The sequence below is a fragment of the Daphnia magna genome, linkage group LG8 (assembly GCF_020631705.1).
Source record: "Daphnia magna isolate NIES linkage group LG8, ASM2063170v1.1, whole genome shotgun sequence".
NCBI classification, from domain to species: Eukaryota; Metazoa; Arthropoda; class Branchiopoda; order Diplostraca; family Daphniidae; genus Daphnia; species Daphnia magna.
The window spans coordinates 1,686,176-1,916,787 of NC_059189.1; the positions used below are offsets into that span (position 1 = coordinate 1,686,176).

The 230,612-nt window shown below is 39.9% G+C and overlaps 18 protein-coding genes and 9 long non-coding RNA genes across 46 annotated transcripts; 15 read left to right on the forward strand and 12 right to left on the reverse strand.

The window, feature by feature from the left end:
• The first annotated feature begins 1,193 nt into the window (after positions 1–1,193).
• On the forward strand, positions 1,194–1,871 carry LOC116929243. Its single transcript, XM_032936412.2, has 3 exons — positions 1,194–1,346; positions 1,408–1,618; positions 1,691–1,871. Exons 1-3 carry the CDS (start codon positions 1,332–1,334, stop codon positions 1,774–1,776), a joined length of 312 nt encoding a protein of 103 aa, XP_032792303.2. The 5' UTR covers positions 1,194–1,331; the 3' UTR covers positions 1,777–1,871.
• Positions 1,872–4,044: 2,173 nt separating this feature from the next.
• Positions 4,045–65,383, forward strand: LOC116929343 (netrin receptor UNC5C). 3 transcript variants are annotated; one of them, XM_045178562.1, is made up of 15 exons: positions 4,045–4,198; positions 9,262–9,343; positions 41,569–41,701; positions 42,516–42,881; positions 48,421–48,708; positions 53,146–53,328; positions 54,052–54,216; positions 54,349–54,390; positions 60,398–60,556; positions 62,259–62,446; positions 62,581–62,797; positions 62,906–63,166; positions 63,242–63,408; positions 63,502–64,313; positions 64,383–65,383. In XM_045178562.1, exons 3-15 carry the CDS (start codon positions 41,623–41,625, stop codon positions 64,555–64,557), a joined length of 3,102 nt encoding a protein of 1,033 aa, XP_045034497.1. In that variant the 5' UTR covers positions 4,045–4,198; positions 9,262–9,343; positions 41,569–41,622; the 3' UTR covers positions 64,558–65,383. The 3 variants fall into 3 exon arrangements, with proteins under 3 accessions (XP_045034497.1, XP_045034496.1, XP_045034498.1); XM_045178561.1 differs by lacking the exons at positions 4,045–4,198; positions 9,262–9,343 and adding an exon at positions 36,448–36,825; XM_045178563.1 differs by lacking the exons at positions 4,045–4,198; positions 9,262–9,343 and adding an exon at positions 36,448–36,825 and having other exon boundaries at positions 62,915–63,166.
• Positions 35,469–36,332, reverse strand: LOC116929361. Of its 2 annotated transcripts, XR_004397824.2 has the most exons (3): positions 36,022–36,330; positions 35,855–35,955; positions 35,469–35,777 (listed from the first exon to the last, which is right to left on the reverse strand). It is a non-coding gene; the product is annotated as an uncharacterized LOC116929361 (long non-coding RNA). The 2 variants fall into 2 exon arrangements; XR_004397822.2 differs by having other exon boundaries at positions 35,855–36,332.
• Positions 65,067–65,947, reverse strand: LOC123475615. The gene is made up of 2 exons (XR_006650983.1): positions 65,756–65,947; positions 65,067–65,688 (listed from the first exon to the last, which is right to left on the reverse strand). It is a non-coding gene; the product is annotated as an uncharacterized LOC123475615 (long non-coding RNA).
• Positions 65,948–70,980: 5,033 nt separating this feature from the next.
• On the forward strand, positions 70,981–71,850 carry LOC116929362. The gene is made up of 2 exons (XR_004397825.2): positions 70,981–71,161; positions 71,229–71,850. It is a non-coding gene; the product is annotated as an uncharacterized LOC116929362 (long non-coding RNA).
• LOC116935047 (netrin receptor UNC5C) lies at positions 71,534–128,802 on the reverse strand. Of its 5 annotated transcripts, none has more exons than XM_045177841.1 (15): positions 128,664–128,802; positions 125,506–125,589; positions 95,531–95,663; positions 94,364–94,729; positions 88,316–88,603; positions 83,677–83,859; positions 82,797–82,961; positions 82,618–82,662; positions 76,330–76,488; positions 74,463–74,650; positions 74,120–74,336; positions 73,751–74,002; positions 73,509–73,675; positions 72,604–73,415; positions 71,534–72,534 (listed from the first exon to the last, which is right to left on the reverse strand). In XM_045177841.1, exons 2-15 carry the CDS (start codon positions 125,554–125,556, stop codon positions 72,360–72,362), a joined length of 3,201 nt encoding a protein of 1,066 aa, XP_045033776.1. In that variant the 5' UTR covers positions 125,557–125,589; positions 128,664–128,802; the 3' UTR covers positions 71,534–72,359. The 5 variants fall into 5 exon arrangements, with proteins under 5 accessions (XP_045033776.1, XP_045033773.1, XP_045033774.1 ...); XM_045177838.1 differs by having other exon boundaries at positions 73,751–74,011; XM_045177839.1 differs by lacking the exon at positions 128,664–128,802 and adding an exon at positions 125,667–125,744 and having other exon boundaries at positions 73,751–74,011.
• Positions 100,840–101,648, forward strand: LOC116929240. Its single transcript, XR_004397720.2, has 2 exons — positions 100,840–100,894; positions 100,958–101,648. It is a non-coding gene; the product is annotated as an uncharacterized LOC116929240 (long non-coding RNA).
• On the forward strand, positions 128,700–129,507 carry LOC123475287. The gene is made up of 2 exons (XR_006650290.1): positions 128,700–128,836; positions 128,912–129,507. It is a non-coding gene; the product is annotated as an uncharacterized LOC123475287 (long non-coding RNA).
• A 2,129-nt stretch (positions 129,508–131,636) lies between these two features.
• LOC116929358 lies at positions 131,637–149,695 on the reverse strand. 2 transcript variants are annotated; one of them, XR_004397818.2, is made up of 6 exons: positions 149,554–149,695; positions 149,383–149,478; positions 133,662–133,955; positions 133,403–133,593; positions 131,883–132,031; positions 131,637–131,778 (listed from the first exon to the last, which is right to left on the reverse strand). It is a non-coding gene; the product is annotated as an uncharacterized LOC116929358 (long non-coding RNA). The 2 variants fall into 2 exon arrangements; XR_004397816.2 differs by having other exon boundaries at positions 131,883–132,338.
• LOC116929348 (UDP-glycosyltransferase UGT5) lies at positions 132,218–134,048 on the forward strand. Its single transcript, XM_032936538.2, has 4 exons — positions 132,218–133,057; positions 133,124–133,346; positions 133,410–133,629; positions 133,696–134,048. Exons 1-4 carry the CDS (start codon positions 132,218–132,220, stop codon positions 133,982–133,984), a joined length of 1,572 nt encoding a protein of 523 aa, XP_032792429.2. The 3' UTR covers positions 133,985–134,048.
• On the forward strand, positions 134,817–136,771 carry LOC116929349 (UDP-glycosyltransferase UGT5). The gene is made up of 4 exons (XM_032936539.2): positions 134,817–135,767; positions 135,828–136,050; positions 136,122–136,341; positions 136,404–136,771. The coding sequence occupies exons 1-4, from the start codon at positions 134,937–134,939 to the stop codon at positions 136,684–136,686; spliced, it is 1,557 nt and encodes a 518-aa protein (XP_032792430.2). The 5' UTR covers positions 134,817–134,936; the 3' UTR covers positions 136,687–136,771.
• On the forward strand, positions 137,103–139,149 carry LOC116929347 (UDP-glycosyltransferase UGT5). The gene is made up of 5 exons (XM_032936537.2): positions 137,103–137,237; positions 137,305–138,174; positions 138,239–138,461; positions 138,534–138,753; positions 138,832–139,149. Exons 2-5 carry the CDS (start codon positions 137,344–137,346, stop codon positions 139,112–139,114), a joined length of 1,557 nt encoding a protein of 518 aa, XP_032792428.2. The 5' UTR covers positions 137,103–137,237; positions 137,305–137,343; the 3' UTR covers positions 139,115–139,149.
• LOC116929350 (UDP-glycosyltransferase UGT5) lies at positions 140,378–142,454 on the forward strand. Of its 2 annotated transcripts, none has more exons than XM_032936541.2 (5): positions 140,378–140,527; positions 140,594–141,463; positions 141,528–141,750; positions 141,822–142,041; positions 142,137–142,454. In XM_032936541.2, exons 2-5 carry the CDS (start codon positions 140,633–140,635, stop codon positions 142,417–142,419), a joined length of 1,557 nt encoding a protein of 518 aa, XP_032792432.1. In that variant the 5' UTR covers positions 140,378–140,527; positions 140,594–140,632; the 3' UTR covers positions 142,420–142,454. The 2 variants fall into 2 exon arrangements, with proteins under 2 accessions (XP_032792432.1, XP_032792433.1); XM_032936542.2 differs by having other exon boundaries at positions 140,382–140,531.
• LOC116929344 (toll-like receptor 4) lies at positions 143,015–148,152 on the reverse strand. The gene has a single exon (XM_045177843.1). It carries the CDS (start codon positions 147,425–147,427, stop codon positions 144,806–144,808), a length of 2,622 nt encoding a protein of 873 aa, XP_045033778.1. The 5' UTR covers positions 147,428–148,152; the 3' UTR covers positions 143,015–144,805.
• Positions 149,696–149,805: 110 nt separating the features above from the next.
• LOC116929353 (nuclear transcription factor Y subunit gamma) lies at positions 149,806–151,668 on the forward strand. 3 transcript variants are annotated; one of them, XM_032936549.2, is made up of 5 exons: positions 149,806–149,938; positions 150,259–150,381; positions 150,447–150,770; positions 150,895–151,353; positions 151,426–151,668. In XM_032936549.2, the coding sequence occupies exons 2-5, from the start codon at positions 150,295–150,297 to the stop codon at positions 151,537–151,539; spliced, it is 984 nt and encodes a 327-aa protein (XP_032792440.2). In that variant the 5' UTR covers positions 149,806–149,938; positions 150,259–150,294; the 3' UTR covers positions 151,540–151,668. The 3 variants fall into 3 exon arrangements, with proteins under 3 accessions (XP_032792440.2, XP_032792439.2, XP_045033782.1); XM_032936548.2 differs by lacking the exon at positions 149,806–149,938 and adding an exon at positions 150,008–150,179; XM_045177847.1 differs by lacking the exon at positions 149,806–149,938 and adding an exon at positions 150,038–150,179 and having other exon boundaries at positions 150,263–150,381.
• Positions 151,669–151,715: 47 nt separating this feature from the next.
• LOC116929345 (ankyrin repeat domain-containing protein 11) lies at positions 151,716–155,578 on the reverse strand. The gene is made up of 9 exons (XM_032936536.2): positions 155,108–155,578; positions 154,909–155,040; positions 154,602–154,850; positions 153,686–153,946; positions 153,438–153,618; positions 153,081–153,370; positions 152,541–153,004; positions 152,232–152,483; positions 151,716–152,155 (listed from the first exon to the last, which is right to left on the reverse strand). The coding sequence occupies exons 1-9, from the start codon at positions 155,403–155,405 to the stop codon at positions 151,970–151,972; spliced, it is 2,313 nt and encodes a 770-aa protein (XP_032792427.2). The 5' UTR covers positions 155,406–155,578; the 3' UTR covers positions 151,716–151,969.
• Positions 155,579–156,768: 1,190 nt separating this feature from the next.
• LOC116929342 (triple functional domain protein) lies at positions 156,769–194,480 on the reverse strand. Of its 2 annotated transcripts, XM_045177836.1 has the most exons (45): positions 194,238–194,480; positions 193,874–194,078; positions 193,605–193,803; positions 193,154–193,509; positions 192,862–193,042; positions 192,680–192,802; positions 192,421–192,612; positions 192,181–192,330; positions 192,017–192,109; positions 191,843–191,952; positions 191,539–191,746; positions 191,364–191,479; positions 191,115–191,277; positions 190,871–190,965; positions 190,609–190,780; positions 190,164–190,541; positions 189,762–190,088; positions 189,593–189,683; positions 189,459–189,532; positions 189,271–189,388; positions 189,110–189,191; positions 188,867–189,032; positions 188,577–188,725; positions 188,324–188,470; positions 187,932–188,184; positions 187,553–187,783; positions 187,350–187,475; positions 187,168–187,266; positions 186,921–187,067; positions 186,665–186,822; positions 186,001–186,079; positions 174,064–174,196; positions 169,647–169,713; positions 168,934–169,120; positions 167,877–168,018; positions 167,609–167,745; positions 165,800–165,883; positions 163,393–163,539; positions 163,025–163,236; positions 162,792–162,951; positions 162,597–162,670; positions 162,062–162,302; positions 161,669–161,863; positions 161,267–161,589; positions 156,769–157,625 (listed from the first exon to the last, which is right to left on the reverse strand). In XM_045177836.1, the coding sequence occupies exons 1-45, from the start codon at positions 194,329–194,331 to the stop codon at positions 157,127–157,129; spliced, it is 7,683 nt and encodes a 2,560-aa protein (XP_045033771.1). In that variant the 5' UTR covers positions 194,332–194,480; the 3' UTR covers positions 156,769–157,126. The 2 variants fall into 2 exon arrangements, with proteins under 2 accessions (XP_045033771.1, XP_045033772.1); XM_045177837.1 differs by lacking the exon at positions 165,800–165,883.
• Positions 194,481–195,088: 608 nt separating this feature from the next.
• Positions 195,089–195,435, reverse strand: LOC123475286. The gene is made up of 2 exons (XR_006650289.1): positions 195,304–195,435; positions 195,089–195,221 (listed from the first exon to the last, which is right to left on the reverse strand). It is a non-coding gene; the product is annotated as an uncharacterized LOC123475286 (long non-coding RNA).
• Positions 195,436–196,896: 1,461 nt separating this feature from the next.
• LOC116929359 lies at positions 196,897–197,715 on the forward strand. Its single transcript, XR_004397820.2, has 2 exons — positions 196,897–196,970; positions 197,055–197,715. It is a non-coding gene; the product is annotated as an uncharacterized LOC116929359 (long non-coding RNA).
• Positions 197,176–199,955, reverse strand: LOC116929352 (WD repeat domain phosphoinositide-interacting protein 2). 3 transcript variants are annotated; one of them, XM_032936544.2, is made up of 10 exons: positions 199,694–199,955; positions 199,374–199,632; positions 199,112–199,306; positions 198,781–199,052; positions 198,503–198,682; positions 198,328–198,435; positions 198,163–198,254; positions 197,940–197,987; positions 197,816–197,830; positions 197,176–197,563 (listed from the first exon to the last, which is right to left on the reverse strand). In XM_032936544.2, the coding sequence occupies exons 1-10, from the start codon at positions 199,762–199,764 to the stop codon at positions 197,454–197,456; spliced, it is 1,350 nt and encodes a 449-aa protein (XP_032792435.1). In that variant the 5' UTR covers positions 199,765–199,955; the 3' UTR covers positions 197,176–197,453. The 3 variants fall into 3 exon arrangements, with proteins under 3 accessions (XP_032792435.1, XP_032792436.1, XP_032792438.1); XM_032936545.2 differs by lacking the exon at positions 197,816–197,830; XM_032936547.2 differs by lacking the exons at positions 197,816–197,830; positions 197,940–197,987 and having other exon boundaries at positions 199,694–199,954.
• A 1,308-nt stretch (positions 199,956–201,263) lies between these two features.
• LOC116929356 (transmembrane protein 141-like) lies at positions 201,264–201,977 on the forward strand. The gene is made up of 3 exons (XM_032936551.2): positions 201,264–201,449; positions 201,507–201,554; positions 201,627–201,977. The coding sequence occupies exons 1-3, from the start codon at positions 201,383–201,385 to the stop codon at positions 201,830–201,832; spliced, it is 321 nt and encodes a 106-aa protein (XP_032792442.1). The 5' UTR covers positions 201,264–201,382; the 3' UTR covers positions 201,833–201,977.
• On the forward strand, positions 201,813–205,087 carry LOC116929351 (putative GTP-binding protein 6). The gene is made up of 8 exons (XM_032936543.2): positions 201,813–202,179; positions 202,234–202,387; positions 202,446–202,574; positions 202,645–202,874; positions 202,930–203,138; positions 203,201–203,393; positions 203,446–203,545; positions 203,599–205,087. Exons 1-8 carry the CDS (start codon positions 201,813–201,815, stop codon positions 203,738–203,740), a joined length of 1,524 nt encoding a protein of 507 aa, XP_032792434.1. The 3' UTR covers positions 203,741–205,087.
• LOC116929355 (40S ribosomal protein S23) lies at positions 203,748–204,701 on the reverse strand. Its single transcript, XM_032936550.2, has 4 exons — positions 204,570–204,701; positions 204,173–204,332; positions 203,927–204,111; positions 203,748–203,872 (listed from the first exon to the last, which is right to left on the reverse strand). The coding sequence occupies exons 1-4, from the start codon at positions 204,571–204,573 to the stop codon at positions 203,790–203,792; spliced, it is 432 nt and encodes a 143-aa protein (XP_032792441.1). The 5' UTR covers positions 204,574–204,701; the 3' UTR covers positions 203,748–203,789.
• Positions 205,088–206,321: 1,234 nt separating the features above from the next.
• LOC116929628 (spindle assembly abnormal protein 6 homolog) lies at positions 206,322–209,588 on the forward strand. 4 transcript variants are annotated; one of them, XR_006650291.1, is made up of 11 exons: positions 206,325–206,639; positions 206,721–206,908; positions 207,006–207,485; positions 207,544–207,703; positions 207,777–207,845; positions 207,912–208,055; positions 208,113–208,287; positions 208,360–208,531; positions 208,592–208,745; positions 208,806–209,051; positions 209,121–209,588. XR_006650291.1 is itself a non-coding variant. In XM_032936903.2 (9 exons), the coding sequence occupies exons 1-9, from the start codon at positions 206,436–206,438 to the stop codon at positions 208,716–208,718; spliced, it is 1,719 nt and encodes a 572-aa protein (XP_032792794.1). In that variant the 5' UTR covers positions 206,326–206,435; the 3' UTR covers positions 208,719–208,807. The 4 variants fall into 4 exon arrangements, 3 of the variants coding, with proteins under 3 accessions (XP_045033783.1, XP_032792794.1, XP_032792795.1); XM_032936903.2 differs by lacking the exon at positions 209,121–209,588 and having other exon boundaries at positions 206,326–206,639; positions 208,592–208,807; XM_032936904.2 differs by lacking the exon at positions 209,121–209,588 and having other exon boundaries at positions 206,327–206,639; positions 206,724–206,908; positions 208,592–208,807.
• LOC116929629 (mitochondrial thiamine pyrophosphate carrier) lies at positions 208,044–210,342 on the reverse strand. The gene is made up of 6 exons (XM_032936907.2): positions 210,041–210,342; positions 209,649–209,978; positions 209,272–209,573; positions 209,136–209,194; positions 208,948–209,045; positions 208,044–208,882 (listed from the first exon to the last, which is right to left on the reverse strand). The coding sequence occupies exons 1-6, from the start codon at positions 210,173–210,175 to the stop codon at positions 208,871–208,873; spliced, it is 936 nt and encodes a 311-aa protein (XP_032792798.1). The 5' UTR covers positions 210,176–210,342; the 3' UTR covers positions 208,044–208,870.
• A 1,720-nt stretch (positions 210,343–212,062) lies between these two features.
• On the forward strand, positions 212,063–212,773 carry LOC123475288. The gene is made up of 2 exons (XR_006650292.1): positions 212,063–212,459; positions 212,512–212,773. It is a non-coding gene; the product is annotated as an uncharacterized LOC123475288 (long non-coding RNA).
• A 12,657-nt stretch (positions 212,774–225,430) lies between these two features.
• LOC116929800 (protein VAC14 homolog) lies at positions 225,431–229,797 on the reverse strand. 3 transcript variants are annotated; one of them, XR_006650293.1, is made up of 15 exons: positions 229,568–229,797; positions 229,360–229,510; positions 229,074–229,304; positions 228,679–229,017; positions 228,485–228,608; positions 228,231–228,418; positions 227,875–228,155; positions 227,687–227,777; positions 227,548–227,631; positions 227,374–227,492; positions 227,219–227,298; positions 227,003–227,156; positions 226,800–226,940; positions 226,610–226,689; positions 225,431–226,047 (listed from the first exon to the last, which is right to left on the reverse strand). XR_006650293.1 is itself a non-coding variant. In XM_032937128.2 (15 exons), exons 1-15 carry the CDS (start codon positions 229,666–229,668, stop codon positions 226,662–226,664), a joined length of 2,055 nt encoding a protein of 684 aa, XP_032793019.1. In that variant the 5' UTR covers positions 229,669–229,796; the 3' UTR covers positions 226,450–226,661. The 3 variants fall into 3 exon arrangements, 2 of the variants coding, with proteins under 2 accessions (XP_032793019.1, XP_032793018.1); XM_032937128.2 differs by lacking the exon at positions 225,431–226,047 and having other exon boundaries at positions 226,450–226,689; positions 227,875–227,992; positions 228,050–228,155; positions 229,568–229,796; XM_032937127.2 differs by lacking the exon at positions 225,431–226,047 and having other exon boundaries at positions 226,450–226,689.
• Between the last annotated feature and the right edge of the window lie 815 nt (positions 229,798–230,612).

Consider the following 230,612-nt stretch of genomic DNA (forward strand, 5'->3'; position numbering starts at 1 on the left):
CCGCCAACCAACCCTGAGGATTTCCAAGGTCCACCAGCAAAACCTTCGTTGGCGTTGGTTGTTTGAAGTGTTATGCAACGCCCAAAACATAGTTAGAGCTTCTTCTCCTTGACTAGGCTAAAAAACCAACAAATCAATAAATCCAAGTCAAATGATGGCGGCCATTTATGTTGTTACCTTAAGATACGATCGTTACAACAAGAATTTTCTTCAACATAGGTCCTTCGAGAGAGAAAGTGTCCTTGCCTTGATGCTGTTAAGACGGTCCGTTTAGGACGTGTTGAGAAAAGAAGCCATTTTGCGCTCCAGGCAATTATTGTCTATGGTGATGCAACTTTTGGACATGTCTCTTCTCTTAGCATAAATGTCTCTGTCCCGAAAATGGGCAACTGGTTATCAATTCTTAAATGTGTCCAGCAGCCCATGAAAACAACAAAAAAGGATAAAAACAAATGACGCAAAGGGGGCAAGGACACTTGTTACCTAAAGCTAACGTGATGAAACACGTTCAAATCCGGTTAAAGTGTTGAGAATTGCCCAGTTCAACGAAATTCCACATGTTCAAGATCACGCACTAGAATTTCAATAAATAAAATTCAGATTAGAAAATTCAGGGAATCACAAAATACGGGAAATCAAATCCTGTCATAACAAGATGAACAACACCACAGATGACCATCATTATTTAATTGTCATGATCAATTGTCACGAAATCAAGTTACCTCGTCACGGTTCCTAATTTCTAGACAACGGACCCAAAAACGTGTTCTGCATTCTGCACACAACGCTCAATCGAAGCTAAAATGAAGTTGACGTAAGAACAACAACTTACATTACATTTTCTTTGCCTCTACAACAATTAAACCTTGAAAAGAAAAGTGATAGAAGGCTATAGCAGTCATAAATAAGGTAAGTTCTTGGTTCGAAAAATTACACCCAAACGAGGAAGCTGATTAAACACTTGCTAAACGGGAAATAGGGTTTCATTTTGATAATGAGAAAACCTTGGCGAACATACATTATGATCCACGTTTTTGTGAGGGATGTAGCGACAGATTAATGCACTATATGCACAGAACTAGAAAGATATAGTCTCTTGAAGAAGCAGGTACCTCTACAACCTTGGCCTGATTGTTTACGAGGATTTCCGTGATGGAAAAGAAATTTCCTAACCGACAGATGCTGCACGCGGAGCAACCTACTGGCAATGAAAGTGAAACGAACGGCGAAAGAAACTTGGTATATAAGCCCGCGCAGTTGAGTGTTCAAATCATCAGTAAACACTGGCTCTCTTGCAAACAAACGTCTATCCATTTCTAGTTTGACTAAACATGAAGCTTGGTTTAGTAAGTGTTACTATCACCTACGATTTATACATTCTATATAGGAAAGATTTCTTTTTACCAGATCATCGCATTGGGCTTGGTGGCCATCGCTGTTAGTCAGCCTGTCGCTGAAGATGCCGGACTGTCTGTCGCTCCAGTGGACGATGCCGCGATGGAAGCTGATACCGATGCTGCCATCGACATGATGCCCGATGAGTCTGCTCTGAAAATCATTATGCACAAACTGGAACACTGGCTAAAGAAATGCTACAAAAAGGGTGGCTGTCGTGACGGTACATATATAACAATGATTTAATTTTTTTTTAAATCATTCAAATTACAAATAATTCTGTTACGAATTTCAGATTACCATCATGGCTACGGCCATCACGGCTACAGCCATCAGAGTTATGAAGGATACAGTTACGGGGGTTACGGCCATGGCAAATAAACAGCCTAGGTCAAAACATTGTCAATATTTTATATATCCCATGCCATAATAAGAATGTACGTGAACGCTCAATAAAAAAAATTATTACTTTTTAATGAATTTGTAACCAAAGAATGAAACCTGATACCTCAAGTATAAAACTTGAATTCTACTAATAAATGTGTAAACTATTACTAAATGTTCGTTGTAGCAAAACAATTAAAACATCCGAAACATTTAATAATAGTTTACACATCGGCAGAATTCAGGATTTATACTTACGGTATCCGCATATGCAGACAAAGACTAAACTCACCAAAGCAAAGGAGCAATAAATAACTTTCAATAAATATTCTCCAATGCGGTAACAAAGACATTAACACATTGGTTTACAATTCGTGCGTCAGTAAGATGGCTAAAAAGTTACATTAGATTACTCTAAGTGTCAAAAAAGATGAAACTAATCTAAAACACTATGTTTAAACGTAAAATGAAAGTTTGAAAGGGGTTGGCACTTTACTCGGCATTTAGCATAAAACCAGTAAAACAGTGGTCAGAAGAAATAAAACAGCTGAAAGAAGGATGAGGCAAAAAAATAAACCTGATCAGTGCCACTGAAATACTGACATATTGTTTTACCTTGTTTTGTTTGTACCTTGTTACTGGTGTAGTTTAATGAAGATCCATCATTTGGCTGTCATTGTCTGGCCGGTTTACTGATTCTAGAAGGAAATAAGCATTTTAAATAAAAAGAACAAAAGAAATTTATAGAATTTACAATATTGTCAAAAGCCTGTTTCATATCTACCATTTTCTGACACATGTTTGCTAAAAAATCAAGTCTAATAATGTTCTATACATACGATGAGACAATGGTCTCCTTTGTCATGATTCTTTAGCTTACATTGCTGAATTATGCAATTCAAACAGAAACCTTACACTTATAAGCACTAAGCTTTACTAACTAAATATCATTGCAGCTTAATTTATGAGGAAATAACAAGTATTAAAAGTCACAACAAAACAGCCAAGCACTACTCTAATAACTTCGTTTAATTTTGTATCCATGAGGTATGACTGTCTAAAAGGTTTTTAAAAAAGGGGAAAAAAAAATAAAAATTAAAAAAAAAAAAGGGGGGGGGGAAATATAAATATAAATAAAAAAAAAAAAAAAAAAAAAAAAAAAAAAAAAAAAAAAAAAAAAAAAAAAAAAAAAAAAAAAAAAAAAAAAAAAAAAAAAAAAAAAAAAAAAAAAAAAAAAAAAAAAAAAAAAAAAAAAAAAAAATAAAAAAAAAAAAAAAAAAAAAAAAAAAAAAAAAAAAAAAAAAAAAAAAAAAAAAAAAAAAAAAAAAAAAAAAAAAAAAAATAAAAAAAAAAAAAAAAAAAAAAAAAAAAAAAAAAAAAAAAAAAAAAAAAAAAAAAAAAAAAAAAAAAAAAAAAAAAAAAAAAAAAAAAAAAAAAAAAAAAAAAAAAAAAAAAAAAAAAAAAAAAAAAAAAAAAAAAAAAAAAAAAAAAAAAAAAAAAATAAAAAATAAAAAATTAAAAAAAAAAAAGTACCTATTCTTTAGCAAAATGTGCGAATTCGAGGTCGTATGTCGTAATTCTTTTGTTTGAAAACGCATGCAGCATTGCAAATTGTTGCGTGCAACGGTGCTGTAGAATTATATGTCAAAAACTTGAAACTTTTTCGTTTCCCTATATTTATTGAGAAGAAATTTTTAAAAATGTATTAGTAAACTTATTTCGAAAGCTCGCCATCCATGAGGCACTGAACACCATGACCTTTAAATTCGAAACAATATTTTAAAGATGGTGGGATGATTATCCCACCACCTTCGCCAGTCAACTTCTTCAAGTCTAAAGACAGAAAACCTTTTGATTTGTGCTGCCACCGAGTGGTGGTTATTGGAACATTAAACTGTTATGTTATTTTTTTAGTTCTAGTTACCAATAAAACAAAACAAATGAATAAATAAATTCACTTATTTATTACTTTAACGTATTCAGTGCGTTCACATGTATTGATGTTGAATAACCTCGCTCCAACGATAAATCCTCTGGTGGTGACCAAAAATTGCACATTTGGGTAAAAATGGAGAGATGAAAATATAACGTTGAACCTACGCAATTATTTCCTACTTAAAATTGATACGGAAATTATTAGCACGATTGTGAATGATATAAATTACGTAACAGCATTCAAATTGCCAAACTGCAAATTTGCCATATGTGGCAACAAAGGACATTGGAGGGAACCTGGCGGCTTCATAGTCATCAATCATCATTAGTAGCGGGAAAATCTGCCATATTGATCATTCGATGTGCATACGTTCAAATCGGTACCATCCTTATTCAACAAGTGGTACCACGCAATTTCAACTTTTGTTTCTACTCTAAACTTCATTTTGAGCAGATACGAGGCTGGCAGCAGATCTTCATATGAGTAAGTATAGATATTTAACATATTGTATGTTTTTAAAAAGTTGTTGGGTATAAATGAATTGTTTCTGGCCATCAGAGAACAATCGTTCGATGTCTGTATCCCTTGATGTTTTCTCGTCTTAGGAACTTGGGTTTTGCATTGTCGTTGAAGCTTTTGGGTTTGAGTTTTTTTATCCATTTCGTAAGCTCCAAATTCTATGGGTGTAATTTGAACATCAGGTATAAGTTGTGGTACTTATACTTGGTCGAGATATAGTCAACACTTTTATTTTTCTCGGGGGAAAGAGTGGGTTGCCTCGTGTTGTTCATTCTGAGAAGGATGGGTTGCCTCGTGCTGTTGAATCTGGGAAAGAAGCAAAAAAACATCAGGCCGTCTGGTTATCTTTCTCCAACTCTTTAAACCTTTTAACGGTTTTAGGTTTTGAAATACTTTTTGTGGTAGAAAAGTTTTTGAATTTTCTGGTTGAATAATTCTTTTGTTTCACTTTGATTAAACAATCACATGACGTGGGAAATCCAATTCGTTTTTACGTACTTGTTTTTGTTCGTAAAGATCGCCACTTGACAACCCTTTGTAACGTATTTTCTGTTTTGAGAACAATTGTTAGCATCTGATTTTAACAAAATTAAATGGTTTTTAGACACCTGGTGGCAACATTTCTAGAATTCAATGCATTCTAGCTTTCATTTGTTTATTCTTCTGCGACGATGAGTCACTAGCCCAAATTTTTTTATCCCGGCCGTATTTGATTGTTATCTCTGTGGATTTCCCATCAATTGTCTGATGGCCAATCGGGGAGGGTCGTTTGCCGTTGGAATTTTCTTCATCAAATCGAAAGGCCGTCAAATACTGACAAGTGTTTATGACTCATTTCGGATAGGGCTTCCTGATATACACGACTGTAGTATAGTCACATTTTTAATATTTTTCGCTCTCTCTCAATCGCACGATCGAATCAAGAGGAAATTGTTGATCCAGCCGCTTCGTTGAGTACTGCGTACACCACCCCGATTGACCACCACGTTGATTCGTCTAAGTAAATAAGCGTATGTATTATTTAGTTAGTCGAGGTTTGTTATCTTTGCCTAAATAAGCTAGACATCTTTTCTTTTTCTCTATTTCGCGTTCTTTTCCCTGTTTGAAAGAACTCTCTCTTGGGTGCCAAGTTCTGACGTCTAAACGAGCCATCTGTTTGCGGTCTCATCAGTAAGTAAAGTCAGCCATTGTTTTGGGTGTGTAAAGCTAACAGAAACGGGCATTAGTCGTTCGCGTGTTCCACAATTCTTCGTAGGATTCGACTCTTCTGCGTCTGACACTGTTTTGACTGTACAATTGTTCTGATGAAAATACTGACTTGCCTATTCAATGGAGCGCGAACACAAAATCCGTCATCGTTGCGTCAGGTCTACAAAAAGCACCTTGCATAGCGATGGTCGTTTGAGTTTGTGATGGATTGATTTTGAAAAAAAGGACGTTGTAGTACACGAACCTACTTCATCATATTGCATTTTGCCACTATAGCAATTGAAAGAAAAGTGCTGCCTTTCCCCGTATCCGCCATCCATCATTCCAACAGACTGCTGGATGTTTTTGTAGTTTAATCTAGCCCTTGTTATTCTATCTTGTTAATTCTTCAAGTCGACTTACTTTCAAATGTTCGGGTTGCTACCAATGAGCTCCAAACGATTCAGACTTAGGGAGGGGTCGATTCACGAGGTACAGAATAGGAATAAATAACGTTCAAGATTTCGCCACTGTCCGATCGTTCTTTAAAAATTCCTAAATTCGCTAATGTTTCCCATTAAACGTGTAGTTGGTCTAGGGTTTTCACTTATGGATTGCATTTCTTCTTCGTTATCTTGTCTCTTCTGTTATCAGACTAACGTCTATTCCGGTATTAGAAAGAGTAATTGAATCAGGCTGATTGAATAATGGAAAGGAAATAGTCAATGCTGAAAATTATTTGGGTAATCTATTTCCAGGCTAGCTGGCCATAAATAGTAAAACAGACCAGCAGTATTGATTTAGCCTGCACGAATGATCGGATTTCACGACTACCGGTCGCCCCAGCCTTACGTGATTGCGATGATGATGGACAATCAATCTTGACGAGATGTGTGTGTTTGTCACGTGCGGATCGGATAACACACACGGATACGCTTCGGGTTTCCACATACTATCGACGGACACTCGTCAGATGGCATTTGTAGGAAAATACAAGTAGTGGAGACAATCTGGGTCAAGCAATAAAATTAATAAAAAGCGAAGCGAGTTTCCACATTGTTTTTGATTACTAGAATTGGTAGTACATCATCGTGATTTTTTGGGGAAAATTCTTTTATTCCACTTCCAGTGGTAGCTCGCGTGCGCCGCAACCTGCGGATTTCACCATGTTTCAGCCCTACAGAGGGGGGGAATTCGAGACTTGCCACATTTAAAATTTTCGGTTCTATACATCCATTCTTGTTGCTGCTTGTGGGGAGGCGTCCTTTTTTACCTCTCGTGTCCGAAAAAGGTCGTAAATTAGAGTTATAAAAAAAAACCACAGTGGGAAATATCGTATGATAGAGGTGGGCAACGTTCTCCAGCCATGGTTAAGGGCAGCTTCCTTTTTCGACCATGTTGGTGAAGGAAGAAAGATGGGGGAGCTGGTGGAATAGTTGGGTGGTCGACGCCCATCATGTCAACTTTCGAATATTATTATTATTATGATTATTATTTTTTGTTTTGTTCACGCACTGTCTATTTTGTGTGCGTTAATGTTGTACGCCATCGTTTTTTTTTGTGTGGGTTATAACAGATGTCCAATTCTTTTTCTTTGTTTGCATACATGATCTGGGTCTGTTGACTCATTGGCTCCTTTATCTCCCGTCCCTTCCAAATTATTCGTTGATTAGCTTGGCGGTTCACGTCGCCATGATCGTTGCGTAAGCGAGTATTTGTCACTTTTAATATGGATCAGTCTTTTTGAATTACCATTAAAGGATTAGATTACAAAATTTCGGTTGTTGTTTTCGTGTGACACCTTTCGGGACTGAATTTTTTGTTTTATGGAGGCAAATTATTATGTACGGGGAGAGGAAAACGAATTTTGTTTGAAATTTGAGAGAGAGTCGTCAAAGTGCAACTGATGTTCAAAGTCTGTGAACGGAAACTCCTTGAGGGGCTGTACAATGTCGAACAAATTATGCGGGAATGATAGTGCCTAGCAAATATTTTTACTCGTTTTTGGATTCCTTCGTGTTGTCCCTGATAGACCGAGCTAACTATTTTCTATTGAATATCGTGTAAAGTAATTTTGTAAATAAAATGGGTGTGCGTGCGAGATGTACACCCATAAATGGATCGCGTTGAACGCACTCGATCGAAATTTCAGACATTCGAATGGGAAAGAAGATAGTAAAGTCTATTTCTTTTCTTCAATTTGATTCCCGACAAAGGAAAGCAACACCCACGTTTTTCTTGAAACAATTTTCTCCCATCCTTGCTTCCTTTTAATGTAATCTTTGTTTCCATTTTCTCCGGGGAATGTTGAATAATCGAAAATTCCTTTTCCCTGCGTTTTTTTTTATCGTTTATTTTTCAATTGTCTGCATTTTCGGACCATTCTTTACAGTCACGTTGCCACGCAGACATAGGCGTTGAAGTGGCACAACAATTTCGATTGATTTAAATGCACGGAAAATATCCCCGATTCACGTTAGGCTCAGCTGGAGCAAGAAAAAGAGAGGCAGTTTCAATACGAATAGATATTCACAGCTTGTTTGGTTATTTCAAAGGTCTTTTTGGAGTGAATGGGGAAAGAACGAAGAGAGGGTGGGCATCTATTAAAGCATCCGGACATATAGGAACTTTACGACGCGTTTGAAAGCACCGGAATAGACAAACAGAAACACGTGCGTGAAAGTAAAAAAAAGAAGAAAGAATATATAACGAAGCTTTGAGTTTTCCATGTGGCTATGCACATTCCCGTTAAAGAACGAGAGAAAAAGTAGAAGAGAAATGAGAAGATGGTGGGTTCTGTCGACTCGTAAATCCTCCTGGAGATGGAGAAATAGGAGCTAGATCCGAGCTGTGAGTGTATTGTGACATGTTAGTACTACTGGCCGCCATTCGCTTTTTCTTTTCCTTCTTTCTCTCCATCTTTTTTATTTGCCTTTTTTTTTTGTGAGTGTGTCTGTATTCCACTGCTCCATTTCCTCTCACTAAAAGCTGCGATAAATCCCTGCCGCAACAAAAACAACAACAATGGGCTACAGTTATGTTATAATGAACTATGGCGCAAGGGTGTGAGATGGAAGTGCATCTCCCCATCATAGACACACTCTTGAATTTTAAAACAACTCTTCGCGTAGCGCTTCTCCTGCGAGACAGAATGAAGTTAGACAGCTTATTTTCTCCAGTTATGCCGAATGAGTAAAATTATTCAAACTTCCGGCCGAGAAGGTTCTATTATTCTTGCGTGTTCGTTTTTTACCAGACCACTTTGCGCGTCGCAGAGAAGGAAGTCGTCAACGTTGAAACTATCAAATTCAGGAGCTCCTTCCAATTTTCGTAAGACGATCGCGTGACTTTGTCAAAGAAACCGCCTTTCTTTTTTGACGAGGAGAAATCATAGACGCCGCCACTTTTCTCGTCCCGCAAATGGACGTCTAAACGGCTCATTTGCCTCACACTCGAAAAGGTTTTTCTTCAGGAGAGTCCTTCTGCCTACAACGACGAGCTTTTATTTGATATGTTTTTCCTTTGTTAAAGGCCATTTGCTCAGGGTTGACGTCCAATTCGACGTCTGTTTGCACAGCCGACGTCGCTTCGTCTTCTGTTGTTCAAACCCCCCACTTGAAAGGAGAAAACAAACTTTTGAACACACAAATTCCCACCATTATCAATCGGAATCCTTTCATGAGTTTCCCTGCTTTTTCATTTGCCATCGAAAATGATAAACACTTGCGAAAATTGTTCTCATTTGCTCTTTTTATTTTAAATGTCAGCTGTCAAAAATAGATGGCAAATGGTGTTCAACAATTCGGGAAAACCCTAACGTGATATTTTTCTTTCAACAGATGGTACTCGTAAATGAAATCCAAACACCGACGGATCGACGTTTAGATAGCTGCCTGTTAGGCACTGGAGTCACCAAACAAGGTAGGTGGCTTTTTTGTCTTTACGTGCTCTATTTGCAAGTACGTTGGCGGTGAATTTGTAGACACCGCCGAATTGTCGCCCGGGTGCCGTCTGTCGGTAGACGACGACTCGTCAGTTATCAGCCCCAAATGTTAATTGTCCATCGGGGATGAGCGAAAGGGGGCACTTCAATGGTTGCGGCTATTCTTGGTAGAAGGAAAAGGGGGAGCCAAAGAGATCCCGTCTTTTGCATTTTCAGAAGCTCAGGTGAACTGAAACAATCTGGGGCCCATGGGAAGAGGAACAAAAACAGTAGGCAAACAAAGGGGGTTGTATCTACCGACAGCATTTAGCGCGATCATTTGAAAATCCTCTTTTGGAACAAGATCTTTTTTCGTAGCGGGTTTAAATGAAATTTTCTTTTTCGAGGAAAAAAACGGGGAATGAACTGGATTTTTTTTTTTTTTTTTTCGAAAGGGTTTCCAACCTAATTTAACTGAATCAACTTTCTTTTCTTGTTTCGTTGTTTACGTAAAAGTGCCTCACGAGTCTCGTAGAAGGTGTTGGCTTTTATTTTCACGTTTTTCATTCCCGTCCGGGGTCAGAGCGAAGCTGACCACTACACCGTGCGTAATTCCAGCCAACACATAGAATAATAATATTGAATTCTTTTTTCAGGTAAATATATTTTATTTCTGTAAATCAAAAAAAAAAAAAAAGGAGAAGCCTTTTTGTAATAAAAGTCCACCTAAATTTACAACCGCATCTTTTGTGCTATTCAATCGCCTCAGCTGTGCGTTCGCTTGTTGATTTATGCGCGACTTGTTATTTATTTTATCGGAGATTCCCCCCTCGCATCTCAACATTTTTGGGTTTTGATTCCTTCTGGTCTCTTCTCCTTCTTGAATTCCATTTTGGGGATGATGCGATAGAAAACGACTTCATCTTCTTTTCCCCCTTGCAACATGTCCGCTGTATGTGTTTTGCCCTTTTCGAACTCGAGTGGCTTTCGTCCTGTTTTCTTCCCTCTCAAAAAAAAAAAAAAATACGATTATCGTTCGATGCACCAGCTGTTGCGCTGCACGTTGCATCTCCTTTTTTCTTCAAAAATATTTTCAATGATTTCAATTTTTTCTTTTCCATTTTTTTTTTCATCCTTTTTTATTTATTTATGATGAAACGAAGCGACCATTTAGTGAGGAGAGAATTCGGGGGTCCGTTTGAGACCGGGGCCTTTTTCTTTGACTAAATTCAATGGTTGTGTCACGCGGCCCCGACTCTTCGAAATATTAAAAAGAATGGGAGAAGAGGAAAAAAAAAAAAGCTTTTAGCTGCGCCAGTGTCTCGTTATCTTCTTCTTTCCCCTTCTTTCTTTCCAATATATTATATGCGTGTGTGTATACACAGACGCGCAAGTTGTTGGCCATGAATTTCGACTGCAAAGTGCTTGCTGGCTCTTTGTTGCATTCAAACATTTTGTGGGCGGTAGACGATGGTGTTTTTCTTTCTGGCGTTTTTCTTTTTTCTCTTTGAATGAGTAGAATTTTTTTATTGGAAAAAAACAACCGGCGACTGGGTAATATCATGGAATTTAATGCATTAAGATGGGAAAAAGAGTATTGAATCAAACTTCAGTCGGGAAATAAATGAGAGACTCTTTTCATTGAAGCTTATTTCCAATTATGTTATCAACACTGTTTTTGTTAATTGCGTGGAAAAGGCTATACCTCTGACAACCAACATTTCTTCGTTTTTTGTTATTTAAAGAGATGGCAGTCGTTTATTCTCACCTGTGCGCTTTTCTACGTAATGTTTGAAATATTCGTAAACTGAGTTTTGAAATCCTCGGCAAAGTCAACAAGCATTGACTATGCGTTCGATTGTTCCTCTACCGCCATCTCATGACTTCTTGCTCTGGAAAATTGTCCTTTCCCCCCCTTTGTTACCTTTAAGGAATCTCGATTAAACTTTTAGAAGAAAAAAATTAATTTGAGTAGAAGGTACAAACCAGTTTTCCAGTTTAGTTTTCCATTAAAAAAATTTTCCTTCTAGTTTTCAGTGGAAATTTTTTTATTGACATGTCCAAATGATGGTCATCTTCTAAGACATATGTGGGCTTTTAGTGTTTAAAGCCAAAGTATGTCAGCGTCATTATATCATATCGGTTGGTTGGCGGTGAGGGTTTCCGTAGATGGAACCATCAAAAGACTTTAATGCATCGAGCGCAGCTGGGCAGAGAACAAGAGGCATGGGCGCAGCCTTTCTTGGTCATTGCTGCTTGTCCTCGCGGGAGGTAAACTCGAACCACTGATAAGCTTTGAATCTGTTGTGGATATTTTCATTTTTTTTTTTTCCATGTCATTCTTTGAATGATGAGAGACACCAACTAATCCAGTTATGTGGCTTGATTCCGATACTTAACGACGTTCAGCTTATCAATACCAAATTTTTTTTAGTGGAACCCAAATCATTTTTCGAAACATATTCCCTTTTTTCTTCCAATATCCCTCCTTCGTTTTTATTTTCTCTTTTCCAGTTGGGCATGAGAATTTTGAACAGATATCCTTACGAATTTTTTGTAATCGCTTTTATGTAGCCCCCTTTTAAAAAAGAATCTTGAGGATTTTAGAATCTCGCGTGGGCTTTTGTCCGGATGAATTCCACTGTGTTTTGCCGTTGCATGAATGCCGTACCTGTCCTTTCCCGCACCCCACCATTTTACTAGAAGGTATGACATGAAATTCGCATTAAAAATTGAGGTAGAGATCAGTCTGGGGCCCTTGTTTCTCGGTATGAAGATTATATTAAAAAAAAAAGTCGTTTAGTGGACTGAGGAGGCAACGGCGAAGTCAAATAGCGACGCCCAAGTTTTCGTAAATTGCAGCGAATCTTTTTGTTTTGTTTAAAACTTGCTGATGGCTATCACCAGTCACCACTATCCCTCTGTGCGTTTTGGCTTTTTTTGGCTTCTGTTAGAGGTTCTCATCCCATGGTTTTGATTGGATTCGTGATGGTGCCCGGAGTCATCAGACAGTCACTTTCCAGTGGTGGCGTTAACATCCGCATGTCGTATAGAAATCAAGTTCAAAAGAGTAGGATGGATACATAGAGGATAGGAAGTAAAAAGGGCAAAGACAAAAGAAGAAGACGAGTGGGATAGTGCGGAGTTAGGACCGGTGCCTCCTGTCTACCATATATCCGTCCTGGCGTCTTGTCAATAAAAACAAAAAGAGGCCGGTATTCTGGTGGAAGATGTTGGGGGGGGAGAAGAATCAAAACGAGAAGACAAGAAAATGGGGAAAAAGCTTTTAAGAGCAAGCGATTCTCGGGCAAGTTATAGAGGCTTCCATACGTATGGGTTGTCCTCCGCTGCTGCTGATAGCCATCTTGCCCAATTCTGGAACGCTCACAAGTCTTTTTTCTTCTTCTATCCATCCAGGCATGCACTCATCCATCTCTTGTGTACATTTTCCTGCATCTGTGGCCTTTAGTGCCTTCCACTTCCAACCCAAAGGCTTTTACAACTGTCTACAGATAAACTGTCGCCTAGCCCTGATGCCTAGTGTGGTGCATAGTATAATGTAAAATACTGACGGCCAGTAGACGAGAAAGGGAAGAATATTCTGAATGACATTGGTCACCTCAGACTCGCTAGCAGCACGGTTCATTTTTCTGTTTTTGTGGATAAGATTTTTGTTTTTCTTTCAGTTTTAGTTTGTTTAATTTCCTTTGCATATCAAACCGCTGAACGTTATCAAATTCTTCCCGCTATGGAGTCATTAAAAACAAAAATTCACAGGCAGACGCACCAAATATTTTATTCAAATTTGAAGTAGACAAACAAAATGTTTGTCAGCGAAGGAAAAGGAAGTTTTTGCTTTTTCTTTTGAACATGTGTCGCTCAAACATTGTCCAGCTGGCGAACCAGTGACTAAAAGAGATACAGCTTGATAGAGAGGAAAACTCGTTTAATGAATATTCGTCCCATTATGGCGTTTTTAAAAATTCCAGAATCGATCTGGAATATTAAAAAAAGTTCCATTATTACAGCCTAAAATCCAATTGTCGTGATGTTTAGTCAATCGTGAGATTTGTCGAAAGTTCGATGTCATAGGCCAATATTTTCTCAAATCTTTCTGTTTTCTTCTACTTCTATCTCTTCTATTTTGCATCTACCAGATGCCATGTCCTTGTAGCTGTACGATTTCGTAACAGAAATGAATTTTCATTTTGTTTCATAATTCAATCGTCGATTACATCGTGCACGTTTTGGCCGTTTGTTTGATGAGTGCCATTCCCCATAGGTGAACAGCCCCCCACGTCCACTGATATTGATTCACTCTTCTCTCTTCTTGATGAAAGAACGTTTTTATTTCCTTGTTTGTAGAGCATCAAATGACCAAAGTAAATGAGGTAAATAGGGAGGGCTTTTGAGGGGAATGAACAATTGTCACCCGATCCCAATTCAACGCCATTGTCCACTGACGTCGGTCTTTGATGAACTTGTTGTTTTGCTTCTCTTGCAATTACTCGTTCATTAATGTTTCCTGTGTTTCAAAGTTTAATTTCACGATCAATTAGACCGAACCGTTTAAAGTAGCGTGACTCAAATATTAGGCACCCTTTTAGCTGTGACTTGTGCAGGCGGATGCCGTTGGAATTTCTTTGCAGAATGGCATAACGCGACCCTTTTAAGGATCACTGGACTTTCCCTCGTATTGGGGTTCATTTTTTTTTTACCCTTCTTTTTACTTGCCGTGTTATAGCGTTGCTTGTTCTACTGTGACATTGCGTTCCGCTCTTACTTTGAGTGGAATCTCTCGCAATGTCTGGTGCACTACTACTTTTTTTTCGTGTTCTTAACACGCGCATTTTTCTTTCTCATTTTCCCTCACTTCCTTCTTCGCGGAAGAAATGTTCCATCAGATTTCTACTCCAGCGTGTTTCCGGGGCCATTTACTGTCACTTTCTTTCAAAGAAGAAGAAGAAGAAGAAAGAAAAAGGTTTCTTCCGATTTTTGTTTTACATTTGCCCTGCGTCATTACGACAGTCTGAAAGGTTGAGCTTCCAGACATTTTTGCTGTCTGATAGTTCATGTGTACCCGGCAAACATTTGACGTATCGATCGTGTTGACACTCGAAAGTCTGTTCATTTTACGGACGATTGAATTCGGTAACGAATTTTTATTGTTATCAGGCAATATGTGCCATCACCTGTTTGTCACTAATTTTACAGTTGGTTGCTGTTCAGATATTTGAAATTATCGATTTGATCAGTTGACTTCTTTTTGTTTTACATTACATAATTTCCGTCTCGTTTATTCACCAACTAACGTGTAAATAAGGGACGTCGATGAGACAAAAGAGACTAGGCGAATGGATACGTGCGGTCGTGTAGTGATTCGTCAATCTGGCATTGAAAGCTGGACCGTGTTTTCATCTTTGATGCTCCAATCTTTGAATGTCAAGAAAAAGGGAGAAAGAACGATCGTGACAAAAGAGCAACTGGAGCGTGAACGTAAAATATTGGACAAAAAAGGGTTTGTCTCTTCCATTCTCTGTAGAGACGGCAATCATGTAAACGTACGGTACTGATGAAAAGGCGATTCTTCTCTTTCCTCGTGCGCACATCACGCACTGCCGAGTACCCAACACAATGGTCCGCCAAACACACGAAAACATAAAAGGCTTTGCATCTTTGCATGAATGGATGGCATCGTCCTTCATTCTATTCATCGTGTTGTCCCTCTAGTTCTGTTGTCCTTGATTCTACTTTTTTTTTCTCCCTTTTGTCTGTTACAAGAAACTTCTGAATAACTAAGAAATAAAAAGACACAAAAAAAAAGCAGAAGACAAGGGAAATAAACTATGGTGCATCTTAATGCACGACGCTATAAAAAGGAATTTTGAAAGAAATGAGAAAGTAAGAAACAAGGAAAATATGCGCGTAATCGGCTGATTGGAGAGTTCAAAGAGTTACATACATGACTTTGAACTTGACTTTGTATCGGTTGCGATAGCAACTGTAGTGCGCTCTGAAAACGAACGGATAGAAAAAGATGCGCAGCTCCATCGGCTAAGCAATGGCCGGTTTATTGGTCGATTCTTTTTTTTTGTCGGGGGGATGCGACTTGAATCGGGAAACACACGTTGGAATTAAAATGTGTAAAAGAGATGCGTTTGACTGGTTAAGAAATAAAAATTTTAAAAATAAAGAAGACGTGGAAACAGTACAGCAAAGGCGATGGTGAAAAGCGATTAATCAATGACCGCGCACGGGTGCGGTTAGACTTTGTAAGGAATCCTCCTATTTGCATGCCAGGTCGATGTGTGTGTTCCAGCTCGTTGACGCTTTTAAGGAAAAATTTGGGGCTGAACAAAAAAAAAGGGACTAAGAGCCGGTCACGTTTTCCAACGTCTTCATTTAAAAAAAAAAAAATCTCAGAAATAAAGTGACAATGATTTTTCGTTGTCACTTTGTTTCTTATGTGTAAACTGGGAAAAGAAGGAATAACTTTCCTTGTCAGGGTGCGGTGAATCGAAGGCATTTTGATGATAGTTGAACCAGAAATGTTGGCTCTCTTTTCTTCTCATTAATGCAATCACGTCTCTTGTAGAGCGAAGAGATTAATTCATCTGAGACGAAATTCGATGGATGTTTCGACGTCGCCTTGAACTTGTTATCATGCGCGTGCAAGTAGGAAACAAATTTAGAAAACAATACAAGTTAGTGTTGTCTATTCGCGCAATTCCTGTAGACGAAACTTACCGTTCCGTTTTGAATTCTGGTGTCGGTGAATATTTTCTGTCTAGCCGCTTTTCTCCTTGTAGTTAGCCTTTTTTTCAGGCGATGTTCTAAAAAGATCGCCAGTCCAGGAGATGATCAATCTGTCGTGCCCGTCTCCATCACGTATCTCTGTTGGCCATTCGCTGTTCGCCCTGAGATGGACCAAAAAAATCAAAGGCAAATGCTGTTGCACACGCCATCCTTTCGCGAAACACAGATCCATCATATGTTTTGCGTTCTTTTTCCTGGACTCAAGTCAACAAAATTCGACCAATTATATCACTGCGTCTTGTCCACTTTCGGTCGTTCAACCCTAACAAAATTTGCGAGTTTTGAATCATTTTTCAAAGGTGTTTGGGCCTGTCAGCAGCTGTATAAGTCGTTTCAGATAATGCTATTCCACACATTCTGGGGAGAGAGGTAAAAGGGCTAGGCTTTTCTTTATGATGTTTCATGCAAATGTCGAAAAATGAATTCAACGTGGCCATGGCTTCGGCGAAACGGGGCCATGGGCAACGCACCTCAGAAACTCTTTACTTGTTATTTTCCACGAGAGAAATTTAAAGAGTTTGCCAGTATATATGTTTTGACCTTTCTCCATTCTGTAGAGCTCTTGACGGCTTCTAATTACAGGTGCGCTAAGGGCAAAATGCATCTTGCCTCGAGCGCGTTCAAATGAAATATCCCATCGTGTGCTCGGCGTAAGGCAGGTTAAAAAAACTCGTGGCATAAGCACCGAACTCTCGACACCGACAAACGAACCATCCAACAAAAGTCGCTGAAACGTTGGGTGGTTCATTAAGGTGCATTCATCTTGGAAGACTCTGGTCGTTTTTTACCTTTTCGATTAAAATTTCTGCCAGCCACCAGTTGATTTTGGTATTTCCCATCATTGCTTCTAGTTGCCCTAACTTCAAGGAAAACAAGCGACTTTTAATTGTTTGGTCATTGAGCTAAGTTGATGAGCGTGTATTACGGGCGTGGCTTGACTTTCAACTTAAATAATGATCTGACGGTAGAGTAGATAATCTCATTACAAACATCAGGGTAGCATTTGAACACTTTTACACTGCAAGTCCCCACCATTCTCTTCTTAATTTGCGATAAGTATCGAAAACTTCTTTGCCAAAAGGGTGGGATGTGATTTTTATCGGAGGAAAGGGAACGTATGGCGAAAATATTCGTTAGCTTGTTATTCCAAAGTCCGAAAAAAAAAATAGTAGGGGATCATCAGAATTTCCGGTCTTGAAAAGTTGATGCAATCTCATTTTCCCTCTGTTTATTATGAACGTAGTTGTTGTTGTTGTTGTTGTTGTTTATTTCATCTTGATGGCAGTCGCATTGTTGTTATGCCCCATGGTGGGAAAACCCAAAAGAAATTGCGGTATACGCCGGCGTTCTTTTGTCTTTGCGTCTCTTTTCTTTTTACCAGGGTCACCTGAGTCGCGTCTCTTTCATTACTCACCGGATGAACGTCATATTCATAAGAGCTTCATTTTCTAGAATTTAGTTGATGGCGTTTTTAAGTGATATGTCTCTGTCATTTCTTCTTGCCGAGACATTCATTGAGGATAATAAAAGGGAATAAAGACGCAAATGAGGGAAGGGCGTGCCTTTGGTGTAATGTGTTTGCCAGTGGACGATTGTTGGTTTCAAATTCGGCGACAGCAGGTCATTGTAAAAGAGAAAGCGAAATAATAAGAGGAAAGCAAACAAAAATGGGGTGGGGGTCTATTGATGCAGCGATGTTGAAATGAATAATCGCTCCTCGAGAAATGATTAAAAATTTCAGATTTGAAAATCCCCCCCAGCTCTAAAAATCGACAATACAAGAATAGTGAAAGGGTAGGAGGAGACGGGCAAACAATAAGTAAAAGGAGGAGGTCAAACAACTTCCAATGAGCCCCAGCTGACGACAGAAAATGAAGATTGGAGACGAATTGGGAAAAATACTAAATGGTGCAAGTTATTTCATACAGAAATTTTGTTTTCGTCCATAGTCCATAGTCCATAGTCTGTTGTTTGGTGGTCATAGGCATGTTTTACCGAAAGCTTTGGTGCAGTTTAGCTCTTGCTTTTAGAAAAATGTTCTTCTTTTTCTCGTCAAGTTTAACGACGCTAAATTACATGGGCCAGGGGGTTGCGACGCCCACCGTCAACGACCAAAGTCTTTCGTCTTTCTTTTGTTTTCAGTTTTCTCATTTTTATTGTTTCTTGACTGTGAGCGCTGGAAATCACCTCGATGCCACATGCCAGACAATTTGCCCAGCCCGGCGATTTTCTCCTCCTTGCGCAGACGGGCGGGCAGACAAACGGAGAAAATGTTTACGGCGACGTTTATCGTCATCTTTTCTGAGTGGGGGAGTTTTTCAAAAAATGAAAAGAATTTTCTTTCGTCATCGAAACAAAAGTCCACAGAAATTGTCGACTTTTGTTGTTACTTTTCCCCAAAATCTTCCGAAATGGATTTTTAATGACAGGCCGGCTGCTTTTTTCTTGTAGTTTTGCGTCACCTAAATGCACATGACTGGAAAAAAAGAAAAAGATTTCTTGTCGTCTTTCAACGCGAGGAAGGGAGGCGTGAATACATCATCACCCCTCCGTTTAAAGTTCAAATTCAATACAACTAGGAAAAGGAGTTGGACCCGTGTTGTCGGATCCATCTTTTTTTATTTTCACGATGGGGAACAAAAAGCAGATAACCTTACAGTTTATCGCTACCACAAGCAGCCAATATTCATGCAACTCGCTATTTGCATATGCAAATGAAAGCAAAGATGGCTCAGGTGGATACGTCAAACTTGCATTCCAGACGAGAACAGATTTGTTTTCACTTTCTTCTGTTTGTTTTTACCTATCGAAAAACGGAAAAATGTCCAGTCTGAGCTGTTTTTGTGATAAAAGAAAAGTAGATGGCAAGTGATTGAATGCTGATTGACTCGGTGGGCGGTTTGTTGGTTTGGGCGTCCCCTTCAGAAAGATAAAAAACCAAAGAGAACAAACATTTTCTCACTTGTTGTGTAACATCTTTTTGGCGTTTATGTTGAAGTTGTCGTCGTTTCTCGTCTTCAGTTGTGGCGATAAACAAACAGAACAAACCCAACAACCCAAACTGAACGTGTAAACAGAGACGATCACAACAAACAACCACAAAAGTTGTTTTCGTTTTCTTGTTTTGTTCCAGGCTTATTTGAATGATTATTCAATTCAATTCCACATGTAATTCCTTCAGCCACCATTTGATTTTTTGTTTTCTTCTTTTTAAACAACAAAATATTTCTAGATATTCAGTTGTTTTGTTTTGTTTTTGAACCAGCAAACGTACCTCTGAGTGTTGCGTGCAACCTCAACTGCATTGGAGGTCTGTTTGTTCATTACCAATGCAAATAGATGGAAATCAGTCAATCAGTCGGAGATTTGTGTTAGGAAAAAGACAATCAGATGCACAAAGAATAAAGGAATACGATTGACTTTTTTCTTGCTTTTTTCAAATTAAAAAAATCTGAAAAGGCAAATTGCATCAGATGAAGAAAGTAGTTTTAATCAAGTCTCTTTTCTTTCTTTTTTACTCAAGTTTCATTTTGTGTTTATCTGTAATTTCAATGATTAAATAGAAATGAGCCGTAACAAGATGACAAAAGGAAATGCGGACTAAACTACAAGGAAATCGAAGGATGAGTTTTGAACATAACGGACCACCAACTTTTTTCCATCAAACTCATCTGTGATGACGCGGATAAAATTGGGTCGTGAGTATCGACTAATCAAACATTGCCGCTCTTATCATCGACGATTGGGTAGCAATCGGCTTCACCTCTGATGCCATTGGGATTTTTTAATCGACCGACAATGACGACGTAAAATGAACACGTTTGCATCGTGATTTCAGTCAACGACCTGATTTCTAGAGGGTGGAAAACAGGACCGAATTTTTTTCTTTTTCGTTCGACGGCTACAGGCAACGTGGTCGGCAACAGATCCTCTTTCCTTCGGCACAATCGCGCCAGATGTTTTGAATAGTTATCCAAACTTGTGTGTGTATTTATTTCTTCAATAACTTGCGTGTTTAAACAACAACACAACAAGACACACAGTGCACCCCCGCATCTTTTCAGGGCGAAACGACGGTGGGTCAAAGGGGCAAATCAAAAGATCGGGTTACGTTTCACTATTTTCCTCGCCTCAACCCAGTCCATGTGTTTCCAGCCACGAGTATCCAAGAAGATTTCGTTCCATTCTTTCTCTAGAAACGCATAATCAGGTCTGTTAGATTTTGAATGGAACCGCCATACTCCACCCCCCTGCAGATGGCGCCAGGGCGTCTACCACGATTTTTTATTTTATTTTAATCTTTCAAAGAAAATGAAAAATGTTTTCAACCAAATCATAGACTTGCAGGGTTTTTCCATCCCCACCGAAAGGAATGAAAACCCTCAACCACCAACACGTAGCCCGCGTTATCTTTAGGGGGTTAGGGGGTAGACACGTTGGAGGGAGGAGAGCAAGAGAACCGGAATGTTAATGAACCTGCTGGTTTTTCTTCTTCATTCTACCCTTCCCGTGTGGGGGCATTGAGAGAAGATGAGAGACCCCCTCGACCCTTCTCGGTTACTAGTTCGTGACAAACAATCGTATCCCGCGGCCTTTACTTTTATATTCTATCTCCGCTGTAGTCGAAACCATCAACGTGACTTCAAGTTAAGTTACAAACGGAGTTTTGAATATTCGATAATTTTGGCACAAGTTCAACAGGCGAATGGTGGGCGGTGTGAAATGTCATTTCTGGATACATTTACACGACGATTGCACGGTCCTTAAACGAAAATCGCGATTATTCCGCTTTGGATATGCTCGAGCTTATAGGCGTCGTTATGTGGAACGAAATCGATCACGTAGACCGACTTGCCGCTTACCAATTACATCAAATCTTGATATTTTTTTTTTGTATGAAAATTCTTGTCTCACAGTCGTTAACTCAACTCACGTATCAGTTTGGATCCCGGTCACGGGGCCTGACTTGACTTTGGCCTACGCGTTTCACGTTTTCCTGCAATAGCCACTCGTATAGCCACTAGAAACAGAAGTAGTTAAATATCGGTGAAGGGACTGCTTACAATTTCTACATGCAACGTATCCTCTTGTTCAACACAAAGATAAATGTTGCTTTCTTGAGTTTCTCTCGTTTCTTCTTCTTTGTGCTTATTCCTCATTATGTATTTATTTTTGATTCCTCTTGCGCCCACTTTCTTATTCTATTTTTGAATGCGGGCCCTTGGGTCTTCAGCAGCTGTTTCACAATGCCATCGCATTTTCTTGGTTTTTTTCCGGTTGCCTATCGATCAGTCGATCAAACTCGACGCGTATCGTAATTGAAGTCATGGATCAACGTCACCATCCCATTCTTGCCTGCCCATTTGCTTTTCTTGTTGTTCTTCTGTCGACTCGGGTAGTTTGCCGCAACAATTGTAAGACGTCGCGACGGGTCGTCATTGTCGCTTCATTTGCCGTCGTAGACAAATGATACGAAATAAATTTTCGAATGTTTTCCGGTTCTTTTGTCCGAAAGACACAAAACGCAGACGCGGATGGGAGAAAGAAAACTAATGTTTCATTTCGATGATAATACTTCTTTCACCCTGAAGCAAAGATAAACACTAAAGTACCCGACACTTGCGCAATCGATTGCCAGCTGGAAGGCGGCTGTAAAACGCTATAAATTGCCTCTAGTCAGGTGATCTTTCACTGGAATGTTATGCCACTTAGAAGAAACTGATCTCAAGTCCCACAATCGCTCGCAGATGGAAATGCAAAATGGATTAAGTTATTTGTATTCATTTTGTGTTTTGTTGCAAGGAATTTAACGCGGTGACGCTGTAGTTTCCGTGTAATTTTCGATACATTAGTTGGTAGGAGTTGGTTAAACGCCAAAGTGCAGATGACGATAGACCATCGTAGAAAAGAGATGCTGAATCAGCATCTTAAATTCAACATCTCGGGCGGATTACAGGTTGTCACTGCACTTATCCCTATCCGCGTATCAACGCCTTTATATAATATTTCAAAATCGCTGTTTGAATCTTTTGAACGATTTCTAAAATCATTTTTTCGAGGAATTCTTTTTCATTACGCCGATGATGGACCGGCAATGATTTTTATTAGACTCCACCCTCCAGCGAATGGAGGTATTTGCTGTAGAATAGAAACCAATTCAACGATTCTTTTTCAATGCACTTTGGTACGTTGATGGCGAAAAGGAAATCTTCCTCTTTTTACACCGTTTCGTTCTTCTTCAATGTAATTTGGCCATCATCCTCATCATAGATTGTAACATGTCCGATAACGGAAGGTCGCGGTTAAAACGATCGTTCAATCCGTCACGGTCCGTCGATGTGCGGATTCATTGCCCAGTTTTCAAAGACACACTATACGTTTAAAAGGACTTTTTAGTTATGCACAATCTCATGTTACTTCTAAAGGGGGAAAAAATCGTATGGTCTACGAGATTCCATGGGAATGCAAATGGGACGATAAGGTCCAAAGAGGGAAAGAGAGAAACCCAGCACGACACATCCACACAACGTGGTGTTGTGTAAACGCAAGAGAAGAGCCATGCAGTCTGGCATGAATTTCTTTTTCCCTTTTCTTTCTCAAAGTTTTCTTATCCATTCCACCAAACATGGGGTTGACTGTACATTTCCAATTTTTTTAAGATTTTTTTTTTTTTTTTTTTTTAAGTTTTTATTTGAATGGGAAAAATATGAAGGATTTATTATGAACCATCATTTTTCAGTCCCTCTCCATTGGTGTTTTCAAGTGTTGGATATGAAACACTCGAAGCGGTTCGAATTTCTCGCGCGTTTCGGACGTAAGAGTCTCTAAAATTTTAGCATCCATAACAAACCTACGACCATTTCTCTTTATGCTTTTTTTTTTTTGCCATTTTTCGCGTCACGTTGGTCGTCACACACAACTTGTTTGCTAATCAGACCCGTATGACATCGCCTCCTATTACTCCAAGGCTTTTCCCTTTTCTCAACTTGTATCGATTACAACATTTGCATTTTGTTACTTTAAAAAAAAAAACAAGAATGTCTGTGAATTCCTGCGCTAATAAATCCACTAAAGGCAAGAAATGAAACATCTTGGTTTCATGTCGTTCATGTTGACAGTCGAGGAGTACGTGAGAAATCAGAGGGCACGTTGTGGTAAATGTTTATTGCAATATCTCCTTCTTCGATGAGGTCAAAAGGTTGTTCTGGTTCGATGGACCCTTCCATCGCAGGGGTCCCATCGTTCATTTCTCCGCCGAGCGCAGCAGCCTTTAGCTTTTCAAGCTTGTTGATTGATCGATCGATAAGACTTGCCCAGCTCCCCGTTTTTCGTTTCATAATTTTAAAATAATTCATTGAAATAGATTCGGACGAAATACGTCATCCGTTTGACACATCGTAATTACACTTTGATCCCTTGTTGCCATTGAAAAATGCATTGCATATCTTCTTGGATTCATTTGAATAACGAGGGAGATATCGCTGTACCTCCTTCCAAATATTTTTGGAATTGATAGAGTTGGGTTACTGATTTTTAATCTGATTAATCATCAAATCGTGAACTTTCAACCCTTTAGCGATGACGATGCTGAAATTTCTCTCTGAAAAAGGAATTGATAAGTTCGATGATGATGGATTACCAGGGATCCGTCGTGCGGACGGAGCCGTAGAACAGCTGATTGTGCGGATTCATCCCAACATCAGGGCGGGGGGGGTGCTGGCCTTCACGGTCATGAGAAACGAGCGACAGGCGAGACCTCCTGCTGATGGGGTTGTTTCTGTGCGGTGCCTAACACACACACACACACAAAAGAAAACACGAAAATGAGGGTAGACACACTCACTTTGGTATTTGTTTTAACGTTTGACTTAAATGGCTCTCTTCTTCGTTCCATGGCAAAAGAAAACATTTTAATTTTGTCTTTTTTTTTTTAAACCGAAAATAGAAAGACATTCGAAGTTACGCAGTAGAAACAGCAGTGGCCTAGTTTATTTCCTCATGCCTACCAGCAAAACAATTATAGATCCTTTTTTTTTTTTTTTTAATTACAAATGTTGCGTAATGAGTTAACCTTGTATGGTCAGCCGGACTGGAATTTAACAGCAGAATAACCTTTGTTATTGTAAAAACTGGGCTGACATATTTAGGACAGTTTACGAATGAAGACAACAGGAGGTGCTAAATACCTGTCGTTTGTTTCTTACGGTCTTATCCTTTTTCTTACACTCTCTCTCTCTCTGGCAGCAAAAAGCAAATAGTTCGTGTTGGTGGTCATTCAGCTTTTAAATTGGGAAGGTGGGTGGGGATCGTTATTTACCTTTGAAAACGGTGTTCGCGTGATTGCGTTTTGTAAACGTATGGGGGTTTCTGTCTCTCGTTTGTTTCTTTTGTGAAATTGGTGGAATATTTAGTTATCAGTTGCGTTTTATCATACAAACCTGCGTCATAGAGAAAGTAAAGAAAAATTGCATGGTTTTGGGCATCAGTTGTTTGGCATTGCATAAACATTTATTGACTGCTGAGGGCGAGAGAGAACAAAACACAACGGGAGTCCCATTCCAATGTTAAGGTGAATGTTCATACATATTTGAACCGGACTCTGCCGCACATCAGCTGGTATTCGTAACACGCAATCACACTATATTTAGACTGTCTGTTGATTGCAGTTGAATAAAAAAGTAACAGATAGGAACGGCAAAAAAGGGGAGTGAAAACATCAACATTTGGATTGTAAATGAACATTCTTTTGTGCTGCACGAGAAAGGGCGTGTTCAGCACGATATTCAGAAAATGGGGAGGATTATATCAAACTGCAACAAGAAAGATGGATTCGGCGTAACAGAAACGAAGTACCTGATAGACATATTGAAATGACGACTGTTCTGTATTCGTTATTTGATCTCTTTCCTTATCCATGCAGAGCTGCTGAAATGTTTCTTGACGAATCGATTCTCGGCTTAGGCTTTTTCTATTCCTCTTTCTACGGCCGCTGGTATTGTATTGCGTAATGTATTGTTAGTGCTGTTGAAGTTTGGCCCAGCAGCCCGTCCCATCTAACAAAAAAATTGACGATGTTGAAGGCACACCAGGGGATCCAAAGATTATTGGGGTGCAGCAGCAAAAGCAATTCAATCGATTTCTTGTTGTACGGGATTGCCCATGTCCCGCGTGCAACGTACATGTCATAAAAAAAGATAGGCCCATTATCTTTACTGTACAGGTCGTTGACCTGGATCCGATATTTCCCTCTTGTGGACTTGTTTATTTTTATGCTCAATTTTCCCCCTTTTTTTACGTTTCGTGAAAAATGACCAAGTCTTTCATCTGACGGAGCTTTTATTTTCTCCTTTCGCCTTTTCCTTAGAGGGTGGCGGCGCCTTTGCCTTCGTTTGGGCGACTCTATTTTGAGGGTTTCAAACTGACAGTTGCGTGAATATAAATCAGGGCGCCCTTTTCTCACAGGTGCGCTGCTCGGTGGTAGCCATCTATCTCTCGATAGATTCGTCTAGTCCTCATTTAAAACATCATTAATCCGTTTTGACTGATTGACTGTGAAATGTCAAATGCTCGGCGTGTCCATTCGTCATCGAAGGGTTTCCTTGTAGGACGTTGGAGTTTACAATTTTTAACCGAGACCAGCACAATTTTCGTGAGATTTTGTGGAGAATGCGTGCGACTATGTCTGTATGGTTTGAGAGCTTGTTACAGTCAAGTCAAGGAGATTTCCACTGCGGAATGCAAATAAATCAGAGATAATTGGAAGGACGGCAGCAATGGCGGCGGTCGGATGATTCGTCGTTATTCGAAATTTAGTTCGTTCCACGTCTGTCGACTGCAGAGCTAGAACTTTTTAAATGAACTGTGCGTGCACTTCATTTCTTTCTTTTTTTTCGCGCATTTGTTGTGTTCTTTGCCTATTATCCGTTACATCATTGCATTTGATTGAAAACTATAATGGAGCAATGACGCGTCAATAACTTTATTGCGCGATATCTTCGTATGTGATGGGCCAGGCCATTGAGATTACAAAGGAACTCGAAGAGGAGGAAGGAGAGATTATATTCGTCTTCTCCGCATGTTATTGGTATCGTATGTCCTCTGTCTATTTTCGTAGACGATCTATCCCCCTCTCCGCTCCTCAAGTCTTTCTCCTTTTACTTCTGTTAGTCTCTGGGTGCAGAAGAAAAGGGACTCTTTTCAATAGTCTTTTCATGTCTATAATTTTTTCCTTTTTTCCCCTTTGAATGAAGGAAGGAAGATATGGATGCGTTAGTGGCAGCCGAGGAAACGAGAGGGAAAATGCGGGCACCCTCGTCAACTTTTTTTGAGAGAAAAAACTAAACTGCGTTTGTGTGTTTGTGCGCGCGCACAGCCCTCGAAACAAGACATGAGGGTATATACATTTTCTTTTCTTTTCTGTTCAGAGAGGGGGAAAAACTGAATTGAATAGGGAATGGCCTTTTGTCGGTCACTGCTGGAAAAAAAACCGCATCGCGCGCACAAACACTTGGACCAGTTTAGAAAAGGGGGAAAATGAAGGGAAATATGATGTCGATGTCTAGTGAATTCGGCGTGGGAATACGAATAGGGAAATGGGAAATAAAAGAATATCGGTCGCATCAAAACAGATAGATTTCTCCCAGAGTCACGCGATTTGATTTCCTATTGGGCGTGTTTCTTTTTTTACCCTATAAACAGTGGGAAGGTAACTGGAGAAGTACGCGAGTGTTCATGAAGAGACAGGAGCAATGATGAAAACGTTGAGGCGTTAAAACTCATCAGCAAGCGATTGTGTCTGCCACCTCTGACATATTTCCTTTTTCTATCTTTTCTCCTTCATTAAATGTTTGGCAACAATGGCTGGCATGTCCTTTACTTGAAATCAAGTTACCGTTTCAGTCTCCCATAAAGTTTCAATATTTTTCCGTTTTAGTAGTTTGTCAATATTTTTAGTCGATACTTTGAACTTTTTATTCTCGTGGTTGTTCAACATCGAGTTCAACCGAATCGGTCTGCGTTGAATTTGCAGAGTGTAACGGGGCCTGCATTGGACAGTTGGCACCGCGTAACAAGAAATTCAATCCAGCGATACAATTGTGGGGTTCGATGGATTGGAATTCGATGCACGTCGGATGACAAAGACGTCGGATGACGACACCGTCATTTCCTTTTGCATTTCGAGTTTCTTCCCTTTTTGTGAAATCGAGTCGATTGGAGCGTCGCATGGAAGCACACGCTAGAGCCAATAGACGACATTGTCCAGATTCTTTGAGGATCTGGTGACAGGCAACTGACGTTTTCTTTTATCTACGTTGAAATTTAAACTTTTCATTTTGAAGACATTTTTTTCTTTTTTTCGTTTTATTTCTTTTTGCGCAAGAATTTTGTGAGGAATGCGCCATATTTTCACAACAGAGTTCGGTTTCTATTTCTTTCCTCCCGAATTAATGGAAAAAATGACTAATTTTAAATTTTTACTTATTTGAAAAAGCTAAGATGTTATTGATGTTGTGTTATGCAGATCTAAGCCACTTTTGAGGGGACAACCACAGTTGTTTACATTAACAAAAGGAGGAGGAGACAGCCGGATGAAGACGTAAGTCAACTGAGTGATGTTCCTTCTCCTTCTGCGTGTTGTGATATCTCGTCTCGTTCACTCCAGTTCACTCCAAAAAGAAAGGGAACTGAATGGCAGGCAGGAAAACGATCCACCAAGCTTTTCATTCACGTCAATCGAGGGGGGTGAGTAGGGTGAAACATTGGGGCAAGAAACAACCCCCTATCCCCCATAAGGCCCCGGAAATGTCAGTGCACGCAAGTCGGGAGACAAATTCAGCTTTCAGTAGAAAAACTTGGACAGGAAAGTGCATCGTCTTTCTTTCTATTCCTACGTGAAATCCCCCCGAAAAAAGCGCATCGATCTCTTTCTTTTCTCTGTTGGCCACCACCACCACCACCACAAACGAACTGCATAAATGAATAATAATTTCGGTTTCCTTCGCCTTCCTTTCCCTTCTATGCATTTGTACGTGCAACGAGAGGAGACGGGGAGGGGGTCTCGTTGTGTCCATTACGTAGCTCCTTGTCTGTATAAACAACGTTTCTTATTCAAATCAAATATATCAGAATCAGACGAGAGAGGCAAATGGGAGGCAGACCAAAGAATCTAGAAAAGAAATGGTTCGTTGCGTTCCGCTCTGTCACGACCTTAGTCTGATTTTCCCTGATAAACCGAAAAATAGAGGCCGAGTTTGAAAAACCACATTTAGAAGTAGCTGGTCTCGCCACATTTCTTAAAACCCCTAACAGTTCTTTGTTTTCTGTTTGACTCTATAAATGCGCTAATCCTAAATTCATCTTCCCATTTGTTGTCTTCCTTTTCGTGTTTCTTGTCTTCCGAACGACAGACAGCCCCACACTGAGGTAGAATATCACATCGGAAGGTTCTATTTTTGGATGGTCTTTCTTGCTAAGAGATATGTGAAGAGAGTGCTCTCTCTCTGCGGCCTCAGTTCTTAAGTGTTGCCATAGAACAAACGCTGAGATACGTCATCTGACATAAAGCGAGGGACTAGTTGTTACACTTCAGTTCCATCGGCCCGATCTTCAACAGTCACAGCCTTCCACCATTTTTCTTGTACGTTCTTTCTGATAGTTGCACTGGCCATCTGCAAAATCTCAACTCAACAAAAAGGCGAACTTGTAAAAGAAATATCCCGACAGGATAAACGGCCCAACTGGTTGCCTACAAGCGTAATGTTAGTCAGATGTTCACATCGTCCATCAATTACGACCGCCAACTCAAATGTTTTCATTTTTCTTTGGAATTTCATTCCGGTCGGGATTTTTCTAGCCTGTTACTTTATTTAACCGTACATATTTAAAAAAACAAACATAACACTACACCCAGGTTTTAGATAATCAAGCTGCTTCTGTCCATTTGGGTCCCTGCAAACAACGTCCGAATAGGTTTTATTACTGTCGTCAAGTTTTCTACGAGCTTTTGCCTTTTGTTCTGACACCTGAACGCATGAAAAATGCGATAAACATTGGACAGTGTTACACACCTGTGCATCACATCGTTGTAGCGGTAGCTATTCAATGAACAAAGTAAATATTTGTAACTAACAAAGTTCCCTGTATAACGTAGTACCGCGTTTTGCGATATCGTTAAGATCCATACTCAAGTTCTCAAACACTTGGTTTATGGTAAGACATTTTCATGAAAAAAACAAGAATGACGAATGTGATTGGATTGGTGATGCGTGGGAGGAAAGCTCTTCTTATCGCGTGTCATCTGATCATCACCGTTTCTTCAGAGGATGATGTGACGATAATCAATCATTTCTCGTGTTTGATGATGAGGGTGGGGAGTATTAATGACTTGCGGTTGCGGATTTTTCCATCATCATCCCCAGCTGCAACAAAATCGATTCCCGTCTCATTATCCAACTCTTTTGAGTTTCTCTGGCAAATAATTATTGGTGGGCCTTTACTTCCATAGCCCTTAGTCTCGTTCAGGTGGAGGATTAAAAGACTATTAGACTTCGTCTTTTGAAATTTTTCGTGGAACGTGAAATGAGTAATCCGCCGGGTTTCTTCTTACATGGAAAAGAAGCCGGGCAAATTTTAGTCTCCTCTTTGGTTCTCTTTCCAGCTGGTAGCCGAAATATTCAGAGATAATTTACACGGCGTGTGCTCCACTGTTGGAACTTTAATCTTCCCAAGAAAGGAAAATTCTCCCCCAAAAAAGGAATAAGAAAAAGAGGGACATATCGACGTCAGAAGCAATTGGTCTGGTATCCGTCAGCAGCACTTGTTATATGGCACCCGGCACCCCTCCCTACACGAATTTTCTTTTCCTGCGTTTCGTTCGTACCGCCGCCGCTGCTGCCGCCTGCCACTCGACTGCAATACGCAGTAAAACATTATCTTTTCTTTTTCATTTTGAATGCCACTTTTTGTTTTATGGAAGTAGCTTTACATTGACTCTGTCGACCGATAAGATTCTATGGCTCTATAATAAAGGAGCAGTTTACAAGTCTCCTCTCCAAATAATAAAATACCAAATTCAAAACTATTTCATTTGACCTAAACAGAAGCGGCTGAACAGCAATTTCTTGTGTGACGTTTTCCCCCTTTTTATTTTTTCGGGGGCTCCTAAATGAGAAGAAAATTCCAACATCTGGCCACCACCATTGCGGAGCCACAGTAGCAACATAAAGATCAACATCAAGAAGTGCGTAGGCGAACGCACAGAGGCAAGTAAACGAGTACGCACGCGAGTCTAGAGAAGAAAAGCAGATCGTATTCCCCGTTTTACTTGCGCACCGGCTCTTTACATGTCGTCTTCGGTGTTATAATTCCTGCCGGTGCATTTCATGGAACAAGGGCACAAGGAAAACGGGGAAACCGTACGAGGAAGATTTTTAAGTAGTTGAAAGATGGCACGGTGTCGTGAGTATCAGACTGTCTCGTGTGTCACTTCTTTCCCTTTCGTGTCAATTTCTCTGGTTAAACATTTGAACCTGCGCGCAACATGCAGGGTTTCAGTCCGCCTCGTTCCACTGTGCAACGCTACTGTAGCGTATGTTCCAGACCATCAGCTGCTAGATGGGCCGAGTTCAAATAAATCATTTCCAGTTGAGGTAACTTCACGTAGGGTACCATATCACCGAATATAAGTTGAATTTAAGTTGATGTTCTAATGCCTCTTTTTCATTCAGTTGCAATTTGCCTTACGTAATAAAAATACGAAAAAAGAAATTTGTTTTCAGGAAATGGAATTGTTGGGGACTTGTACAATTGCAGGAAGAACGACGGGAGTTGGGACGATATCATCTCGCTATGACATTTTGTGGGGAATACCATCTCCGGCCAGAGACTTCCGATTGACAGTGGCGTCCATTAAACATATCCATCGATGGATATCTTTAAATGGAATAAGAAAAGGGAGAAAGGAGGGAGCGAGGGATGACCAGCATGAGATTAGATATACTGTACTTCCGTCTGTTCCACACAGTTGTTAGTTGTTCCATTTTCTGATGGTCGGAGCTATTCCCTGTTTATACTTTTAACATCAGAAATTTTGCGCTTTTTTTATTTTCAAAATTTTCACTTCCTTTTTATCTGAAAGTAACGGTTCAACACAGGGAACTATAGCGTGCGGATTTTATATTCAATCACGTGCACGTTCTCCTTTCCTATTGACCTAGGCAGAGAAAAATGACCGGAAACAGACGGAAGTGTGTGGATCTTTTTTATAGCCGTGAATCCGCTTCCTATTTATTGAAATTTCATGCTGTCGAGATTGGTCGTCAGATTCAAAGCAAACCACTCCACCGTGGTTGTCGTTTTTGCATTTGTTTCAATAACTTTTGTTTGACATAATTTCGATTCTTGTTGTTCGTCGTGTTAATTATCGTAAACAACCTAAAGAGCCTTCGGTTTCTCTTTTTGGGCGTGAGCACGACTATGTCACTTGATTAGTTGTTGTGTTTGTTTTTCTAGTCTGCGTGTGGGATGTTTGTGAACGTTTTGGGGACAACTTTGTAAATTGGCAAAAGAATGCGGATGGGCCTTATCCATCTGCGCGGACGCGGCGCTAATGACAGTAGTGAGCCCACACGCAGCACAAATGAGGCTCACGTTTGAAATTGCCACAGCAGCGAACCCCTCATCTACTTAACTTGGGCGTCCCTCGCCTATTTCCGCTAATGAACAAGTTTCAACTGCATAAAAACAAAACAATAACACGACCCATTTGCAGGGGAAATTCTCGAATCTCGTTCCCAAATTTGGCAGTTTTTCTGCGATAAACAGGATAGTTTTGGTTTCCACCGAGTGTCATAGCAGCTACCTATTCACATTGAAATAAATTGTTGATGCTCATCTAGAATTATCTAGGTTGCGTGCCCTTTCCGTTTGCCATACCCTGTGTTGCATAGTAAGTGCATGCGTCCTCTTTTTAAAACTCATACTTATTCGGCCGGATGCCGGAAGTTCCTGTCCTCATTAAGCTCGCACACAAATAATTCAAAAATTGTCACAGACCATCACAGAAGAAAAAAAAACATGATGGGAAAAAGGGTCGAATAATTGAAAAAAATGGTTGGTGACGATCAAATGTCTTGCTCAATCGATTTGAATTTCAATGTTAGCAACAGAGGCACATAGACGTGCATACGAATAAGTTTAACGAATTTTGTCGGCTTTTGTGTACTCAACGGCGGCCAGGCGTGCGGACGCAATGTTGAACGTGCCGAAGGGCTTTATGTCTCAATTTGATGATCCGATACATGTAGGAGGAATACGAGGATAATTGGTTTAATAGATAAGCTGACAAAAATTTTTTGTTAAGTAAGTCGCGTGTGTAGGGGGAGGCAAAATAAAGGAAGAGGGTAGCCGAAAATATGAGAGGGGGGAGTCAAACGAGTAGAGGGTTGGTAACAGGACAGTGGATTAACATTCGAGTTATTATTGTCAATGTAGTAAAAAAAAAGAATCGTGGGAAAAAATGGTTGACCGACGCTCTCCCTTTTCTTTGCTGTTTGTCGCTTCCGTAATTTGTTTTAATCCACAACAATAGACACACTCATTGAACGTTTTGATGGGATAGAGAAACATAACCAGAGGATATACGCCAGGATTTAGAAGTGCGCTGTGGGATGGAACACACTACAGTGGACTGAACGGGGTTTATCGTGTGGACGAATCAATTATTCGAATCCCATAAACCCTACGACGCTATGCTGAGCTTGGTTCGTAAAAAGATGGGCTTTGTCCATTGATCAAGAGTTGGATGAACGTAAATTGCAGTAGACATTGCGGCGGCAGTGCGAAAGACTGGCGATAATCATCCGCTTTTCCGTGAAGGATGTCTCGACTTTTTTTCTTTTAATCACCATGTGAAAATTGACGTCGGCTGGTGATGCGCAAAGCTCCGACCGATGTATAAAGAGCCACTTCTCTTTCTACTTGTGCTTAACTTGTCCCGTCTTTTGTTTTTGATTGATCACTTCATCTAACTCTCTTTGGTTTATCGGAATGAACAGAACGTTCTTTTGTCGTTGTCAAAGGAAATGATGATGAAATGAAATTCAAAAAGGAAATTGCAATTTGTAATGTGTCGCTTCATTTTCCCGCACTTTCTTTTCTCTTGTTTTTTTAGGTCGCAATTTTCTCTCTTGATGTGATGGCATTAACAATTATATATAGCATGTCCGGAAGGGTTATAAAGACCTGAGAGAGTAAGTTGCACAGACATGGAGTACTTGTGTATGCGTCCAGCTTTCAGATCGGATCACGGTTAGAGGCTTGGTATCAAATAAAAATTCATCACTCTGAGAAAAAGATAGCTAAAGAAGATGTTGTGGCTATCACGCTTCATCTTCTACGACGTTCTTCACTTTCAGAATGAAAAACAGTCAACTAAGATCCGAATATTTTTTCTAATGGCTCATATCGTTGTTGGGTTCTTCTTCACATGATTTCTAAAAAGCCAGCCCTCTGAGCTCAATAGTTTTGTCTCTTCTCTGATACACCGCGAGTAATCTCTTCGTAAGGACTTTTTCCTTTCAATTCGTGCGGTTTCATCTTGTGGCAGCACGCATATTGACTTTGGATTTAAAAGTTTCGCTTCTCATCTGCTGGAACGGCAGTTACATAACGCACTGCAGAAAGGAGAAGCCTATCGACGACAGCTGAGAGAATAAGGAATTCAAGTGAAGGATTGTGAAAGGAAATGGTCCACTTGATTCTCTCTTGAATGCAGTCGACGGTTTCTCTTGTTATGCGTAGGCCGCGCACTAGAATAGAAAAACCTCGCCAGGATTTTCAAGTGCAACTTATTGTCTTGTCTGTTCCAAAGAATTTCGTCACATCGCTCAAAGCATATGCTTAAAGGAGACGTCACTACGTGGGCACCCAGTTTAGTAGATCCATTTCAATGGATGCTTAGAGAAAGCCTCTTGAATAGTCAACAATCTCGGTCCTCGTTGACTGTGTACATAGTGAGAGCAGCAAAGAGCCATCAGACAAGAAAAAGGAAAAAAAGAGTTGAGATAAATAGAAAGGGATTGTCCTTTACTTTTGAAAAAAAGACGACGGTTTCAACTGCCTCCCCCCAAACGGATAAGATCGGAATTGAAGCGCTTGCGAACTCGACCAGCTGCCATTACTTCTGCTCACTTGCCTCGTCTATTCGATCGACTTCATTTATTTATTGAACGTTTATGCACATTAAATCTATTGTCACTAACGTTAGAAATGCGCCCTTTACCTAAAATCACACTGTGCGCGGAGTGTGGCGGGGATTGGAGGGAATGCGAAACGCGATACACGCGGGAACAAGAAATTCGATTCGTAAACAAACATATCAATCCATTCGCTCTAAACATAAAAAAAAAACTCGACAATTTTCTAACAAGATTCTCTGTGGTTAAAAGTCTTCGTGGTAACATTATCCACTGTGTACATTTTGCTACAAAAAATAACACATTCACCATTTTGTAAACATTTCCAACGTCGAGTTCGTGCGCTACAAACTCGCCTTTCAGATGTTCTTTAACGATCGATTTAATCAAATTTCGGCAGCTGGGTAGACAAAAAAAAATCTTTGTCTGTGATGGGCGATATCATATCGATCGGGAGGGCAACGAATCCATTGCTGCGATCTCCATCGTGAATTTTTCAATGTCACGCAATGATGATTCATTCCCCAAAGATTTTCCCAGTCGATATGATCCTCAATATGTGGGGCATCACTTCTAAATAACAAGAACAAGCACAAGAATTCAAAACAACAGCAAATGCTAACGGTCATTACGAATGCAAATCGAAACGGCCATCATTCTGCACGCTATATTGCCGTCCATCGTGTATAATAATTTATTTGCAGATTTCAGCCAGTGCCTGGATTGTTTCGTTGCCTTCGGGGGAAAAATGCATTTTCTTTCAGCTGACGGAATAAACTTATTACACACATGCATATCTGTACGTGGAAGATAATGCTGTTGTTATGTAACGGGAGTCGGCAGACGCTATTATCTAGTTGGAGGGTTTGGTGGCGGGCAAAGGCGCAACAGGAGTTCCAAAACGACCTGGATAGGTGGCATCCTACCAAAGATTAACTCAACCCCATCTTCTTTATTCTGTTTTTTTTTTCTTCTTGGGTCGTGGAAACAGTCGATTTACGATCGCCTTTCATTCGCTTTCTTTTCTTTTGAATAATATCAAAAAGAACGTCGGAGACTCCCCTGCGTGATGTCAGAGGAAGAGTTCAAAGTGTGTAAGTCTTCTTCTGCATACTTCTCTACTGTCTTTTATCATTTTCAATTAGTGGCTCACAACAACAACAGCACCAAAACATTCCAGTGCTGAACTTTTCTGTTGTGATGAACGTTGTTATTCTTGTCTCCTTTTGTTTTTCTTCTTTCTGGCTTCGAGACTTTCCGATCCAATCTAACGTTCATGAAACATAAATCAGATCTGACTACACACTGCTGCTGTTGTTCTTCTTCTTGCGTCTCTTTTTGGGGAGAATAGGCCAACCAGAGGCGACGTAGGTCTATGGGTAATTCTCGTCGTCGGGTTTCTTCTCGGTAATAATTCAAGTAACTATGGAAAAAAAACTAAGTTGGGCCGACTCTTTTGTTGTCGTGTTGTAATGTCTCATAAATCACTGATGACGTTACCTATCACCACAACGGCCTTTTCTCTGTGCAGACGAAATTTGTTGTCGTTTTTCGTTCCCAGAAATTTTGGGATTGTCTTCAACTAAACCAGCTGTTCTGTTCTTTTGAATTTTATGGAAATTCTGTGCAACTATTAAGTTTAAATGCGTACACAAAATATTGGTTACCATAGGACGTGGTAGATCCTCAACATCCAAAAACATCATCCCAACAACATTAAGACGAGTCTGGACACGGCATGGCGATCGCTCGTGTAGTAGTCGAATGATTTGACCAACCAGGTTTCAAGTGGATTTCATCACCGTGTAATCGCTAAATCGTTTAAGCTATTGGCCATGGGAAACAAGAAAAAGATCAATGATGTCAGACTAGAAAACACAAAAGGATTTATATTTGTTTGTGCAACCGATCAGAACCTTTTTTTTTTCTCACTGTTTTGTGGAAACGAGGGGAGCATGGGTTACCCCTCAAATGTTAAGCTCCGCCTCTCCTGGCTGAACTTGTAACTATCACCAATAGAGGCGCTGCCTTTATGGCTGGTGGGAAAATTTGGGGGGGAAAGAAGAGCGCCATTATTTGACGCTGTTGGTTCAGTTGTCCCCTGACTAAGTTACAGTTCGGACGCGTGTACATCTCTTCTGTTCATTTTCCCTCCATAATCCTGAAAACTCATTCCTTGAAACCGTATACAACATTTGAATGATTAAAACTAAAAGCTTTAGATTTTTGTTTCATCTGTTTGATCTTGTGCCCAGAATTTTTGGATTTTCAACTTTCTTGGCTAGGAAAAGGTTTTGCAATCTTGCATTTGATCAAGTACTTTTCGACAACGTGGTTTTGTTCAGTTTACGATTTTTAGTTTTTGTTTTCGTGAAACCAGTTCGTTCATCTACAAGGATTATTAAACTTGAACTCTCTGGTGGATGTGCACTTAAGTTTCGTGATTGAAAATATTCATCTTTTGGTCACGGGTAAGTGTCAATTGTTCTTTGGTGCCCTAATTTTGCTATGGTCATTCTTTGCCACTCCCCGTTTGTTCCTTCCCCACCCGATTTGTTCCCCCTACTTAATGTGAAAATTATTCCAACCCCAAACGGGGAAATATTTCAATTAGAATCAGTCAGTTCAGAATAGAAAATTGAAAACAATTCCAATCTACAGGCAGGTATGGCGTTTCTTTGACACGTTCGTGCGTGTCGTGCCGAAACCTCACGAGGGCCTCCCCTCTTTTAAACATTTTCCCGGAAGCCTTGTGTTCAAATAAATCCGACTTTCTCATTGCAAAGAAAGAAGAAAACGTTTTGAGTGACCGCAAAAAGGGGAACACATAATTTCATTGTTCTCGGACGAATTTGTGTGTGTGTGTAAAAATAATTTCCTTCAATCCAATTCTACTTGTTAAGCCAATGAACAGATAACGAGGCTTTCATCATTGTTTCTAATTGCGGCCGCTTGGATCGTTTTGAGTGTCGAAGAGAAAGAGGCCCAGCTTTTGTTGTCGTCTGGAAATTCTCAAACTTGTTGTTATTCAGGGTATACCTTAAACGAAGAAGGGAAGGGTAGACCAATTGGTTCCAGTCGTTTATTTGAAAAAGGAAAGCGCCCGAGCGGCTGTGTGTGTGTGTGTATTTTTACACAGACATTTTGATACCCTCGCCATGCCGACGAAACACAACGTATGCCAAAGTTTAGTTTTCAGAAATTCCAGAAAGTTTGTTGGTCGTCTTGGGTTTCCTTGAATTTGCATGAACCAGGTGTTTTTTGACAGTCCGTGATTTGAATATCGCGCAGAAAAAAAAATTTATCCCGATTTGGATTGCACGGCACGTGGATATAGGCGAGTCGATATTTCTTGATGTGATTATGATAATGGACAGGTTTTTTTTTTCTCATTCGTTGCGCTATGCCTGTCCGTCTTATTTAAGTTCTTCTATTTTGGTAGGGGAAGAAGAACGGTGTTTGGCTTCAGGGCTTGAATATTGTGGGGCAAAACAAAGCCTACCTTTCTTCTCCTTCTACCTTTTTCGTCCTTCCCCAAATCCAAAATGTATTATGGATTGTCTCTCGTGTTATTCTTTTTTTTTTTTTTTTTTAAGTCGGCCTGTGGTTTATAGACCCCATCTCGGGATGGTTTTGTGTGAGTCGGTGTTTGTCAGAAAGAAAATATATAAAAAATAAAAAAAAACCCGCACGAAGAAAAGGGAGGGAGGAAAGAAACAAAAAATAATAGTAACAACAAAGAAACATGAAGAGAAAAATGGCTGTTCGTATGAGTTCGTGCAGCTTAACTACTGCTCTTGTTGCTGCGGATCATTTGACGGAGCAAAAGGAGGAGGGAACGCGTATAATAACTGTAGGCAGTGGTAGGGCTCTTTTCTTTTGACGTCGTTAATATCCACCGTCGACATTGTCTCACGGCATCAAAAAGCACAAACATAACGTCGGTTTTTATCATTTTTAACCCCCCCAAAAAGTGCTTTTGAAAACTAACCGCATGCTAATGGGCGTTGAATGAAAAGTATAGTTCTACCCTTCGTGGACAGGTAACACATGCAATCGTTAACATTTTCTGAATTCAAGTGCAACTGACGACAACCCACCGGTGGCTCCTACACCGCGTGACTTTTCCCTATCTGTCTTTTTCTTTAGGAGGGGCATCACCTTTCACTCAAAGAGACATGTAAGAAAACATTGTTGCTCCCCCCAACTAATAAAAAGAGAATTGAAGTCATACAACAATTTTTCTTTTCAAGTAGTTGGTGTAGTAAGTGTAGTAGAAAAAAAAAATAGGGTGGACAAGTAAAAGAAAACTAAATAGACAACAAATAATGGAGAAAAAATGAACGTCATCAGCTCTTCAAATAGAAAAAATAAAACCCTAATGGAAAGAGAGGAAGGACAACAATTACTCGTCTCTGGGAAGAAAAATTTTGGTGGTTAGGGTAAGGGGGGATATGTTAAGAGCAGGGGGGGACCCTGAAAGAGGAAGATGGAAGAATGATTTCAACGCCCGAACACGGTTAGTATTATAACCCTCGGCTTTTTCCATCTGACATCCAAAAGAAAGAAAAGAAAAAAAGCCTCCTTAAAAGAATATGTCTTTCTCTTCCTGGGCTTTTTAGTTTTTACCTCCTCCTCCCCCCCGAAAAAGAAGATGCCTATCAAGTTCTTTTCCCTCCCCGTATCAGCTGTCTTAACCTCAATAGATCTAACGTGTTTCGAGAGCATTTCTTTTCTTCTTTTGGCTATTTTTGGTTGTTTGGTTTTGGCCCTCCTCCATTCAGGCGAACGTATCATCGCGAACTTTTAAATTCTTCGTTTATTTCAAACTATGAAACGTCTGTTTTATTTACTTTTTTTTTTTTGGGTACGGTTCTGATCAATGGTCACCGACATGTTTGGGGCTGCAGGTTCCTTCCATTTGAATAGCAGATGGACGGCCATAGCTTAGTCGGTAATGTTACTTATTAACCAGCTGGCCGTGCAAGAAGGCATGTGAAAACTGGCAAACACTCGAGAAGAGGAAACCTTTTTTTTTTAAATATTTATTTTGAACTGACAATAGCGTTGCTCTTGGCAATATGATCTTCTTGTTTCTTCCACTTGATCAAACTTTTAAAAAAAATCTTATGTTACGCGCATGCAACTTGTTTCCCCCCAAAGATAAAAATAATTTTTGATTTTATGTTTTGTTTCCTTCGAAAAATTCCTTTCGTTCATGGACTACTTTTTTTGGGGGGTGGGGGGTTATTGCGTTACGACACGAAACCCGAACGCAAAAGACACCTGAGGTGCTTTGTAATTAGTTAATAATCAGCGCCATCTAGCAGCAATGGAATCTTTTGAACTGAGATAATGAAGACTTTTTAAAATTGCGAAGCTTCATCTCGTTTTTCTCTTTTCGTCTGTTGACTCCGCACGGAATTTTCCATTCAAGTCTTGTCCTCCATTTTTTTTTAAACTTAATACCTGACCAAGGAAATTGGTCCATTTTTTCCCCTCGATTTTTTTTTTTTTTTCTCTACACATCCTCTGCAATTTCGTGAAGAACGTTCCAAATTGGAACTCTTCTTTGCATGACTCTTGCGTTTTAGCTTCTTCTATCCCATTTTTAACGAAAAGACTCGAGGGCTTTCAGAAGACAGTAATTAGGGCGGGAGTTTATCTTTTCTTTCCTACCTGAGTTAGGGTCATCTTATTCCTCCGACGTCAATTTTCTTCTTTTTCTGTTTGCCTTTTGGACCAGTCTCGGGACCGCATCAGAAAAAAAATATATTATTCTTTTCTTCTGGTATTTTTTAAAAATCTAGTTGAGCCGCTTGTTTGACTGCTGGCTGCCAAATTACAAGGCAAAAACAGTTCGGTGCGCTCTTTTTTTTTGAAATCCTCGTCCTAAAGGGAGGAGATGACGAGAGGGTAGTTAAAAAGAGCCCAGAAAAAACAAAACAAAACCAAGGTGCATATTATCCTCGCCCCATTTTTTGGGGTTCTTATCTGCCATCATTTTCTACTCAATAACCTTGTGCAGGGAGAACGGGTCAAGATGAGGTTTTAACTTGAACAAACATTCGAGTCAAGATTGGTGGCGCTATTTTCTTGCATTCAAATGGCTGAAAAAGCCAAAGAAAAGCGGTAAATTTGAGTCGGGAAAAAACGTCAGTAGAGTCCCGCAACCTTTTGATGCCCTTTCGCTCGTTATGTCAAGAAAATGTCTTTTGATAATCAGCTCGTTTGGTCTGATATTAAAGAAGAACAACAGGTAGAATGCGGCAAACGGTGGATAAGGTAGAATAGTATTTTTTTGTTCTATTTCTGGAACACACACAGCGGAGAATAAAAAACAAAAAAGTGAATTTAAAAACGTGAGCGTTCGTCGCAGCGGGCGGTTCTTCTTCGTTTCCACCGACCGCTAGGGCCAGAAGGGGGGAAAGAAATCGCGGTCTTCTTAACATGTTGCTGTTGGATTCCTCCCCTCTAGCTATGTTTTTATCCACACAGTGTGCGACTAGTTTGTGGTATATAATCACCAATTTATTTATTTCTATTTTTTATTTTTTCATCATGCGGGTCTTCCATAAAGTTGGTAAAAACCATGCACTCGACTACCGTGTGTGTGTGTGTGTTTATAAACGACTGACGTCCTGCTGTTGGATCATCGTAAAAAAAAAAAAAAAAAAACAGGAAAACAGAAACAAACGAAGGGGAATAAGACAATGAACTTCCATTCTTTGCCTCTAGAACTTGGGTATTTTATTACCTAGTCTATTATAATGGGCTCTAGGATTTTGGTTGACCAGACTGTGTAATGTTGGATGGGCAATAGACTAATCTACTGCACACAAGTCGTTTTCAATGTCAAAACATGAAGTAAAAACGAGAAAATGGTTAATGAAGAGGAAGGAAACGGATCTTGCGGTCTGCTGCCATATTTTTTTATTTTTTCTGTCGGTGAAATAAATAAAATCCCTTTCTTAACTAACTCGACGCTATACCTTTAAACACCGACGCCCATGGCGTAGTCAGCTGTTAATGAAGCATTTCTTTTTTCTTTCATGTTTGTATCGGCCTGCGGTTGGTGTTACAGCAATTGCTGGATTAAGAATTATTATACAGTGCTCGTATAAAATATTGTTTACTGTGGCTCTTTTGACTTGAACTTGCTCTTTGTTGAATGAATAAATCATGAAATCTATTTTTTTCTTTCTCTCTTTCAGGTTGATTATGTTTTTGTAGTGACTGGGATTGCTGCAACTGCTGGATCATCCGCAATGATGATGCATCGTTCCTGTCTGCTCCACCTGTTCCCACTCTTCCTCGTCTCTGCTATTGCCATGGCAACCGACGACGGTATTTCTTTTTTTTACATTTCCCCTCTCTCCTCTTTTATTGAATTTTTCATTAAAAATGGCGACTTATTGGCCAAACCAGAGACTGCCATTCTGCCAAGTTATTGGTTTTCCATTTTCACCGAGTTGTAAATAAGTTATATTGACTTTATATTTAAGATGTGGGGCGGGAAGAGGAAGATTTATTGGAATAAACCAAGTCCTTTTTTTTTCTATCGTGCGGTTAACTAAAAAAGCTGATGGCAGAATAAGAATATTAGCAGCCAGTGCGAATGTGTGCGGTGGTCCGTCCAGTCAACCCGGCACACCGCAGGAACTGAAAGGAGGAGACGAATACGTGGGAATAGCTCGTTAGGTGTAGTTAGTCGTCATACAACTAAAAACACTTTCTCGCATCGGCATTTATTAAAAATCGTTAATGTTGTCTTGTTTATTTACATCGCATCACGAAGGAGGACCCACGGAGGCGCAGACAGTGGGAGAATAGGGAAAAAATTGGGGGAAGAAATAGGAAAACGAGACCCCCCCCTGTGTTGCTTTCTCTGTTCCTTTGCCATATGTCTAGTTAGAACGCCTCTTTTTCACGAAATATCATTGCAATAACTGGACTTTTGGGAACGATGGTGACAATAGGAGCAGCAGACACGTGCAATTGAAATCAAGTTATCCAACTGTTGGTCTACAGTTACAGTAAAAATGAATGGCTTGATTGTCTTGCATTCCTTGTCCTGCTTATTGTTCTTTCTTTTTTTATTTATTTTCCCATTTATTTTCTCATTAATGAACATGTATTCACTTTCGAAATGTCGGAATAGGTGGAGCGTTACTCGAGGATCCTTTGGCCACTGGCCGGCCTGGATCGGATTCAACGGCTCCGCTTTTCCTTGAGGAACCGGAGGACGCGTACGTGGTTAAGAGCAAAGCGGGAACGCTCTCCTGTCGCGCCGCTCACGCACTCCAACTTTATTTCGTTTGCAATGGCGAAGCGGTGAGGACGAAGCACCACTCGGCACACGAGTTCGTCGATCCCATGACGGGCATCCGCCAGCTGGAAGTCAAAATCGACATTAGCCGCAACGATGTCGAAGAGTACTTTGGACTGGATGGATACGGTTGCGAGTGCATCGCCTGGTCTTCCTTCGGGCAAGTCAAGTCCCGCCGCGCCAAAGTCATCGTCGCATGTGAGTCATCACTCTTTTATCTCTCTGCTTTTCTTTTTCTTTTTTTCGCTCTGGCAGCTAATTATCGTCGCAAGACAAAGGCACAAAAGCAACACATTTGCTTCTTTTCTTGAGTCGCCTTTTTTTCTTTTCTCTTCCACGTTTTTATGGTAGCGACGCCTCTGTTGATGGATTGACTTGGTCGACTTTTTCAAATCGTATTGAATTTGAGATAACGTCAGTTCGTTTGACGCATTGCCGCTTTCGCTCTTCAACTCGATTCGCTGCGGTTGTCAGGGCGATGCCAAAAGAGAGAGAAAGAAAAAGACTTGGCGACGCCAGTTCAGTCGTGATGCATCGGCGATGTCTTTTTCATTTTCTCGATTTCTCTTGCGAGTCCTTCTTGACGTTCAATATCCACCAAACTACAAAGAGTTATGAAGAGAATGTATTGAAGATGGATGGCACATTGAGGAACAATTCGTGTCACTTTGGCCATTGTTTCTGATTCACGTCCCGCTCCCGGGCAACGACCATCGCGCCCGTCGTCATTGTCGCGTGTAATTGTTTCGCCTTGCTCCGTTTGTCTTTTGAGCTGGTTGAGGTCGAATTTTTGTTGTCGATTTATTCCATACGCATGAAATGAGCAAAGTACGCCTTTGATCCAGTCATCGATTAGGGAACAGAGATGAAATTTCGAGATACCATTTCCTGTTGATTGATTACGACATCATCCATTTTGATGAGAGCTCCTTTGCAGTTTTAGGAAAACCAGTAGCTCGAGGTAGATGTAAACCTCTCTGGAAGGTCTCTACTCGTGCGTGAAAAGAAAATGATTGCACAAGTCTTTTAACAATGAGAGAATAGTATCTCCAATCTTTTTGGTACGTTAAGGTGAATTCAAGTTTGATCGATAAATTCGTTAACAAAATGCTTTTCTTTTTCGTCCTTCATTCGATCAGAAGCTACGCCCTTTTTTCTTGACTGAAAAACAAAATCAGACGGAAAAACAAGAGTTATTTACACATTGGTTGTTCTGTTTCTTGTTTTTTTTTTTAGTTTCTTAATCCGTGAATCGATCGATAGGCGTTTGGAAACTGGTGTTCCCACGACAGCAGCAGCTACTGCTCTTGTATCCCTCGTAAACTCCAATCTAAAGCGCACGCGAGCTCCTTCTTTGTCTTTCGTTTAATTTGGGCGTCGACGAGACAACACTTTCGTGTTTTAATAGAAAACTCTTTGCACTGGCGTGTGCTCTTCTGGACGCAGCGATCCGTTCATCTTCGTTCACGAAGGCCAATACACGAAGCAGACGAATTTCAATCAGATTGACTCTCGCCCTGTCGTTTCGATAAACAGTTTTTCCTTTTTGAGTTCGTGATCATGTGCCAGCCATCTTTTCTGATACAAATTTCATTCGACCACATTTCCTGCTGTCCAACTCGACGTCACGATCCGATCCTCAAAACGTTTATCGGCAATAATTTGCCTACTGTCTTTACTTGAGTTCTTACTGCAGTTCAAAAATAAAATAGCAATCCTATATTTAAAATAATGTTTTTTAATTCTTTTGCTAGTGGAGTAAATTGGGTTTTCTGGTGTCGATCGCCTTTGGTCGCGTGAGTTCACGATGTAATCCTTTTCTTTTTTATTCGATTGGGTGGAGAACGTGGATTCGAATCGAAAAGGAGGTTTCGGGAGCGTCAATGTTATCGACGGGTGAGGTTGACAGATTTTTAATGGGCGAGGCAGCTGAAATGGACATTTTTATACGCGCGCTGGTAGGAATTTCGTTTCATTTTCTGATGGTTTGAAATAGAAAGGAAAAAAAATGTGGGCGATGTAAAATAAAAATTATTGGTCAGTTCAAGTTCTGGTCGACATGAATTCCATTTTGTATGCAGCTGTTTCACAAAAACATCTGTTGGGATGGCTTGTTCACGCACGTTTTTTTTTTTTAAACAGGTATACGCACGATAGGGTCTCTTTAATGACTCGCGACTGCGTCTTTATGAATATTAATTACGTGCATGTTGGGTATACGAAAACATTTACACGGCATCCATCTTAGGGTTGGAAAGGAGAGAGAAAAAATCACGTTTCTTTCCTTTCTTTTTCAAATGTCCTGAAATTGAACGGTGGGCATTTTTTTTTCCTGTTCAATTTTTTGCCCTTTCTTCATTTTTGTGTTTTGTTTTCAACTATTTACCAGGGCTTTTTTTATTATATCTTCTTTTAGTCTATGCAATGTCCTTACACTGGTGGAAGACACACGCATACCTTAGATAGGTTGTGTCGACCTCTTCAACTTCAGTCAATTACTAGCCACGTTTGACAACTCATTTTGATTGATCCGGTTAGCGTTCCGTTGGGGTAAAGGATTTCAAATCAATCTCGTTGGCATTGTTGTCATCGATCCCGGTTGCCTTTCGCTGATTGAATTGCTTGTCATCGATTGGAGGGTATCATATAGAGGGATCTCCTATTAAAGTATTGCAACACAGCCAACATTTTTGAATCGATCACATGTAGAGCTCATAACTTCCCTTTATTTTCTTTACAATTTATTAAAAAACATTTTTTTTTTTTTCGGGAGCATCCCTGAAGCGGTACGAGGAGCTTACTCTTAGGGATTATTTTGAATGTTTAAAAGTGTTTTCCCTTTTTGTTTTTTTAAAGCCCCTGGAACCGTGTGTTCTACCATTTCTCTTGGCTTGTCTCGAGACTGTTACTCTTCATCTTCTTCTATTCGGGGAAAGCCAAACGTATCCAGCATAGTTGGAGTGTGTATGTGTCAGCGAAACACATCCATCACGTCGTTCTTCACCGAAAGCGTCCGTATTCTTGAAAATCTGTGTTTAACATGTCGTGCTAATTTCTCTGTCCCTGGGATTTGTGTTTTTCCCTATTGTATACCGTGGTGTACATCTGCTGCTGGTTTTTAACTGTCGACTGTCGTTTTTTTCTTCTTTTTTTTGGCGTGTTAACATGTTGTCTTTATTTGGGGGGAATTCGGCTTCCGGAGTACCTTGGAAGTGGAGTTTGCAACTTTGAATTGTGCTTGATGGTACCCGTTCTCCTTTTCTCCTTTCGCCACCCACGTGACTCAACAGGTAAAAAATGAAAACAAAAAAAAATTTTTATTGTTTGACGAACAAAAATACAAAACAAAAACATGGACGAGGTTTTAATGCCGTGTAGGATTCAAAAGGTGAAATGCACTGTCGTTCTCACACTCGTTACGTGTTTTCCCTCGTAATTATTGCCCATCGTCCCTCAGTGTGTTGCTGCAAGTTGATGCCGTTGTTTAGTTTCCTTCGCTTCTGGCTCGGCCAAATGATGATGATGATGATAGTATCGTAATGCTGGTAGGTAGTGATCCTTTGTCTGCGATGACTGAGCGCTGCGAAGCCCCGTGCCTGTATATTACCATAGATTATTATCCGCCAACAATTTCAACACTCGTCAAGTTGTAATATCGCTGCCGGCTCTGTTGTTGTATTAAACAGCCCACACGTTATAAGGTACGATGGGTTTTACTTTTTGTAGTCAACGACGGCCGAGCTATTCGAACTCGTCTTATTCCACCATTTTCACTGCATAAAGAGAATCGATAAAACAAAGGAAAAAGGAGCGAACGTATTAGAAATGGAAGAAAGTTTGGTGTGTAATTCTTCATAATGGTCGCGTTATTTTTGCGGTAATGTCTTCCATTAAACAACCGACGTGACTGTCGGTTCATGGCGACGTCTTGCAGTCTAATCTATTTAAAAAAAAAATAATTTTTATGGGTCCATAACCGTCCAAACTAACTACACAGTCTGGACTTTGTCCGCCCTGTAAGGGATTGGTTCTTGTCTTGATTTGTGTATCTTAAAAAGGAAGAGAAACTGGTTCAGGCAACCCTTTGAAATTTATTTTCCATTTTCTATTTTCTATTTTAGTATTTTATTAAATTTTTTTTCTCGTGGTGAATTGGCGGGACCTTTTTATGTACTAGAAATGGCAAGACTAAAAATCTGTATGAAAGAACCGTTGGAATTCATAACCAGGGCAAAAATGAATCACATGAAACGTGCTTGCTGTTTTATGGCGGTGCGGACTTTTTGGCACCACTTGGGAAATTTAACATTTAAATAGAGGCAAAGCACGGATAAATGTCGTAATCAGAACTAGGACGAAAGCGACATCAACGTTTTTGTGGCTCTTTTGTCCTCTACCTCTTCATGGACATTTTGTACATGAACGATTAACTTCGTCCTTTCCCACTGCCTGTTGTGAAATGGCCTCGACACACAACAGCTTCCCATATATGCCCTATTATTATTGAGTTTCGGTTTGTGGTTTCTCAAAGCAAAGAGAAAAGCAATGACTAACAATTCGAACGCATCCAGCCCGGAATTTTGAATAATTCCCATTGTCTTTGGCTTGAGGGGTAGGAGAGAGAGGAAGGCAGCCTTGCAACTGTCGTTAGAAACCATTGCCGATGCAAATGAAGTCTGAGCTTACCAAATCATAGCAATCGCAGCGGGTAGAGTTTTAAGGAGGGAAACAAAAGAGCAACAGCCGTCGGTCAGCAGATGACGTGGAGAAACGAATTTCGGTCTACACATGTAAATGCGCCTTTTCTTTTTTTTTTGGTAGCAAGTTTTTCTTTCAAAACTTTACGAGGCTTTGGCTGATGTATAATCAAAGGACGGATGTCTCACGCCCATTCGTTGCTTTTGCTTTTGTTTTGGTGTTTTTCTTTGGTGGCTATTGTAGCACAGCTCAGCCTATAGCGTTGTTATACGAGAGCGCAGTAAATAAATGCAGCTACCAGAGCAGACTGGGGTGAATAACGCCACGACTGGGATTTTCTCTTGTCGGCTCTAAATCCATAAAAATAGTCTCTGTTCTTTCTTTGGCCATTCGACGCTGCCACAAGATTCATTTTACTCCGAGAAAAGACTTTAAGACGCCAAGAAATGCGATCGATGGTTTCTGTTTTATTCCCTCTCTTCTCTTGGCTTATTTCGAAATCAGAATAAAGTGGCCTCTCTTGCACCACCACCACACCCTTGAAAGTCTTTGGTGCAAAAAAAGAGATCGGATTGGGGAATCGATTCCGCATTCGTTGCCAAAAGTGGGGTAAAGTTCCACCGTTAAATATTGCATTCGGTCGATGTAATCTGTGGTTCAGTCAGGTCCGGTTGGTGAATCTAGTTTCAAGTTGTTGATTGAGTAGAGGCTAACCGCAAACAAGGACGGCAATGTCTCGATGAATCAATGCAAAAAATCTAGACGCTGCCAATGCAAACTGTTCCAATCGGGCGGTTCGTCATCGTCTTGGTTGGTCGTCCATGGTCATTTCTTGTAGAAATTTTTAAAACCGCAAATTTGTTTGGTTACCTTGATGTAATATAATAGAAAAAGAAAAAGTCCGCCGTACGAATAAACCTAAAATTATTACGACTATTGTGGCACCACCCTGCCCATCTACCTATTTTCCTTTGTTTTAAATTGCAATTAAATATGACAGTTTTTCAAAAATCAATTTCCCTGTTCTTATCAATTTCAGTTATCCGTAAACATTTTACGGAGAATCCTTACTCGCGGAGTGTCGAACTTGAACGCCAAGTGGAATTGCGCTGCCTGGCACCTGAGGGAATCCCACCACCGGACGTGACCTGGCAGAAGAATGGCGTGCAGGTCGAGCCCAAAAGGGAAGGCAGCAACTTGATCGTCAGCAGCGAGGGACACTTGCTGGTCGTCCAGGCTCGTCTGGCTGATATGGGCAATTATACCTGCGTGTCAGAAAATGTTGCCGGCAAACGCATCAGCGACACGGCCGTTCTCACCGTTTTGGGTACGTACCGAACTCCGTTTTCTTTTACTATTGTCTTAGTCAATCCAGAAAATTTGCGAAGGAATAATAAGACACTGCTTCATGATACCAAAAGAGTTCGATTAGGACTGTGTACGAATGCGCTTTACCGTCTGTAAAGAAATCGATTGGAGTCTGCGTGAAATTAAACTCAAGCCCGTTCTATCACGCAATCCAATTACCGGCTTAAGCGGTTCAGTTGTACCTTTTTTTTTTCTTCTTCTTCTTTAATTTTTTTTTTTTTTTTTCGTCCACGGCAAGGAATTTTGTAAATTTTTTTTTTGTTTTGCTAGTTTTGTGTAAGCTCATTTGCATGACAGGCAATTGAATTCACACGCCATTTGGCTTAGAAATGTTATCCAGCGCCTTACGTATTTTTTTTCTTCTCTCTTTCGCTATGTTTGCTAACAAAGACACCAAAATATATTTTCGTTGAAGTGTTACTTAACATAATCGTGGGACATCCATCATTTTTACTTCATTTGCTTTCTGCTTTCGGGCACAGACATAGGAGATAACAAGACTCGACGAATTCAAATAGAAAATATCATATCAAAACTGAGCTGGAATAAATATCCATAATTTCAAAACGCTTGGATAGCAAGAGCAACAAAGGTAAAGCAACATCAGCAACAAAACGGGGAAAAAAAAAAAAAAAAATTGTGAATTTATTATCCAAATGAGATGGCGTTCGTATGGTGAACTCGTTTGGCACTCAATCGGATAGCAAAATGCGAACAAACGAGTATTTTCTTCTTGAAAGTACCTTGAAGCATTCGAATATAAAGATTATGAGGAAATTCATTTCCTATTTTTATCCCATTTCAAATTAGAAATGGAACGAGAGAATAAAAGATGGTAATACGGCCATTCGTCACGTGACCTAAACCTTTTGAGCTTTGGTGGGAGGTCTTATCATTGGCCATTACAACAGTTGGACGTCCATTTTCAACCTCTCTCTTCTATAGGGAAGACATTAAACAAAACTGGCTTCTTCCTGCTCATTTTTGAGAAAAAGAGATAGGTGAAGTGGTTGTGGGCGGCGAGTTTTTGTGGCCCTCACGAATTTTCATTTTCGAATTTCTCGATGTCGATGGAATGCGCGTTTCAAGTTTCATCTTCTCCTGGCAAAAGGTTAAAATCCAAAGGCAAAGAATTCCTCCCCTTTCTCTCCCGCCTACGTGGGAAGAATCGATTTAGAAGATCACGTAATCATCTCTTTCTCTTGATGATGTTGTGCGTGTGCGGCAGCCCTTGTCATACACGACCCGCTAGCACTGAAAGTTCATGATATTCACGGAGGGCGAAAGGAATGAAAATGCAATGGGTCGTTTTTGCTTTAGTTGGTGGAGATTGGGGGTTCGCATTTTTTGCCAGGTTAACAAGTATCTTGTTGCTTTTCCCATTGTTTTTTTTTTCGTTGCTGCTGTGGTTGTTCCTGATGTTGCCTATTGGAGCGTCGAATAGGAAAAAAAAACATTTTTTCCATTTATTTTCCTGTTGCTTGTAACTTGTAAGGCGAAAACTTATTTTAAAAGAAAAGAAAAGTTGCTCTTAATGGAAGATATCAATCAGTTGATGCCGGGTGACCGCAGACCCCCGCAGCTCAGTGTAAAGAAAAGAAGAAGAAAAGGAACAGGAACGAGCGCAGGAATTATTTTGGTGATTGAGTCTCATGATAAGTTGGTGATTTAAACAAAAGTAAAGGGACGACGACGAGTTTCTTTTTATTTTAACAAAAGGATACCCGTCTCCGTTCTGATGGGATTTCTCTAAATACATGGAAGGTTCTTTTGACTGTGTTTTCCTATGTTTGGATTTTTCCTTCTTCTTTTTTTATCAGTTGTGGGGGCTTTTGTCTATAAAGGGACAGGTGATGAGACAGCCCGAAAAGATTGGGCTCTCTCGTTCGCTTGCTGCTGCTGTTTCAATGTGTGCCTTTCTACCTTTTCCCTTTTTATTATTTGTTTGCCTCGCTTCTCGCGCCTTACAACACGATTTTAACTCCTCTTTCCTCTTTGGCTTTTTCTCTTCCTCTCACAGTGTCTATGGTTTTGAACAGTGGACATGGCGAGAGAGAAAGGCGTGACCCGGTGCTTTTATTTTCACCTTTTTTCTTTAATTCATGTTTGTCACTTGATTTGTATTCCAAGTCGCGCGTCTCTTTAGTATTTCGTCGTTTTTCGTCTTGTTTTACTTTGTTGGTCTTCGACCAATCTCGGTCTTATCGCGCGAATTCGCTCCGGTCCTTGTACCCTTTTTCTAAAAGCTTTTTCGTCGTCCCATTTGTGTACGAGAACAAAGACGATGTTTGAATTTTAATTGAAAACCTCTGCATCCAAATAGAAATGCGATCTGATTAGGCAAGAACCGTGGTCTTCACCTTGAAATTGAATGGCAAGTTGCGTGATTAACGGACTCAATTAAGGAGCAAACCGAACGATCCCGCTTTGGCATCAGAAACCACAAAGAATTGGGTGGGCATCGAATGATAATCGAAGTTTGTTTTGTTCGCTTTGTATCTGATGCAGATATCTGATGGAGGATAAATATTTGAAAGATAATGAAAGGGTTGCCTTAGGCTGTGTCTACTTGCTATTCTTCCTCTTTCTTGCCGACAGTAATCCAGCGCAGTCAAGTTAACCGAATCGAATCGGTAAAAGAAACTAATATATTCCTGACGGAGAGGTAAAGAAACAGAGAGAGAAAAAGAAGGGCGTTCTGACTCATCTCCCGTGACCGAAGCCATCGTAGACCGTGTTTTTCTCTTCTCCTCCTCCTTCTTGGCGGTCTGGTCTCGACGTATGGAAATGAAATTGTTCCAACTCGTTTCCAACACGAGCGAGGAACTCTTGAACGAAGGAAACATTTCCCTTTTTTAAAAGGAAAGAAAAATGGAGTCGTATTTTATTCTGTTTCATTACCGACGATGTATGGAGTCACTCGATACGTGAGTCTGCAAGATCTGACGATTGTTCTTCTTTTGCGTTCGGTCAGCGTCACGATGTCATATTGCATACGATAACAGAACGGGATGTATCCACTGAGAATGCCCCGGGCAGTTGGCCAGAGTTCCGTTTCTCCGGCCAATTGGCGAAGAAATGGTTCAATCTGAAGGGTTTAGTGGCTACCTTGCTTGCTATCCGCGTTTGTGTTTTAAACACAACCTACTGGGCATTATCTGAAAAATTATTTAAGGACATTGGTATTTGTTTTGTTTTTTTAAATCATTGACTGGAACGTTGAAATAGGATTTAATACTCGAATTTGAGCAGTTAAATGGGCTCGTTTTTTCCTGGCCATATTTGGCATCGGGAACAGTGCAGCGCATGCTGGCAGAAGTCATCCGGTTTAGTCGGCCCGACATTGTCATGCCCGACTTGGCCTGTGACTCGTTTGAAAATGCTATCTGGCTTTCACGTTTCATTGAGCTCGAGAAATGTTTTCAAAGGTGAAGACGGGAATCATTTGAATGACATCAGTTTAAAGTTGTCCCTTTTTTATCCCATTTTATTTTTGGCGTTGGTCCAATCCGGACGATAACTTAAACTCTTTTATGGTCAGTGAAAAGCTGACCCCATGGGGTAGTTATATCTCGTTCTAGCCCGTTTCTTCTATTTCCACTTGTCAAATGGGAATCAAATCCTTTTGGCGACTAATTTCAACTTGACTGGACTCTGGAATCCGATTGGATTCACGTTTTTATTCTCCGGCACACGATTCAAGGTCCCGCCAAGGAAGTCCATCAAATGTTGCCAGTGTCGCACTTTTCCCTTTTTTCCATTTAGAAAAAAATAAAATAAAACACACGTGGCAATAGCGTTGGATGCGAGTTCGATAGCAAACTGGGACCTGTCAGATGCAGCTCCTTGATATTTACAACAACAACAAAAAAACGTCATCGTGGCTTGCTTGACTATCTATTTTTATATATTTTTGCCTTCTGATTCGACGTACGATCTTATTGATCCCGTTCGTGATTCAACTCATATTTATTTTTCCTTTTTTAAAAATGTTTTTCCCCTTTTTCTATTTATTTCTATTTTTTTTATTTCCTTTTTTTTTTTTTAATTTCTATCTTTTTAAATACGTTTATTATTGTTGAGGGAGGAAAAAAGTCAATCCATTCTTCATTTCTTTTTCAATTTTTCTTTCACTTCGTATGCTGCTTTGATCCAGAACTTTGCCATCTGCCCCGAACGTTATCGACTCTCTTTTGAAATCAATACATAATATACAAAGAGGGGCCGCATGTCTGGGAGTACTGCCAAGATAAGATAAGCCGAAATTGTATGTAGTATGTTGACTAGGGCGCCATTTTCCCCCGCATTTTGATTGAACCTAACCGATAATTTTGTTTAGCTGACGCAATCAATCTTGGTAATCATATAATTATTCATCTAATTATCTTTTCTACAGTTAACGGAGGTTGGTCGTCGTGGTCTTCGTGGTCTGAATGTACGTCAACTGGCCAACCAAACTCCTGCGGTCGTGGGACTCAAAAACGGACTCGATTGTGCACGAATCCAACGCCACTCAACGGGGGCCGCACTTGTCAGGGCTCCAATGTTCAAAAAGGCGACTGTACTTCTATTTGTCCAGGTAAGAATAAATTTTTTACTAAACTTAACCAGAAACGTAGCCATTAATGCCCTTCAACCGTTTCACGTTTGAATTTCACTCCACTTGATTTACTGGCTCATACATATGCAAATAGCTCGGCCACCGTGATTCGATTATTGACTTGAATCACCTCATTTGCTGTAGTAGGTGCAACTTTGTAGTTTGTGGAACAGTTGAATGAATATAAAATCGCAGGTTGGAAGAAGAAAATTCTTATCACATCCAACAAATGTGTAGTTGGTTCCTCTGACCGCTGCCGATTGATTGATCGGTTGCTACCAACACCAATTAACTTAACTTCTCTGAAGCCACAATGAGGTTCGAAAATACAAGATCCGGCGCTATCAGTTATCTCATTATTACAACAAAATGAATTATTTTGTTATTCTTCGTCATTTGTCTTTGTGATAACTCTTTGTCGGAACGCATTTCCTCATAAGAAGCGATCGATTATTTGTGTCATCGATTGCTTTGTTATTTTTTCTTGTGCTGCTGGATTAAGACGAATCCATCCATTCTGTTGGATCTGATGGTAAGTTGATCCATAGGCACCAGTTTAGTTGTTTGTCTGGTGACGTTCGTAGATCCTTGTTAGTGTTTGGTTATTGTTAGCTTGTTTGATGATGCCCCAAAATGATATTTCATTTCATAATGAACATTTCTTGTTTTTTTCTTGTTTGTTTTTTTTCTTATGTTTTATAGTCGTGGATGGCCGATGGAATGCATGGTCCACCTGGTCCAACTGCGGGCCAGATTGTAAACATCACCGTCGGCGTTCGTGCACCAGTCCATCGCCTTCTAACGGAGGCAAATATTGCGTCGGCAGAGACCTTATGTCAGCAAATTGCACCGGTGGAATGTGTCGTGGTACGTAATCCTTTTCTTAACTCTAATCCCCTGAAATGGTCCCCTCTTTTACATCAGCCGTTTGTCTTTAAACAAATCAAACAACTTTTTTTTCTTCGGCTATAATTTAATTGCGTTATTCGATTATTACAGCTGGAGGTGTTCGCGCCGAAGGTCTGGATATCTCCGATGAAGGTTAGTGGCTGTTAATCTTCCTTTCTTTTTGGAACTATTTTGTTTGTATTTCGAAAACCTTCTTTCACGATTTATTTTAAGCCTTTAAATGTTTAAACATTTTTGTGTTGAATTTTTCGCTGAAGTTTGTCATACGCGAAAACGTGACGAAGTCGGTGTCTAGCCTTTCATTCTTCTCAGTTCGCTATCCCTATAGATTTGAGATTTATTCGTTTCCGGCATTACTGACGTACTATTATAAGAGCTTGAAGAAGCATAATTCTTCTCCTATTTGCGGCAAACCCTTTTCTACGTAGTTATAATTGATGTAGAGGCGCATTGAATTACGACTTTCGACAGGGAATATTGCCGCGTTTAGTTTTTTTTAATAAATGTCTCTCCACCTCTCTTTTAGGCTAGGAAAAAATTCTCCGTCATTTTGTTTTTGCAATGACAATCGTTTTGAGATCTTTTTTAAATGGATCCTTTGAGGCTACCGGACATTGGTATGGGCTCGTTTATTGTTTATTGCTGGCCATAACTTTTTTTTTCTTCCTGTCGCCTCTTTGGGGATGACACAAGAATTGGAGTGCGAACGGCTAACGTTTCTTGTAGTATACGCCAGGACATTTAACACGGATTCTGCAGTGCCACCGTCGGTCGTTCTCAGTGATATTGATTATCGGCATCCATACGTGCTCGCACAATAGACAAAACTGCTTTAGGGAAGAGAACAAGTTGGCGGGCGGCATAAGGGACAACAACAAAAGGGAGTTTGTATCATGAGACACATGTGAGCGAAGAGCGGCCGATGAGATGTCAGTCGAGTTGTCGTCATGTAGCCATCCGACATTGATCCAGCGTGAACAACATCAAGTCACTTCCTTGTGTTGTACCTATTGAATAATGCAAACACCATCGTCCTGGGAAATGATGATGCAGAAGGTCTTGTAGTTGGTTTTTGGACCCTGATTTCCTGCTTCCGTCCAGCATCCAAACAGTAGATGTGTACCCGTGTTACACACATTCATCTCATCACAATAGGATGATGATGAAGACCAAATTTCGTTTCCCCGTCTAAGTTCACAATCCATCAGAACGACCGCAAGAGACCCATAAAAATCCCAGTCAGCCAAACTTTTAGTTCGGCTAGCGCGTCGGCTTCGTCCTCGGTCGTTTTCTTCTCCATAAATACTCCCGCATCCAACTATCTATTATCGTACTTATGCGCACATAATGATCGGCATCCGCCTCCCTGCGGAGCTATATCAACAAAACCTGCAATTTTATTTTTGTTTGTTTCTTCTTTTGCTTTTCGGCCAAAAAAGGAATTAATACTTACGCGTATACATAAAACGAGGAAAAGCACTCAACAGTTTATATAATTATCGAGTCCATAATCAGTTTACTACGAAATTTGCGAATCAGGCCGTAGCGTTGGGCGCTGGAGGAAAAGACGGGGAAAAAAAAGGCAATGGCGGCCTCGGAGTCCGAGCCAATCTTCGTTGCTCATTTTGCCCTTGTTTTTGTTTTCGTTTTCTAAGTGGATTGTCATGTTTTGTGTCGGCTGCAGCTGTTTCAGTAAAACTGGGCCAAAGTCGCCGTCCCTTTAAGCTCTCCCTTAACGAGATATCGCCACCCACTGATTTTCTTTCTTTTCCAAAGAGAAATGTCCTGTTTTTATTTCATCCTCTCCTTTTTTTTTCTGCGTTTGTTGCTGCTCTTTTAAATTGGACCTGCAATCATTGTGCGGCTTCCCTTTGTTTCCTGCCTGTTATTCGTATTTTTTTTTTTATTTGTTATTGTCCCTCCGTGGTTCTTTTGTTTTAGCTGATCCATTTTCATTTGCGATCTTTATCGCTTCGAATAATTTTGGTTAGAGGCTCTCTTGGTTTTTTCACATTCAAAGTCTTTTGAAAATGAATCCCAGCATTTATTTTTTAAATTATTATTTCACGTGGAATTAACTGACTTTTTAGTCTTCTTATTTAATGGAGAAAACTACCGACATATTTTTCTTTTTCCTTCGACGTCTGCGCGTCTGTTTTCTTTCTTCTTTAAAGCAGATGAACATAACAAGTTGAGTGTCGTGCGCGTGAAAAGAGGGAGGATTTGAACAGTTGCCAAGTTCCTGGAAGGAAAAGGAAGTGATGATGGTTAAGCACACCCGCCTGAATTACAGGCGATGCGATATCGTCCCGCTTGATTGTGTCTCCGACTTTGATTTGGGACCAATCAAACGATTGATTATCTTCTTTTTACCCCCATTAAATTAAGCAATTATTCCGTGCGGGGTGAGCTTTTGATGATTGATGCGGAAATGAATCCAAAGTGGCGAATTTGGTTCCTATACAAGACGAAATCCAGTCACGCTCGTGTTCTCGTGCGGCGACGGTGGAAATCTATCCCTTTTGCCTGTCGTGTCTTTCTGCTTTTTCGTCCTCTTCTTTTTGACTATACACTCCATGAATGAAGTGAAGCGTCACGAGGATGTGCTCTGAACTCACGCGGGAATGAAGGACGTGCGTTTGCGGAGCTGAACTGACGGGGGAGGGAGGCGATGACGGTGGGAGTGGCAGACTGGCAGTTCTCCTTTCCAACCCAAAGTAGAAAATAACAGGCACAGGCCATGCACACGCGTCTTTGTTTTTCTATCTCTAGAAATGAAAAAAAAAAAGGAAATTCCGACGCCGGAAGGTTAAAAAAAAATAATAATAAAAAAATGCTTTCGTATTTTCATTGTGCGCCCATGTTTTTTTTACGATAGAACATCAAACAATATGAAAACTGAGTCGTTTTTTAAGTTAGTCCCTAATTGAGTGACGCTGTTATTTTAGATTGACGGGACGAAAAGAGTCGACTTGTCTTCACACATTTGGGGGGCACCATTATGTAAGGGACTTTCGTGTACGTCCGTTGGCTGCGTAAAAGGATATATGGAGGCGTGACGGTCATTGGCGATGGAACAAGGCGACTGTATCTCGTAGACATTGTTTGTTGGGTTATTTGGAGAGTCTCGTGTTAGTTGTTTCATATAAGAATCTGGCATCTTGGCAGCCATCCAAACGCGTCGGCGTCGCTCCCTTCCCGTCTTTGTACTAAAAAACCTTTTCTAATCACGTCGGTCAGAAAGACTTGCTGAGTCTTTCCAGCTTGTACCCAATAGTATACTACAGTTACCTCTCTCTCTCTCTCTCTCTTTTTATTCTGAGAATAATCATTTTCTTTGTCATGTTCTTGGTGTACGAATAAAGGGATAAAAGGAGAACGCGTTCTGATCTCACAATCCTTAGAAAACATCCGACAATTGGTTATTTTCTTCTTATTTTTTATTTTTTTTTTTTTTTGGAAAGTGATGAGCGTAAAAAAAAAGGGGGGGGGCGTGGAGGGAAAACACGTGCGTTTTGGTTTTCTTTCGTTCTGATATTTCCAGGCCTCTGCTACGTAGCGGGCAGCTTTGCATCGTGCCATGCAAGTATCGTTTGTCCTTTCCCCTTTTCTTGTTTTATTTTATAATCAAGTCGTGCTGCCCCCTTTTTTTTAATATATACTGTTAATTCTCTTTGTAGTCTTTCGCTATCCATCAAGTTCCAGCGTTCGCACTCTCTCTCCAGCCTCTTCTATCTATCTCTCTTTAGCAGCAGACGAAATTCAATTGGATGGGTCGAGTTGCGCTCACTTGACATGTAACTAATGATTCACTTTGGACGGAAGAGCATCAAGCAAAGCAAACTCCCGCGTGGGGTGCGGGGGGTGGTGGATGCTGGGGTTGTTTGGTCCCCCCCTTTTTTTTTTGTTATCCTTCTTCCGTCAGTCAGCCAGTTAGTGTGTTGGTGTCATCTATGGAGTTGGTCGAAAAAGTGTAGTCAGTTGGGGCAAAATAGTAGCCAACTTTCCCTCTCATCTTTTTTTTCTTCTGGCCGATTGCGCCATCATCATCCGACTCTGCTAATATGCGAAGTCTCCCTCCCCTTCTTGCCGTATCCCACCCTCTTTTTCTCTTTTTTGTGTTCGTCGAGATGATAATGGTTGATGTATAACAGGCCAAGAAAGTCGACGTTGACTGAATGTTGAGAGTTTCCTCCTCCACCCTCGTCCAAGATCAGTGGACCGTGTCGGCTTTTTATCGTCGTCGTTCGGATGCTCAGATTTACAACAACTCACCCTCTTCTACCATGAATCCTGTCTAACTCTTCGTTGTCGCTTTCCTATCCTAGCCCGACTCTTGTGCGGTGCTTACATCCGAGTATCGTTTCGTGCGCAACAGTGAAAATGATGGGTCGTCTGTCTCTGGATCGATGCGGATGAATCACTTCATTCTTTATCTTTGCCATTTTTCTTTTCATTACGTCGTTTGCATATCGTTGCTCTCTGATATTTTATTTCTTGGCATCTTTCCTGAAAATCCGTACTAATCTCGGCGTTCATTTCCCTACCATAACACTCACACTTGTGCGCGTGCACGTTGCGGGACTTTGACAATAGCTCCACAAATCATTTACGTCTGTTGCGAATTTCCAATACGAGTGGATTCAGTGGAACCTCGCGTATAGTTAAACTAGAAGTTATGCCGCTGTCAAAACATTCCGGCTTGTTTTGTTTTTTTGGTACGTCCACGGTGTCGTTTTTTTTTCTCATCCATTAGCGATCATGTCATTTTCCTTCATTATTTATCTTGTTGTTGAAGTGACACTGATACTTCGCTCGCCATCCCTGATGAAAAATTTAAGTTGTTGGCGCGAAGGGTTCTAATTCAAAAGTTGTGTTGGGGGGGCTGGTTTAAAAAGGGGGTTGGATGAGGGGCTAACCATCTGCTTAATATTTCACAGATTTTGAGAGTTTCCCTGTTTCATTTTTCATTCTACTTACTGTTGAAAGCAAACGCACAAAGGGAAAGAGTTAATCAGCGTGTGATCATTAGACTCTCCGGAGACGGGATGCGAGTGGCAGAAGAAGAGGAAGATGCCAAGTCTGCCCAGATTTTTGTATTTTTCTTTTCGAGTCTTTTCTCCCCTATCCTAACCCATCCATCACAATTAAGTTAGACTCAAGGAGACGATCTGGACGGGAGCATCGAGCAAAGGGAACGAAATAAGAGCCGAAGAGAAGCATGGAGAAACGGGAGAATCAGTGTTTTGGTACGACCAGGGCAAAAAGGGAAAGAAGAGAGAAAAAAAAGGGTGTCCTTATCGTTGCGTTGCTTCTCAGTGGAGCTGATCAAGAGGAAACATCAGTTCAGTAGGAAACCGAAAGTTATAACTTAAAAAAAATTTGACTCATCCATCAAGAAAGGGAAACATTTTCGGCTTTGGAACTCGACAGCAGGACGAAGACATTCCTCTTAAACATTTTAGACGGAATTTCGAAATTTCGGGGTGATTCTAGCGTACACAGTTTATAAATAAACGTAACGCCAACAGCATTTAGGATACGACGAAGCATCTCTGTGTGCTCAATGTTGTGATCTGCATCGACGAGGATATGAAAATGTTGGATACTAAATTAATTAGACGAGGCACACAAACGAGTAATTTGGTAGTGATGGCCGTTTCCTCCCCACAATTTATTCTTTAAGGTAGCTTACGAATTCGCATTGCACATTGAATGAACATATTCGACTTAACGTCAGTTAATTCGGCTCCTGTTGTTGCTATTACCTTGCGACGTATGGCCAGATGTGACATGGGACGTAGCCCAACTAACCTCAGTTTTTCATCGTCTTTCTTTCTTGATGTCCAATTGATACGACGAAAAGAATTAAAAACCACTAGGACGGCTGTTCTTGGTGTCTTTCATGGTTGTTTGTCTGATAAAGCCTCAGTAGATCGTTACCAATGCATCGATCGCAGGCCCAATTCATTTTGTGCGTTTTCAATCGATTGTCCTTTGATTCTCAATGTATCAGCTTTTCGTAAGTCCTAGCTCATTGCAAAGGAAACTTTTATGATCCATGTAACCATGCCCTAGTTGTTGAATTTCTTCATAATAACAACAATTTTTCTTTGCTTTTTTTTCTTTCTATTTTTAGCAACTAAAGCTGCGTTGGATACAGATGTTGCACTCTACATCGGGTTATCGGTGGCTGTAGCTATCATCGTCGTCTTCGCCGTCGTCGGTATCGTTATGCTGCGGATTTTACGCCGGAAGAATGGTGGACATTCGCCCATGTTCCCCGTTGGAACATCAGGTAAAAACGCAGTTTGCTAATTACCTTATTCAACTGACGAACGCATTTATCAAATGGACTTGATAGATGTTTAACTTTTGACTGCGTTTCCTTTTACCAATCGCATACTGCCACCTAGCGATGAAGAAAGTCATCTTGTCGATACCCGGAAATGGACCGTAAATGTAGTGAACACACTTGAATGACTAGTAGGGAAACAAATAGAGGGGACAGGTGGATACGGCTGTTGGTCAAAGCCAAAAGTAGCCTTTCCCACAAGAAGAAAGTGAAGTGGGCGCCACTTCGCTTGGCTAAACCAACAGATAAACAAACATAGTGGCGCGTCGACTTCCCGAGACTTTGATGACTTATGCCGTAGCATAAGGGAGGTTCTTTCTGTTTGTCACAGTCTGTGTTTATTCAACAAACTTACCCTCCTCGTCATCTTTGATTTTCATTCGGAAAACGTAACGTAAAGTGGATAAGCCTTATCAGGCTGCCGATCCAATCTAAACGAATTGTTGGCTTCCGTTTAATAGCTCGCCTACCCGAACATAAGAAAAAGTCCGAGAAACCCTCGTACTTCCATTCAGCGTTAACTCACGTTCGAAAACAATGAATAATAACAAACAACTAAACGAAAAAATAGAAGATCTCTGATGGAAAATTTCTCGTTTTCCGATGTAGAAAGGAAACCGGAATGGTTGTTGAACTTGTATTTATGTTCCACGTAACAAGTTCCAGAGGGCAGCGGTTAGGAAAATGAAATTCAGTTCATAAATCACTGCCACACCACTGCGGTCCATATGTATAGATGTTAATATTTATTTATTCTTTTCGTTTCGTGTTTTATCAAGTGGATGCTGGGCGAGAAATGGTCAGACAAGGGCGGAGGTAAGGGAGAAGGAAGAAAATGGGCAATCAACTGGTTAACGTGTATGCACGTAGCAAACACTGAGGCCGCACGTTGTGAAAAGGCATTTTTTATTTGTCCAAACTCTTCAAACTTTCCCTAATTTATTTTGTGATGACGGTGGTCGTCTTTTTTCCACACACTTTTCATCGTCTTTGTATTTTTCTTTTTGCATTTCCCCAAACAACGAGTTCTCAACGCATTCGTTGTTTGTTTTACGTTCAAGGGGTCGCCGGTCGCCCACCTGTTCATTTATTTTTATTTTTCACGTGTTCTCGCACAGTCTGATTTGTGTTTTCGTATTCGATTGACTTTACCACTGGAAAAATGACGGACATGGCGAATGGGAAGGAGGGGAAAGATTTAGGAAACGTTTGAAACCGGAAACTTGAGACTGGCCATCAGACACGCGCATTCTGTTGTAAAATACCAAGAAAGAGGGGGCGCTCTTATTCTCCTTTTCTTTCTGTCGGCGTATGTTTTCTTCCACATCCTCTTTGCCTCGTCGTTGTCGTCCCTCCGCCTTCTCCGTTTTGACTAGCGTTATCTTTTCCCTCCCGCCGTCTTTCACCACTCCGAGACTTAAGCAAACACACTTTGCGAGAGGGGAGGAAGAAAAACATCGATAACAAGCTTCTTCTTTTCCTATAATTCATTTGAGTTTTGTCCCAAACGATGTGCGTCAGTGCAAGTAAATCGAGCTAAACAGCGATTTTGTGTGATTTGATTCAATTGTTTTTCAACTTTCTTTTTACAATTGCGGTTTTCTAAATGTTTTTTCTGTGTTTCAATTTTTCTCCCTCCGCACAGAATACGCTACAGGCTATTACACGGATCAAGAAAAGAAATGCCTTGGTATCCAGCCGGATTTAACCCAGAACGCAGGAATTGGCGGAGTCAACCAAAGTCCCCCTGCTCCAGCGTATTGCGAGTATACATATTCTGAACCCACAACTTCCGGCTGTGGTTCTGCCAGCAAAAGTGGAGCTTTAACTCCCGTAAGTATTTAGTTTTTAGTTTTTAGTTTTTTAGTTTTTTAGTTTTTTAGTTTTTTAGTTTTTTAGTTTTTAATTTTTAATTTTTAATTGAAAGTTCTGTAGATCTAGAACATCTATTTGATTTTTCCCCCTAGATAAGCGAACATCATTACGACGTTCCGCACTTGGTGAGTCCATCGCCGCCTCCTTTTCCTTCCGGATTAAACTTGATGTCAACGCCCGATGGCGAACCGCCCATAAGCTTGATGTCACTGGCCAGCAGTCCACGGCCCTCAAGCAACAATACTAGCGTGGAAAAGACGCCACATTCGGATTCGGAACAAAGTCTCAGCTCTACTCTGTCGTCATCATGTAAAATTCATTTGAATTTCTCATTGTTTTTTGTAGCGCTTCGTTTTTCTTGAGTTAACTTAACTTTTTATTTGATTTTTGAAAATCCTTTTCATTGGTTTCGTCTAGCAACTTCAGGTTCTGCTTATGATGTAGACACGCTTCCATCGCCTTCGTCCATTCGACCGTTGCCCGGCAGTAGCACGATACTACCTGCCAATGAAGTCGGATGCGTTACTATGGCTACTGTGACTTCTGCCGGATCTCGACTAGTGTTACCTGACGCTGGAGTCGCTTTGATGATCCCTGAAGGAGCGCTTAAGAACGGTCAAGTGCAGGAGCATTATCTTGCTATTCTTCGTGAGGATCGCTATCGCCCACAAATCTCAGGTAGAAAGCCATTTCCATTTACTCTTGTAAAACATCATCGTTAGTTGTTCATATTTATGGTTTGCTCATTTACAGAATGCCAAACGTTACTGAGTCCCATTATGCTGTGTGGACCCTCTGATGTGGTTTTCAAGAAACCAGCAATCTTGAGTTTTCAGCATTGCGCTGCCTTGAAACAGGGCCAATGGAGTTTGTCCGTTTTCTTCAGCGACTCTGCCCCTGAAGATCCACCCAACTGGCAGGTAAGAAGCCGTCCTCCTAGTGGCACTATTATTGTATTGTTTTATTTCAGCAGACATTTCAAACCTAAACTGGAACTTATTGAATTGAATTAGAAACTTGTGACGCTTGGCGAGGAAACAATAAACACTCCCGTGTTTAGTCAAGTGGATGCGCATCAATGCCATCTGGCTGTGGACCAGCTAGGCCATTACGCATTAATTGGAGAATCTGCTTGTCCTAGTGGCGGAAATAATCCAGCCACAAAGACCCTACGTTTAGCAGTTTTCTCTCCTCTTGCTGCCAACCAACACTCACTTGAGTACGGCCTTCGCTGCTACGTGCTGGACGATACGATCGCCGCCCTAGATGCGGTCATTTCGCTGGAACGGCGAATGGGGGGCCGACTGGTGGACAAAGCAAAATCCTTTTACTTTCAGGACGGTGGATTCCCACTGTGCCTTGGTCTAGATGAACTGAGCACCGGATGGAGACTGGTGCAACGTGAAATTCATCAGGAAGTTCCATTCTCACAAGTCTGGAGTGGCCGAAGGTTTGATCTTCATTGCGCCTTCACATTGGAACGGGAAAACCGCCAGGTCAATAGTCTGAGCTGTCGGATAGCTGCACACCAGCCAGGATCTCCTCATCGTCAGTCAATTCGTATCGCCCTTGCTGATTTGAAAATGTGCGTCGGTAAAGTGCCGTCGAGTCCCGGACTGCCACGAGCTTTGCGCTCCCTGACTGTCAGTAGTAATGGCAGTGCTGCATCGTCTTCAGCAGCCAGCCACTTGACAACGTTGGATCCCAAAGCGCCCGTCTTCCGCCTCCAACCATCCGTTCGACGCCAACTTTGCCAACTTCTTGATCCACCAAATGCGCGGTGTAACGATTGGCGATTATTGGCACAGAGATTGAGTGTTGACAGGTAATTTGCGTTGCACCGTCGGCCTGCGGTCGTGTTTCTAAAGATTTGTATGTTCGATTTAAACAACAGGTACATTAACTACTTCGCCACCAAAACTAGTCCGACCGAACACATACTCGACTTGTGGGAGGCCCGTCACCGTGAATCAAGTGCTGTGACGGATCTGCTCAATATTCTGCGAGTTATGGGACGCCAAGATGCCGCTACCGTTCTGGAACGTTGTGCTGGAGGACCCTGGATGTAGAAGGACAAAAATTCAACCACACAGTGTCATTGAAATCGGCGATCTGGCGCGCTTGTGATATGCAGAATTTCAGCCTTAACCCGCGTATTTCTTTCGAGAAACTTCACCCCCCGCAGTCCTGATACCTAGAACTTTTGAACCCCAGCAGCCGTTTATCTTTTTCACAACTTTCACAATTTCGACATAGAAGTGATCTCGCGACTGGCAAAGACTATTTCTTACTTTTCCAAGTCTTTATTTGAACTGCCCTGGTGGATTAGTGCCTCATCGTCTACCCAAAACTCTTAAAGCTGCGGAAGGAGCTTAGCCAAAATAATTAATTACCCTGTTTCTATGGTTCACTGGCAAGCCGTACCTGTAAAGAAAATGGTACGCAATTTCCTAGACAGAAGCGGCAAACGCATGGAACAACGAAGAATTGTTCCAATTTACATAAGCAGGTTATAACGTTGTACATTATTCGTTTTACTTTCATTTGTCATGTCAAGGGAAATCATTTCTAAGTTCTATGTAGCTTGACCTTTCATAAGCTTTCGTCGGATTTCGATTGGCTGTTCTTGTATATAAAAAGCTGCACTCATAACAAAAATATGCAAACATTACCTTACTCTTGAGTAATCAAATAAGCGACAATTTATAATTATTAACATTGTTTTGTTGTGCTGCCATGTGTGCTAATTGTACAGAAATGTCTATTACCAAAAAGATATTGAAACATGTAAACCCATTTTGTCTACAGTTGTTCAGTTCAAATGATTGCAAGTATTTGTCACCATAAGAAAGAAATACAGAATGTTTGGATACGCAGCCAAACAGTTTAAAGCTGTCGGTGCATCACACTTTTCTGATGGGAGCTTTTCAAGCAAGGTATTGCTAAACTTAAAGTTATAGCTTGATGATTGTTGTTGATGATTGGTGTTATCGTTACCGTTTACGACTGTAAACTTAAATATACATACTTAAGGAATAGTCGAACAAATTAAACGTTGTTAATGTGTAGCTAGTTGGGTTGTTGTTGCTCTTCCTTGTAAAACTACCCCTTTTCGCGCAATTGCTAATCTAATTCTTTTGGGGACTTTCGGATGTCGCCCAAAAACAAGCCGAAGGCCATTCGAGGCGTCATACCATTTCCTGAAATTGAACAATCAGACAATATGGTATATGTTCGCAAATTGTTAAGATCTATTCAGAGTGGCACCATAAAGTATGACTGTAGGAAAGGGTACGTAGGCTTCTAAAAGTGAAGAACAGCTCTGGCGTCTTTGGTAAGCGGAAAAGGTGCTGCAAAGAGAAGCGTCACATGACGGTTTTAAGAATGGACTCTTTCGTTTGCTTTGCCCAATGAATCTGTGCTTGGAACTGTCAGGTGGCGTTTTGCAGTGGCACCCAATCTTTATTCCTAAACCCAGAGCTATTCTTCACTTTTCAGGGGGATTGATTGATGATGCTCGTTGGTTAAACCATGAAGAATACCAATAGATGGATAAGTGGAGGGTTATTAAAGCATAAAACTGTAATTCCTCGTGGCATTTTCATTCACGCATGCGCGACAGTTCGTGAGCAGACGAACTATTGAAATAGCCTTGCGCAGACTAGCTGCATCCAGCCAGATACTACATACTAGTAGGACCCCATGATTTCGAATTAATCATTGGTTTTCTCATTATACCAGCCGTTTCAAAAATTAACGAAAACAGTGCTGTTAGCGCAACAACTTAATTTAGGCTTTTTAACGTTTAAATCAAAAACTATAAGACCAATAGAAAAATAAACCTGATTTTCGTGATTTTCATTCAATTCTGAATCGAATTCATGTATTTTAAGCAAAATTTGAAATTTGGCCAAAAATGAAAAAGTGGGAAGGGTATAGCCTTCCCACTTTTGTCAAAATCGGCCAAAAACGACATCTCTTGAAATTATCCAAAAATCACACGGCATAATCGAAATTAAACGCTGATTTCGATTTAGTGATTGGTTTTCTCATTATACCAGCCGTTTCAAAAATTAACGAAAACAGTGCTGTTAGCGCAACAACTTAATTTAGGGTTTTTAACGTTTAAATCAAAAACTATAAGACCAATAGAAAAATAAACCTGATTTTCGTGATTTTCATTCAATTCTGAATCGAATTCATATATTTTAAGCAAAATTTGAAATTTGGCCAAAAATGAAAAAGTGGGAAGGGTATAGCCTTCCCACTTTTGTCAAAATCGGCCAAAAACGACATCTCTTGAAATTATCCAAAAATCAAACGGCATAATCGAAATTAAACGCTGATTTCGATTTAGTGATTGGTTTTCTCATTATACCAGCCGTTTCAAAAATTAACGAAAACAGTGCTGTTAGCGCAACAACTTAATTTTGGGTTTTTAACGTTTAAATCAAAAACTATAAGACCAATAGAAAAATAAACCTGATTTTCGTGATTTTCATTCAATTCTGAATCGAATTCATGTATTTTAAGCAAAATTTTAAATTTGGCCAAAAATCAGATTTATTTTTCTATTGGTCTTATAGTTTTTGATTTAAACGTTAAAAACCCTAAATTAAGTTGTTGCGCTAACAGCACTGTTTTCGTTAATTTTGAAAGGTGGTATAAATGAAACGGCTGGTAAAAAAAGAAAACCAATCACTAAATCGAAATCAGCGTTTAATTTCGATTATGCCGTGTGATTTTTGGATAATTTCAAGAGATGTCGTTTTTGGCCGATTTTGACAAAAGTGGGAAGGCTATACCCTTCCCCTTTTTTTTTTTTTGGCCAAATTTCAAATTTTGCTTAAAATACATGAATTCGATTCAGAATTGAATGAAAATCACGAAAATCAGGTTTATTTTTCTATTGGTCTTATAGTTTTTGATTTAAACGTTAAAAACCCTAAATTAAGTTGTTGCGCTAACAGCACTGTTTTCGTTAATTTTTGAAAGGGTTGGTATAAAAAGAAAAACCAATCACTAAATCGAAATCAGCGTTTAATTTCGATTATGCCGTGTGATTTTTGGATAATTTCAAGAGATGTCGTTTTTGGCCGATTTTGACAAAAGTGGGAAGGCTATACCCTTCCCACTTTTTCATTTTTGGCCAAATTTCAAATTTTGCTTAAAATACATGAATTCGATTCAGAATTGAATGAAAATCACGAAAATCAGGTTTATTTTTCTATTGGTCTTATAGTTTTTGATTTAAACGTTAAAAACCCTAAATTAAGTTGTTGCGCTAACAGCACTGTTTTCGTTAATTTTTGAAACGGCTGGTATAATGAGAAAACCAATCACTCAATCGAAATCAGCGTTTAATTTCGATTATGCCGTGTGATTTTTGGATAATTTCAAGAGATGTCGTTTTTGGCCGATTTTGACAAAAGTGGGAAGGCTATACCCTTCCCACTTTTTCATTTTTGGCCAAATTTCAAATTTTGCTTAAAATACATGAATTCGATTCAGAATTGAATGAAAATCACGAAAATCAGGTTTATTTTTCTATTGGTCTTATAGTTTTTGATTTAAACGTTAAAAACCCTAAATTAAGTTGTTGCGCTAACAGCACTGTTTTCGTTAATTTTTGAAACGGCTGGTATAATGAGGAAACCAATCACTAAATCGAAATCAGCGTTTAATTTCGATTATGCCGTGTGATTTTTGGATAATTTCAAGAGATGTCGTTTTTGGCCGATTTTGACAAAAGTGGGAAGGCTATACCCTTCCCACTTTTTCATTTTTGGCCAAATTTCAAATTTTGCTTAAAATACATGAATTCGATTCAGAATTGAATGAAAATCACGAAAATCAGATTTATTTTTCTATTGGTCTTATAGTTTTTGATTTAAACGTTAAAAACCCTAAATTAAGTTGTTGCGCTAACAGCACTGTTTTCGTTAATTTTTGAAACGGCTGGTATAATGAGAAAACCAATCACTCAATCGAAATCAGCGTTTAATTTCGATTATGCCGTGTGATTTTTGGATAATTTCAAGAGATGTCGTTTTTGGCCGATTTTGACAAAAGTGGGAAGGCTATACCCTTCCCACTTTTTCATTTTTGGCCAAATTTCAAATTTTGCTTAAAATACATGAATTCGATTCAGAATTGAATGAAAATCACGAAAATCAGGTTTATTTTTCTATTGGTCTTATAGTTTTTGATTTAAACGTTAAAAACCCTAAATTAAGTTGTTGCGCTAACAGCACTGTTTTCGTTAATTTTTGAAACGGCTGGTATAATGAGAAAACCAATCACTAAATCGAAATCAGCGTTTAATTTCGATTATGCCGTGTGATTTTTGGATAATTTCAAGAGATGTCGTTTTTGGCCGATTTTGACAAAAGTGGGAAGGCTATACCCTTCCCACTTTTTCATTTTTGGCCAAATTTCAAATTTTGCTTAAAATACATGAATTCGATTCAGAATTGAATGAAAATCACGAAAATCAGGTTTATTTTTCTATTGGTCTTATAGTTTTTGATTTAAACGTTAAAAAGCCTAAATTAAGTTGTTGCGCTAACAGCACTGTTTTCGTTAATTTTTGAAACGGCTGGTATAATGAGAAAACCAATCACTAAATCGAAATCAGCGTTTAATTTCGATTATGCCGTGTGATTTTTGGATACTTTCAAGAGATGTCGTTTTTGGCCGATTTTGACAAAAGTGGGAAGGCTATACCCTTCCCACTTTTTCATTTTTGGCCAAATTTCAAATTTTGCTTAAAATATATGAATTCGATTCAGAATTGAATGAAAATCACGAAAATCAGGTTTATTTTTCTATTGGTCTTATAGTTTTTGATTTAAACGTTAAAAACCCTAAATTAAGTTGTTGCGCTAACAGCACTGTTTTCGTTAATTTTTGAAACGGCTGGTATAATGAGAAAACCAATCACTCAATCGAAATCAGCGTTTAATTTCGATTATGCCGTGTGATTTTTGGATAATTTCAAGAGATGTCGTTTTTGGCCGATTTTGACAAAAGTGGGAAGGCTATACCCTTCCCACTTTTTCATTTTTGGCCAAATTTCAAATTTTGCTTAAAATACATGAATTCGATTCAGAATTGAATGAAAATCACGAAAATCAGGTTTATTTTTCTATTGGTCTTATAGTTTTTGATTTAAACGTTAAAAACCCTAAATTAAGTTGTTGCGCTAACAGCACTGTTTTCGTTAATTTTTGAAACGGCTGGTATAATGAGGAAACCAATCACTAAATCGAAATCAGCGTTTAATTTCGATTATGCCGTGTGATTTTTGGATAATTTCAAGAGATGTCGTTTTTGGCCGATTTTGACAAAAGTGGGAAGGCTATACCCTTCCCACTTTTTCATTTTTGGCCAAATTTCAAATTTTGCTTAAAATACATGAATTCGATTCAGAATTGAATGAAAATCACGAAAATCAGATTTATTTTTCTATTGGTCTTATAGTTTTTGATTTAAACGTTAAAAACCCTAAATTAAGTTGTTGCGCTAACAGCACTGTTTTCGTTAATTTTTGAAACGGCTGGTATAATGAGAAAACCAATCACTCAATCGAAATCAGCGTTTAATTTCGATTATGCCGTGTGATTTTTGGATAATTTCAAGAGATGTCGTTTTTGGCCGATTTTGACAAAAGTGGGAAGGCTATACCCTTCCCACTTTTTCATTTTTGGCCAAATTTCAAATTTTGCTTAAAATACATGAATTCGATTCAGAATTGAATGAAAATCACGAAAATCAGGTTTATTTTTCTATTGGTCTTATAGTTTTTGATTTAAACGTTAAAAACCCTAAATTAAGTTGTTGCGCTAACAGCACTGTTTTCGTTAATTTTTGAAACGGCTGGTATAATGAGAAAACCAATCACTAAATCGAAATCAGCGTTTAATTTCGATTATGCCGTGTGATTTTTGGATAATTTCAAGAGATGTCGTTTTTGGCCGATTTTGACAAAAGTGGGAAGGCTATACCCTTCCCACTTTTTCATTTTTGGCCAAATTTCAAATTTTGCTTAAAATACATGAATTCGATTCAGAATTGAATGAAAATCACGAAAATCAGGTTTATTTTTCTATTGGTCTTATAGTTTTTTATTTAAACGTTAAAAACCCTAAATTAAGTTGTTGCGCTAACAGCACTGTTTTCGTTAATTTTTGAAACGGCTGGTATAATGAGAAAACCAATGATTAATTCGAAATCATGGGGTCCTACTAGTATGTAGTATGCTGGCTGGATGCAGCTAGTCTGCGCAAGGCTATTTCAATAGTTCGTCTGCTCACGAACTGTCGCGCATGCGTGAATGAAAATGCCACGAGGAATTACAGTTTTATGCTTTAATAACCCTCCACTTATCCATCTATTGGTATTCTTCATGGTTTAACCAACGAGCATCATCAATCAATCCCCCTGAAAAGTGAAGAATAGCTCTGGGTTTAGGAATAAAGATTGGGTGCCACTGCAAAACGCCACCTGACAGTTCCAAGCACAGATTCATTGGGCAAAGCAAACGAAAGAGTCCATTCTTAAAACCGTCATGTGACGCTTCTCTTTGCAGCACCTTTTCCGCTTACCAAAGACGCCAGAGCTGTTCTTCACTTTTAGAAGCCTACGTACCCTTTCCTACAGTCATACTTTATGGTGCCACTCTGAATAGATCTTAACAATTTGCGAACATATACCATATTGTCTGATTGTTCAATTTCAGGAAATGGTATGACGCCTCGAATGGCCTTCGGCTTGTTTTTGGGCGACATCCGAAAGTCCCCAAAAGAATTAGATTAGCAATTGCGCGAAAAGGGGTAGTTTTACAAGGAAGAGCAACAACAACCCAACTAGCTACACATTAACAACGTTTAATTTGTTCGACTATTCCTTAAGTATGTATATTTAAGTTTACAGTCGTAAACGGTAACGATAACACCAATCATCAACAACAATCATCAAGCTATAACTTTAAGTTTAGCAATACCTTGCTTGAAAAGCTCCCATCAGAAAAGTGTGATGCACCGACAGCTTTAAACTGTTTGGCTGCGTATCCAAACATTCTGTATTTCTTTCTTATGGTGACAAATACTTGCAATCATTTGAACTGAACAACTGTAGACAAAATGGGTTTACATGTTTCAATATCTTTTTGGTAATAGACATTTCTGTACAATTAGCACACATGGCAGCACAACAAAACAATGTTAATAATTATAAATTGTCGCTTATTTGATTACTCAAGAGTAAGGTAATGTTTGCATATTTTTGTTATGAGTGCAGCTTTTTATATACAAGAACAGCCAATCGAAATCCGACGAAAGCTTATGAAAGGTCAAGCTACATAGAACTTAGAAATGATTTCCCTTGACATGACAAATGAAAGTAAAACGAATAATGTACAACGTTATAACCTGCTTATGTAAATTGGAACAATTCTTCGTTGTTCCATGCGTTTGCCGCTTCTGTCTAGGAAATTGCGTACCATTTTCTTTACAGGTACGGCTTGCCAGTGAACCATAGAAACAGGGTAATTAATTATTTTGGCTAAGCTCCTTCCGCAGCTTTAAGAGTTTTGGGTAGACGATGAGGCACTAATCCACCAGGGCAGTTCAAATAAAGACTTGGAAAAGTAAGAAATAGTCTTTGCCAGTCGCGAGATCACTTCTATGTCGAAATTGTGAAAGTTGTGAAAAAGATAAACGGCTGCTGGGGTTCAAAAGTTCTAGGTATCAGGACTGCGGGGGGTGAAGTTTCTCGAAAGAAATACGCGGGTTAAGGCTGAAATTCTGCATATCACAAGCGCGCCAGATCGCCGATTTCAATGACACTGTGTGGTTGAATTTTTGTCCTTCTACATCCAGGGTCCTCCAGCACAACGTTCCAGAACGGTAGCGGCATCTTGGCGTCCCATAACTCGCAGAATATTGAGCAGATCCGTCACAGCACTTGATTCACGGTGACGGGCCTCCCACAAGTCGAGTATGTGTTCGGTCGGACTAGTTTTGGTGGCGAAGTAGTTAATGTACCTGTTGTTTAAATCGAACATACAAATCTTTAGAAACACGACCGCAGGCCGACGGTGCAACGCAAATTACCTGTCAACACTCAATCTCTGTGCCAATAATCGCCAATCGTTACACCGCGCATTTGGTGGATCAAGAAGTTGGCAAAGTTGGCGTCGAACGGATGGTTGGAGGCGGAAGACGGGCGCTTTGGGATCCAACGTTGTCAAGTGGCTGGCTGCTGAAGACGATGCAGCACTGCCATTACTACTGACAGTCAGGGAGCGCAAAGCTCGTGGCAGTCCGGGACTCGACGGCACTTTACCGACGCACATTTTCAAATCAGCAAGGGCGATACGAATTGACTGACGATGAGGAGATCCTGGCTGGTGTGCAGCTATCCGACAGCTCAGACTATTGACCTGGCGGTTTTCCCGTTCCAATGTGAAGGCGCAATGAAGATCAAACCTTCGGCCACTCCAGACTTGTGAGAATGGAACTTCCTGATGAATTTCACGTTGCACCAGTCTCCATCCGGTGCTCAGTTCATCTAGACCAAGGCACAGTGGGAATCCACCGTCCTGAAAGTAAAAGGATTTTGCTTTGTCCACCAGTCGGCCCCCCATTCGCCGTTCCAGCGAAATGACCGCATCTAGGGCGGCGATCGTATCGTCCAGCACGTAGCAGCGAAGGCCGTACTCAAGTGAGTGTTGGTTGGCAGCAAGAGGAGAGAAAACTGCTAAACGTAGGGTCTTTGTGGCTGGATTATTTCCGCCACTAGGACAAGCAGATTCTCCAATTAATGCGTAATGGCCTAGCTGGTCCACAGCCAGATGGCATTGATGCGCATCCACTTGACTAAACACGGGAGTGTTTATTGTTTCCTCGCCAAGCGTCACAAGTTTCTAATTCAATTCAATAAGTTCCAGTTTAGGTTTGAAATGTCTGCTGAAATAAAACAATACAATAATAGTGCCACTAGGAGGACGGCTTCTTACCTGCCAGTTGGGTGGATCTTCAGGGGCAGAGTCGCTGAAGAAAACGGACAAACTCCATTGGCCCTGTTTCAAGGCAGCGCAATGCTGAAAACTCAAGATTGCTGGTTTCTTGAAAACCACATCAGAGGGTCCACACAGCATAATGGGACTCAGTAACGTTTGGCATTCTGTAAATGAGCAAACCATAAATATGAACAACTAACGATGATGTTTTACAAGAGTAAATGGAAATGGCTTTCTACCTGAGATTTGTGGGCGATAGCGATCCTCACGAAGAATAGCAAGATAATGCTCCTGCACTTGACCGTTCTTAAGCGCTCCTTCAGGGATCATCAAAGCGACTCCAGCGTCAGGTAACACTAGTCGAGATCCGGCAGAAGTCACAGTAGCCATAGTAACGCATCCGACTTCATTGGCAGGTAGTATCGTGCTACTGCCGGGCAACGGTCGAATGGACGAAGGCGATGGAAGCGTGTCTACATCATAAGCAGAACCTGAAGTTGCTAGACGAAACCAATGAAAAGGATTTTCAAAAATCAAATAAAAAGTTAAGTTAACTCAAGAAAAACGAAGCGCTACAAAAAACAATGAGAAATTCAAATGAATTTTACATGATGACGACAGAGTAGAGCTGAGACTTTGTTCCGAATCCGAATGTGGCGTCTTTTCCACGCTAGTATTGTTGCTTGAGGGCCGTGGACTGCTGGCCAGTGACATCAAGCTTATGGGCGGTTCGCCATCGGGCGTTGACATCAAGTTTAATCCGGAAGGAAAAGGAGGCGGCGATGGACTCACCAAGTGCGGAACGTCGTAATGATGTTCGCTTATCTAGGGGGAAAAATCAAATAGATGTTCTAGATCTACAGAACTTTCAATTAAAAATTAAAAATTAAAAACTAAAAAACTAAAAAACTAAAAAACTAAAAAACTAAAAACTAAAAACTAAATACTTACGGGAGTTAAAGCTCCACTTTTGCTGGCAGAACCACAGCCGGAAGTTGTGGGTTCAGAATATGTATACTCGCAATACGCTGGAGCAGGGGGACTTTGGTTGACTCCGCCAATTCCTGCGTTCTGGGTTAAATCCGGCTGGATACCAAGGCATTTCTTTTCTTGATCCGTGTAATAGCCTGTAGCGTATTCTGTGCGGAGGGAGAAAAATTGAAACACAGAAAAAACATTTAGAAAACCGCAATTGTAAAAAGAAAGTTGAAAAACAATTGAATCAAATCACACAAAATCGCTGTTTAGCTCGATTTACTTGCACTGACGCACATCGTTTGGGACAAAACTCAAATGAATTATAGGAAAAGAAGAAGCTTGTTATCGATGTTTTTCTTCCTCCCCTCTCGCAAAGTGTGTTTGCTTAAGTCTCGGAGTGGTGAAAGACGGCGGGAGGGAAAAGATAACGCCAGTCAAAACGGAGAAGGCGGAGGGACGACAACGACGAGGCAAAGAGGATGTGGAAGAAAACATACGCCGACAGAAAGAAAAGGAGAATAAGAGCGCCCCCTCTTTCTTGGTATTTTACAACAGAATGCGCGTGTCTGATGGCCATTCTCAAGTTTCCGGTTTCAAACGTTTCCTAAATCTTTCCCCTCCTTCCCATTCGCCATGTCCGTCATTTTTCCAGTGGTTAAGTCAATCGAATACGAAAACACAAATCAGACTGTGCGAGAACACGTGAAAAATAAAAATAAATGAACAGGTGGGCGACCGGCGACCCCTTGAACGTAAAACAAACAACGAATGCGTTGAGAACTCGTTGTTTGGGGAAATGCAAAAAGAAAAATACAAAGACAATGAAAAGTGTGTGGAAAAAAGACGACCACCGTCATCACAAAATAAATTAGGGAAAGTTTGAAGAGTTTGGACAAATAAAAAATGCCTTTTCACAACGTGCGGCCTCAGTGTTTGCTACGTGCATACACGTTAACCAGTTGATTGCCCATTTTCTTCCTTCTCCCTTACTCCGCCCTTGTCTGACCATTTCTCGCCCAGCATCCACTTGATAAAACACGAAACGAAAAGAATAAATAAATATTAACATCTATACATATAGACCGCAGTGGTGTGGCAGTGATTTATGAACTGAATTTCATTTTCCTAACCGCTGCCCTCTGGAACTTGCTTGGTGGGACACACATACAACTTAAACAACCATACCGTTTTCCGAATGGAAAACGGGGGATTTTTTTTTTTCCTTCTTTCTTTTAGTATATATTTTTTCCCTTTCGCCTTCGAGCGTAAGTTAAGGCCCAATAGGAATACTAACGTAAGTTGGACTTGTTCCAATGTTGGGTTAGACGTACTATTAGACGGAAGCCAACAAATTGTCTAGATTGGCAGGGGAGACTGATAAAGCTTATCCACGGCATAGTTTACGCATCAAAATCAAAGACGACGAGGAGGGTAAGTCTGTTGAATAAACACAGACTGTGACAAACAAACAAAATATATATACTTTGGCATATGTCGCTAAAGTCTCGGGAAGTCGACGCGCCACTACGTTTGTTTATCTGTTGGTTTAGTCAAGCGAAGTGGCGCCCACTTCACTTTCTTCTTGTGGGAAAGGCTACTTTTGGCTTTGACCAACTGCCGTATCCACCTGTCCCCTCTATTTGTTTCCCTACTAGTCATTCAAGTGTGTTGACTACAATTACGGTCCATTTCCGGGTATCGACAGGATGACTTTCTACATCGCTAGGTGGCAGTATGCGATTGGTAAAAGGAAACGCAGTCAAAAGTTAAACATCTAACAAGTCCATTTTGTTTACGCGTCTGCCAATAATGTGAAGCAATGAGCAAACTGCAATTTTACCTGATGTTCCGACGGGGAACATGGGCGAATGTCCGCCATTCTTCCGGCGTAAAATCCGCAGCATAACGATACCGACGACGGCGAAGACGACGATGATAGCTACAGCCACCGATAATCCGATGTAGAGGGCAACATCCGTATCCAACGCCGCTTTCGTTGCTAAAAATAGAAAAAAAGCAAAGGAAAATCTGTGTTATTACGAAGAAATTCAAGAACTCGTATATAGTTTTTACGGATCATACACAATAGTTTCCTTTGCAACGGGCACACATTTACAAAATATGAAATACATTGTGAAACACGTACAATCCATTAAAATAAATTGGTTATCCAGTCGATTCATTGGGAATGGTCGACCGAGGCTTTATCAGACAAGCAAAACTTGAAAAAGTCACTAAGAATAACTGTCCTAGGGGCTTTTGGATTTTTTGTTCGGAAAACGAAAATGTAGATCGAACAGAATTACAAGACTCGTGCCACATCTGCTGATACATCGCACCGCAGTACCAACAGAACAAGAACGGACCGTCGCAAGTCGAACATGGTCATTTAACGTGCAATTCGAATCGGTAAGCTATGGTAAAATAGCATGACTGAAACGGTGATATATTAACAATCTCTCCCTCTAGGCCTGCAAAGTTCCTCAGTGAATCATTTTTAACGAATGTGTCTAGCATCTGCGAAGCTTTCATTGATGGAGGTAGCCAGGGATCAGCGCAACCTCTTGTACGCGCACGTTTTGATATTTTCGTAGATGATGATTATAACAGTTTATTATACATACGTATACACGTAAAATTAAATACAGTGGCGCTATAAGTATATTTTTAAACTCCCCGCACTAGAACTCCTGGAAATTCAAAATTCCGTCTAAAAGTTGAAGAGGAATTTGTTCGTTCTGCTGTCGAGTTCGAACCAAGAGAATTCTTCTTTTTCTTGATGGATGAGCCAAACTTTTTAAGTTAGAACTTTCAGTTTCCTACTTAGCTGATGTTTCTCTCGATCGGCGGCACTTACAAACAACGCAGTGATAAAATTCATAGACACCCTTTATTCACCCCCCCCCTTTCTGTCCTGATCGCACAACCAAAAAAAAAAACTGATTCTTCCGTTTCGACATGTCCCTCTGCAACTCTTATTTCGTTCCTTTGCTCGATGCTACCGTCTAGACCGTCACTTTGAGACTGACTTAATTGTGATGGATGGATTGGGGAAGGGGAGAAAAAAAAAACTCGAGAAAAAATAAAATAAAATAAATCTGAGCAGACTGGGTCACTAGACATTCGCCTCCTCTTCTACTCGCATCTCGACTCCGGAGAGTCTAACAGTAACACGCTGATTAACTCCCTCCTTGAGTGTGTTTGGTTTCAGGGGGTAAATAGAATGAAAATTGAAACAAAGAAATGCCTTAAAAAAAACAAGAAAAAGAAAAGACGGAGAAAGACATCTGTGGTGAATAGTGATCTTTAAATTTTGAGTTCGCAAACAAAGTGTCAATGTCCCTGCAATAAAATATCACATGATGGGGGGAAACGTCATTACCGTTTCATAGATGAGGAAAAAAACAAACCTAAAAGACACAATGTTTTTGCCAATGCGTTGGAACACAGTAGAGGAGGATAAAAAATGAAAACAGAAGTGTTTTTTCGTGTGCTCTGACAACAACATAAATTATTTTAACCAGATATGAAGTTATCGTGAATTCAGACTTGGAGGATTTGTTATGCTGTTGTCAAGGGACTGCATCGTTTACGGGCATAAGTGTTTGGGTCATGGCAGGGAAATGAACGTCGAGTTTACTGCGTATATCCGGGAAAAATGCCAAGAAAAAAAAAAAAAAAAAGAAAGAAAAAAAAAATCCGAGTGGAACGAAATGCAAATGATGTCAGGGAAGAAAAATTGCAAAGATAAAAAATGAAGTGATTCATCCGCATCGATCCAGTGCCAGTCAACCCATCATTTTCACTGTTGCGCACGAAACGATACTCGGATGTAAGCACCGCACAAGAGTCGGACTAGGATAGGAAAGCGACAACGAAGAGTTAGACAGGATTCATGGTAGAAGAGGGTGAGTTGTTGTAAATCTGAGCATCCGAACGACGACGATAAAAAGCCGACACGGTCCACTGATCTTGGACGAGGGTGGAGGAGGAAACTCTCAACATTCAGTCAACGTCGACTTTCTTGGCCTGTTATACATCAACCATTATCATCTCGACGAACACAAAAAAAAGAGAAAAAGAGGGTGGGATACGGGAAAAAGGGGAGGGAGACTTCGCATATTAGCAGAGTTGGATGATGATGGCGCAATCGGCCAGAAGAAAAAAAGAAGAGAGGGGAGGTTGGCTACTGTTCTGCCTCGACTTGATACACTTTTTCGACCAACTCCATGGATGACACCCATACACTAACTGGCTGACTGGAGGACAAAATATAAAAAAAAGGCCTAAGCAACCCCATCATCTACCATGAAACACCCCCCCCCCCCAGAGGGAGTTTGCTTTGCTTGATGCTCTTCCGTCCGAAGTGAATCATTAGTTACATGTCAAGTGCGCGCAACTCGACGCATCCAATTGAATTTCGTCTGCTGCTTCAAATAGATAGAACAGACCCAGAGAGAGTGTTTACGCAAGAGAAGCGCGGGATGAATGGATTGCGAGAGACTGCAAAGAGAATCGAAAAGAGAAAAGGGTGCGACTTGATTATAAAAAGAAGGGGGAAAAAAAAAAGGGCGAATGAAAACTGTAAACAAAAATTGCGAAGCTGCCATCAATAAAAGCAGTCAAGAATGGGCTGCGAAATAGAAAAAAGGCCTGGAAACATCCGGAAAAGAAGAACCAGAGTAGTTGTGTTTGCCATATATTCTGTTTACGAGCGTCATCGGCAAAGAAATAACTAATGTCAGATCTGTGAGAACGCGCGCTCTCTTTTATCTCGCCATCTTCGCACCAAGAGAATGAAAAAGAAAATTCTCGATCGCACAAAAGAAAAAGAACAAAATGATAAGAGGCACCAATGGTACACTTGCTGTACACGCAGAAGAACGCGAGTTTCTTAGACCGACAGTATTAGCGGAAGCTTAAGTACAACGATAGAGGGAAACGATGCCCAAGACGACGCCGACGCATTTGGATGGCTGCCAGATTCTTATATTAAACAACTTAGAGGAGACTCTCCAAATAACCCAACAAACAATGTCTACGAGATACAGTCGCCTTGTCCCATTGTCAATGACCGTTACGCCTCCATATATCCTTTTACGCACCCTACGGACACACAAACGCACATGCCCGCTCTGTCAGAATGTGTGAAGACAAGCGGGAACTCGTGGTCCAGTCAATATAAAATAATGGCGTCACTCAATTAGGGACTAACTTGAAACGATGCAGCAGTCATGTCTCGGTTTTCGTTCCGACTTCTTTTCATAATACAAACTTTTAAAATTAGAACGCGGGAAGAGTTAAAAGACAGCGTGAAACACCCGAAAGCATTTTGGCTTCCGGCGCCGGAATTTCTCTTTTCTACAAAAAGAAAAAGAGAGAAAAAAAAAAAGGAAGAGGCCGTGTGTGTTTCTTCTGTTTTTTTTTTTTTATTCCAATTGACAGCAGGCAAAGCATGTCTACCACTCCCACTGTCATCGCCTCTCTGCTCCTAGCTGAGCTCTATGACCTAACGAACGAAGAAAAAGCGCCTTCTTCATTCCCGCGTGACGCCGCAGGTCACAGCCATACGCTTCAGTTCGTTCACGAAGTATATGACAGCCCAAATGAGGTGCCTGAACAAGAGGAGGGAATGAAATGGGGTGGCATCAATCTCCAGTGACGCCGACGGTGAATGAAACAGCAAAGGATTCCCTTTTTTGTGCCATGGAAATGAAATGTCTTTCACCTTTCGTTCCGTACTCGAATCCGGGTTTGATAACATTCCATGTTCACCATGAAAGGTCACGCAGAGGATCAATGCTTAATCAACTGAGAAGAAGAACATCATCAACATTCAGATTGATCCAAAAAGTGGAGCCACACAATCAAGTGGGATGATTTCGCCCGCAATTCCGACACACCCTTCCCTAGCCGACTCCCTGTCTCTTTCAGCGACTTGGCATCCGTTCAAATATTCGCTCTTTCACGCGCTTCCAGTCTGATAACAACACAACACTTAATTTATTCCTACCAACCTTCTTTCATGTCAAAGAAAATCGGATTTAAAATCGAAAGGAGTGTCCAGGAATTCGATTCTTTTTTAGTGTGAAAACAACTCGTTTGATAATCTGCTAACTGAACGATTGCCTTTTGACACATTAATTGGTTGGGTTTAAAATTATTCCGCCAAATATTTGGAAAGTTCCGAATCAGGATAATAGTCTCTCGCGTTTGAACGAAAACTAAAACAATACGGCGAAAAACCAAAAACATTTAGAAAAAACGAAGGAAATTGTGACTAGAAAAAAAAAGGGATTACACGAACGAAACAAAGGGGAAAATTTCCAAACAATGACGGCCTCATTGGTTAGAACATCAAGAAGAAAAACGACGGGAACGAAGGAAAGGAAAGACAATCAAAAACTTGTCCATAAAATCCGTGTGTGGAAAAATGTGTTCCAAGAAAAGACTGCCGCTCTGTCCCAGTACGAATAGAGCTGCTACTATCACCGCAAACAAACAAGACATGAAAATCCGATTTAAAAACAAAAACTATGGGATAAATTTGGGTGGAACCCGCAGTCACTACTGAGATTTGTTTTGGCTTTCCAGCAATTTACAACTTTTATTTTGCGATTGCCGCGATGTTCAACTACGAGCATTCCTTTCAGCTTACGTGATCAGATCAGACGAGATAATCCTTAGAGCATTCCAGAATGTGTGGAATATAGATTTCTATTTTCGCATTCAGGAACTGATTTGACTTTAGTTTTTTTCAGTAGAAAAGAAAACAAAAAAAAAGACAAAAGATGATGTTTTGTATAAAAACACGCGCGTGTTGCTGATAGGTCGTCTCCGGGATGAATGCCGATTGTTATGTCGGAACACGTATGATAATAGATTGCTGGTGGCGGCGGTATTTATATGAAAGGAGAAATAAATGGAAGAAGATGATCAACGGCACGCCCAAGCTAAAAGTTTTGCTGACTGAGATTTTTATGGGTCTCTTGTGGTTGTTCTAATGGCTTGCGGACTGGCTCGGCAGAATGAAACTTGGGCTTCATTATCATCCTATTGTGATGAGATGAATGTGTGTAACACGGGTACACATCTACTGTTTGGATCCTGGACGGAAGCAGGAAATCAGGGTCCAAAAACCAACTACAAGACCTTCTGCATCATCATTTCCCAGGACGATGGTGTTTGCATTATTCAATAGGTACAACACAAGGAAGTGACTTGATGTTGTTCACGCTGGATCAATGTCGGATGGCTACATGACGACAACTCGACTGACATCTCATCGGCCGCTCTTCGCTCACATGTGTCTCATGATACAAACTCCCTTTTGTTGTTGTCCCTTATGCCGCCCGCCAACTTGTTCTCTTCCCAAAAGCAGTTTTGTCTATTGTGCGAGCACGTATGGATGCCGATAATCAATATCACTGAGAACGACCGACGGGGGCACTGCAGAATCCGTGTTAAATGTCCTGGCGTATACTACAAGAAACGTTAGCCGTTCGCACTCCAATTCTTGTGTCATCCCCAAAGAGGCGACAGGAAGAAAAAAAAAAAGAGTTATGGCCAGCAATAAACAATAAACGAGCCCATACCAATGTCCGGTAGCCTCAAAGGATCCATTTGAACAATTGTAATGCTACGGAAAGAAACTTGTCGAAAGTGTTTTTCCAAACTTGAAAGAGGGGCACAAAGATATTTCCCTTTCTCGTATAAAAAACCGAAAGCGAAACAATATTCCGCGTCAAAAAGTCGTAATTCAATAGCACAAAAGAACTTTTCTACACCTTCACATTGGTTATAGCTACGTAAAAAATAGGTTGCCGCAAATGGCGAGAAGAATTCAATGTATAGCATTATTCTTTTCCTAGTTCTTTTCACAGCGCGTCGGTAATATCGGGAACGGATAAATCTCAACGCTGCAGAGAAAGCGAACTAAAGAGTAGGTAAGGATAGATATCGACTTCGTCACCTTTTCGCGCATGACAAATCTCAGCGGCACAGAAATGTTTAAACAAATGAAGGCTTAAAATAAATAGTGAAAGACGAGACATTGTCCCTGGAATAATTGCTTTCTAAACACGAATTCAATAGTTCCAAAAAGAAAGGATGATAAACAGCCACTAACCTTCATCGGAGATATCCAGACCTTCGGCAAAAGCAAGTCCTCCAGCTGTAATAATCGAATAACGCAATTAAATTATAGCCGATGAAAAAAAAAAATTGTTTGATTTGTTTAAAGACGAACGGATGATGTAAAAGAGGGGTCCATGTCTGGGGATTAGAGTTAAGAAAAGGATTACGTACCACGACACATTCCACCGGTGCAATTTGCTGACATAAGGTCTCTGCCGACGCAATATTTGCCTCCGTTAGAAGGCGATGGACTGGTGCACGAACGCCGACGGTGATGTTTACAATCTGGCCCGCAGTTGGACCAGGTGGACCATGCATTCCATCGGCCATCCACGACTATAAAACAAACGAAAAAAAAAAAACAAGAAAAAAACAAGAAATGTTCATTATGAAATGAAATATCATTTTGGGGCATCATCAAACAAGCTAACAATAACCAAACACTAACAAGGATCTACGAACGTCACCAGACAAACAACTAAACTGGTGCCTATGGATCAACTTACCATCAGATCCACCAGAATGAATGGATTCGTCTTAATCCAGCAGCACAAGAAAAAATAACAAAGCAATCGATGACACAAATAATCGATCGCTTCTTATGAGGAAATGCGTTCCGACAAAGAGTTATCACAAAGACAAATGACGAAGAATAACAAAATAATTCATTTTGTTGTAATAATGAGATAACTGATAGCGCCGGATCTTGGATTTTCGAACCTCATTGTGGCTTCAGAGAAGTTAAGTTAATTGGTGTTGGTAGCAACCGATCAATCAATCGGCAGCGGTCAGAAAAACCCAACTACACATTTATTGGATGTGATAAGAATTTTCTTCTTCCTTTTATATTCATTCAACTGTTCCACAAACTACAAAGTTGCACCTACTACAGCAAATGAGGTGATTCAAGTCAATAATCGAATCACGGTGGCCGAGCTATTTGCATATGTATGAGCTAGTAAATCAAGTGGAGTGAAATTCAAACGCGAAACGGTTGAAGGGCATTAATGGCTACGTTTGTGGTAAAGTTCAGTTAAAAAATTTTTCTTACCTGGACAAATAGAAGTACAGTCGCCTTTTTGAACATTGGAGCCCTGACAAGTGCGGCCCCCGTTGAGTGGCGTTGGATTCGTGCACAATCGAGTCCGTTTTTGATTCCCACGACCGCAGGAGTTTGGCTGGCCAGTTGACGTACATTCAGACCACGAAGACCACGACGACCACCCTCCGTTAACTATTACGTTAGAGAAGATAAATAATTAGATGACTACCAAGATTGATTGGGCCAGCTAAACACAATTATCGGTTACATTCAATCAAAAAGCGTAATGGGGAAAAATGGCGGTATAGCCAACACACAACGCACAATTATAGCTTATCTGCCGCTTGGCAGTGCTCCTAGAAATACTGCCCCTCTTTTTACAATATTATGTATTGATTTCAAACGAAAGTAGGTAGCGACTCGGGGCGGATGGCAAAGTTCCCGATCAAAGAGCACAAAGTGAAAGAAAAATTGAAAAAGAAATGAAGAAAGGGCCGACCTTTTTGTGTGATCCTAACAACAATAAACGTTTTAAAAAGATGGATGTATACAAATCCACTAGATTTTTTAAAGTTTCTTGACAGTACAAATTAAAAATGAAGTTCACGTAAAATAAAAATAGAACGATATGAGTTAAATTACGTAGATAATCAATAAGATCGTACGTCGAATCACAAAGAGAAAATACATAAACTTAACAGTCGAGCAAGCCACGAAGAAGCTTTTTTTTTTATTATTATTTTGTTGTAAATATCGAGGAACTGCATCTGACAGATCCAAACGCTATCGGACTCGCACCCAAAAAACCTATTCTCAGGTTTTTTTAAATAAAAAAAAAGAGAAAAGTGCGACAACATGTGATGGACTTCCTTGAAAGGACCCGGAATCGTTTGCCGGCGCATGGAAACGTTAACCAATCGGATTCCAGAACCCTGTGACGTTGAATCAGTCGCCAACGCCAAAAGAATTTGATTCCCATTTGACGAGTAAAGATAGAAGAAAAGGGCTAGAACGAGATATAACTACCCCATAAGGCGAGCTTTACTAAACGTTAAAAAGTTTTCGTATGTATTGGACAACCGCCAAAATAATAAACGAAAAATAAAAAAGGGGCAAAAGTTTCTTTTGATGTCATAGAAACGATTCCCGTCCGCACCTTTGAAGAACTTTTCGAGTTCAATGAAACGTGAAAGCCAGATAGCATTTTCAAACAAGTCACAGGCTATGTTGAGCATGATAATGTCACGGCAACTCTAACCGAACGATAACTGACTGCCGTTTGCACTGCACCATTCCCTTTGCCAAACATGGTCCGAAACACGAATCCATTTAGCTGTTTGAATTAAATTTTTGAATCGCAAGATCAACGTGATCAACATTTGAAGATCCTTGACCAGACAATGGCCCAATAGCTGCGATAAGTGCGGACTTGTTTCAAAACGCTAGCAGAGTATGCATTTTTCTTAGAACCCTTCAGATCCAACCATTTCTTCGCTGTCTGACCCACGGTCCCGTGAAATATGGGAAACGGAACTCTAGCTAGTGCCCGGAGCATTCTAAATGGTAATATCCCGTCCTGTTATCTTAAACAATATGACGTAGTGATGGAGACCAAACCCAAAAAGAAGAATAATCGTCAGATCTTGCAGACTCACGTATCGAGTGACTCCATACATCGTCTGTAATGAAACAGAATAAAATACGACTCCATTTTTCTTTTAAAAAAGGGAAATGTTTCCTTCGTTCAAGAGTTCCTCGCTCGTGTTGGAAAGGAGTTGGAACAATTTCATTTCCATACGTCGAGACCAGACCGCCAGGAAGGAGGAGGAGAAGGAAAAAACACGGTCTACGATAGTTTCGGTCACGGAAGATGACTCAGAACGCCCTTTTTTTCTCTCTCTCTCTTTTTCTTTACCTCTCCATCAGGAATATGTTAGTTTCTTTTGCTGATTCGATTCGGTTAACTTGACTGCGTCCGATTACTGTCGGCAAGAAAGAGGAAGAATAGCAAGTAGACACAGCCTAAAGCCTATCGTTTTCCTGCGAATTTCTACATCTCATATTAAAGGTAGAAAACAAACTTCGATTATCATTCGATGCCCCACCAACTCTTTGCGGTTTCTGATGCCAAAACGGGATCGTTCGGTTTGCTCCTTAATTGAGTTCGTTAATCACGCAACTTGCCCTTCAATTTCAAGGTTAAAACTGCGTTTCTTCCCTAATCAGATCGCATTTCTATTTGGATGCAGAGGTTTTCAATTAAAATTCAAACATCGTCTTTGTTCTCGTACACAAATGGGACGACGAAAAAGCTTTTAGAAAAAGGGTACAAGGAACGGAGCGAATTCGCGCGATAAGACCGAGATTGGTCGAAGACCAACAAAGTAAAACAAGACGAAAAACGACGAAATACTAAAGAGACGCGCGACTTGGAATACAAATCAAGTGACAAACATGATTTAAAGAAAAACGTGAAAATAAAAGCACCGGGTCACGCCTTTCTCTCTCGCCATGTCCACAGTTCAAACCCATAGACACTGTGAGAGGAAGAGAAAGGGCCAAAGAGGAAAGAGGAGTTAAAATTGTGTTGGAAGGCGCGAGAAGCGAAGCAAACAAATAATAAAAAGGGAAAAGGTAGAAAGGCACACATTGAAACAGCAGCAGCAAGCGAACGAGAGAGCCCAATCTTTTCGGGCTGTCTCATCACCTGTCCCTTTATAGACAAAAGCCCCCACAACTGATAAAAAAAGAAGAAGGAAAAATCCAAACATAGGAAAACACAGTCAAAAGAACCTTCTATGCATTTAGAGAAATCCCATCAGAACGGAGACGGGTATCCTTTTGGTAAAATAAAAAGAAACTCGTCGTCGTCCCTTTACTTTTGTTTAAATCACCAACTTATCATGAGACTCAATCACCAAAATAATTCCTGCGCTCGTTCCTGTTCCTTTTCTTCTTCTTTTCTTTACACTGAGCTGCGGGGGTCTGCGGTCACCCGGCATCAACTGATTGATATCTTCCATTAAGAGCAACTTTTCTTTTCTTTTAAAATAAGTTTTCGCCTTACAAGTTACAAGCAACAGGAAAATAAATGGAAAAAATGTTTTGTTTTCCTATTCGACGCTCCAATAGGCAACATCAGGAACAACCACAGCAGCAACGAAAAAAAAAACAATGGGAAAAGCAACAAGATACTTGTTAACCTGGCAAAAAATGCGAACCCCCAATCTCCACCAATTAAAGCAAAAACGACCCATTGCATTTTCATTCCTTTCGCCCTCCGTGAATATCATGAACTTTCAGTGCTAGCGGGTCGTGTATGGCGAGGGCTGCCGCACACGCACAACATCATCAAGAGAAAGAGATGATTACGTGATCTTCTAAATCGATTCTTCCCACGTAGGCGGGAGAGAAAGGGGAGGAATTCTTTGCCTTTGGATTTTAACCTTTTGCTAGGAGAAGATGAAACTTGAAACGCGCATTCCATCGACATCGAGAAATTCAAAAATGAAAATTCGTGAGGGCCACAAAAACTCTCCGCCCACAACCACTTGAACTGTCTTTTTTTTTCCTTTAAAAAATGAGTAGGTAGCAGCCAGTTTTATTTTATGTGTTCGCCATTTAAGAGAGAGGTTAAAAATGGAGATCCAACTGTTATGATGGCCAATGATGAGACCCCCCACCGAAACCCAGACAGTTAAGGTCACGTGACGAATGACCGTTTTGCCATCTTATATTCTCTTGTTCCATTTCTAATTTGAAAAGGAATAAAAGTAGGAACTCCTTCATAAACTTTACATTTAAATGCTTCAAGGTATTTATACAAAAAAAAAAAAAAAAAAAAAAAAAACTCGTTTGTTTTCATTTTGCCATCCAATTGAGTGCCAAAGGACTCGCTGGAATCCTTCATCAAGTGAGTGCCATCTCATTTGGATACCAAATCCACATTTTTTCTGCATTCCCGTTTTGTTCTGTTGTTGCTTTACCTTTGTTGCTCTTGCTATCTAAGCGTATCAAAATTATGGATATTTATTCCAGTTCTATTAAAATATATTTCCTATTTGAATTCAAGTCAGGCCTTATTATCTTCTATGTCTGTGCACGAAAGGAGAAAATAAATGAAGTGGAGGTGATGGATGATTTCCCACCGTTATGTTTTTCATCACATCTACGAGACAATATTTTTGTGCCTTAGCTGTTGGCGAAAATTTGAAATAAGGAAAAAATGAAACGGAAAGAAACAAAAAAAAACTAAACAAAACGTAAGGCGGTGAATAACATTCCCTATCCAAATAGGGTGGGAATGCGATTGCCCGTCATGCAAATGAGCTTTGACAAACTGGCCAAAAAAGAAAACGAAATTCCTCACATAGAACGGGAAAATATAAAAGAAAGAAGTACAAAAGGTACATTGAACCGTTTACGTCCGGAATTGGATTGCGTGATGGAACGGGCTTGACTTTAATTTCACGCATACTCTAATCGATGTTTTTAAAACAGCAAGTGAAGCGCATTCGTATACAGTCGACATGGTCCGCGCAAGTCAAACTATTTCGGAATCGTCGAGTATTTGCAGTGTCTTATTATTTCTCTGAACATTTTCTAGATAACTAAGACAATAGAAAAAGAAAACGAGTTCGGTACGTACCCAAAACGGTGAGAATGGCCGTGTCGCTGATGCGTTTGCCGGCAACATTTTCTGACACGCAGGTATAATTGCCCATATCAGCCAGACGAGCCTGGACGACAAGCAAGTGTCCCTCGCTGCTGACGATCAAGTTGCTGCCTTCCCTTTTGGGCTCGACCGGCACGCCATTTTTCTGCCAGGTCACGTCCGGTGGTGGGATTCCCTCAGGTGCCAGGCAGCGCAATTCCACTTGGCGTTCAAGTTCGACACTCCGCGAGTAAGGATTCTCCGTAAAATGTTTACGGATAACTGAAATTGATAAGAACAGGGAAATTGATTTTTGAAAAACTGTCATATTTAATTGCAATTTAAAACAAAGGAAAATAGGTAGACGGGCAGGGTGGCGCCACAATAGTCGTAATAATTTTAGGTTTATTCGTGCGGCGGACTTTTTCTTTTTCTTTTATATTACATCAACGTAACCAAACAAATTTGCGGTTTTAAAAATTTCTACAAGAAATGACCATGGACGACCAACCAAGACGATGACGAACCGCCCGATTGGAACAGTTTGCATTGGCAGCGTCTAGATTTTTTGCATTGATTCATCGAGATATTGCCGTCCTTGTTTGCGGTTAGCCTCTACTCAATCAACAACTTGAAACTAGATTCACCAACCGGACCTGACTGAACCACAAATTACATCGACCGAATGCAATATTTAACGGTGGAACTTTACCCAATTTTTGGCAACGAATGCGGAATCGATTCCCCAATCCGATCTCTTTTTTTGCCCCAAAGACTTTCAAGGGTGTGGTGGTGGTGCAAGAGAGGCCACTTTATTCTGATTTCGAAATAAGCCAAGAGAAGAGAGGGAATAAAACAGAAACCATCGATCGCATTTCTTGGCGTCTTAAAGTCTTTTCTCGGAGTAAAATGAATCTTGTGGCAGCGTCGAATGGCCAAAGAAAGAACAGAGACTATTTTTATGGATTTAGAGCCGACAAGAGAAAATCCCAGCCGTGGCGTTATTCACCCCAGTCTGCTCTGGTAGCTGCATTTATTTACTGCGCTCTCGTATAACAACGCTATAGGCTGAGCTGTGCTACAATAGCCACCAAAGAAAAACACCAAACAAAAGCAAAAGCAACGAATGGGCGTGAGACATCCGTCCTTTGATTATACATCAGCCAAAGCCTCGTAAAGTTTTGAAAGAAAAACTTGCTACCAAAAAGAAGAAAAGGCGCATTTACATGTGTAGACCGAAATTCGTTTCTCCACCTCATCTGCTGACCGACGGCTGTTGCTCTTTTGTTTCCCTCCTTAAAACTCTACCCGCTGCGATTGCTATGATTTGGTAAGCTCAGACTTCATTTGCATCGGCAATGGTTTCTAACGACAGTTGCAAGGCTGCCTTCCTCTCTCTCCTACCCCTCAAGCCAAAGACAATGGGAATTATTCAAAATTCCGGGCTGGACGCGTTTGAGTTGTAAACATTGCTTTGTTTCTTTGCATTGGGAAACCACAAACGAAAACCCAATAATAATAGGGCATATACGAGAAGCTGTTTCTGTAGTGTGTCGAAGCTCATGACAACCAACGAGAAAAAGACGAAATTTGTTGTTCATGTAAAAAAACGTCCATGAAGAGAAGGTGGACCAAACTTGGTTATTGCAATCGTCCTAATGCTGTTTACGATGTTATGCGTATGTTGTACTTATATAGATGTTAAGATTTCTCTCGTGGCGCCAAACATGTCTCGTCCTTGTCGTAAAACAGTAAGCACGCTCATTTTTACTCTGTTTGTATTGTAGTCGCCCAAAATATTACTTCGCGTTAGACTTGCGAGAGGTTTTCGAGTCTATAAAAAGATCTTGCCAATTCAAAACAAAAATAAATAAAAAAATAAAAAAAAAATTTCCAAATTTTGCCTCGGCCATTTTTTTTTTTTGTTCCTTTTTGGGATTTACAAAACATGACGAGAACCAATCTCGCACAAGGCGGACAAACTCTTGACTGTATAGCTAGTTTGGACGGTTATGGACCAATAAAAAGTAAATATAAATTAGATTGTATGACGCCATCAACCAGCAGTTGCGTTCGTCGTTCAAGGATGATATTACCGCAAAATAAAACGACGATTACGAGGAATAAACTCTCTTCCATTCGATGGCTTTTGCTTCCTTTCCTTTGTTTTATTGGCTCTCTTTATGCAGCGAATATGGTGAAACGAGTCGAGTTCGAATAGCTCGGCCATCATTGACTACGAATGTGAAACCCATAGTGCCTTCAACGTGTAGGCTGCTCAACACACAACAACAGGGCCGGCAGCGCTATTGCGACTTGACGGGAGTTGAAATTGTTGGCGGATAATAATCTACGGTAATACAGACACGGGGCTTCACAGTGCTCAGTCATCGCAGACGAAGGATCATTACCTACCAGCACAACTACTATCATCATCATTTTGCCCAGGCCAGAGACGAAGGAAACAAAACAACGGCGCCAACATGCAGCAGCACATTGAGGGCGGCAGAGAATAAGTGCAAGGGAAAACACGTAACGAGTGTGAGAACGACAGGCATTTCTCTTTTTAGAATCTTGTGTGGTGTTAAAACCTCGTCTACTTTATTTTTACTGCGTCAAAATAATAAAACTTGCCTTTTTTTTCTTTTCCCTTTTTACCTGTTGAGGTATCACTATATTAGGTCACGTGGGTGGCGCAATAAGAAAAGGAAAACGGGTACCACATCACGAATATTCCAAGTTGCAAATTCCACTACCAAAGTACTCCAGAAGTCGAATTCCCCAAACGACAACAGGCTAACACGCTAACACGCTAAAGATCCAGCCGACAGTTAAAACCAGCAGCAGATGTACACCACCGTACAATAGGAAAACTACAAATCCCAGGCACAGAGAAATTAGCACGACATGTTAAACACAGATTTTCAACTTATCCGAAAATTTCGGACGGTTTCGGTAGAGAACGACGTGATGGATGTGTTTTGCTGACGCATACACACTGCAACTATGCTGGGTACGTTTGGTTTTCCCTGAATAGAAGAAGCTGAAGAGTAAGAATTTCGGGAGAAGCCAAGGGAAATGGCACACCGCACGGTTCTAGGGGCTTTAAAAAAAAAAACGTGAAAACACTTCTAAACATCCTAAATAATCCCTAAAAGTTACGTCGTCTGCCTGTTTCGTGCTCCGCATGCAAAGTGAATTAAAGTAAGGAGGCCTGATGGAAGGAGAACAAAATCATTGCACTTATTCGAAGTGTGTTGAGTTAGAATTCGAATAAACAAGACTATATTATCCCTCTATGACGAGCCTCTTTTGATGACAGGCAATTCAATTAAAGAAAATGGACCGCTAACGATGACAATTCCGCGAGATTGATTTGAAATCCCTTCCTCGTGGGACATATACATCCGAATAAATCAAAACGGTCTTCAAGCGGAGCCAACAACGACGTAAGGGAATAGGGACGGGTAGGGCCGATTTATGTTACGTGTCTCTTCTGTCAGCATGAACGCATCAATAGACTCGAAAAAAAAAAAAAAAGAGAAATGGTGTCACGGTGAAATAGTTGTAGACGTAAAAACGAAACAACTACGTGACAACAAATGGGTGGCTTCCCGAGGAAAAAACCACAAGATGTACCGTAAACCATAGAAGAAGAAAAAGGTTTGGTAGAGGAAAATTTACGCTTATATTCCCTCGCCATCCGAGTGGCAACCAAACGTACAAGTCCCAAAATGACGAGCGCAAGGATAATTAATATTCATCAAGGCGGAGTCGTGCGTCACTGCCGATAGCCATGTCGTGCGCATACCTGTTTTCAACACACACACACACATCACAAACGTGCGTGAACTAACCCCCCCAGCATTGCGGCCACAATTTTCGATGGCCGATGAAACAGCTGCGTGAAAAACAGACTTGTCCCTTTTTCAATGTCGAATAAGAAATACACCGGTTCGAAGCAAGAATCAACGAGCAATTTTCAATGGATAAATCGCCTAGAAATATTATTAAGAGCCTATCAAACTAGTGACCAAGAACTTCTTTTTGAAAAGAAACCTCTGGCATTGCGTGTACAAAAGTGTCCGTTTCAGCTGCCTCGCCCATTAAGCATCTGTCAACTTCGCCCGTCGATAAACGTGACGCTATTGAAACCTCCTCTTTTCTTCACGTTCCCCTTTTTCGGTCGATAACAAGCAAACACGGCCGGTAACTGAACCAGCCACGATAAAAAGTGAGCGTGAGGGAGTAGATGTCTCAGTCAACTTTCCAAATCGAATTTGAATAAATTACGATTCTAAAAATAAAATACACATAGATCCATATTTAGATTTTTTAAATTACAGACGCAGAACTTGAACATTATCAGCAATGGCGGTAGCAATTTTTTGCTTGAACTTCAAATACCACGAGTCGATAAGCAGAAAACAAATATCGTTCCTCGACTTACGGCTGAGAAGCAATTCCCCTTTTCACGAAGGTGACATTGGACAACTATTTCCCACTCAATTTTCTGTTTCCATTATCTTTTTTTTCTTTTTCGCTGCAATCCAATTTCTCTTAATTCAATGAAAACATAACGCAACCACCTGGTTATTGATAAAAACGGCAAACTTTACAAGCGGGAAATGAATCTCGATAGCATTTGAAATCAATTGAAATACATTCGATGTAAAAGATAATGGAAATGGCTTGGCCGAAAAAGGGAAACGTACTGTTCTTATCAATCGATTAGGGGCTTTAAATGAAAAGAAAGAAAGATTGGGTAAAGTGATTGAAATTCTTTTGCTATCGCCAGTAGACGAAGAGGAATAGATCTACGAAAACGAGATTTCCTTTCAGTTTACCCAAGGAAAAAGACAAAGAAAAATGTGTTGAAAGATTTCCGCATCGTTGACGCCCAAATTGAAAGAGAGGCCGAAACACCCGGTGAAGGAGCTCGCGTGCGGTTTACATTTAGATTCGAATTTACGATCGAAAAAAGGAGTAGCTGTTGCAACACAAAACCGACACCCCATTGAACGACACAATATAAGGGCCCTATTTTAGGAACAACAGCAGCAAAAGCAACCAAACAACAATTAAACATTCCAACTCATTGTTGCTCTGTCAAACAGGGATAAGGGGCGTAGCTTTCGATCAAGTCATCAGAGTAAAAGAAATAATTCTACACTACCTGAAAAAAAAAACGTGTTATTTGCATTGTCATTCTACAGTTTGACGCAGCAATTTTCGTCACTGGTTGGTATTCAATGTAAATGGTATTCAATATTTAGTTTGAACTGCCGATTTTTTTTTTCAAAACTGCAAGTTGCTACCGCCAGAACAGATAATGCCATTATTTGAAAAGAGAATATCTAACTTAAGGCTTCATCTCTGTACGTAATCGATGACTGGATCAAAGGCGTACTTTGCTCATTTCATGCGTATGGAATAAATCGACAACAAAAATTCGACCTCAACCAGCTCAAAAGACAAACGGAGCAAGGCGAAACAATTACACGCGACAATGACGACGGGCGCGATGGTCGTTGCCCGGGAGCGGGACGTGAATCAGAAACAATGGCCAAAGTGACACGAATTGTTCCTCAATGTGCCATCCATCTTCAATACATTCTCTTCATAACTCTTTGTAGTTTGGTGGATATTGAACGTCAAGAAGGACTCGCAAGAGAAATCGAGAAAATGAAAAAGACATCGCCGATGCATCACGACTGAACTGGCGTCGCCAAGTCTTTTTCTTTCTCTCTCTTTTTGCATCGCCCTGACAACCGCAGCGAATCGAGTTGAAGAGCGAAAGCGGCAATGCGTCAAACGAACTGACGTTATCTCAAATTCAATACGATTTGAAAAAGTCGACCAAGTCAATCCATCAACAGAGGCGTCGCTACCATAAAAACGTGGAAGAGAAAAGAAAAAAAGGCGACTCAAGAAAAGAAGCAAATGTGTTGCTTTTGTGTCTTTGTCTCGCGACGATAATTAGCTGCCAGAGCGAAATAAAGAAAAAAATAAAAGCAGAGAGATAAAAGAGTGATGACTCACATGCGACGATGACTTTGGCGCGGCGGGACTTGACTTGCCCGAAGGAAGACCAGGCGATGCACTCGCAACCGTATCCATCCAGTCCAAAGTACTCTTCGACATCGTTGCGGCTAATGTCGATTTTGACTTCCAGCTGGCGGATGCCCGTCATGGGATCGACGAACTCGTGTGCCGAGTGGTGCTTCGTCCTCACCGCTTCGCCATTGCAAACGAAATAAAGTTGGAGTGCGTGAGCGGCGCGACAGGAGAGCGTTCCCGCTTTGCTCTTGACCACGTACGCGTCCTCCGGTTCCTCAAGGAAAAGCGGAGCCGTTGAATCCGATCCAGGCCGGCCAGTGGCCAAAGGATCCTCGAGTAACGCTCCACCTATTCCGACATTTCGAAAGTGAATACATGTTCATTAATGAGAAAATAAATGAGAAAATAAATAAAAAAAGAAAGAACAATAAGCAGGACAAGGAATGCAAGACAATCAAGCCATTCATTTTTACTGTAACTGTAGACCAACAGTTGGATAACTTGATTTCAATTGCACGTGTCTGCTGCTCCTATTGTCACCATCGTTCCCAAAAGTCCAGTTATTGCAATGATATTTCGTGAAAAAGAGGCGTTCTAACTAGACATATGGCAAAGGAACAGAGAAAGCAACACAGGTGGGGGGTCTCGTTTTCCTATTTCTTCCCCCAATTTTTTTCCTATTCTCCCACTGTCTGCGCCTCCGTGGGTCCTCCTTCGTGATGCGATGTAAATAAACAAGACAACATTAACGATTTTTAATAAATGCCGATGCTAGAAAGTGTTTTTAGTTGTATGACGACTAACTACACCTAACGAGCTATTCCCACGTATTCGTCTCCTCCTTTCAGTTGCTGCGGTGTGGCGGGTTGACTGAACGGACCACCGCACATTTGCACTAGCTGCTAAGATGCTTATCGGCTATCAGCTTTTCCGTTAACAGAAAAGAGCTTGTTTTATTCTGATAATTCTCATCCTCCGCAGGTCTCAAATGTAAGATCAACACAATTTATTTGTAACAACTCAGTAAAGATGGAAAATCAATAATTTGGCAGTATGGCAGTCTCTGGTATGGCCAATAAGTCGTCATTTTTAATGAAAATTTCTAGAGGGAAAAGAGGGAAAAGAGATAAAAGAAAAGAAAAGAAATACCGTCATCGGTTGCCATGGCAATGGCAGAAACGAGGAAGAGTGGGAACAGGTGGAGCAGACAGGAACGATGCATCATCATTGCGGATGATCCAGCAGTTGCAGCAGTCCCAGTCACTAAAAAAACATAATCAACCTGAAACGGAAAAGAAAAAGTAGATTAAATTATTTAGTCATTCGGTAAAGGGCAATTCAGAGTCAAAAGGCCAACAGGACAGAATATTCTGGGCAAATGCACTGTGTAATAATTCATAAACCCGCAATGGCTGTAACACCAACCGCAGGTCGATCCAGACACGAAAAAGCGTGCTTCATGAATAACTGACTATGCCACAGGCGTCGGTATTAAAGCCATTGCATCACGTTAGTTACAAGAAGGATTTTTTCATATTTCTTTAGCTAACAGAAAATAAGTAACATGGCAGTAGACCACAAGATCCGTTTCCTTCCTCTTCATTTAACATTTTCTTTCTTTTATTTAATGTTTTGACATTGAAAATGACTGAGCATACTAGCCTAATTCCCTTCACCGGCCATTAAAGTGTCCAGTCAACCAAAAATCGTAGTCCATTATAATCCACCTGGTAATAATACACTAAGTTGCAAGGTATGGGGGTTCGTTTTTCTAATGCCCCTTTGCTCTTTCGGTTTTCCTGTTTTTCTTGTTTTTTACGATGGTCAACAGCAGGACGTCAGTCGTTCATAAACACACACACACACGTAGACACACAGGAGTAGAGAATGGTTGTTATCAACTTTATGGTAGATCAACAACAAAAAAAAAAAATAGAAATAAATAAATTGTTTGATTATATACCACTATACTACTCATATAGTGTGTGGATGAAAGCGGTTAGATGGAAGAGTACAATAGCAACGCTAAAGAGAAAACCGCAATGTCTCCCTCCTCCCCTGCCGGTGGCGGTCGTCGTCGGTGAAAACGGGAAGAAAAACCGCCCGCTGAGCTGAGAGCTCACGTTTTTTAAAATTCATATTTCTTTTTTGTTCTTTCAGTGCGTGTCTTTCAGGAAAAGAATTTTTGTTTTCTTCTTCCTTCTCCAACGTTGCCACATCCTATTGTCCCCCTCCTCTGTTGTTCTTTACCCAAAAGGACGAGGCAAAACAAAGTCAAGCCGATAGCCGTCAACAGTGAAACATTTTCTTAGAACACGCATTTGAAACAACAGCGTGAAATGTTACAGCAACCAGTGGGGCTATTCTCGACAACAGTTTTTTCTTTAACGAAAGAAAATTTAACAAAAAACCAAGTTGGATATTTTTAAATGACGCCATAACACATGGAACCTTGACTCAAATTAGAAAAAAAAAAAAAAAAAAAAACGAGCAAGAATATCTATTCAAAGTTGAAAGCCTTCCACATCTAAAAACTGCAAAGGAGTAAAATGAGAAAAGATGGCGGATAAGAACCCGAAATGGGGTGCTGATTATATGCCCCTTCTTTCGGGGCTCTATCTAACAACCTCCCTCAACATCGTCTCCTCCTCTCGAGTGGAGACTCCAAAATGAAATAAGAACGCGCCGAACTGTTTTGCCTTGTAATTTGGCAACCAGCAGTTAAACAAGCCCACTCGGTTCGACTAGATTAAAACCCGAAGAAAAGAATTATTTTTCCCCCCCTCCCTTTTCATCCAAGAGCCGTCCAAAAAGGCAAAAGAGAAGAAAACAAAAAAATAGCCGACGAGGGAACTAGACGACCACAGTTCAGGTAGAGGGGATACTCACGTCCTAATTACTATCTTTTGGGAGCCCTCAAGTCTTTCGTTTAGAAAAGAGAACAAAAAAAGACAGTCATGCAAAGAGCTCTTTAAAAGTTACACTTTCTCAGAATTTCCATCACGAGTTTGGAGAGGATATGGAAGAAGATGAAAACGGAAGTAAAGAAAAAAGAAATGGGAATACTTCGTATCAGTTTCAGTTCCATAATGGCTAAAGAAAAGGGAAGTACATCGGTCGAGTGAAAAATGCCGTGCGACGAGAGACACGTGAGCATCAAAATGATTCCCCTTGAAATTTGGAACTGCTGCTATACGGTGTCGATTAACAAATTACAACGCAACTCGAGTTCATCTGCATCACGTTGCCGGTAAGTGATGCAATGATCCTCCAAAAATAGAAGAGACCGACATCCTGCGTGAACGAAAGGAAATTTTGAAATCATTTTCAACACAAGGTGCATGTGGCAAACGGAGACAGGTGAAAGAAGAACAAAGAAAGATCGTGTTACGCAAAACACAAAGAGAATGAAGAGCGCTTTAAATAACTTTTGTTTTTTAAAATGCCATCCGATAAAAAGGTATTTTTTCTTCACGATCCTTTGCCAGTTCTCACATGGTCTTCCTCTTTTTCAGCGCCAGGTGGAGAATAAATAACATCGTTAACCACATTTGGCTGACCATCAGGCACTTAAAAGGCAAGAACCTGTTACCCAATTAGGTCGATGTTCCAACAAGCCAATTGATCAGACCATAAAAAGTAAATAAAAACGGGATTCACGGTTTAAAAAAAAAACGAAGAAGAAGAAATAAGAAATTCGTTGATGGTGATGACATATTCGCCTCGTAGAATCTCTAGACAGGGGGGAAGGAAGAGCAACAAAAACAACAACAGCCAAAAGAAGATGAAAAAAGATTCTCAAAACACGTTAGATCTTTTGAGGTTAAGACAGCTGATACGGGGAGGGACGAACTCGATAGGCATCTTTTCTTTTGGAGGAGGTAAACCTAAAAGCTCAGGAAGAAAGAAACAAAGCAAAACATGGTTTTGCCAGAATCTTTTTTCCTTTCTTTTACACTAACCGTGTACGGGCATTGAAATCATCCTTCCATCTTCCTCTCTTCGACCCCCCCTCAACATCTTCAACTAACCACCGAATTTTCTTTTAAGAAGGAAAACCTAGGGACCAGTAAATTGTTGTCCTTTTTCTCATTCCATTAGGCTCTTTTTCTTCCTCTATTTGAAGAGCTGATGACACTCATTTTTTTCCTCTCTTTGCCTTCTACTTAGTTTTTTTTCTTGTCCACCCTCCTTTACTACAACGACTACTTGAGAAAATACTGTATGGCTTCAATTCTCTTCTCCCTTTATATATATATATTTTTTTTTTATTAGTTTTGGGGGGCCAACAATGTTTTCTTACATGTCTCTTTAAGTGAAAGGTGATGCCCCTCCTTTGAAGAAGAAAAAAAAATTAAGACAGGGAAAAGTCAGTCGCGACGGCGCGATGTAGGAGCCGCTGGTGGGAACGCAAGACCGATGGGTTGTCGTCAGTTGCACTTAAATGACAATGCCCAAAACGGCAAGAAAAGGAAGGAAGACCAGCACTCGGCGACAGATTGCAAGTGTCTTCTTAAAAAAACAAAAAAAAAAATGCTACTAGGCGACGACACAATTGCGCCCCCTTGGCGCCGATTAATACGCGATTGATTGCTTTCTAATACAATTTGTAAAAAAAAATCACAAAATTAATGAATTAGTTCTACAGGAATTGTCGAAGCGGAAAGTTGAATTGCTCGTGCCGCGAGGCGACGTTGGATATTAACGACGTGGAAGGGAGAACTCTAAACTGCTTATGGCTTTAAGGGCACCAGAACGCGTTCCTCCTTCATCAAACGAACCGCAGCAAGCACCCAAGATGCGAGTATTTCTTTAGTCGTTTTGGGGCTTCTCTTGCTGTTGAATTTTTTCATGTTTCTTGCGTGCAGGTTCTTTTTATTTCCTTTCTGATAGACACCGACTCACACAAAACCATCCCGAGATGGGGACTATAAACCACAGGCCGACTAAAATCCTAAAAAAGAAGAATAACACGAAAAGGCAAAAGCCATTTTGTATTCTGGAGATGAAATTGGTAAAAAAAATAAAATAAAGGACACTAACTACATCTTCCCAAAACACCACAAAGAAGATGGACAAGTATAAGAGGCAAAGCGAAAAAAACTTGATGATTACCATAATCACATGAAGAGCTGTGTGCGATCCAAATTAGTCGAAACATTTTCAACCTTGGTCCCGATATTCAAATTAGCGAACTGTCTAACAAAGGTAGCAAAATTTGAAAACCCATTTTCGTCGATGTTTGGTTTTTTTTACAGTTAACTTTAAAATTTTGTTTCGTAGTTCAAATTACGGCATGCGCTGTCTCCATGGCGGCCGTAACAAAATGTCTGTGCATAAATACATAAACAGGACAACCGATACAGCGTTTTCCTTTTCTAGATAAACGAATGGAACCAATTGCCCTGGCCCCCCTCCCTGTCTTCTTTACTTGCAGCGCTTTATACAACAACAATTTCTTTTTAGAATTTTCCCAGACAGGAAGAAAAAGAAAATCTCTGTCTAGCGAAAGGTCCAGTCGGCAGTAATTAGAGATAATGACGGAGCTCGTTATTTATCCATTCTTTTACAAGTGAAATTGGCCTTTTTATAAAGAATTAATACATTTTTAAAATTGATTCATCGAAAACAATGAAACAATTTTGCAACTCTTTTCTGTGGTCGCTCAGGGGGTCTTTTATCTTTTGGTGGTGGAGAGAAAATTAGCTTCATTCGAACAAACGCTTCCGGAAAACTTTGAAGGGGGAGAGAACTCAACGAGGTTATCGTCAGGTGCTACTTAGCCATGACACACGCAAGTGCATGTTCAAATAATGGACGTGACAAAGAAACCCTACACCTGGTGCATATTCGAATCGTTTCTCAACTGACTCGTTCTGAAATCCAATATTTCTCTGGCCAAAAGGAATACCACAAAATTATGCAAACAAGTGAAGGGTGCCAAAAACAGAATCGATACTAACCTGGAGGATGCAGTACGAAAAGTTTTAATCAATCGACGTGTAAATCCAATTAAGGTGATGGTGTGATAATCCGCTGGGAGAAGAAGCCGGTTTTAATCAACAGGATAAAGTTTAAAAAGAGCCACGGTGTTGCAAAATGGAAAACTGTTGGCGAATTCAAGGTTCCAACATACACTATCGAATATTTTGCTGGGCAAAAGATTGCACAAGTTTTTCGTGTAATTGAGTTTTTTTTTTTTTATTATTATTATTTCTAGTCGATTATGGGACACTTTCAACTTTGGGGCTCAATCAGTTTTTCCAAGAATTAACCAAAAATACACAAGCACAACACGTGCGTCCAAACAGTAGCTTAGTCAGGGGCCAACTGAACCTACAGCGTCGAATAATGGCGCTCGTCTTTGGTCTTTCCCTCCAAAACTTCCTTCCAAACCCTAAGAGCAACGCCTCTAGCGGTGGACTATTGAAATGTGCTCATAGAGGCGGAGCTTGAAGGCTGTCTCTTCCACGAAGCAGGGGGGAAAAGTTCCCGTCGATCGCACAAACAAATGTAAATCCTTTAATGTTTTTTTTTCTAGTCAGACATTGCTGATCTTTTGTTTATTATGGCCAGAAGCTTAAACCGTTTAACGATTAAACGGTGTTGAATACCCGTGAAAGCTTAGCTCATGGTTATCAACAAGTTTAGACGATAGCAGACGATCATCACCACGTCCAAACTTGTCAAATCCAGTTGCTCGAGAGTTATAATGAATCTATCTGCTTAAATGAAATCTCTCTAAACACACTGGTATTCTCTTTTACAACCGTCACATAATTGCCTTAATTGAAGCGATTACTTTAATTATCGATCACTGAATATTATTTGGCACTCTTGGTGCCAGAGAGACTTTGTTGTTTTAAATGTTGTGATGATCGGTAACGCCACCGAGTGATTTACGGGACGATACAACACGTCAGCCCAACTTATTTTCACATTAGTGAATTATTACCAAAATGAAACTTGACGAAAATTGCCTACAACGCCTCTCGTTGGCCTCCCAAAAGACCGAGAAAGAACAACAGCAGCCGTCTGCAGTCAGATCTGATTTATGTTTCACGAACCTGAGATTGGATCGGAAAAGCTCGAAGCCAGAAAGAAAGAAACAAAGAAAGCACAACAACAATATTCATCACAACAGACTTCCCCTTTTTTTTACTTTAGTTTCTTTTTGTTGCTGTGGTCCTAACTTACAAAACTAATTGAAACGAAAAACAAAAAGCAGTTGAGTAAAATACAGTGAAAGAAGTACTCGTTTTGAGCCGCATGCTGAGAAGTCTTTAACGTTATTTTTTATACTATTTAAAGGAAGAAAAGAATCAAGGATGATTGTAAATCAACATTTTTTGGCTGAACAAAAAAAAAAAAAAACAAAACAAAAAAAATACGGAGTTTGGCTTTTATCATCGTTAGGAAGCAACCTATCCAGGTCGTTTTGGAACACCTGCTGCGCCTCTGCCGACCTCCAACGGAATAATAGCTTCTGCCGACTTTATCACATCACAACTGCATTATCTTTCACGTACAGATATATACATGTGTGTAATAAGTTTATTCCGTCTGCTGAACGAAATTTCTCCGAGGGCAACAAGGTGGAATCGAACCATTTGCAAGTAACTTACCATAATCGAAACATCAATGGCAACCATAGCGTGGAGAAAGATACTTGGATCGATTTGCATTCGTAATGATTTTTAACCTTTGTTGTTTTGGATTCTCTTCTCTCTTTTTGTTCAGAGTTTGTTACATCATTAAAGCAGAGGGATTGCATCGTTAAGAAATTTTTGAGAATGAATCGTCACAAGATTTTAAAAAGATCCACGAGAGAGATTCTACAGAGACGAAACGAACGTCATTCCAATCGATTGATATCAGTCGTTATTTGTAATTACAAGATTTTTGGAAAATGTTCGTTTCGTTATCTGATGGTTTCTCAGAAGTACGCGTCTTCTTTGAGCCAATCGCGTTGAAAAGAAGAAACAGTGCCCCAAGAATTCCTGGATTTAAGTTAAGATTTAAAACGTCTGCAAATGGTTAAACGCGTGATTTTTTTAAAAATCCTATCTTCTTTTTATAAATGTTTACATACAGCAATAAGTAAACACACAGATTTATTTTTCTGCATGAACTTCAAATATTGCCTAATTTTCGGTTGTGTATGTATAGAGCGAATGGATTGCTATGTTTGTTTACGAATCAAATTTCTTTTCCCGCGTGTATCGCGTTTCGCACTCCCTCCAATCCCCGCCACACTCCGCGCACAGTGTGATTTTAGGTGAAGGGCGCATTTCTAACGTTAGTGACAATAGATTTAACGTGCATAAACGTTTAATAATTAAATGAAGTCGATCGAATAGACGGGGTAAGTGAGGAGAAGTAATGGCAGCTGGTCGAGTTCGCAAGCGATTCAATTCCGATCTTATCCATTTGGGGGGGGAGGCAGTTGAATCCGTCGTCTTTTTTCAAAAGTAAAGGACAATCCCTTTCTATTTTTCACAACTCTTTTTTCTTTTTCTTGTATGATGGCTCTTTGCCGCTCTCACTATGTACACAGTCAACGAGGACCGAGATCGTTGACTATTCAAGAGGCTTTCTCTAAGCATCCATTGAAATGGATCTACTAAACTGGGTGCCCGCGTCATGCCGTCTTCTTTAAGCATATGCCATGACCGATGCGATAGAATTCTATGTGCCAGACAAGACAATAAGTTGCACTTGAAAATGCTGCCGCAGTTTTTCTATTCTTGCGCGTTGCCTGTGCATAATAAGAGAAATTGTCGACTGAATTCAAGGGAGAATCAAGTGGACCATTTCCTTTCACAATCCTTCACTTCAATTCCGTATTCTATCAGCTGTCGTGGATACGCTTCTCCTTTCTTCAGTGTGTTATGTAACTGCCATTCCAGCAGACGAGAAGCGAAACTTTTAAATCCAAAGTCAATACGCGTGCTGCCACAAGATGAAACCGCAGGAATTGAAAGAAAAAGGCCTTACGAAGCGATTACTTGCGGTGTATCAGAGAAGAAACAAAACTATTGAGCTTAGAGGGCTGGCTTTTTAAAAATCATGTGAAGAAGAATCCAACAACGATATGAACCGGTAGAAAAAATATTCGGATCTTAGTTGACTGTTTTTCATTCCGAAAGTGAAGAACGTCGTAGGAGATGAAGCGTGATAGCAAAAACATCTTGAGAGTGATGAATTTTTATTTGATACCAAGCTTCTAACAATGATCTGATCTGAAAGCTGGACGCATAGACAGTAATCCATGTCTGTCCAACTTAATATTTCAGGTCTTTATAATCCTTCCGGACATGTTGCCTGTAATTTTTTAATGCCACCAAAATCAAGAGGGAAAATTACGACGAATGATTTACGAGAAAAGACTGTCAAGAAAATGAAGTGGCCCATTACAAATTGCAATTTCCTTTTTGAATTTGATATCATCATTTCCTTGGACAACGACAAAAGAACGTTCTATTCATTCCGATAAACAAAGGAGAGTTAGATGGGGCGATCAATCAAATACAAAAGACGGGACAAATTAAGCGCAAGTAGGAAGAGAAGTGGCTCTTTATACATCGGCCGGTGCTTTGCACATCACCGACCGACGTCAATTTTCACATGATGATTAAAAAAAAAAAGCGAGACATCCTTCACCGAGAAGCGGATGATTATCGGAAGTCTGTCGTACTACCGCCGCAATGTCTACATCAATTTACGCTCATACAACTGTTGATAAATGGGCTTTATTTCTAGAAACCAGGCGCAGCATAGAATCGTGGGTTTTATGGGATTCGAATGATTGATTCGTCTACTCGATAAACCCCGTTCAGTCCACTGTAATGTGTTCCATCCCGCAGCGCATTTCTAATCCTGCCGTAGATCCTCTGGTTATGTGTCTCTATCCCAACCTAGCTTTCAATGAGTGTCTAGTTATTGTTTGTGGATCAAAACAAATTACGGAAGCGACAAACAGAACAGCAGCAAAGAAAAGGGAGAGCGTCGGTCAACCATTTTTTCCCACGTTTCTACGATTCTTTTTTTTTACTACATTGACAATAATAACTCGAATGTTAATCCACTGTCCTATTATACAAACCCTCTACTCGTTTGACTCCCCCCTCTCATATTTTCGGCTACCCTCTTCCTTTATTTTGCCTCCCCCTACACACGCGACTTACTTAACAAAATTTTTTTGTCAGCTTATCTATTAAACCAATTATCCTCGTATTCCTCCTACATGTATCGGATCATCAAATTGAGACATAAAGCCCTTTGGCACGTTCAACATCGCGTCCACACGCCTGGCCGCCGTTGAGTACACAAAAGCCGACAAAATTCGTTAAACTTATTCGTATGCACGTCTATGTGCCTCTGTTGCTAACATAGAAATTCAAATCGATTGAGCAAGAAATTTGATCGTCACCAACCAAGGTTTTTTGCTTTTGTTTGATACTTTCGCTTACCCCATCCTTTATTTTTAAGGCCTTTGTCAATTTATGAATCATATGAGTGCCAGTTTAATGAGGACAGGAACTTCCGGCATCCGGTCAATAAGTATGGCTTTTAAAAAAAGGACGCACGCACTTAATATGCAACGCAATGTATGGAAACGGGAAGTGCAAACAATTTGGATAGACAATTTTTGATGAACATAAAAAAATGATTTCAAATTGAATAGGTGGCTGCTATGCGACCGAGCAGATTAAATCAAAACCAGTTGTCTATCGAAATGACAAAACTTGAGGATTAGAATCGAGAACTTGTCTGCAAATGGTTTGCACTGTTGGTTTGCGCAGTTGAAACTTGTTCATTAGCGGAAATAGGTGAGGGATGCCCAAGTTAAGTAGATGGGGGGTTCGCTGTCGGGGCAATTTCAAACGTGAGTGTCATTTGAGCTGCGTGTGGGCTCACTACTGTCATTAGCGCCGCGTCCGCGCAGATAGATAAGGCCCATCCGCATTCTTTTGCCAATTTACAAAGTTGTCCCCAAAACGTTCACAAACATCCCACACGCAGACTAGAAAAACAAACACAACAACTAATCAAGTGACATAGTCGTGCTCACGCCCAAAAAGAGAAAGCAAAGGCTCTTTAGGTTGTTTACGATAACTAACACGACGGACAACAAGAATCGAAATTGTGTCAAACAAAAGTTATTGAAACAAATGCAAAAACGACAACCACGGTGATATGGTTTGTTTTGAATCTGACGAACAATCTCGACAGCATGAAATTTCAATAAATAGGAAACGGATTCACGGCTATAAAAAAGATCCATACACTTCCGTCTGTTTCCGGTCATTTTTCTCTGCCTGGGACAATAGGAAAGGAGAACGTGCACGAGATTGAATATAAAATCCGCACGCTATATTGTTCCCTGTGTTGAACCGTTACTTTCAAATAAAAAGGAGATATGAAAAAGTTTGAAAACGAAAAAATGCGCTAAAATTCTGACGTCACAACAATAAAAAGAGAATTGGTCCGACAATCGGAGACTAGAATTATGGGAAGAGAGCAATATTGTTTGATGCGGAACAGACGGATGTGCAGGATATCTAATCTCATGCTGGCCATCCTCTCGATCCCCTCTTTCTCTCCCCTATGCTTATTCCATTTAAAGATATCCATCGATGGATATCTTTAATGGACGCCACTGTCAATCGGAAGTCTCTGGCCGGAGATGGTATTCCCTACAAAATGTCATAGCGAGATGATATCGTCCCAACTCCCGTCGTTCTCCCTCCCATTGCATAAGTCCCCAACAATTCCATTTCCTGAAAACAAATTTTTCTTTCTTATTTTGTTTTTATGACATACGGAAAATTGTAACTGTATCGGAAAAAAGCTGTAGAATCTAATTATCTTCAATTCAACTCATTTCTTCCCGGTGACATGGTACCCCAACTATTTCAAGAAAGTAACTCAACTGGAAATGATTTGTTTGAATTTGACCCATCCAGTGGTTGATGGTCTGGAACGTACGCTACATAAGAATGGGCTCATGGACGAGGCGGACTGAAACCCTGCATGTTGCGCGCAGGTTCAAATGTTTAACCAGAGAAATTGACACGAAAGGGAAAGAAGTGACACACGAGACAGTCTGATACTCACGACACCGTGCCATCTTTCAACTACTTAAAAATCTTCCTCGTACGGTTTCCCCGTTTTCCTTGTGCCCTTGTTCCATGAAATGCGCCGGCAGGAATTATAACACCGAAGACGACATGTAAAGAGCCGGTGCGCAAGTAAAACGGGGAATACGATCTGCTTTTTTCTCTAGACTCGCGTGCGTACTCGTTTTCTTGCCTCTGTGCGTTCGCCTACGCACTTCTTGATGTTGATCTTTATGTTGCTACTGTGGCTCGGTGGTGGCCAGATGTTGGAATTTTCCTCTCATTTAGGAGCCCCCGAAAAAATAAAAAGGGGGAAAACGTCACACAAGAAATTGCTGTTCAGCCGCTTCTGTTTAGGTCAAATGAAATAGTTTTGAATTTGGTATTTTATTATTTGGAGAGGAGACTTGTAAACTGCTCCTTTATTATAGAGCCATAGAATCTTATCGGTCAACAGAGTCAATGTAAAGCTACTTCCATAAAACAAAAAGTGGCATTCAAAATGAAAAAAAAAGATAATGTTTTACTGCGTATTGCAGTCGAGTGGCAGCAGCGGCAGCGGTACGAACGAAAAGCAGGAAAAGAAAATTCGTGTAGGGAGGGGTACCGGGTGCCATATAACAAGTGCTGCTGACGGATACCAGACCAATTGCTTCTGACGTTGATATGTCCCTCTTTTCTTATTCCTTTTTTTGGGGAGAATTTTCCTTTCTTGGGAAGATTAAAGTTCCAACAGTGGAGCACACGCCGTGTAAATTATCTCTGAATATTTCGGCTACCAGCTGGAAAGAGAACCAAACAGGAGACTAAAATTTGCCCGGCTTCTTTTCCATGTAAGAAGAAACCCGGCGGATTACTCATTTCACGTTCCACGAAAAATTTCAAAAGACGAAGTCTAATAGTCTTTTAATCCCCCACCTGAACGAGACGGCTATGGAAGTAAAGGCCCACCAATAATTATTTGCCAGAGAAACTCAAAAGAGTTGGATAATGAGACGGGAATCGATTCTGTTGCAGCTGGGGATGATGGTGGAAAATCAGCAACCGCAAGTCATTAATACTCCCCGCCCTCATCATCAAACACGAGAAATGATTGATTATCGTCACATCATCCTCTGAAGAAACGGTGATGATCAGATGACACGCGATAAGAAGAGCTTTCCTCCCACGCATCACCAATCCAATCACATTCGTCATTCTTGTTCTTTCATGAAAATGTCTTACCATAAACCAAGTGTTTGAGAACTTGAGTATGGATCTTAACGATATCGCAAAACGCGGTACTACGTTATACAGGGAACTTTGTTAGTTACAAATATTTACTTTGTTCATTGAATAGCTACCGCTACAACGATGTGATGCACAGGTGTGTAACACTGTCCAATGTTTATCGCATTTTTCATGCGTTCCGGTGTCAGAACAAAAGGCAAAAGCTCGTAGAAAACTTGACGACAGTAATAAAACCTATTCGGACGTTGTTTGCAGAGACCCAAATGGACAGAAGCAGCTTAATTATCTAAAACCTGGGTGTAGTGCATGTTTGTTTTTTTAAATATGTACGGTTAAATAAAGCAACAGGCTAGAAAAATCCCGACCGGAATGAAATTCCAAAGAAAAATGAAAACATTTGAGTTGGCGGTCGTAATTGATGGACGATGTGAACATCTGACTAACATTACGCTTGTAGGCAACCAGTTGGTCCGTTTATCCTGTCGGGATATTTTTTTACAAGTTCGCCTTTTTGTTGAGTTGAGATTTTGCAGATGGCCAGTGCAACTATCAGAAAGAAACTACAAGAAAAATGGTGGAAGGCTGTGACTGTTGAAGATCGGGCCGATGGAACTGAAGTGTAACAACTAGTCCCTCGTTTTATGTCAGATGACGTATCTCAGCGTTTGTTCTATGGCAACACTTAAGAACTGAGGCAGCAGAGAGAGAGCACTCTCTTCACATATCTCTTAGCAAGAAAGACCATCCAAAAATAGAACCTTCCGATGTGATATTCTACCTCAGTGTGGGGCTGTCTGTCGTTCGGAAGACAAGAAACACGAAAAGGAAGACAACAAATGGGAAGATGAATTTAGGATTAGCGCATTTATAGAGTCAAACAGAAAACAAAGAACTGTTAGGGGTTTTAAGAAATGTGGCGAGACCAGCAACTTCTAAATGTGGTTTTTCAAACTCGGCCTCTATTTTTCGGTTTATCAGGGAAAATCAGACTAAGGTCGTGACAGAGCGGAACGCAACGAACCATTTCTTTTCTAGATTCTTTGGTCTGCCTCCCATTTGCCTCTCTCGTCTGATTCTGATATATTTGATTTGAATAAGAAACGTTGTTTATACAGACAAGGAGCTACGTAATGGACACAACGAGACCCCCTCCCCGTCTCCTCTCGTTGCACGTACACATAGAAGGGAAAGGAAGGCGAAGGAAACCGAAATTATTATTCATTTATGCAGTTCGTTTGTGGTGATGGTGGTGGCCAACAGAGAAAAGAAAGAGATCGATGCGCTTTTTTCGGGGGGATTTCACGTAGGAATAGAAAGAGAGACGATGCACTTTCCTGTCCAAGTTTTTCTACTGAAAGCTGAATTTGTCTCCCGACTTGCGTGCACTGACATTTCCGGGACCTTATGGGGGTAGGGGGTTGTTTCTTGCCCCAATGTTTCACCCTACTCACCCCCCTCGATTGACGTGAATGAAAAGCTTGGTGGATCGTCTTCCTGCCTGCCATTCAGTTCCCTTTCTTTTTGGAGTGAACTGGAGTGAACGAGACGAGATATCACAACACGCAGAAGGAGAGGAACATCACTCAGTTGACTTACGTCTTCATCCGGCTGTCTCCCTTTTTGTTAATGTAAACAACTGTGGTTGTCCCCTCGAAAGTGGCTTAGATCTGCATAACACAACATTCAATAATTGGCGTTGAATCTTCTTTTTACTTATTTGAAAAAAGCTAGTCATTTTTCCCATTAATTCGGGAGGAAAGAAATAGAAACTGAACTCTGTTGATAAAATATCGCGCATTCCTCACAAAATTCTTGCGCAAAAAGAAATAAAACGAAAAAAAGAAAAAAATTTCTTCAAAATGAAAAGTTTAAATTTCAACGTAGATAAAAGAAAACGTCAGTTGACTGTCACCAGATCCTCAAAGAATCTGGACAATGTCGTCTATTGGCTCTAGCGTGTGCTTCCATGCGACGCTCCAATCGACTCGATTTCACAAAAAGGGAAGAAACTCGAAATGCAAAAGGAAATGACGGTGTCGTCATCCGACGTCTTTGTCATCCGACGTGCATCGAATTCCAATCCATCGAACCCCAATTGTATCGCTGGATTGAATTTCTTGTTCCGCGGTGCCAACTGTCCAATGCAGGCCCCGTTACACTCTGCAAATTCTACGCAGACCGATTCGGTTGAACTCGATGTTGAAAGACCACGAGAATAAAAAGTTCAAAGTATCGACTAAAAATATTGACAAACTACTATCAAACTACTAAAACGGAAAAATATTGAAACTTTATGGGAGACTGAAACGGTAACTTGATTTCAAGTAAAGGACATGCCAAACATTTAATGAAGGAGAAAAGATAGAAAAAGGAAATATGTCAGAGGTGACAGACACAATCGCTTGCTGATGAGTTTTAACGCCTCAACTTTTTCATCATTGCTCCTGTCTCTTCGTGAACAATCGCGTACTTCTCCAGTTTCCTTCCCACTGTTTATAGGGTAAAAAAAAGAAACTCACCCCAATAAGAAATCAAATCGCGTGACTCTGGGAGAAATCTATCTGTTTTGATGCGACCGATATTCTTTTATTTCCCATTTCCCTATTCGTATTCCCACGCCGAATTCACTAGACATCGACATCATATTTCCCTTTATTTTGCCCCTTTTCTAAACTGGTCCAAGTGTTTGTGCGCGCGATGCGGTTTTTTTTCCAGCAGTGACCGACAAAAGGCCATTCCCTATTCAATTCAGTTTCCCCCCCTCTCTGAACAGAAAAGAAAAGAAAATGTATATACCCTCATGTCTTGTTTCGAGGGCTGTGCGCGCGCACAAACACACAAACGCAGTTTAGTTTTTTCTCTCAAAAAAAGTTGACGAGGGTGCCCGCATTTTCCCTCTCGTTTCCTCGGCTGCCACTAACGCATCCATATCTTCCTTCCTTCATTCAAAGGGGAAAAAAGGAAAAAATTATAGACATGAAAAGACTATTGAAAAGAGTCCCTTTTCTTCTGCACCCAGCGACTAACAGAAGTAAAAGGAGAAAGACTTGAGGAGCGGAGAGGGGGATAGATCGTCTACGAAAATAGACAGAGGACATACGATACCAATAACATGCGGAGAAGACGAATATAATCTCTCCTTCCTCCTCTTCGAGTTCCTTTGTAATCTCAATGGCCTGGCCCATCACATACGAAGATATCGCGCAATAAAGTTATTGACGCGTCATTGCTCCATTATAGTTTTCAATCAAATGCAATGATGTAACGGATAATAGGCAAAGAACACAACAAATGCACAAAAAAGAAAGAAATGAAGTGCACGCACAGTTCATTTAAAAAGTTCTAGCTCTGCAGTCGACAGACGTGGAACGAACTAAATTTCGAATAACGACGAATCATCCGACCGCCGCCATTGCTGCCGTCCTTCCAATTATCTCTGATTTATTTGCATTCCGCAGTGGAAATCTCCTTGACTTGACTGTAACAAGCTCTCAAACCATACAGACATAGTCGCACGCATTCTCCACAAAATCTCACGAAAATTGTGCTGGTCTCGGTTAAAAATTGTAAACTCCAACGTCCTACAAGGAAACCCTTCGATGACGAATGGACACGCCGAGCATTTGACATTTCACAGTCAATCAGTCAAAACGGATTAATGATGTTTTAAATGAGGACTAGACGAATCTATCGAGAGATAGATGGCTACCACCGAGCAGCGCACCTGTGAGAAAAGGGCGCCCTGATTTATATTCACGCAACTGTCAGTTTGAAACCCTCAAAATAGAGTCGCCCAAACGAAGGCAAAGGCGCCGCCACCCTCTAAGGAAAAGGCGAAAGGAGAAAATAAAAGCTCCGTCAGATGAAAGACTTGGTCATTTTTCACGAAACGTAAAAAAAAGGGGGGAAAATTGAGCATAAAAATAAACAAGTCCACAAGAGGGAAATATCGGATCCAGGTCAACGATCTGTACAGTAAAGATAATGGGCCTATCTTTTTTTATGACATGTACGTTGCACGCGGGACATGGGCATCCCGTACAACAAGAAATCGATTGAATTGCTTTTGCTGCTGCACCCCAATAATCTTTGGATCCCCTGGTGTGCCTTCAACATCGTCAATTTTTTTGTTAGATGGGACGGGCTGCTGGGCCAAACTTCAACAGCACTAACAATACATTACGCAATAGAATACCAGCAGCCGTAGAAAGAGGAATAGAAAAAGCCTAAGCCGAGAATCGATTCGTCAAGAAACATTTCAGCAGCTCTGCATGGATAAGGAAAGAGATCAAATAACGAATACAGAACAGTCGTCATTTCAATATGTCTATCAGGTACTTCGTTTCTGTTACGCCGAATCCATCTTTCTTGTTGCAGTTTGATATAATCCTCCCCATTTCCTGAATATCGTGCTGAACACCCCTCTTTCTCGTGCAGCACAAAAGAATGTTCATTTACAATCCAAATGTTTATGTTTTCTCTACCCTATTTTGGATTTTCCTATTTGTTTCCTTTGGTATTCAAGGGCAATCGACGAACAGTTTAAATAAGCAAAGTTCGCTTCACAACATGTACGAACATTCACTACACATCACTAGAATGGATTCCCGTTTTGTTTCGTTATTTGATTTCCTTGCCTTCAGACAATTCAAAAAATAAATTATGCAATGACCAGAAACCCATTCGACCTTTTAGCTGCAGTTACATTAAGAAGCGCAAGCCTTCAAGCCCAGTTCATTTTCCCAGCAAAATTCAAACGAAAATGAAGAAGAGAAAGCAAATTGAACCCTCTTTACATGTAAACAAAATGTTAACCGGCCAAGTTAAGTACCTAACGAGCCCAACTTTCTTGCCTTGTTGTTCCCAATTTGAACGATCAGTCAATTGGCCTGAAAAGAAGCTACTCAATTTACGCTGATTGCCTGTTTTGCGTAGTGGGACGCACTATATTTAGTTTCGAATTTGACACAAACAAAGAAACTCCAAGAGCCTAAGGTCCTGCCAAATTATTAAATACACCGTTTTATTCTAGTTTTTTGGGTGTGAAAAATTAACCTTACACAGAATGCTTCTCGAGTTAATTTTCCAATCCAGTTGACCGTATAAGGTACCCCCAATTCATTACGCAACATTCGTATTCACAGATCTATAATTGGTTTGCTCTCACGACACGGAGAATATAAACTACACTGTCTCTCAAGGCAGTATGTGACTATTCTCGGTCTTGAAATTTAAAGAAAACAAAAATTCTTCCTTTGTTTCTTAAGGAGAACGGAGCGGGCCATTTAAGTCGATGTTAAAACAAATACCAAAATGACTGTGTCTACCCCCCTTTTCGTGTTTTCTTTTGTCTTCCTTTCTTTTTGTCTTACGTACCGCTCGTTTTTGTTGTGTTTGCGTAGAAACAAGCCCGTCAGCAGGGGGTCTCTTTCGTTCGTTTCCCAGGACCCGTGAAAGGGCAGCGCTGCTGCTGGATGAATCCGCACATTAAGTTATTTCCCCAACCCTTGTTGTTTCGTCCGCACAGACCGTAATCCATCATCATCGACTTAATCAATTCTTTAGAAATTTCAGCATCGTCATTTTGAGAAGCAGAGGGTTGAAAAATCATGTCTCGAATTCAAATCAGGTGGTTAATCAAAAGGGCGCTTCCAAATTCAAATGTAAAAGATCGACAAGTTGATTTTAAACATTGAAACGATAGGATTCGATATGTTTCTCGATTTCTCCTGTTCGTTATATTTAAAACGATTCAAGTTGATCTTGGATAGTAACAAGGGATCTAAGTTTAATTATGTGTGTCAAACGGATGAATAAGCCGAAAATTTTACGTTTCATCCCTCATCTATTCGATGAAATTTCTTTTTCAACTAGTTCGAAACACGGAAAGAAAACGGGGAGCTGGAACAGGCAATCCATCGATCAATCAGCGGCTTTAAAAAAAAAAGTCGAAGGGGAAGAAGAAAAAAAGGAAAGTGCGATGAGGAACTGCTAAGCTCGGTGGAGAAATGAACGAGGGGACCCCCGCGATGAAAGGGTCCAGCAGACTGGAACAAACCTTTGACCTCATTCAAGAAAGAGACATTTCAATAAACAGCGACCTGATCCTGATTTCTCATGTTAACTCGACTGCCAATTTGACGGATGTGTGACAGCACATGTTTCATTTTATCTGACGTCTAATTCAAAGGAATTTTAATGTAAGACGACGCAACGTTTTGCAACTAGTTGAGGAAAATGGGAAGGAAAAAAGGGGGGGGGCGTCGCTGGATGGTAGCGATTAGCAAAAGTAGCAAAAACAAGGAATTGTATGGGACGACCAACGTAACGTGGAAAATGACGAGAGATGGAAACTAGTTTTTGAATGCTAAACAAGTGAAATTTGAACTGCTTCGAGTGTTTCGTAGCCAGCACTTGAAAATGTCAGTTCGAGAGGGACGAAAAAGAGCGGTAAATAAGGAATTCTTTAAACTTAGGAAAGGAAAAAAGAATTTAAAAAAATGGAAACATACACCGGCAACCCCATTTTTGGTGGCGTTTTTCGTGTGGTAGACTGCGTGGCTCTTCATTTGCATGCCACATCTCCGATGTCGTACTCGATTTCCCCACCAGACTCGCAAACTGCGACAACAACAAATGTGACTGTGCGTAACGAAAATCTCTCTCTTTGATGAAGCAAGATTTTGCTGAATAAGAAACGGGGAAAAAAAAAGAAATAAACTTTTCCCCAAATGACATACAAAAATTTATTGAGCCGACCCCTCATTGCGGAACGAAAGGAATTCGTGGAAAGGGTATTTTGTGGTCGTTAAAACATTTGATGGCATCTATAGAAATTATTTTGAAATTGTGGAGGAAATAACAGCGATGACAACCTGTGATTCGCCCGAGATGCTGAATTTAAAAGGCTGATTCAGCATCTCTTTTCTACGATGGTCTATCGTCATCCGCTCTTTGGCGTCTAACCAACTCCTATTAACTTGTGTCCAGCAGTACACAGAAGGAAACTACAGCGTCATAGCATTGCATTTCTTGCATCAAAAGACAAAATGAATACAAATAACTTAATCCATTTTGCATTTCCATCTGCGAGCGATTGTGGGACTTGAGATCAGTTTCTTGTACACGCAAGTGGCATAACATTCCAGTGAAAGATCACCTGACTAGAGGCAATTTATAGCGTTTTACAGCCGTCTTCCAGCTGGCAATCGATTGCGCAAGTGTCGGGTACTTTAGTGTTTATCTTTGCTTCAGGGTGAAAGAAGTATTATCATCGAAATGAAACATTAGTTTTCTTTCTCCCATCCGCGTCTGCGTTTTGCGTCTTCCGGACAAAAGAACCGGAAAACATTCGAAAATTTATTTCGTATCATTTGTCTACGACGGCAAATGAAGCGACAATGACGACCCGTCGCGACGTCTTACAATTGTTGCGGCAAACTGCCCGAGTCGACAGAAGAACAACAAGAAAAGCAAATGGGCATGCAAGAATGGGATGGTGACGTTGATCCATGACTTCAATTACGATACGCGTCGAGTTTGATCGACTGATCGATAGGCAACCGGGAAAAAAAACCAAGAAAATGCGATGGCATTGTGAAACAGCTGCTGAAGACCCAAGGGCCCGCATTCAAAAATAGAATAAGAAAGTGGGCGCAAGAGGAATCAAAAATAAATACATAATGAGGAATAAGCACAAAGGAGGAGAAACGAGAGAAACTCAAGAAAGCAACATTTATCTTTGTGTTGAACAAGAGGATACGTTGCATGTAGAAATTGTAAGCAGTCCCTTCACCGATATTTAACTACTTCTTTTTCTAGTGGCTATACGAGTGGCTATTGCAGGAAAACGTGAAACGCCTAGGCCAAAGTCAAGTCAGACCCCGTGACCGGGATCCAAACTGATACGTGAGTTGAGTTAACGACTTGTTTCCCTGTGAGACAAGAATTTTCGTACAAAAAAAACATCAAGGTTTGATGTAATTGGTAAGCGGCTACGTGATCGATTTCGTTCCACATAATGACGCCTATAAGCTCGAGCATATCCAAAGCGGAATAATCGCGATTTTCGTTTAAGGACCGTGCAATCGTCGTGTAAATGTATCCAGAAATGACATTTCACACCGCCCACCATTCGCCTGTTGAACTTGTGCCAAACGTTTCGAATATTCAAATGTCCGTTTGCAACTTAACTTGAAGTCACGTTGATGGTTTCGACTACAGCGGAGATAGAATATAAAAGTAAAGGCCGCGGGATACGATTATTTGTCACGAACTAGTAACCGAGAAGGGTCGAGGGGGTCTCTCATCTTCTCTCAATGCCCCCACACGGGAAGGGTAGAATGAAGAAGAAAAACCAGCAGGTTCATTAACATTCCGGTTCTCTTGCTCTCCTCCCTCCAACGTGTCTACCCCCCTAACCCACTAAAGATAACGCGGGCTACGTGTTGGTGGTTGAGGGTTTTCATTCCTTTCGGTGGGGATGGAAAAACCCTGCAAGTCTATGATTTGGTTGAAAACATTTTTCATTTTCTTTGAAAGATTAAAATAAAATAAAAAAATCGTGGTAGACGCCCTGGCGCCATCTGCAGGGGGGTGGAGTATGGCGGTTCCATTCAAAATCTAACAGACCTGATTATGCGTTTCTAGAGAAAGAATGGAACGAAATCTTCTTGGATACTCGTGGCTGGAAACACATGGACTGGGTTGAGGCGAGGAAAATAGTGAAACGTAACCCGATCTTTTGATTTGCCCCTTTGACCCACCGTCGTTTCGCCCTGAAAAGATGCGGGGGTGCACTGTGTGTCTTGTTGTGTTGTTGTTTAAACACGCAAGTTATTGAAGAAATAAATACACACACAAGTTTGGATAACTATTCAAAACATCTGGCGCGATTGTGCCGAAGGAAAGAGGATCTGTTGCCGACCACGTTGCCTGTAGCCCTCGAACGAAAAAGAAAAAAATTCGGTCCTGTTTTCCACCCTCTAGAAATCAGGTCGTTGACTGAAATCACGATGCAAACGTGTTCATTTTACGTCGTCATTGTCGGTCGATTAAAAAATCCCAATGGCATCAGAGGTGAAGCCGATTGCTACCCAATCGTCGATGAAAAGAGCGGCAATGTTTGATTAGTCGATACTCACGACCCAATTTCATCCGCGTCATCATAGATGAGTTTGATGGGAAAAAGTTGGTGGTCCGTTATGTTCAAAAACTCATCCCTTGATTTTCTTGTAGTTTAGTCCGCATTTCCTTTTCATCTTGTTACGGCTCATTTCTATTTAATCATTGAAATTACAGATAAACACAAAGTGCAACTTGAGTAAAAAAGAAAGAAAAGAGACTTGATTAAAACTACTTTCTTCATCTGATGCGATTTGCCTTTTCAGATTTTTTTAATTTGAAAAAAGCAACAAAAAAGTCAATCCTATTCCTTTATTCTTTGTGCATCTGATTGTCTTTTTCCTAACACAAATCTCCGACTGATTGACTGATTTCCATCTATTTGCATTGGTAATGAACAAACAGACCTCCAATGCAGTTGAGGTTGCACGCAACACTCAGAGGTACGTTTGCTGGTTTAAAAACAAAACAAAACAACTGAATATCTAGAAATATTTTTTTATTTAAAAAGAAGAAAACAAAAAATCAAATGGTGGCTGAAGGAATTACATGTGGAATTGAATTGAATAATCATTCAAATAAGCCTGGAACAAAACAAGAAAACGAAAACAACTTTTGTGGTTGTTTGTTGTGATCGTCTCTGTTTACACGTTCAGTTTGGGTTGTTGGGTTTGTTCTGTTTGTTTATCGCCACAACTGAAGACGAGAAACGACGACAACTTCAACATAAACGCCAAAAAGATGTTACACAACAAGTGAGAAAATGTTTGTTCTCTTTGGTTTTTTATCTTTCTGAAGGGGACGCCCAAACCAACAAACCGCCCACCGAGTCAATCAGCATTCAATCACTTGCCATCTACTTTTCTTTTATCACAAAAACAGCTCAGACTGGACATTTTTCCGTTTTTCGATAGGTAAAAACAAACAGAAGAAAGTGAAAACAAATCTGTTCTCTTCTGGAATGCAAGTTTGACGTATCCACCTGAGCCATCTTTGCTTTCATTTGCATATGCAAATAGCGAGTTGCATGAATATTGGCTGCTGGTGGTAGCGATAAACTGTAAGGTTATCTGCTCTTTGTTCCCCATCGTGAAAATAAAAAAAGATGGATCCGACAACACGGGTCCAACTCCTTTTCCTAGTTGTATTGAATTTGAACTTTAAACGGAGGGGTGATGATGTATTCACGCCTCCCTTCCTCGCGTTGAAAGACGACAAGAAATCTTTTTTTTTTTTTCCAGTCATGTGCATTTAGGTGACGCAAAACTACAAGAAAAAAGCAGCCGGCCTGTCATTAAAAATCCATTTCGGAAGATTTTGGGGAAAAGTAACAACAAAAGTCGACAATTTCTGTGGACTTTTGTTTCGACGACGAAAGAAAATTCTTTTCATTTTTTGAAAAACTCCCCCACTCAGAAAAGATGACGATAAACGTCGCCGTAAACATTTTCTCCGTTTGTCTGCCCGCCCGTCTGCGCAAGGAGGAGAAAATCGCCGGGCAGGGCAAACTGTCTGGCATGTGGCATCGAGGTGATTTCCAGCGCTCACAGTCAAGAAACAATCAAAATGAGAAAACTGAAAACAAAAGAAAGACGAAATACTTTGGTCGTTGACGGTGGGCGTCGCAACCCCCTGGCCCATGTAATTTAGCGTCGTTAAACTTGACGAGAAAAAGAAGAACATTTTTCTAAAAGCAAGAGCTAAACTGCACCAAAGCTTTCGGTAAAACATGCCTATGACCACCAAACAACAGACTATGGACTATGGACGAAAACTTGCGCGATTTAGTATTTTTTTCCAATTCGTCCCAAATCTTCATTTTCTGTCGTCAGCTGGGTTTCATTGGAAGTTGTTTGACCTCCTCCTCTTACTTATTGTTTGCCCGTCTCCTCCTACCCTTTCACTATTCTTGTATTGTCGATTTTTAGAGCTGGGGGGGATTTTCAAATCTGAAATTTTTAATCATTTCTCGAGGAGCGATTATTCATTTCAACATCGCTGCATCAATAGACCCCCACCCCATTTTTGTTTGCTTTCCTCTTATTATTTCGCTTTCTCTTTTACAATGACCTGCTGTCGCCGAATTTGAAACCAACAATCGTCCACTGGCAAACACATTACACCAAAGGCACGCCCTTCCCTCATTTGCGTCTTTATTCCCTTTTATTATCCTCAATGAATGTCTTGGCAAGAAGAAATGACAGAGACATATCACTTAAAAACGCCATCAACTGAATTCTAGAAAATGAAGCTCTTATGAATATGACGTTCATCCGGTGAGTAATGAAAGAGACGCGACTCAGGTGACCCTGGTAAAAAGAAAAGAGACGTAAAGACAAAAGAACGCCGGCGTGTACCGCAATTTCTTTTGGGTTTTCCCACCATGGGGCATAAAAACAATGCGACTGCCATCAAGATGAAATAAACAACAACAACTACGTTCATAATAAACAGAGGAAAAATGAGATTGCATCTACTTTTCAAGACCGGAAATTCTGATGATCCCCTACAATTTTTTTTCGGACTTTGGAATAACAAGCTAACGAATATTTTCGCCATACGTTCCCTTTCCTCCGATAAAAATCACATCCCACCCTTTTGGCAAAGAAGTTTTCGATACTTATCGCAAATTAAGAAGAGAATGGTGGGGACTTGCAGTGTAAAAGTGTTCAAATGCTACCCTGATGTTTGTAATGAGATTATCTACTCTACCGTCATGTGATTATTCAAATTCAAAGTCAAGCCACGTCCGTAATACAAGCTCATCAACTTAGCTCAATGACCAAGCAATCAAAAGTCGCTTGTTTTCCTTGAAGTTAGGGCAACTAGAAGCAATGACTGGAAATACCGAAATCAACTGGTGGCTGGCAGAAAACCTTTAATCGAAAAAGTAAAAAAACGGCCAAAATCTTTCAAGAGAAATGCACCTTAATGAATCACCCAACGTTTAAGCAATTTTTGTTGGATGGTTTGATTGTCGGTGTCGAGAGTTCGGTATTACGCCAAGAGTTTTGGCTGCTGAATGCCGAGCACCTGATGGAATATTTCACAGTAACGCGTGCTAGAGGGAAGATGCATTTAGCCCTTGGCGCACCTGTAATTGGAAGCCGTCAAAAAGTCCACACAATCGAGAAGAGTCAAAACAGACATACTAGTAAACTATCTGAATTTCCCCTTTGAAAAAAATAATGAAGAATAATCAAAATTAACGAGTTTCTGTGTAGTGTAGCCCATGGCTTCTTTCGCCATCGCTGGTTGCATGAAACATCATCAAGAACACACTTTACATCTCTTCTTTTAGCGTGTGGAACCAATATTTTTTCAAACGACTTACAGCTCCTGACAGGCCACAACACCTTTGAAAAATGATTTAAAACTCACAAAATTTTGGGGAGGGGGTGAACGACCGAAAGTGGACAAGACGCAGTGATACAGCCGGTCGAGTTTTGTTGATTTGGGTCCAGGAAAAAGAACGCAAAGCATATTGATGGATCTTGTTTCGCAAAAGGATGACGTGGGAAATACCATTTGTCTTTCATTTTTTGGCACATCTCACCTCGATCAACGAATGGCCAGCAACAGATAGATGGAGACGGACACTGCAGATTGATTGTTTCATGGGATGCAGATTATTCAGATCACGCCAAGAAAGAAAAGCACAACACAGGAGAAACGCGATTGGACAGGAAATTGTTCTAAAATTGAGCCGCGGAATTCAAAACAGAATCAAGAATTTCTCCAACAACTTTACACCTGAATATTATACAAGTTGCCTAATGGATTTAGTTCCCCTGTGTAAAGGATGACAAAAAATTCAAGACGATGAGGAAAGATTTAACTTTTAGGATTTCTTATTTGTTTGAGCTGAGAAAGGAAGAAAAAAAATGCCAACGAATCCTTTCACTCTGACCAGACGTGATGGGGGTTAATGAGTAGGAGGGCCAACATTTCTGGTTCTGCTATCGACAAAATGTATTCGACTCACCGTAGTCTGACAAGGAAGATTGTTTTAATTTTCTACAGTTTAATCATAAGAAACAAAGTAACAATAAAAAATGTTTGTCACTTTATTTTTTTTATTTTTGAATAAAGATGCTGGAACACGTGACTAACACACATTCCCTATTTCATTCAACCACAATTTTCCATTAAAAAACAAAAAAACAACAAGCACACAGAGACTTGGCAGATGAGAGCAGTCATTGATTGATCGCTTGCTGATTTCGTCCTGCTTGAACGGTTTCAACATCATTTCTTTCTTTTTATTTTTCGCCCAGTCGAAATGTTAACACATTTTAATTCCAACGTGTTTCCCGATTCAAGTCGCGCCCCCCGACAAAAAGAATCGACCAATAAACCGGTCATTGCTTGGCCGATGGAGCTGCGCAGCATTTCTAGGCGTTCGTTTTCGGAGCGCACTTCAGTTGCTATCGCAACCGATACAAAGTCAAGTTCAAAGTCATGTACCTCTTTGAGCTCTCCTATCAGCCGATTACGCAAACATTTTACATTTTTTCTTACTTTCTTTTTTCTTTCAAAATTCCCTCTTTCAACATCGTGCATTAAGATGCACCATAGTTTGTTTCCTTTGTCTTCTGCTTTTTTTTCGTATCTTTTTATTTCTTAGTTATTCAGGGCTTTCTTGTAATAGACAAAAGGGGAAAAAAAAGTAGAATCAAGGACAACAGAACTAGAGGGACAACGCGATGAATAGAATGAAGGACGATGCCATCCATTCATGCAAAGATGCAAAACCTTTTATGTTTTCGTGTGTTTGGTGGACCATTGTGTTGGGTACTCGGCAGTGCGTGACGTGCGCACGAGGAAAGAGAAGAGTCACCTTTTCATCAATACCGTACGTTTACATGATTGCCGTCTCTACAGAGAATAGAAGAGACAAACCCTTTTTTGTCCAATATTTTACCTTCACGCTCCAGTTGCTCTTTTGTCACGATCGTTCCTTCTCCCTTTTTCTTGACATTCAAAGATTGGAGCATCAAAGATGAAAAGATGGTCCAGCTTTCAATGCCAGATTGACGAATCACTACACGGCCGCACATATCCGTTCGCCTAGTCTCTTTTGTCTCATCGACGTCCCTTATTTACTCGTTAGTTCGTGAATTACCGAAAGATAAAAAGTAATGTAAACGAAGCCAACTGATGGCTTAATGATTTCAAATATCTAAACAACAAAGGGCTCTGAAATCCTGTGACAAAAAGGTGACGACAGAGATTGTCTGATACAAAAAAATTCATTACCAAAAGCGATCACCCGTAAAATGAACAAACATCCGTATATCGACAACATCGATACGTCAAACGTTGGCCGGGGGTACACACGAAGCATCAGATAGAAAGAAATGTCTGGGAACTCTCCCTTTTTTAGACTGTCGTGATGACGCATGCAAAATATTTTCAAAAATCAGAAGACACTTTTTTCTTCCTTGAAAGAAAGTGACAGCAAATGGCTCCGGAAACACGCCGGAGTACGGAGCATTTCTTCCGCGAAAAAAGAAGAGAGGGGATCTTCAAAAAGAAAAGGAAAGACGATAAAGAAAAATGCACGTGTTTGCCATTCACTTTCATACACGAAATAAAACAAGTTAAAGAAGCTGTAAAAGTAGAAGTGTACCAGACATTGCGCGATATTCCACTCAAAGTAACACCGAAACATAATGTCACAGTAGAGCAGGCGCCACGACAAAACTGCGAGTAAAAAGAGGGGAGGGAAAATCAAAATGAAACCCCATAGAATGGAACCCAGTGATTCTTAAAAGGTTCGGGTTATGCCATACTGCAAAGAAATTCCAACGGAAATAAATTGCCAGTCACCGTATTGGTCTCCATAAGTCACAGCTAAAAGAGCACCTAATGTTGAGTTATGCTACTTAAACGGTTCGGTCTAATTGATCGTAAAAGAAAACTGAAATCACACGAAACATTGATGAAAGAATAATTGCGCGAGAAGCAAAACAACAAGCTCATCCGTGACAGACATCAGAAAACGTTAAAGTTGAATTGGGATCGGGTGGCAATTCTTTCCCCCCTCGCATCCTCCCCTATTTACCTCATTTACTTTGGTCATTTGATGCTCTACAAACACAGAGACACATCCAGACCTTCTTTCATCAATGAGAAATTCGAATGAGTCAGTATCGGAGGACAAAAGGGCATAATAACGCCCAAACAAAATGCCTAAAACGTGTACGTTTTAATTCTAGCGCAAGTGACGTGACCAAAAGAAAACTTTTTTCTGCTTTCAATGTTGTTTTTATGAAAAGACAAAGAAAAAATGGTACAGTACTTCGGAAATGTTGGCTCACATTTCCACAAATCTCACGATAGACTAAACATCACGACAATTGGACTCTGGTACGTTTCAGTGGTACTATTTTATTCCAGTTTCATTCTGGAATAAAATCGCTGGAAGGATATTCATTAAACGAGTTTTACCGAGTTTTACTTTCTATCAAGGTTTCTCTTGTTGTTACGGGATCACCAGCGAGACAAACTTTGAGCGACAAATCTTTAAAAAATAAAAAAAGCACAAACATCTGTTTCTCGCTGACAACCATTCCGCTTTCCAATGAAAATTTGAATAAAATATTAGGTGTGTCCTTGCTTGTCTTTTCGTGGTGAGACCGCAGTGGGGAAAAGCTGATGACATTTAGCGGTTTGATAGATTCAAAAGAAAAAGAAAGAAATAAAGAACCTAATCCCCGAAAACAAAACAAAAAACAAACACTCAAAAAAGAGAGAAGAAAAAAAAAGAAAAGAAAAATGAACTGCGCTGCTTGCAAGTTGAGGTGACCAATGTCATTCAGATTTTCTTTCCCCCTTCCTCGCCTACTAGCCGTCAGTATTTTACATTATACTATGCACCACACTAGGCATCAGGGCTAGGCGACAGTTTATCTGTAGACAGTTGTAAAAGCCTTTGGGTTGGAAGTGGAAGGCACTAAAGGCCACAGATGCAGGAAAATGTACACAAGAGATGGATGAGTGCATGCCTGGATGGATAGAAGAAGAAAAAAGACTTGTGAGCGTTCCAGAATTGGGCAAGATGGCTATCAGCAGCAGCGGAGGACAACCCATACGTATGGAAGCCTCTATAACTTGCCCGAGAATCGCTTGCTCTTAAAAGCTTTTTCCCCATTTTCTTGTCTTCTCGTTTTGATTCTTCTCCCCCCCACCCCAAACATCTTCCACCAGAATACCGGCTTCTTTTTGTTTTTATTGACAAGACGCCAGGACGGATATATGGTAGACAGGAGGCACCGGTCCTAACTCCGCACTATCCCACTCGTCTTCTTCTTTTGTCTTGGTCCTTTTTACTTCCTATTCTCAGTGTATCCATCCTACTCTTTTGAACTTGATTTCTATACGACATGCGGATGTTAACGCCACCCCTGGAAAGTGGCTGTCTGATGACTCCGGGCACCATCACGAATCCATTCAAAACCCTGGGATGAGAACCTCTAACAGAAGCCAAATAAGCCAAAACGCACAGAGGGATAGTGGTGACTGGTGATAGCCATCAGCAAGTTTAAAACAAAAAGATTCGCTGCGATTTACGAAAACTTGGACGTCGCTATTTGACTTCGTCGTTAACTTCCCACTCCGCTAAACGACTTTTTTTTTTCAAATTTAATAATCTTCACACCGAGAAAAAAGGCCCTCTACCTTCTAGTGAAATGGGAGGGAGCGGGAAAGGACAGGTACGACATTCATGCAACGGCAAAATACAATGGAATTCATTCGGTCGGAAGTCCACGTTAAAATCCTCAAAATTCGTTTTTTCTTTTACAAAAATAACTGGATAAAAATGACAAAAAGTCGAGTGAGGATATCTGTTTGATATTCTCATGCCAAGATATAGAAACCCAATCTACCATGACTGAAGAAAAACCTAATTATTGATGGAGACATTGGAATACCGAAAACAAAAACAAAGGCGGGATAAATATTGGAAGATAAAAGAGAATATGCTTCGAAAAATGATGTTGATCCCCCTCCAAAAAGGTTTGGTATTGATTAGGTGAACGTCGTTAAGTATCAGAATCAAGCCACATAACTGGATTAGTTGGTGTCACTCATTATTCAAAGAATGACATGGAAAAAAAAAAGGAAAATATCCACAACAGATTGAAAGCTTATCAGTGGTTCGAGTTTACCTCCCGCGAGGACAAGCAGCAATGACCAAGAAAGGCTGCGCCCGTTGCATTAAGTCTTTTGATGGTTCGATCTATGGAAACTCTCACCGCCAACCAACCGATATGATATAAGGTCGCTGACATACTTTGGCTTTAAACACTAAAAGCCCACATATGTCTTAGAAGATGGCCATTATTGGGACATGTCAATAAAAAATTTTCCACTGAAAACCAGGGGGAAAATTTTTTAATGGAAAACTAAACTGGAAAACTGGTTTGTACCTTCTACTAAAATTAAAATTTTTCCCCCTAAAAATTCAAACAGTAATTCTGTAAAGGTGACAAAGGGAAATAGGCAGTATTTCCAAAGAAAATATTATCGAAGAAAAACGTACCGAACTCACAATGCACCCCCAAATTCTATTCTCATTAAATGGTCGCCTCGAATTGAAAATGGCAAAACACACAGCGGAAATGTAAGGAAAAAGTCACCTACCTTGTTTATTCCTCCAGTCACCAGCAGCAGCCATCTGCGACGTTGATTCATCCGTCGATGCCCGGAGAAAAATGGCGCCTATGACTTAACGAGAAAATAATTGATCGTCATTATTTTGATTATGAATTAAAAAACAAAAGGCAAAAAAGTTTGTTATTAACTAAATTGTGTACGTATTTTTGCTGTTGTTCAAATTCACAGTATAAGAAATAGAGTCATGAACATCTCACTCACGAAAGTAAAAGAAACAAATGAGCAATTTGCGCCATGGTCGTTACGACGTGCGAATCGCCGTGGCCGAATTAGGGGATGAAAACAAAAGATGCCACGAAGGGGTGGGAACAAAGGGGAGGAAATTGCGATGTTGACGGATGGGACTATTTAGGACGCAATAATTTTCGACATGTTTCTTCTCGTCTAAAAAGGTAAATTGGGCACACAAAAAAAGCACTTTCTTTGACATAGTCATGTGATCGTCTTACGAAAATTGTAAGTAGTTACTGAACTTGAAAGTTTCAACGGGGAGGCACAAGAGTGTTTGCAGTGTAATAATACAGCTGTGTGTATCAGGAAGCCCCATCTGACGTGTCATAAACACTCGTCAATATTTGACAGCCGTTGGACTTAATGACAAAAATTCCAACGACACGCGACTCTTCTCGATTGGCCATCAAACAATTAATGGACAATCCATAGAGATAACAATCAAGTGTGACTGGGATAAAAAAAAAAGTTAGGGCTTGTGACTCAGCATAGCAGATGAATAAACAAATGAAAGAGGGGAAGCATCGAATTGTGTGGAACTGTTGCCACCAGGTGCCTGACTGCTATTTTACTTTTGTAAATATCATATGGTTTTGTTCCGAACGCGGTAAATACGTTACAATACGTGGTCAACCGGCTTTTGAACGTCAACGCTCTTCCGAACTCAATAGGAACGTAAAAACTAACCGATTTTTTCTACTGTTTCATCGTACAATGGGAAGCAATATTTGATGGATTTTCTTCCGTTAAATCAATGAATTATTTATCCAGAAATTCAATCACTTTCGTATCATAAAGAATCATCCCAAAAATTGAATGACGAATGAATCAACTGGCCACACAGTTTAATTTTACCACTACAGATGGCGCAATTTTCCTTTCCTCATCTGTCACGATTTTTGGATTTTCTGTTGCGTTTTTTGCTTTTACTTACAACAAAGATGCAATAATTAAAGTGCAAAAAAACGAGAAAGAAAAGATCAAGAAAAAAAGGGAAGCCAATCCATAAATGAAAAATTCAATTGATCAAACGCAAAAGAGGAAGTTTTGGAAAATCTTAGAGAACGATGATTTATAAATCCCCGATATCATTTTTTACTACTAATTTGATTCTCAGAACTCTCATTGCAAAGCAATCGCCTAACATTCAAGCAAAAGCCGACTAACATTCTCGAGTACCAGGGGCGTAGGAGGGGGGATTTATTCGCGCTATATTGGATTACAAACAGCCAGGGCCCTTTTCAAATGATGGATGGGGGGTGGAACGTAAGACCAGCGTTTGACTTCCAATTGCTATGGTGGCAAAGTGCAATATGATGAAGTAGTCTCGTGTATACTACAGTGGGCTCTACTTCCAGCGTCCATCCATCACATACTCAAAACGCTCATCACTACATAAGGCCTACTATTGCTCCAGGACTGACGGATCGATGACGGATTGTTATGTTCGCGCGCCGCTATCAAATATTCAAATAAGGGAATCAATGTTTTCGTCCCGTGCAAGCGCCTAGTCAAAGCAATGTCAGCAATATTGCAGACACACACAGATGGAAGACTTCCGATATTCTGGAATACCAAAAATGACCTATGTCAGCTTCGGTTGGCTTCTGCAAACATTCTGAAAGCAGACGAAATGGCCTGCTGACTTTTAACTACGCATGAGACCGCAAACATATGGTTTGTTTAACTACGAAAAGGTAGCACCCAAGAGGGTGTTCTGTCAAACAAAGGTTAAGCAGAGGCACAAAGGGAGGGAAACGACTAACTAGGCTAAAGATAACAAACTTCAACTGACTAAATACAGTTACATATTTAGACTAGGTGACAGGGTGGTCACTCAAGAGGAGACTAAACAGTTGAACAGGCAGACAAGTACAATCGCCACATTCGATCGTAGGATTGTTTCAGTTGCACTACACAAGATAACGATTTTAAAAAATTGAAAGGGAAAAAGAGACAAATGAAAATGCCAAGCTGTACGGATGTTTAGCATCAACGAATCATACAAAAATACTCTACATTTGACAGCAGTTTGAATTTTGATAATCCCAACGGCACGCGACTCCTGTCTGTTTGTCATAACAGAATTTAAGGTAGGCGCATTCGAGAGAGATAACAATCAAGTGTGACTGGGGTCGAGCAATATGTGAATCATCAAACGCAGTTGAATCAACAAAAGACTAAAAAAGCGTTCAATTGTGACCAGGTGTTTGGCGCCATGAGCGTTTTATTTTGTGTTTACATTAAAAATAATGGCGATTGTTCCTCTACGTGAAGCAAATGTAAACCTGTTTCCTGTGGCTTTCACCTATCGCAATCGCTTTACAAACTGCGTATAGGTGGAAGTCAAACAACAAAATGTGGGTCGTTGTTTTAATCAATCACGTGCGGCTGAAAACGTTTTTAATAGAACCGGATCGGCAAAAAACAAAATTCTAAAAAAGGCGTTTGAAAGTTTCGGTAATTTGGACAAAAGTGAAGGATGCTGCGAGACATTTTTCTCCCCACAATTAGCTTGCCTGGGCTAGCATTCTTTTCTCTCCCACAGAGAGGGAAAAAGGAAAATTTAGAAAGTCGTTAGTGTCTGCCATTTTTCTCTCTCCCCTCGTTTGTTCGACACACATACACACAGCCTCAAACATAATATTGGCGATGTCAAGATCAACTTACACCAACAGCCGTCTCGTGTTTGGCTTTTGGAATGACGAGTCAATACATAGCCAATCTAGACTTCATTTCTAATTGAGGCATTAAACTGGTTTTGCCAAAATAGAAAAACAGGGATGGAAAATCAACGCCATTTTCGAAAAGCATCGAGACAAATGGACGCTCGTAGTGTCCTACTTTTTTTGGTTCCTACACATGAAAATGTTTTCAAATAAATCAGCACCTACCTCAGACATCGACGTTGGTGCCGCCTAATCGAAAGGGTTGATTGAATAATCTGCAGGATGCATGATGGCTTCGATATGTGAAGATTAGGCCACATTGTGAACCACATTTTGAGCAGCAAAAGAGTCAATTGTCGTGGATAGATTTAACCCATTTCGTCCGTAAATGATAACAGGTACAGTACAGCAAACACACAATAAAATGTTAGTGAAACATGCTAAAACATTGATATGGTTTCGTTTTCATTTAGTTTTCATTCTTCGGAATCGTCAGAGTTCAGAATCAGCATTCGTAGGTCGTGGTCTTGAACTAAATGGTCGATTACTGACACATCACGTGAGGTTGGTTAAACCCCCGCAAGGTGGCAGCAGCAATAAAGTGATTTCCTCCTCTTAATTCAAACAGGTCTAACTTGTTCCATGACGTGCTGATGTATTAAACTGGTAAATCTGATAAGATTCAAAATTTGAGAGCAACCATGCCCGTCAGAAAAGTGGAAACCCAAATTGTTTTTTTTGGTTGTCTAAAGTAACTGGATAAAAATGTAGGGCAAACAAAGCAGAGGCCATTGCAAATTCCAGTTACTTGTTTTTTCTCTCCTCCCCCCAAAAAAAAAATGACAAATAGAAAAATATGTTGATAACTGAAACTAAATTTATTCTCCCGTATGCTCGAACAGTTTTGGCTGAAAGAAATTTGAAAAAAAGTAACTGTTCACGACCAGAGGGATCAACGAGCCATTGGAAAAGAAAAGATGGCACACCAGACGGGTAGATTGCAATTGTGTTTTCGTTGACTAACGCCATCAATTCTCAGACGTAATTCCATGAGTGGCAAGCATCAACGATAAAAAAGGAATGGAAGAGTTCAGTTCATTGAACTATTTTCAGGATTTTTCGGATGAAACAGTATCCCTAAACATGCTCAAATCAGTTTGAATTCATTTAGACGAAACGTTGTTTCTTACCTTATGGTAAAAATCAGGGCGAGTGTACAATACCACCAGCAAAGTAAAAGAAACCTATTTCAATAGCATGTTTTACTGATTGCGCGAATTTCGAATAGGGACTAAAACATTAATTTTAATTACCCATCCAGGATCCATGGTGCTGAAACCAAGTTTACGTGAACCGCTTCCAAGGAAATTTCGAATTGAACTGCGCGAACCAAAAGTCTGCAACAAACCATACATGTGGATCACTGGTACAAATAGCTAGACTTTCAATATATGGAAATAATGGAAATTCAGGGATAATGATACTGGAACTGGACCATTGTAACCGGTTGCACCGGGTGTTTAACGCCATCTGCTGAGTGGTAAGGACCACTCCCTAACGGACAAGTAAACCATGGATTTCGTAAAAAAAAAAATTATTTTAGGAACTCGGTCAATGAGATAAGTAACCTTAAAACAAAAGGGATCCCAGTTTGAAGTAACTGATGTCAACATCGCGAACGAAGAGGTTACTGAACTGCCAAAATGAAATTCAGATTTTGTTTCTTGCGTTCGCCGACTCTGGTCTGCAAGAACCGAATCAATGCGTCTTACACCTTCTTGAAGTGTTCGCACAAAAACGTTGCAGTAGACAGAAAACGGATTAAGCGAAAATTAATAACTCAAATCTTATTGGTTATACCGTGCGGTGAGGTGAGCGTAGTGGTGATATTTTCCGTAGGAAAAAAAATCAAACAAAAACTGAAGTCGTGAGGAAAAACTCCTTTTGCGAAAGCGCCAAGAGGTGATCGGTGAGTCGAAAGCAGACAGATAAAATCTTTTTAGCTTCTAACAGGTTTGCTTGAAATCAAGTCAAGCCTTTCTCCTCCGGCAAAGAACGGATCCGATGGAAACTAGCAGGTTTTATCTAATAATTAAAAAGGCCAGTTGCGCAGAATACACAAGCTACAACAGGTTTCGGAGAATGTGGTGTGTGCAAACTTGAACGATTCAAGCAGACGATCGGCAAGGGGAAGTTAAACTTGAAAATTGTTATTCCATTCTAACACAATCTTTAGCTAACATTTAACAAATAACCTTACCCAATTAGTATCCGTTTTGAGTTGTCTTGTTTTTCCAGCACGAACGTCACGAAATCGCCTGTGAAAAAGTGGGAAGCTTTGGAACACTTAAGGCGTTTCATTTATTGCCAGTTGAATCTCCAAGGTATGAATTTATTTTCACTAGTAAAAAAATGAATTAGTAACGTCGTTATTATTTATTAGAATGGCATTCAGCTGCATACTAGTCAGATGCTTATTGGTGATATTTAGTTCCGGTTTCCTAACGGTCAGCCTATCTAATCTTTGTTGGCAAATGCCCAACAGTCACATCTTTCATTCTCTGAAAAGAACAGGTTACATTTTACATTACATTTGTTTGAAAAATAATTGAACGACTATCTTCAACGATAAAGATTTATTTAACAGAAAATGAGGTTCATAATCGCAAAGGAAGAATGTTGGAGATCGTGGAAGCTTGACGATCGTATGGACTAATTAGCACTGGCGAGCTATTGGTTGTCACTATCTGGCGGCGACCAGTAACCCATTGACGAAAGTTGTCAAACATGCTCCAGTTCCAAAATTTTATCGCATCAGGCAAGCCAAAGGAACGTTCTTCTGCCATATCAGTACCAGCTGGAGGATTGAAACCACCTATACGACAAGTACAATTGAATTGATAATAACTGCAGCATTTAGTTATTGACTTACTCATTCGGTTGTACTCCTGGATTTCTTCGCCAGTGACACCATGGGTTCGCATGAAATCATCCGCTTCAGCAAAGTGATTTGATGAGGCGACAGGCTGTAACGGGGCGAAATATTGTGGTCGCCTAGGCTCGACGATGGGACCTAAACTAGCCATTTGAATGAAACACACTAGCAGAAGAACCTGGAACCAAGAAAACAAAATTATGATTAGATCAAGCACTTAGCAAGCTACCAAACAAAATATTTTATTACCAAAGAAGGATTCATTTTTCGAAATGCTGTAGAAGATTTCGATGCTTAGCCAGAGAATAGTCGAGTGGGACTGCAATGAATCTTGCTGGAACACAGGCTGTTTTATATCGCAAGCGCGAGGTCAATTTAACCTTAACCTTGCCTGGATAAAGGTCACTGAAAAGGCCATTAAATTCAACTGTTATTGAAATGCCACAACTTGTAAACATGTTTTGAAGAGCTGGCCATGAAAGCACTATTCCGCACAAATATTAAATTACCTAATATAATATGAAGATATACGTGTGGTACTTATTAAAGAATGAAATTATCCACGTTCTATACCAACACAGGTGATGCTTGCATCATGCGACGATGCTATCAGCGCTAACACGATGAACTCTAGGACTGTACACAACGAATTGCTTATCTAAGAAAATAAAGAATTAAAATGTTAACAGAAAATGACAACTGAACCACTAGAGCAAGAGTCCAGTTTGTGGTGGAATGTGATAACTGAGTTCCACGCGTTGAATATGCCGCTATACCGTACGGACCCAGACTAAATGTTAGTCGATATTATCAATTTCAACCACAGAGATCACTTAGTGAAAACATGAAATTTCAAAATTGGCTACGATTTATGGTTGTGGTGTGCTTCCCGTTCATGTGTTTCGGAGAGCGCATTCTCGTACTGCTTCCACTGGGCTCGAAAAGTCACAAGTTAGCAGTAATGCCTGTCGTGAAAGCATTGGCCCAAAAAGGCCACAATTTAACAATTATTTCCGGCTATAAATCTGCTACGAAAATAAACAACATCCGAGAAATCCAAATCACAAGTATCGACGAAATTCTGGAACGCGTCAAAGTGAACTGGTTTGAAACTCAAAAAGAAGACAGCCTGACTCAGTTAAAGACAATGATGATGTCTCTTCCTCCTACTATCAAATTCGGTTATGAGCTAATTATGACACACCCTGAATTTCAAACGATTCTACTGGAGCGCAACATTGACTTGGTGATCGTCGACGCTATTGTAAGCGAGCTTACATTCCCCATTATCGAACATCTTGGAGTGCCTTTTATCTTTCACTGTTCTTCGCTGGGTATTCCTTGGGCAGCAGCTGCCCTTGAAGCCATGGGGGCTGATTTGAATTACGCTGCTATTCCATTCCCAATGACAGGCTTTGATGACCGGATGACTTTCGGGCAACGTCTATTCAACATCCGAATGGCTGAGACGTTCCGTTCAATGAGACAATCTTACGCTTTCGATGTCTTGGATGCGTACGCGAAGAAAGACTTTCCTAACGCTAGTCCAACAGCTAACATTATGAAAAAGGCTAGTCTCGTTCTAGTCAACAGTCACGTCACAACCGACTGGCCTCGCTCAATACCCCCAACTGTGATCCCGATTGGAGCCGTTCACACAAGACCAGCCAAACAACTACCCCCGGTAATTTAAGCGAAAAAGATTCCAATTCCAGAGTAAAGATTAACTACATTTATAAGGGATAAACAGCAATTGAAACAAATTGCAGACGAAGCCAATGACGGTTTCATTGTGTTCACATTGGGATCTATGATAAAGGCAACTTCGATACCCTCCGTCACTCTTCAGACTTTTCTGAAAGTATTTTCTGAAATTCCACAAAGAGTTATTTGGAAATGGGAGGGGGAAGTTCCTGAGGACACACCACCTAATGTAGTGATGGCTGATTGGCTTCCACAACAAGATCTTCTTGGTAAATAATTTGTTTACCTCTATTTGTTTTAGGCAGGTATAAATAAAAATAATTACTTTATAGGGCATCCAAACGCCAAGCTGTTCATGACTCACGGTGGGATGTTAGGCATTCAGGAAGCGATTTATCACGCAGTGCCCTTAATCGGTTTTCCTTTTTGTAACGACCAAAATTCTAATATGGCCATGGCCATTAAACAGGGATTCGGATTGAAAATTGATTGGGATCGTATAGATGAAGACCTACTCTACAATACAATAATAACAATAATTAACGAACCCAGGTACACGCTAAAATCAGTATAAATATAGTTACCTTCAAACTTCCCAGCAAAAAAAAATATTTGCAGCTTCAGGAGAAACGCTTCAAGGTTATCCATGTTGATGCACGATCAGTTGGTGTCGGGCACTGACTTGGCCATCTACTGGATCGAACACGTTTTACGTCACGGCGGTACCAAACATTTGCAAGTGGCATCGAAAGACGTTTCATTCTATCAAAGATATCTCGTCGACATTGTTCTCTTTCTAGCTGGGATATCGGTTGGGATGATAATTTTCATTTACAGCGTGATCCGCTTTTTCGTTTGGAAATATGAACGTATTTTGCCTATGAAATTGAAAAGAAAACACCATTAGTTGCGTGCTTGCAAAATTGTGTAACTTGGAGCAAAACAACGTATACATTTTCTAAACAGAAAAACTTGAGTTTTGTTTAAACGCACCAAAAATTGGAGTTGCGGGGTCGTCGCACTTAAAACGATAACCCAAAATGGAAAAATCGTTGGATTTCAACACTGATAATGTACACCATATCTCGTTCCCTGGCTATCTGTCTATCGACTTTCCTTTCCAAATTCCGACCCTTCAATTTCAAAGTCCGTGACGTGATGTACAAATAATTTTATTTTCTTCTGCTTTTTCTTTAAGTGGGTAATTGTTTAAACGAACGAGTTTTGCATAAATGTGTGACGCACTTTGCATAAGCACGTAATGAAATTGGAAAGAAGTTTCTTATTATCAATTGTAAAAAAAAGAGGGTTTAAATTCAAGATTAAAGACAGGACGGATTATTGCAATTCGGAGAACAAACAATTTCAAGGCAAGTGAGATTTTAAAAAAAGGACAAACACCTCGCAATAAAGATAGGGGAGATTGGCTGTATCCTTGCAGTACTAAACTCACACAGTGCGGTCCAGGAAAAAACCTGATGAGCTCCCCCCTACTTAACCGTGATTTCATTGTTCGTTGTCCTAACGTAAAGGAAATATGAATGTTAGAAAGATTTAAAGCGTATTCATTTCCAGTGAATTACCTTTACGCACAAAATAAGCACACCGTTGAGTTAATGCAAACTCATTGTGATGATGCTTGAATTCTAATGGCTTAACGCAGAGATTGGAAATTGATAAGCCCATTACACAGGTGTTAACCTATTATGTGGCATAGATATCTCACGGCTTGTTTCTGAACGCACTACAAAAAAATGACTGCAGTGCTATTCCGAAGTCCAGAATCAGATGAGCCCGTTCGTCATCTGTTCCCAAAAACGTAAAATAGAATAACAGTTTCAATTACTGAATCCATCAAGATGAGAATAGGCGCATTGGTAGCATCAGTTTTACTGGGTTATTTCATCCAGACTTGTAGCAGTGCGAATATTGTGGTAATATACGCAGTGTGCTCCAAGAGTCATATGTTGGCCGTCATGCCTGCCGTCGAAGAACTGGCACTGAGGGGTCACCAGGTGACTGTCATTTCTCCGTTCAAAGGTATCGCGAAAGACGTCCACAATGGCCACGAAATAGTCTTGCCAGATATCGCCAAAATGATTGACGAAACTGAGGTAGACTGGTTCTCTATGCAAAAACAGGGAACGACGCAATTTTTGAGCATGATGACCTTCGTGAAAGCCATGTCTTTAAAAGCGTGTGACAGTATTTTCAGCCATCCTGAATTCCAAGAAATTGTCAAACAGCGACAAGTTGATTTATTCATCGTAGACGGCATGTTTCACGAATTCATTTACCCCGTTTTCGACCTAATCAAAGTGCCATTCGTAACTCACAGTTCATCTTCGGCTTTCCCCAACACATTGGCTGCCATGGGCGCACCATTAGATTACGCCTCCGTTCCGCTTCCCACAACAGATTTCAGTACTCCCATGACATTTACCCAACGACTGATGAACATTATCCCCACCGAAATTATGAACTTGATTGTTGAGTACTATATTAAAAACGATTTAAATGTTATCGTCAAAAACTATTTTCCCGGAGCACGAACCATAGATGAAGTGCAAGGAGAAGCTAGTATTTGCATCATTAACAGTCATCCGATGACTAATTGGCCGCGTTCGCTACCACCCGCCATGATCCCAGTAGGAGCACTACACACAAGGCCGGCCAAAACACTCCCACAGGTATGTGGCAAAACAGAAAGCCGTGAGCTGAAACGATTCTTATATTTACTAATTTTATAGGGATTAAAAGAGTTTGCTGATGCGGCAAAAGAAGGTTTAGTGGTATTCACATTAGGATCGGCCGTTCCCGTTTCATCGATGCCAAAGGAAACGCTTGCTTCTTTCATCAGAGTCTTTTCAAAACTTCCACAGCAAGTGATATGGAAATGGGAGGCTGAAATACCTTCAAATTTGCCGCCTAATATTAAGATGGTGAAATGGCTGCCACAACAGGATTTTCTTGGTATGCTGCTACTTTCTTTTGTTATTATTTTACGTCTCTTGTTTTCTTAACGTTCTAAAGTTTGACAATAGGACATCCGAACGCACGACTTTTCATTACACACGGTGGGCTGTTGGGTACTCAAGAAGCAGCATACCACGGAGTCCCAATGTTGGGCTTGCCATTTGGAAACGATCAAAGAGGAAATGTTGCTAAGGTTAAAAGCGAAGGATGGGGATGGCAACTAGACTGGGACAAAATCAATGACAGCGTCTTGGAAAAAACTCTAAATTACCTCATTCACGACCCAAGGTAAACTTTGCAATAATTTCCTTTTTTAAAATTAAACACGAAATTCAATAAACCGATTTCAGCGTCCGGGCAAATGCATCTCGAGTGTCACGTTTGATGCAAGATCAAATTATACCGGGAAAAGAAGTTGCCGTCTACTGGATAGAATACGTCATCCGTCACGGTGGAGCAAAACACCTCCAACTCTCATCCAAAAACATGCCATTTTATCAACGTTATCTGATTGACGTTGCCTTATTTCTCATTATTGTTGCTTTTGTCCTGTCGTACCTGTGCATCGCCATTATTCGCCTCATAGCCCGTCAATGGTTTTCAGGCAAGAGCTCGAAACATAAAATAAATTAAATTCTTTCTGTAACCGTTTAAAACGGTTGTGGCTAACGCTGTGCTAAGGATCTTATTAAAATTGAATAAAAAATTAATAAGGAAACTTGCTCTCACGTAACCTGATGTTTAAAAATTTTATCCACAAGAACACGCAAAAAATACCTGTTACATTAATGCTAGCAATGACTCACGGTGACAGATGACATGCTACATAAGACGTTATCGTTAGTTTTCAAAAACAATCATTTCCGGATTACATTTATTTAGCCAACATCCAGAAGAAGATTAAGAATGTAATGTTCCAGAAGTAACGATTGGGCGGCAATTTCGGCTTGTTAACGCAATAAGTTAAAGCCGCTGGCAAGGGTCACATTGTAACGTGCTATGTGATAACAGATATCGTATTGCGTAAACTACAGTGGGACTTTATGCTTCATCATTGTCATCTGTTATCGGTCAACCAAACGGGCGAGTAACAAGATCTACCATAAAAAACTGTACTTATAAATCGTCCCCAGTCTAATTCAACATTCTTACAGAGTCGGCTAAACACTCGTGTCTTTCATCAAGTATGAATGTATTTTTCTTTTTACTTTTGATTTTTAAAAATAACTTTACGTTACTGTCCCCTTTTAGCTTGTGACCACAATTATCGTTCGTTCAATACGTAACACGATGAAACTACAATTAATTACGTTGGTCGCGTTATCTGCTATAGCGATGGAAAGCTGCATGGGAGAGAGGATCGTTGTGCTATATCCAGTGGGATCCAAGAGTCATTTTTACGCCGTCATGCCCTTACTAGAGGAACTGGCTGAACGCGGACACAACGTAACAGTATTCTCGCCATTCAAGGGAATCACTAAAACAATAAAAGGCGCCACAGAAATATTTCTGGCATCGATAGCGCAGAAAATTGACGCATTCGACATCGATTGGTTCGCTATGCAAAAACAAGGATCAACACAAATTCTCTCAATGATACGCATCATGACCGACTTTTCCGTTTTCGCTTGCGAGGAAATGGTGACGAATCCGGAATTTCGAAACATCATTAAAAATCGTAACGTCGATTTGTTCATTGCCGACGCATACGGCAATGAATTCCTCTATCCAATCATAGATAACATTGGAATTCCATTTGTTGTTCACGGATCTTCGTCGCCTCTTCATATGGCGCTGGACGCGATGGGGGCGCCTAAAGAATACGCCTCAGTTCCTACCTTGACGCTGGATTTCGACAATCACATGAATTTCTTTCAGCGACTCGTCAATGTTGTGTCGGGAGAAGCGCTAAAATTCATGCGAGATATCTTTATTATAGCAAAATTGGACGTGATCGTTCAACGAGAGTTTCCAGGTGTTAAAACTATTCAAGAAGTTGAAGGAGATGTTAGCCTCTACATTTCCAACGCTCACCCAATCACCAATTGGCCGCGCTCTTTACCTCCGACAGTTTTGACTATTGGAGCGATTCACGCCAGGCCAGCCAAACAACTTCCTCCGGTACGCAAAAACATTTTTTATAATAACCCCGATGGAACATCACCTTATTTCAACTATAATTTAGAAATTCAAAGTCTTTGCCGACGAAGCTAAAGACGGTTTTATCGTCTTCACGCTGGGGTCTTTCGTCTCGGTGTCGTCCATGCCACAAGATCTGGTCGACACTTTTATGCGAGTCTTTTCTAAACTTCCTCAGCGCGTGATTTGGAAATGGGAGGCTGCTATTCCAGACAACATTCCGCCCAATATCATGATGGTCGATTGGCTACCCCAACAAGATCTCCTCGGTACAAAAAACAATTATGAGTCATAGAGAACTTATCTTATTCGATGTTGTTTTGACAAATTTTACACGATAGGACATCCGAATGCCCGGGTCTTTGTTACTCACGGTGGAATGCTCGGTACGCAAGAATCAATTTACCATGGCGTTCCATTGCTTGGTTTACCGTTCGGCAACGATCAACGAGCTAATGTAGCACGAGCTGTACGAGACGGTTGGGGCCTCAAACTTGACTGGGATAAAGTCAACGACCACGTGTTAGATGGAGCTATAAGACACCTCATCAATGATCCCAGGTATCAAAGACACGTTATGTCCAAGAATAAATTTCCATAACCTAATAAGTTTTCCCCCACCTTCTAAAAAAAAAAAAGCGTAAAAGCGAATGTAACGAAATGGTCACAGCTGATGCACGACGAAATAATGCCCGGTAAAGAAGTAGCTGCCTACTGGATCGAGTACGTTATCCGTCATGGAGGCACTAAACACCTTCAACTGGCCTCCAAAAATATGCCATTCTATCAACGTAACTTGATTGATGTGGCATTTTTTTTGGGAGTGATTGCAAGCCTCTTTCTTTTGATTGTTTTTATGCTTACTCGCACGTTACTACAGTGCTATCGGAAGCGCACATCTGAAAAACTAAAAAAAACATGAAATGTTTTACTTCAATAAAATAATTTTCAATTCAATGTGTTCTAGTTTTTCATTAACTACACATACAGATGGCGTAGGACTTATCTTAAACATTTTACATTTGAAAAAAAAAAGAAGAAAAAAAGTAAAACAAAAATACAAAATGATTCCGCCATAGCTGCACAACAGATGGCACCTGATTTGCGATCTATGACGTAAATGCCTGATGCCTCACTCAAGATGTTTAAGTGGCTGCCACAGCAGGATCTCCTTGGTATGCTGCTACTTTGTTTCGTTATCCTACATCTTTAGTTTTTTAAAGTTCTAAAATTTAACAATAAGACATCCGAACGCACGACTTTTCATTACACACGGTGGGCTGTTGGGTACTCAAGAAGCAGCATACCACGGAGTCCCAATGTTGGGCTTGCCATTTGGAAACGATAGAAGAGGAAATGTTGCTTAAATTAAAAGCGAAGGATGGGGATGGCAACTACACTGGGACCAAATCGACAGCATATTGGAATAAACTAAAAATTACCTAATCACGACCCAAGGTGAACATTGCAATGAATTCTATTTTTTTTCATTCAACATGAACAGAAATCAACCATTTTGATTTCAGTGTCCAAGCAAATGACTCTCGAGTATCACATTTGATGCAAGATCAAATTATATCGGGAAAAGAAGTTGAAAACACCTCCAATTCTCATGCAAAAACATGACATTTTATCAACGTTATCTGATTGACGTTGCCTTATTTCCCTTTATCGTTGCGTTTGTTCTTTCGTACCTGTTCATCGCCACCATTTGCCTCACAGCCCGTAAATGGTTATCAGGCAAGAGCTCGAAACATACAATAAACTGAATTCTCTTGTAAAACGGTTGTAGCTAACGCTGTGCTAAGGTTCTTATTTAAATTAAATAAAAAAATTAATAAGGAAACTTACATTCACGTTTTCCTGGTGTTGACCATTTTCCTTAATAAGAGCACACGCAAAAATAAAACACATTACATTAATGCTAGCAATGGTAACGGTCATAGGCGACAAGCTACATAAGGCGTTATCGTTAGTTTTCCAACATTATTTTCCAGATTATATTTATTTTTCAGCTTTCAGAGAAGAATAGGAACATAATGTTCGAAATGTAACGATTGAACAGAAATCTCGGCTTGTTAACCCAATTATTCAATGCAGCTAGCAAAGGTCCCCTTGTAACGTGCTATGTGATAACAGATATCATATTGCGTTTAAAATACAGTGGGACTTTATGCTTCATCATTGTTATCTATTTTTGGTCAACCAAACGGGCAAGTAACAAGATCCATCATAACCTGTACTTATAAATCGTCCCCAGTCTAATTCAAAATTCTTAAAGAACCAATCAAGTCAGCTAAACACTGGTGTCTTTCACTTTGGAAAGGCTCATCAAGTATGTATGTATTATTCTTTTTACTTTTGATTTTTTAAACAAATTTACGTTACTGTCCCCCTTTAGCTTGTCATCACAATTATCGTTAGTTCAATACGTAACACGATGAGACTTCAATTAATTACGTTGGTCGTGTTATCTGCTTTGGCGACGGAAAGCTGCATGGGAGAGAGGATCGTTGTGCTATATCCAGCGGGGGCCAAGAGCCATTTTTACGCCGTCATGCCGCTACTAGAGGAACTGGCAGAACGCGGGCACAACGTGACCGTATTCTCACCATACAAAGGAATCACAAAAACAATAAAAGACGCCACAGAAATATTTCTGGCATCGATAGCGCAGAAAGTTGACACAATCGACATCGATTGGTTTGGTATGCAAAAACAAGGATCAAAACAATTTTTCACAATGATGCGCATCATGACCGACCTTTCCGTTCTCGCTTGCGAGGGAACGGTGACAAATCCAGAATTTCAAAACGTCATTAAAAATCGTGACGTCGATTTGTTCATTGTTGACGCATTCGGGCATGAATTCATCTATCCAATCATACATAACATTGGAATTCCATTCGTCATTCACGGTTCTTCATCACCTCTTCAGACCACGCTGGACGCAATGGGAGCACCTAAAGAATACGCCTCAGTTCCTGCCATGCCGCTGGATTTCGACAATCACATGAATTTCTTTCAGCGATTCGTCAATGTTGTGTTGGGAGAAGCGCTGAAATTGATGCGAAATATTCTTATTATAGCAAAATTAGACGCGATCATTCAACGAGAGTTTCCAGGTGTTAAAACTATTAAAGAAGTTGAAGGAGAGGCCAGCCTCTACATTTCCAACGCCCACGCAATCACCAATTGGCCGCGCTCTTTACCTCCGACAGTCTTGACTATTGGAGCGATTCACGCCCGGCCGGCCAAACAACTTCCACCGGTACGCAAACATATTTTTTATAATAACCGCGATAGAACATCACCATATTTCAACTATAATTTAGAAATTCAAAGTCTTTGCCGACGAAGCTAAAGACGGTTTTATCGTCTTCACGCTGGGGTCTTTCGTCTCGGTGTCGTCCATGCCACAAGATCTGGTCGACATTTTTATGCGAGTCTTTTCTAAACTTCCCCAGCGAGTGATTTGGAAATGGGAGGCTGCTATTCCGGACAACATTCCGCCCAATATCATGATGGTCGATTGGCTACCCCAACAAGATCTCCTCGGTACAAAAAACAATAGCGTGACAAAGGGAACTATCTCATTCAATGATGTTTAAACAAATTTTACACGATAGGACATCCGAATGCCCGGGTCTTTATCACTCACGGTGGTATGCTCGGTACGCAAGAATCAATTTACCATGGCGTTCCATTGCTTGGTTTACCGTTTGGCAATGATCAACAAGCTAATGTAGCACGAGCTGTTCGAGACGGATGGGGCCTGAAACTTGACTGGAATGAAGTGGACGACCGCATCTTAGATGAAGCTATTAGACACCTCATCAATGACCCAAGGTATCAAAGACACTTCATGTCGAAGAACAAATTTCCATAACCTAATAAATTTGCCTCCTTCCTTAAAACAAAAAAAAAAAAACAAAAAAAAAAAGCGTAAAAGCGAATGTAACGAAATGGTCACAGCTGATGCACGACGAAATAATGCCCGGTAAAGAAGTAGCTGCCTACTGGATCGAGTACGTTATCCGTCATGGAGACACTAAACACCTTCAACTGGCCTCCAAAAATATGCCATTCTATCAACGTCATTTGATTGATGTGGCATTTTGTTTGGGTTCAATTGCAAGCCTCTTTATTTTGATTGTTTTCATGCTTACTCGTACGTTACTACAATGCTATCGGAAGCGCACATCTGAAAAACTAAAAAAAACATGAAATGTTTTACTTCAATAAAATAATTTTCAGTTCAATGTGTTCCAGGTTTTCATTAACTACACATACAGATGGCGTAGGCATTTACTTTAAAATTTAACTTGTGAAAAAAATAATAAGTAAAATAAAATGCTAAATGATTCCTCCATAGCTGCACAATAGATGGCATCTGATGCGCGACATGAATGTCTCACTCACAACTTGTTAAAAAATGATTTCACCATAACATTTCTTTGTAAAAACTCAAACTGTTTTGTCAGTTTTGGCTAATGCAATGTTGTCTACATTCTTTTTTATAAACCCTAGAGTTGACCAATTTCCCCGTTTAGACGATTACCCGTGATCCGATTAGGCAAGTTACCATCAGCAACGCTCTCTATTTTTTCAAGTGTTTTCTTTAATCAGTAAAAATCTAAGGGAGTATGAAAATGAAGCGATAGAACCTTATGTTTCATCACCTACACATTGACCGTTATAGAATAACATCGAAGCGATTTGATCATCAACTCTACAGGTAATGCTGGTTTGATGATCCGATCGTCTCGTTAATGTTGGCGTGAGTGTTGCAGATGTTGTCCTGACTTTAGAAGATCGCGGGTAATCTGTTTTTCTGGGGTAATATTGATCAATGCTGTGACGAGGATGACAAGAATGGAGTTATGGAAGCATTAGCCAAGAAAATTGTTAAATTCAATAAACAACATAAACAATTAAAAAAACAACGAAGCACATAGCTGAATTAATTAAAAATTGGGTATCATGCCATAAACTGGCAGTCAAATAAATTACAAAATCACAATTTCCCTTTGGTCAACACAGGTTACGCGGAAATTATTGCACGTTACAACATAAGGGTTAATTAAATTTATTAACCATTTGTACTACCGTTTGCAATAAAATTCTATTTACTGATTCAAGTGGAACCACGAAAGAGGATAATAATATTCCAGTTTTTTTTTTTCCAATTTCTACTCACGATTACACGCTTTAAAGGGTAAAAACCAAGTCAACAAAACCCAGGAGCAAGGGTGCTTAAGTAAAGCAAGTGAGACTCAAACCAACGGGAATGCGGTCGCGGTTTCAGTGAATTAGATTCATTAACTGACTGTAGTTTATAATAACTGCTCGTATTCGATACCGTTAAGGCATGCGAAAAAACGGTGTGTTTGGAAGCAGACCATTTTTTTTTTTTTTTTTTTAGAAACTATGTCCGGACTTCCCCGGATCGCCAGGGAATCCCCCACGACAGGCTGCAATATGGCACGACCCGTTTCGAACGGTCGCTTGGCGGGGATAAACGAAAACAAGAAAATAAAGTCCATGCTGGTGAACAAGCAAAGTGTTACCCTATGCGGGGCGTATGATAGAGGAGTAGGATAATTAGGATCCAGTGTAAAACAACAAATCCACGAAAAATGATGTAGAAATACAAGAAGGAACATCAGGAAATTATTAGAAAACTCAAATATTTTACAGTGTTTTCTTGTATCCAGTGATTGAAGGAATAAGGAAGGTAATATCAGAAAAAGTACTACGTCGTCACCGCTAGATGGATGCAGTATCAAAGCCAAGAAAAAAACAAAACAAAAGAAAATACTACTATTGTAGTTGGCATAAAAAGGGTCAGTTTCTAAAATGCCTAACGGAATTTTTACGATTTGCGAGACACCAGTTGAACGTCCTGGAAGAAAAATCTTGCAGTTGTTTGTGCTTCTTCGTCCACCTTCCCGGAGCAAGCCTTATTATCAAGGCGGCTAACAACTGGTTACAACATTCTTCGGCGCATAAAAGAGTCAAATTTATAGCCAGAACGGACAAAAATTCATCTGCCTCGAAGGAGAAACTTTTCGCGACCGGTTTTAATACTATTTAGAAATGCCAAAATGAGAGGACCAAGTTTTTCCCGTCTGCAAATTCAAAAATTAGACCGATCGAAAGTGAAGGCTCAAGATCTCTGTCACCTTACCAGTGTCCAGTTGGTTTCATTCACAGTCTGTCTCTACTATCGCTCCATAATGTCGAACTTGGGGGGGTGGGGCACTTCGCAGAAACACATTTAAAATGAAAAACCTGTCGAAAACATGGCTAGCGGCTCGAGCGAGATCTTTGTAGAAGGTGCGCCGTGGGGATGCAAATGGAAAGCTCAAAAAAATAAAATAGAAATTCTGAAGCTTTTTTTTTCTTTCTTCTTTTCATTTATCCGCAACGAATTTACAAAAAATCAGATTTAAACTATGTCTCATATTGCATGTAGCGATCCGATAGAAATTTTTCCAGCGATATTCTTCTCTTTAGTTTACGAACATGGCGATAAAATTACTATGTACAGCATGACGAGATTATGGGTTGAATGAAAAGATAATACTAAAAAAAAATGATAAAAGAAGGGTCATGCAGCTCTCGATAAAGTGATGCTCTTCTGTGAGGCGGAAGGAGCCAGAGCATCTCGGAGTCGTTCCCAAAAGACTCGCTGTTTGGACGGATCTAGATCCCATTCTAAATAGATCCGCGTCTTCATCAGAAATCGCAACGTCGGAGGCAGCTGGTTGAGCTTCAGTTTACCAACAACCACCAAGATGAGGCCGTTTCTCTTGTCTTCCAGCAGCGAATGCTGTGCGAGGTGCAATTCCCACAAACACCAATGAGATTGGATGAAATTCTCGCTAACGACGAGCACCACTTTGCGACTGGTGGCAATGCTCTGCATAATGCAATCGTTGAGGACGTTGCCGGCGGTAAAATCGCGTTCGTAAACGCAGAGTTTGTAGTGCGGAGGTGCGTTTTCCAACATGCCCACCATTCTTGCGACGAAAGCGTGATCCACGTTGCTATAGGAAACGAAGGCATCGTACTTGAAATTGCCTTCCAATTCCGCCATGGACGCTGAGCTCATCAAATTCGTTTGACTGAGCCTTTTGCGGAACATGTAATAACGAATCATCCAACGACTCCTGTAGATGGCATAAGCAGCCAATATCGAGAGGCATACGGTGGGAATCAGGACATAGAGAGCGATCACGTGCGGTCCCGCAATGAATGAATCATCGTCATCAATATCGTCATCGTCATCTGTGGATGCTTGCGTGTTATCGAGGCAATCATCGGGATCGAGTCTCACTAGAAAATTCGTTATGGGAAAGAAGCGCCATTTGTCTGGCGATGAACAGTGATCGGCTTTGATAAGTAGATTGCTCTCTTCTGTGTCTTCGTGGTAGAGCGCATAGCGACGTAAAGGTTCCAAATTACAATCGCAATCGATGGGGTTGCCTACCAAATCTACTTCAGAGAGATTGGCAATATCGGCCATCATAGCCTTTGATACGTGGGAGATTTGATTGTCGGCCAAATTGAGCACGTCCAGGTTAGGTGAGCTGGCGAATAGTTGCTTGTCCCAACCGCGGATACGATTCTTGAATAGGTCAACAATGACGAGACTAGTGGCGTCCGCAAAAGGATTGCGGCTTCCAAACGAAACAATTTGATTATCACGCAGGCTCAGGTATTTGAGACGAGGCGCACCGGCAAAAATGGCTTCCTGATCGGTGAAAGATAACTTGCACCGGTCCATGTTGAGATATTCAAGACTGCTTAAACCATCAAGGGTCATTCTACTGAAATTTTGTTTGCCAAAAGCGTTGCCATCCAAATGAAGGACTTTAAGTGAAGTAAGTGGCTGGAAGCAACCCTCCGACAATCGATATAACGAGTTGTTCTTCAAATTGAGTTCTTCCAATCGCGAGAGTCCGAGAAAGATCTCCCGGGTCACTTGACCTACTCGGTTAAAAGACAGATCCAAATATGTCAAATTGGACATGAAGGCAAAATTGCCATCTTGCAATTTCAGCTCGCCACCGCCATAGTCGTGTCCGGAGCCGGAGTTGCCGCTCAGGCTGAGCCACTTGAGTTGAGGAAGGATCATGACGGCAGGTGGGATATCTTCAAGACCATTCATGGCCAAGTTGAGTCGCATTAAAAGTGGCATCAGACTAAACGTGCCGTTCTCAATGGTGATAATGCCACAGGCGCTCAAGTCCAGGTCACGAATATGAGGCATCAGAGGGAAGATTTTCGGGCTGAGTCTGGGCAGTGTGTTCTTACTTAAATTGAGTTCTTCGACATCGGTGTGAGACAGCGCTTCCAACAGCGTTCGAGGCGGACTCCCAGCAAAGCGCAACTGCGACAAATCCACCGCTTTAAGTCCGCTTTCTCGCATCGTGTGGATCAAATAAATTAAATTATCTTCAGGCATTGTGTTCTCGCTGAGTATCAGCCGCTGAAGCTTCTTGAATGGCATAAAAGCCTCAGAACCGATGTATTTGAGATCACAATTACTCAAATCGAGCGTTTCAAGTGACGAATGGCGCATCGGTGCGAAATCAGCTGCATTCACTCGACTCAGCGTATTATCGCTTAGTGACAAGAATCGAAGGGCAGTCAGCGGGACTAGGGATGGGACGACATCAGACAGCGCTAAGAAACGGTTCTTCATGAGCCGCAGGGAGCGCAGACTGACCAGACCGCGGAAAGCGTCCGGCTGGATAGAGGCCAACCGATTCGACGAAATGCTCATGTTGACCAACTGGCTCAAATTGGCGAACGTTCCGTTTTCGATATTTGTGAGAAGGTTGCCATCCAACTGCAATTCCAATAAATCCGGATATCCAGCGAAATCCAACGGGCCGATGGTGGCAATTTCCGTGCCCGTGACTTTCAATCGCCGATTGTAAATGTTGATGGTACGCGGGACATGGAGGCATTCTTTGCCGACGCACACTGTCCATTCACGGGTCATTTTGCAAAAGCACGCACAATCGCCCGCTTCGTAGAGCATTCGAACATCGCTAGAATTGAGTGTATAATTGCGAACGGCGCTCGGCGTCGGCACTAGGCTACTGTTGACGAAATGGGATTCGACGGACGTCGAGAACGAGAGCAAAGGCAGCACTAACGCCACCAGCCGCAACGCGTAGGCGGTCGTAAGCCACAATTCCGCAGCGGATCGGACCACCATTGCGGCCTTTGTTGGGAACCCAGTACGAGCACCCTATTTTCCAACGCTAATTAACGACTATCCTTTTTTTTTTTTTTTTCCTTTTTCAAGAACCAGATACCAACTGCCTGAACGCAGTTTCAAAACAGCGATCGTCAAGCCATTGTGAATCCAAGGTTAGATCACGCGCGAGCGCCAGTCAACTGCACACGCCTTGAATAGTAATCGATGCGATGGTTGTCCGATACAAATAAAACACGCACACAGAAAAATAAAACAATCATGTGGGCGAGATGGCTTATAAAAAAGCAAACAGGGCGGAGGTAATAATCGTCACCAGATACACGGAGGCACACAAGTTGAGGAGCTAAAACAACGGAATTCTTTCCTTGAAGGGAATAATGTCAAGCCGAACAAAAAGCAATAGAAAGTTCGCACAAAATAAAAGACAGCATCTCCTTCTTTAAAAAGAATGAAGTGGCCAATAAAAGTTAAGTGCAAATCCAGCTGGATTTAACTGTTAAAAAGTTGCACAGCTGATTGTGAAAGTGGATGAAGAAGGTGACTCGGGTTTTATAGGTTTAACTAGGTGATTCGGCCGAAATGCAGGCCAATGACACGGGTTCACCTACGCATACATACACGTACAGTTAGTTCGGAGTTTTAGTTTACTTTCACACGAATAGAGAGAGAACTCTTTCGCTACGTTCGGTCGCTACAAGCAAAGCGAAACAACTAAGACAAAAAATAACACCGTTGAACAGGTATTAGGTAGTAAGCTCTAGTCCGAGACTCATGAGACCGCTAGACTGGCAACGCTGGAATTTTCACTTCCCCCCCAAGCTTTTACGGCGCCAACCATTCCCCAAATGATGGGACCAAGGGAAAACAAGTTTTCAGAGTTTTTATTTACCTTTCTGCCGTTCCCCCTGCAGGTGGGAAAAAAAAAAATGCGACGGAGAACAGAGCTAAAGGCTATTTCTTTCCGACAACAAAACAAACCCGACCGCCATTGTTTAAAAGAAAATAAAAGTATATTCTGCACTTGCATAGTACGATTTCTAACGGAACTATCAATATGAATCATGCCAAATCGATAAGAATCGTTCACCGAATCGATATCTAGTCGGTTAACCCCGTCATCAGTGAAAGGGCAAAACATTTCCATTTAGAATTTAACTCCATGGAATCCCCGCAAAAGGCGAATCCATTATTCCAAGCAAAGGCAATCATAAAGGACTTGGAGGCAAATGGCCAGTAACACACGTTTAGAAATTACTGTGCCGGTTAGAGGTGAACCGGCGGTCATTTGCGTGCAGACGAACATTACGTGTTATATAGGGCATGCAAGTGATTTACATGATGAGCCAACAAAAAAAAAAAATGCGAAACTTCTGCAGCTATGTAGCCGGGAAGAAAACAACAAGATTTTAGTCAAGATAAATTTCAAATGGTATTATTTCGTTCAGATGGGATTGATGCGAAAATTTTATAGCCAAACTGTTAAAAGTTTTATGGGCCGAAAGACCTTGGCCTTGAACCCAACATGCTTCCTATACCAAAATGGTCGATGGGCTACAAGTTTAAGGTCGACCGGTCTGAACTGTCTGCATAAACCAGAGACTCAAGAGACTCCCAAAATAATCTAAAAGCCTCTGGATACTTTAAAGAAGAAAATAAAAGAAGACATCAAACGATAGATTCAAAGACAGTGTGAGAAAAAAAAAATGCCGTCTAGGGAAATCGTATCCCATTTTTTTCAAAAACGAATTGCTGCTATTTACGCTTTTTCGATGAGGTTTTTCACAAAAATGTGCTCCCATTGGATTAGGTACAGAAAAAGCTTTTCAATAGACCAGAGGCAAATGTAAAAGGGGGAAACAAACAGAGGACCTTGACGACAAGGTGATCTTAACTGAATAGCTTAACCATGCCGTCGTTTGCATTGCTAAAAAATGGCGGGTAGTTTTTCCTACCTTTCAAGCAGGCAAAACAGGCGACTCTGGATGTGCTATGATTGAGTGCATCCAGACGAATTAGACGTAGATATTTTGCCAAATACCAAAGTTTCTCTAAAAAACGTTGAAATATTAAGTAAAGATTAATCATTTGTCTTTTTAATCAGGCTAAACTAAAGTTACTCCTACCAAATCAAGTAAGGGCTGCTTTAGTTGGCGCGGTCTCGACGTCCTTGGCCATCACAATTTCCTCCGTGGAATGCAGTTCATTGTTTATTCGTGCAAATTGCGCTTTAAATTTCTTTATGAAATCTCAGGTAGCATAACAAGAAAGGCAAATTCTCTTTGGCATTGACGTTATCATTGTTTCCAACTGTAAGAGTCTCAGGACACCACTTATTTCACAATCTGTGGCGTAGTTTAAGGCGGCTAAATGATGAACCGAAGACACAGGCAATCGCACACGTGTGGCGAACGCAAGCTGCCCATCACTTTGGATTTAGCCATCTAGCGGAATGCAGACGACAACGAAGTTTTTTTCTTCTCATTGGATTTTAGATAGCATCCTATTTAGGTAACGATTTTTAAATGCATTAAATGTAATTATTACTTTAAATAAAGAATCAAAATAGTTTAGATAAAATTATGTATAAATATCAAAATCGCTATGTAGCATCTAGTTATTGAAAATGGCGGGAGGTGTTTAGAAATCCATCCACTCACTTCTCCTTTGTCCAGTCTTGGCGTTTCATTGGTAGCTTGCCCTCCTATCACAAAATCACTTTCTGAAGTCACCTATCAGCAAATTTCCTGATGTATAGACGCCAAATTTGAAGTTCTGATATATCTTTTTTCCATTGCTTACCAACATTGTATTTTTAATGCCTCATTTAGGCAGGATTTCTGTGTCTTTTATGACAACAAATCAAAATGGTGCAAACTTCTGCAACTGAAGCTACCCAAGCATTGAACAGTTTTTGGCCAAAAGTTGCTGAAGATATCAAAATTCTGAATAATGTATTTTTCATTTCTACTTTCAAAACTTAAGGTATGTATCACTAATTCTGCTTTAATCCAATTAGAATGATTTCAAGCAACAAGAACTACCACTGGCCAGAATCAAGAAGATAATGAAATTGGATGATGATGTTAAAATGATAAGTGCAGAAGCCCCAGTTCTCTTCTCAAAGGCAGCTGAACTCTTCATCACAGAGTTAACACTACGTGCTTGGATTCATACAGAAGACAACAAGAGAAGAACACTTCAGAGAAATGACATTGCTATGGCCATTTCCAAATATGACCAGTTTGACTTCCTTATTGATATTGTTCCTAGAGATGAATTAAAACCCCAAAAGGCACGTGAGGAGACTCCTTCTAGACCTGCATCCAACATTCCTGACCAGGTTTGATTTCATTTTCTTTTTTATTGATTATTATTTTAGATTTTTTTTTTTTGGGTTGGAAGCAACAGCTGGTCAAATTCATACTCAAACTAAACAATATGTTTTCTCACTGTATTTACATTAGGTTCAATATTATCTTCAGCTTGCCCAGCAAAATCAACAAGCACTACAGCAATCCACCCAACAGCCACAGTCTGCATCTTTGGGTGGTAGTCAGCAACAAACTATTCAAATTGTTCAAGGTGGAGGTCAAATTCAAACTATAAGTGTCATGCCAGCAACACAGTTGGTTCAAACAACTCCACAGGCAGCAGCTGCTGCAAATCCCATATCCATTACAAATTCTCCTAGTGCTCCACAGCAACCTGCTCCACAGTTAGCACTTCAGGGATTAAATATTCAGCAACATCAACAACAGCAACATCAGCAGCAACAACAGCAGCAACAACAACAACAACAACAGCAACAACAGCAACAACAACAGCAGCAGCAGCAACAACAGCAAACACAGCAGCAACAACTTGGAGGAATCCAAATTGTGCAGCAAATTGTTGGTCCCAATGGGGAAATTCAGCAGATTCCTGTATGTAGCTGATTTTTTATGTTGTATATGTATATATTAACCAACCAACAACTTTTGCTTTATCTTTTTCAGCTTCAGTTGTCCGCGCAGCAACTACAAATGATTCGAATGCAACTTGGAGCGGCAGGAAATGGGCAACAAATCGTTTTGCAAGCTGCAGCCCCACAGCAGGGTCAACAGGAGTAGTATTATTAGTGAAAAGTTTTGGAACATTGCTTTTATAAAGTTTGATTTCTGAATGGTTTTGTACAAATTAATGGATTGAGCATCATTCAGGATGTGTTAGAAATGGGAAATACATGTTTTGAAGGCCAACTTTTTAAACCTTCTGTGCACTTATTATAGTTTCTTCACAGATAAAATTCAAATTGAAAACAAAGTTTTATTTCCAGTATGTTCATTTCACCCTGTACAACTGTAAACGTCAATATTAATGGCATCAGCACACAAGTATTATAAAACTGTGTTTAAATCCATAGATATGAATAAGCAAGCGATCAGGCAAAAACGTCGACGGCAGCATTGCCCCTTCGAATAACAACAATTGGGACACATCCCAAATTTTAATCAGTGTCGTTTGAATTCTATCGATACGAAACAAATTGCGTCCGAACGATTAGTTACTGTTATAATTGAAATCAAAATCGTCCGACACGTTCACCATGGGAACGTGAAGTTCATCAACAACGGGTTTGTTCTGTGGTTCACATAATCCCAATTCTTTGATTTTCCATTCCCAGTCCATACGTTGAACAGCATGCAGAGATTCTGCTTCATTGTGGTGACGTAACAACATGGACTCCTAAGCAATGAAAAAAAAAAAAAAAATACTATTAGCATGATGCATTAATAGGGTGAATATAAAACGGTGCAAAAACCTTGATTTTTTCCCATTTATCATCGACATCTTGGAGCCAGGAAAGAAATAGACGTCCATTATAACGCGATCGAGCATTGCGGTCTTTCTCTTCTTGCTCAGGAGTTAGAGCTGAATACACTTCTTGATCCTTCAACAACGTGCACACAGAGAATGGAAGCGATTGGTTGGCCAACGCACGAGCTGCTCGACCGTGGACTCGTAATATTTCTTGTTCTACGGATAAAACTAGCTTTTCTTTTTCAATCAAATGCTAGCGAAGAAATTAAACGTTAGATTTCAACAAGGAATAGCACACAAAAGAACATACCTGCATTCGTAACCGATATCTTTCTTTTTCTTGCTCTGCGAACAGATCCCGCATAGGTGGTGGTAGTGACGGGGGTGGGGAGACGACAGGGACCGACAGACGGGAAGCCGCATTACCAGCTATCACGTAAGTGCAGCGGTTCATCAGATAGTCTTTGAAACCCTGTGGTGGTTTAGGCTGAACAGGTAACAAATTTCGGTGGCGCCGTTCAATTTGTTTCCTGATGCTAAAATACATTTCATAACAATTGGTGAGCGGCAGCGGAGGCGTAACATTTTCTGGAGGCGGTTGGACTGCATTCGCCGTAGCAGCTACAACCGTTTCAACGGGTGGTTCGGGTTCACGAGGACGAAGTTTCCTCTTCCTCGGATGAACCTCCACAGGTGATTCTTCTGGTTTAGTTTCATCTGCTTTGACAACAGTTGCTGCTGGTTGCTGCTCATTATTTGTCATTTCACCTGGATCTAATAATTATGACACCCCAATTAGATAACACAGGAACTGAAATAGTACAAGGGGATAGTGAGTATTCAATCATACCTGGTGATGGGGCTTGATTAGTTGGATTTTGTGTGGGGCTTGATGTGGGGGACTGATTGGCACTATTTTGCCCTGATGTTGGAGTGGAATGGGCCGCAGTGGCAGCAGCTCTTTGTGAGCTTCTTGTGACTCTGCCACCATTTGAAGATGTACTACCACTCTTCTCTATGTCAATTGAATCTTTGACTTTATCATCACTCTTTTCACTTCCCCCATTACTACTCTCACTCTTTTCATCACTAGTGGAAACCACATAGGCTAATGATCCCCGGCCATTTCCACTTTTGGACCTACAAGACACATACACTATGTTAAAGGAATGCACAAGTTAAAGATGATAAGTTTTAGAAATATTACCTTATATTAGTGTCAACCTCATTTGAATTAGACAAAACTATTTTTAAAGGTGGTACTTTAGGTTCTTTCTTGTCATCATCACTGTCATTTGGGACACCATCAGCTTGTATGGTATTGGGACTCTTTCTGTCTTTACTCCTGATATTAGAACCAGCACGAGGTTTGGTTTCCTTCACATCATCTGATAAGAGAAAAAGGAGAAGTCTTTTATTAATGCTCAACAACCTGAAATTTTCTTTAACTAGTACCTTTTCTACGTTTCTTTTTTGTATCTTCATCTTCCTCTTCTCCTTCCAATGTTCTCTTTTGACTTGCTGGAATTTCAGATGTGGTTTCTGCTTCCTTAATTTCTTCTTTAACAGCCTCTTCACAATTTACAGATGAACCTGCTGTCACAACTTCACTCTCTGTGGACGGTTTTGCGTCTTTACTTTCTTCTGTTGTCACATTTACACTAGGTTCCATTTCGTCTCGACTGATCACATGAGTTTGCGAAGCAGAAAAACAATCTATGCCAAGAACAAAGATATTGGAAAAATTAAAAGCGTCTGCCGAGTACACCTAACAACCAATTAGTGCAATCACAGCGATAAATTACTAAAACCAATGTTTTAACACAATTTTTTCAATCTATTTTCTGAAAGGAACAAAGCCATTTTACTCGGCCAGCCACGCCATCTTTGTTAGGCTACAATATGCCCGAGGGCATAGAGGGCGCCAAGTTTGAATCATGTGTAACAACTACCTATAATCTATTACTATTTCTGAATATTCTAAACTCAAATTATAATTTAAACCGTGTTTTTACCTATCCTAATTCTTCTACTTGTAACAGTATCTTATATTTGACGAATGTCTTAATTAAGCTACGGAGAGACGTTAATGAATCTTGTTCAAATGCGCAGTTAGCATTGAATCTGTATAGATTAAGGTGATCACTGTAGAGATATTTCAGTTCGTTTGCCTCTACTGCTATATTAGAGATTTCTTGTAATATAGCTACTAGTGGAAAAATGATAATTATGTATGGCATTTTATATGTTTTGTCCTCAATTGGTTGGTATTTTGCTATTGAGCTTGTAAAATTTCTTAAGTTAATGGCTACTTGTAAAATAGCAAATAGTTATTAGCTGGCTTAAAGTACAGAATTAGATAAAAACCTACCCAACCGCAGATTACGTCGACTTTTGCTACTCTGTTTCTGGACTTTCCAGGAACTCTCGGTGGTGGGACAGTATGATCCACCTTCGGGTGAATTTTCATCTGTCATTCCTTCTTTTTGTTGATTGCTTTGTGCCAGTATTTGAATCACTTGAGGAGACCCTGCCAGATCTAATGCAGTCTTTTGTGAAGCTGTTTTTAAAGACGGATTTGCCCCATAACGCAAAAGGAGAGTTATCATGCTGGTATGGCCTAAAAAGTATGAGAAGATTACAAATAGTTAAGTATAACTATAAACATAATTAGATACCATTAACTGATGCATCATGGAGTGGGGTAACACCATCAAGCCCAGTGACATTCACTTTAGCTCCATTTTTTAACAATTCCCTGGCTACACTGACAAGACCACGATTCGCAGCTTCATGCAAAGGTGTCCAACCTAATAGAAAGAGTGATTGTAAATAATGGGATTGATGTATTTTGATGACAGAAAGACTCGTGTGTACCTGCATAGTCTTCGGTATTGACATCTGCACCTTCAGAAATCAGTGATTTGATTTTGTTAACATCCCCACGAATGGCAGCCACATGGAGTTGTGTTTCTCCCCTATCGTTTCTTCTATTAACAGACCGTTGACCTGAACATGGAGACTCAAAATTACTTTTCCCTTTCCTGGTAGGTGTAGCGTTCTCTTCAGAAGTCATCTGAAGCAATAAAGCCATTTGTTGTCTCTCTGTCAAAGGCTTCATGCTGCTGTTGGTGACAGGTGATTTATTCACAAAAGATGAATAGCTGTGATCCATTTCAGAATTTCCAATCAAGGATGTACCGCAATCGGGATAAATCAACACACTTTAATATGGTAACTTAAAAAATCAAATAACATTATATTTCAGTTGTTAAACTTGTTAAAATTCATAATACTAAATTCACAGGACACTTCACCCATTTCACTGTATAAAACAATATCTTGTTTTATCTTCCGTTCCTTCTCCATCCTGCTTTTCCCGCCGAAACCCTGTGAAGCCTCTGCCTACTAGCGATGTTACGCATACGCTCGGCCCCTTGCCCCGACTCCCCCGAGCCCCCGACGAGCTGTGATCGGGGCCACAAGTCATAGATGAGATGGTCTGACTCTATACGCTCGTCGTCACTTTTCGCGAATCTCGCTACCTCCGAAAGGGCTGCACCAAGCGGATTTTGACTGGGAAAGGATAGAGTTTTGCATTGTAGTGCAAAGGTTTCCGCAAGGTGCAGCACTGTCGAAGGGAGTGAGCCTAGGGTAAGCCTGTAAAAAATCTGGTTCGTGAAAAATGACGTAGGGCATGGCAGAGTCATAGACCCCTGGTTGCTCCACTATGGCTGTTTTCCCTCTCAGAAAAGGGGTACTCTCTTGCGGGGATTACTATAAAAAAAAACGGGGATTTTGGGTCGGGGCGGTCGGGGCGAAAGAGTGATTTCCCGCCCGGTGGGAGCGTCTTGCGGGTGTGTGGTTTCACTCCACGCAGAAACTCATTTGTCAATAGATGGCAGTCCCACTGGGCGGAAAATCACTCATACGCCCCGACCATGCCCCGACCCAAAACCCTCGTTTTTTTTTATAGTAATCCCCGCAAAAGGGTACCCCCTTTTCTGAGAGGAAAAATAACCATAGTGGAGCAACCAGGGGTCTATGACTCTGGGCATGGCTTATTTACAGGCGTTTAACATGGAGTACTTGAACCATGTAATCTATGACTCCGTCGGGGCGATCGCTTCACCCCACCCCTGAAAAACGTCCGATCGGGTTCGATCAGATATGTATTTTTTTCCCGTGGGGCGGAGAGGGTCAGTTTCAAGTCAGGTTGGTCCAGATGACCCGACGCTTTCTTTTAAGATGGTGGCTACTACCATAAATTAAGTAGTGTGATTGGCTTACTGACAATCGATTAAAAGATTAAAATTTGATCAGTTCGAACGATTGTCCTCATATTGACGATCAATTTCTTGGATCGGGGTTCATCGATTCGAGCAACAATAAACCGACCCGATCTACGCGGGGCAGAACCCAGTTCATGAATATTGAATCTTCGAATTTCGATGTTGATAGCAGTTCGCAGCTCAGATCGTACGAGGAAAAAAATAATCTACAATTTTAATTGAAGAAAAATAAAAAAACCAACCATATTTATTGAAGAAAAAAAAATGTATTGCATTAAATACTATTTGGGACTCCCATCAGCCTGTACAACGTAAGCAGCGGCATATAGCGGTAGCGTCGACAGTTCGACACTATGGAATCTTAGAGGCATTCACGAAACAAAGGACATTTAGCGAAGGACAAATATTTATAATCACAAAAATGACACAGCGGCAAGATGGCTTGAGAAAATTCTTGTTTTGTTTCGGTTATCACACGAAAGGTTTTAGTTCGGGGCTATAGCTCCCGAACGAAGTCGTCTGAATTCGCGTATTTATTTTATCATTTATTTTTTATTTTATTTTCAGCTTATGTGATAACTGTGTACGACGTGGCGCCGCAATATCACCCGATCTCTTTATTACGGTTTTTGCTCGTGTAATGCTTGAACGAACTGCGCAGATGATTCAACACCGCAAAGTGGGAGTGGTGCTGTTGCTGCTGTTGAGCCGGTTCTAATAATTGATCTTCCTTGTCTGTCTGGCAATCGCGACTGCTGGATCTTCCTTGATCGATCGACAATGTTCTACTTTTTGCTCTGCCACCCAACCTGATTTCTCTGTCTCTCTGACGGGAAGCATCGCCCGGACTTGAGAACCAGGAGAGTCGTCGGGGCGGCGGTGGTTTCACGCTGAACGAATTGCTTTTAGGTTTGGTGGTCACCGGCGGCATCACCGGAGACAGAAGACCCGATGAAGTCCCCGATATCTTCCGTCTCTCACCTTCGTTCTTTTCCGCTCCCTCCAGTCTTTCGATAGATTTTCCGCCAGGATTGTCAGTCGCGTTGAATGACACTCCTCTCTTGAACGGTTGCCGCGCTGTTGTTAAGCTGGGCCAGTGATCACTGTAGAATACGAAATTATTTCAATTACGTCACATGCACATTTTACCATCGAAAAACATATCTATCTTCCGAAAGTAAACATGCTATCCCTTTTTCTATAGCCAAGCAGACTGCACACGAATAAACAAAACACATAATTCCATTATAATGAGCTTAAGAACAAAAGAGAAATGGACCGCGATTGGATCAAAAGCATATAAAGCAGGTTTGCAGCGTGTCGTAGTCGATGGACACATTCGGGTGACGTTGTCTCTTAATCGCCTTACACGACGGCAGTGTCAGATTGCTGAAAGAAGACGCGTTACATGATGGAAGGGGGAAAGACGATGGAAGATGCTGACGTTCCATCTTATAATTCCAAGCGCCATCCCAAACGTAATACACTTTAGCTGGCAAGTCCCATCGATCTCTTTGCCAGCGTCTCCTCTACACGCTCTCTCTCGCTTTAAGAGTAGACTCTATTTATTTGTGATTGTATTTTACGCCGGACATCCGTTGATGGATGCGAACCGCATTTATACCCACCCATACTGTGTGTATACTCTTTATTTTTTTTATTTTTTTTTGGCCAGTGTTGACAACGAGCTGGATTGCTTCCAGTGAGTGGTAAAGGAGGAGATGGATGGGCGACGAGCTTCTCTATCTCTCCAGCCAAGCCAGACGAGAAGATGATTTGGCTGAGGGGGGAAAAAAAAAAAAATTATTGATTTCCGTCGAATAACACTGGCCTGACTGGACGATCCGTCAGTGGATCGACGGAATTTTCATCCTCGTTCCAACTGCTCCCTTGCGCCAAACCCCCCGTTACAAGTCGATTGTGCACGACCAGCAAAGTAAGAAAACCATGGCGCGTGTTTGCGCTGCCCAACGATCAATACTTGCAGTAAAAGAGAACCATAATGTCACCCTTTCCCCGTTATTGACCACTGCCTACCTGTTTTTTTTTTTGTTTTTATCTCCTCTGATTAAACTTTGTGGGGGAAAAAAAAAAGAGATTCGACCAGGGTTAGTTCATTTTTTTAAAGGCAAAAACTATTAACCGCCTACGACTTGCGACGGGTTCTGAATCTACGATGGATCAATGGCGAATTGAATAAGTAACACAGACGGGGACAAAAAAAGGGGATCGAATGAAAGAGCTTACATCTTGCGGTACTATTTTGGAACGTGACATGTAAACCCTCGCAGCTTTAGTAAAAGAGCTTTGGCTTAAACCCGTTAGACATCAAAAAGACCCACTGGCGACTACCATCTACTTACACCGTTTTATCAATGCAATATCTTAAGGGTACACAACACAAAAAAAAAGGACATAAGGTGTTTACGGGGAAATTCTATTGCGTCGGGCCGTTTGTCGATTACAAGACGGCCATTGGTCCCTTTCCAGCAATCTGCACTGGCCGATTTTTCAATGTGTATACAAACCAAGCGTTTATACTTAGCTGACCGATCGTTCCAGACACGATAAATGGCGATGGTTGTTAGCCGGGCCGTCAATGTTTGAAAAAGAGAATCTTCTTCTGTTAATTAAGAGTTACGTGGTTTTGCATATAGGGGCGTTGAATGTGACTTGTTAATGGGTTAAGAAAGACACTAAGAGAGAAACAGGTCTGATACACCAACTACTAGATAAAGAGAGTCAATAAAATAGATAGAATTAGAGAACCAGGAAAGCCATTTCAGCATTGAATTAATGATTTTTTGTGTGCGCTGTTTGATTGCCACGCGTCGTCAAAGTTATTGAGAATGTATTATGGTAAATTGATTTTTTTTGTTGTTGTTTTTTTTTTTCTGTTGTCCCAAAAGCACATGTGATTGTACAAGAGCAACCGAATGGAGTAGAAGATGTAGGTTGGGAGGGAGGTGTAAGAACGGTGGGAATATCAGAAATGAATAATAATAATAATAATTTAAAAAAAAACATCGTTTTAGTAACGCGATCTTTTTCCACCATAATCATCAAAGTCAACTGGATATCCGCTTCCGTCTTTCAACACTACAACACGGCGTAGAGAAAGAGAAGTAGTTTTTAATAAACAAAAAGGAAAACATTTCAGAGTTCAAGTCTTTTTCCTCTCCTTTCTTTTCGCCACCAAAGGTATTTGAAAAAAAAATTTTTTAATCCAAAAATTAAACAAGAGGGAATTAAGGGAACGGGGGGTAGGAAAAAGAACCCACATAATCAATAAGAACCAAGCCAAATACTATCATACAGTGTTGATACATTGTACATCGATTTTTTTTTTCTTTTTCAAATTAAATGAAGATTTCTTATTATTTTATCTGTGTTATCTTCCAATCTTTAAGTAGCCCCCTTTTTTTTTTTAATCCTTGTACCATTAGCGTATCAAATATGTGTACAATAAAGAGAACCACCACGCCTTTTCTTTTTCTTTTTTTTTTTCTTCTTCAAAACCCAGTCAAGATACCAGCTAGGAGTTTGGGAAAGAAATGTGTTAAAAAGTGGAAACAACAGATGGATGGGAGAAAAGAGGAAATGAAAATTCGTTTTTCAATATAATATAAAAAATTATACGATATATACACACAATACACCGAACAGAGGGGCAATATCTACCTTTACGTCGTTACAGCGTTCTAATTCCTGTAAGGTTAAGGAGACGGTAGAATTTCGCTTTAAAACGTGAACAATGGAAGCTTAAGAAAAATCTTAAAAAAAAAAAAAATTTTGGATGAACTAGTTTGTTTTGTTTCCCCCATTTGTTGTTTGTGGGTGTGTCTGTCCAGATAACCTTCATTTGAATATTGAATTGCCAATTGCTTTCTAAGCGATTACATATTGGCCGAGCTGATTTCGACAAGGGAAAACAATTATTTTGTGTGTGTGTGTGTGGGGGGGAGTGGAAGGTTCAAACACACTCAATAGACCCATGCGCAAACGGAACGCAACGACATTTTTTAAACACACGTTCTCGAAAAAGAGCAGATTAAAAAAGAATGTGTGCCGGAATTTCTTTCCCCCCCGACCGTCTCCTTTTTAGCCCTTAAGTATTTTTCTTAACTTAACCTCTTTTTTTTTTCAGAATCAAAGAAAAAAAAAAAAAGGAAATTGCGCAACTCGAAGCCAAACAAATCGGTTCATGGAAGTACAGGTTTGGGTGGAGGTGGTAATACGGCAAGAGAAAACCATCCATCCCAAATACAGTGAAAGTGAAAGAAAAATAATAATAATAATAATAAAAAAAAAAAAGGAAAAATTGTTATTCGAAATGAGAAGTAATGAACACAGAAAGTCTCCAAACCGAAGGGTTATAACGATTAAGTAGATAATTCCTGCTACAGCCGAAGACCGAGGAAGTGTGTATGGATAATGGAGAAAGAGAGACGGCGAAAAAAAAACAAGAAGCTGGCCAAACGTTTTTGCTGTTGTTATGTTACAATTTGTTGTTTTTTTTTTTTTTTGCCAAGTCCTTAAAAAAAAAATAATATGCGGATCGCGTACTAAATACGCTCCGAGGAACTATTTCAGGTTAATGAGACAGCAACAGCAAGACCATTTTTTTTGTTTTGCTGCGATGTTGTTGTCGGTTGGAGTGTGTGAAAGTATTTTTGGGTAATATTTATGTGTTTTGGTTTGTTGCGAGAGATGGCGTTTCATCACCGCACGGCGATACACTTACAAGTGCTGGCTGGCCAGACTTCCGGCGGCACCGCCAGCTCCGCTCAGCCTCTGCTGTTCGTTCTGGTACTTGATGGGTGACTGGATGGCTTTGAGGAAATCACGTTGCGATTGAAGGATCTGTTTGATGGTCTCAACCCACTCGTTGGTGGCCTCAGGGTTCGGCGCGTAACAGACAAAAGCGCAATGAGCACCACTGGAGGAGGCACCCGATCCACTGCCACCGGTGCTCGTATGTCTCGGATCCGTTGATTTGACTAAAAACTTGAGCGACTCACCAGCCTCGCCCACTTCAAATTTCTCATCCAGCGACATCTTGTTCATCTGAATGAAAAAAAAAAAAAAAAAATGTTAGCGATGCAGCAATGCAGAGATCATTCAGTTTGATTATCAAGGTGTTCACCTGGATGTGAGCTTTGTAAATGAAGACGGGCTGGCCAAATTGCGTCCGCTTGCCCACGACTTCGCTGAAGATGACGGCCTGTTCGAAGAGAAAGACTTGCAGCTCCTTGAACTCTTTGGACGGCACTTTGCTCAGCTCCGTGCTGCAGTAAAGTTGACCGTGCAGCAACAATTTGCCTTGGGCGGTTATCTTGCCCTGTTGGGTCGTGTGGTCGTTGGAACGACGGCGGCGGCGGTAGAAAAGACGGACGTGAGACACGGAGAGAAAAAAAAAAACAAAAAACAAAAGAAAACACGAGGGGGGAAAGACATAAAAGCAAAAGAGATGAATGAGCCTGCCGAGTCTCTTTGGGTTTGTAACCAACCGCAAAAAGGAATCAAATGAAATTCTTACGTCAAAACCCTGAAGTCTTCCAACCATCATCATATCGTTGGCCATTTTAGGTACGACGGTCATGATGCGGAGAGCCCGCGACAGCGTGCCCACCTCATCTTGGAGCGAGATGCGCAGGTCGTCCGTGTTTGTGGCGGCAGCGGCGGCATTGGCGCTAACATCGTCGTCACTACTCCGCCGAGAAAGAATGTCTAGCCCTTTCTCACTGTAGTCGACCAATTTTTGCAGCAGCAGCTGATATCTACAAGGGCAAGAAGAAAAAATAAATAAATAAATACCAAAAAAAAAAAAAGAGAAAAGAAAAGAACAGATTGATGAATTGCACCTGGCGTTTCCAAACACGGCACTTACTACTACTATGCTCGTTCTTATCGTCGTTATAGTCGCACGAGAAAGAGACGGGGAAAAGAAACAAAACAAAAACCAAAAAAAAAAAAAAACAGAAACAACTTCGAAGGTAAGCGCAATAACCGCACATTGGGTACGAGGACTGAAAAAGAAGGAAGAAACTATGCGGGGGGTCACGATGCCTTACTTGGTAATCCTTTGAATAGGTTTGATGAGGAGATCACAGATAGTCAGACGGTGGCCGAGTCGCTGTCTCAGCTCCTAATGCACCACAAGGCGACGAGAATAACAGGAAGAAAACCGAAAACAAATCAAAAATCCAAACAAAATCAATCAATTTATCGATGATGAAGAGTAGGTGCTGAACGATGTGCCGACTTACTTCAAAGTATGTATCAATGTGCTCCGAGACAATGTACTCGGATTTGGCTTTGTTTTGACAATAGACGATGTACATGTGCAGCTTGCGCTCGGAGCGTTTGAACAAAGGCCCTAACTCGCTCACATTCTCGCCGCATTTCTCAATGGCTTGCAGAAAGACCCTGGTTTTCAATCGTGATTTCATTAGCTTCACTAAATCATCATTTTCTTCTTTATTAAGGACGATAAACCTACTCGTTGTGCCAGTTGTAAATGGCTTCGATGTTGCCAAAAATGATCTTGTCCTTGCCCTCTCTGAGATCGTCGGGTACGGGCGGCGGCAAACTGCAAGGATCGCTGACGTTGGCAGAATGCCCTCCGTTGATACCGAGACTCATCATGGCCATGTAACCATCGACAATCTGGCCAAGATCACGGACGTAGTCTCTCTCTGTTTCCACCAGTTCCTGTTCCAACGAACCCAATCAAAAGGATTTTCAACGTCAAAGAAATAAAGGGGACAAGGATTCCCTTTTTTGCTTTGTCAGCAGCACGATTCGGTTCGATAAAAAAAAAAAAAAATGGGGAGGAGCGGTGGAGTAGAAATATCAGCTCAATCATACCTGCAGGACGTATTGTCGTTTGCGCAGAATGGATTCGACATCGTCTGAACTGATGCCGAGCTGAATGTTGCGCAAACCGTGTTCTTGCTCGTCTAGCGAGCACATTCCTTGCGAGCCAAGTCCTAGTACGTTCTCGCTGTGATGCTCCTATACGTTGTTTTTTTTTTTTATTATTCCCCGGTAACGTGCGAAATAAAGAAATAAAGAAAAATAAATTATTCATAGAGCATTCACATTGAAGGAGGTCTCGTGGAACGGATGCAAAGTAGTCCCACTCAACATTCCTATTTGCACAGTTGATCTGGGCAAATATTTACAAAAACAATTGTACTACACTGTGTATGCAAGTTAAGACGCTTGAACACATCCCCGATGGGAGAAATGACTGACTAGATCTAACGATTCTAGTCACGTCAAATGCCACGCCCATTTTTTTCTTCCCTCCCCCCACCAAAACAAAAATGAAAACAACGTTTTTAAACATGTACAAGTCAATTGAAGCGAGTTATTTGGTAGCCAAACATCAGCCGATCGATACGGATTCGGTTGGTAGCCCGCAGCAATATCCGTCAACATCATTCACGACAAAACACATTCAAGCGCCAACAATAAAAGAATAACGCAAACTTTATGCAATTCGAGTTGAGTCCCGAATAAGCACGAACATACGAACGGCGGGAGCGATCATCGTCATCAGTTTCGGAGGGCGGAAGATTCAACTGACAGGACCCGCCCTTGTTTAACTGGCGAGCACAAACTACGGTGATTACTATTCAACCGTCACAAGACATGCACGAATTGCCATGCAAAATTGTCATGCACAAAACGAAGGAAAAGGGGGAAACACACACACACACAAAAAGGGACATTTTAAACTGCGACTCGTGTATAGAATTCGGCCTATTCGCGGCGGGGGAAAAACAAAAACAACAAAACTTTCACTTTAGAATTCAGTTTTTGAGAGGCCATTTTTGTTTTCCACTTCAACTGCCAAGGGAATTTGAATGTTTTCGTTTGTTTTCATTTGAAATAAATGAACGCTATTCGTCACGCAACTTCCCGACTAATCTTCAAGGCGTTTCGTCGTGAAAAGGAAATAGAAACACGTTGCGATAGTCGACGTGAATTTCTAAACAGTTTTCCCTTTTTTTTTGTTTGCAGATTTCACAGAAAGAAAAGAAAAAAAAGAAGATTGTAAACATTCAAAACAAAACACGGAGATCCTGGGCGCAATTGAGAATTCCTAACGGGTGATGGATCGACGGGGCAGGTCGTACCGGATGAAAGTCTAGTCCCAATAACAATCATTTTAAAAAACAAAATAAATGCCGATGGTTTGCGACAGGATGAAAATTCAATGCGAGTCGACACGAAACAAAAGAAGAAGAAAAAAAAATAAAAGGCGTCCACGCATTTATTCGTGTGTGTGTGTATGTGTGTTATCACCTACTCCCCCCCTTCAAAACAAAAACGAGCGTCCCTGTGTTGATTCTTTGCAATTCCCGACATTGGCCAAACAAAAACAAATGCAGAACGACGAAATCCCATCAAGTTCTTCAGCGACTTTTGCTCACTTCGGCAACCGTCAACGGGGTGGATTGAGCGTTTACGCTCGTCTCTCTATCCTTGTTTTTTTATCTATTTATACACACACACGCGCAGACACAAACACGCACACACACGAGATTACGTGTGTTCCTGAATCGAAAGAGATGGGGGGGGGGCAGCTTCATCGGTTGCTATAGAAGAACTCGAAGAAAACCCCAAAGCCATATTGGTTAGGAAAGACTCTGCCCGCGATGGATGAAAACATGTGGGGTTTTCGCTTTACACGTATAAACAACACACACCTTGTACCAAATCAAACGGGACATCGCGCTGGTGATGCCCCGCCGAACCTGGCAAGGCAACCAAAACTCACAAAAACAAATGACGTGGTAGAGAAACGTTTAAAAAATATATATATATATATATAAAATAATATTAAAATATATTTTTTAAATTTTTTTAAACGAAATCTGCCAAGAATAGAACCGGCCTGCAAGTATAGTTCGCGTAAATAACCACTCGGGTTGAAGTATAAATGTCCGCTGACGAAGGGTTTAAAGAGAATGTCGACTCCTTTTCTTTTTTTAAAAACCCAAGTTAACCAATAAACAAAACCAAAAATAAAAATGAAAATAAAAATAAAAAAACAAACAGGGGAGATAAAAGGAAAACACGGAATTGTGAAATCAACCAAACGTTATCGCAAAATTTCCCTAGTTAAATAAGGGCCATGCTCAACAAAAGTCAAGATGCGCTGATAAGAACAAAGAACGGCGAGCAGCAATCCGCACCGAAATTGCGGAGAAGGGAAAACGAAGAGAAAACAAAACAAAGTGGACACAATAAGAATTGAACGAACCATTTTCTCTCGGACGAGATCTTCGATTTCCGTCACCAAATGATGATTACCGCCGACGACACTATCGACGACACCGCTAGGAACCTGAGCCAACCGGAAAGGCGACACACACACACACGCACACAATCAGACACACAGTTGCATTTACAACAGACGCAATAATTAGACGAGTCCAACGAAACGAACACGCGACTTTTTTTGTTCTTTCAAATATTTAATATGAGGGGGAGAAGGCGGATCGTACCGAGTTTCTAACACCTCCTCATTCCACCTGAAAACCCAACGGCGGAAGAAAACAGCAAAAAAACAAAAAAGAAAACGATACAAGAGCTCCGAGAGACACCCAAACGACAGCACTAATTACAATGACGTCAGACAAATGCAAAGGGCGGCGGGGCGAATGCGTGATTAACGTGAAATTAAAAAATAATGACGGATCTAAAATGCAAATGAGAGGCGTGGGTGCGTCGGCTTGCAGCTTTCAACCCCTTCCCCCCTCACAGTATCGATATACACTTTGAAAATCAAACGACAGTCGATTTGTACATCGCATTCTTTTTTTTAAGGGTTTGGCGATGATTTGCGGATTGGATTTGCTAAACCGGATATCGGAAATGCCTTGCATTCCGAACCACAAAATCGAATGATCGTTTCTTTCCCTTTTTTATTTTCTTAAATTCTTGTCATCCCGCGAAAGAAAAGGAAAGAAAAAAACAAGGAAAAAGGCCGATGATACGATGAATCCGCACTGTTGAAATGATCGAGTTAAAGGAAGAGCGTTGGCATTTCACAGCAGTTCTCTACTTAGATCGAGTTATTTCCCCTCCATCCTTCTCTGTATTCTATACATTTCTCTTTGCTCTCCTTCCGTTTTGCTCGGCAAAATCGATAGCCTGCCCTCTTGTCTAGCGCCCTCTGCTGCTGTACTTTGCGATATTCTCTGAAGCGTCTCTCGCTCCACAGTTGACGCGAGATGGGCGAGCCCGACGACAGCGAGCGACGGAGGATACAAAATGAGAGAGAGAAAGAAAAAAGAAAAAAAAAAAAGAAAGAAAAAACGGACCAAAACAGCGAAGAAAAGTAATCAGACGTAGTGGTACACTTTTGCTCCTTTTCATGGAAGATAAGATACATATTTATATAAACGAAACAAAAAAGGCCAAATGAAAAGATGACGAAAGATGGCGTGAAACAAGGAAAGCAAATGAGAAATTTCTTCTTTTTTTTAAATCTTTTCTTTCGCTGCCACGTCAATTGCGTATTGCATGCTGGAACAGTCGTCATATTTTCGGGGACTTGCCACAGTCCACCTCGCCCAAAATAAAGCAAATAACGCCTTGCTCCTTCAATTTTCAAATCAATTCCGTGGAATAGCGGGGAAAATCGATAAACTTCCGCCTTTCTGACTTTGGATGTTCTTCTTTTTTTTTTTTTAATTTCCCCTTCGTACTGTCATTTTCTACTCGACCAGTAGAAAAAAAAAAACCTGCTGGACAGGACAACGTCTAGAGGGTTTCTCTTGATTTGACAACAGTCAATGGATAAACGACTACAATTTTGGTAGGGATTGGCTGTCGTAAAATCGATCAAACTATTGCGAGGGTTGCCGATGTGTTTTTCAAACGAATGCCACTGGCCCACAGACCCACGCATATCAACCACACAACAAAACGTATCATCAGAAACTCCGGCTGAAAAAACCAAAACAAAACAAAGAACGACGGAAATGTGTGGGTGGGCAGCGATGACCCACCAAAACCCCCCAAAAAATCAAACAAAAACAAAACGTAATCTTTGTTTTTTTTTTACCTGACTGTGGAGGCTGGCCAAAGGCGTGGCTGAACTGTTGTCCGAGCTGTTGTGCTGCTGGCCGACCGACGTGGCCGTACTGACTAGCGGCATCGGCGGAGGCAATTCGACGTCGACTTCTTCTTCGTCATTCGTACCTGAAATAGCCCAACCAATCCGAATTACGAATGAACAATTTCGGTGTGCCGAGACGGATCACCGACAACGCAATCGTCAGCGACAACAATAACAACAACGTTGTCTAACTGCTGTCAAGTCAACACCCGACCTGGAGTTGGTTCCATGGAGAGCGACGTCCTCATGACGGCCTTGCTGGGATCACCGACAGCTGTTCCTGGACCCGATCCGCTTGTCGTGATGAATTCGACGCTCTCTTTATTCCCCATCTCACCAATCGTCCTGGCCGGCAGCTGTAAACGATAAGGAAACAATAGGCCCAAACAAACACACACAGTCAGTTTCGTTCTCGTTCTTGCTTGGAAAATGGAATTTGAGATTCATCTCGAGTGCTGCTTATCTCTCGCCAGACGTTCTCTTTTGATTCCGTATCAAGACGGATGCGAACGATCAGATCAAGTCTTCGCTAGCCCATCTTTTTCTTCTTTCCTCTTTCTCTTTCGATTTGTTGTTTGCTTTTCATCAACTGTCGGATCAAGACCCAAATAGGTTTATGCCATGTGGAATTTCGCGTGGGATTTCCAATGCCAATAGGATTCTGGACAAGGAAACGTCGAATTTCGGGCCGCAAAAAATGAGATTTCTACGAGTTACACAACTTAAATCCCTTGTCCCCCCCCACAACTTGGTGCGCAATATTTCTATGTTATCGAAGACTAAGGAGAGTAGGAGGAGCAACATATCTGAAAGGATCGCGAAACCAAATGAAGAATAGAAGGGGAAAGCAGAGAACTGAAAGAACTAGCAAACACAGAGAGGACTACTGGGGACGCAATTCAACAAAGCCATTAAGAAAAGGGGGGGGGGAATAAAAAAGAAAAGCAATATCAGACGGATGGAAGTTTGTTGGCGGATGGAATAAAGAAAAGAAAAAATGAGAGAATGAAGAATGAATAAGACGGATGAGACATATCTTTTTCTCCCCTAGGTAATGGGAAAAAGGAAAATGGGGTTATAGGAGAGACTCTCTTCTTTTTCTGTGTCCTATTCTTACTCGTCTAGTTATCTATTTATGCAACCCCTTCAATTCTAACCGGCTCTGCTAATGGCACGTGTTTATCAATTAGATGGATCCTTCCCCTTGCTCTTTGGGATGGCCTGTAAAACAAACAAAATCAAATAAAAAACATTTTCATTTTCTTTCTCACCTTGAATTTCCTGTCGCTCTGCGTCTTGCGGAAGGGCGGAGGAAGTCGATTGTTGGAGCTGCTGCTGTTGTTGTTGCTGCTCGACGAGACCGACAGTGGTGTAACCGAATTACTGCTGTTAGTGGCAACCGGCTCTCCCAGTTTGCCTTGGCTGGATTTGCGGAAGCCGGGCAGTCCCCATTTGCGTCTATTCGGGGCACGCACAAAATGAAAGAAATCAACAGAAAGAGAAAAACAAAACCAACGAGTCTCTTATGAGAAAAAAGCGATTGCCAGTTGATAGCTGAGGCTAACGTGATAAGCGACGCTTGATTTAACAAAAGAAACTCTGGAAATAAAAGAAGCATGACATGCAAAGTCGCTTGAGACGATGACTCCGCCTCACAACAAGCTGCCACCATATGGGGGTCGAGGAGGATAGCACACAAACGCATTTTCTTTTCTCTTTTTTTCTTTTTGTCTTGCACATTTTCTAATTTGGCCGCCATTGGAAGGCAGACAAGAGCGTGTGCGTGGCGTCAAATCAAACAAACCAAGAACTTGTTTAACGTCTTCCCTTGGCCTTCGTTTATTTGGCTTTTCTACTCACATACACACTCTCTCTAAATCACTTACTTATCTCTCTCTCTCTCTCTCCCTGGGAGCTTTTTTATTTATTTTTTCGGCAGGTTTTTTAAGGAAAAAAAAAAAAAAAAAAGAAAGTGACAACTCACCCGCCAAATACTTTGCGTTTACTTAAGGGCGACGTGGCCGTGGCGGCCGGAGCACCATCGTGATTTTCTGCGTTCACAAACCAAAGAGACAAATGCATCAGATCAGATAAGGCGAATTAAGAAGAAAACAATGAAGGTACATCGATGTCACTGGCTCATGGCGAAATGAACTATTAAAAACACTAGGGGAGGGGAAGAAAGGAAAAACCCACTGGAATGCGGAGGAGGGTTCAAACGGATGGCGTCGGAGCGACGCAAACGATCGGTTTGCATCGCGTACCAATGACGGATGCGAGAGGACAAAATCGTAGGCCGACTAGCAACGTCCGAACGATTAGATTTCGACTGATAAGCCAACACGTCGCTATCACCTGGCGATGATTGCCTTCGTCCGCCCATTTTTTTTTTTTTTTTGGCCGTGACTGACACACTCAACTGTTGTGCGTGGACTTTTGACTCTTCCGCGCAACTGACGACGATAACGAAGCGTTGCCGCCTCAGTTCTCTTACTTTATACATTTCGCCCATTTTTATCAGTTGGTCCGATCACGTCGAGAAAATACAAAATGGAGCTGACAAATGAAGCAAAACAAAACAAAACAAAACAAAAATGAAGTCATTTCATTTCTATCTCGAGTTGAGGTTTCTGTTTCGGATTTCAGTTCTCCTCCTCTAGCCTGAATTGCGGTTGGCGACGATCATAATTCAGGCCGGATATCCCATCTACTCTCTCCCTGCATCTCCCGTTGCCGTGAGATTCGTCATTTTGTTGGAAACGAGCCCAAAAATAAAACGCCACGACCAAACACCGTGCCCCCCCCTACAGGGGCTGTTGTTTCTTTCCCCTCTGTTTCCTGACTTATCTGAGTTTGTTTTGGTTTTTAAAAAATCAAAGATCCTCCTCGCTCTGGTATTTTTTTGTTCTCTTATCCAAACGTCAACGTTTGACGTAATTGCACATCTTCTGTACACGACCTTTGTAACGTCAGCGTCGAAACAGATGACGCAATCTCAGTCCCGCGGACCGCAAACGAGGATCTACTCTGTGCGTCTACGTGAGAAATCCAAATCATCGGAAATATGCTTTTGTTGACTATTTTTGGTGGTATGAGCAAACGCGACAGTTGCCTGTGCGTTCGACAGATCACACGAAACGGCCCACTCAAGAATTCCTCATTTCACATGACGTGCGTATTATTATTTTGGAGAGGGAAGGGAGGGGGCTGTTGTGTATAGAGCGAAAGAAAAAATTCCTAACGGGAGAGGAAAGGCCCCGGCGAAGACGAAGGCAAACAATTGAAAGAGGTCGGCGTGAGTTCGAGACAAGTGAAGAAGGTCGTGACTCTTTGGGTCGCAACAACGACATCATCATTGCACAACAAAACACGCTGTCGGCAGTTTGCTCCCGCAGGGGCCAAGTTAAGAGATACGCAATTCTCTCTCTTCACCGAAACTATCACGGGGGGGGGGGTCTTCTTTTTTTTGTGCTAGAAATTCCCCGTTCGTGAAATCACGGGGGAAAAAAAAAAAATACTACGGCAAGAACCCCGTGCGGAAATGTTCCAATCGTCTTACAATCGACCCTTCTTAAAACAAGCGGAAACTATTAAAAAAGAAAACTACGGTAATAATAATTAAAAAAATAAAAAATAAAATCTGAAATAGGATCAAAGAATGTTAATAGGCCTCTCGCCAAATGGCCATTGGCATTTTAGACGCCCAATTGGGAAAAATAAACACACAATAATCCTATGCAAATGTTGGTCGTCATCCTATCAACGGAATCAATTGTGTGTGGAAGTGTCGAAAAATGTCCCATTTTGGAAATGGAATCCATTGGAGGGATGTGCGCGTCCGCAAGAATGTCAAAGGCGTTTCGAACGAGCGCAAAGGGGATTTTGTGTGCGCTGGGAAACGGGGGAGGAGGCAACGACGCGAGGCGGCAGGCAACGGGATGCATTTTATCGATTCGTTCGTGAGTCGGGTCTGTAAGAGAAGAAGCGATTGCTCCTTGGGCGACGACAAGTCGTCGTCAGATCACATAACGGACACACACACAACTCGATCAAAAGGATAACGTGACAGGGGGCCTTCCTCCAACCTCGCCCTCTCTTCAATTCCCGAAAATCAAGTGGCTTTTTATTTTTTCTTCTTCTTGACGGTGTGGGTGTGTCAACTTTGCGATGCCATTTCCCTCCCACACCTATTCTCCCTTCCCGAAAAAAAAGAGAAGAGAAAAAAATCGACGTCGGCGCCAACAAAAAAAAAAAAGAACAAAAAAAAAAAATGGTTTAATTTTAACTTTTCTTTCGACCTTCTTCTTTCTCTTGTTCTCGCTGAATCATGTCAAAGTGAGCGAGAGAAGGGGGGAAAGTGGAAGAGAGAAAGGAGAAGCGACGTACACTCTGGCAATGGGATATGGAAGGAGCTTGAAAAACTTGACAATGAGAAAAAGGCGGATCAATAGCAACGGTTGGCCTCCGAGGCAGAGAGAGTTAGAAGCACACACACAAAAAAAAAAAAAAAAAAAAAAGATTTCGGTCACACTAAAAAAAACACGTTGGCACAAAATAGAATTTTTTTTTTTTATTCGCTAACTCTCTCTCCTATTTTTGCGGCTCGGTCGTGTCGACGTCGGTGGCAAAGTGTCGCAATGGAAGGACAGACGATTCAATATAAAGATAAGCGATCTCCTTCTTCTTTTGATCTGTCAGGGGTGTACGAATCCAACTATTTGCGAGGGGAACATATCGGTCGTGAAGTAAAAAAAAGGGGGAGAAAAAAAATAATAATAATCTAGCAGTGAGACGAGGTGGGGTAGACAAGAGTCTTTATACCGTATCTATTGCAAATTTGCGCATGCACACGCATATCATTTGGCCTCCACTTGGCGCAAGACGCTTTGCCTCTTCTCACCAAAAAAAAAAAGAAGGACCGTCTTAACTTGTTTATGCTAGAAAGAAAGAAAAAAAAAATGGGTGGTACTGGGTTAGAGACGGAATGGAAGTACTCCAGTACTACCATACATACATATATGGCTGGGAATGACTACACATGTCTCACTAGTCTAGAGCCAAGGCAAGTTGGTGATAGTTTGCGTTCCCCTCTTTCTTTTCTTTTCTTTTTATTAAACAGCACAACTCAAGTTTTCTTACATACTAACCCCCCCGTTGCGTGCGTGTATGTCCGCTTTACTACACTGGGGCCGTTTTCGATGGCCATCCTCCGTTCTTTTAATGGTCTTCTACGCACTTCCAGCGATATCAGAAAAAAAACGAAAACAAATAACAACTATTACTAAAAATAAATCAATGAAAAATCTGAAAATAATGGCGATAATGATTGTCATCATCATTGCGACGGTGCCGTGATGGATACATCACACCCCGCTTTGTGGCGTCGGCGGCGGCGGCTAATCGTTTCCTTCTCCTCTTACCCATTTCACCTCCCCCATTACTTCGTATTACTGTGTCAAACGCAGCAGCACGCCGAGCTGCGTGTTTGCGTGCGCGTGTCAAGCAACTAATTTGAATATAAGGCTTTCGTTTCAACTAATTTCCCTGCGAAAGAAACAACAACAACAAATTGCGTACTCCCAAGTTGAGATTTAAAAAAAAAAGGAAAAACATTTGCAGGGTGGGGGTAGATTTGTGTTTGTTGCTGCACCAATCAGCTGACGACGCTGATCCAGCGTTTAAACGATTTATGTAAGGCTTAGCCGCGGACTGCCGTTCCTCCGTTGGTGCGGTTGCCATGCACTATTCACTAGACACCGCAATCCGAATGGGAAAACATCGATCACAATAAGCACAACAACGGCTGCCAAATTGGCCATAGGGAACGAAAGCGAACGCAACCCCAAAATGAAGCAAAAATTATTATGACATTTCAAATCAAAAAATAAATCAAAATTTCCAAAAATGTTCACCGGCGGGAAAGTCGATTCTTCTTCGACGAGGGCGAAATGAGGAACGCAGACAAAAACTTTTGCTACGAAAATAATCCGGGGTAGGTGGTGATAAGCAACGAAAACTGCGCACTCGTCAACAACAATTTTATTTTTTTAAGAAAAAAAATAAATAAATAAATAAAATAAAATAAATCTCAAAATTTTGGATTCAATTATATCGAACGGTATCGCTGGATGTACGGAAACACTTTGTGGGTGTTGCACCGACTGGCGAGTCCTTCGAGTTACTTGCAACCTTTTCTCTTGCACTCTGATGCGTCTGTCCCTTTTACCTCGTCTGGGAAAACATTATCCTCCCCATCGTTTTTGGCGCTCCTCCCACCGACCGAAAGAACAATATTCACGATGTCGGGAGATATTGCCCGACCACGTACCTCCAGCGACATCTAGCGCTCAATTAGGCAACCACGCGGTAAGCGCGCGTGCATCGAATCGGAAGAATTTTACCTGTGAATTGTTGTTGACTTTCAGAGTCGGCCGAGTGCGTCGAGGATGACACCGGTGGCGGAGTAGCACCTTCCCAGGTAGCGGAGTGGGCGGCGGTCGAACCGGCGTCAGACGGCGTCGTGCTCCTCGCTCCCTGCGTTCATACAAAATAAATCAAAACGTTACATTTTGTTCATGAAAGGTGCGACTTATCGCTCTCTGGCGATGTGCTCGCATCAATTACTAGCGTTTATCTCCCTTCTCACAACTTTTGCTATGTCTAACATTACGGAACGTGCGGGCCGCTTCTCCCACGCATAAAAAATGCAAAGAAAATCAAAAGGTAAGGCACACGGGGCGGAGATTTAAATTTAATGGTTCGGCTACGGCACTGGCATACGATCAATTCAACAACAGGATCTCACTAACTGTCTACTTCTTTCCCTTTCTCCTACTTGCAATTGCAATTGCTAACAAGTTAAAATAGAAAGTAAAACGAAAAAAGGGGGGGGGGGCGAGAATGAAAAATGACTCGTTAAAACTGCAAACATCCGGTATTCCAGTAAAGATGAAAAAAAAACAAAAAAACGACGAGTGTACACACACAAACAGACACACGTGAAAACAAAAACTATCTCAACTGGTGGAAGAAAACCTTTCGCGTCGGTTGATTACACGGCGAAAGGTTTCCGGGACGGGAGTGATAGCGGCGCTCGTCGTTGCTCCAATGACGTCATTCGAGCAGAAAAACCAATTAAGAGAACAAGACGATCACGTAGCGAAGGGGCAGGCACTATCTTCCATAAACATTGCATCCACGTACGACCAGCCGCCCTCGTTTTCCAATAATGATTCCTAACCTTTTTCTTCGACTTTTGTTGCAGACCCAAACTTTTGTGCTAATCATCTTTCACGTTATTATTAACCGGCCACTGACGTCAAATCAAGTTATGAATTTTTTTTTTAAATAAATAAATAAATAAAATGTGACACAAAGATAAAGAGCCAAAGTTCGAAAATTCGTTCAGATAACGAATCATTATTTATGATGAATTCCACTGTTCAATTCAGTTTTTGCCTCCCCACCTTCTTTGTTGGTTATTCGCTCGATGATTTGCTGTTCTATTTTTCTTGTTTGCCTTTTCACTCAAACGCGCGTCCCTGTAAGCCAGCGATTTTTATTTCCGCGCGTGGAAACATTTAGAGAAGAGAGAGAGAGAGATAAAGAGCTGAAAGTTGAAGTTAAAGAGACGGGGCTTTCTTCCGCCCTCTCTACGGCCCCATCTCCAAAGCCAAATCGCCTTGCGCTTTGCCGATTCAATTAACGGATCCTAGCGGGGGGAGGAGAGAAACTCACGAGATATACACACACACATACAAAAGAAACGATAGCTTCTGGAACGATCGATCTACACTAACTACATTCTCAAAGGACTGTGCAAGGGTAAAAAAAAAAAAGAGTTTTAGTTGAAAATCGACGCTCTTTTCCCATTTGCAACGCACTGGGGAAAAGCAAAAGGCCAAGGACTAAACAAGAGAGTGGGGGAAAAAAGGGGAAAGAAAAATGGAGTATTGGCAAAATAAAATAAAAACATAACGGACGCAAACGGAATTGCACGGCGTTAGATCTGGCCCGTTTCCCATTAGACACGCCCACCTTTTAGCTCCCGAAAAAAGGTTTTTAGACGAGAGTTTTTTTTTTTTTTGTTTCCGTATTTCTCTTTATTTCTGGGAGGTACGCTTCTATATATAAATCGACGGCCATCGAGAGAAGGGACAAGGATTTTGTGATTTTTTTTTCACGTGCCCAATAGTCGGGCGTGACCTACACCGCCTTTTGCCCAGAATCCTTGTCTTTCCAACGCATTCAAATCGAGTCCGCAGCGCATACGCCACCACCACACACACATTGACGCCCACGTTTAATGGATGGGGGTGGGCGTCGATTTTTTTAACGGTTGCCAAGGAATGTCCTCCTCCTTTTCGCGGATCTTTCCCCCTCCCCCCCTCCATTTAAAGTAATAAAAAAAAGGCAAAAAAAAACAAACAAGATCCTTCAATGTGTTTTCGATTTTCCGTGTGTCATGCTGAATTTTCTTTCTTGCTCACAACCAACCGCACGTTTTTTTTTTTGGTTTTCTTTCACTCTTTTGATTTACTTTCGTGTCTGTCTCTTCCCTTTTTGGTACGTTTCCTGTCTTTGTAATCATTCCGCTTTCATCGTTCGTTCCCCTATGGCGATACGAAAGGTTGGCACACACGCACAAAAAAACATTTGACGATGAACGCTAAAAACCAAACAAAAACAAAAACAAAAAAAGAGGAATCCGGATCGAATACTGTTGGTTGATGAAGGCCTTTCTTGCCTACTGGTACTAATTAAAGGCAAAAGATGGCCTTATTTTTCATTTGGCATCCTTCGCTTCGGGATAATTGGCAATTATCTGGCGACTATATAACCGCATCAACCGCCGTACTTCATAATTACATGAAAAGAGTAGAAAGCAAGTTGAAGGGAAATGTTAGACAAAAGTTGCCTATGTGTGTCAGCGAAGCAATAGCTCACGCTGGTGGCTCCAAGACGTACGATAACAGCGATGAAAATGAATTGAACTAAGGCGTTTTGTGCCATCCGACATTCCGGCTTCAGGGTTGCTGCTAGTAACAACCACAACAGCCACACGCTGGCCTCTTTTTTTCTTTTGCCTCTTGTTGTACCTCGTTAAATTTTGGTTAGTTAAGTAGTTGCATGACGTCCGAGATGACCCTTTTCTCTCTCTCTTTCTCTTTCGTCCTAATTAAAAAAATAAAATGAAATGCAATAAAAATGTGGATTGGAAAAGATTGTCGCTGAATCATTCGGCCATATCCAGAGGGAGTTTTATCATTCATTTCACCCGTCGGCGAGGTATATAACGAAGAAGAAGAAAATAAAAAATATATTATTTGCATACATTCCTTGTGTTTCACAATCATTGCGCTGCTTTTTACCCACACCAAAAAAAAAAAACAAAAAAAAAACTGAACTCGATTACATTTAATCTTTTCAAAATTAAATAATGTAGCCCATTCAATTCACGTCTTTAAATGTTTTCTTTCCTCGTTCAAAGAGGGCGGGCTCTTTTGGTTTAACCAGTTTCAACTTCGAGCCGGAAATGCAATTGTAAACGACTGACACAACGCGCATGTCGATCCAGACATAACCGAACACAACAAACAAGAGGCGGACACAGGTTTTCTCATTTGCCTAATGACAAAGATGCACCGCGTGCTACGTCATTAATCTAGTTCAGCACAGCTAAAGTAGAGCTTCTTCGTCATTAGAAAACTCACGAATCGCACCAAAGAAAACCCCAAACAATAGAAGAACGAAACAAGTAAACGAACGTACGGTGCTCCCCAACTGCTTCGCAAACCGGAGCAACGCTTGACATTCAAACTAAGCATCCCCTAACTCGTTACATCCATAGTTTACTACGTATATCGGGGAAATGCCTATCCGACTGGAGGCAATCGCAAGTTTGAGTCGCAGAGAAAAGAAGAAACTTGGCAGAACACAAATCTCATATAGGATTTGGAGCCCTTCTTTTCATTTCGGGGACAGCTTTTGACTGATTGAAAATCAAGGCTTTCTCGTCTATGTCGTTTGAAAAAGAAAATATATTTAAATCAAAAATGAAAAAGAAAAAGAAAAATCCCATCTTTCCATGCCTGAGGCCTCGGATAAGTCAACGTGAGTTTCCCATTTTTGGTTGGAACTACTGCAGTGCTAAAATGTCGCAGACGGACAGAACGTCGACAGCGACATTTCATGAATGATAATGCTCAAGATGCTGTCGGGTTCTGTAATCTTCCTACGCTGATATTTTGAGCAGACTCTGTCGGCAGGGGAATTGAAAACTTCCATCCATCACACACACACACACAAAAAATGAACGAAAGAGAGAAAAACAAATTTAAAAAGTCAACAGAGATCGATTAAAAACATTCTGGAGTCAATCGATATTTAGTTAAATTTGTGTCCTCCTTCTCCGCAAACGTTCGCTGGAAATAGAGCCATCATTAAGCGCTTTTGGGAACGAAACAAAAGGTTGTTAAACATCACGTTTGTCACAGTTAAGCCATCCATTGCCAACACCCCCCACCCGCACATTTTTATTTATTTTATTTTTTTTAATGTTTCAGTAGCCGCAAAAAAAGAAAATAAAAGCCCACCGCAATGGTCAAATGGCGGGTTGTCACTTACGTACAACTCGTGTAACAACCCCCACGCACTTAATGGATTTCCATTTGATATTTAATGACTAACGCCCAATGGCGAATAACCCTGCGAGTATCCCTCCCGTGGAGAACTGCCATTCTCTTTTCCATCCACACGGTGCAAGGTTAAGAGAAACAAAACAAAACAAAACAAGAAATACGTAAGTATATAGAAACCATTACAATGAAATATTACGGATCTTAACAGCTACAATTGACTCGAAGTGACTGGGTTTTCAGTTTAACGATCTACCAGGAAAGCCTTTTTTGTTGTTGGCCGATCTTATTGGAACAAGCGCGCGCCACACGAGCCCTGCACTTTATTTCCCACCTTTTTTTTTTTTAATATTCGCATTGCGTCTGTGTACGTCACGTCGCCGATACACACGTCAGAAAAACATGGATTGTCTACAGCGCGTCGCTGTTCCATAAAAAAAAAGAGAGAGAGAAAGAAAAATATCCGAGGATTTTCTTATTTCTCTACGCAGAACTTTCCGACATGAACGCGGTGCGCTTGGAAAACGCCCGCGAGTGACAAACTTTCTTCCGTTCGATGCTAACAAAACAAATACGTAAATAAACAGCAAATGTTGTGTTGTTGACAATAAAAGCGCCCCAAGCGTCGAATTTAGGACTTTGCTCAATGTTTTGTAGTAAAGAGAAATGGATCGATCGTCGCATTGTACACACAAACTATTTTCCCCCCTTCTGTTTATTACCACTATTATCTTTCTCTCGATTCCCCCACCCCCAAAACCCAAACCCAAACTCGTAAGAAAAAAAAAACCAAAGGAATTTTTTATTGGCAAGACTGGCAGATAACATGAAACTGCTATTACTAACCGGATTGGTACAAGGCTACCCTACTATTTCTCCGACGCCATTTTTTAAATCTTCCTCTACAGCGAAATGGCGAGTTCTATTCTTTTCGAGTGTGCAAAAAGTCGCAAGAAAGGATAGAAGAGCTCTTCCGGAAAGCGTGTGTGTGAAACTCCCAATAGCTTTGCCAGATTGAACGCATAGAGCGAGGGGAGGAAGAAGATCCCCCGAATGCAAACGACTTTTAACATTCAGTAGCAACTTATACGAACCTCGCATATCGCAATCATCTCTATTCTCTATTCGTCCTCCTTGACATCCGGACAGTCGACACACACATGAACGCAAAACTTCTTTTTTTTTAGGGGGGGATGGAGGGCAAGCTCAAGTAAACAGTCAGCGCTCACGTATTTAAGTTTCTCTCGTTTCGCTTTTAATCCCGGAGCAAACGTGATATCTTTCTGCGACGCACAAATTCACCGACGACAGATCCGCTCAGTGTCATCCATGAAAAAGGGGAAAAAAAAAAAGAAAAAAAGAAAAAGGCCTGGAGCCGAGTAAATAACAACTCGGCTTTTAATGAGTTCTTATTGTCGTCTCGCACAGAAAGAGGTAATAAAAAAAAAAAAACAAGAAAAAGAAATACGGGGACTACCGGTCAAGTAGTAGTAATAACTAGACTTGTCACGCTCCGAGTCTTCTGCTCCTTTCTTCTCGTTAATTGCATTCCTGCCTCGACAATGTTTTCGATATCTCTTTCTTTCATTCAGGATGATTTTTTACCTTAGTAACTGGAGCGCTCGCCGTTGCGTCATTGGCTACAGACACGCCGGGCTGCCTGTGAGGTGGCGGTTTGCCTGCAGTGGGGGCGGCCACGGCGATGGCGGTGTTGAGACAGCCGGGCGAGTCGTACGTCTTTTGCCTGCGTAATTTCCAATCGCGACCCGATTTCGCTTTGGCGGCTGGAGCCGAACCGCCGATGGACGGAGGTGAAACGGATCGAGCAGGTGGCATGTGACCTCTCAAATTGATGGTCAAGTGAGGAAAAAGATGCGGCAACGGCAGCGAGATCTTGCGCCACGTCATCGTCGAAGACGATGCGGCAGGAGCCTGGACGGCTGGCGTTTGGTTAGTCGAATCGGCCATTGTTTCTTACGATGGGCGACAACAGCCTTGCCGATTTCGTAATCCTCGAGCGAAAGGATACAACAAAAACAACAACAACAACAAATATAAACGGCCAGCGGACAGGACAGTGGAAGAAGAGGAGAGTCGCCACCTGGTCCAGCACAGGGTGTTGTACCGTACACCAAATTTAGAAAGCGCCACGAACGGAGAATTCCTTTCCACTTTTCCTCTTTGGCTAATAACTCGAGTGGAGCGGCCAGTTTTCTTTTTTCTTTTTCTTGTGGCCCGATCAAGAAGCCTTTCGTCCGCTAGAGGGAAACGAGATGAAGTGAGAATACGTAAAAATCTTGAGAAAGCATCGAGGTGGTGCCCTCCAGGGCCTCTTCGTCTTCGTCCTCCCTTCTCTCTCTCTCTCTCTTTCCACACTCGAGCTTTCGATATGTTTTTGATTCCTCTTCGTCCTTTTCTCAATTTTTCATTGGCTTCGTACGTCTTTGCAAGCGGCTGGATCCTCCCGTTTATGTGTTTGTTGCCGAACTTCACTTGCGTTCTTCCTTCTTCTCTTTTGAATTTTGGCAGCCGAAAAATAGCGGCCCGCGGCCTACAAATCGCCGATTGCACACACGCACACTGAACGCAGATGATTCATGGAAACGAATAAAAATTGCAAAACAAACATTGGAAAAAACTCTCAGGTCGTTCGTTCAAGCGGTAAAACGAGACGGGCCAAGGTTGAATGATGCTGGGCCGGTGAACGCACCGACATAAAAAAAAAAATGAACAGCCTCAACAACAAGCGAATCTGTTCATCGCCCGTCAGGCTGTTGTGAAAAAGAGTTTTCAACTGGAGTCAAAGGAATGGCACAAACATTCGACTAGTAGATCGACAGGAAGACAAGGCGCAATTTTCTTTTTTTGTTGTTGTCGGAGCAATGGAATTTTTGACAGTTGAATGACGCCGAATGAAATCGAGCGACCTTGTTGAAGACGGACATTGACGGGCGCAGCACCAGAGAAAACACGCACACAGATGACAAGTTTTTTTTTTTTCTTTCCCCTCTGTATCCTTAAAACTTGGGCCGATGCAAAGCTTCGCCTCAATGCATAATATAATAGCTCTCCCTCCTACTCGCTACTTGTCCTCATTCCTCTCTTTTCTGGCCGTTTTCGGACGTGAATAACACACGCACGCAACTGCGGGGAACAACACCGACCGACTGACTCACTCGCACTCTCACTCACGGACACTGACTCTCTTTGCTGCTCTTCTATTTTGTTTTCCTCTCTCTCTCTCTCTCTCTCTTTCTCTTTCTCTTCGGATGCGGCAGTCCTTCCCTTTCCTGACTCTTGTCCAGCACTACCACCTAGCTGGTGAGCCCACACCGATGACTGGGTTCCTCTAAATATTCACAAGCGGCATCTACCAAACTACACACCTCGATCGCTAGAAAGGTTAAAAAAAAACAAAAACAAAATCGGCTAACTAGTAGAAAGGAGGAGGAGCTCTGTATGCATATGCTTTTTCAAGCATTGCTCTTCTCTTCCTACTAGTGGCAACAGTCGAGTCAAGACTGATCTGGGCCACCAGACATACACACTACTACTACTACTACTAGCGTATGTGTCTTTTCATACAACACTGGCCGTCCTATACACACGCTCGCAACATACGTGTGTGTGTGTGTGGTGGCGTTGGTGGTAGTCGCGGTGCCCGATGGCACACAACAGGCCGCTCCCGCCTCGTATGCCCCGAATCAAGCGCAAATAATCAAACGACCGAACGAATCCGATAGCCGTTCGTCCGTCTTGGCTGCAATAACTCCCTCCCCCCACACCTCTTCACGTCCCTCCCACTGCTGCTTAACGCATCTGCACAGCCTCTTTGCCTTGGATGCGGTGACAGCAGCCGATAACGTCCACAAATCGTAAATGGGGTTTTTTTTTTTTTTTCTATTCGGGATGGAACAACAAAAAGGGACCGAAATCCTAAAAAAATGTAGTAGCCCTAACCAGGAACATGTAAAATGTAAACGGGCAAAATAAGACGTGCGCTAAATCTGCCCATCATTGGATATGGGGGGGTTGGCTTGTCCACGCCGAAAATGATCCGTGCACAGCGAGCGCCGTTGTTGCCGTTACACAGTCGCGATAACCGGTTGGCAAACCAATTTTTAAAAAAACGGAAAACTTCTTTGCATACATTAGGAGAAGGCCTTTTACGATCTCAGGAGACGTCGAAGAAGAAAAAAAAACAAAAAACAAACGAAACAAGAAAACTACAACCCAAAGAGCAACAGGAGGCGGAGGAATGAAGGGGCTATCGGTTCCAAAACGTGACAGCAAACCGTGCAAGAAAAAAAAAAAAGGACAAAATCTACATCTTGACAAATACTAACCGCTCCATCGCTCGTCCCCTCCGGGCCCTCTACCTTCCCCGCGAAAGAAAAAAATGCATAATAATAAAAAAAAAAAATAAAACAATAATAAAATATTGGTTTAAAATCAAAATTGATTTGCGTATAGACACACTTCGTTTGGCTAGCTAAGCTGCTTCGCTCCACATACTAATTCGACAGGGCAGAGTAATTATTATCTCTTTCTCCCAATAAGGAAAGAAAAGATAATAATAAAAAAAAAAAAAAAGAAACGAAACAACAAAAATTTTGAAGAACAATCACCCTTTCCCTTTTACTCTCTCTTTCTTTCTTTCGGTGTGTCTCTAGGACAGCAACACTTGTTTATACAGCCAAAACGCACACAGTTTTGATTGGTTTTCTGGCACACCAGAGTTGATGCAGATGCCAGTTCGGTGCAGAGTTCTGATCGAAAAACGAACGAAACGGGCGAGAAAAAGAGAGAGAGAGAGAGAGATATCGAAGAGAAAGAGAGCGAGAGAGCCACCTCGTCCATCACTGATCGACTTTGACGGCCTCGTTTCCCTTTTACAGATGGCCAGACTGGCGGATTGGTGAACGGAGCTGGCTAGCACTCGTGCTCTTTCTATATTTTTAACCGATGGTGGTGATGGTGGCGCACGCGGCTCGTTTATGTACGTGGTAATAGAAGTAGTCGTCTAAAATTTCGTCCACGACACACGATCGGAGAATAAGATTACCATAAATAGCCGTTTTGAACGGGAAAAAGGGGCAAAGAAAAAAAATACAACAACAAAAAATATACACACTAACCAACGCGTCTTTTTCATTTCATTTCGCAGTCATTTCCAAGAACCAATTCTCATTTCGTACCGCAAAAAAAAGGGGGGGGACGTCATTTCGAAACAAATAAAAAAACAAACAAAACAAAACAAAGGCTGCTGTTTACGTTTGTTGTCCGGCAGGATTGCAAGGCAAACAGATTTGTCAACGTTGATGAGGCCGTGTCGCTTGGCAACTGTGGGCAATCAAATGTCACCCGGGTCAAGACCCACAAGACAACAGGACCCCGCCCAGGACTTGACGAAGCGTGACGGGAGCAGCACGCCCGCAAACAACATTGGATTACACGGAGCGCGAGAGGATGGCGCCATGACAACACCGAGCACCGCGTCGACAAGAGACACACACACGCGCAAAAAAGACGAACACAAATAATAATAAAAGTAAAACAAAAAAAAAAAAAAACAATGAAAAAGAAGCAAAATGTCGGGAGACGGGCGAAACGGGATGTTATCATTCACCCCAAAAAAAAAATAAAAATCCCGAAGAAGTAGCAGCCCTCCCACTCCAGTTTCCTTTATCTTTCCCATGAGAAACAATACACACAGACGGGCAGAACACGCTGCCGTGACATGTTTGGCCATTATTCATCTGGCCAGCAAAACACACAGTGTGCTGGCTGGAAGCGCGAGATGGTAACATTAGGAACAGCCGGCCAGACCCTCGTTTTTCGTAGAATAAATTCTCCATATCTGCGTGAAATGCGGTGATGGGTAAGGCTACTCGGACAACCTTATCGCTTGTAGACACACGCGCTACACACACACACACACACACAAACGCAAAACACATGTCCTGATTGTGTGCTGAAGTAGGTAAAGAAGAAGGAGGGGGTGGGAATGGATGAAGGAAATGACCGGATTTATTGCAAAAGTTTTTTCTTTTTTGCTTTGTTTGTCCTTCTCTTCCTGCCATAACTCATCAACCCACGGTTCTTATTGCGTTATTGTGGTTCCTAGCATGCTTGCATGCAAGTCATCCCCCCCCCCTTTTTTTTGTGGGAGGGTAGAAGTTAGATGATTGGTCCCGTAGGATTTTCGTTCACTACTTTCCCGCTAGCCGATTTCTATAGCCCAACAAAAAAAAATGTTGTGATGAGGCCGAGATACGCAACGGCGGAGGAATATAACAGCACTAACAAAAACGGAAATATCAAAAGCGCCAAAAAAAAAAAAAAAGGGAGGGGTATTGCGAGGATTGATGCTTTTGTGAGGATTCCATTCCGGCTGGAAATATAAAGATATAAAAATAACAAAACTCCGCCCACCACACGAGGAGGAAGAAGGAAAAGACTTTAAAAAAAAAAAAGGAGAACAGAAAGATCGATGGACCTCATCAGCGTCGAACGGAAAAGGAGAAAAAGAGATGGCGAGACAGCTCTATATCGTTGGCATGGATTGCTATACTTTCGCTACAATGTATCTCAATCCTCCTCCTTCCAGTCGATCCCGTGTAGAATTACCCCCAAACCAAAACCCTCACCCCCCAAAAAAAGAGAAGAAGAATAAATAAAAAAAAAATCGTTTCCATTACACACAACTCGACTGGAGCAGCATATGTAGACACAAAAGGTCCATGTCTAACCACTTGGTCTTCCGATTCCAGATGAGGAAATAAAAAGCGTTCGATTTGGCGAAGCCAAAATTGAAAAAAGAAAAAACAAAAACAAAAAAAAACAAGTGTTTCAACATGCCTCTAGAGTGCAGATGTCACTGTAATCTATTCTCTAAAAGCTGAGCGTTCCTATGGCTGAGGTCCATGGCAACTGCCGATGGGTCAAAAAATCGTAGTCGGGGAGAAAAGCGAGTCGTCTGATAATCAATACGTAACATTGGCCGCCTGCAACACGCGTTCCCAACAAAATCACGGCCATGCGACGGAGCGCGTGTCACGCTTCACAGATCGCGGAATTCCGACGACTATGCATCGCTTTTGAATATGACATGGGGGGAGGGCACAACAACTTAAACCATGTCAACCCCGTTTTCCTTTTTTACGAACTAATAACACATCCGACAGTTTTTGTGACAACCTTTGCGTTTGTTGGCCTAACGAAATAAATTGGGCAAAAGAACAACCAACAAAGAAAAAAGAGAAACAAATAATGCGGCACGTTTTGTTTTAAAGCGACTAAGGAATGAGGCGGAATATCAGTCTGGATAATCAATTAACTGTCGTACGCTGTCAATGTCAATAATTACTGACGCTGGGGAACGTCGACGAAACATTTCAAAAGTGGGAAAAAAAAATCCAAAAATAAGCGTTGCTCAATGAAAGATCGTCTACCAAAGACGGACTATTCTTCTTCTCCGGTTTAAAAAACAAAACAAAAAGGCGGGCCGGGACCCAAGGCGCCTCTTTTTACAAGAAAAAAACAATTCGTTCGTATTCATATTCCTCACTCTTCGCTAACAATAAGCAAACGAGATGCAAGAAAAGAAACGCAGCCGCACGGTTTGGGCTTTTGCCTGCCACCTCGTGTTTCAATAGCAACAACGAGCTGAATCAAAAATCAAGGGGAATTGGGTCTTACCTTGTCGTTGTCGGCAGTGGCCGAGCCGTGCGACGTCAGCGAATTCCTGTCGTCAAGTTCATTGTGATCCTCCATTTCTCTGCAAATTTGCGTAACAATAAAACAGAAAATAATCAGTTAAACAGAAAAAAAAAAAAAAGAAAAGGGAGAATAAAATGCGAAACACTAGAGCTCTTAGCCCAAACAAAGAAAGGAGGAGACACAAACGGCTTATCTCTGACGCAATCGCCTTCAAGGCGAAGACGTATGGAAAGAACCTTGCCCAAGAAAATAATCGGTTGAGAAACGTAATACATGTGGTTACGAAACGAGAAAGAACCAAAGGGAAAAGTCTTGCTAAGTTTCATACAAAACACTGTGCGCTGTCCAAAGCGATTTGTTAATGGGGCGGCGAGATTGAACGCCGCAACAAAATGAGTCATCCACCACAACAAATTCCCCAAACTCATCTTTTGAGAAATCACAACTCTCATCAAAGACTCTCAACTTCACAGTGAACATTTAATTTCTTTTCAGCCTTTTTACGATCGCACGTGCAACGTTGATGACGCCCACGGGTCCCCCCTCCCTTTAAGTTAACATTTTCCGTTTAACAAAGGAAGTAGCAGAGGAAATGAATGTCAGGAAGAACAAAACAAAACAAAAAAAGAAAAATGGCGTTCACCTGCTGGTTCGCTGAACAGCAGATCTCACTTTCAGCGGACTTTTTGGCAGCGGCTCTAGACTGACATTGGAAAGCGGAAGGGCGCTGTTGAGATACGACTCTTGTACAACTTCCTTCATCTTGCGAACCCACGCATTCTTGACTTCACTTGAGTTGGCCTAATTATCGATAGCAGATCGGATGTCAAATGTTATTTATGTCAGGGCTCATCCGTCTGTAACGACTATGGCGCTTAGGTATCGTGTGATGTTGGTACCTTCAAAATGATTTTGCCGTCGGGTAACGAGGAAGACCTACTGCTCCAGATGACGAATTTACACTCGTCGCCTCCCCCCTCATTGATCTCGTTCACGCCAACGTCGCTCACGAACAGGCGTTGTTTGAACACGTATTTTGATTTTCCCTGGAAAGAACAAAGGCAGATAGGTTAATTAATGGATTCGGTGCACACGAAAGGGCGGGTCGGCATATCCAACACGGCAACGATTCATCCAACCACTTGCCTGTGAATCCTTGACTTCTTTGGCAAAGATTAAATGCAACTCGAACAGAAACAGATGCCGGTCGCGACCTTTTCGAATCAAAGGTTTAGGATCCCATACCTAGAGGAGGCATCAACAATGAATCAGCACAAGATTGATTACAATTCGGTGAATACTAATAACAGCGCAAAATGTGATCGTACTTGGAAGGTGTCGTGCATGATAACATCACCCAGCTTGTCGTGTGATAGATCACATCCGTCCAATAAAGAGACGTGTAACGCATCGTTCACTTTCTTCGGAACATTTAACATTACTTCCAGTCCATCCTGCATTTAAAAAAAAAATTAAAGAATGTAAGGGATACGGAATTTTAAATCCTCGTTTCCAACCGCTTTAAAATCACCTTAAGTTCTCCTTTGCCCTCTTCGTCGCAGCAGCTTTGAAGCTCTTTCAATAGAAGTTGGTACTTAGTGATGCGCTGGACCGGCTTAATCAAGTAGGCACTGATGGGATGCTCGATGCTGTACTTCTTCTGCACCGCTTCGAAGAAGGGGACTCCTCCATGTTGGACTAGCACCGCATTGGATTCTTGCATATCCTTACAATAATGAACGTAGATGTCGAATTTCTGAGCCTGCGGAAACCCCACAAAACGTCAAAGTTTGTGTTGGTGATTAGTGTTTTGTTTACGATCCATACACGGCAAAAGTTGAAAATGAAGGATTGTTACGGTGGAAGAAGTAGTTATGCCAAATTATCGATTGTCTGATGCCAAGACTTACCCATGTCACAAAACAATGGCCTACGTCTTCCGGCATGGCTTCATATTTCTGAAGCTCTTTGAGAAAAATCTCTTTGTGAAAGTCCAAGATGTCTTTCATGTTGGAAAATAGGACATCTTCCTTGTTGACCAGGCCTGGTTGGGCTTTGAACTCGTTACTTTGGTTACGCAGTGCGTTGAAGTAAAACTTAATGCAGATTTCCAGGTCTTTGACATAAGTCTGTTCGGTCTGCAGTAGCTCAGCCATAATAAATCTAGCAGAGGATAAGGTATATATATAAAAAAAAAAATTCATTCTACGGCTTTGCTGGAATAGATTTCCCTTCACGTTTAACGAAGAAAGTCAGAACGATTTATACTCGAAGGATTATGAGGCAATTTCAAAAGACTTACTCCTTTCGTCGGGCAGATTTCCTTTTGCCATCATCCGGTTGCTGATTCTGCGGAGGTGGTTGTGGCTGAGAAGGAATGGGTAATTCTGGTTTCGGATCCGTTGGTGATCTGGCCAGCGTAATGCCTAAACGTGCTTCCAACTGGAGCCTGAAATTAGCAAAGACGGAACACAAACATAAACACAAGAAAAAAGCGGGGGCGGGGGGTTAGTCAAGAAACGATTAATCTTTGTAGAGTAATGCGAAAATAGTACTTCAGTTGGTCGATACGGCAGCTAAAGTCCTTGTATTTGAGGTCAACGTTATCGGCCCAATGACTAATGGCTTGAGTGTGAACGTTATTCCCACTAGACAGCAACGTATCGGCCAACTGTAGAAGTAATTTGACTTTATCACGGATTTCCTGTGGGGCGAAAAACAAGGAATCAATTAGGACGGAATCCAATCTGCTGCAAACACAGGCACAGATAAAAATCATTAATAATAGATAGCGTGCAATTTAGCTGAAAACAAATCTACTGTGCCAATAATAGAATGGCAGAACCTTGGCCTCTTCTCTGAACTTCTTATTGCCCTCGAGCCATTCCTGAGCGACGTCCTTGGGAATACTTTTTATATCTCTGATTGGATGTAAAGATAGATAGCTCTCTCCGGATGTGGCAAGCCAGTCCAACACCTGGCGAACGGACCGAATAAAGGCGCTGAAATTGCTGTAACAAAAAATACCACGACCGACTAAGTTAATTCCAGTTCGTTTCGTCAATCTGCAAGACATCATCAATTGCACCTGCACTGATCCAGTCGCTTTTTCCTTCCTGTCCACACTTCCAAAACTCTATTTTCTTGACTAAGCAGCTTTTCCAAAATACCTGTGAAACGCCATAAAGGAACGACTCTAATTCTGCCAAAAATATGTTTTCACTTTATAAGATGAAAAACAAAACATACCTTTAACTCTCTGTTCCGGGCCGCGGTAACTCGCCTCCCCCTTTAAGGAATAAAACTGAAGGCTGCGACTGGAATACTTAAGAAATGTTTCAGCAGTCCGTCTAGCTAACGTGCAAGCCTAGAACAAAAACGTTTCCATAAATAGAGTAAACCCATTAGGAACCGGTACTACGGTTGATTAAGTTTACTTTGAGGAAATTTTCTTTTTGTTCTTGATGGCGGTGAATCAACTGAGGCATGACATCCGATTTTACGTTTTCATCTGTGAACAAATTGAACAAAAATAGAATTTTTCCCACAACTACGTCATTCGGGTCTATACCTATCACATGGTTGACTGATGCATTAGCGGATCCACAAAAATCTTCTTCTCTACGGTATTCGCGTTCAAGGCTGTCTAATACAGAGCAAACCTGGACGGACGAACATCAAATCCACATTGTCATTTGAAATCATTTGAAAAATAAAAAAGAAAGACAGTCTTAGCTTACTTGTTCAGCGGTTTTGTAAAAATTGAGACTAGCCGTAACGAGTTTGTGTCTCTCTTCAGCACATTGTACTAGATTTTGCCATTTACGCGTCACGCCATCAATGACATCGCTGAGCGTTTGTCGTTGAGGGTTGTTTAGTCCTCCGTTTGTCGTATGTAGCAGGGTTTCGGCTTTTCTGAGACACTGATTAGCTGATGCATGCGTTCGCTCTATAGCTACCTGGAAATGGCCGTGTTCGCCTCGTAATTGTTCGGCTTCGGCCAAGTTATTTGGAAGAGAAAGGGAAGCTAAGAGCATGGCTTCTCCGTTTCGGATCCACGACATAACCTAGAGAAGGATTTATCCACAACATGTTGAAACATTACAAACATCAAACAAAGCTATATTAATGGGAAGTCTTACCTGATTGGCTTCTACTTGCAAATGAACTATTTGAACGTCAAGTTCAAGACTAGCGCGCCTCAATTCAGCTATGTCATCGAGGTCCATCCGGGACTTGTGGAGTGCTTCCAGAAGCGACTGGGTGCGCGATTCAGAACCTTGCAACAATTGAGCATCAGGATTGGAAGTCTCCAACATGTGAAGGATTTCTTGTCCACGTTGAAGAATATTGAAAACCGCATTCTGCATATGATTCAATGAATCATTATGATGCTGCAGGAGAGACTCCGTTCGAGCAACATCTCCCATGACATCCCCAGTGACGCCCGTAGGAGGGGCTTCAGGCCCATTTTGGGCGGTACTGAGCTCTTGAGACCACATTTCTAACTGGGACGAAACCTGAAAACGAGAAGCGTAAAACAAATTAATGTTATTAATTTAAATTGAATTCATTTGATAAAACTACTTCAACGGCGTCTCGTTCCCAGATTTTCCACTGGATATACATTTCCAGTTTAATGTTTTGGTCTTTCCAGAATGCCAGAACTTCCTCGTTCAACTGATTCAGTCCTTCCATTGACGTTTCGATCACGCTAAAAGAACCTGTAGTGTCGTTCTCCGCCGTTTGCCCAACAGCGCTGTTCTCAGCGAAGGAGAAAAAAGCCACAGTCAGACACGGGTAATTACTATAGAAAACTCAAGGTTTAGGCTAGAGGGGTGAAACTAACCTCAACTGTTCAATCAACGACGTGCCTTCAGCTAGTGTGTTCAAACATCCTTCCGTTGTTGAATCTTTACGCAAAGCCATTTGCTCCAGGATATTCTGTGAAACAAAATAATTCAATCCTTTCATTAATTCTTTTTCCGACTTGAAAAATGTGGTATTTTCTAAGTTGATTGCTGTTCTGAGACTCGTATTATTTTAGGGCTAGTTTCCTATTTCATTTAGGCCGCAATGGCTATTTAATTCACCTGTGTGTCCTCTAACGACGGTGTACCGGTACTGAAATTCAAATCTTCCAACAAGTGGCGCCGCAAACTCTCAAGCCAGGCAGTGACTTCTGCCAAATGCGTGTAAAACAGAACTGCTAGATCCAACACATGGCGTCTTTGAGCCACACGATTGATGAAACGGCTAGATAGAAAAACAGCATTAACGAGACACGTTAAAACGGTATCCAAGCCACAAAAAAATATATATAAATAAAAAATAAATCTTACCCAACGTGTTGGTCCAATTGCCGTGCAACAGCATATATTTCATTAGGACTACATTCTCCAGTTTGGGCCAATTCTTCCGCGGCTGCCAACAGCTTTTCAGCATTTGTAAAAGTGTTCTGTAAGGAAGTATTGATGAATTCAAATGATTGCTAAAATGCTGAGCTGCAAATATTACTTGAGCAACGCATTCAAAATGCTGATGACTTCTTTGGTACGCCTTTGCTTTAGCCAAATTTCGTCCAATACCAACATTTTTCCGCAGGAAGACTTCACCGTGGTTTTCAAGCCAATCGAGCACCTGCTTGACATCATCCTGAAACAGCCGTAGCGCAAGTTTCTGGTGGAGCTTAACTTTCTTTACGCTCCATTTTTGTTCCAATTGCCTGAAATGTCAAAAGTCTATTATTCAGTTTGTTCTGATTACATTTTAAGGCCCGTTAAAACATAGCAAGTGCAACACGTTTATCATGGACCATTACCTATGGTGATTTAAGATTTGATGAATAACAGCCAATACATGGGAAGCGCCCTTCGAATAGTCTTCGGCAGGGTTTGTTGATAATGGCCATGGTTTTGGCCTGGGATATGTCTGTCAATTCAATAAATAGCTTATCGCAACCCCTTCAGTTTCATTTATCGTTTGGTTATGTTACCTGTTTCTCATTTGAAGCATCAATCCTACTTTGATTGGCTAGTTGTACCAAATGGTCTAGTTGATAAAGCAACTTTTTGCTGGTTGAATGAACCTGATATAATTAGAATCAAATTAATTGCTCACAATAAAACTAGTACATCTTCACTTCATGTAATTGTTTACCTCTGTGTAGTTCAGACACATGAGCTCGTAAAGCGACTGATGTTGATGGATAGCGTTCTCCAATAAGCCTTCATTTGGATTAACTGCACCAGGGACGTTTGCTGTTCCATCATCGCATTGCGGGGACCAAATCGGAACACTATTTACGTACTGAAACGGGGACAGACAAAATGAAACTTAAAAAATGCGACAAAACGAATGTATTATGACACTGAATTTCTTTTCTGGAGATACACTTACCTGTTCAGCTTTCTGATGGAAGGTGACACTCAGGCCTAGAACCTGGGTTCGTAAATCTAGTAGCGATGCGAATTCTTTCCAGCCTTTTTCTAGGTGAAGGGCCACTTGCCGTATGGAGGAAGATGCAAAATGACGGCTGTCCAACAGACGTCCTGCTAGTGACAAGAGGCGATTCACTGTGACATACATATCCTGAAAAATTTCAATGATGGAAATATTTAACGGTGAATTATTCCGTATGGGAACATTAAGAATTCACCATTGAGCTGAGCGAAAAACATTTGTGATGCTCCTGTAATTCTTTGGATGAAACATGCGAATTTCCGATATCAAAATAGTTTATTAGGAATTCTTCCCGTGACTGAAACATCCAGTCAAACATCTATTCGGGGAATAAAACACTGTGAGTTTAAGGAAGCACGAAAGATTGTTAATTATTACCTTTTGACAGTCGGCTTCGAACATTCGCAGCTGGATTCCTTGATCTAACTGTAGTTTCCTTTGCTGCCAAGAATCACATACATGACCATATGCTTTTTGGATGGCGTGAATTGCTTTGGTTAACTGATTAACACTGAAATGGAACTCGGGGTTTGAACTGAGAAAGGGATCCGATTTTATTCTGAAAAAAAAAAAAATAATAATAAAATAAAATAAAATATATATAGATAAATAGATTATGCAGTCGACGGTTATTTACATAACTGCAGCTGTCTATACAACGACGTAGTACCTTTGGAGAACGTTATGTACTAAATTTTGCAGTTGTTCCACAGTTTCACCCCGAATTCTTTTACGAATTTCGATATGCCGTTGCAGGTTATCCTTTAAATATTCTACGCCATGATTTTCGGGTTGGGCATGAGCTCCCCATTTCCAATCATCCAACCAAGTGACCAGATCTTCCATTTGGTCTTTGACATCTTCATAAGAATCCAGTAAATCATTGGCCTTTAACAGGCAGTCTTCCACGGCCAAGCGCATTTCCAACCACACTTGATGGTTGTATTGTAGATTTCCATTTAAATCAGAAGGTAACTGGCTTAAGTCAACCACTTTTGCCAAGCCTTCTAGACTCAGCATCTCAGCCTAAACAGATCATTAAGATTTAGATTAATTGTTCAAGAACAATATATACATTATTTTTTCTAGGTTATTCAATAGGGTACATTTCAAATGTATACCTCAAAGCGATATTTTCCTTTTGCAAGCAAGGTTCGCTGTTTCTGCCAAAAAGTATCTGGTTTTGTTAGATATACATGGTTTATCTTTAAATTTGGTATTTTTCCTTCCTCTAAGGTTTTCAAAATTGGCTTGATTGCATTGTAAGAAGAGCCTCTAGTGTCAATAATGACTGTAAAGCCAATTTCTTGGCATTCCGGACTAAGAAAGAAAAATACTATTAATGCAAGAGTTCCACAGCCTGTAAGTTACCACCATATGATTTCCCTACCTGGTTATGGAAGCCAAATAATGGAGAACCTTCTTGTAATCTTCTCTTCCAATCTTTTCTCTTAAGCTTCCTATGCTTGGAAAAGTGATGAGTGGATGACCACTAGGACCTCTTCCTCCAGGTAATAAAACAACATGGGAATCCAAAAGGTTGACAACATCTAGAGCTCTAGGAGATGTGCCAATGATATCCAGCCGTTGCAGACCTGTTGAGAATCATAAGGCAAATATGCAACAAAATGTGAGAAGAAATAGTCACATAAAGCCCACTTGTAATCAATGTTAAATGAGAGCAGTGGCTTTGTGAAAACCACTGTAGCATTCACAATATGCATTTGTAAGAAAAGTTTGAGAGTTAAACCAACCTGATTGTGGTTTGAAGGCAACTGTAGCCGTATTATTAGTCCCCGAAATTTCCGCTGCTGAATCACTTGAATTGTCACTAAACGTTTCTGCCATTTTCAAAATTTTACTCCTGTGAACGATCTTGAATAGGCTTACATCGTACAACGAAAATTATCCAACATTGATAAGCTAAAAGGAGAATCAGTAAGCTATTTTGACACGCAAGACATTGTTTAGTGTTTCGAGCGCCATTCATCAGTGTATTGCACCCTGATTAGACCAGACCGTTCGTCCACAAGATGGCACTTTTCTAGTAAATGTGCTCAAAGCGAAAAAACAAATTATAAAAATGCAATGCCACGACCACGAGCCACGACAGATTTCCGCCGTAAGCGGATGATTTATCATGGTGGATTAACGAGCACGTACAGCATATTCCCATAGTTTTATTCATGATAAAAACAAGTTACAATATAATGTTGCCTTAGTCGTTGCGACTAATTTGTTATTCATAAGCTATCAGCAAACCCGAACGTTTTCCTTGTTGGAAGTTGAATCAGTGATGGAGCTATGTGAAAAACAAGATGAAGAGTGAGTCACTCATATTGTGTCATGACCTGATAAGGTGATGAGCGGAACTTACTCATTCAACCTTGATCTCCGTGGATGTGTTGACATTCGAATACAAAGATTTAAATATTACTAGAAGGAAATTTCGTTCACCATTGATCAAGATTATGTGCTATTTTATATTAAAAAGTATAGAGAAAACCGAGTTAGTGATGGTGACCATTCCTTCCTGTGGCAAAAATGTTATTCCAACTAAAATAGCAGAAACAACAATAATCTAAAACAAATTTAAAAATCAATGTGAACCATAAAAGTCATTTTTATTGTCATTGTTCTGCCAAAGTCAAAAGGTGTTTATTTTGTACTGTAGAAATTAAAGCTTTCAAAATTCATTTGGTAGGCTAGGCCACCAGAATTAGTGGGTTACAGCCAACCTGCAAAATTAGAAAATACATGCCGTAGCATGAGAATGGGCATCGACTTATTGTAAGTAAAAAGTAACAATTATTCTTTTACATATTGCTAATGTCGTTTTCTTGTTTCAGTTGGAAATTATGCCTTTCAAAAAATATGTTTCCTGCGTGAAAGGACCCTGGAGGGGAACTAGCGTTCGCAGCGCCCCTGACAACCGTGATGAATCAAGTTTTGATAACTTAACCCACATAACACAAGGCAGTCCGTCGGATGTCCGACAGATGTCGGGGTCGGATGTTGAGTACATCTTTTTGATATCCTCCGGACAGCCCGATATCCGATTTGGATGTCCTACGGATGTATTTTTTTTTGGTTTTGACCGCCCTAAACAGCGCCGTCAGACATTCTAAGGATATCCGAACGGGCTTTGATTTGGCTATAAATATGACATGTATTGGACATCTATACACGAAAAAACATTAGGCTATACCAGGATTCGAACTCGGGTCTCCCGCATCACAGTCGAATCTTATTCCACTGTGCCAATCTACCGGTTTATTCTGTATCATTTTCGAACAATACAACCGAATTGTTGTAAAACACTTGAGCTTTTTCGATAACAAATCACATACAGGATTTTTAAAAAGTCAAGATGATGTCGAACTTAGGTTAAACCAGAGGTGTATAAATTGAAATTAAACAATTGATGCTAAATATTTTTTGAATTTTAAACTTCAGCATGATTTATTAAGTTTAAAGTAGTTTTTTATTATTTGAAATTATAATCCTATCATAAGTATCCTTGCTTTTAATATTATTAGATGCCGAATAATATTTATTTTCTGTGAGTTAATTTTCAATGGCTTGGTTCCCATAAGCTAAACGGAAAGCTTGTGAAAACAAACTCACGACTTTCATATATTTTATTCATTTTTTGTAAAAAATTTTAAAATCAACCATCCGGCAAATAGATCATTACTCCTTTATTTTTTAAATTTTTCATTTTAAATGCTGGACTTCAAATAAAAATACGTTCAAGGGAAAAATTTGAACACGGTTAAGTTTTCCCCCTCTCAAGAAATTTTGACAATTAATAATGAAACTTAGTGATCGTCCCCAAATTAGTTCTAATCAAGTTAACCGCCCCGCACCGATAAAGTGCATTCGGGGTTGAAATGAGGTGCCATTTTTTCAACCGGGCGGTGCGGGAAAAAATTTGAGGTTAACCCGTTGCCCCGAAGCAATAAAAAAAATGCCGTTCTTTCGGTTTCAGAGTAAAAATCGGGGCAAGCGGGTAGAACGAGCTATTATCGGGGTTGTTATCGGATAGATCGGGTCAATCGATAATGTTTTTTGCATTGATGAATCGATTGATTGCAATCCAATTGATTGCAAACCCCAATTGAATTCGGGGAGAAGAATTTTCCACCCTGAGCCACGCCTCCTTGGCCCGAAATGAGAAACCCGATTTGCAAAAAAGCGCCCCGATTGGCTCGAGGCCGATCCTTAAATGAAACAATTGAAAATCTTTTTGGCTGTTGGAAGGAGGTCCGTAGAATATAATTTTCGCACATCCATTGCACTTCCAAGGTGACTAGCCGACGGACATCCCTGGAACTACCCATTGAGTACAAAGATATCTAACGGATGTTCGGCCATGATTCGGACATCCGACGGCTGAAATGTGCTATATGGGAATCACCTGATTCGTGGGTTTTCCTAAAGATATTTCAACAGGAGGCTGGAAAAACTCCGTTACTGCAAAGCTCGTAAAAGAAGTTTCATTTAAAAAAACATTGTTTTTTTTAACGAAAAAGCTGCACTTACATAACCTAATTACGTATTTCTGCTAGCCTACTTCCATGGATGTCGTATCAAGATTAGTTAACCTCTTCAAGCCTGGTGACCTTAGAGCTATGATTGCCCATCAAATTAATGTCAATGGACTAAAGCGCTGACGCCAACTACGAAGAGTCTTTTTAGGGAAAATGTATTTACATTCTGACACTAGGAGAACCAAAAAATGTAAAGAATCTTATTCTCGATTATTAAACGAGACGATGGGGAATGGTCTAAACTAAGAAGAAGCCAGGTTTTGACCCAACACTTGTAGAAAAAAAGAGAATCAGATGTTTGTCATCATCTCAGTACGGCCGACCGGGTAAGAAGAGGGATAGAGTTGAATATTGTAGCACATTTCGGAAAAAGATAAAAAATTATCCTTGATAAAATATGTGGAACAAATTAGAAACTCAGTCCAATTTTTGAGTCATAGGAGGAAATTCCCCGTCGTCATCCAAGCGAAGAGGATTTGCCGGAGGAGTCTCCGTGGCACGCTCCATATCGTGGAACTTTTCAGAATCTGTAAAGTTTAAGCATTACACGGTTAGATTTTAACGTATCAATCAGTGCGATGACTTCGATTGCATTATTACAAATAAAGTTTTCCAATGCATGCAAACCCTCAAATAAGCTGTTCAAAAGAGCGTAAATACAAATTGTCCATATGTTGTACACGATTGGGTTATTTAGCTGAAAACACATGCAAAGCAGGAGCAACCAGACATAAGGAAGTATGAACAGTGAATCGAAAGGAAATATGATGAGCCCCAACCTCCTAGGACATCAGCTACGAAAGCCCGCCACGGGATGACGATAAACCAATAAACGAAAAGAAGTGTAAAGGAAACGAAGCTGAAAAACTTTGTAAAACTGTTCTTTGAATCGGGATAGGATACCTGTCATCTGAGAGAATGGGCGTCCCCTGACAATGAGCGCGTAGCTACCTGCATGTTACCACACGGTGGCGTGTTAATTACCGCATCAAACATAAAGAAAGACATTCCGTTTGATATTGGTACGTACGTGAAAAAACAAAGGAATCGAAAATTCACGAAATAGCTTTAGCCTACTGATGCCACCACCCGAAATCAGTGTGATTTTGTTACAGTAATTATTTACCTGTCGAATCTAATTTGACTTTGCCTTGGCCTGCGCTGTGAACTTCCGACGTTTGAGAATTTTCAGGGCCATTGTCAGTTGATCCATCCAATCTATAAAAAAACGGGATATGGAAAAATATTTAACTACTATATATTTTGTTTGAGGGACGAATAAATTTATTACCTATGTTGCTTCAACAACGTGCAGTCACCTCCTTCGGTCGGGTTGATAGCATAAATGTAAACGTACCCATCCGTTGAAGCAATCAATAAACGGGTGACTTTCTGGATCCTACATTGATTTTTTATTTAAAAAACTACACTAAACTCAAGTGATACTAAAACCGTCTATTACTTACGTTGCGAGTGCACAAACATTTCGGATGCCTTGGAATGGTAGGTGTACAGTGGCGAAAGCTCTACCTTGACTGAAAACGTCAGCCACCTGAGTTGGCAGATAGCTTGCCGATACCGAGACTGCTTTAGAAAGATAGCCCATCCAGCCTTGAGGCTCTTCACTGGAAGAGCCAGGACGTTGTCTGGTAATATTAATACATTTGAGATTTAAAAGAGACAATATAATGCTGTGATACAAAACGGTTTAGTATTGAAAGTATGCAAGTAAGGTCAAACTTACGCATCTTTGGTGGTTTCTAATCGGAAGACATGAACTGTCTCTGTATTTGATGATGCAACCAGAAAGTTGGAATCAGCACTGAATGCCAAGCTGTAAATTGTGGCACAACGTTTTACTCCTCGTCGAAACTCATGTAGGCGAGCGCCGTCAGACACCTTGAAGATTCGAATAACAGTCCCTTTCTCGGAGGCAGTCGCAATTAGAGTTCCCGTTGAGCTAAAGGCAATTGCAGCCAATGGCGAATCATGAGCTGGTATCATGGTTTTAGCTTGCTGTAAAGATTTCACATTAAATTTCAACTGGTGACATATTGATCAAACTCGATGTTTACCAAATTGTAGGCATCAAAAATTTGGACTTCTCCAATACTTGAGGAGCCAGGATAGGCTAGATAGCAATGGTCATTGTTGGGAGATAATGCACATAAACCTTGGGGGTTTGGAGGAGTGTCACGGATGGTATGTAGTACTTTCATATCTCTTATGTTGTGGATGTACAGAGACTCCTCCAAACACACTACCAGTCTCTATGTAATGGAAGAGAATAAAAATTAATTTTTCTTGTACAATACTTTATCTGTTAAATATCCTTACAGCTCTGTTGAGTTTCACAGCTAAAATAGTATTGGAATATGAATAATTGCAGATCTCTGTGCCTTTTTTGAAATGGCAAACCTTTAATTTTCTTGGAGAAGATAAGCTAACTACTGCCACCAAACTGCTAGAAAACAGTCTTTCAACAAGACAAACATCTTCATCTAACTCACTAGAGCTTTCATAAATGAGATCTAAACGATCCACAGAAGAAAGAGAAAATAATCTATAACACTCTTTTGTTCCCACAGCAAGAGACCTAAACCAAAAAAAATGATAATATCGGCAATTGGCATATGCAGTTAGAAGTTAGAATATACGTGCAGTCTTGATTAAAATTGACGAAAACACCTCCTGCATTGGAGTCATTTTCTTGTCGGATTTGACTCATCCGTTAAATGAATGGAAATTTTTTTGGAAATAAGCTCGATGTCTTTCTACAGATGTTAAATGTAACGTTTTTATTTGAAGGAAAAGACGAATACCAATTTTGGTACACTTTTTGTTCAACTGGTTCCTAGTTCTTACCAACTTCTTTGTTTTCTCTGTTGCGCAGCTGATTTTTTGTCAACAACGGAGAATGGAAAACAGATAGTTTTATCTCAAATAGTTTATACTTTTGCCACTAGATGTCTGAATATGTAGTGTCGAAGAGAACGCAGCCATTTTTGCTATTACATTTCTTACGGATTTGGCGGTGGACGTGATTCAGGTATTGGTTACGAAGATTTTTGCTTCTTTTCTACCTGTATTTAATAATTTAATTTAATAATTTTTATTTATGTATTTAACATTTGCATTAGAATGTTCAAAGAATTTTACCAACGATAAGAAAATTCATTTTTTCTTTTTTTCTGCATTTTCGTGATTAACTTTAACCTGCAGCTATTCCTTCTAACGACTTAAATGATTTTAGATATTTAGGTCGAAACGAAAATTGTATACCACTCTGTTGCATTCTAGATCATCAAAAAACCAATTTAATGTCAGCTATCATGTCCTCCGAAGAACTTGTTACAGCCCCTGTGGATCCCCGATTCCCTAATCAGAATCAAACTAGGTATTCTTCTATTCATTTTCTGTAGAGTGAAATGAATATAATTATGTATTACTTGAAATTTAGATACTGTTGGCAAAGTTTTGTTGATTTCCATCGCTGCCAGAAGATAAAAGGTGAAGATTATACACCATGCCAGTACTTTCAGAAGGTGTATAAGTCAGTCTGTCCCAACTCCTGGATAGATAAGTGGAACACTCAACTTGAAGAAGGCTCCTTCCCCAAAAAGATTTAAGGTTGATAATAGCCAAACATTCATAGGTAAACTGTAATTCAACCCAACAACTGTGTAGATTTTCCCATTGGGTCATGTAAGTAATACACAACATGTTCCTTGAATCCCAATATCTTTTCAGAATGTTATTTTAACACTTGGTTGCACAAGAGATCTCCATGATATGAAATGATTTATGACAGACTCCCTTGCACATTTTGTGGGAAATTTTTCCCAAACAGTTGAAGAAATAGGAAAATTTTCCAATTATCGTAATGCCCAAAAGATTTTATGAAACGACAGTTCACGGTATTATGTTCCTTTTACGCGAACACTGGAACACGTCTTACTTCTTTTTGTTATATTATTATTTTTGTTTGCCTTTTTTTACCTTTCGAATGTAAGTGCTTATGCCAGCAGTCGAGCCATAACATGTCTAAACTCTAAAGGGTAATACCAGCCATTCATTATATTATTGGGATGGACTGTAAATTCCAATCAAAATCATACGCGTTTAACAATGGTCCTGGAATCTGGATTCTGGAGTTCCGCATCCGAACTTCTTATTTTTGTTATAAACAGTTTCGCTAGTGGGGCCTTAGCGTTCGACAACGCTGGCTGTGACGCATGCTGTGATGTCCGCATCGTCTGCAACCAATTAATTTTAAGAAGAAAGATCAGAGTCTATGACTCTGGAAAGATATAGGAAAACACTGAATATTTGAATCCTTTCTTGAAATGAACAACGTTAGTGAATTGAAGTCCCGATACAACCAAATTTATCCTGCATTTGGTTCTTACACAGGTATTTCATCAAGCTGTATTCATAATTATTTTATATTTCATACAATTGGTGTTGCAGAGTGTATGTCACGAGCTCTTTTCACTGGACTGTCATCTTCCATATTAGGTATTTCTCATAGATTTAACACTGGATATGGTAAATATAAAATAATTTTTTTTATAATTTTTTTTTTTCAAGGCTTCTCCACAGCTTTTTGTGTCCAACATCTTTTGAAAAACAAGTTACCCTACCCTATCAGTGGAAACATATTGGTTTCAAGCTTTGTAGCTGTTGTAGTTGGCTTCCAAGTTACATCAGTAAGAGCTCAATCCTGTCAGGCTGCTTGGTTAGCTGCTGAAGAAAAACACACATTTTTTACTGAAAATGACAGTAAATCTGATTAGATGTGGAAGTGTGATTATTCGAATGACAACATGTAGTTCAAACCAGAATCTTAGTGCATTGCTTAAAAGTCCAAGACATGCTTCATTATGTGTCAGATCTTTGACTGGAGATAGAAAATCTGAAGATGATTATTTCAAACTGGAACTTTGTTCTGAAGAAAACAATCAAGACAATCATGACTACAAAGATTTGGTTCATAGAATGCATCTCTTTCCAGGCATAAGAAATCAAGTTGTTATTGTTCAGCCATTTGTGAAATGGGGACCCAAAAAAAATGAATTAACAACTCCAGATTTAATGTTGGAAGAAGCAAAAGCCCTTATTGATTCTCTCCCCAACTGGAAATGTATTGTTCATTGTAATTCAAAGATATAATTAGTTTCATAAATATTTTCAACAGGTATTGATACACTGAAAGTTCCAGTAGAATCCCTTGAAAAGAAAAATGTTTTTGGTAGTGGCCAGTTCGAAAGTTTGCAGAAAAAAATCGTAAAAAATCCCAATATATCGGCAGTTTTTGTCAATGTTAATCTTCTCCGAGGGATTCAACGAAAGTACAATCAAGTTAAATTTGAAATAATACATCCTTATACTTTATTGCATGTTTTCCAGAGAGTTGACGACAGCCTTCAGAGTTCCCATTTATGACCGATACTCAATCGTGTTGCAAATCTTCAAAGAAAGGGCCAAAACAAGGGAAGCTAAACTTCAAGTGGCTTTTGCTGAAATTCCATACCTGAGGTTACTTTTGTTACATTTTATTGTCATCCATTTTGATATTTGTTTACGTAATTTCGACCTCTTTTCTCAGGTCTTGTTTAGTCGGTCTCCAAAAAGGATCAAAAGGTGACGGGAGGGGAAGCGCAACAATTGTAGGAGATGGGGAATCATATTATGATTCTAAGCTTCATTTGCTAGAAAGGAGAGAGCTTAAAATAAAAAAAGAGTTAGAAAAAATGCACAAGAAGCGTGCGCTTTTAAAATATGAAAGAAAGAAGAGAGAATTCCCGGTTGTTGCAATAGTAGGATACACCAATTCGGGTAACTTATCATCTCATTCTAATCGAGTTGCCATGTATGATCATTCATTTTACAGGGAAAACAACTTTAATTAAGTCTTTAACTGGTGATTCAAATATGCAACCTCAGGATGGCCTTTTCGCTACTTTGGATGTAACTGTTCACGCGTTCAAGTTACCTTGCAACTTGACGGTATTACTGGTAGACACAGTAGGGTTTATTTCCAATATACCCTTGAATTTGATTGCTGCCTTTAAAGCTACCCTGAATGATGCCATGGATGCTGTGAGTAAATGAGATTAATGTATACATGTTGAAGATTTTAAATCGCGATTTAAATGCTTTAGGATATGATAATACATTTACAAGATGCGAGTCATCCCGATAAAGAAAATCAAATTGCAGCAGTTAACGATACGCTTAAGCAATTAAACATTGATTCAGCTAAACCTATCTTTCAGGTAGAGAATAAGATCGATAAAATCAGACCGGAAAACGTTTCCGCTTCATGCTTACAAATTAGTGCCCAATATGGAACTGGTACGTGGTGCAAATGAATCATTTAACATTAAATAATTGTACATTATTTAAGGATTGGAAGAAATGATTGAATTAATTCAGACCAAGTTATTAGAAGTTACCAACCACAAGCTTTTAAGGTTAATGGTACCTAGTGGTAGTTCCGAATACAGGTAAAATTATTTCGTTGTTCTTGGAAAATGTTTCTAATAAGTTTTATATCTAGCTGGTTACATAAGGAAGCTACTGTAGTTGACTATTCTCACACTGAAAATCCTCAGTATTTAATTCTTGATGTTTTGATAACACCTACTGTTTTTGGAAAACTTCGTTCCAATTACCCTGACATTAGAATTTTAAATAAATGAAAAATTGTTTCACTTTCAGTTGGCTGTATTTTTAACAAATACACAGTGATTAAGAGCGGGGTCTTTCCTTCTTCTCCTTGTACAGGGCCAAAAGGGAAACATTGGCAACTTTCACTACCTTGAAACGAACACCTAAGACAGAATATTGTCAGACAACATATAGGAAAAATACTACTTCCTACATACCCGGAATATCACCAACGGCGTGGCCTTTACGACCGAAACCGGCAACCAAAACTTCGTCGTTCTCTTCAATGAAAGTCAAGCAACCATCATTAGGGACGAAAGCTGTGATTTTCTTGCCATTCTTGATGAGCTGGACACGGACACACTTGCGGATGGCAGAGTTAGGCTGCTTAGCCTCAACACCACTGCAAACAGATGTTACTTCAGTTTTAAAAAATCTTTCATGAGTTAAATAGAGGAACATACACTTTCTCAAGCACAATTCCCTTTGCATGTGAGGCACCACCGAAAGGATTAGCCTTCCACCTAGTACCAAGGTGAGCTTTTTTATATTCCTTGTCGTGCCATCTTTGCTCACGACGATGGTTGACATGCTTGCGAGCAGTGCGCAATCCTCGTGGTTTACCTAAAATTGTAATAAAATCATTAGTACTTTGTTATTAGTCCCAAGATGGCGGACTATACAGCACGTGTATATCAAATGGCAATAATTTTACTAGCAAGCTAATGCTTAACATCATTAAGAATGTTGTTTTGTACATAATATAGGAGAGCATATGCGCCATTACCAAAAAATGAACATGAAAAATCAAAATTAGCACAAAAGCTATCATTTATACATAATGAAATAACCGGTACTCACCCATGATTATTAGTCAGTGCTAGAGGATAGCTGACATGAAAGAGAATTCTGAGCGTTTTCGTCGAAGAAGGAAGACCTAGCGTTGCCAAGTTACAAATTAATACAACAGCACAACACATTGTCTGCTTGAATCGATTCATTTGAAAAATTGTAACAAAAATTATTTATCCGTGTTGGAAATATTTGCTTTAAATATGAATAATTTTTCCATCCACAAGTTAATTTTTCTTATTGTTCACTTTTACAGTTTGGCATTTGTGAACGTAGAACTACTAGCAGACGCCATTAGCTTAACTTTTTATTTGCAAACTCCAGATCATTTGGGTGGTCGAGCGCAGTGCCTAGTTTCAAAGCATTTGCACTATCAAACAAGGGAAGAATAGAAAAATGTTTATATTATATTTCCGTGTATGAAAATTCATCATTATGAGTTTAGTGGCAAAAATAACATTAGCATCGTCGATCGTTTTAAGTGCTGGAATAGTTTTCTACGTACACCACAAGCAGAACCTGGATCGGTATTAAAAAAAAACCTCTAATGTAATCATCTCTTCAGTTTGTATTATACATTTTTTATGCACGCAGAACAAATTTACACGAAGGTGTGGTACGTGATATCGAGAGGCAGAAAAGGAGGCGAGCAGAAAACTTGTACATGTTGCAACAACAAATCGACCTCTCTAAGGAACTAAAGAAAAGTCTATTACCAGCCATAGATGATGGAAATAAATAGTGTGTTATAGTAACTTTAAACCACAGAAAAATTTAATCTGTTAAAGAAAAAATTCTGCTTGACATCAACTAATTCCTATTATGATTGTATCAGTTTAACTTTATCAGGATTCAGCCAGGGAATAAACCAAAAATCTATTAGTTCATGTTTGGTTACAAAGGTTACAAATATCTTTACAAGAACTGTCCTATATTGGCATTCTTTTCAGCAATGCCGGAAAATTTGTTTTATCCTTAGTTACAGAAAATTTATTGTTTCAAATTTTCTGGTTTTCCCTGAAAATTTAATATTACAAAAATGTTTACCGGCAACTTTAGTTTGGTGTTAGACAGTCGTATTAGCAAACCGAAGCCGAGTTCTAACTAATACCCAACCAGGAATCGGCCCCACATGATCCCCCCTCTTTTTTCCGGTTGATTTGATCGTTGTGGTTTTCGGTGCGTCTCTATCTCTGTCTATTGGCATTCGAGTTGGCTTCCGGATCTCAACAGGTGCGAGGAAAAACGGTTACAAAATCCGGTTTCAAACCCCGATTACACCGCTTCCTGCCCAGTTTGTCCCAACGTCTATCCCGATTTCTACCCTAAAATTAGATTAATATTCACATTTCGTGACCGTACTTTTTCTTTTTGAGAAACAAGAATAGTCCGTAATAGAACAATAGTTTAAGTTATTCCGTTTTATAAAAACAAAATTATTTCTTTGTATTTGCCTGTTAGGAAGCCTAGTTTAAAAAAAAGACAAAAGGAATGAAATTGGTATTCGGCATTGTCAATTATGTTTCCAGCGATGCTCCCTTCGACATCGACCTTTTTTGGTTTTCAGAAAACCGAAAATATATACATGTACCTTACCCTTTTTACCACGGATACAGATAAACCGAACTACTTGAAATCAGCCCGGATGATAAAACATGAACTATTGTTTGAGCTGGTTGGGGTAAGTCGATGCGGTTCAACGGTTCACAGGTAATCGGGGCCAGGCTTACACCTGTCTCAAAAAGCAAGTTGGCAACAGTGTCATTATCTGGCCAACTGACATCTTTCATTGCAGAACGCGGGAAATGCTTCACGGGATCGTGGAGTGTTGTTTGGCATTCGAATTTTCAACAGTAGTTGTTAATAATCAGGAATATGTCAAAGCCATTTTCATGGGGCATTAAAAGCCCTATCAATTCGACAAATTACATAGGAATGCGACCTGCAGAAGCTGATAAAGTGTTTGAAAAACTTGTGCCTGTTCAACTGCAGCTATCCCCAACAGAAGAGAGAAAACATTTCTTAAGTCTTTCTGTAGAGTTGATGTCTTCTGGAATATCTTCCACTTCATTTCGCAAGGTGTGTACACATTTTTATTTCAACATGGTGTAAGTGTATAAGTTGTAAACATTTTCTAACTGTGGTTGCATTTGTTTCAAGCAGGATTTACAAATTGAAATAACTGATGAAGATGATCCATACATTTTCTATGGTCTTCGGATGTCAGAAGAAGACTTCTCTGTTTTAAAATCTCAACAGGGTCTCCTAATTGACTTTTCATCCTTCCCTTCCAAGTTTATTCAACTTGTTGAACGCTGCATATCAGAATATCAAACAGAATCTCCCAAGTATATTGCATAGGGATTTTATTAGTAGATATTATTTTATCAGAAGATTTTAGTGATTTACAACTACAAAAACTTATAATGACATTTTATTAACTAGATTTCTTATTCTGATTCGATACCAGAATGAAATGCCCAAACCATGTTTTGTTTTTGAGATTGTTGAGACAAACCCATTCAAGCATTTATGCCACCTTTCTCTCAAATTAACTGAAGGAGGCGAAACACAAATAAAGAAACATTTGTCACTTAAGCTACGACAATTAAAAGAGGAACAGGAGAACAATGTTCAAGTTCTTAAAAGTTTGGAACAGCAAGTTGACATTGAAAGAAAGAATCATGCACAGAAAACAGCGGAGCTAGAACTACTGAAATGTGACTTTCAAGCAAAACTACAAGATATGCAACAACTACTTAAAATTGAATACCAAACAGAGAAGCAATTGCTTCTCCAAACTAAAATGGACCTCGAGCAGCAGTTTAGGCAACATCAGATGAATGCTGAGGAAAAGGAGAAAAGCTTTTTACAACAAATAAAAGATTTAAAAGAAAAAAATTCCCAAATTGAAAACCATGCCAAGTAAGAGTGCTAATCATACAGAAGTTTAACATTTGTTAAATTCATAAAATACGTTTAGAGAGGCGACATCTCGTTTGGTGAAAACTGAAGAAGATTGCAATCGTCTTCAGCAAGAATTATCGTCGGCCCGGCGTCGTGGAGCCAGTTTAGATGCAGACTTTCACAGCAAGGAGAGAACAGTGAATCAATTACGGACAAAGATAGCCGTGTTAGAACAAGTAAGTGCTTTTATGACTAATTTTCTTACGTGTTTTGTCCCCACGTGTGTCATTGGGCTTGGTGTTTTTGCAGGAATTGAAAGACAAGGACGTACTATTAGCGAAGCAGCAGGACCTCTTGACTGCAGCGCAAGAGCAAAAGGTTATCTACTGAATGAAAATTAGAAAATAGAAGTGCCTTGCTTATTCTTAATTATTTTAACTAAAGGGTCGTTTGACCAGCATCGTTGAAGAAAAGGATTCTGTTATCTCTCGACGTGAAAGTGCTGTTAAAACTATGACAGAAGAATTGATCAAGGCCAATGACATAATAAGGAAATTACAAAATGACATCCGAATATTGAATCAAAAGGTACGTTTATTATTGCTTTTGATAAAGTGCGATATCCACTCTTCAATCTTTATACAGTTGAAAACCCGCACAGATGTTGCAAGGGAACAAGAAAAAGTATTGCAACATAGAGACGATGAAATCGCACGTTTGCGAGATGAGTTAAATGGACATTCAAAGTTGCAGGATGAAGTTGTTGAACTTCGAAGTAAAAACGAAGAAAAAGAATCAGCTATGAAAAACAACGAGCAGAGTAATCTAACGACCCTCTCCTCTCCCTTAAACTTGCTAAGTTAACGCACTTCTTGCATTTTTCAAATATTAGTTATATCATATCTGAACAAACAACTCAACGATCTCCAGCTCAGATCCGAAACCACAGGCAGAAATCCTCAATGGTTTTCAACGCCAAACGATGTTAATGGCGTAGGACCCAAAATTCCTATGTCCTCACTAAGGTCCTCTCCACTGCAATTGGGTCAAACGCTCGAGAATAGGTGAACCTAACTTTCTAATTTATATTGGACACAAGATAAAGACTTTTTTTTTATAATTAGAGAAAATGACGAACCACTAGATCCAAAATACTTTCAGCCTAAATCATATGGCGGACTTGTACGCAAAGAAAAGTCAGCCGAAAGAAATCCGCCTAATTCAAAACCATCGGCATATTTCAAAAAATGATTATTATAAAGTCAAGCTTCCTAGAAAGTTCAACAAGTGTAAGACATATTTGTTCTTTTAAATCTAATAAATTCTTTAATGTAACAGAACATTGGCATCTTCGGTTCGTTTGAAACATAAATGAGAAACAGCTGGTTGATCATTAAATTGGCCTAACATTTCACCTAGAGTATATAAATTTCAATTTCTTAATTAAAGTACATTTTAATTAATTTATATTTGTATATACTCGAACGTTTGACCTAGTAAGAAACTCCAAAGTAGTTTCGTAAAAATAGAATTGGAGCGCTGATGAAAAAACTGCCTTGAGAAGGCTAGGGCTAAGACCTAAAGGTATAGAATTTTGAAACAAAAAGATTAAATTAATTTTTACTTCCATAACTTTTTATTCGATCTCATCAGGGATAGAAGAAATACCTTTGAGCAATGCAGCTAATCCCTCATTTCGGACGGTTGTTGCGAGGCAATCTAACAGACTGTTGAGTTATTAGAAATATATATACATATTTATATATATATATAATTTAAACAGTAAACTGGAGATGTTTCATACCCCTTATATTGATGCCTATTACAGAATCCTTGCAACTGCATTCGTTTTTTTCCCAGGTCCAGCGGATAAACAAGAGTCTTGGCAACTGCTCCTGCCACAGCTCCACAGGTTAGACTTTTAAGACCAGCACCTTTTCCATCAATGGCTTCTTCATACATTTCAATCAAAAATTTGTAAATAGCAAATTGGCAGCCTGTGTATGGCCCAATCTGGATCAAGGTAGGTGACAATCCATGATACAAAGAAAGGGCTCCTTCTTTTGCCCACATTTTTGATATTACATCAATTACACCCTTGTAAATCTGAAAAAAACAAAACAAGCATAACCAGATAACTTCACAAACAGAAACAATTTTTAGAATCCTCAAATAGATAACCTTTGGCTCTCCTTGTACTATAAGCCTTGTTCTAATTGTGTCAAAAGGGAAGGAAACTATGGTTGCCATACATCCTGATCCTAAACCAGCTGAAAAATTTACTCCTGATTGCAGTGACTTTAGAGATGGAGATTTCTCAAAGGCATATGTGGTGATACCCTCAAATAAACCAAATTGTACAAAACCAAATGTAGCTGAGAGTGCTTGTGCAGCAACATGTCCCTTCCAGAGAGCTGTCCAGCCTTCACCCTTAACAATATGTTGCAACCCTTGAATAATACCTCTATAGACAGCACTGCCACTTGATTTGCTGATTGGCTCTATTTGGACCTAAATAACAAAAGCATTCTTAATTTGCTGTAAAATTTTTGTATTAAAGTAATAGCACTGACTTGAAATCTTATTTTTAGCACATCAAATGGTTGGCAGAGGAACCGAGTAGCACATCCTCCTACTGCTCCAGCAAACCCTCGTTCGGAAAGCACGGTACGCGTTCGTTTTTTCACTACGTCTTCCATGAATTTCATACTATAGACTTCTGATTAAATATCTTTCATTTTTAAAGACACTTGATTAGTGTTTGATTCGGATTTAATTCGTAAGCCATCAACCAACTCATTTCGAAGAAAAACAATCGTAAAGTTTTCGTCTGCTTCTTCCATCAAAGGCAGAATCAATCAGTGGGCGGGGTTAAAAAACTACGCTCCATCATTAACAAGCAAGTACAACCTTTTATTTTGTAATTGTCAATATATCAATTCAACGTTATTAAGAATAAAAAAAAAACCCAAATATAATAACATATGTTTTAATAAATAGCACTGCCATCTAGTGATAATGTACTTTCCTGTAATTACGAAATAAGCCGGAATTTTTAAGCCCGACTTTTCACTCAAAAATTGGGCTAAAATTTTACTAATTTGCTGTAAAAAGAATTAAGACGCTGATTGCGGATGAAATATTTGTTTGCTCACCAGTAAAGCGGTTTTTGAATAAAAAAGAATCAAAGTGGTTTTTGTCACAATATTATTACAAGAGGAAAAAGGCTTTTTCCCTTTGTTGTTTTTCAAAAAGGTTTCCTGCATGTAACAAGAAGTACTATGAACATTCATGAATGTATCATGATATAATGGAAGAACATCGGCATGGGGTGCTAGATAATTATGGTTCAATCCCCACGAGAAAGGAAGAAGCTCACTGCTCAAAGCTGATTCAATTTATTAGCCTTTCTGGAGCTCTACCTGAATGTAACAGAAATATGCAAACTGATGAATTTATTTATTATCACGTCACACAGGTATCGGAGCTATGCTGAGTCAAAGTCATCCATCGACAGCTCAGCATTAGAACCCAGGGGGTTGCTTACGCAGCAGCAATGAGTGATCAAAGTCAAGGTTTCTTGAAAGCTGATTTTCCCAGGGATCTAATCAATGCAACAGGTTTGATCTTTTTTTTACAGTTTGGATCTTAGTGACATTTATTATCATTTCTGTTTGCAAGTAATTTTATTCATCATTTTATGGATCCAGAGAGGCCAAGTGTTATTGGCTGTAGCGTTACAGCACTCCTGAGCATAGCTGACGTTGTCTGGGGTTCTTCAACTGTAGAGTTGGCTAACGTCCGAAGTTGCCAGTTCGATGAAATTGTGAAAAAAAAATTGGACACGAACTAGTAACAGTTCTTGCATGGCGGCTTACGGAGTTTCGCCCGTTGTAGTTTTAGTTTTAATTTTTTCCATTGAAATTATCTTCCGTTCCATTCATAATTGGATTACGAAATTCCTTCGTTATCAGGTAATCTTGTAATTTTTATTTGACCTCGATATAGACTGTACTTTATTTATTATTAATTTTTTTGTAGACGTGTTTATTTTCTGTAGCAGACAAATGGATGTTGTAGAGGAAACTGGCGGGCTGATAAGGGAGCCCATAATAACAATCTGTGAATTAAGTGACTATGCACAAGGACTTGATGAAAAAGACAAACGACAGTATGTAGAAAAACTAGTTAAATGTGAAATAGATTGCCCTTGAAAAATAACAGCTTTTTTGGAGATAAAATTTTTTGTATTATATCAGCACAGAGGTATAGTACACGATTCCAAAAGATTTTGTAATAAAACTAACTATAACTTAATTAAATATATTATTTTTCATTTCCCTCCTATAGGGCCCGAGAGGACAAATACCGCAGGTCGGAATTCAGCCTTGGCAACTCAGCATCCGATCTTTGTCTATTACTCTGACCAGAGTCATAGACATAGAACCCTGGTTGGTTCACGACATGGGAGGAATCGTCTGTCGTTGTGCCTAATTTCGGAAATAGCAGTCAGAGCCTCCAGCGGGTGTGTGATAAGTGCACCAATCAGGAAATACGTTTGAAAACTTCAACAGCCAATCACAACAGTGATAAAGGAAACGAACAGAGCAGACGATACCAGAAAAATTGTAGCTCGAATAGAAACACTGAAATGGCCGTTGAATAATTCAGTTTCTCTCGATAGATGACTCTGATTCTAGTTTCCACCACTTTGCTCCGCCCCAAAACTGACGAAATTTTAGACATTCAGACCAACGAAACGCGGTATAGGGATTCCTCTCAGCCTGAACCAACCAGGGTTCTATGACTCTGCTCTGACCATACAATACAATAATTAGTTTAATTATAACAATACAAGCGGCAACGGTGTCATCGCTTGGTAGAAAAATAATGCTTTTATTCGCCACCTGGTGGGCGTTCAAAGAAAGCTTAGGTCTGGACTTCTACCATGTTCAAGGGTCTTTTGTTTTCAGACTCTCGTGGTGTCAAATTGTAAGTACCAACTTGGTCCAGTAGTTGCGACTTCTTCACGTCCTTTTACTAGTTTAACTAGGGGCCCTCACTCCGTTCAGGAAGTTCCCGATAGGGTCCAGCCTGGTCGCCAATTCGCCATAGAATCTCGGAAACCGATTGTCCTTACGGCAAAACTGACAACGTATCCATGTAGGATGAAGACGACGTGTGAAGTAATCATCCCCGCTTCACCCCGCCTTCCCATTTTTGTCAAAATCGGCCAAAAACGACAACTCTTGAAATTATCCAAAAATCATACGGCATAATTGAAATTAAACGCTGATTTCGATTTAGTGATTGGTTTTCTCATTATACCAGCCGTTTCAAAAATTAACGAAAGCAGTGCTGTTAGCGCAACAACTTAATTTAGGCTTTTTAACGTTTAAATCAAAAACTATAAAACCAATAGAAAAATAAACCTAATTTTCGTGATTTTCATTCAATTCTGAATCGAATTCATGTATTTTAAGCAAAATTTGAAATTTGGCCAAAAATGAAAAAGTGGGAAGGGTATAGCCTTCCCACTTTTGTCAAAATCGGCCAAAAACGATATCTCTTGAAATTATCCAAAAATCATACGGCATAATCGAAATTAAACGCTGATTTCGATTTAGTGATTGGTTTTCTCATTATACCAGTCGTTTCAAAAATTAACGAAAACAGTGCTGTTAGCGCAACAACTTAATTTAGGGTTTTTAACGTTTAAATCAAAAACTATAAAACCAATAGAAAAATAAACCTGATTTTAGTGATTTTCATTCAATTCTGAATCGAATTCATGTATTTTAAGCAAAATTTGAAATTTGGCCAAAAATGAAAAAGTGGGAAGGGTATAGCCTTCCCACTTTTGTCAAAATCGGCCAAAAACGACATCTCTTGAAATTATCCAAAAATCACACGGCATAATCGAAATTAAACGCTGAACACGATTTAGTGATTGGTTTTCTCATTATACCAGCCATTTCAAAAATTAACGAAAACAGTGCTGGCTTTGGCAGGCTTTTTTAACGGTTAAATCAAAAACTATAAAACCAATAGAAAAATAAACCTAATTTTCGTGATTTTCATTCAATTCTGAATCGAATTCATGTATTTTAAGCAAAATTTGAAATTTGGCCAAAAATGAAAAAGTGGGAAGGGTATAGCCTTCCCACTTTTGTCAAAATCGGCCAAAAACGATATCTCATGAAATTATCCAAAAATCATACGGCATAATCGAAATTAAACGCTGATTTCGATTTGGTGATTGGTTTTCTCATTATACATATGGGAAGGGTATAGCCTTCCCACTTTTGTCAAAATCGGCCAAAAACGACATCTCTTGAAATTATCCAAAAATCACACGGCATAATCGAAATTAAACGCTGAACACGATTTAGTGATTGGTTTTCTCATTATACCAGCCGTTTCAAAAATTAACGAAAACAGTGCTGTTAAACCACAACTTAATTTAGGCTTTTTAACGTTTAAATCAAAAACTATAAAACCAATAGAAAAATAAACCTAATTTTCATGATTTTCATTCAATTCTGAATCAAATTCATGTATTTTAAGCAAAATTTGAAATTTGGCCAAAAATGAAAAAGTGGGAAGGGTATAGCCTTCCCACTTTTGTCAAAATCGCCCAAAAACGACATCTCTTGAAATTATCCAAAAATCACACGGCATAATCGAAATTAAACGCTGAACACGATTTAGTGATTGGTTTTCTCATTATACCAGCCATTTCAAAAATTAACGAAAACAGTGCTGTTAGCGCAACAACTTAATTTAGGCTTTTTAACGGTTAAATCAAAAACTATAAAACCAATAGAAAAATAAACCTAATTTTCGTGATTTTCATTCAATTCTGAATCGAATTCATGTATTTTAAGCAAAATTTGAAATTTGGCCAAAAATGAAAAAGTGGGAAGGGTATAGCCTTCCCACTTTTGTCAAAATCGGCCAAAAACGATATCTCTTGAAATTATCCAAAAATCATACGGCATAATCGAAATTAAACGCTGATTTCGATTTAGTGATTGGTTTTCTCATTATACCAGTCGTTTCAAAAATTAACGAAAACAGTGCTGTTAGCGCAACAACTTAATTTAGGGTTTTTAACGTTTAAATCAAAAACTATAAAACCAATAGAAAAATAAACCTGATTTTAGTGATTTTCATTCAATTCTGAATCGAATTCATGTATTTTAAGCAAAATTTGAAATTTGGCCAAAAATGAAAAAGTGGGAAGGGTATAGCCTTCCCACTTTTGTCAAAATCGGCCAAAAACGACATCTCTTGAAATTATCCAAAAATCACACGGCATAATCGAAATTAAACGCTGAACACGATTTAGTGATTGGTTTTCTCATTATACCAGCCATTTCAAAAATTAACGAAAACAGTGCTGGCTTTGGCAGGCTTTTTTAACGGTTAAATCAAAAACTATAAAACCAATAGAAAAATAAACCTAATTTTCGTGATTTTCATTCAATTCTGAATCGAATTCATGTATTTTAAGCAAAATTTGAAATTTGGCCAAAAATGAAAAAGTGGGAAGGGTATAGCCTTCCCACTTTTGTCAAAATCGGCCAAAAACGATATCTCATGAAATTATCCAAAAATCATACGGCATAATCGAAATTAAACGCTGATTTCGATTTAGTGATTGGTTTTCTCATTATACATATGGGAAGGGTATAGCCTTCCCACTTTTGTCAAAATCGGCCAAAAACGACATCTCTTGAAATTATCCAAAAATCACACGGCATAATCGAAATTAAACGCTGAACACGATTTAGTGATTGGTTTTCTCATTATACCAGCCATTTCAAAAATTAACGAAAACAGTGCTGTTAGCGCAACAACTTAATTTAGGCTTTTTAACGGTTAAATCAAAAACTATAAAACCAATAGAAAAATAAACCTAATTTTCGTGATTTTCATTCAATTCTGAATCGAATTCATGTATTTTAAGCAAAATTTGAAATTTTGCCAAAAATGAAAAAGTGGGAAGGGTATAGCCTTCCCACTTTTGTCAAAATCGGCCAAAAACGATATCTCTTGAAATTATCCAAAAATCATACGGCATAATCGAAATTAAACGCTGATTTCGATTTAGTGATTGGTTTTCTCATTATACCAGCCGTTTCAAAAATTAACGAAAACAGTGCTGTTAGCGCAACAACTTAATTTAGGCTTTTTAACGGTTAAATCAAAAACTATAAAACCAATAGAAAAATAAACCTAATTTTCGTGATTTTCATTCAATTCTGAATCGAATTCATGTATTTTAAGCAAAATTTGAAATTTGGCCAAAAATGAAAAAGTGGGAAGGGTGTAGCCTTCCCACTTTTGTCAGAATCGGCCAAAAACGACATCTCTTGAAATTATCCAAAAATCACACTGCATAATCGAAATTAAACGCTGAACACGATTTAGTGATTGGTTTTCTCATTATACCAGCCGTTTCAAAAATTAACGAAAACAGTGCTGTTAAACCACAACTTTATTTAGGCTTTTTAACGTTTAAATCAAAAACTATAAAACCAATAGAAAAATAAACCTAATTTTCGTGATTTTCATTCAATTCTGAATCGAATTCATGTATTTTAAGCAAAATTTGAAATTTGGCCAAAAATGAAAAAGTGGGAAGGGTATAGCCTTCCCACTTTTGTCAAAATCGGCCAAAAACGATATCTCTTGAAATTATCCAAAAATCACACGGCATAATCGAAATTAAACGCTGAACACGATTTAGTGATTGGTTTTCTCATTATACCAGCCGTTTCAAAAATTAACGAAAACAGTGCTGTTAAACCACAACTTAATTTAGGCTTTTTAACGTTTAAATCAAAAACTATAAAACCAATAGAAAAATAAACCTAATTTTCGTGATTTTCATTCAATTCTGAATCAAATTCATGTATTTTAAGCAAAATTAGAAATTTGGCCAAAAATGAAAAAGTGGGAAGGGTATAGCCTTCCCACTTTTGTCAAAATCGGCAAAAAACGACATCTCTTGAAATTATCCAAAAATCACACGGCATAATCGAAATTAAACGCTGAACACGATTTAGTGATTGGTTTTCTCATTATACCAGCCGTTTCAAAAATTAACGAAAACAGTGCTGTTAAACCACAACTTAATTTAGGCTTTTTAACGTTTAAATCAAAAACTATAAAACCAATAGAAAAATAAACCTAATTTTCATGATTTTCATTCAATTCTGAATCAAATTCATGTATTTTAAGCAAAATTTGAAATTTGGCCAAAAATGAAAAAGTGGGAAGGGTATAGCCTTCCCACTTTTGTCAAAATCGGCCAAAAACGACATCTCTTGAAATTATCCAAAAATCACACGGCATAATCGAAATTAAACGCTGAACACGATTTAGTGATTGGTTTTCTCATTATACCAGCCATTTCAAAAATTAACGAAAACAGTGCTGTTAGCGCAACAACTTAATTTAGGCTTTTTAACGGTTAAATCAAAAACTATAAAACCAATAGAAAAATAAACCTAATTTTCGTGATTTTCATTCAATTCTGAATCGAATTCATGTATTTTAAGCAAAATTTGAAATTTGGCCAAAAATGAAAAAGTGGGAAGGGTATAGCCTTCCCACTTTTGTCAAAATCGGCCAAAAACGATATCTCTTGAAATTATCCAAAAATCATACGGCATAATCGAAATTAAACGCTGATTTCGATTTAGTGATTGGTTTTCTCATTATACCAGTCGTTTCAAAAATTAACGAAAACAGTGCTGTTAGCGCAACAACTTAATTTAGGGTTTTTAACGTTTAAATCAAAAACTATAAAACCAATAGAAAAATAAACCTGATTTTAGTGATTTTCATTCAATTCTGAATCGAATTCATGTATTTTAAGCAAAATTTGAAATTTGGCCAAAAATGAAAAAGTGGGAAGGGTATAGCCTTCCCACTTTTGTCAAAATCGGCCAAAAACGACATCTCTTGAAATTATCCAAAAATCACACGGCATAATCGAAATTAAACGCTGAACACGATTTAGTGATTGGTTTTCTCATTATACCAGCCATTTCAAAAATTAACGAAAACAGTGCTGGCTTTGGCAGGCTTTTTAACGGTTAAATCAAAAACTATAAAACCAATAGAAAAATAAACCTAATTTTCGTGATTTTCATTCAATTCTGAATCGAATTCATGTATTTTAAGCAAAATTTGAAATTTGGCCAAAAATGAAAAAGTGGGAAGGGTATAGCCTTCCCACTTTTGTCAAAATCGGCCAAAAACGATATCTCATGAAATTATCCAAAAATCATACGGCATAATCGAAATTAAACGCTGATTTCGATTTAGTGATTGGTTTTCTCATTATACATATGGGAAGGGTATAGCCTTCCCACTTTTGTCAAAATCGGCCAAAAACGACATCTCTTGAAATTATCCAAAAATCACACGGCATAATCGAAATTAAACGCTGAACACGATTTAGTGATTGGTTTTCTCATTATACCAGCCATTTCAAAAATTAACGAAAACAGTGCTGTTAGCGCAACAACTTAATTTAGGCTTTTTAACGGTTAAATCAAAAACTATAAAACCAATAGAAAAATAAACCTAATTTTCGTGATTTTCATTCAATTCTGAATCGAATTCATGTATTTTAAGCAAAATTTGAAATTTTGCCAAAAATGAAAAAGTGGGAAGGGTATAGCCTTCCCACTTTTGTCAAAATCGGCCAAAAACGATATCTCTTGAAATTATCCAAAAATCATACGGCATAATCGAAATTAAACGCTGATTTCGATTTAGTGATTGGTTTTCTCATTATACCAGCCGTTTCAAAAATTAACGAAAACAGTGCTGTTAGCGCAACAACTTAATTTAGGCTTTTTAACGGTTAAATCAAAAACTATAAAACCAATAGAAAAATAAACCTAATTTTCGTGATTTTCATTCAATTCTGAATCGAATTCATGTATTTTAAGCAAAATTTGAAATTTGGCCAAAAATGAAAAAGTGGGAAGGGTATAGCCTTCCCACTTTTGTCAAAATCGGCCAAAAACGATAGCTCTTGAAATTATGCAAAAATCATACGGCATAATCGAAATTAAACGCTGATTTCGATTTAGTGATTGGTTTTCTCATTATACCAGCCGTTTCAAAAATTAACGAAAACAGTGCTGTTAGCGCAACAACTTAATTTATGGTTTTTAACGTTTAAATCAAAAACTATAAAACCAATAGAAAAAAAAACCTAATTTTCGTGATTTTCATTCAATTCTGAATTGAATTAATGTATTTTAAGCAAAATTTGAAATTTGGCCAAAAATGAAAAAGTGGGAAGGGTGTAGCCTTCCCACTTTTGTCAGAATCGGCCAAAAACGACATCTCTTGAAATTATCCAAAAATCACACTGCATAATCGAAATTAAACGCTGAACACGATTTAGTGATTGGTTTTCTCATTATACCAGCCGTTTCAAAAATTAACGAAAACAGTGCTGTTAAACCACAACTTTATTTAGGCTTTTTAACGTTTAAATCAAAAACTATAAAACCAATAGAAAAATAAACCTAATTTTCGTGATTTTCATTCAATTCTGAATCGAATTCATGTATTTTAAGCAAAATTTGAAATTTGGCCAAAAATGAAAAAGTGGGAAGGGTATAGCCTTCCCACTTTTGTCAAAATCGGCCAAAAACGATATCTCTTGAAATTATCCAAAAATCACACGGCATAATCGAAATTAAACGCTGAACACGATTTAGTGATTGGTTTTCTCATTATACCAGCCGTTTCAAAAATTAACGAAAACAGTGCTGTTAAACCACAACTTAATTTAGGCTTTTTAACGTTTAAATCAAAAACTATAAAACCAATAGAAAAATAAACCTAATTTTCGTGATTTTCATTCAATTCTGAATCAAATTCATGTATTTTAAGCAAAATTAGAAATTTGGCCAAAAATGAAAAAGTGGGAAGGGTATAGCCTTCCCACTTTTGTCAAAATCGGCAAAAAACGACATCTCTTGAAATTATCCAAAAATCACACGGCATAATCGAAATTAAACGCTGAACACGATTTAGTGATTGGTTTTCTCATTATACCAGCCGTTTCAAAAATTAACGAAAACAGTGCTGTTAAACCACAACTTAATTTAGGCTTTTTAACGTTTAAATCAAAAACTATAAAACCAATAGAAAAATAAACCTGATTTTCGTGATTTTCATTCAATTCTGAATCGAATTCATGTATTTTAAGCAAAATTTGAAATTTGGCCAAAAATGAAAAAGTGGGAAGGGTATAGCCTTCCCACTTTTGTCAAAATCCGCCAAAAACGACATCTCTTGAAATTATCCAAAAATCACACGGCATAATCGAAATTAAACGCTGAACACGATTTAGTGATTGGTTATCTCATTATACCAGCCATTTCAAAAATTAACGAAAACAGTGCTGTTAGCGCAACAACTTAATTTAGGCTTTTTAACGGTTAAATCAAAAACTATAAAACCAATAGAAAAATAAACATGATTTTCGTGATTTTCATTCAATTCTGAATCGAATTCATGTATTTTAAGCAAAATTTGAAATTTGGCCAAAAATGAAAAAGTGGGAAGGGTATAGCCTTCCCACTTTTGTCAAAATCGGCCAAAAACGATATCTCTTGAAATTATCCAAAAATCACACGGCATAATCGAAATTAAACGCTGAACACGATTTAGTGATTGGTTTTCTCATTATACCAGCCGTTTCAAAAATTAACGAAAACAGTGCTGTTAAACCACAACTTAATTTAGGCTTTTTAACGTTTAAATCAAAAACTATAAAACCAATAGAAAAATAAACCTAATTTTCGTGATTTTCATTCAATTCTGAATCGAATTCATGTATTTTAAGCAAAATTTGAAATTTGGCCAAAAATGAAAAAGTGGGAAGGGTATAGCCTTCCCACTTTTGTCAAAATCGGCCAAAAACGACATCTCTTGAAATTATCCAAAAATCACACGGCATAATCGAAATTAAACGCTGAACACGATTTAGTGATTGGTTTTCTCATTATACCAGCCATTTCAAAAATTAACGAAAACAGTGCTGTTAGCGCAACAACTTAATTTAGGGTTTTTAACGTTTAAATCAAAAACTATAAAACCAATAGAAAAATAAACCTGATTTTAGTGATTTTCATTCAATTCTGAATCGAATTCATGTATTTTAAGCAAAATTTGAAATTTGGCCAAAAATGAAAAAGTGGGAAGGGTATAGCCTTCCCACTTTTGTCAAAATCGGCCAAAAACGACATCTCTTGAAATTATCCAAAAATCACACGGCATAATCGAAATTAAACGCTGAACACGATTTAGTGATTGGTTTTCTCATTATACCAGCCATTTCAAAAATTAACGAAAACAGTGCTGTTAGCGCAACAACTTAATTTAGGCTTTTTAACGGTTAAATCAAAAACTATAAAACCAATAGAAAAATAAACCTAATTTTCGTGATTTTCATTCAATTCTGAATCGAATTCATGTATTTTAAGCAAAATTTGAAATTTGGCCAAAAATGAAAAAGTGGGAAGGGTATAGCCTTCCCACTTTTGTCAAAATCGGCCAAAAACGATATCTCTTGAAATTATCCAAAAATCATACGGCATAATCGAAATTAAACGCTGATTTCGATTTAGTGATTGGTTTTCTCATTATACCAGCCGTTTCAAAAATTAACGAAAACAGTGCTGTTAGCGCAACAACTTAATTTATGGTTTTTAACGTTTAAATCAAAAACTATAAAACCAATAGAAAAAAAACCTAATTTTCGTGATTTTCATTCAATTCTGAATCGAATTAATGTATTTTAAGCAAAATTTGAAATTTGGCCAAAAATGAAAAAGTGGGAAGGGTATAGCCTTCCCACTTTTGTCAAAATCGGCCAAAAACGACATCTCTTGAAATTATCCAAAAATCATACGGCATAATCGAAATAAAACGCTGATTTCGATTTAGTGATTGGTTTTCTCATTATACCAGCAGTTTCAAAAATTAATGAAAACAGTGCTGTTAGCGCAACAACTTAATTTAGGGTTTTTAACGTTTAAATCAAAAACTATAAAACCAATAGAAAAATAAACCTGATTTTCGTGATTTTCATTCAATTCTGAATCGAATTCATGTATTTTAAGCAAAATTTGAAATTTGGCCAAAAATGAAAAAGTGGGAAGGGTATAGCCTTCCCACTTTTGTCAAAATCGGCCAAAAACGATATCTCTTGAAATTATCCAAAAATCATACGGCATAATCGAAATTAAACGCTGATTTCGATTTAGTGATTGGTTTTCTCATTATACCAGCCGTTTCAAAAATTAACGAAAACAGTGCTGTTAGCGCAACAACTTAATTTATGGTTTTTAACGTTTAAATCCAAAACTATAAAACCAATAGAAAAATAAACCTTATTTTCGTGATTTTCATTCAATTCTGAATCGAATTCATGTATTTTAAGCAAAATTTGAAATTTGGCCAAAAATGAAAAAGTGGGAAGGGTATAGCCTTCCCACTTTTGTCAAAATCGGCCAAAAACGACATCTCTTGAAATTATCCAAAAATCACACGGCATAATCGAAATTAAACGCTGAACACGATTTAGTGATTGGTTTTCTCATTATACCAGCCATTCAAAAATTAACGAAAACAGTGCTGTTAGCGCAACAACTTAATTTAGGCTTTTTAACGGTTAAATCAAAAACTATAAAACCAATAGAAAAATAAACCTAATTTTCGTGATTTTCATTCAATTCTGAATCGAATTCATGTATTTTAAGCAAAATTTGAAATTTGGCCAAAAATGAAAAAGTGGGAAGGGTATAGCCTTCCCACTTTTGTCAAAATCGGCCAAAAACGATATCTCTTGAAATTATCCAAAAATCATACGGCATAATCGAAATAAAACGCTGATTTCGATTTAGTGATTGGTTTTCTCATTATACCAGCCGTTTCAAAAATTAACGAAAACAGTGCTGCTAGCGCAACAACTTAATTTAGGCTTTTTAACGTTTAAATCAAAAACTATAAAACCAATAGAAAAATAAACCTTATTTTCGTGATTTTCATTCAATTCAGAATCGAATTCATGTATTTTAAGCAAAATTTGAAATTTGGCCAAAAATGAAAAAGTGGGAAGGGTATAGCCTTCCCACTTTTGTCAAAATCGGCCAAAAACGACATCTCTTGAAATTATCCAAAAATCACACGGCATAATCGAAATTAAACGCTGAACACGATTTAGTGATTGGTTTTCTCATTATACCAGCCGTTTCAAAAATTAACGAAAACAGTGCTGTTAAACCACAACTTAATTTAGGCTTTTTAACGTTTAAATCAAAAACTATAAAACCAATAGAAAAATAAACCTAATTTTCGTGATTTTCATTCAATTCTGAATCGAATTCATGTATTTTAAGCAAAATTTGAAATTTGGCCAAAAATGAAAAAGTGGGAAGGGTATAAGCCTTCCCACTTTTGTCAAAATCGGCCAAAAACGACATCTCTTGAAATTATCCAAAAATCACACGGCATAGTCGAAATTAAACGCTGAACACGATTTAGTGATTGGTTTTCTCATTATACCAGCCATTTCAAAAATTAACGAAAACAGTGCTGTTAGCGCAACAACTTAATTTAGGCTTTTTAACGGTTAAATCAAAAACTATAAAACCAATAGAAAAATAAACCTAATTTTCGTGATTTTCATTCAATTCTGAATCGAATTCATGTATTTTAAGCAAAATTTGAAATTTGGCCAAAAATGAAAAAGTGGGAAGGGTATAGCCTTCCCACTTTTGTCAAAATCGGCCAAAAACGACATCTCTTGAAATTATCCAAAAATCATACGGCATAATCGAAATAAAACGCTGATTTCGATTTAGTGATTGGTTTTCTCATTATACCAGCAGTTTCAAAAATTAATGAAAACAGTGCTGTTAGCGCAACAACTTAATTTAGGGTTTTTAACGTTTAAATAAAAAACTATAAAACCAATAGAAAAATAAACCTGATTTTCGTGATTTTCATTCAATTCTGAATCGAATTCATGTATTTTAAGCAAAATTTGAAATTTGGCCAAAAATGAAAAAGTGGGAAGGGTATAGCCTTCCCACTTTTGTCAAAATCGGCCAAAAACGATATCTCTTGAAATTATCCAAAAATCATACGGCATAATCGAAATTAAACGCTGATTTCGATTTAGTGATTGGTTTTCTCATTATACCAGCCGTTTCAAAAATTAACGAAAACAGTGCTGTTAGCGCAACAACTTAATTTATGGTTTTTAACGTTTAAATCAAAAACTATAAAACCAATAGAAAAATAAACCTTATTTTCGTGATTTTCATTCAATTCTGAATCGAATTCATGTATTTTAAGCAAAATTTGAAATTTGGCCAAAAATGAAAAAGTGGGAAGGGTATAGCCTTCCCACTTTTGTCAAAATCGGCCAAAAACGACATCTCTTGAAATTATCCAAAAATCACACGGCATAATCGAAATTAAACGCTGAACACGATTTAGTGATTGGTTTTCTCATTATACCAGCCATTTCAAAAATTAACGAAAACAGTGCTGTTAGCGCAACAACTTAATTTAGGCTTTTTAACGGTTAAATCAAAAACTATAAAACCAATAGAAAAATAAACCTAATTTTCGTGATTTTCATTCAATTCTGAATCGAATTCATGTATTTTAAGCAAAATTTGAAATTTGGCCAAAAATGAAAAAGTGGGAAGGGCCTTCCCACTTTTGTCAAAATCGGCCAAAAACGATATCTCTTGAAATTATCCAAAAATCATACGGCATAATCGAAATTAAACGCTGATTTCGATTTAGTGATTGGTTTTCTCATTATACCAGCCGTTTCAAAAATTAACGAAAACAGTGCTGTTAGCGCAACAACTTAATTTATGGTTTTTAACGTTTAAATCAAAAACTATAAAACCAATAGAAAAAAAACCTAATTTTCGTGATTTTCATTCAATTCTGAATCGAATTAATGTATTTTAAGCAAAATTTGAAATTTGGCCAAAAATGAAAAAGTGGGAAGGGTATAGCCTTCCCACTTTTGTCAAAATCGGCCAAAAACGACATCTCTTGAAATTATCCAAAAATCATACGGCATAATCGAAATAAAACGCTGATTTCGATTTAGTGATTGGTTTTCTCATTATACCAGCAGTTTCAGAAATTAATGAAAACAGTGCTGTTAGCGCAACAACTTAATTTAGGGTTTTTAACGTTTAAATCAAAAACTATAAAATCAATAGAAAAATAAACCTGATTTTCGTGATTTTCATTCAATTCTGAATCGAATTCATGTATTTTAAGCAAAATTTGAAATTTGGCCAAAAATGAAAAAGTGGGAAGAGTATAGCCTTCCCACTTTTGTCAAAATCGGCCAAAAACGATATCTCTTGAAATTATCCAAAAATCATACGGCATAATCGAAATTAAACGCTGATTTCGATTTAGTGATTGGTTTTCTCATTATACCAGCCGTTTCAAAAATTAACGAAAACAGTGCTGTTAGCGCAACAACTTAATTTATGGTTTTTAACGTTTAAATCAAAAACTATAAAACCAATAGAAAAATAAACCTTATTTTCGTGATTTTCATTCAATTCTGAATCGAATTCATGTATTTTAAGCAAAATTTGAAATTTGGCCAAAAATGAAAAAGTGGGAAGGGTATAGCCTTCCCACTTTTGTCAAAATCGGCCAAAAACGACATCTCTTGAAATTATCCAAAAATCACACGGCATAATCGAAATTAAACGCTGAACACGATTTAGTGATTGGTTTTCTCATTATACCAGCCATTTCAAAAATTAACGAAAACAGTGCTGTTAGCGCAACAACTTAATTTAGGCTTTTTAACGGTTAAATCAAAAACTATAAAACCAATAGAAAAATAAACCTAATTTTCATGATTTTCATTCAATTCTGAATCGAATTCATGTATTTTAAGCAAAATTTGAAATTTGGCCAAAAATGAAAAAGTGGGAAGGGTATAGCCTTCCCACTTTTGTCAAAATCGGCAAATAAATATCAAAAAATAGTGGTCCAATGTCAACCACCCAAAACTGAGGCTACAATGTAGCAAAGCTCAAAATTATATGCCTATATTACAACAGAAGAGCAATAGAAAAATATATAAATCGTTGTCATACGATTTGGATCGCTTGGATCATAGTTTTAATTTTTGCTTTCCTTCCTCTAGAGTCTAGATCTCGTCAAGTTGAACTTCGTAGTGGGTGTGCTCCTTGGTCTTTGCATTGATAATTGATGGGAAGAAAGGGGGAGGGGGGGGGATGAGTTGGAAGGGGAAGAAATGATTTTCAAACCTTATTGAATTACTTCGTAAAGCCAAAAGGAATCGACGAAACCTGAAGCCAAGCAATTTCGGTACTGTGCTATAATAGGGATCCAGCTGTCAATATGCGTCCGGTTTTCAACATCCTTGGCCGTTGATGTTTGTTCAACCAACAGTTGGCAAATCACGTCCCAAATTGAAGCTTCACCTCCACACAACAATTTATTCAAACACCTGAAAAAAACAAAACAATAAAAATAAAAATAAATTAACAAAATTATATTGGCTGACACAGGCCAGAAGTTTGTTTGAAATACAATTATAAAAATTTAAACATTCAAAATGCAAAAGCATTATTTGTTTGTCTCAGTCACATGTGACTCATTCCATGGTTGGACATTGCTGAAGGACACCATACTGCATGAACAATACAAAATCAAATTACAATGAAACATGTTTAAAAAGACACGAAAACTTCTGACTTTTACCTGTATGGCGTAAAGGGGAAGGGGTGAAGAAAAAAAACAACATTTTTTATATAATCACTATCGGGAAACATAGTTATGTAACGATTACAGATGGATGTAATCGATAAAAAAAAAACATAGGCTAACTAGAGTACAAAGCTATTAATAATGAACTAGTAATGCCTGTTTATTAAGTACAAAATTGACTTGTAGAGTAAAACATAAAATAATAATAGAAATTCAGAAAGAAACGCATTTCTTTCTTCAGCATTCCATAATGGAATGCTTTGTGGAAACGTATACAGACAAGAAAAAGTAATTAGACCTACTATTATTATTTTGTTTTATGTCTGGCTTTTTAACTGGATGAAGACAACACCTTCACACGGGTATCAATTCCCAAGGGAATCTGTAGAAATTCAGTTTACTGTTTAACGTTTAAATTCTTCATTTTCCATAGGATTTTTAGCCAAAAAATAAAGTATTTTGTTTTAAACCTCTTTTTTTTTTTTTTTTTACTTATTGTTAGACATGCCCGCTATCCTCGTTTCCAGTTCATACTGGCAGTGTTTTTCCTGGACTTGCACGAAATGCTCAGTTAGCTTTTGGAAGTCAATAGCCTTGATCTGAGGCCTTTTGTCTTCTGCCTGTACGATGTTTCTGAGTATAAAAAGACAGAAACATGATTTAACGCATTTAGAAAGAAAATACAAACTTAGAACCTGTTATCAGCTAAAGGACGTAAATGTGCAACACATTCCAATCTTCGCCTCAGCGTATGGAACGCTTCGCTCTGCGGAAGAAGCATCAGCAAACCATATAAGGTGTGAACGATAGGGCCGTTTTTATCCGGTTCCAATAGCTCAATGCGAAGATCTACAAGAACGGTCCGTTTTAGAAAATGACGAATAAAAAAATTTCAAGAATAAAATATTTACATGCGAAAATTGGTGACTCGATCAGTTGAACTAATTGGTCAATCTCCGTCAAGAAATCAACAGTGACTTCAAGATTACCGCTGTAGAGAAAGGGGAAAAAATTCTATAATAAATTCTTGGACAGGAGGATTTGTTTCGTCATCAAGGTGATTTACAAGTGACGAATGAGGTTCGATGCTTGTAGATAGTTTTGTGTCAACAGGCATAACGCAACCGTAGCTACCGGATTATGACACCAGCATTTGTAGAGCATCACAAAGAGATTGCAACTTTCCTGGAAGTAGTGTTGAATAGACAAAATTGTTAAATATATTTTAAACTCCTCATACGTCAGTATTAAGATCCTTCAATTTTCGCCTTAACGGGAACAGCTCAGAAGACGTAAGTAACAGGGTGCTTAAGGTTTCCACCATCTAAATAAAAGCGAGTCATTGAGCTAACATATACCACAAAATAAAAATGTTGTACCACTGAAGCAAATCGACAATTCTTTTCTTCGATTAATATTTCGGCAAATGTACGATAAATATCTTCGGCGCTTAACAGGACGCACAACTGCCTGAACATTTTATAAAATAAAAGAAAAAAGCAGAAAAAAAACATATAAAAACAACTAAACAAGTTAAGACTCGTATTTAGCTAGAAATTAGACAAACCTTATTATGAAAGCCCATCTTTCTTCTTGCATGCCACGGTCACTACTGAATAACGCTAACAAGCTTTTCATGAATTTTAGAAAATAAGTATCACCCATGGCATCATTTGCTTTGGCATCTAGATTTAAATGGCGATTATTAAGCATGGATGGAAAAAGTATTGAGGCCTTCTTACTTGCAATATGCGCCAATGCCTGAACGGTCAAGATTACAACTTGGTCAGCAGGATCTGACAAATTATTCAATAAAACAGGAAACAATTTTTCCGTGTGGGGCAGGATCTAAATCAATCAAAATTCTATCAGTTCAAGATTAAAAACCTGAGTTAAAGGAAATGCAGTGTTCCACGCGCCTACCGAGTTCGGCAGATGACCAAGTAAATGTTCAATCCACTTAAGGACTGCCACTTTTGTGTGGACACTATTATGAGTGAGATGTTGATCCAAGACCAGTACAACAGATCCTAATTCCATGTTTTTCTCACTATCACTATCAACCAATCGCATTAAATTTGAATTGACAATTCGAGTTGTTTCACGTAGATCTGAAATAATCAAACATCCTATGCAAACTGGATGAAAACAACATTTGATAAAATAAACGTAATTACCTTTTTTGCTATCGTCGTCGTAGGCCATGCAAGGCAAAATAGCTGTTAAAATACCAGAAGTGTAAGGAAGAATAGCCGGTCCGGACAAAATGGCAAATTCACTTATCCAAGTAACAGCTGTGTACTGAAAATAGGAGAATCAATAATAAAAACATATTTCCAAATGGGAAGATGATGTGAATATGTTACATTACTCTTGAAAGTTCATCTGAAGATTGACTATGATGAATAAGAATGTTGATCATGGACGGGAAATCTACATGTTTAGGATTTTCGATGATGCTTCTTAAGAATTCTCCAAGTAAACTTTCACACATTTTCTTTATTTCCATAGTTGGATCTTCTAGGATAGTGAATAACCCATCAAGTATATCAGGTAAAAAGGTAAGAAGGTCCAAATGGGGCACCGAATGCAAGACAGACAGCCAGGATATTAAAAATTGTCTTGTGAACGTGTTTCTGGTGTATATTCGTTCACGTAATAAAGGCATGAAGGCAGTGACATCAAAGCAAGCTGATTCTGTCACAATGTCCTACAGTTTAAAGCATAAGTTAGACTGTATAGCCAACATAAATTTTAGCTTAGTACCTTCAAAAGCCTATCTAGAAGTTCAGCCCCACTTTTGACATTTTGATCAGGGTCTGCCACTAGCTTAGCCAGTACATCAAATACTTCATTGAACTGTGGAAGCAAAGCCCCTCTTCCAACTTTGGCAACATTATACAAAGATTCACAAGCATAATATCTAACTCTAGAATCTGTGTCCAAAAAGCAGGCAAGGATTGGACGTACAAGCTCTTCCATGTAAAGATTGGTATCCTTAATGAAACCTCAAGATTTAAAATGAAAAATCACTTTTATGTACCAAATTTACCTTCCCAAGTGCAATTGCCATTGCCGCAAGCCCAATCAAACCACCTTTTCTTGTGTGAGGGTTCTGGGACACAGCAAACTCCTGGCTGAGAACACGCAACAGCTTTTTTATTTGAATTGTGTTATTCACTGTAGAAAATTCTTTCGTCATCCTATTGTAATTCAGATGTAATAACACGGTGACATTTAATAAATTTTAAGTTATGTACTTTTCGATTTCTAAGGCAGCCGCTTTTCGTTTCTCATAGAGCTTATCGCTAAGGGCCCTGACGCATGCAGCACTTAATGGAGCATAATCTTTTTCAGACATTTTCAAGGGAAACTTTTAATTATTCTAATTATTCAAAATAACGTGCAGCTATAGATAATATAGGACAACGATTTGGTTTAATACTAGTAACCGACACAGTGGGCAGACGAAGCAGATACCGCCTCTCTGTTTTGATTTTAAACAACATTGCCAGATTGTAGTATTTCCACACTTATGGCATGGTGTAAAATGTGTTCAAACTTTCAGTACGACTAATGGAAAACCGTTGACGACTGATCCGAAGGTAACATTTTCTCACAAGCTCAAGAGATGGCGTTTACTATAGAGAACCAAACAATGCCTACTGGTACCACAAAGAGGCTTCACAAGAGATACCCTTCTTAACTGAAGAGTTGGTACACCTCCCTTTTACACCATGCTTATGGAAATTAAAATTTAGAAATTGTGGAAAAGCTACAAGCCTACGACAAAACGACACGTCCCTTGATCTCCTTTTTAAAATAAAAAACCTTTTTTTTCCGATTTACTTATATATTTCGGTAATTTAAAAAAAAATCTGCACTGCCATCTAGTGACAATATACCTTCCAGTAAATTAAGGCGCCACCCATTTTGAAACCGAACTTAACCCCTCCCCCATAGTGATTAGAGAAATAAGCCCGACTTTTTAAGCCCGACATTTGTACAAACATTTGGGCTTCGAATTTTGTCTTATAATTAGATAATATAATATAAAATTTAACCTAAATCAAACGCTGATTCCAAATAAACACTGATTTTTCCTGAATCCAAATGATTTTCTCCCAACACTTTTTGGACGAATTTAGTTTTCGATATCTTCGTTAGCTTTTGAATCCAAATCATGTATTTTTATGGCAATATCTAGATCAAAAATTAAATAAAGAAGTAGAAAAATTCGGGCTCATTTTTTATTCAGCTACGAATGATCGAGCTGAACTTGCACTTTTATGAAACCTAATGATT

Coding starts and splice junctions, on each gene's coding strand:
- LOC116929243 (XM_032936412.2), top strand. Junction 1,619..1,690: donor AAAGGGTGGCTGTCGTGACG/GTACATATATAA, acceptor TACGAATTTCAG/ATTACCATCATGGCTACGGC.
- LOC116929343 (XM_045178562.1), top strand. CDS start 41,623: ATGATGATGCATCGTTCCTGTCTGCTCCACCTGTTCCCACTCTTCCTC. Junction 42,882..48,420: donor CGCCAAAGTCATCGTCGCAT/GTGAGTCATCAC, acceptor TATCAATTTCAG/TTATCCGTAAACATTTTACG. Junction 63,409..63,501: donor AAGATCCACCCAACTGGCAG/GTAAGAAGCCGT, acceptor GAATTGAATTAG/AAACTTGTGACGCTTGGCGA.
- LOC116935047 (XM_045177838.1), bottom strand. CDS start 125,556: ATGAATCAACGTCGCAGATGGCTGCTGCTGGTGACTGGAGGAATAAAC. Junction 94,730..95,530: donor TGCCATGGCAACCGATGACG/GTATTTCTTTTC, acceptor ATGTCGGAATAG/GTGGAGCGTTACTCGAGGAT. Junction 83,860..88,315: donor GGCCATTCTCACCGTTTTGG/GTACGTACCGAA, acceptor CTAACGTAATAG/TTAACGGAGGGTGGTCGTCG.
- LOC116929348 (XM_032936538.2), top strand. CDS start 132,218: ATGAAATTTCAAAATTGGCTACGATTTATGGTTGTGGTGTGCTTCCCG. Junction 133,058..133,123: donor CAGCCAAACAACTACCCCCG/GTAATTTAAGCG, acceptor AGGGATAAACAG/CAATTGAAACAAATTGCAGA. Junction 133,347..133,409: donor TCCACAACAAGATCTTCTTG/GTAAATAATTTG, acceptor ATTACTTTATAG/GGCATCCAAACGCCAAGCTG.
- LOC116929349 (XM_032936539.2), top strand. CDS start 134,937: ATGAGAATAGGCGCATTGGTAGCATCAGTTTTACTGGGTTATTTCATC. Junction 135,768..135,827: donor CGGCCAAAACACTCCCACAG/GTATGTGGCAAA, acceptor CTAATTTTATAG/GGATTAAAAGAGTTTGCTGA. Junction 136,051..136,121: donor GCCACAACAGGATTTTCTTG/GTATGCTGCTAC, acceptor GTTTGACAATAG/GACATCCGAACGCACGACTT.
- LOC116929347 (XM_032936537.2), top strand. CDS start 137,344: ATGAAACTACAATTAATTACGTTGGTCGCGTTATCTGCTATAGCGATG. Junction 138,175..138,238: donor CAGCCAAACAACTTCCTCCG/GTACGCAAAAAC, acceptor ACTATAATTTAG/AAATTCAAAGTCTTTGCCGA. Junction 138,462..138,533: donor ACCCCAACAAGATCTCCTCG/GTACAAAAAACA, acceptor TTTACACGATAG/GACATCCGAATGCCCGGGTC.
- LOC116929350 (XM_032936541.2), top strand. CDS start 140,633: ATGAGACTTCAATTAATTACGTTGGTCGTGTTATCTGCTTTGGCGACG. Junction 141,464..141,527: donor CGGCCAAACAACTTCCACCG/GTACGCAAACAT, acceptor ACTATAATTTAG/AAATTCAAAGTCTTTGCCGA. Junction 142,042..142,136: donor CACCTCATCAATGACCCAAG/GTATCAAAGACA, acceptor AAAAAAAAAAAG/CGTAAAAGCGAATGTAACGA.
- LOC116929344 (XM_045177843.1), bottom strand. CDS start 147,427: ATGGTGGTCCGATCCGCTGCGGAATTGTGGCTTACGACCGCCTACGCG.
- LOC116929353 (XM_032936549.2), top strand. CDS start 150,295: ATGGTGCAAACTTCTGCAACTGAAGCTACCCAAGCATTGAACAGTTTT. Junction 150,382..150,446: donor ATATCAAAATTCTGAATAAT/GTATTTTTCATT, acceptor TAATCCAATTAG/AATGATTTCAAGCAACAAGA. Junction 151,354..151,425: donor GGGAAATTCAGCAGATTCCT/GTATGTAGCTGA, acceptor TATCTTTTTCAG/CTTCAGTTGTCCGCGCAGCA.
- LOC116929345 (XM_032936536.2), bottom strand. CDS start 155,405: ATGGATCACAGCTATTCATCTTTTGTGAATAAATCACCTGTCACCAAC. Junction 153,619..153,685: donor AAAAAAGAAACGTAGAAAAG/GTACTAGTTAAA, acceptor TTCTCTTATCAG/ATGATGTGAAGGAAACCAAA. Junction 153,005..153,080: donor TAATCAAGCCCCATCACCAG/GTATGATTGAAT, acceptor CATAATTATTAG/ATCCAGGTGAAATGACAAAT.
- LOC116929342 (XM_045177836.1), bottom strand. CDS start 194,331: ATGGCAGAAACGTTTAGTGACAATTCAAGTGATTCAGCAGCGGAAATT. Junction 192,331..192,420: donor TCCATCAGAAAGCTGAACAG/GTAAGTGTATCT, acceptor TCCCCGTTTCAG/TACGTAAATAGTGTTCCGAT. Junction 157,626..161,266: donor AGTCTGGCCAGCCAGCACTT/GTAAGTGTATCG, acceptor CGTATTCTACAG/TGATCACTGGCCCAGCTTAA.
- LOC116929352 (XM_032936544.2), bottom strand. CDS start 199,764: ATGAGTCAAATCCGACAAGAAAATGACTCCAATGCAGGAGGTGTTTTC. Junction 199,053..199,111: donor TTTTTGATGCCTACAATTTG/GTAAACATCGAG, acceptor AAATCTTTACAG/CAAGCTAAAACCATGATACC. Junction 198,683..198,780: donor TTAGAAACCACCAAAGATGC/GTAAGTTTGACC, acceptor TAATATTACCAG/ACAACGTCCTGGCTCTTCCA.
- LOC116929356 (XM_032936551.2), top strand. CDS start 201,383: ATGAACAACGTTAGTGAATTGAAGTCCCGATACAACCAAATTTATCCT. Junction 201,450..201,506: donor TGCATTTGGTTCTTACACAG/GTATTTCATCAA, acceptor TTGGTGTTGCAG/AGTGTATGTCACGAGCTCTT. Junction 201,555..201,626: donor ACTGTCATCTTCCATATTAG/GTATTTCTCATA, acceptor TTTTTTTTCAAG/GCTTCTCCACAGCTTTTTGT.
- LOC116929351 (XM_032936543.2), top strand. CDS start 201,813: ATGACAGTAAATCTGATTAGATGTGGAAGTGTGATTATTCGAATGACA. Junction 202,875..202,929: donor AGTAGGATACACCAATTCGG/GTAACTTATCAT, acceptor TTCATTTTACAG/GGAAAACAACTTTAATTAAG. Junction 203,139..203,200: donor TGAATGATGCCATGGATGCT/GTGAGTAAATGA, acceptor TAAATGCTTTAG/GATATGATAATACATTTACA.
- LOC116929355 (XM_032936550.2), bottom strand. Junction 204,112..204,172: donor GGAATTGTGCTTGAGAAAGT/GTATGTTCCTCT, acceptor ATCTGTTTGCAG/TGGTGTTGAGGCTAAGCAGC. Junction 203,873..203,926: donor CGCCGTTGGTGATATTCCGG/GTATGTAGGAAG, acceptor ATTCTGTCTTAG/GTGTTCGTTTCAAGGTAGTG.
- LOC116929628 (XM_032936903.2), top strand. CDS start 206,436: ATGTCAAAGCCATTTTCATGGGGCATTAAAAGCCCTATCAATTCGACA. Junction 208,056..208,112: donor TCCGAATATTGAATCAAAAG/GTACGTTTATTA, acceptor ATCTTTATACAG/TTGAAAACCCGCACAGATGT. Junction 208,288..208,359: donor TATGAAAAACAACGAGCAGA/GTAATCTAACGA, acceptor TTCAAATATTAG/TTATATCATATCTGAACAAA.
- LOC116929629 (XM_032936907.2), bottom strand. CDS start 210,175: ATGAAATTCATGGAAGACGTAGTGAAAAAACGAACGCGTACCGTGCTT. Junction 209,574..209,648: donor TAGTACAAGGAGAGCCAAAG/GTTATCTATTTG, acceptor TGTTTTTTTCAG/ATTTACAAGGGTGTAATTGA. Junction 209,046..209,135: donor ATTAGCTGCATTGCTCAAAG/GTATTTCTTCTA, acceptor CTATACCTTTAG/GTCTTAGCCCTAGCCTTCTC.
- LOC116929800 (XM_032937127.2), bottom strand. CDS start 229,668: ATGTCTGAAAAAGATTATGCTCCATTAAGTGCTGCATGCGTCAGGGCC. Junction 229,305..229,359: donor TGGCAATTGCACTTGGGAAG/GTAAATTTGGTA, acceptor GGTTTCATTAAG/GATACCAATCTTTACATGGA. Junction 227,632..227,686: donor ATTGTCGATTTGCTTCAGTG/GTACAACATTTT, acceptor GCTTTTATTTAG/ATGGTGGAAACCTTAAGCAC.